Source organism: Peromyscus maniculatus, chromosome 8, assembly GCF_049852395.1.
Source record: "Peromyscus maniculatus bairdii isolate BWxNUB_F1_BW_parent chromosome 8, HU_Pman_BW_mat_3.1, whole genome shotgun sequence".
In the NCBI taxonomy this organism is placed as follows: Eukaryota; Metazoa; Chordata; class Mammalia; order Rodentia; family Cricetidae; genus Peromyscus; species Peromyscus maniculatus.
In genome coordinates, this window is record NC_134859.1 from 34,367,190 (window position 1) to 34,621,969 (window position 254,780).

The 254,780-nt window shown below is 46.9% G+C and overlaps 7 protein-coding genes, 1 long non-coding RNA gene and 2 pseudogenes across 34 annotated transcripts; 4 read left to right on the top strand and 6 right to left on the bottom strand.

The window, feature by feature from the left end:
* The first annotated feature begins 12,082 nt into the window (after positions 1-12,082).
* On the top strand, positions 12,083-21,691 carry Mgat4b (alpha-1,3-mannosyl-glycoprotein 4-beta-N-acetylglucosaminyltransferase B). Its single transcript, XM_006987091.3, has 15 exons — positions 12,083-12,329; positions 17,255-17,440; positions 17,544-17,684; positions 17,773-17,906; positions 18,345-18,391; positions 18,615-18,728; positions 18,930-19,005; positions 19,148-19,262; positions 19,544-19,674; positions 19,861-19,968; positions 20,048-20,241; positions 20,655-20,733; positions 20,813-20,900; positions 20,981-21,093; positions 21,183-21,691. Exons 1-15 carry the CDS (start codon positions 12,233-12,235, stop codon positions 21,204-21,206), a joined length of 1,647 nt encoding a protein of 548 aa, XP_006987153.1. The 5' UTR covers positions 12,083-12,232; the 3' UTR covers positions 21,207-21,691.
* Positions 21,692-22,954: 1,263 nt separating this feature from the next.
* On the bottom strand, positions 22,955-25,092 carry Ltc4s (leukotriene C4 synthase). Its single transcript, XM_006987090.4, has 5 exons — positions 24,935-25,092; positions 23,814-23,913; positions 23,665-23,735; positions 23,483-23,564; positions 22,955-23,198 (listed from the first exon to the last, which is right to left on the bottom strand). Exons 1-5 carry the CDS (start codon positions 25,020-25,022, stop codon positions 23,057-23,059), a joined length of 483 nt encoding a protein of 160 aa, XP_006987152.2. The 5' UTR covers positions 25,023-25,092; the 3' UTR covers positions 22,955-23,056.
* A 24,493-nt stretch (positions 25,093-49,585) lies between these two features.
* On the bottom strand, positions 49,586-88,344 carry Maml1 (mastermind like transcriptional coactivator 1). 3 transcript variants are annotated; one of them, XM_076578264.1, is made up of 7 exons: positions 87,717-88,344; positions 86,478-86,587; positions 73,571-73,580; positions 61,754-63,169; positions 59,883-60,110; positions 56,122-56,218; positions 49,586-52,696 (listed from the first exon to the last, which is right to left on the bottom strand). In XM_076578264.1, exons 1-7 carry the CDS (start codon positions 88,050-88,052, stop codon positions 51,714-51,716), a joined length of 3,180 nt encoding a protein of 1,059 aa, XP_076434379.1. In that variant the 5' UTR covers positions 88,053-88,344; the 3' UTR covers positions 49,586-51,713. The 3 variants fall into 3 exon arrangements, with proteins under 3 accessions (XP_076434379.1, XP_006987151.1, XP_076434378.1); XM_006987089.4 differs by lacking the exons at positions 73,571-73,580; positions 86,478-86,587 and having other exon boundaries at positions 87,717-88,343; XM_076578263.1 differs by lacking the exons at positions 73,571-73,580; positions 86,478-86,587; positions 87,717-88,344 and adding an exon at positions 71,536-72,219.
* A 2,232-nt stretch (positions 88,345-90,576) lies between these two features.
* Positions 90,577-120,379, bottom strand: Canx (calnexin). Of its 4 annotated transcripts, XM_076578266.1 has the most exons (16): positions 119,129-120,071; positions 117,350-117,436; positions 107,834-108,014; positions 106,882-106,955; positions 106,071-106,129; positions 104,135-104,276; positions 103,616-103,697; positions 102,408-102,600; positions 98,709-98,898; positions 97,474-97,587; positions 96,903-97,059; positions 95,542-95,757; positions 94,860-94,979; positions 93,569-93,692; positions 93,352-93,431; positions 90,577-92,417 (listed from the first exon to the last, which is right to left on the bottom strand). In XM_076578266.1, exons 3-16 carry the CDS (start codon positions 108,005-108,007, stop codon positions 92,364-92,366), a joined length of 1,779 nt encoding a protein of 592 aa, XP_076434381.1. In that variant the 5' UTR covers positions 108,008-108,014; positions 117,350-117,436; positions 119,129-120,071; the 3' UTR covers positions 90,577-92,363. The 4 variants fall into 4 exon arrangements, with proteins under 4 accessions (XP_076434381.1, XP_006987150.1, XP_076434380.1 ...); XM_006987088.4 differs by lacking the exons at positions 117,350-117,436; positions 119,129-120,071 and adding an exon at positions 120,187-120,379; XM_076578265.1 differs by lacking the exon at positions 117,350-117,436 and having other exon boundaries at positions 119,129-120,061.
* Positions 120,380-120,625: 246 nt separating this feature from the next.
* On the top strand, positions 120,626-141,941 carry LOC143267068 (cytochrome c oxidase subunit 7C, mitochondrial pseudogene; annotated as a pseudogene).
* Positions 141,942-148,249: 6,308 nt separating this feature from the next.
* Positions 148,250-161,548, bottom strand: LOC143274566 (uncharacterized). Its single transcript, XR_013053257.1, has 2 exons — positions 161,422-161,548; positions 148,250-156,300 (listed from the first exon to the last, which is right to left on the bottom strand). It is a non-coding gene; the product is annotated as an uncharacterized LOC143274566 (long non-coding RNA).
* A 106-nt stretch (positions 161,549-161,654) lies between these two features.
* Positions 161,655-162,106, top strand: Cby3 (chibby family member 3). Its single transcript, XM_042283926.2, has one exon. The coding sequence runs from the start codon at positions 161,655-161,657 to the stop codon at positions 162,078-162,080; it is 426 nt and encodes a 141-aa protein (XP_042139860.1). The 3' UTR covers positions 162,081-162,106.
* A 6,402-nt stretch (positions 162,107-168,508) lies between these two features.
* On the bottom strand, positions 168,509-169,408 carry LOC102906127 (peroxiredoxin-1 pseudogene; annotated as a pseudogene).
* A 12,850-nt stretch (positions 169,409-182,258) lies between these two features.
* Hnrnph1 (heterogeneous nuclear ribonucleoprotein H1) lies at positions 182,259-192,619 on the top strand. Of its 19 annotated transcripts, none has more exons than XM_076578274.1 (14): positions 182,259-182,662; positions 183,798-183,926; positions 185,386-185,541; positions 185,742-185,885; positions 187,369-187,507; positions 188,473-188,651; positions 188,751-188,822; positions 188,879-189,012; positions 189,126-189,261; positions 189,762-189,821; positions 189,913-190,002; positions 190,715-190,807; positions 191,231-191,280; positions 191,874-192,619. In XM_076578274.1, exons 2-13 carry the CDS (start codon positions 183,830-183,832, stop codon positions 191,278-191,280), a joined length of 1,350 nt encoding a protein of 449 aa, XP_076434389.1. In that variant the 5' UTR covers positions 182,259-182,662; positions 183,798-183,829; the 3' UTR covers positions 191,874-192,619. The 19 variants fall into 19 exon arrangements, with proteins under 19 accessions (XP_076434389.1, XP_076434392.1, XP_076434390.1 ...); XM_076578277.1 differs by having other exon boundaries at positions 189,913-189,972; XM_076578275.1 differs by having other exon boundaries at positions 188,900-189,012.
* Positions 192,620-195,597: 2,978 nt separating this feature from the next.
* Positions 195,598-250,426, bottom strand: Rufy1 (RUN and FYVE domain containing 1). 4 transcript variants are annotated; one of them, XM_076578269.1, is made up of 18 exons: positions 250,097-250,426; positions 235,566-235,739; positions 234,315-234,432; positions 233,444-233,545; positions 231,129-231,252; positions 223,982-224,043; positions 222,221-222,286; positions 220,190-220,259; positions 216,835-216,936; positions 215,410-215,526; positions 214,425-214,592; positions 209,832-209,929; positions 206,569-206,688; positions 205,837-205,966; positions 202,496-202,590; positions 198,763-198,811; positions 197,401-197,478; positions 195,598-196,245 (listed from the first exon to the last, which is right to left on the bottom strand). In XM_076578269.1, the coding sequence occupies exons 1-18, from the start codon at positions 250,407-250,409 to the stop codon at positions 196,102-196,104; spliced, it is 2,130 nt and encodes a 709-aa protein (XP_076434384.1). In that variant the 5' UTR covers positions 250,410-250,426; the 3' UTR covers positions 195,598-196,101. The 4 variants fall into 4 exon arrangements, with proteins under 4 accessions (XP_076434384.1, XP_042139865.1, XP_076434385.1 ...); XM_042283931.2 differs by having other exon boundaries at positions 249,994-250,124; XM_076578270.1 differs by having other exon boundaries at positions 249,987-250,121.
* Between the last annotated feature and the right edge of the window lie 4,354 nt (positions 250,427-254,780).

Genomic DNA, 254,780 nt, shown 5'->3' on the forward strand with positions numbered 1-254,780 from the left:
CTAGTGGCCTGAGAGCCGCCAAGCTTCAAGCGGGCCAAGCCTCCTGTGGGACACCTGAGCTAATGGAGAGGCACCAGGAACTCCTTTACTTTGTCACCCATGGGAGAAAGAACTGTCGGGAAATGGGGTCCTGGGGAAGTTAACCTAGAGATTCCTGCCCTTGGCTTCCAGGCCAGGCCAGCATGCCGTGCTGCCCAGAACAGCTCAGGCTCTCTCCCCAAGTTCCCAGGCCAGCCAGGGAGGTAAACAAGGCGGTGGCTGGGGAACCCCCTGGCAGGGCCCTCTCTGCTTGCTGTGGTCAGGTGGCCTGGGTGGCTGTGAGTCAGAGTCCCATGATCCTGGTCAGAACAGGGGGATCCCCCAGCTGCTGCCACCCATTCCTTGGCCAGCAGAAGGGCTGGAGAAGGGTCCTGGGGGTGGGGTGTCTCTGAAGACCCTACAGGCAAGTGAGCTCTCAGAGGACAACGTCTGGTGCCTTGGCCATGAGTCCATCTGCCCGTCCCTCACCCTCTGAAGGCCGGAGAGGGGAAAGAGAAAGGCTTGGCACCCGAACCAACCGAGAGACAGTTCTTTTGATCATCTTTGCAAAGGCAGGTGCTGGCCTCCTCTTGGAAATGGGTCAGGAGTGGGCGGACCTGAGCTGCCCTTCCCTAAGGGGGTTCCCCACAGGTGGGCCTTGGGGGGGTGTAAGCGACCAGTGAAGGCAGTGAGGAAGAGGCCTCAGCTGGGTCGAGGTGGGTGAGTGGGAGGACACAGAAAAAACCTCAGTCAAGAGGTCGATTCCGTGAGGAGAGCAGAGGTGAGCCAGGACCTCTGCTGCCCATTTAGCGCGTCAAAGCATCCCTCAGTCCCTACCGGTTACCCTGCCCCCAGGGGCTGGGCTGCCCTTCCTTCCCCCAGACTCTGCCCTTTCTAATCCAGACATTTTGGTTACCCACCGTTTTTGTACCTTTGGCCTCCTGGCTGCTGCTCCTGGCCCCTCTCTCCCCTCTCCCTTCCCCTCCCCCTCCCCCACATGGCCCAGCTCAGTCTGGTCATGTCCACTCTGGACTCTGGACTCTCCCGTAAGTCCCTGCCTCCTCCTATGCTTTCCCTTTTAGCAACCTAAGAGCAGCCATGTCCTTGTCCTTTCTCATGCACCGTCTCTTCTGTTGGTCCTGTGGGTTCCCCCAAGGCTTGGCATTGGTTTTCTCAAGTCTGATTTAGACTCTTGGGTCTCGGCTAGTCCATATATCTAGAAATAAGCTCAAGCTGGACTATGGGAGGATTTCTGGTGGTTAGATAAAGCCAGCATTCCAGGAACTTTGGAAATGGGTTTTCATTCCCTAAAAGGGATCATTTCCTTGTCTCTGGCCAAGGGGACTCGGTTTTCCGCTGACATAGACCTACATAGTTGCATATGGAGCCCATGCCTGTGCACCCAGGCTACCTCAGCCCCCACTGCTCCCAAGTACCTGTTACACATTTCAAAGCCCCCTCTCACCTCCCCAGGCCCCCTCCTCCCAAATACTTCTTTGGGTCTGTAGAACAGCAAGGTCCGTGTCCTTCCCCTCCCCCCCCCCACCTACCCCCACGTCTCTTGCTAGCTCTCACTGTCCCCCTACTCTCTCCTGTTTCCCCACCCCTGCCATGTCCAGTCTGCTCCTTCTCTCTGCCCTGGACTCTTCCAGAAGCCTCTGGATATTTCCTCTCTCAGTTACAATAAAAACCTTCCCCCTACCAATGGGGTGGTCATGTCGGCAGTTTCTTCTTCTTCTTTTTTTTTTTTTTTTTTTTTTTGTTTGTTTGTTTTTTGTTTTTCGAGACAGGGTTTCTCTGTGTAGCTTTGCGCCTTTTCCTGGAACTCACTTGGTAGCCCAGGTTGGCCTCGAACTCACAGAGATCCACCTGCCTCTGCCTCCCCAGTGCTGGGATTAAAGGCGTGCGCTGCTGCTGCTGCTGCTGCTGCTGCTGCCGCCGCCGCCGCCGCCGCCGCCGCCGCCGCCGCCGCCGCCGCCGCCGCCGCCGCCGCCGCCCGGCTTGTGGGCAGTTTCTTTACCACTCCCCCGTCCCCACCCCCCCGGCACACAGATATCCTTGGGGCTACGGAATGAGGAGTCCAGATGAGTGCTGGTCAGCTGGAGCCAAGGCCATGAGGATTCAGGCTGTGATGCTCAGTCCATCCTTCCAGAGACTAGGGGTCTGCCCCTCTGAATCCCCTCCCCACCTAGACCCAGTGAGATGCATTTCTCTGTGAGAATGCTGGTCTATGGCCAAGTGACTGTCTAAGGCAGCCACTCTCTTCCACTCGCCCACACTGGGGTGACGCACCCCAAGTCCTCAGATGCCCAGTCCATCCCACCTGATACTTTTCCCAAGGTGCTTCCCCCTGTCCAGAACCCTTTCCTCCCCTTCTCTGAATGGCAGTTTCCTATCCTAAACGTTATCATCTTCCCTGACCACCCCCTTGAAAACACATCAAGTGCTGGCCATCATGCTGTCTGGCATGTTGTCACGACCTCCTCAGACACCTCTCTGACTTCACAATGCTTCTCTCAAGTTTGGCTGACATCTTTTGGGGTGCGGAGTCAAGAGTCCAGATGGGTGCCATTCAGCTTTTCATCCCTGCATTTTTTTGGTAGTGTCGGAGATAAAACCAAGGCCTCCCTTCATGCAGATTAGGCAGGCACTCTGCATCCCCGGCCTCCCTTTTAGCTCCTTTTCACAGAAGCACAAACATGAGCTTTCTGGCTCTATAGCAAGAAGAGGGACACATCCCACAGGCTTTTAAGATTATTCTAAAAGAAAAAAACAATGACGAGGGTTATGTAATGCCAAGTTGTCAGGGCAATGGAAGCTGGGGACCCTCCAGTCCCTCTGGAGTTGGACCACCCACACGGGGTGAAAGAAGGCCACAGGGCTGGGGTTTGACACTAAAATTAATCCATACCCGGGGTGGGGGTGGGGATGGGGTGGGGATAGGACAGGGGGCTGGACCCCGAGGACTGTATACAGGAGTGGCAGAGAGGCTGTTAGCCATACCCAGAGGACAGAGGGGAGGCAGAACATGGCCCAAGGTAAATACACAGACGCAAAACTGGGCACCCTAGGTTGGCAGAAAACTCCCTGGGTCACAGAGGCTCAGGAGGACTTGCCAGTCTTGAAAGCCAACTCCAAAAGGACAGAGGAGGAGCCCCGGAAGGAGGGCTGCAGTCTACTAGGGGAGGCTGTACAAGCTGTCCCCAAGTTCGTGTGCTTGGGTCCACCCCCTCAAGAGGGCTCCTTCCTGACTGAGAATGCCAGCTGACCCTTCACTTGGCCAACTTGGTTCTAGTTTGCTTTTCCAAGCAAGGCCATTGTGGTGGTTCAGACAGGAGTGGCCCCCAGAGACTCATGTGTTTGAATGCTTGGCCCATAGGGAAGGCACTATTAGGAGGTGGGGCCTTGTTGGAGGAAGTGTGTCACCGAGGGGGCGGGCTTTAAGGTCTCATATATGCTCAAGCTCTGCCCAGTGTGGCACACAGTCCTCGATTGCCTATGGATCATGATGTTGAACTCCCAGATCCTTCTCCAGCACCATGTCTGCCTGCATGCTGCCACGCTTCTTGCCATGAAGATAATGGACTAAACCTCTGAAACTGTAAAGCAGTCCCAATGAAATGTTTTTCTTTATAAGAGTTGCTGTGGGGGTTGGAGAGATGGCTCAGCGGTTAAGAGCACTGGCTGTTCTTCCAGAGGTCCTGAGTTCAATTCCCAGCAACTACGTGGTGGCTCACAACCATCCATAATGAGATCTGGCGCCCTCTTCTGACTTGCAAGTGTATGTGTAGGCAGAACACTGTATACATAATAAAGAAATAAATCTTTTTTTTTTTTAAAAAAAGAGTTGCTGTGATCATGGTGTCTCTTCACAGCAAAGACACCCCAACTAAGACAGCCCCCATCTCTCTCTCTGATGTTACAATCGAACCTTTGCTTGGTCCTCTCCTGGGTGCTGCGCCCTTCGGTACAGGGTCCAAGGCTCAGAAAAGTGTAGGACCAAGAATCTGATGGCGTCATTCCCTTTCCAGGTCTTTTCCTTCCTCCATCACCCCTTAACCTGAGACTTACCCTGTGGGGTGATTGAGACTCCCAAAGCTGGGGGCTAGGCTACGTGTTGAGGAAGATTCTGGAAAGATAAAAGCTGAGTGGGGGTGGGGTGGGGGTGTGGAGGGACTATGAGGAGATCAGAAACCCAGTCTTAGGCAGTTCAAAGGGTCTGGGCCTGGAGGGGCCCCAGTGAAAAGCCATTCAAGGAGAGATAGGGGCTGGGCAGTGAAGGGATTGGGAGAGCAGTCAGTGTCTCCCTATATAGGGAGTGTCGGTGCCAGAGCAGTGACAGATGCCCAAAGCCTGGGTACCACTGTCCTCTAAGGACTTCCTCAGACCTGTGCTGCACCAGCATTTTGTGGACCCTCTGTGCCCCTGAGCTCTGGAACCCAGGTTGACCCTCACCTAACTCTTCGCAGGCCAGCTCCCTTCCTGTTCGGCCTCCAGGGATGCTTAACTCCTCCTCCATGCTCTTGTGCCAGTGTCTTTCTCTAGTTGTGAGACCCCTTTGCTTGGCTAATGTTCCCAAGCAGGCACCCAGGGGGACCTTGACCAGCATTTGTGAGATGCCTGAGTGCTCAGCAAATGGTAGTTCAACTAAATCAAAAGTACAGATGGCAGTTAGGCCTCCCTCATGATGTTAAAATCCCAACCACTCATGAGACTGAGGCAGGAGGATCACAATTTCAAGGCCTCAGTGAAATCCTTTCTCAAAATTAAAAAGTAAACAAACAAAAGTCTGGAGATATAACTCAATGGTAGAGCATTTGCCTAGCGTACAGGAAGCTCTGGATCCAGTCCCCAGTAACACACACACACACACACACACACACACACACACACACACACACAATTATAGAAGGTGCTGTGGTTACTGGTTTAGACTAGGCTCTTCTACCAGGCCTGATAGACAAGTAAAAACCAAAATGGAATCAGTACCTGGTAGAAGTCAGAAGACAACTTTTGGGAGTTAGTTCTCTTCTGCCATGTGGGTCTCTGGGGGTACAACTCAGGTCACCAGGCTTGGTGACAAATGTCTTTACACATGGAGTGATGGCTTAGCAGCTAAGAGCACTGACTGTTCTTTCAGAGGACCTGGGTTCAATTCCCAGCACCCACATGGCAGCTCACAACTGTCTGTAACTCCAACACCCTCACACAGACATATACGCAGGCAAAACACCAATGCACATAAAATAAACATTGAGAAAAATTAGAAAAATGAAACAAAAGCAAACCCAAGTAACAAAATAATTCTGTGCTCACTTAGGCAGCACATCTACTAAAATTGGAACAATACAGAGAGAAAAAAAAAGATGGGGTCTTGCTGTGCAGCCCTGACGAGTCTGCAGTCACTGTATAGACCAGGCTGGCCTCAAACTTTCAATAATCCTTCTGCTTCTGTTTCCTGAATGCTGGAGTTACAGGTGTGGGAAACCTTCACAGACTCGGTTTGGTTTGGAGCTGTTGTAGCCAAGAGTACTGACCTGACATCTCCCTAGACCCCAGGTCTACTCCAGAGTTCCAGAGGAGGCCACTGTGATAATGGCCAGAAGCCTGTGCCACGCCCTGTCCCTCAAACCACCAGCAATTTCTGTTGATTCTAATTCCTAATAGCAACGGTAATAACTTCATGTATCTTTTATGCCAGGAAATGTTCTGAGTTTTATATATCTATAAAATCAACCCGCTCTCTTAATGTGAGACCTTGTGATTAGTTCCCACCAAGGATCTGAGACAGTTAAAAGCCACAGACCCATGACAAGGCAAGTAAGTGTTTCTCCATTTGCTAATGCCAAAGCTTCTAGAGCTTTCTTTCGTCTGCCAGGGAAGCATTGTTCCAGCAGCTATCCCTGAAGCCTGGGCAAGAACTAACTGAGTAGGTCTGTCAGAGTCCTTGATGGACTGCAGCTCTGATGAGGATGTTTTCATTAAAACACCCCTACTCCTTGTGGTGGCGCACGCCTTTAATCCCAGCACTCCGGAGGCAGAGCCAGGTGGATCTCTGTGAGTTCGAGGCCAGCCTGGTCTACAGAGGGAGATCCAGGAAAGGCACCAAAACTACACAGAGAAACCCTGTCTCAGAAAACAAACAAAAAAAGAAGATATAATCTTGGAGCTCGTTTATATATAATATAAGCTGGCTTGGGACTCAGAGAGATCTGCCTGCCTTGAATGCTGGGAGTAAAGGCTGCCAGGCTCAGCCCAAATATCAACTTAGATTTTTTTTTTTAATTAGTGTGTGTGTGTGTGTGTGTGTGTGTGTGTGTGTGTGTGTGTGTGTATGCACATGTAGCAGTCAGAGGACAACTTGTGGGAATCCACTTTCTCCTTGCACCATTCAGGTCCTTGGGATGGAATGGCTTGGCAGGAAATGACTTCGCTCTCAGTGACATCTCACCATTGTGTATCAACTTAATGAGGAGGGATTACAGGCAAACAAATGATTTTTAGGGAAGATAACATGACTCATAAATTCTTCTGTAAGAACGCCCATTTGAGTGTGCCTGGTTATCTCTGGCGTTGAGACACTGAGATTGAATCATTTTCTGGTTAATTCCAGCCGCGAGCACTCTGGGAGGTTATGCTTTGAGGCACATGAAGGAGCTTAGGTGAAAGCCTCTTTTCAGCTGTACTTGGCTTTTAATTCCAGCACTTGGGGAGCCAGCTCTCTATCTGTACTGGTGGGGAAGGGGGCACTGTCCCCTTCAGATTCATTTGTATATGCTGAGGACAATTTCTCTGAGACCCTGCCTCCTCTCCCCAGGGTCTTCCATTAAACCCACTTTGCCTGGGATGCCCTCTGCCCTTCCAGGCATGACTACCTTCCCCCATCATAACTTTGCCAAGCTCGATGAACCTTGCCTCTCCAGCCCTGGGCAAGGTGGACAGGTTCTGGCAGGGCAGTGGCCAGATCAACATCAAAGCATTCATGTTTGTGTTTTTTTGTTTGGTTCATTTTTGTTTCTAGAGACAACCTTTACTCTGTAGGCCAGATGGCATGGTACTCACTATACAATCCAACTAGAAGTAATTCTGCCTCAGCCACCCAGGTGCTGGGATTATGGGCATATGCCACCATTTACAAAATGTTTCAATTACTCCTTTTTGTTTTTAAATGTATTGGAGTGTTTTGCTTGCACGAATGTATGTATGTATCCAATGTGAGTGCAGTGTTCTCAGAGGCCAGAAGAGAGAGACTAATTCCCTTGTAAACTGTTGTGGATGTTGGGAATCAAACCCTTTTCCTCTTAACAACTGAACTATTGGGGCTGGGGAGATGGTCCAGTGGTTAAGAGCTCTGACTGTTCTTCTAGAGGTCCTGGGTTCAAGTCTTAGCTCCCACATGGCATCTCACAACTGTCTATACTCCAAGATCTAATACCCTCACACAGATACACATGCAGACAAAATACCAATACCCATGCAAATAAAATAAATACATTTCTTAAAAAAAAATAATTGAACAATTAGCTGGACTCTTTTTTTTTCTTTTAATGCCGAATCCCATTTATTGAAGGAGGGAGAAGGTCTTAAATACAGGTTTACAGCACAATGGGAGAACCCCGGAGGGCAGAAGTTCACTACTGATATTTTAGAATCTTGCATCTAAGCTGTTAACCCCATTATGCAGGATACACAGACAAGGAACTTCCCTTAAGCATTCAGGAGGGAATTCAGGGAATTAGCATAGGGAGGATATCAAGGTCAAGTTCAGCAAGCAAGGCAACAGTTACCCAAAAGGGGGGCCAGGGCCTTACAGGTCCCCCTTTTACTAAAAAATGAGCTTCTGACTTGGGTTGTGTGGGACGTCAGCAGGTCACCTTACCCATCATGGAGACACCTGCCCAGGCCACACAGGCGCTTTGTCAAAGGTTGGTGAGTGCCCCTGAGGCATTACCTGTCTCTGAATACTCATTATCATACAGGCTCAATTGTGTATGAGCTGTAGAGTTAACTGCTGCCAAAGATCTCAAAGTGGCACTGGACTTGCAATCTGTGTGTTTGACACAGAAAAGACCCACAGAGGTCCTATCCCACCCATAGCCAGTAGGCTAAAGACAACTGAGCCATTCCCTTCCTTAACGAGCCTTACTGCAAATTTGAGTCCTTGTAAGATGGTATCCCAAAAGCAAGTGGAACTTGAGTTTATAAATTTATAACTTTCAAAGCCAATCAAAATGTATATAACTATTGAATTAAATTTATCATGCCCAATAATGAAAGATTAACTAACTGTGGTAGCTACTTTTGCTGCCAGGGTCTCCACTGTGCTAGCTGTAGTAAGCAATTATGAAATGGTAATCCCAGAAACAGTAGCAGCGGTGGTTGCCACTCTGCCTCTGCCTCTTGAGTGCTGGGATTAAAGGCATATACTACCACCGACCAGCCCCATGATTCTTAACTTGTAAGATCTAGAGGCAGGACTAATATCAGAAATATCAAGTTACTACCATGAATGTATTTGTTCTTTTGAAGTATCTGCCACACCTCTAGTTGAAATGGATGAAAATCCCTAGTGATTTCTGTTGTGACAGTCACATAGACTGGGAAATCTACAGGCTGCCTCATAGTTGAAGGACACATCAAGGCTATGTGAAAACATGATGGATTTCATACTCCTCTCCGCTCTATTCCTGTCCCCCTCCCCCAAGGCTGAGCTCCTAGATCACCTCCAAAGGCTGTCCCAGAACAATGCCTGAGAGCTGTGATCGGAACAGCTGAGTGTCATTCAGGCTTTTAATCCCAGCCCTGGTCTGAACAGTGAGTTCCAGGCCAGCCAGTGTTACCCCAAATCTGTGAGACCCCAAATCTGACAAAGGAAGAAAAGGGGATGGCTCTATCTTCACTGTGTGAAAAGTGAGGGCACAGGAAGAGACACCCACAGCTAGGGTTTGAAAAGGAAATCAGGCTCCATTTTCCTGAGTGAGTCCTTAGGACCTGGAGCTGAGCCTCAGGTGAAGGCGCGTCACCAGCTGCAAGACAACACCAAGAGCCAGGAAATGTCTGGAGGGACTTGGGGTGGCAAGCAGGCCCAGATTAATTAATTACTACAAAGGCACAAGACAGTGGAAAATAGGACACTTGCCTGGCAACCACAGCCCCATTTTAAAAGGAGAAGCCTGCAGGTAGACAGGCTGCTTGAGGTCCTAGCCCTGAGACATCGGCTCTCTGTGATACCATGGTCCTGCTCCCACATATCAGGAGCCTTCATGGGCTTCTCCTCATTCCTGCTCCCCTACTCCAAGGCAGTCATGGGATGGAGGAGGAGCCCAAAGGTGGTCACTGATGAAGGGCGACCCTACTTGGTTTTGACAATAGAAACCCGGAGTCAGACAGATGTCAAGGGTGAAAACTGAAACATCAGAGCAGCCAGTCACTAGAGAGTTCTTAACTCTGAAATCTCAGACCGAATGGGCCTTCTGTCTCTACAAATCCTCAGACTGGATGGGCGCCCGAGGTCCTGTCTCCACTCTGCCTCATACTCCTGTCTCCATCTCCCTAGTGCTGGGATTAAGGTGTGAACCACCACCACTGCCCGGCTCTGTTTCTCTTCTAGACTGATTCACTTTGGTGCTGCCCAGGGTGGCCTTGAACTCCTGATCTTCCTGTTTTCTCCTCCCAAGAGCTGGGATTAAAGGTGTGTGCCACCACGGCCTGGCCTCTATGGTTAACTAGTGGCTAGCTCTGCCCTCTGATCTCCAGGCAAGCTTTGTCAGAAAATATCATACAACACACTGACAGCCCATCTCCTTCACATCCACTGGTTTAATAATTGTAGCATTTTCCTCAAATCATCCCACTTTAAAACATAAATACACTTTTTTTGTTTAGTTGATATTGGCAGTGAATGCTAACCACTGAGCTACATCTCCAGCTCTGATATACTTTTGTTGCTTGATTTTTAGATTTGTATGCGTGTGCACGCACACACGCACGCATGCGCACGCACACGCTCATGTACATGCGCAAGCGACTGTGAGCGCTCTAGTGCTTGTGCACGTACTTATGGAGCTTGGGGGCTTCAAGGTGTCTGATCCCCATAGAGCTGGAGTTACAGGAAGTTGTGAGCCACCTGATACGGCTGCAGGGCACCTAACTCAGGTCCTCTGGAAGAGCAAGCAGTCAGGACTTTTAACTTTAACTGCTGATCCATCTCTCCAACCTTACTGTTTGTTTTGGAGATAGTTGCATTGTATAACGCTACTTAGAATTGTGAATTTTCTATGTATATCCAGCTGGTCTCAAGCCTTTGTTTTGTTTTGTTTTTTGTTGTTTTTTTGGCCTGGAACTCACAGAGCTCCACCTGCCTCCGATGCCCAAGTGCTGGGATTAGAGGCGTGTACCACGCTATACTGGCTGCACTATTTTTTGTTGTTTGTTCTTTTAAACAAAATTCAGACTTTATACGACTAAATGAGAACCTGCTATTCTTTGCAACACAGAGAAGACTCCTATGGAAATACAGACAAACCAGAATAGTTTCCTTCAGAAGACTCCAACAGGATCAGGTGTGGAAATAAGGCTGTAACCTGCTCTAAGTCCCGCCAAACTGTAAAACAGTGTCTTTCCAGCTGTGCCTTCTGACCCCCTGACCCCGGCACCACCCCCAAGGTTTCACTATGCAGTCCTGGCTGACCTCCTGGGTGTGGGACAGTGCACTGTGCATTTATATCATCATCGCCGTAGCTTCTACTTTCCTGAGACCACCCCCACCTCCTCCTGCTATCCGGGTGCTTGATCACGCCCAAGCGCCACCCTCCCGAGCAGGCCGCCCCCCCCCTCCCCGGGCATACACACACACATATATATATATGTGTGTGTGGGTGGGTGGGTGGCACTTGCTGCCACAGCTAGCATGCAGAGATCAGAGAACAAACTACAGGAATCATTTCACTCCTTCCACCCTGTGGATCCTGAGGAATGGAACCCGAGTGGTCAGACTTGGTAGCAATCATCACGCGGGTCCTGCGTAGCTCCATTTTACAAAGTAGCATTTGGTTCCATTTTGAATGCCGGTGAGGCCCAATCAGGGAAGCAGACACGGCGCTACCAAAATGCATGCCCAGAAGCTGCCCTGGCCCAGCCAGCCCTTTCATTGTGTGTCCAGTTCCTGGTTCAGCAGAGCCCTGGGGGGGAGTCTGTAATGAGTCCTTATATGAAAGTGCAAGATAAGACCAGCAATAAAGGCTGAGGCGGCTGCTGTAATAAAGGCTGAGCCAGAGCCCGTTGTCACCCTGCAGACCCGGTGCCCCTCTAAACTGCAGGTCGCCCACAGCACCCCTGGCACCTTCGGGAAGCTAGCCGGCTGGGCTCTGGAGGACTGTTACTCCTGAGAGCGGCCCATTGTCCTTGTTCCATGGAGTAGGAGCGCCTCCCCCGTCACAGCATACCATCCGAGGCGCAGCAGAGAATGTCCTAGGAAGGCAGAACTGGTGGGCGCAGGAGAGGGCAGGGGACACTCTTGGCCGCGCCTGTCAGCTAGAGATAACCTCAGCCCGGCCACTCGGGTCCCCTCCCAAGCCTAGACCCTCTCGGTCGGGAGGAGGGCTTGAGGTCTGGGCGTTGGGGAGTTGCCGATGGGATCTTCTTGAAAGCAGACTTGTGGGGCTTGGCACCTCCGCAGTCTGTCCCTGCTGCACAGTAGCTGACCTTCACTCATCACTACCGTAGCCTCCACTTTCCTGAGACTAGACCACCTCTCCCTCAGGGTGCGCTCTTCCATGCGAGCGCCGCCGTGCTTCCCGAGCTTGGCCCACCGGGATCCCGGGCGCTGGCCTCCCACCCCGCCCCCTCGCGGTGCTCCCAGCGGCAGCGGGTGATGCGGCCCCTTTAAATCCCGGCCGCCCCGCCCTTCGCCGTCGACTCGGCGGCGGTCCCGGATCCAGCCGGGCCGCGGCTCTTGCCGCCTTGCCCAACCCTGCCCGGCCCCGGCCCAGCCTCCGACCGAGGCCGCTAGCGCCGCGCGCCGCGGAGGAGCAGCCCGTCCGGCCCCTCCGCCCGTCCCTCTTCCCGCCCAGACCGCCGCCGCCTCTTCCGGGCCCGCAGCTCCCCCGCGCTCCGGGGCCGGGGCCCCCGCCGCCTCCCGGCCCCCGCGCCCCGGCCCCGGTCCCCCGGGCCATGCGGCCTCGGCCCCGCCGGCGCCCGCCGCGCATCGGGGGAGATGAGGCTCCGCAATGGCACCTTCCTGACGCTGCTGCTCTTCTGCCTGTGCGCCTTCCTGTCGCTCTCCTGGTACGCGGCGCTCAGCGGCCAGAAAGGTGAGCCCCCTCCCCGTCGCCGCCCGCGCAGGCCCGCACCCGGTGCACCTGAGCCCCTCCCATCCTCGCCCCCACTTGTTTGCGGCTGCCCGAACGAAATCCCCCGGTCCGGACGGGCCGAGGAGGGCGAGCGGGGACCAGTTCCCCCGTTCTCTCCGTGTGGCACTCAGGACTGGCCTCTCTGCCTGCGGCTAGCCCATGCCAGGGGCGGGCGCTCCCACTGGCAAGTTAAAGACAGACCTACGGAGTTACCACATAGAGGGGCAGAGACACAAGGTCACAGAGGTAGCTGTGATCAGGTGGGACCCAGAGAACCCACCGCAGGCTCTTGGACAAGAGCAGGCGCGCAGTGTGGTTGAGGCAGGTGAGGCGCTACAGCCAAGGCATCCATCCTCCTGCCTCATCCACTTCTGTGCCCTGCTGCAGCCTTGCCCCCGTGAGTGCTGCGCCCTGGAGGCCTACAGCCTTCTCCATGGCACCGGGCCCCAGGACTCCTCAGGAGGGCCTCCTGATCAGCTAGCCCAGGAGCCCTAGGATACGTGATCATCTTGTGGGGTTTCCTTGGCCCACCTCTGCTCCCTGGTGCACCTTTGAAGCTTGGGCAGGCTGGCCAGCCCTCTCGGGAGTAGAGGGGTACAGGCCCTGGCACTGTCAGGGAGTTCTGAGCTAGCTTGAGTGGTTTGAGCTGACCGACCGGGAACTGAGGATCGCAGAGGCCATGATCCACCCAGCCTGAACACAGGAGGCTCTTGGAAAAGCTGCTTCCTTCCTTCCTGCCTTCTGGTCTTCCTGTCATGTCAGGCTGAGGCAAGTTAGCCCTCTCCCTCCCTCAGACAGGCTTTCCGTTGTTGCCCAAGGTGATGCTAAATGAGTCTGGGGAAAGAGGCATGGGCAAAGTCCAACTCACGCCACCAGGCTCCTGCCAGCCCCGGCCAGCCCAGCCTTCTCTAAGACTTGTCCTGTGCTGGTAGAGGCCTGAACTGGCCTTGAGAGAATCACAAGCCAGGAACTCTGAGGAGAGATTCCCCAGAGCCTGACACAGAGAGTGTGGTCAGGGCAGAGGCTGTGGGATGGGACGAGCTATCAGGAAAGGGGATGGCCGAGGTGGAGTTCTCTGGAGGTAGGGTATGTCACTCAGGAGGATACATTTTGAGCCCTTGGCAGAGTGGCCATGAAAGGCCATGGAGACTGTAGTGGAGCCATGTCTGAAGAACTCGGACTGGGTTGTCCCATTGTGGGTAGGGCCTTTGTGTCTCATCCTCAGTTAGGCAATGTGTGCTTCCTACAACCGTCACATGTCCCCATCTGATGTCAAGACACCTCCTGAGGGAGTCACCACTCTGAGACTGGCACTCTGGGGACCTGGGGAGCAAGAGAGCCAGAGAAGGGTGGGGCTCAGGTGCAGAGTTCTTCTTCCTGAGGGACAGCAAGCCCAGGAGCCTGTGCCATGGAGAGGGCGGTGACTGGGCCAGCCCTGTCCAGGGGCTGTTCCTGTTTCCAAGGGTGTCCAGCCAGGCCAGGTGTCTGGAAGTCAGGAATCTGGGCCGTGAACCCTGTCTCCCTGCAGACGACTCTAGCAAGCTCACAGTGGAGCCATACTCAGCCAGTCAGCCACTAGATCGGAGCTGGCTTCCAGTTTGCAGAGGATACAGCGCTCAGGAGAGGGTCCAGTACTTCAGGGGAAGGCAGAAGAACCGGAAGGGAGGATGTAGGCAGAGAGCCAGAGAGGGAGGAAACGGCAGGAGCAGGGGTCACCCTAGAAGCCCGGGTTAAGAGTGGGAAGGACTCAAGACTTGGCCAGATGCACCCAGGGTTCAGGACCCAGGTTCAAATGCAGCCTAGGCTCTATCTGTTGAAGCAGCCAGACACGCAGGAATCAGACTGTAGCCTCAGCCCAGCGGCTGCTGAGCTTCCACCCGAGGAGAGGCAGAGCTGCAGAGCCCTCTCCTCAGTGCCCAGGCTCGCCCTCTCACTGGACCGGATAGCAACGATGGACCCTTCATCTCCTAGAGTCCTCGGAGGCTACCAAGCCTGGAGACAGTGGACACCTGCCACTCTCCACCTCTGCCCCTACCTTCTTGCAGGTTCATAGCAGACCTTTGGCTAGGCTTGGCATCCTCCTGTGGCCTATTTCCCCTTCTCTGCACAGTGTACAAAGTTTGTACCCCAGCCTGGCTCTGACATCTGTTTCCTCTGCCAAGATATTGTGGTTTGTGGGCCTCGGGACATATTTAATTACCCTGCTAGCAGAGCATTGCGGGTCCTACAGCCAGGATTGTCTATTATGGTATGACCACTGCTGCTGTCCACCCCCGGGCCAGCTCCATCCTGCTTCCCTGGGCTAGGAAAGCGTGGATGGGAGCCAGGGTCCTCTGCTTCCCAGGAAGCCCTGTCCTGACCTGCTCCACACACCCGGAGAGACCAAAGACTCCCCAGGCCCCCAGCACCAAGCTCCCTCACTACCCAGCCTACTAAAGGTGTGGGGTGCCAGGATGATCTAGTCAAGTCCCTCATTTTAAGAACAACCCATAGGGAGGCAATCACTCGGCTTCAGTTTCTGGATTTAAAGGGTACAAGGACAGAGGGGGACCCCCCCCCCCAGTCAGTAGACCTGGGAATAGATCACCAACCAGGCTGTTACAGGAAGCAACTCCAGGCAGAACAGGGCCAGAAAAGTGTGGAGGGCCACTAAAGGAAAGGTCCTGTGGAGTTCAGAGAAATGAGGCTGGTGTGTGGACAGCAGCCAGGCCCAGGAACCCAAGGGGCCCATTACTTGCTGGTAAACAGTTGAAGCACAGGCCTTAGGAAGGGAGGCCAGGATAGGGATCCAGCTGTGCCCGGGCCTCGCTGATCAAGGTGGTTCAGGGAAGGGCCACCCACCATGACCTACCTGAGGGAGTCATGTAGGAGAGCTTGGCTCACTTCCAGAGCAGAGTAGGTCTGGTGGAAGCGCACACAAGTGTCACAGATCGCTATTGCTTCCCCTGTCCCCTTCCATGGCCCCACCTCAGGGCTGCTTGGGACACAGCCAGTGAGTGGCACAGGCTGCCCCTGAGCTCCACTATGAGGGGAAGGCAGGGGCTTCCCTTCCAGGCTGAGGGAGGCACCTGTCTGTCTAGGCCACTGTGAACCACCACCCTGGCTGTCTCTGCCGGCCTGGGCACCTCTAACCCTCCACCCTGGCTGTTGTTGGTATGGCCCAGTGCTGGGAGGGTGAGATTGGGGGTGGGCTCCTCAGTGTTCAAGGGTCAGGTTTCCAGGGTAACCTGGCCCCTGAGCCCAGCTCGGAGTCTCACAGCTCCTGTAACTTGACTCCCTCTTCCTCCCCCTTGGGGGCTGTACCTAAGCCTGGGTGTGGCCTGGGACTTTAGCCCTGGGTAAGACAGGGCATAATACTGGGTGTTGGGGGGGGGGTCCTCGGGTAAGGGATGCCTCCACAGAATCCACTTGACTCTTGTGTCTCCGAGCCTCTCCCTTTTCCTCCACGCTCCTCCCGTCAGCTCAAGTAGCACATAGGTCTCTGCCCTGCTTGAGGAGGAAGCAGTGTGTCCTGAAATGGCTCCCTTGCCTGGAACCTCACCTTTGGTTTACAGGCTGGAGGGGTAACTCACTCCCCCCCCTTGTGGGGCTGTCTGCCCACCAAGAATTTGATGCCTGGGGATGGGGTGGGATTTGGAAAGGCTTCCTAGACTCAGAGAAGGCCTTGAAGGCTAGGCCAGATGCTGTGGGATTCGGACAGAAGAAATGGCCTGTGCAGAAGCTGACGGGTGTGTGTGTGTGTGTGTGTGATAACAAATAAAGAGGTCAAAAGGCAGCAAGACAAAGGCCTTGAGTGCCCAGGCTGGCAGGAGCTGCTGGCCCCTAGCCAGGGTGATGCTGCTGATCCCTCTCGCTGTTGATCCCCGCCAGACCTTTGGGGCCAGGTGTTTCTCACCCTGGGGACTCCCCTCCACCCTCAGGCAGCTCCCCTCAGAGTCCCAATCACCCCCGCACCCCTCCTATCGGGGTCCAGCGGCTGCCAGCTCTGGAGTAGAGCTGAGGGTCAGACCGTTCTCCTCGGGATGGCACGCAGACCCTTCTAGGTGGCCCAGGCCTAGCACACGGGTCGTCTGTGGTTGGGGCTCCTGCTGTGGACTGCTTGAGCAACCCCGGGCTAGTCAGCTTCATCTGTTGATCTGAACGTGGGGGTGGCCTGGGCTCTGGGTGGGTGTGAGGTGGAAAGAACCCAGAGAGTGAACAATTTAGGGACAACCATGCATGAAGAGCAGCCTGCCGCCACCACACACACACACCACACACACACCCTGCAGGAACACACAGCCACAGGGCCTGTGCCCAGCTAGGCTCAGACCTTAGGGCTAGAGTCTGGGGAGGCTGGCTGAATGGAGCCTTAAGGAAGGATGGGGTTGTCCCTCATCTCAGCCTTGAAGGGAAGGCAGGGGAGAGGCAGAAGGCTGGGCCTTAGGAGCTCCTCAGGAAGGGCTGTGTCCTTGTGCCCTGAATGGGACTCTGGGTATCTGACTCCCAGCAAGGGGCACAGTCTGCAAAAGCAAGAGGAGACTTTGGGAGCCCGTGGGTGGGGAGGGTTCAGTCTGAGGCTGTTCCAACCTGTGCTTAGGACTACCCTCTAGGACTGGGAGGTGGTCATACCATCATCTTCCTACCTTGGATACATTAAAGGATGAGATAACCGGGTGGGGAGAGTTCTGACCGCTAATCCTCCTGCTGGGGGCTTTTCAGCCCCAGGTGAGCATCTGTCACTTCACATCAGCTGGTATGTGCCCCATAGTTGTGGTGTGGCTGGCTCACCTTTACAGGTGTGCAGTTGCACAGATGTTCAGTGATGCCATGCTGTGGGACTGGGTCCGCAGGAAGCTTGTTCCCTGATGTCAGCCTGTGTGTGTCACCCCCCTGCTCCCCACCAGGTGACGTGGTGGACATTTACCAGCGCGAGTTTCTGGCACTGAGAGACCGTTTGCACGCGGCCGAGCAGGAGAGCCTGAAGCGCTCCAAGGAGCTGAACCTGGTGCTGGACGAGATCAAGAGGGCAGTGTCCGAGAGGCAGGCGCTGCGGGACGGAGAGGGCAATCGCACTTGGGGCCGCCTAACGGGTGAGCTCCTGCGGGATCGGGTGGATGGGGGGGGGGGTTCTGCAAGAGCCGGGCCGTTTTCAGGCCCAGCAAAATCTGACCCGCCCCTTTCCCACCCACCCAGAGGATCCGAGACTGAAGCCGTGGAACGTCTCGCACAGGCACGTGCTTCATCTGCCCACCGTCTTCCACCATCTGCCGCACCTGCTGGCCAAGGAGAGCAGTCTGCAGCCCGCAGTGCGGGTGGGCCAGGGTCGCACCGGAGGTATGGGCGTGGCCCGGGAGGGGCGAGAGGCGGGCAGAGAGGCTGTCCCCGGAGCCCTGTCCAGTGTCACCCCTCCGCGCCCCTGCAGTGTCCGTGGTGATGGGCATTCCAAGCGTGAGGCGCGAGGTGCACTCGTACCTGACGGACACGTTGCACTCGCTCATCTCGGAGCTGAGCCCGCAGGAGAAGGAAGACTCGGTCATCGTGGTGCTGATCGCCGAGGCGAGTGGCCCGGGGCCTGGGGATACAGGAACACGAAGGGGAAGACACACAGGAACACTCCACCAAAAAAAGAGAAATACAGACAGAACGGCGTGGGGGCGGGGCGGGAGGACGGGGACACCATCAGAATTGCAGTCGTTAGTTTCATTCACAAATGGATCAAGACAAAAAGTTAAAAAGAAAGATGAATCTTTGCGCCCCCTTGTGGAGACACTGGTTATCTGGTTCCCTTCGCCCCACACCTCTGGCCCGGGACTCAGTATCTCAAAAGGCTCTTTTCCGAGGTAACTGTGACCACAGCCAGGCTCAGCCCCCCATCTCTCAAGACAGGAAGTCACTCCTATATATGGGGACATCTGAAGCTCCCACTCCTGCTTCTCCCCCTTCCAGACCAGTTGGGGTGGTAGCTGAGCTAAGTGTACGTGGTCTTTTCCACAGACTGACCCACAGTACACCTCGGCGGTGACAGAGAACATCAAGGCCTTGTGAGTACCAGCAACCAGGAAAGGTTGCTGGAGGGAGGGCGGCCGGATGCCTGCCTCCCCTCAGGAGATCTGGCTTGTGTGGGGAGGGGCTTCCCTTCTCCGTTAAAAGGGAAAGTGTGTGAGGGCCCTCGCCTTTCTGGAGCCCCAGAGGGAGGGTCTGGAGAGCTTCCAGCCTTCTTAGGCCCCTGGAGACTGCACACCCACTGAACCTTCCCCCACCTAGGTTCCCCACAGAGATCCATTCTGGGCTCCTGGAAGTCATCTCCCCTTCCCCTCACTTCTACCCTGACTTCTCCCGCCTTCGAGAGTCCTTTGGGGACCCCAAGGAGAGAGTCAGGTACTTATGCTCGGGGCTCCCAGCAGTCTGTTGGTGCTAGGCCACTGTCAGTGTCTCTTTGGAGGACCCTGTCTGGTGGGTGGGGTGGGGAGTGGGCGGGGGGGGGGGGAGGGGGTCCTAGCTGCCTCAGGGGCTTCTCTGTGGTAGTCCACTGGAGGTGGAGTTGTCTCTGCTTCTGAAGCGCCTGCCCCTGGCCCGTAGGTGGAGGACCAAACAGAACCTCGATTACTGCTTCCTCATGATGTACGCGCAGTCCAAAGGCATCTACTACGTGCAGGTCGGCCAGAAGCTTTTCTCCTGCCCACCTGAACCCTGTTTGACCTTGCCTACTCTCCACATGGCCACACTTGGGGGAGGGACCCCACTTCTGCCCCGTGTCAATCCTGAGTCCCGGCCCCTTACTGTCCCCCCCTGTGCAGCTGGAGGATGACATCATAGCCAAGCCCAGCTACTTGAGCACTATGAAGAACTTTGCCCTCCAGCAGCCCTCCGAGGACTGGATGATCCTGGAGTTCTCCCAGCTGGGCTTCATTGGTAGGCCACCACCCCCATCCCCACCCCACCCCCGAGCTGGTCCCGCTAGCTGGATGACAGCCCTTCAGTCCGGCCTCTGCCCCTCCATCTACCATCTCTCAGCCCCAGTACCTTGCCAGTGAGCCTTTGTGGAAGTGCCCTTTGTATGAGGATGTCCCAGGGTCCCCAGCCCTGCCCGGAGTCTTCCCACAAGGTTGGCTGTGAGACGCTCCACATTGGCCCCCACCGCGATGAAGAAGTGCTTTCCACTCAGAGCCCCTTGTCCTGACTCCTACCCTCAGGGAAGATGTTCAAGTCACTGGATCTGAGCCTGATTGTAGAGTTCATCCTCATGTTCTACCGAGACAAGCCCATCGACTGGCTTCTGGACCACATCCTGTGGGTCAAAGTCTGCAACCCTGAGAAGGATGCGGTGAGCAGGGGGTACTTGGAACCAGTGCGGACGCTGCCAGCTCACGCTGCGTCCCTGGCTGTGCCTCGGTGGCAAGGAGAGGACAGACACTGCTGGCTGAGGAAATCCCCTGGTTATCCTGAGGAAAGGCCCCATCCGTGGGGTCTGGACTGAGCGGAACCCTAAGGTGTCACTCTCGGTTCACAGAAACATTGTGACCGGCAGAAAGCCAACCTTCGGATCCGCTTCAAGCCGTCCCTCTTCCAGCACGTGGGCACTCACTCCTCACTGGCGGGCAAGATCCAGAAACTGAAGGTGAGTGTGCCACAGAGTCGGGACAGAGCAGTGGAGACAGGACTGGAGGATGGTCCTGATGCCTGCTGTTCCTCTCCAGGATAAAGATTTTGGAAAGCACGCCCTACGGAAGGAGCATGTCAACCCCCCAGCGGAGGTGAGCACAAGCCTCAAGACGTACCAGCATTTCACCCTGGAGAAGGCCTACCTGCGAGAGGATTTCTTCTGGGCCTTCACACCTGCCGCAGGAGACTTCATCCGCTTCCGCTTCTTCCAGCCGCTGCGCCTTGAGCGGTCAGTGCTCCCTGGGAAAGGGGACAGGGTGAACACCAGCTAGAGGCCTCGGCGTGTGTCTCTGGGTCTTTAGGGACCCCTTCTACCATCCCTGAGGGCATTATCTGCCCCCATCACCAACTAGCCCCACCCTGGCTCAGTTTCCTTATTGAAAAGCACTACCCATAATAGTTCTAACGACCTTGTGAGGACCAAGGCAGGCAGATCTTTAGGGACTCAGTGATAGCCACCACCACAGCCTCAGGGTAAGGCCCTGGCTGCCTTGCAAGGCCCATGGGCTGTCCAAGATGGTGCCAAACCTCCCCCAGCACCTGGAGGCCCCTGATAGTTTCTGGCCCAGGCATGGCCTCTCTGCTGGGCCTGGGCAGTACCTCACCATTACCACGGCTCACCAGCCTGCTTGGCGCCTGTAGGTTCTTCTTCCGCAGCGGGAACATCGAGCACCCAGAAGATAAGCTGTTCAACACTTCTGTGGAGGTGTTGCCCTTCGACGTGAGTATGGCGGGGACGGGTGAGAGCCGAGGCTGCCCCCTTCTGGCCAGACGCTCCAACCCTGCCGCTTTGCCCCCAGAACCCCCAGTCAGAGAAGGAGGCCCTTCAGGAGGGCCGCTCAGCCACTCTCCGGTACCCTAGGAGCCCTGATGGTTACCTCCAAATCGGTGAGTGGGGCAGGGCCTGTGTGGGCGGGGCCTTTGGGTGTGGCTTTTGATTTTTACCTCTAGGTACTGCCCTCCCACAGGCTCCTTCTACAAGGGTGTAGCCGAAGGGGAAGTGGATCCTGCCTTTGGGCCCCTGGAAGCACTGCGCCTCTCCATCCAGACTGACTCCCCAGTGTGGGTCATCTTGAGTGAGGTGAGATCGGCTGGGCACAGGGATGGGACGAGCCTCTAGGCCATAAGAAGCCCCAAGGCACCTGCTCATCCTGAGCCTGACTCTTGCAGATCTTTCTGAAAAAGGCCGACTAAATGGAAGGCTTCCAAGGGTGCTCCGTGGCCGGCTCTGGAGCCCACGGTTCCAAGGGTGTTGCTGCTGCTGCTGCTGCCGCCGCCGCCACCCCAAAGGACCAGGCATATCCACCGCACCCGAAGGGTTCTGCCTGGAAGGCGGCTCGGGCTGGCCTGGGGTCCACCGCTGGCCCGGAGGCCCCAGAAGCTGGTGCTGCGCCGGGCCGCTGGAGGAGGCAAGCGGCCCCCACACTGTGCCTGAGGGCCGGCCTGCTGCCGCCCAAAAAGAACCGAACCGAACCGTTTGCCCCTGGCCAGTCGGCTTGAGCCAGGCCATTTTAGAAGAGCTTTTTCTTGGGTGCCCGCTGTGTGGGGCGCGAACACTGGAATGCATACACTACTTTATGTGCTGTGTTTTTTATTCTTGGATACATTTGATTTTTTCACGTAAGTTCGCATATACTTCTATAAGAGCGTGACTTGTAATAAAGGGTTAATGAAGTGTATGCCTCATAGGTGCATGTTCTGGCCAGGCACTTGCATGTCTGCCTGTCTATATCCCCGTGGGTTCCCAAAACTTGCTGATGGCGGGGGACTGGGAGAGCTCACCTATGCTGGGAGACTCTCATCCAGTGCTGGCTGGCTACTTGGTAAGGTGACTTTGACCTCTGTTGTGCCAGGGAGTCCCAAACCCCCTTTTTACCATGTGAAGTGTCCCAGTGCAGTGTTGGCATACCTCAACACGGCCTCATTCCCACTTAGCAGGAAGGTCTTGGCCACTCAGTCAGTAACTGGGGGTTTCATGCACCCAAAGTTGTGCCTACCTATTCTATAGGAATCCCCTTCCAAAGTGTTCTCATGTCATCCTGGGCTGGCATCACATTACCCACCCCAACTATTGTAAAGACCTGAATCCCTGAGTGCCTCAGTTGGGGGAGGTGTTGCCAACTTGTCTGTTGGTTCTCCCCCACACACACACATACACACATTTTCCTCAGTATCTTTCTCCCTGCCCCTCCTCTGGTCTCCAATAATAGGACTGTGGTGTGTGTGTGGCAGGGGCAGGAGTTGGGGGTAGTAGAGGGGTTGAGACATTGCCGCAGCTTCCCAAGTACTGGGATTCCAACCCTGAACCACCTGGCTCGTACTATGGCCTTCTCTAACATAAATGGGCCATCTCCACCCACCACAGGGCCTCTGCCCACACTGTTGGACCTGTTTGAGAAGCATTTTCGCTGGCCAGCTAGGATAGTCATTTAGAGAGGTTTGGTCAGTAGGCCTTCCCCAAGTCTGACCCTCAAGCACCCTGCGGTCTCCTTGAGGGAATGTCTCACTGACTGCATTCCTGGTGCTCACTGCTCTGTGGGCCTCTTCAGGGGTGTCCTGAACACCTACACCCAACTGGTGTTGGAGATAACAGGACCCAGTTCTCTTCTGGGGAAAAATCAACTGGTTCTAGTTGTGAAGTCGGGGTGTAGAGGACAAGAAGGCACACAGGATTCGGCAGCTGAGGCTCAGCCTGAGAGAGGGGAGAGCCCCGAGCACAGAAAGGAGGGTGAAGGGTGGCTATCTCTGGAAATAAACGTCACGGCAGAGGTAGCCGCGCAGGCAAGCCGCTGTCTAGAGGAGGGTATAGTGAGAGAAACTGGAATCCAAGCCGGCCCACGCCGCTTCCCAAAGCCTGGCTGCATCTGTCGGTGGCTGGGGCCCCCCAGGGCTTACAGCCCTTGGTAAGCAACCTTCTCTGACCCAGAGAATGTAGGCGGGGACCATCGTGGGAACTTTAATTAGAAACTGGGATTCGGAGGCCGGCACCCCTGCGTTTTGCTCTAAGCTCTTCTCCAGTTGCGCTGACTCGGAGGTACTTCGCCTCAGGCCATGTGCAGGAGCGCCTGGAGCCGTCTGGAGAGCGCTGCCCGCAGCGTGCCGGGGAGGAAATGGACCAGCAAACCCAGCGCCGCCATCGCCACTAACAGCCAGAGCGCGCGCGCGCTTGCGTACAGAGGAGGCAGCCTGCGGGCAGAGCTCAGCGGGAGTTGAGCCAAGGCCCCGCCCCGAGAGCTAGGCCCCGCCCCCCACAGACCCAGACCCCGCCCCACCGTGCTAGGCCCGCCCCGCAGGCCCCTCCTCCGCCGGACTAGCCCGGCTCCCTTGGATTAGGTCCGCCCACCTGCGGTCCCCAAAGGCCATCTCTTTCCACCGGTCCTCTGCGGCCGATCGCCGCCTCCCACCCATGGAGCCGCGTCCGGGAGTGACCCTCCCTGGCCGCGCTTCCCCGGAAGTCCGGCCCGAGTTACCTGAGCTGCGCCGAGCGCGCGTATCCCTGGAAGTAGCGGAGGCGCGCGAACAGGTAGAACAGTCCGCACAGGGCTGCGGCGCCTGCGCAAGGCGAAGCAGCGCGGTGAACACGCGCGCCCGCCCGCCACCCGGGGGCCACCTCCCCCCCCCCCCCCCAGCGCGTCCCCGCGCTGTCCCGCACCTTCATGGAAGAAGATGCCGGCGACCCAGAGCGTGGCGAGGAACAGCGGGAAGTACTCGCTGCAGTTCACCCTGCGTGGGACGGGCTGGGTGAGCGCGCGGTCGGGCTGGGCTGACACACCCGAACCCTCCGGGACCAGCCCCACTCACTGGGCTCGGAAGACGCGCTCGAACTCGGGAGGTCCAGAAGTGAGTGGCGGCGACACATGGAAAGCCCTGCGCGCAGAGATCACCTGTAGGGAGAAGTAGGCTACGGCCGTGGGGATGTGGCGGTTAGGTGTGGCGCCCCCATGCCAGGGGCAGGCCCGGTCCCCCAGTCTCCTTTTCCCTGCCTCTCTCTGAGCGACTCCCTTCTAACTCCCTCCTCCGACCTGGCCCATTAGCGATCTTCACAGGAGAGGCCCAGCCCGCCTGAGGGTTGACTGGATGATGCACGCTCCAGTAACACCTGTCGGTGGGAGGAGCCCCAGGAGACTTTCCTTCTGAACTATTTGACTTGCAAAGCACAGGCAAATGCTCACCTCCCGTTCTGCAGGTCTGGACCCCCCCCCCCATTAAAAAAAAATCCCTGAGTAGCCAGTGTCCTAGGACAAAATTGGCACAAGGAACAGGAAGCACACATCCTGTGGCTAAGGGACCCTGGTTTCTCTCCTACAGAGTCAGCCAGAAGGGACCCTGCCTCAGGCCAGAGTCACTCATGCCTGGGTCTCAGTGCCACCAAATAATGGCATAAACTCTTGTCTCAGTTTCTCTGTTTAGACATCATGGACCCAGCCCTAACTCTGGCAGATACCCTGCTCCAGATGGTTGTAATAAGGACTCTCCCAATCTAAATAGCTATCCTACTATTCATCATACTTCCAAGCAGACGCCAGCCCAGCCCCCACCACAAGGCAAGCTTTCCTCAGACCCCTCAGCAGTCTTTACCATCCTTCAGCTGGTCCCTTGATTGTGCACAATCCCCCTAGATTGGACACTCTAGACCTTGACCCATGCGCATTTTCCACTGCTCCCTGACAGACACTCCTTCGGGACTTCTTCCCCACAACAGGAGGTGTTGCCCCCTTAGCCGGGACTCAGGCCCCTTGACACCCAAGACTCCAGTAGCTCTTGGAGAGTTTGGACTTCGGCACACAGAAGTCTCTTGTCTTTCACCCAGGCCTGGGCTCAGGGCTGCCAGCACCCCTATTCCCTACCCCAAGTGCCTGGAGGACAGAAAGCAGGCCTATGGGTATAACATCCACCCACCTCCCAGACAGGAGCCAACCCACCTTGCAACAGAACTCCCAAGAGGGTAACGGTAGCCAGAAGAGCCACGTCTTCCTTCATGGTACCAGCCACGGGCAGAGTTAGCTGCATAGTTCTTATCAGCCAGTGTGCTACTCAGATGCTGGCCCAGGAGAGGAAGAGAGCGCCCTCTCCACCCCTTCTCAGTAGAGGCGGGGAAGGGTGGGGACATGACTGTATCCACAGAGGCAGGAAGCCTGGCCAGGCTGGGAAGGTAGAAACCAGGGCTGTGGACAGCTTGGCCACTTCCCTCCAATTGTTCTTTGTAATTGGACGTTTCCTGTCCACCCAGTCCCAAATAAACACACAAGAGGCTTATATGGATTATAAATGCTCAGCCAGCAGCTCAGGCTTATTACTAACTAGCTCTTACACTTTAAGTTACAATAAAGAAGATGAAAGACTGGATTCGTTCAAAGTTAAAGATGATCAGGTTTGCTGGGCAGTGGTGGCGCACGCCTTTAATCCCAGCACTTGGGAGGCAGAGCCAGGAGGATCTCTGTGATTTTGAGGCCAGCCTGGTCTACAGAGGGAGATCCAAAACTACACAGAGAAACCCTGTCTCAAAAAACTAAAAAAAAGGAAAAAAAATAATAATCAGGTTTGATTGAGGAAGACCCCCAGAAATCCTGGCTACAGACATAAAGAAATAGACCCAGAAGAACTACAAGACACATGGTATATATTTTACCTGCTCAAACATAAAACAAAAATCATCTTTGGCTAACTTGTGTACAATGCACAGTCTATACTTCTATTAATGCATATATATAAAGTTTATGTGCTTTCAGAACGAGGGGGACCAGACACCAATGAAAACAAATGGCCCAGGTGATCCAGCATCTCAAAATGCCTCTGTTGCAATTTCCTTGCAATTCTTCATCCAGAACAGCTTCAAGGCTACTGGCTGAGTGGGTCCAGCCTCACAAACTACTCCAGACAAGATTTCACCATAATCCTAAATTTTCTCAGAGTCCCTGAAAGATTACCAGTGCCCCCAGTCAACAGGAAGTAGTCTAGAGAACTATGCCCACATTCCCAAAAAATGGATTATGGATATTTACTATCATTTAAGGGGGGTTGTTTACAAATTGTTATTGGTAATGGTTAGGAAAAAAGCTGAACAAAGGAGATTAAATTCAGGGATCTTGTTCTAAAAAGAAAAAGGGGATATACAGAAATAAGATGAAAGCGTAGATTATTGAATTTACTTTTAAACCAAAAAAGCAACTACTAGTCTTAAATATTTTACATTGATATGAATTTTGTATATTGATACAAATTTTAGATTATTTTTGTTATACTGTATATATGTTTCTACTCTTGTTTAAAATATTTTTGTATATTAATACAAATTTAAGGTTATTTTTATTAGAATGTACTGTACATACATTTCTACTCTTATTCAAGGTATTGTACCTATACAGCTCATTTAACAATGTAATGTCAATTTCTAGTCCTTGAAAGTTATTATTACAAACTACTTAGGATAATAAAGAAATGCAGGTTAGTAGTTAGTCACCTATTACAATAAAGCTTGAATCATGTTAGGTATGTTTTCAAGGTCAAACAGATATATTTTAGATAGACAGGTAGTCTTCAGACACTTCAGAGATCTATGGAATATGGCATTTAAGATGTTTTAATACCAAAAAAAAAAAAAAAAAAAAAAAAAAAAAAAGCCAGGCGGTGGTAGTGCACGCCTTTAATCCCAGCACTCGGGAGGCAGAGCCAGGCAGATCTCTGTGAGTTCAAGGCCAGCCTGGGCTACCAAGTGAGCTCCAGGAAAGGCGCAAAGCTACACAGAGAAACCCTGTCTCGAAAAAACAAAAACAAAAACAACAACAACAAAAAAAAGATGTTTTAATAACATGGGTTTTTTGTTGTTGTTGTTGTTGTTTTTATGACAGTGAGACATATCTGCTGCTGGCAGCACCAATCTACATCAGAGAATATAATGGGCATCCAAGAAATGAGAAATGGAGTTTACTTTCTTTGTGGCAAAAATTAGCCACTGGGCAAGAAAGTGCCCTGCTGACAGTATGCTATTCAAATTGGATAAGCAGGACACAAAAGAAAGTGCCGAATTTTACCAAGACAAGATGAGACAGTCCTTCAAAAATCCTTCACAGATAAATCTGTCAGGTGTGCTAGGCCTGTAGGCCAAAGATGAATGCCCCAACATTGCATAGAAACCTTGGGTGACTGTCCACGCAGCCTGATGTCCCTGTCATTAGGTAACATTTCATCCTTCTGGAGTCTTTGATGGAGTTGAAGACTAGATAGTCATAATTTTTCTTAGTTATGATGAAAGAGTAAATTAGATATAAAACTTTGGACTCACCAAGATAGGATAGATAGTTAAATATTTTCTCTGATTTTGTCAAATATAAATAGACTGGATATTGTAACTGCAATTCTTACTTGATAACTGTCTTTGCTGTATATAATCTTACTATGTTAAAGTTTAAAACCTTCCTTTTTAATTAGACAAAAAGGGAGAAATGCTGTGGAATAATCCTCTTGTACGCTGTCAAGATTGGTCACTTGAATTGGTTTAATAAAAACGCTGATTGGCCAATATCCGGCAGGAAGTATAGGCAGGGCGACCAGACTAAGAATGATGGGAAGGAGAAGTCAGAAGGGGTCACCAGCCAGACACAGAGGGAGCAGGAGATGAACGTGCCATGCTAATAAATGTACTGCCATGTGGCAGAGTGTAAATAAGGAATATGGGTTAACTTAAAATGTAAGAGCTAGGCAGTAATAAGATTGAGCTATTGGCTGAGCACTTATAGTTCATATAAGCCTCTGTGTGTTTATTTGGGACTGGGCGATTGGGACAGGAAACATCTAATTACAGTTCTTGACCCTTCTGCATTTAGTCCAGTGATGGCATCGCCCAAGCTGCTCACCCAGGCCCACCCTAGCCTCGGGTGCTTCCAGCTATCACGTCACCCAGGCCCTGCACCCTCAGTAGTTTCCCATTGGCCTTTCAGACCTCCCCTTAATCCTGGGTTCAGTGTCAGGCTCCCGGCCCTTACCTCTCCCACCGCTACAATTATTTAACCTGTATAACCTGTATCTGCACCCCCATCTAAGGCTGTTCTGTAATGGATAGTGTTGACACACCCTTCCCAACTCCCTTGGGCTTCATAATGTTGTCCAGGGGTCCTCAGCCACAACAGACCTACCCAACCATGTTCTTGCTCCTTCTAGGCATCCTTTGGCTCACCACCCTCAGAACCTCACAGCTCAGGAACATCAGCTTCCATCCTTGCTTGGGCTGTGGGAGAACACTTGTCTCTAGGCCGGTGTATTTTTGCCAGTCTCTTTGCCCAGCATCCCACTTGACTCAAGGCACTGATCCTTCCCTTCCTTAGCCCAGCCCTTCCCACACCAGACAGAGCTGAAAATTCCCCCACTGCCAAGCTTGTGGGACGGACATGTGTGCCAAGGCTGATGGAAGAGAGACCCGGTTCTTGGCACTTCATCCGCAGTTTGGGAAGGGAAGCCGAGGGTATGGGAGCTGAGGGTTGACGCTGTGGAGCCCTTGGGGCCCTGGGACCACCTCCTCTGGTGTGTGCCCCTGCACTGTGTGGTCTTGTAAAGCAGTCGCTTCTCTTTTCTGATGAAGTTGGTCTGAGGTGAATCTGGTCAGCAGTGGCGGGTTCCAGATTGGTCTAGAAGAGCCACAGGTGGAGGGAACAAGCCAGCCCAGGGCAGGAGAGGGCTGGTGCTGAGGAACTAACTGCCTGGTTACCCAGGCTACACCTCCTGTACAAGCTCCTCCCCTCCTAAGGCCCCTGCAACCAGCCTGGTTACATCATGGGAGTCTTAAGACATCAGGGTGGTCCTTGGGAGCTGTACCGCTGCCACAGAGCCAGCCTCGTCCCTTGCTGCCCTCAAGGCCAAGGGCCAGCCTGAGGCCTTGGTCCCTGTGGGCTCCCCCAGAAGCCCTTCTGTCCACTCTGTTCATCATTGTGCCCAGGAAACCTGATGACTCCCAGCTGGGGCTCTGCAGGCTTCTCAAGGACAGAGTTGGGTCTCATGCTGGTCCCCGCTCTCCACCAAGGTATAATAGCAGTAGCTGGTGTTCAGTGACAGAGGAATGGGCGGGGACACAGGCATTCCATGCTCTGGCTTACCTTTTAACCCCCTCCCTCCCTCCCTGAAGCTACCCTGATTGCAGCCTCCTTATCCTTCTCCGCTCCAGTGCCAACTGGATATCCTGAAGCTGGGAGCCCAGGCATTGGCACGGCATTGGGAGGCTGTGCTCCCATATGCCCACGTGAATGCTGTGCCTGTCTGAAAGCCCATCAGCCAACGAACATATCTGTGTGTCTCCACCTGTGAGTTTGGGTGGTCATGGGTGCAGGCTGCAAGCAGGTCTGTGTTTTATGTCGCTTCAGGCTCTGCTCTGCCGAGCTGGCATTTCCGGCTCACACGTCCACCCATCCAAGTTCACTCTCTCTGGCCTGGCCACAGGAAATAGAGGCTTGACATCAGCAAGTCTGAGCAGATGCTCAAGGTAGAGACAAGGGTCTCAGTCTGACTCCCTCTCGGCCTCCTTTGATCCTTCTGTCTTGTCCTCTGAGTTTGCCCAGCTCCTGAGCGCTCCACTGGGCCTGCCCACCCTCTGAGCAGAGAGCCAGCCCTGCAGGCACCAACAGCATCCTCTTGAACCCCAGAAGATGTGCCCTTCCTGACTCAGCCCTTACAAGGCCCTGCGGAATCTTCTGGATGCTGCGTTCGTGAATGACCTCTGACAGGTGGGAAGGTCAGCGGACGGACCACGAGGATGGAAAGAAGTCACTGTTTCTGCACTGGACATCAGCAGTGGTGCACAGTCAGACCCTTGACTCTAAACTGTAAGTGAAAGTTGCATATAGGGTCCATGATACCTGCACTGGGGAGGCTGGGGCAAGAGGATGGAGAGTCTCGGGCAAGCCTGGGCTACATAAGAGACCTGCTTCTATTTTAGAGTTATATATATTAAAAAAATGCAGGTAGGAATTCCCACATACCATTCCCCAGCTTCCTCCAATATTAAAGTATTGTATTGTGCAACCAGACTACAAGCCTGCAGACCAACACAGCAGCATGGATAGAATGCCGCCAGGCCGTTTTACAGGTCTCATTCATGTTTCATCAGTTGTCCCACAAATAGTACCAAGGCCTCAAAAGATGCTAAGTTCTGTCAGACACACAAAGCCACATAGTGATTGGTTCTATAAACATGAAGTGGCCAGAAAAAGCAAATTATAGTATAGACGGTGAAGAAAACATTCTGGGATTGCCTGGGGCTGAGAGCATTGGGTGGCTATAGTTTGGTGTATGTGCGATACTGGAGGTTGAGTTTAGGGCTTTACACGTCCTTAGGTGTTTTACCATTCAGCTATGTCCCCAGGCCATTTTTACCGTACATTTTTGACAGGATCTCACTAAGTTACCCAGGTTGGCCTTAAGCTCACTGGCTCAGGCAGGACCTGGAACTGTGTGCTCTTCCCCTCCGCCTGCACCAAAAGGCCCATGACCATTTTAAAAGACCAAGGAAGGTGTGGCAGCACACTCCCTTAATCCAGCACTGGTGGGGGGGTGGATACAGAGGCAAGCAGGTCTCTGTGAGTTCCAGGCCAGCCTGATCTACATAGTGAATTCCAGGCCAGGTAAAAAGTCTCCATTACGTCCTAAAAAAACTTCAGAGTATTTACTTACTTATTTGTGTATGTGTGTAGACACGTATGTGTGGGCGTGCACATATTCAGGCTGCAAGAGGGTATCTGTGTTCTTGGTCACTCTGTGAGGCAGGGTCTCTTCCTGAACCCAGCCAGAGCTCACATTTTCTCAGGCTGAAAGTCAGCAAGCCCTGGCTTGGAACTGGGGTTACAAGCATGCCCTGAACTCCTAGCTTGTAACAAAAGTGCTGGCATCCAAACTCCAGCCCTCATGATTTCGCAATCACTTTTTTCCCCCTTTTTTTAATCATTAAGAAATTTTCTATTAATTTTACATACCAACCACAGATCCCCTCTCCTCCCTAACCCTTCCCCCATTCCCACCTCCTCCAAGGCAAGGCTTCCCATGGGGAGTCAGCAGAGCCTGGTACACTCAGTTGAGGCAGGTCCAAGCCCCTCCCCCTGCACCAAGGCTGTGCAAGGTGTCCCATCATAGGTAGTGGGCTCCAAAAAGCCAGCTCATGCACCAGGGACAGATCCTGATCCCACTGCCAGGGGGCCCCTTAAACTGATCAAGCTACACAACTGTCTTGCCTGTGCAGAGGGCCTAATCCAGTCCCATGCAGGCTCCACAGCTGTTGATCTAAATTTCATGAGTTCTCACTAGTTTGGTTTGGTTGTCTCTGTATGTTTCCCCATCATGATCTTGATGCCCCTTGCTCAAAGATTCCCTCTTCTCTCTCTTCGACTGGACTCCTGGAGCTCGGCCAGGTGCGTGGCTGTGGATCTCTGCATCTGCTTCCATCAGTTACTGGATGAGCTCTCTTGGTGCAGTCGGAGCTGGTGGAGTCTGTATCACACAATCACGCTTAACTCTGAGTCATTTCTCCAATTCCCAAAATGTTTCAAAAGTGTAAGTTTATGATCAGTTCCTGGCCTTTGGCTAAGGTCAAGTGTAAAAGTGACTTATGGTATTGTTTGCACATTTAGGTAAACATGCTAAAAATAATTTGTTGGTTTAAAGTTGTTTTTAAAAGCAGTACAAGCCAGTTAAGCTTTTAGGCTTTTGAGCAGCAGTTCAGCTGAGATCCATTCAGATGAGGACACAGAGGTTTCCAGTTTGAGGAAATAAGACCAGCTGAGGAATTGGCAAGGGACTGATCAACCTGCTCAGCTGAGATCCATTCGGGAGAGGTTTCAGAAGCCTACAGTCTGCAGTCTGAGGAAACAAGATCAGCTGAGGAGTTGACGAGCAAGCAAAACGCGACCTGAGAACGCAAGAGCAGAAGCTGCCCAGCCACTGAACCAGATCACCAGAATCATAAGCCCACCCTACGACTGGGAACAGGTAAGGCCCCATCTCTGGTGCGGCAAACCAAGTCTCTAGCCCCGAGGCCCTACCCATCGGAGTCCCAGGGACCAGATAGCTACCTTTCCCTGCCCCCTCACCAAAAAAAAAAAAAAACTAGCCCCTGAGAACCCAACAAGCACTGGAGCCATAAGCCCGTCCTGCATCCATCGGGAACAGCTGCCCCCTGAGACAGAACCCACTAACACTGATTGGACTAAGCTGCTCCCGGAGAAACAGAGCACAACAAAAGCAGTACAAGCCACTTCCGGTGGGTCAGGCCTCTAATCCAGGACTTGGGAGGCTGAGACAGGATTGCTGACAGTTTGAGAGCCCCGCGTGCGTGAGTCCCAGGACTGTAACCAGTTACAGGCTGAGAATCGTTCTCAAGAAATTAAACACACACATAAAAGCAAATAAATGAAAGTTCTCCAAAGAATCTATTCTTTTCACCCATGCCTTCTTCCCCAGATGGCAACTTTTTAAAAATTAACAATATAGTTATCAACTCCAGTAAATTAATACTGATGCGAGCCTATTCACTAATGGGTACATTGTTAGTTTTCATTACTAGAGGCAAGCTATTTTTTTTTATAGAGAGAGAAGGTTTTGTTAGGGACACGAAGTCCAAATGGCATGGTACAGGCTTCTGGGGGTTGGGGACTGCTGAGTGAGAGCTCTGTGTGTCTCACTATAGCATGAGTATGTCCGTATCTGCATGTTCAAAGTCCATGTGCATCTCTGTGTAGTCACACTAGCTTTCTTTACGAAGCTTCGAGGGTTCAATCCTAAGGGATCCACTCCCATGAACAGATCTAACCTGATCATGTCCTGAGGCCTCACCTCAGGGACGATAACTAGGTTAGTATCTTACCCTCTAACACCATGAACCCAGGACTCGGAGGGTCGGACTCCTGCGTGAATTTGGAGGGGACAAATGATTACAGCATAGACCATGTTCAAAGTTCCACAATTATCTCAGAGTGTCCTCTTTCCGGTCCACTGTATTTTGCTGAAATGTGTCCTTAGGTCCAAAGTGAGACACAAGTCCTCTGTCTGGTTTTTGTTTGTTTTTTGGAGGGGGGTGGGACAGAGTCTCTCTTTGTAGCCGGGCTGGCCTGGAACTCATAAAGGTCTGCCTGCCTCTCAAGTGCTGGGACTACAGCTGTGTGCTACAACACCTGGCCTTTGTTTTTCATGATCTTGACACTGTCTAGTGTCTTTGTAATCAATATTGTATATTGAGTGTGGCGTTCAGTAGTTTTGGGGTGGGGTGGTATGAAGCAAAGTTTCATGTGCCAATGGCGCCTAGGCTGGCCCCAAACTCATAGTATTACTTAAACTCCTGACCTTCCTGCTTCCCCCTCCCTATAGGCATTTTCTACCATGTCTGGCTGCATACATTGTTGTTGGTGTTTGGTTGTTTTTGTTTTTTTGAGACAGGGTTTCTTTGTGTAGTTTTGGTGCCTGTCCTGGATCTCTGTCTATAGACCAGGCTCGCTTCGAACTCGCAGAGATCCATACCTGCCTCTGCCTCCCAAGTGCTGGGATTAAAGGTGTGCACCACCACCACCACCACCACCACCACCACCACCACCACCACCACCACCACCACCACCACCACCACCACCACCACCCAGCTGTTTTTTTTTTTTTTTTTTTTTTGACATAGGGTTTCTCTGTGTAGCCCTGGCTGTCTTCCTGGAACTCTCTCTGTAGACCAGGCTGGCCTCGAACTCAGAGAGATCTGCCTGCCTCTGCTTCTCTGAGCTCTAGGATTAAAGGCGTGTGCGGCTGCCGCCACCACCTAGCTTCAGTTTTGTTTTGTTTTTATTTTTGTTTTTAATGTTAAACCAACATTCCTTTCTTGCTATAGTTTCTATTTGATCATATATAATTATTTTATATATTTCCAGACTCCAGTTATTAGTCTTTGTTGAGAATTATCAACATTTTAATTTAAATCTTTGAAATAAACTTTATGTCACCATCATTAAAATAAAGCCGTATTGAATTGGGCTTGGAGTGTACACCTGTTATCCTGACACTTGGTGGGCAGAGGCAGGAGGACCACAAGTTCAAAAATTCCAACTTATAGGGACTGGACAGATGGCTCAGTGGTTAAGAGCACTGACTGTCCTTCCAGAGGACCTGAGTTCAATTCCCAGAGCCTACATGGCAGCTCACAACTGTCTGTAACTCCAGTTCCAGGAGATTTGGCCTCCTCACACAGGCATACATGCAGGCAAAACACCAGTGCACATAAAATAAAAATAAATCAAGTAAACAAACAAAACCCAACAGACCCTGTTTCAGAAAAGTGAGAAGCCTGGGGGTGGGGCTCAGAGGTCAGAGGTCAGAGGTTGAATGCTTGCCTTGACGCACAGTGGGAGGAAGAGGAGGTCACACTTTCGTGAACCACCTTGGCCCGCCTCCCTCTGGAGGAACTCAGTCATGGCTGAATCCGTTCAAATCCCAACTGAGAACTGACATCTAGTGAAAGGTCATTTACCGGTGCCAAACAGAACCAAACCCAGAGTTTTGTAATCTGTGATGACATCACATGTCTAGACATGGTGTTCACAGTTGACAAGCTCTGAAGGAAGTCTCTCACCCTGGGATTCCTGTCCCTGTGATCCTGGATACAAACTTCCCTTTTCTGGCCCTCAGCTGCAAAATCTAATTTTTGGTAGTGTGTGCTGTTGTCATGGCAACACTTTGTCTTCATCGTCCTCTCTGGTCTCCTCTGTAGGGACCCAACCATGGGTTTACTTGTGCTTTTTTTGGGGAGGGGGGGAATGCGGTCTTACATAGTCCAGGTTGGAATTCGCTTCACAACCAGGGATGACTCTGCACTCCTGGTCTTTTCGCCTCTACCTCCTAAGTGTTGGAATTACCAGTGTTCCCATGATGCCTGGTTTCTATTTGATGCTGGGGATTGAACCCAGAGCTTCATGCAAACATGCTACCAACTGAGCTACATCTCCAGCCCACTCTCTGCCCACTCGCCATAATGAATCATAACTCGAGTTGACCATCCTCCCAACAAGTCACCCCACCAGTTAGTGGGCTTGGGATCCTCCCTGAAACAGGCAGAATCCCACTTTGGTTCCTTGACGTGCAGACTAAGAGGTACCAGAGTAAGAAGAATCTGAACTGCTACCCACTGTGGAAAGAATCGGATCATCCCTGAGTACCCACCAGGGACTGGTTCCAGGGCCCCCTCTTGGATGCCAAAATCTGCAAACATTTAAGTCTTGTGTAAAATGGGGTACTGTTTACATATAAGCTACACACAATGTCCTGTAGACTTTAAACCATGTCTAGATGGCTTATAGTCCTTTTTTCCCCTTTTGGTTTTTCAAGACAAGGTTTCTCTGTATAGCCTTGGCTGTCCAGGAGCTTGCTCTGTAGACCAGGCTGAGCTTGAACTCATGGAGATCCACCTGCCTCTGCCTCCTGAGTGCTGGATTAAAGGCATGTGCCACTACCTCCTGGCTGGTTTATTTTTATTTATTTATTTGTTTATTTTGATTTTTTTTCAGACAGGGTTTCTCTGTGTAGCTTTGCGCCTTTCCTGGAACTCACTTGGTAGCCCAGACTGGCCTCGAACTCACAGAGATCTGCCTGGCTCTGCCTCCAGAGTTCTGGGATTAAAGGCATGTGCCACCACCACCTAGCTTTCCTGGCTGGTTTATAATTCCTTTTTTAAAAATAATTTATTTAATTTTATTTTATGTGCATTGGTGTGAGGGTGTCAGATCTCCTGGAACTGGAGTTACAGACAATTGTGAGCTGCCATGTGGGCTCTGGGAATTGAACCTGGGTCCTCTGGAAGAGCAGCCAGTGCTCTTAATCACTAAGCCATCTCTCCAGCCCATATAATTCTTAATACATCAACATTATGCAAATACTTTTACTGTTTGGGGGAATAAGGACTAGGGAAAGGGCTATGCATATGTCCGGTACACATACAAGTTTTGTTTTCTGAATAGCTGTCATTCAAGGTTGGTTGGATCCTCACATCTGGAACCTGTGTATACAGAAAGTCTCTATTTAGTTTCAAAAATATATTATGAGTTGGGTGTGGATGAAGGCAAGAGGATTGTAGGTACAAGGCCTGGGCTGCATGGTGAGACTTTGTCAATGGCAGAGCTCTTGTTTAGCACCACCAGGTCCTGTTTTTGATCTTCAGCACCATAAAAAAATTCACAAAACAAAACCCCCGGCCGGGCGGTGGTGGCACATGCCTTTAATCCCAGCACTCGGGAGGCAGAGCCAGGTAGATCTCTGTAAGTTCAAGGCCAGCCTGGTCTACAGAGCGAGATCTAGGACAGGCACCAAAAATTACACAAAGAAACTCTGTCTCAAATAATAAATAAATAAATAACCCCAAAACATTATTGTATCCAGGAAGGAAGACTCAGCATCACCCTTGAAGGATGTAGAGGATGGGTGGTTCCCATTATGACCTCAGTTCCTTCGCCATCTGGCCCCTGTAAGAAGCAAGCAGGCCCTAACTAGCAGTGGGTTACTGCAGACTCAGCCAGGTAGGTGCTGGGTGCCAGCTGCAGGGCTGTGTGTGGGTCCAGAGTGTGATGTTCAGCTATTGGTAAGTTCCCATCCCTTCTCATGGGAAACCACCTCTCCTCAGACAGTGCACCTGCCTGTGGAATGAACAGCCTTCCATGTTTACAGTCTTGCCTGACAGCTGTTTGTTCGTGTTGATGTTGTTTGTTTGTTTGAGGACTGGGTTTATCCCATGCTCCCTTGAACTTTCTATGTAGCCGAGGATGCCCTTGAACTTCTGGTTCTTCTGTCCATTGGGTTTATGTGATGTAATGATCAAACCCATCGATTCATGCATGCTAGGCAAGCACACTACCAGCTAAGTCACACCCTATCCTGCAACCCCTCTTTAGTTTGTTTGGGTGTGGGGTTTGGTTTTGTTTTGTTAACAGAGTTTATCTGCATAGCCCTGACTGCCTTGGAGCTCAGTATAAGACCAAGCTGGTGTCCAGTTTATGGCAATCTTCCTGCCTCTGAGTGCTGGATTATAAGTGTGCGGCATTACACATGACTCCAAGATTATTTTAACTCATTCTGGTTCAGAGGAAATAGACTCTCTATAGCAACTGTTTGGGCCGTTGCATTGACGACATCATGTTAACTGACGTCATGGGCAAGGAGGGCGCTGGAGGCCTTGATAAGAACCAGGCACTGCAGAAGGTGAGAAACGCTGCACACACTCAGGGTCCCAGGCTTGCTCTCGCAGCGAGGCTCACCACCTGGCAGTGATCACCACCACCGTGCCAGATGCCTCCTTAAAGGAAGTGCAAGTGACTGGGCTTTCGACTTGCCTACCACTGAAAACGGAGCATAAGACGTGGCCTCTTTGGGTTCTGAAGGCAGCAGATTTCACATTTGGGAATCCTATAATGACCCAGTTAGACAGGAGGAAAGGCAGCCAGCTGTGCCTGGGGCTCAGAGGAAGAAGGGGCTTTGTGCTGGGTGTGATGGTGGACACTTTAATTCCGGCATTTGGGAGGCAGAGGCAGGTGGACTTTTTAAAAATTGTTTTTATGTACATGGATGTTTTGTCTGCGTGTGTTTCTATGCACCATGTGCACGCAGTGCCTATGGAGACCAGAAGAGGGCGCTGGATCCTCTGGGACTGGAGTTATTGAAAGTTGTGAGCTGCCGTGTGGGTGCTGGGAAGTGAGCCTGGTTCCTCTGGAAGAGCAGCTGGTGCCCTTAACCACCAGCCCCAAACCAACCCCCGCCCCCTTTTCACTGTGTAGCCCCAGCTATCCCGGAACTCTGAAGTTACCTCTGTCTCCTGAGTGCTGGGATTAAAGGGTGCACACAAACTCTTAATTTAATCTTAACAAGTTAATTTTTGTATCTGAGCTAAGTGATTTTTTTCTACCTCTCAGATCATCACGACAGTCTCCCACGTTATCTTGTAAAGCTCTGTAACTGGGTTAGCTTTCTGTCGCCCTGACAAACTGCTCGAGAAAGTCATCTTAGAAACCGGGGAATACAGCTTAGCTGTGAGTGCTTGCCTAGCATGTTTGAAGCCCTAGGTTTGACACCTAACACTTCACAGACCAATCCTGATGGCACATGCCTGTAATTCTAGTCTTCCGGAGGTGGAGACCGAAGGGTCAGAAGGTTAAGGGAATCCTCAGCACTAACATAGAGTCTGAGGCCAGCCTGGGCAACATGATGCTATCCTTAAATGTGGTTTTGTTTTTCAAGACAGGGTTTCTCTGTGTAGCCCTGGCTGTCCTGGAACTCGCTCTGTGGACCAGGCTGGCCTCGAACTCGCTCTGTAGACCACCACCTCCCAGCCCATATAGTTGTTTTTGTCTACAATGCATGTCCCTTCCCATAATGCATCTGATTTTAATTATATGCATGCCCACTCATGCATAGGCATAAGATGGTAAATAGGAACGTCTCCTTAAAAAGATCACTTAAGGATATAGTTTTGCCCTATGTGCACCCAAAACTAGTTCTGGCCAGATAGGCCTTTCTGCTCTTGTACCTAGACATAAAGAGAATAGGACAGAGCCAGGCAGTGGTGGGACACACCTTTAATCCCAGCACTCAGGAGGCAGAGGCCAGTGTGGTCTACAGAGCAAGTTTCAGGATAGCCAGGGTCACACAGAGAAATCCCATCTTGGGAGAAAAAACAAAAACAAAAACAAAAAAACAAGACCAGGTGTCACCGTGTAGTCCTGGCAAGCCTGGAACTCCCAATGTAGTGAGTTTGGCCCTGAACTCAGAGATCCACCTGCCTCTTCCTCCAGAGTGCTGGGATTAAAGGCTTGGACCACCATGCCCGGCTCTCTTTATTTTCTCTCTTTAGATTTATTTTGACTTGTGTGTGTGCATGTGGGTATGTGAACATGGGTGCACACGCCTGCAGAGGCCAGAGGTGTGAGGTCTCCCTGGGGCTGGCGTTAGAGCTGGTTGTGAGCCTTTCAGGATGGATGCTTGAAACCCAACTTGGGTCCTCTGCAAGAGTGGGAAGAACTCTTAAACACGGGGCCATCTCTCTATCCCCTTTCTTTGTGTTGTATGAGGACAGCGGGGTGTCCAGCCCAGGTCCCCACAAGTGTTCTACCACTGAGCTACACCCCAAGTTTCCTGGCATCTTTGTGTCCTGTAGTCTGGAGAAGTCTCTGGGTTCACGAGTCTTTCACGCTGGCTGCTGGGCAGTCTGCTGATTCAGAGTCTGAGGTTTCTGCAGGGCGGAAGCTGATTGATGCCCCCTCGACAAGAGTAGCGCTGTCGAGGGTTCTCGGTGTCTTATCACAGGAAGCACATGATGTCGGTCTGTCCTGCAGATGGTGGTACCAAGTGTGGCGCTGGCGTGGCGTCTGCCGCATGCCTGCTGTGAAGTGAGCCATGCAGGAACGGCAGAAAGGGAACTGCCCTAACTGCAGCACTGCTCCTAGCAGGTTCTGACCTCTGTTCCTGGGACGACCTACTCCACTAGAGCTGATGTCTGCATGCAGGTGGCGGTCAGGAGAGTCCCCACGGCATCTGAACACAGGGCCTCGTGACTGCTGCCCCTTCTTTCACCTTTTATTTGATTGTTTCCTGAGTCAGGGTCTCACATGGCCCCAGTCAGCCTCAGAGTTGCTGGAATCCTCCTGCCTCAGCCTCTCATGCTGCGTCCTGCAGAGGACAGAGGTGGAGTTGTGCCTGGTTCACATTTGGTGCTCTTTAGTCTGTCTGTCTACTTCCCCTCCCGAGGCTCAGGCTCAGCTTCTCCCACTGGGCTCTTTTCTTGGCATGAGAAACTCAAAGGACCAGGCGAAACTGGCACCTAAAGTTACTTTTACTTTTTACAACCCAGTGTCCTTTATTATTGTTTATGCCATCATGCCGTCAACCCGGCAAATGGAGCAGCGTGTGTGCTGCTCCAGATGGAACAGGCTGGCTGAAGCTGGACAGACATCCTTCTCTTTGGTTTCCTACTTTTCTGACCATTTCAGGAAGCTGTCTGGGCTCTAAGAATGTTGTTGTTATTGTGTGCATGCAGTTATAATGTGGGTGCTTGTGGAGCTCAGACCAGCTCTCTCCTACCTTTACATGGGTTCTGGGGATGGATTGTCAGGTTTGCTGGCAAGTGTCTTTACCGGATAGGCTGTCTCACTGGCCCCTACTTCTGTTTTTGAGACAGAATCTTGCTATGTAGCCTTGGCTGGCCTGGAACTTGACATGTAACTTGAAGTTACAGCCACACTCCTGCCCCTGCTTCCTGGATGTTGAGAGATCACAGCCTGTGTCATCCATCATGTTGCTCTCTTAGAATGTTTGACATATGCTTGGCACACATGTATTCTCTTGGTAAGAACTGACTCGATGCCGGGTGATCTAATGAAAATGTTGTGTAACTGACTGGACGATGGCTCCACAGCTCTATGAGTATACCAAAACACCCACTGAACTAGGCATCTAAAATGGGTGAATGAACCAGCTGGGCAGTGGTGGCTTATACTTCTAGTCCCAGCACTCAGGAGGCAGAGGCAGGCGGCTCTCTGAGTTTGAAGCCAGCTTGGTTTACAGAGTGAGTTCCAGGACAGCCAGGGATACACAGAGAAAACCTGTCTAGAAAACTAAAACAAGGGGCTGGAGAGATGACTCAGTCATTAAGAGCACTGGCTGCTCTTCCTGAGGATCCAAGTTCTAGTCCCAGCACCCACATGGCAGCTCACAATTGTCTGTAACTCCAGTTCCAGAGATCTCCTCACACAGACAAATATGCCAGTAAAACACCAACGCACATAAAAGAAAAATAAAGAAAAAACAAAACTGAACAGAATTGACTTGTCTGCACCAATGTCAAGAACACACTGGGTAACATCGTGGCTTTTTTGGTGGACATCTCTTTGAATGAGACCTCTGCCCCTAGTGTCCCCAGCACCCACCTTCCTGCAGCTTGGCACGTGTGTGACCGAAGGAGCAACCTCAGCCTTAGTTTTGGTTTTTTGTAAAATCATTTAAGACCTTTATTAAAAGTGATTTTTTAAAGAAAGTCAAGTTGTAAAGTTTTGCTAGAAATTAAAACTTGAGTTCTTTAAAAAAACAAAAAAATCATATCTTGACCAGATATGAACTGATTTTAAAAAACCTTTAAAAATGTTTTGAGAAAAGTTGTGTCTTAAAAAATATGTTTATTGGGCTGGAGAGATGGCTCAGAGGTTAAGAGCACTAACTGCTCTTCCAGAGCTCTTGAGTTCAATTCCCAGCAACCACATGGTGGCTCACAACCATCTGTAATGAGATCTGGTGCCCTCTTCTGGTGAGTAGGCATACATGTAGGCAGAACACTATATAAATAAATCTTAAAAAAAAAATGTTTATTGGCTGGGCATGGTGGCACCTGCTTTAAGGCCAGCACTCAGGAGGCAGAGAAAGGAGGATGTCTGTGAGTTCAAGGCCAGCCAGGGGTACACACCCTGTCTCAAAACAAAACAAAACGTTTATCATTTATGCTGGCTACGTTTTGCCAGTTTGACACCAACTAGAGTCACATGGGAAAAAGGAACCTCAGTTGAAAAGGTGATCTATAGGCAAGCCTGTGGGAGATTTTCGTGATTAATGACTGATGCGGGAGGGCCCAGCCCACTGTGGGCTGTGCCACCACTACACAGGTGGTCCTGGGTTGTATAAACAAGCAAACTGACCAAGCCAGTAAACAAGGTTCCTGCGTGGGTGTGCTTCAGTTCCTGTCTCTGGGTGCCTGCCCTGATGTCCTTGTGGTGGCCTTACGACCTGGGACTTGTACGTTGAGATTAACCCTTTCCTCTCTGTGTTGCGTTTGGTCACAGTGTTCATCACAGTAACAGGAACTTGGTCAAAGGATCATGGGATGATGCTGTGAGGGACCTGCCCTCTTAAACCTTGGACTGTTCATTGGGGGAAGGTGGAGGCTTCTGGAGCTTTGAACTGGAAAAGCCACTGAATGCTCAGAGCCAGAAGAGCTGTTGTGGGAACTTGGAAGGTAATGCTGAGAGCAGTGCTGTGGGGCCCGGTTTGTGAGGCTTTAGACCAGTGGTCCTCAACCCTCCTAATGATGCGACCCTTTAATACAGCTCCTTATGTTGAGGTGACCCCAACCATAAAATTATCTCATTGCTACTTCCTAACCGTCAGTTTGCTACTGTTATAAATTTAATGTAAATACCTTTTCTGGAGATAGAGGTTTATAAAGGGGTTGCGACCCACAGGTTGAGAACTTCTGTTTTGGAGCAAGCAGAGCTCTACAGGAACTGTTCCTATTCATGTGATATTGATAAGAGTCTGTGGAAATGAAACCTTTGCCTCACTGGGACAATGGATACTGCATTAATCAGCTGGAATTAAGAAAAGACCAGCATCATTGAGGCAAAATCATCTGGGGAGTATTTCCTGAGGGTCGGTTGTGGCCCAGTTGAGATAAGGGGAGGGCAAGGCTGCATCTCAAGCCGGAAGTAGAATTAGGAATGTGTAAGAGTCTCCCTCATGCTACTGGTTTTGAGGGCACAAAGGGGTTGTGAAATGAATGATAAATGGTGCTGGTTACTGGCAGAAAGGTCACAGTCACCACAGAACCCAGTTGCTTAGTAGCACAGAGCTTTATTAGGAGGAAGGGGAGGAGGGACAAAAGGACCAGGCCTGGGGAGGAAAGAGAGAGAAAGATGGTGGGGTGGGGTGGGGGGAGAGAACAGAGCAGAGAGAGAGGGCGGGGTCTGCAACCGGCTTTTAAGGGATCCCGGTATGGAGCTACACCACGCATGCGCTGATTGCGTGACCATGCTGCGTGCATGTAGTCGCCAGTACACACTGATGATGTAAGACACATGTAGCTGGAGTGAGGGCAGAATTCTAACATTCCAGACTCATTGCTTATTATAAAAAAGCAAGTGAACAGGAATAGGGGCGTCATTTCTCCCAGAAAAACTGCTTCCAGCTGACTTGGTGGGCGTCCTGGGACGGTGGGCTGTCCTGCTGCTTCGGAGCTGTCCATCCCTCTCGGCTTGGCACTCTGGCCACTTATGTGTCTGACAGGATGCTGTGAGACAGAGAAAGCTTGGGGAAAAGGAATCATTATTATTTTTATTTTCTTTGGAGTGTCCCCAGACCAGGGAGTTTGTGTTTGGCACTTATCTGAAGTAGATCTGACCTGTCCAGAGGGATTTAACCTGGTTTCTGGAGCTTTGGAAAAAATTTGAGCCGGTTGTGGTGGCGCGCACCGGTAGGATTTGCTGAAGGAGGCAGAGGCAGGAGGATCTTGAGTTCGAGGCCAGCCTGGACTACACATTTGCCGGGCGGTGGTGGCGCACGCCTTTAATCCCAGCACTTGGGAGGCAGAGCCAGGCGGATCTCTGTGAGTTCGAGGCCAGCCTGGTCTCCAAAGCGAGCTCCAGGAAAGGTGCAAAGCTACACAGAGAAACCCTGTCTCGAAAAAAAAAAAAAAAGAAAAAAAAAATTTTTGAACATGTTAAGAAGCAGCCATGAGAAGATTAGTGACCATTGTAGTGTTTAGTACTCGGCTTGTATTGGTTAGTGTTAATGGGAGAGACAGAGATTGGAACATGTTAAGCTTTATCAGAGACAGATTATTTTGAGGCACCTGTTTCCTTTACTAGTTTAGCATCCAGGAGACACAGGTGATCAATTGTTGAGAGCATTTAACAGTGATAGACTGTTACATTAGAGTCTGTTTTTGCAGAGCCCAGACACTTTTGGGTTTGAGGGTGTAAATACCTTTTAGCCGTTACAGTTTCTTACTTGATGATCCCTGGACTCCAGTTCTGTGGTGGTCCTTCACCATTAGCTGAGCAGTGAGTTAGGAGAGGAACTGGGAAGAGAAAAGTTTGCAGTACATGAGAACTTATTTCTTTGGAATTAGGGACAGGGCAGAGATCAGGGCCCTGTCTGTGTCACTGTGCATGGGAAGCCCTGCTGACTGGTCTGGAGTGAGGCACATGGAGGGAGCAATGAAATGAAAGCTCCTACCTTAGCTGGAAATCTTTTCCCATTAAGTAACCCTGAAAGTACAATTAAGTCTGGTGAGGTGGGTAGGGCTGTCCTCCCTACCCTGACAATAGGGAAATGAGGAGAGGTGAGACCCCAAAATTCTCAGGACTGGGTGAGTGGCTCTGGTGTCCAGAATGAAGGAAATGAATCACTTCCATGCTGCGTTCTGGATTCCCTGCAAGTGAGCCTGTGGCCAAGCCCAGGTCTGCTGGAGGTCTCAGCTTGATGCTCCCATGCCCCTTGGTGCCTGGGCGCAGTCAGCTGACTGGTTGTCTTTCCAGGTGGCACTTTGAACAAGGCTCAATTGATGGCCCGGCAGGGCACGCACTAGCTTGTGTGGCCTCCCCCGCCCCCACTTGAAACAGGGACCCAGCAGCTTTCGGGAGCCAGTCGGACAGTGTGCCAACACTTGGCGATTCTGTTCTCGGGCTTTTTCATCTCTCCTGGCGCACCTTAAATGCCACAGCTGAAACTTCTGCCTGTTGGGTCAGGAGCCTTGCTCTCCAGATGCTTAAGTTTTAGCCCTTATGTTGGGGAGGTCTGGGAGACAAGAGACAGATTTTATTGCGTGCCTTGAAAAAAAAAATTTTTTTTTTTGTCTGCTGGCTTGAGGACAGCTTTAGGAAGACCCACCAGGAGGCAGGCTGTAAACTGATCTCTGGCTAAAGAGCCATCCTGATTACTGTGATCCCCATGTGGGTCCTGATCGTAAACTTATTTGCATGCATCCTAGCCTGCTTTCAGACCGGTCTGTGCTCCTCAGGGCAGCTTGAGAACGAGTGGGAGGAGTTAAGGTTGAGTTAAGGTGAGAGCCAGGGTTGGCCAGAAGCGGCCTGCCCCGCATTGGAGAGTGGAGAGCAGAGCACAGAGCGGAGAACAGATAAGACAAGGTTCTGTGGAGTCAGAGATTCCTTAGGTATAGGAATGCACGTGGTCAGGAGAGTCAGAAAGGGAGAGGAGCTTGGGTAAAGGCATGGGGATAAGGTAACTCTTCATTTGCCCATTTGCTAGCAGAAGTTAGATAATTCCCGTGAAATATCAGAGTTCAAGCAGCCGTTATGTGGCCAGATTTACTGGTATCTAGGGATATTTAAGGCATTTATCAGAGGAGAAATGGAACCATGAGAAGGAAGCCCCTATGTCCCATGGTTTCAGCGCCAAGAGAGAAAAATAAAAAATTAAAATAAACAGGATCAGACTCAGTCCCAGGCGTCCCTGAGGTTGGAGAAGGATCTGTGAATCAGCACAGGTTACTCCCCGCCCCCCTTCATCAAGAGAGGAGTAAGGGCTGGGAGCGTACGCAGCACAAGGACTCCCCCCCCCCTCCCGCCCAGAGTCCGACAGCCTTGACCTCTTCATCAAGAAAGAGAATGAGTCGGTGTCTGTGCAGCCTGAGAACTACCCCCCCGGGGGGGTGGGTCTGGTGCAAGGAATATATCTCAGGCTACAGTCTCGGGAAATAGCAGGGGTTGGAAAGGGGAAAAACTCACCAATCTGGTTGGCAGGTGTAGTGCGCGGGTCTGGCGGCTAGGCAGATGAAAAAAGTGGAGTGGGCAGTCCCAAGTCCAGTGAACCTCAGCATAGGTTTCCGACACTCAGCTCCGGAGGCAGAGCGGGCAGAATGTCCTATCCGAGTCTCGGTGGCACCAATGAAATGAATGATGAGTGACACTGGTTACCGGCAGAAAGGTCATGGTCACGACAGAACCTGGTTGCTGAACCCGGTTGCTTAGTAGCACAGAGCTTTATTAAGAGGAAGGGGAGGAGGGACAAAAGGACCAGGCCTGGGGAGGAAAGAGAGAGAAAAGTGGTGGGGTGGGAGGAGAGAGAGCAGAGCACAGAGAGAGGGTGGGGTCTGCGTCCAGCTTTTAAGGGCTCCTGGTACAGACCTACACCACGCATGCGCTGATTGCGTGACCACGCCATGCGGGTAGTCGCCAGTGCACACCGATGATGTAAGGTGCATGTAGCTGGAGTGAGGGCAGAATTCTAACAGGTTGTCTTAGCTACTTTTCTATTTTTGTTTTAATTTTTTTGAGACAGTGTCTCTCTATATAGCCCTGGCTATCCCTCTGTAGACCAGGCTGGCCTCGAACCCACAGATTCTCCTGCCCCTGCCTCTTGAGTGTTTGGATTTTTTTAAAGTTGTACTATGTTTGTTGTTAACATTAACATGATCTTGGTACAAGCAAGAAAAGAAATGTATGGGCTAACAGTGATGCTTTGTACGTGATGTTGACAAGGGGTAAACTTGGTTAATTTTGTCAACTTAAAAACTAGAGTCACCTGGGAAGTAGTAGACTCCATCAGACTAACTAGTGGATGTGCGTGGTGGAGCATTTTCTTGTTAAAGATTGACACCAGAGGGCCCAGCCTACTGTGTAGCATGCCACCCCTGGGCAGGTGGTCCTGGGGTGAATAAGTAAAGAAGGTGGGTAAGCCACGGTGGAGGAAGCAGAGTTCCTCCATGACATCTGCCCCACTTCCTGCCTTGAGCTCCTTCCCTGATTTCTCTGGTAGAGTGGGACTTGAGAGTTGTACGGTGAAATAAACCCCTTCCTCTCCAAGGTGCCCTTGGCCATGGTGTTTATCACAGCCACAGGAAAGCAAACAACATCATTACCAGACAGACATGTCTGCGTAAAAATAATAAAAACCCCACGCTGTGTGACGGTGTGGATAGTTCTAGTGTACCTGGTCAATGGGCAAAAAGCAAGCATTTCCTACAGCTGTGATTGCACACGCATTTCTACACGGATGGCTAAACCAAATGATGGCTGAGGTGCTGAGCCAGCTTTTGCTCAGCCTTGCCCTGCTCAGCCTCAAGAGGGGTCAGATTCTCAGCTAGTTGTCTCTGCAATCTCTTGGTTTAGGGTGCCCTGGGCAGCTGAAGTTGTTAATACTGATGCTGAGGTGGCTGTTGACCTTGGGCTCTGACTTTCCTTGCCATCCTTTTTAGGCTCTTTGGCAAGGAAGGCTATGTGGAGTTGGTCTATCACCATCTACACATGGTCTCTCTCCCTGGCCTACCCTTCTGTCCTGCACTGTGGCTGTTTGCAGTCTCCATCACTCTTCCCAGCACAGAAAGCTGGAAACTGGTCTGCTCAGTCTTCTGTAGATTAAGGTGGGAACTTTCCCCTGCAGCATGGCCGGCCTTGTTGGGTCTGGCCTTCAGGAGTGCTCTGCCACCCCCACCCCTACACCATTGGGGTAATCCTGCTGGTTATTGCATGAAGAACCCCTAGGAAGCAGATAGTGTCAACAGTGGTTCCCTTTGCTGTGTATTTACTGTTGTGGACTGTCCCTTCTCCAGGCCTGGTAACGGTGGCTGCCTCTGAATCCATTTCTACCTCGGCATTGACCACCACAGTGACTCCAAACTTTGGAGTTCTTCCAGGGGCTGGCCTGAAACTTGCTGAGATCCACCTGCCCGTGCCTCTTGACTTCTAGGATTAAAGGGGAGTGCCTTCATGTGTGGCCTCCCTATCTACTGCTTACATCAAACCGTTCTACTGTTCACAAAACCTTGATTGAGATAACCTTTTTGTTCCTGTCAGTCTTCAGGCCGCCTGGGCCAGGGCTGCTTGCGGTACTAGGCTTCGGATTGGAGCTGGTGTTAGCTGGTGGCTACTGGGTGTCAGTTTTGCCACTCATGGAGGTGATGATAGTGCGGTGGTAGCTGCCGCTTTTCTAGGGTTGCCATGGTAACCGGGTCAGCAGCGCTCCAGCTGCTCCAGGCTCTGGGATTCTCTCCATTCCTGTTATTGATCCAATGCCATCTTTCTGTCTGCAGATTTGCTTAGCCTTCCACGTATGTTCAGCATGTGCATGCCAGATGCCCCCAGAATCAGGAGTGTTGGGCCCCTAGAGCTGGAGTCACAGGTGGCTGTGAGCTGCCATGTTGGTGCTGGGAACTGAAACCAGGTTCTCTGGAAGAGCAGCTGACCACCCACTTCCCATCTTTTCTTTGTAAACCCATCCCTTCCAACTCTTCCTTTTCTTCCCTCCCTCCCTCCCTCTCATTCCTTTGTGCTCTCTCAAACTGGCCTTGAAATACTGGGCTCACACGAGCCTTTCCCCCAGCCTTTTGAGTGCTAGAGTCTAGACATAGGACACACTGCTCATACTCCACGATTTTTTTAACTTTATGACATTTACTATCGTACACTTGGCCAGCTCAGCAACGGCAAACGCAGAGCCTCCATGCTTTCCTTCAGGCTGCGGTGACACCTAGGAGTTGCACTTGCGTCAGCACCAAGCCTCGTGAGAAGGCAGTGCTGGGTGTGGGTGGCCTGGGAGAACACCCAGACTCAGACTCTGAAGCAGTTTCTCCTGACCACACCTCCAGTTCCCACTGTGCAGAGGTGGAGCGATCACAAACTGAGCATCTTTGTCGGGGGCTGGCTGTAGGTAGCCTGGGCTGTGCTCCTATCCACTGACCTCTCCCCAGCCCTCCCGAGGTGAGGAACTGCTGGCTGCCCCTCCAGCCTGGACACTTAGGAGCACACCGATGTACTTGAGTTTGCTTCTTGTTCTACAGCCCGGCTGACCTGGAACTTGAGGTGATTCTTCTGTCTCCACCTCCCATGGGCTTATGATAACTGACCCGGTCTGGCTTCTGGGAGGTCCTGAGCTGCCTCCTGACCCTATTTCTTCAAGATCCTTAATCTTCATTGCTATCAGGGCACCTCTTCTACTGGCAGGCTGGCCCTAGGAGGAACACACAGCTTCACAGAGAGGCCTGGGCTGGCTTCCCACGCATGCTTTTTCTTTCTGGTAAATGGAATGTGCTCTGAGACCTACTAGATGTATCTGGCTGGTGAGCTGAGGCCCACCAATCACAGAGCACTCCATCCCAGAATAATTGTGCCTATAGATGTCTGCTTCCTCTCCCCAACCATCTGACAGTCACTTCTGCATTGTGACTTCCCTTAGTGAGGATGGTGGCCTCCTCAAAGCTTCCAAGAGCCAAGCCTGTTATACTGTTGCTGGAGTTCCGCCAAGGTGGCAGTGCTGTATCGCAGCAGAGGGCTGCCACTGAGCTCTCCCTGCCCCCAATCCAGCACTGACGGTCCTCTGGACTGGCTCCTACAGGCAGTGCCCCGCAGTGCCTTAGCATGCCGCCCCTTCCTGTTTAACATGCACTGGCATCCTTAGTTCATTTTCTGTTCCTTTAAAAAAAATACTAGTGGCTGAGTTTATTATCTGGGCACAGTGGTGTGTCTAATTTCAGCACCCAGGGGGCTGAAGTAGGAGGATCGTTCTTACGGGCTATCAGGAAGGCCTTTGGAGATTCATCTTTTCCAGTGTGCCATTGCTAGCCACCAGCCCCAGCTTTTCGTGCCCACTTCCGCTGACTACCAGGAATAAGTGTTCTTTTCCATGTCTTGGTCTGACCACAGTGAAAGGACCGTTCTTTTGCAGCGTGCCAGTGGCTCTACCTATCTTCACTGCCACCATCTAGGGAGCCTCCAACAGACAGAGGAAGAGAGCAAAGTTCAATCAGGGAGATTGGCACCTGTCAAATGTCCCTTGCTAGTCCACCCCACGGAAGTCCAACACACCGGTGGTTTCCATACTAGTAAAATATTTTTATTATTTTTATAACACAAGGAAAGTAAAGACTTCTTTTTGGTGTATACCAGAGCTAAGGGAAGCAGAATAAGGGGATTAATAGGACTTTTATGCACTTTTGATGACCAAAAAGTTAACAATACCAACTGCTTGCCATAAAACTTATCATAGCTCCAAACACATATAAAGGATCAGTTTTAAAATCTATAAAAGTAAAAAATATACAGTTGGACGCTCTAACACTTATCTCATCTTCAATATAAAATTGTAAACATTTATTTACACAAAGCACATGTGTAGAACAAAGTCCGAGCACCCTTTTCTGCCTGAGGCATGGCTTTGAGAAGATGGGATGTGCGAGGAAGTGGGGTCACCTCTTCCCAACTCCTCAAAGCCAGACTCATAAATAAAGCCGTGGGCAGCTCTGGGGGGACCCCAAGAATCACATTTTATTGCTTTGACACTGCAGCAAGTGAGCCGCCCACTGCCCGTGTGGCCAGCCTGGGCCTCAGGTAGAGTGGGGGCTGGCTGGCTGGCGTGCCCTGGGCGATGGGGGCAGGAGGGGGGCAGCTGTCGCGGGAGGCTGGAAGAGGAACCAGGACCCGGCGCCAGCCCTCGGCCACGTTTTTGGTAGAGAACCTGCTGAAGTCACCCTCTTCCCCCTACAACTGGGGGATGAGCAGAGGGTGGCATCTTCACTGGCTTTATGATTCACCTGCTTTAGAGCTGAACTGAGTTTCTGGGGAGGGCAGGCGGTAGGAGAAATGGCTATGAGACAAGGACTGAGAGCACTGGTGCCCTCAGTGGGAAAGGCACTGCCGGTGCAAACTAGTGAGCAGTGTGTACACCCCTGACCTCCAAGTGTGCTGGCTGCTCTCGTCATTCCCTTGGCTCAGTTTTTTACACTGGATCAAGAGTTCTGGGACCCAGGACAATGGGCAGAGCTGTGGTTCCTCTACAGACCACTCGGCACGCAAGTCACTCCAGCAAACACCTTTCCCTCCGCCATCCTGCTAAAGGTCTCGCCATCTTGCTTGTGGTAAGGACAAGCGCTGTCGGCAGCCCCCTCGCCACGCTCCAGTCTGTGGTCGTCAACAGACCTCAGAGAGAATGCACTCGCATCTTTAGCAAGGATGGGTTAGTGTTATAAAGCCACTTTCAAAGTGCAAATCGCCAGCCGCGGGAGAAGCGCAAGCATGGCGGGAAAGGGCAGAGTGACTCCTGGGCGGTGGGCTGCCTGCAGCCTCCAGGCTCCCTAAGGAGTTTGACTTTTCCTCCTCTAATGTAGTAAAGGGAATCACCATTTCCCAGTTTGGCTGGAAGAGGATGAGGAGGCAGGAAGAAGGGTCATGGGGTGATGTGGAGGAGGAAAGAGGTGTGCACATCTGAACGGCACTGCTGCCGTGGTAAATACGGGTTGTCAGAGATGCAGAGGCTGGACCCTCAAGGGGCCCAGTATCCCAGAGTGAGTGGCAGCTAGGAAGTAGGAGCTTAAGGAAGGACCCTATCTGGACCACTCGATCTACCATCTTGTGGCATCCTGATCATTTTGGCATCTGCAGCCACAGCCTAGACTTGTGGCAATGATTTCCAGTGACCATGCAAGCTGACAGAGCAGGAATAGAAAGCTCCGACTCAAAAGGAAACCCCAGGTCTCCAGTGCCGCTGACGAGTAAAACCACCACCTATCCTAACCTGCTTCAAATCTTCAATTAAACAAGTTACTGCTATGCTACAAAATGCAAGTTATTCTATTTAAAATTTCAACAGAAATTTGTTCCCAGCCTTGAGGCAAGTGGAGAAATCTGGGTAAAAACACAGCACATTGTTTTTGATAAGCCTGACATGGTGGGGCTTAATTGTTTCCACTGGCTTTTTGGTCATGTGGGTAGGAAGCCACCTTTCCAACCCCTCTCCTGCGATCCCACCCTCAGGTAGTGATGCCAATGGGCTGGGCCAGCCCAGTGGACCAGCAGACACTGACCAGAGCCGGCTTCAGCTGTGCCTTAAGTTCTACTGGCCTAGCTCTCTGGGCCCTGGGCTTTTGGTCCAAAGTAGTTGCTCTTTCTTGAGTCTGAGAACAAAAATATAAGATATCTAACACGGAGAACACACAACTTCCTGTTACTGTGACCCTAGAAGATCGTCCAGCTCATTGATCCACTCTTCAGAAGTCCTGTTCTTCAACAGTGAGTCGATCAGGTCAGTGTGTCCAGCCACACTGGACAGCCCACTGCTCCCTGGCTGCCCGCTGAAGGTGAAGGGCAGCTCCTGGCCCATGGTCCTCCCAGGGTAGGCCTGAGTGCAGTGCAGCCCCGCCCTGCTGTTCATCTGTGAAGTGGGGCTCTGGCTAAAGGCCCCCAGCTCAGGCCCTGCGGGGCTTAGGCCAGGCAAGCCCTGCTGAGGGGCTGCTTGGGGAGGGGTGGGCGCAGGGGCGCTGTTCCTCTGCTGGGTGCTCACGGGGGGCAGCAATGAGCCTGCTGCACCTGCTGAACTCATGGGGGCCATGGGCCTGCTGGGCATGGCTTGGGAGAACTGCTGGCCAGGGATTTTCAGGTGAGCCTGCTGCATGTGGAAACCGGAAGCTGCAGTGAAGGGGCTCACGCTGCTGTTCCCTGGCGTCTGGCTGCTCAGGTTTGGCATTCCCTGATGTTGCCATGAGGCATTCTGGCCTCCCATGGCTGCTGACACCCTTGGGACTTGTGGCTTTGTTAAACCAGGAGGCAGGGTTCCCTTACTGTGCTGCTGGGAGAGGCCAGCACTCCCCAGAGAGTTCTGTCCATAGGCAGCTGGAGTGGAGGCATTCTGGCCCACATTGGTCTGCCGGGGAATGTGGGCATGTGCACTGGTAGCCTGTGGTGGGGGCTGGGCAACTATCTGGGGTAGGCCAGAGGCCATGCCATAAAGGCTGCTCTGAGGCAAGCTCTGGGACCCAGTAAACTGGGCCACTCCTCGGTCCTGCTGGCCTGAGCTGGAGGGAAGAGAAGAAACAGGAGCATGTCCAGGACCCATTGACATCAGAGTCCCAGGCTGTGGCGGAAACACTCGAGGACAGCTGGAACTGGATGGACCCAAGTTGTTCATGCCAGGCACAGCAGCAGAAGGTCCTAGAAGACAGAACATTCTAGCAATCAAGTTGGCATTCATTTTTTCTTTACATTTGTGTGTATGTGTGCGTGTGTGTGAGTGTGTGTCTGTGTGTGTGTGGTGTGTGTCTGTGTGTGGTGTGTGTGTGTGTGTGTGTGTGTGTGTGTGTGTGGTGTGTGTGTGTGTGTGTCTGTGTGGTGTGTGTGTGAGTGTGTGTGTGTGTGTGTGTGAGTGTGTGTGTGTGAGTGTGTGTGTGGTGTATGTGTGTCTGTGTCTGTGTGTGGTGTGTGTGTGTGGTGTGTGTGTGAGTGTGTGTGTGTGTGTAGGTGCATATGTGCCAACAGTGTGTGGAAGTCAGAGGACAACAGGCAAGAGTTGGTTCCTGTCTTAGGGTTTCTTTTTTTTCAGAGCTGAGGACTGAACCCAGGGCCTAGCAAGCGCTCTACCACTGAGCTAAATCCCCAACCCCTTAGTTAGGGCTTCTATTGTTGTGATAAACACCCTGACCAAAAGCAACTTGGGGAGCAAAAGGTTTATTTCATCCTCCCCCCACCCCCTCCCTGAGACAGGGTTCCTCTGGGTAGCTCTGGCTGTTCTGGAACTCACTCTGTAGCCCAGGCTGGCCTCACACTCACAGAGATCCGCCTGCCTCTGCCTCTCAAGTGCCGGGATTAAAGGCGTGCGCCGCCACAGCTGGCAGTTTATTTCATAGTTTGTAGTCATCATCCGGGGAGGTCAGGGGCAGAAACTCGAGGCAGGCACTGAAGCCGAGACAATGGAGGAGTGCTGCCTGCTGGCTTGCTTCCTCCCTCTTTCCAATGCCTCTGGCTTGTGTCAAGATGACACAAAACTAGTCAGTACAGTTTCCTCCCCTCACCATGAAGGTCCTTAGGGATCAAATTCAGGTCATCCGACTTGGTGGCAAATGTCTGGTCTTGGTGAGCCACCTTGCCAGCCCCTGTTGGTGTTCCTGACTGTTGTGGTGGAGATATAGAGACCTAAGCTGCAGCTCTTCTTCCATGGGCGTGAAGTCAGAGCCCTTCCTCCTCACAGGCAGTGGGGCAATGACAGTACTCAGGGACAGAGGACAGAGCGAAGCTCCAAAGCGGCAAAGTCAGCTGTCTTGTCCATTTCCTTATTAAGCATCCAACAAAGTTTTCCTCAGCCGGGACCTAGTTAGACACTAGAGATTTCAAGACAGACACCCCAGGATGGTCTGTGGAAGGCAAGGTCACCACAATGTGTGACAGGGTCAAAGTCTGAGCAGCAGGCTGTAGAAAGCAGGGGTCTGAAGGCTTTGTGCTTAAGATGTGGGAAAGTCTTCAGAAAGAAGGGGGCTTAGAATTGAATTTAGGGCTGGGGGTGTAGCTCAGTAGGTAGAACACTTTAGTATGCACAAGAGCTTGAGTTCAATCACCAGCAGCAAAGCAGCATACACGTGCACAAAGCATGCATACCCACGTGTATGCGCCCATGCAAATGCACATGCACACATGTAAGCACAAACTCATGGATAAACAAATGCACACATACACAGATGTGCACCCACATGCAGGTTTGACGTGACAGTCTAGAGGAGAGGGGCATTCGAAACGGAGAAAAGGCTGTGAAGGGACAGAATTGTGACAAGCTCTGGAACACTAAGGAGCAGCCATGGCTGGGGTGTATCAAGAAAAGGATAGTAAAGCTGAGGCTGGAGTTTAGTTCTGCTGGGGTGTGGCTGTTGGTGGCTGTTGGCTTTGAATGGGGCAGTGGCAGTCTGGGAAGGGCTCTTCATAGCTGAAGACATGGCTGGAGACACTGTTACTTAGGACACAAGGTGACAAGGTGGTTGAGGCAGGCAGAAATCTAGCATGGAATGACCAGGTATTTACTGAGCACAAGCTTGTCCTCAGGAAACCTGCTGTCTGCTCTTCCTCTGCGCGCATGTGTAGGCTAAAGGTTGACCTGAAGCACAGTTCCTCAGAAACTGTCCACCTTGTTCTTTGGGACAGTGTCTCATTAGCTTGAAGATCACTAAGTAGGCTGGACTGCCTGCTAGAAAGCCCCAGGGAGCTGACTTTGTGTGGTACCTGAATGACACACAGATGCTACAGCACCTGGCTTTCACATGGGTGCTGAGGAGCAACTCAGATCATCATCCTTCCCAGCACTTTACCAACTAAGGCCTCTGCAGCCCTCTCCTTTCTTATAGAGACCTGTGTGCTGACCTGGAACTCCTGATCCCCCTGCCTCCACCTCCCAGGTGCTGGGATTATCACCATATCTGGCCTGAGCTTTGCAGAGGACCCAAGTTTAGTCTCCACCATCTGCCCATAATCCTAGCTCCACAGGGATCCAGCGCTCTGGCCTCCATGGAGATCTGCATCACATTCGCTAACACCGCCCCCACCCCCACCACCACAATGTAGACATAATGAAAATAACTTTTAAAAAATAGGTGTAAAGGGTGGGCAGTGTGGCACATGCCTTTAATCCCACCACTCAGGAGGCAGAGGCAGGAGGATCTCTGTGAGTTCGAGGCCAGCTTGGTCTACAGAGGAGTTCCAGAACAGCCAAGAGTATACAAAGAAACGCTGTCTCAGAAAAGCAAAAAAAAAAAAAAAAAAAAAAAAAGGTGTGAGGAACAGGGGAGAGCTGAAATGGACGACTTCCCTCCTATTAACAGCTCTTATCAATGTGGCATGGGATGGAGTTGGGCAGCCCAGGTCAGACACAGGCTCCCGTGGCACCTATACACTTGAACTCCGTATCCCAGCCAGCACACCGGGAAACCCCACCTAGACTCACTCTTACATGACTGAAGTCAGTTTCTCTGAGACATTTCACAATGAAGGTCATGAAAGAAAGCCAGAGCAGAGCACACCTGACTGACATGACACTTGCAATCTCTACCCAAACAAGTTGCTCAATCCATCGGAGGTGACGGCTGAGGCTCAGGTGTTTCTGCCTTCCCTATGACACCACAGTGAGGAGAAGCCAAGCAAAAGCCACACAAGTGCATTAGAAGGAACCTTCCTCTGGAAAATCAGACATTTTTGTAGGTTTTGTTTGAGGCAAGCGCCCTCAAATTAAGATGACCTTAAACTCCTGATCCTCCTCCTCCACCTTCCAAATACTGGGCTTACAGGCATGCACCACTACCCCAGCTTTGGGATTCTTCTGAAGATACAAAGAACTATCTTAATTAGGGCTTACACATAAGATGCCCTCTAACTAGTAATCATTTTCCTTTGAAAGCCTGTTTAACTGTGAGCATCCTCAGTCAACCTTGGAGACCCTCTTCTTGTCCCACAAAGGAACTGAAAACAGGCCTCCCTCTCTTCCAAACCACAGCCTCCATGAGCAAGTCAACTCGGGAACTCCTCAGCACCACACATTATGAGCTCCACCCACCTTCATGCCCAGAGCCGCCTTCCCCACACCCTCCTTCATCTCCCCTTACCTGGGAATTGTCCAACCGGTTGGGGAAAGGTGCTTTGCGTTGGGTCTTGGTACTGGGGGGGTGGGCGGGTCAGATGACGCTGAAACTGTTGCTTCTCCTAGAAAGTGCCAAGAACAGAAACAGTAAAACTTGAGAGAAAAACCAACGTGCAGGAAAGCAAGGTGCACAAGCAAGCAGAGGCTGAGGGGCAGGCTCCTGGGGTGCAGGGAAGGCCAGCGACTGCTCACGGTGCAGTGTCCGGGTGACAAACATGGGCTCTGGCCACGACCGAACAACTCTAACTACAAGGTAAACCACTCAAGCGTGTAGTTGAAACAAACCATGTGTGACACGAAGTACATCCGAATAAGCAAGTAGTTTAAAAAAGATGATGGCAGCCGGGCGGTGGTGGGCACACCTTTAATCCCAGCACTCGGGAGGCAGAGGCAGATGGATCTGGGCTACAGAGCAAGTTCCAGGACAGTCAGGGCTACACAGAGAAACCCTCTCTCAAAAAAACAGCGCAGGAGCGTGTGTGTGAGGGGGGGGGGAGGGAGGGAGGGAGGGAGGGAGGGAGGGAGGGAGATGGTGGAACTGTAGCAATGACCAACCTCAGCCAAGTGTGGTTTCTTTGTGTGTTCGTGTGTGGGCAAGCATGGGCCATGGTGTGTATCAGAGGACAGCTCTGGATGTGAGACCTGCCCTTTTCCTTGTGCTGTGACAGGGTTTCTTTCTGTTCTGTACTGAAGCCAGACCTGCTGGCCCACGTACATCAAGGGGATATGTCTCTGCTTCCCATCTCCATCACTGAGCCCTGGGGTGACAGACCTGTGCTCCTGCTTTACATGGGTCCCAGGGGTCTGAACTCGGGGCCTCAGGCTTGTGAGCCACTTCCTGGTCTCTTTTCTTCAAGGCTAGCCTTGAACTTACTATGTAGCTAAGCATGAGGACATTCTCCTGCAGCAGCTTCCTAAGAGCTATGCCCAGCTGGCTCCTGTCTTAGTTAGAAGACATGGCACTCTACCTCTGGTAACCCAGCGTGAGGGAACCATGCATGATCTTAGGACTTCAGGGCATCTTTCCTTCCTCCTTCGTGCTCTGGCTCCTCCCTTCTCACGCTCATAGCAAAGAGGCATCCACAGTGACTGATGGCCTGTGTGCCAGCACAGAAACACAGCAAAATGCCCCTCACAGATGGAGACGCTGCCTGTATTAGTGCCCACAGACACAAGCCTAAGAAATGCTAGCCTTGGGAAGGAAGGTTCTATTTACTTATTTTAAATATTAAAAACATTTCTTAGCACTCTTTTAAAAAAGGAAGAAAAGTTTGAAGCACATTTTTATTTATTTGTATGAATGTGTGCCATAGTGTGAAGATCAGAGAACCACCTGCTGGAGTTGGTCCTCTCCTGCCACCTTGTGGGACCCTGGATCAGACTTAGCTCGGCAGACCTGCATACAGGGACTTCTATCCACTGAGCTACCTCACTGGCCTTATTTAAAAAAAAAAAAAAAAAAAATTATTAAAGACTTTTATTGTTGTTTGACATAGTGTCTCACTATGTAGCTCTGGCTGTCCTGGAACTCACTCTGTAGACCAGGTTGGCCTTGAACTCAGAGATCCACCTGTCCCTGCCTCCCGAGTGCTGGGATTAAAGGAGTGCATCCACTATGCCCGGCACAGATTTTTAAAAGCCATCTAAACAGAGAATTCTCAACAGAAGAAAGAATCCCAAATGGCTGAAAGACATATAAGGAATTGCTCAACATCCTTTGTCATAAGGGAAATCTAAACATCTCTGAGATACCATCTTACACCTGTCAGAATGGCTAAGATCAAAAACCCTGATGACAGCTTATGCTGGAGAGGATGTGGAGGAAGCAGAACACTCCTCCACTGCTGGTGGGAGTGCAAACTTGTACAGCGACTTTGGAAATCAACATGGCAGTTTCTCAGAAATTTACCTCAAGACCTAGTGATACCACTCTTGGGCATATAGCCAAATGCTCAATCATACCACAAGGACATTTGCTCAAATATGTTCATTAGCAGCATTATTCGTAATAGCCAGAACCTGGAAACAACCTAGATGCCCCTCAACTGAGGAATGGATAAAGAAAATATGGAATATCTACACAATGGAGTATTACTCAGTGGTGAAAAAACAATGACATCTTGAAATTAGCAGGCAAATGGATGGAACTAGAAAATATCATCCTGAGTGAGGTAACCCAGACTCAGAAAGACAAACATGGTATGTACTCACTCATAAGTGGATACTAGATGTAAAGCAAAGGATAACTAGACTACAACCCACAACTCCAGAGAAGCTAGCTAACAAGGAGGACCCTAAGAGGGACACATGGATCACACTGGGAAGGGGAAACAGATGAGATCTCCTGGGTAAACTGGGGACAGCACGGGTGTTAGAGGGGATGGGAACATGAGGGATCGGAAAGGTAGAGTTAGGGGAGGGATGGAGACAGAGAGCAACGAAAGAGCTATCTTGATAAAGGGAGCCATCATGGGGGTAGGGAGAAACCTGGTGCCAGGGAAATTCCCAGGAATCCACAAGGACGACCCCAGCTAAGATTCCTAGCAATAGTGGAGGGGGTGTCTGAACTGGCCGTCTCCTGTAATCAGATTGGTGACTACCCTAATTGTCATCATAGAACCTTCATCCAGTAATTGACGGAAGCTGATGCAGAGACCCACAGCCAAGCACTGGGCCAAGCTCTGAGAGTCCAGTTGAAGAGAGGGAGGAAGGATTGTAGGAACCAGGGGGTGGGTCAAGATCATGGAGAAACCCACAGAGACAGCTGACCTGAGCTCATGGACTCTAGACTGACAGTTAGGGAGCCTGCATGGGACCGACCTAGGCCCTCTGCATGTGGGTGAGTTGAGTAGCTTGGTCTGTTTGTGGGGCCAGGATGTGTCCCTGGCGCACGAGCTGGCGTTTTGGAATCTGCTCCCTATGGTGGGATGCCTCACTCAGCCTTGATGCAGTGGGGAGGAGCTTGGTCCAAGCTTTGCTGACTCCCATGGGAGGCCTTACCCTTTCTGAAGAGTGGCTGGGGAGGGGTAGAGAGATGGAGGGAGGGAACAGGAGGAAAGGAAGGAGGGGAAAGTGGCTGGTATATAAAATAATACAACAACAAACATTTGTATGTGTGTTTGCTTGTGTGAGTTTATGTGTACCACATACATGCAGTGCCCACAGAGGTGAGAGAGGTAGTTGGATCCCTGGGAACTGGAGGTACAGGCAATTTTGAACCACATGATGTGGGTGCTGGGAACAGAACCCAGGTCCTCTGCAAGAGCAGTATGACCTCTAGCCCAGCTGGTCCTAATTTCTTTCTTGTTTTGTTTTTTGTTTTTTGAGACAAGGTTTCTCTATGTAACAGTCCTGGCTGCCCTGGAACTCACTCTGTAGACCAGACTAGCCTCAAATCCAGAGATCCGCCTGCCTCTGCCTCCTGAGTGCTGAGATCAAAGGTGTGCGCCACCTGGCTTGGTCCTAATTTCTAAAAAGAAAATCTATCTTAATTGTGTGTTGGTGGGGTGGGGGAAGGTATTCATCCATGGTGTGGGTAGGGAGGTCAGAGGGTCACTTGTGGAGTGATTCTCATCTTTCATGTGCATGTGGATTATAGGGATTGAACTCGGGTCATCAGGCTGACAAGCACTTAACCTACTTTGGATTCTTGCTGGGCTAAAAAGGGGATTTTAAAGGACACAGCATTGCGTTTGGCTGCAAGCAGACTCACGAAGTGCCTGTTACCTGCTCAGCCAGAAGGTGCTGCCTCTGCAGGAACTGCTGCTGCAGCTGCTGATGCTCCCTCTGCTTCTGCTGGTCCAGGAGCAGCTGGTGCTGCTTCATCACGGCTGCCTGCTGCTGGCTGCTGAGATACGGGGAGCTGCTGTGAGTGCTGGCCACAGAGGCACTAGGAGGCTGGGTCCCCACGCTGGCAGTCTGGGCTGGTACAGGGACACTGGAAGGGTTCTGCTCCTGTCAACAGAGATGAAGGGATCCAAGTCAGATGGGATGGATGATCTGTCCCAATCCTCATCAGGCCAGGTAAGCTGCATCCATGATAGTCATGTTCACTGTTCATCTTTCTTAACTCCAAGCCTCTGCTTCCCTGATGTACTTTGGACATGAAATGTCCCTTATGTGTGTGGTGGCAGCATCTTTGAGTTCTAGTGCTTGGGTGGCAGAGGCCAAGTGGAACTCGGTGAGTTCCAGATCAGTCAGGGATACATAGTGAGACCCTAACTCAATACAACAAAAAACACCCCCCACCCCTCTGCCCCAAACCCAAACCAACCAACCCCAAACAAAAATCCACATTAAAAAAAAAAAAAAAAAAAAAAAAAAAGTAATGCCTTACAAATATCCCACCTTTGGTTTATGGCTATCCCCAAACAGCATGAAATCATTTTTTTCCTTTTTTAAAAAAGATTTATTTATTTATTTAATTTATTATGTATACAGTATTCTGCTTGCACATATCCCTACAAGCCAGAAGAGGGCACCAGATCTCACTATAGGTGGTTGTGAGCCACCATGTGGTTGCTAGGAATTGAATTCAGGACCTGTGGAAGAGCAGCCAGTGCTCTTAACCTCTGAGCCATCTCTCCAGCCTCCATGAAATCATTTTTTAATGCCCACTTGTATACACATATTTTCCTGGCAAGGCACTGGATAGCTTTGTCAGATCCTTTATATCTTTAGATTTTAAAATTTGTCTAGTGTTTCTGTGTGCACCCGAGGTTAACATCAGTTGTTTCATTTTCTGAGACAGGGTCTCTCACTGACCTGAGAGCTTCCCAATGGGGCTAGGTTGGCAGGGTCCTGTCTCCAAAGCCCTTTCTGACTGCACCACCCACCAACTGTACACTGCCTTCAAGTTCATGCTTAAAGGCTATGTAAGTGTTATTCACTCCCCTCCCCCTCTTTTTTTCTACAAAACAAGCAAGGCCTCATACTGCAGCTCAGGCTGGTCTCAAAATTGTTGTTTTCTGACAGTCTCACTATGCAGACCAGGCTGGCCCTGAACTCAGAGAACCCTCTGCCTCTGTCTGTGGAGAGATTGAGGGATTTAAGGCATGTGCCACCACACCTGGCTTTATTTTCATTCTTTGACACAGGGCCTTATATAGTTGTTTGGCATGAGACAACTGAACTAAATTAGGTGATTTCTCAAGTGTCTGTGTAGTTCAAATCAAGTTATATTGAGGAATTTTTTTTTCTCGAGACAAGAGTTTCTCTGTGTAGCAGTCCTGGCTGTCCTCAAACTCAAGAGATCCACCTGTCTCTGCCTCCCTAGTGCTGGGATTAAAGACCTGTGCCACCACCGCCCGGCTATCCTAAGGATCAAGTCTTGTCACCTGTAATCTCCACACTTGGGAGGTAGAGGCAGGGGAATCTGTTGTTCAAGAGCAGCTTGGCTCCACAACCAGCCAGGGCTAAATGAACTGTCCCTCAAAAGCACAAGGATCAATCCTGCCTCAGCCTGTACATTTTCCACTTCAAAGGACGACAGCAGCAGCTGCTCCCACCACGGTCTCTCCAACACTGACTCTAGTTGCCTATGGGACTTCATTCACTAGTGCCCACAGCAGAGTGATGGAGAGAAGACTCCGACTCACCTGCCCAGGTGGAACCAGTGACCGGAAGGGCATGTTTCCTGGCTTTGGTTTCATCAGAAACAAGGAGCTCTGCTCATTACTCAGATGGGGCAGCTGCTGGGGAAGATACGCCATCAAAGCTGGTTTATTCTGGCCAGACCCAGGGCCACCTTGCCCACAGTCTGCTTTGTAGTGAGAAAGAGGTTTTGTATTGCCATAGTCTAGCACAGATCCTTGGTTATTCACGGAGCTCTGAGTCAAGTTACTTGGTGACTGGTGACTCAGCAGGTTCGAGTGGCTGGGCTGGAGGTAGGGACCTCCTGGCCGAGGAGAACTCTTGTTCACACTAGGCATCATGAGCAGTTTGGAGTTGGTAAAGTCTTGCTTATAGCCAGGAGGGCTGGCAGGCTTCTCCATGGGATAAGGGACATCTAAGGGACTGTGGGAGGGCCCTGCCTGCTGCCATGTGGACAGCTGGCCCGGGGCAGGTGCCGGAGCAGCTTGCTGTGGATTCTGCAGCATCTGCTCACGCTTCTGCTTGGCAGCTATCTGCTGGAGCTGGTGAGCAGAGGACAGCTCCGAGGCCCCTCCTGGGCCCTGGCCAGGCAATACCACACTTGTGAGGGCTCTCTGTGCATTCTGGGCCTGGGCTGATGCCGGCATCAGGTTTGGACTGGGATTGTCTGCCCCAGGTTGACCAGTGGTATGAAACAGAGTCTGAGAGCTCCCAAGGCTTGGAGAATCTGTGCCCACAGGGGCAGATGAAGGTCCCAGAAAGGTCTGTCCTGCAGACCCAGCCCTCACTTGTGGAGAACCTAACTGCTCTTGCTCAAAGGCTGCTGGAGAGAACTCAGTCTTAATATTAATGTCCTGGGCCAAGGGGGTTTGTGTGGCAGAACCAGAGGACTCTGGATCCTTCTTCTCCTCAAAATCTTCAGTAAACAGGTCCTTCATGTCTTCGTCAGGCACCGACCTGTTCAGCTCTTCAATGAGCTCCTTCCATTCCTGCTCATTAAGGTTGAGATCGGGCATGAGATTGCTCTGGGATACGGAGCCTCCAGCACCCGCTATCATGCATGGCAGGTCGTCTACTGGCTCTTGCTTGAGTTCCTTACTCAGGCTTAGAGGAAATGGCTCATTCGGGTTGCTGCTTCCATTCAGGTGGATGCTTGAGTCTGCCATACACTTCTTGTTGATGGGCTCTAGCCCCAGGGAGTGCTTCCCACCAGACTGCAGGGCATCTCCCCCAGGAGGCTTGTCAGGTTGACCAAGGGGTGAGGCAGGAGGAAGCCCATTGGCAGACACACTGATGCCCAGAGGGGCCTCTCGGCGGGTCTTCTTATGCCCAGGAAATAAGTCTCCATAGCCATTCTGCTGATCACCATTCTGAGGGGAGGCAGCGCTGTCAAGATTCCTCTTCACTGTATCATGAAGATGCTGGAAAACATCGAACAATAGACTTAGGAACACGGATACCTTGTCTTAGGTTCCCTTGCTTCCAACAGTGACTTCAATCAGAGACTGCCATGCTTGCAGCACTCTCCTGGGGGTTCACACCTCCCCGCACTTCGGCTTCCCCTCACAGTACTGCCTCTATCACCAGATCTGTGACTGGCCAATCTAGCTTGCTGTGGGAAAGCAAGCATCAGACCCTGGACTTTGATAGGGCACAGCTTGCCGATGGCCACTGCCATCTAGTTGGAGGGTCTGCAGAAGACCCTAACACTGGAATCCTGTGTACCATCACACCCAAGAGCAGCCAGTGCCAATCCCCACTCCCTACTCATCTGAACCAACACATTTCCCCCCTAGGGTCTAGACTGATGTAACATGGATTCTATTACTTCCAACCCAAGGAGCTGTGTGGTTTGAGTTAGAATGGCCCCCACAGACTTATATATTAGAAGGCTTGGTCCACAGTTAGTCCAACTATTGGGGAAGGAATAGGAGGTGTGGCCTTGCTGAAGGAGGTGAGTCACTGGAGATGGCCGCTGAGGTTTCAAAAGTCCATCCCCAGGCCCAGTCTTGCTCTTTCTCTACCTGCAACTTGTGGATCAGAGATGAGCTCCTGCCATGTGAGCCATGCCTGCCTATCTGCCACCATACTACTTGTCATGACGCTCACAGACTAACCCTCTGAGTCGGTAACCAAGCCCCCAGCTAACTACTTTCCTTTAAAAGTTGCCTTGTGCCAGGTGGTGATGGCGCACGCCTTTAATCCCAGCACTCGGGAGGCAGAGGCAGGTGGATCTCTGTGAGTTCGAGGCCAGCCTGGGCTACCAAGTGAGTTCCAGGAAAGGCGCAAAGCTACACAGAGAAACCGTCTTAAAAAACCAAAAAAAAAAAAAAAAAAAAAAAAAAGGTTGCCTTGCCCTGGTGTCTCCTCACAGCAGCGACAGAACAGCACCTAAGGCAGGAGCCCTGACTGGTGTGGTTTGTGTCTCAGGTAGTGGCAGTGTTACCACAATAATCCCACACCCACCCAACTGCCCATTCCTGTACCCTTCTCACAGCCACCTTTCCCTCCATGGTGCACACTTCCTCACACACATGGCTGTAGAATAAGTCAAAGGCCCTATGCACGCTGTAGAATCAGTGCCTTAGAGTTGAGGGTGGGAACTGCATTTGGAGAACTGACAGAGCATGGAGGAGGTCTGTGACTCACTCCTTCCTTCCCCAGCCTGGGCTCCAGCTCTCAGCCCTCCTTTCCTATACTTACTTTTATTAAGTTATATCTTGTCCTCTACCCCTCACCCCCAGTACCACGCCTGCCTCCCACTACTCCTGAGACCATGAAGTGTGCTACTAAAAAACGCTCCAGCCTGGCATTGTGTGTGGTGTTGTATACTAGTAATCCCAGTACTGAGGAGGCTGAGTGAAGTCTCAAAAGTTCAAAGCCAATCTGGGCCACAGTGAGACTCTCTTTAAAACACAAGTTCCTAACAGCTGCTAAGTTTCAGAGTCCACACTATCCCTCTGCTGCCGGAGGACCACTGCCCTGAAGTCAGAGTGCAGGCATGCTCTGACCTGAGTCTGCTCCCCGAGCCTACAACGTGGGCGGCAGCTCTCAGCAGCAGGCTGTGATCCGGTCACTGAGGACAGTTTCCTCCACCTCTCAGTCTACTGAGAGGTGCCATCCTTCTTTCCACCTTATCAACATTTTCTCTCTTCCATTTTATGGATGTTTTGCCCGTGTGTACACATATAAATTAAATCTTTTCTTTTTTAAGAACAAGCCCTTGGAACCAAAGGTGTTGCTTTGCTTCCATGGAGGTTATTTTGCTTCCTACTGCCACCTAGGGGTAGCTGGGGATAAGAGAGCTACCCTCCTAAAAAAAACCGCATTCTTCATAAAATTCAGTTTGAAGTTTTATTTGGAGAATGTGAATGTATCATCCATTCCCCCTTTATTGGTCAGAGGAAATATAGTTGACAGTATTTCTCCTCCTTTCTTTGTTTTTAGAGATAGGGTTTTGCTATTTAGCCCAGGCTGGCCTTGAACTCTCAATCCTACCTCGGCCTCTCAAGTGCTGGATTAAGGAAGGGCATAAGGAACCACACTGGGCTCTAACAATTCGTTTGTTTCCGTCTTTCCTACCTTTATCTTTTGCTCCACAGAGCCACGTCTGGGCTGGTCAGTTTCCCATCGTTCTAGGGAAGGTGGACGCCAAAGGGGTCAAGTCATCTGAGTGGGTCAGCTGCCTTGGATTAACACAGAATCCTCCCCTACTCTACCAAGTAGAAAGCCTGCCATGCTCTTTCAGCAGCCACAGGCAAACAGCTGCAGATGAGTTTGAAAAAACAGCTCACTTCTCTAACACCCACTGCTGTTAGCCAACGGAAGTGCTGAGCCACATCTTCAACTAGGCAAAAATGTAACTGGAGTGCTGTAGGCGGGGTGGGGGTATTGTGGTAGCCCTGGCAGATTCGTAAGCCTCAGGCACTTTGGGGAGTGCCCAACATGTGCAAAGTCTCTGTGGGGGAAGGAGAGGTGGGGAAGCCTTGGAGCCCATTCTCCAGACAATCCTATGGGAGTTAAGAAACAATCTGAACAGGTTAAAGGTCACAGACTAGGATGGAGATGGGACATAGCAACAAGGTGATATTCTATGTTCCATCCCCATCACTACTACAATAAAGTTATGTGATTGTTGTACAGTAACACAAGACCACCCTCCATCTTGGACATGAGCCTGTATAGGCTCAGCCTGGAGATGCAGAGTTAGGTGCAGAGTTCTGGAATGATCTCGTTCGATGGGATGGTGTAATTGGGTGGCTGTGATCTGCAGAATATCGAGTGCCTCTATCAAGACATACCCAGTCCTGACTCCCACCTTCCTGTGGGCCAGCACTCCCACTGAAAGGCCTCAGATTCCAGGCACTGCCCACCACTTTCCATTCTAGGCAGTCTCCAGAATATTAGTAGCTGGAGTCAGTCACACCTTGTGGACAGCTGGTGCACGCCTTTAATCCCAGCACTCAAGAGGCAGAGGCAGGTGGATCAATCGCTGTGAGTTCGAGGCCAGCCTGTGCGACAGAGTGAGTTCCAGGAAAGGCTCCAAAGCTACAGAGAAACCACCACTGACTGGCCTTTTTTGTTTGTTTGTTTGTTTGTTTGTTTTAGACAGGGTTTTTCTGTGTAGCCCTGGCTGTCCTGGAACTCAACTGAAGTTAAAGGTCTGTGCCACTACCACCCAACCTTCCCAGTTGCTTCTTCTTGGTTTCCTCTGAGCTATGTGATTCCTGTCCTTTGATGAGGCAGTATAGTGCTCTCCTCTGTTCCCACAACACTGTCATCCAACAGATCACAGCCACTCCCCTGACCTTACGCTCCAGGGCTGACCATCACACCTGGAACAAGTCCACTTGCCCAGGGGCTGGGATGCTGAGTTGGCAGCTGCCTCTCCATCCCCTTTCCTGCTCCCACAGTGCACCCCATCAGCCTTCCAAGTCCTTAAGTGTTCAGGCTCATTCCTGCCACAGGGCTCTGGCACACTTTCTTCTTTTTACCTAGAACAGCTCTTCCTCTGATCCTTTCAAAGTGACTCATCTGCACCTCCTCACAATCGGGCTCTCCTAGTTCCTTGTTGATGTTGCGTAGATCAGCACCAAGAGAATGATGAGCAAACACTTTCCCACACCTATCCCTGGGATGGTGAGGAGCACTTAGTAACCACAGGTGATAGAAAGTGCCGTCTCCAGCCCACCCACCTCTACAGACTCCTGTTTCCCCCTCTACACGCCTGCACGCCTGCCCCCCGGGCACACAGACACCTTCAGATGAAATCTAGTCCTACACTGTCCCCCTCCTCCTCGCTCTTATCTTAGAGGATGTCACAACTAGCCAGCCAGTTACACAAACAGAAGCCAGAGTCCCTTTACCCCTTACACCATAGCGGTCTCCTCCGTCTTCCTGTCATGTACCTCATTAACTTTCTCTTTTATCCATCCATCCATCCATCCATCCATCCATCCATCCATCCATCCATCCACCCACCCCAAGTTATACATGTAGATCAGGATGGCCTGGAATTCAAAGATCCTCCTGCCTCCGTCTCCCAAGTGCCAGAACTAGAGGCATGCGCCACTATGCCCAGCTTTTTTCTTAACGGTGGGGAGTCGACAGGACTACACACCAAGCACGCACTTTACCACTGAGGTACACCCCCATAGCCTTTCTACGTCTCATTCACTTGCTGCATCCACTAACACTAGCAGCTTCTCTTATTTGAACTATTTTAACCATTTCTAAAACCAGTCTTAATGCAACCTCACTCCCACCATTTTTGACTCCAGGGTCAGACGATGGCAGTGCCTAGCAAATGTGTGGTCACTTCTTTCTTTATGCTCTTCTGTGGCTCCTGGGTCTTCACAGCCTCAAGCTTTGGCTTTGCTATCCTTGAGCACCTTCTCTCAGGCCACACCAAGGCTGTGGCTCCCTGGGACTCCTCTAGAACACAGGTTAAAACCAAAAGAAAAACCTCATGTTTCTCCCCCCGCCCCACACTTCATCTTATATAGCCCAGGCTGGCCTGGACTCACAATCCTTTGTGTGTGTGTGGTTTTGGTTTCTATAAGCATGGTTTCTTTGTGTAGCTTGACTATCCTGGAACACACTCTGTAGACCAGGCTGGCCTTGAACTCAGAGATCTGCCTCCCTCTACCTCCCAAGTGCTGGGATTAAAGGCATGTAGGAACCACAGTTTTCAGTTTTAGTTTCTTAGTCTAGGATCCCACTCAATATTCAAACAATCCTAGAACACAAGGCCCACTGTTACTGTATATCCAATAAAACTCAGTAAATCCCATAGGTTTTCTAAGGTTTTCAGTGTTCAGCTATCTGGCTATCTTGGGAAGGATCCTGTTGGAGTCTTCTGCAGATCCCTCAATCCAATCTTGCAGATGAAATACCAGTGGGCAAATGGCATGCATCAGAGTTTCAGATCATACAAATGTTCCCCTCAGCAAAGAATGAAGAGCCCCATTCACATATCCCTAGAAAAAGAAGAGCACAGAGGCCCACAGCAATTCTTTTTAAGATACTTAAAGGAGCCGGGCGGTGGTGATGAACACCTTTAATCCCAGCACTCAGGAGGCAGAGGCAGGTGGGATCTCTGAGTTCAAGGCCCGTCTGATCTACAGAGCTAGTTCCAGGACAACCAGGGCTACACAGAGAAACCCTGTCTGGGAAAACCCAAAACCAAAAGAAACTTAAAGGAAAAGGAGAACAACAGAACTGCTTCTACAGACCCTGTTATTAAAAACGGCCACTTTTATACATTTGCCTCTAGTTTAGAATAGTCACCATTTAGAATGCAAACAACCCAGCATGGGGAAGACATAGGCCTCTGGAGGGTTGTTTTGGGATGGTCCTTCTGTAAGCTGTGAATATGTATTATTCTCATTGGTTAATAGTAAACCTGTTTGGCCTATAGCAAGGCAGGATAAAGTTAGGTGGGACAATCAAACTGAGGATGAAGGAAGGCGGAGTCAAGAGAGCCGTGAGCAAGCTGCCCAAGAAGCAAGATGCCAGAGGACAGGTAAAGCCATGGGCCACGTGACAATACATAAATAGAAATGGATTCATTTAAAAGTAAGAACTAGTTAATAAGCCCGAGCTATTGACCAAGCATTTTGTAATTAATATAAACTTTTGTGTGTTTATTTGGGATCAAGGCAGTGGGGACAGAAAAACTCTGCCTCCATTTACAGAGGTTCCTTTCACTTGCCAGGGACATCCTCAAGATGGCAAGTTCACTTCAGAAGACTTCACAGTTTGGTGTCTAAGTCCTTTCTGGAGGGTTATTATGAGTCAGGGTCTGCTGCCTGGCCTTCCCTAATGCTGGGACTACAGGCACGCTGCAGCATGCACACAGTACTGCTTCCTTCCAGGAAGAAAACAGGTTCACGGAGCACACTGGTAAAGGGCAGTGCCCTGGCAGCACCCAGAGAGCTGCTTGCCACCACCGTCCTTAAGTGTTTACTGTGAGACAATTAGATCAAGAGGAAACTACCGAGGTAGTCTGGAAAGGTCACTCTGTCCACCAGTCTCCCCGTTTCTCTCTGAAACTAGCTCACGTAGCCCAGGCTGGCCTTGAAGTTCTTTAGCTGGTGACTCCACCAGTTGAGCCCCTGAAGCAGTGTGAGTTGTCTCTGAAAGATGAGAGGGCCTCATGAGAGGAAAGGAAGTATGTCAGAGTCAGGCTGGAGACAATTCAGGAGGTTCTAGTTTACTTGCAGGGAGTTTGAGAAAGGCTTTCTAGCTACTTTGAATGCCTCTGTACCCTCCTGGTTGAAGAGGAACAAGGTGAACTTCATCTCAGTCATATCTAAGAGTAGTGAGTATCTATGCGCTCTGTGGAGAGAGCTCAGCCGGACACGTGGCTGGAGCATGAGCAGCAGACCGTATCGCTCAGGGAAGGGGAAGCAAACAGAGCATAAAGGAGATCGGCTGGCCAAACAGAACAGAAAGGTAACCATGTACACGTGCAGGGGACCCGCCATTAGAGCAGCGTCACTGATGAGATTCCTGAGCAGTTTCAGACCTTACAGAGTAGGAGGGCCTGGAGGGTGAGCATAGGGAGTTATTCTTTCTCAAACTCAGTTTGAAGAGTAGACACAGTAAGTGGTTGCCTGGGACTAAAGGGGAGGGGGAGGGGCCGAGGAGGAGGAGAGACTGAAAGAGGGAGGTGAAAGGGGAAGGAGGAGGGACTGAAAGGAGAGGAGGGAATGATGGGGGAGGAGGAGGGAGTGATGGGGGAGGAGGGGTTGGCTTTCCTACTATGGAGGATTTCTTACTATTCCAATGAAAACAATCTATAACTGACAGTACATTGGCTCTACAACCCCATGAACAGACTAAAATGCCTACTGGGTATCTGAAATGGGAGGCGGAGACGGCATGTGAATGTTATCTCAATAAAGCCCTTATTTAAAACTGAGGGAGGGCAAGCTGCATGATTCAGTGAGTAAAGATGCCTGCTGCCAAGACTAACACCCTGAGTTTGTTCCCCAGAACTCTGCAAGTTGTTCTCTGACCCACACAGTGTGTGTGCGCGTGCTTGTGTGCGTGTGTGTGTGTGTGTGTGCGTGCGTGCGTGCGTGCGTGCGTGCGTGCGTGCGTGCGTGTGTGTGTGTGTGTGTGTGTGTGTGCAGTCCCGAGCTGAAATCAGGTACTCTCCTCAATCACTGTCCACCTTACCCACTGACCCCAGAGTCCACCACTCGGACACGTCTAGCTAAGTCCACAGCACACCTGCCCATCCTCCCGAGGGCTGGGGTACACACGTCTAAGTCCACAGCACACCTGCCCATCCTCCCGAGGGCTGGGGTACAGGTGAGCAGCACAGCAACCCAGTAAGCTCGACCCCTCCCGCCTTCCTTCGCCATTTCCCCAGAGCCTCCCTGAGGACTTTGAAGGACTGTTCAGCTCCCTTCCTGCTTCCTACTGCTGCTGTGGGTCTGACCCTGTCACAGAGGACCGTCCTCCCTGAAGTGTGAGGTGCTATGACTGAAGGAGGTGTGGAACTAACCTAGTGCTGGGCACAAGCATACCCTTTAATGTGGCTGCTCACTCCCTCAGCTATCCAACTAAATTACGTACGTCATTTCCTGCTATTGTTCTTTTACTATCATTTCTATTATTCTGATATTTGGACTACTGAGCTGTCCTCTAAATTCTTCTTTTTTTGTTTTGTTTTTCAAGACAGGGTTTCTCTGTAGTTTTGGTTCCTGTCCTGGATCTTGCTCTGTAGACCAGGTTGGCCTCGAACTCACAGAGTTCCACCTGGCTCTGCCTCCCAAGTGCTGGAATTAAAGGTGTGCGCCACCACCGCCCAGCTCTTTCTCTGTTTTTGATGGAGGGTCTTGCTCTGTAGCCCAGGTTGGCCTCATTCCTGCCTTTGCCTCCTAAGTGCTAGGATGATGGATGTAAGCCACAACACCTGACTTTATCCCTTCTCTACCTGATATATAGTTCTTCTTCGTTTTATTTTTTCAATTAAAAAAAAAAAAAGCCAGGCAGTGGTGGCACATGTCTTCAGTCCCAGCATTTGGGAGGCAGAGGCAGGTGGGTCTCTGTGAGTTCTAGGCCAGCCTGGTCTACAGAGCAAGGTCCAGAACAGCCAGGGCTACACAGAGAAACCCTGTTCCAAAACAAAACAGAACAGAAAAACAAATTAGAGGTGACAGTCCACACTGTAATCCCGGAACTCAGATGGCCTGAGACTGGGTTACATGGGAAGAGCCTGTCTGAAAACCAAACCCAATCCCACACATACTCTGAAGTCCTAGTGTTAACTCACCCAGAAGTGACTTCCCACAGGTGTCAGTGTCAGCAGCAAAGCTCCAGGCTTCATTTTTTTTTTAATCTTATGAGTATGGATGTTTAGTCTGCATGTAAGTCTGTGCATCACGTGCACGCAGTGCCTGTAGAGGCCAGAAGAGAATGTCAGATCACCTGGACCTGGAGTACAGATTGCTGTGGGATGTCTTTCTGTACCTAGGAATATGTGCTGCTACCACTGGTTAATGAAGAAGCTGCTATGGCCTATGGCAAGGCAGAATAGAGCCAGGAGGGGAATCCAAGGGAGAGACAAAGAGAAGAAAGGGGGAGTGAAAGGAGATGCTGAGCACGGCTAGAAGAGCAAGATGTAACGGGACACAGGTACGCCACGAAGGCATGCGGCAAAATTTAAGATTAATAGAAATGGGTTGAAGTAGGTTGTAAAAGCTAGTTAATGATAAGCCTGAGCCATAGGCCAAACGGTTTGTAACTAATATTAAGCCTCTGTGTTTATTTGGGACCAAGCGGCTGCGGGACACAGGAAAACTTCCAGCTATAATAAACAGCTGTGAGGAGCCATGTAGGTGCTAGGAATCGAACCTGGATCCTATGGAAGAGCAGCCAACGCTCTTAACTGCTGAGCCATCTCTCCAGCCCCCAGGCCTCACCTCTGATATTGTTGGGAACCTGATTAAAAAATAGATTACAGGGCTGATAATTGATGATACAGCTGAGTGTGGAGTCCTTGCCTAGCAAAACAAGGCCCTGGGCAACACTATAAAAAAACAAACAAACAACTAGGCACCCCACAGTGCTGAGGTGCTTGAAAGGCTAAGGGGGGGTGACTGCTTGAGTCTGGGAGTTTAAGACCATACTAGGTGACAGTGAGACTTTCTTAAAAAAAAGAGAGAGAGAGAGAAAGCGAGAGAGGAAAGAAAGAAAGGAAGGAAGGAAGGAAGGAAGGAAGGAAGGAAGGAAGGAAGGAAGGAAGGAAGGAAAAGAAAGAAAGAAAGAAAGAAAGAAAGAAAGAAAGAAAGAAAGAAAGAAAGAAAGAAAGAAAGAAAGAAAGAAAGAAAGAAAGAAAGAAAGAAAAAGCCCCAGGCACGGTGGCACACACTGTCATCTTAGAATTCTTAGCATAAAGGCAGGAGTTTGAGGCTAACCTAGGCTACAAAGCTACCCCATCTCAAACAACAGAGGACTGAGCTGTTCATCACTCCTCAAGCACAGTGGGGTTAAGCAGTCTAAAAGTCCCTGTGAGTACAGGCTGCCTTGGGAACAGATCAGCTCATCTGTCTCCGGGATGAAGGCAGCCTGTTCTGCAGAGCCTTTGTACATCCTCCCCCACCCCCGTTACCCAGGATCTTCAGGTCCACTATGCTGAGCTGATCTACCCATCAGACTTTGGTGCACAGATCTAGCTGTCTTTCAGTCTCTCACAGACCCTCTCTACAAGGAGGTGGTGAGCCAGGGGCCTGGGTCCCTAAGGAGCTGGGTAGCTGTATCCCGACCCTGATGCAGCAGCACAACCAATTCTCTCTTCTGAAAATTCCCTTTCAACTGTGTCTGGTGAAATATTTGTCTCGTTCCTGTCTGAGATCCTGATAAATGTAAATTTCCATTTACCTGGTAAATCTATGCCTAGATAAAAATATAAGCTTCAGCAGCTAGAGGGGATGCTCACCCATACATCCCCAGATCTGTGAGGAAAGCAGGGGAATCACAAGTTGAGTCCAGCTGAGGGCACAGCTAGACCTTGTCTCCACAAACTAAAACAAGCTGAGGACACAGCACAGTAGTACAGTGCCTGCCTCCCAAGCACAGTGCCTGCAGTTCAATCCCCAATCGCCAAACCAAACAGAAGGACAAACAAGAAAGAGCGCACACCCTTCACAGTCCCTGGTCTCGGCACCGCTGACAGCAGCGACGAGGCCAGTGTCTCACAGCCCTGCATCGCCCACATCCTTTTCGCTGCCCCTGTTCTCCACTGTTTGGGAGAATTACATGTGTATGAATTCCACAGATACACTTAATATGGTAACATTTTCTAAGACTCTGCTCTTCCTGTCTGTGAATGCATAATATGTATTTTCCCAGCTTCCAAAACAAATCTTAGTGGCCAAAGAAAATCATATGGTTAAACTCAAACTAACATGATGAGAGAGTGTATCCTGCTCTGTGAGGCCATGCAAGGGTGCATGTGGATGCATGAATGACCTGACCTGGAACTAATCACTTACCTACTCCCACACCACCAAGGGCTAGGATATCCATCCACATCACTGAGGCTCATTACAACAGAAAGAGCCCCGGATCCATGGTGAACAGCTGTAATTTCAGCACAGGAAAGGTAAAGGCAAGAGGACAGGAGTTCAAGGCCAGCCTCAGCCACAGAGTTGAGGCCAGACTGGGCATACAACAATGAAAAGAAGGAAGGAAAGTGAGAAGTAGGGACAGTGCGGGTAAGCAAGGAGGTAAACAGTTAAATGTGCTGCTAGGAGGGACCTCATGGCTCTCTGCCACAAAGTCTTTGATAAAAACAACGGTTCTCTACTGAATAAAATACAAACCAGCAATTTATTTACTAAAACTGTAATTTTTTCATTTGTTTGTTTTTGTTTTTCGAGACAGGGTTTCTCTGTGTAGTTTTAGTGCCTGTCCTGGATCTCGCTCTGTAGACCAGGCTGGCCTCGAACCAGAGATCCACCTGTTCTGCCTCCCCAGTGCTGGGATTAAAGGTATGCCCCACCGCCGCCGCCTGGCTAAAACTATAATTCTTAGCATGCTTTCACATATATGATCCACCTGCAGAAACAGAGGAGCCCAGTGAGAGGATACAGAGCCCCGACCAGGCCTTTAGTTTGATTCTGGTTCTAACACTTAGCTGGCAAGTTTGTCAAATTAGCCTACAATGTCAGTCTCAGTTTAGTTACATGCAAATTGAACAAATAACGTCTACTATGTGAGGCTGGAATGAATATAAAATAAGAGATAAACAAAAATTTTCCTTGTTTCACATGAAGGAAGAAAATTATGGACATCTTTCTTTGAATTGCCTTTAAAATGACAACATCCTTGGCCAGGAGGTGGTGGTGCACACACCTTTAATCCCAGCATTGGGGAGGCAGAGGCAGGTGGATCTCTGTGAGTTCGAGGACAGCTTGATCTATAGAGTGAGTTCAGGACAGCCAAGGCTACACAGAGAAACCCTGTCTAGGGGAAAAACAAAACAAAACAAAAAAAACAATGTCCTACACTTTTATTAATCCCAAACAGGGAATGGGGTGATGATGGTTCAGTGGTTCATCTGAGGACTACAGTCTGGATCATTGGATCCCATATAAATGCCAGGTAGGCATGGGAGCCTGCCTCTAATTCCTGCTTCAGAAGGTATACAGGGGCTCCTCAGAGCAAGCTGGCTAGCAAAGCTAGCCATATCAGTGAGCTCAGGGTTTGATTGAGAAACCTTAAAGAATAAGGTGGAAGAGCTACTGAGGGACTTCCACTTACAACGCACACACACCCCTATATAAGAGTGCCTACAAACAAACATGCCTACACATATAGGCACACATACACATACACAACTGGAAAAAAAACAGAATTCCATACAAATTAGAAAAATTTTCAGGATATATGATTTGTAACATAACTTGTCGTCTGATCAAAAACACATCCAAGGCAAGAGGTGGTTCACTGGGTAAAAGTTAGCTGTGCAAGCCTGCCCATTTGAGTTCCATTCTCAAAACCCATGTAAGAAGCCCAGTAGGGGAGACTAACACACATACATGTATAGATACTGTTTTATAAAACATCACTAGAATGTCTGTCTTCCATGTAACTGAAACCTTAGAGGCTGAGGATGTTCAATGGTGGAGCATCTGCTTAGCGTGATGAGGCCTGGGCTCAACCTTCAACACTAGGAACAAAGCAACCACAAAGCCCTAACTCAACATCCATTGGACATTCTCTTCTGTACATTCCCTCAGACCCCAGGAGCCAACCTCCACTTGAATTCTTTTTAGTATCTCATACAAGTGGAATGGTGTAGTGTTTGTCTTTTTGTGACTGGTTTCATTTAGACTAGCCTCTGGGTTCATCGTGTTCAAAATGAAAAGACTGGGGCTAGGAGATGGCTCAGTCAAAGGCTAGCTTGAGAAGCTGAGTTTGGATTACCAGCAACTACACACACGCACACGCACCTGGGCGTGGGATTAAGAGTGAGGAATGGAAACAAAGATAGGTGGACCCCAAGAGCTTGCCAGACAGCCGGGCTAGCCAACTGGTGAGTGCGGGAATCACTCTGAGACTCTGTCAAAAAAATACAGTGGACCTGGGCAGTGGTGGCCCACGCCTTTAATCCCAGCACTCAGGAGGCAGAGGTGGGCAAATCTCTGTGAGTTTGAGGCCAGCCTGGGCTACAAAGTGAGATCCAGGACAGGCACCAAAGCTACACAGAGAAACCCTGTCTTGAAAAACAAAAAACAAAACAAACAAACAAACAAAACCAGTGAAAAGTGACCCAGAAAGGCATTTGGTGCCAGACCTCTGGTCTGCACATACACATACACTTAAAAAAAAAAGACAGGATTTCCTTCTTTTGAAAGTAATATTCCCCTGGGCACTCTGGGAGGCAGAGGCAGGTAGATCTCTGAGTTCCAGGCCAACTTGGTCTACAGAACTAGTTCTAGGACAGCCAAGGTTACACAAAGAAACCCTGTCACAAAACAAAACAAAAGTAATAGTCCAGGGGCTGGAAAGATGGCTCAATGGTTAAAAGCACAGGTTGTTCTTTCAGTGGACCCCAATTTTTTCCACAGCACCCACATGGTGGGTCACAACCATCTGTAACTCCAGTCCTGGGGTCTGACACCCTTTTCTGACATTTTTTGACACCAGCTACACACATGGTACACACACACACACAAAAAAAAAAATCTGAATTTTTATAAAAACAATATTCCAGGGTGGCAAGAAGACACGGTAGGTAAAGGTGCTGGCTATGCCAGCCTCATCACCAAGTGCGGTCTCCAGAACCTAGGTAAGACAAACGGACGTGGTGGCATGCATTGTAATCCCAGCACTTCTTTCATGACATGGGAGGCATGGACGGAATTGCACTGAGTATGCAGAACAGCAGAAACAGTGAGCTATTTTCTGATGCTATTACAGTATGTGTAACACAGTGAAACCCTGTCTTGGTTAAAAAAAAAAAAAAAAAACATCTTCTGTTTTAGCCAGGTGGTGGTGCACACCTTTGATCCCAACACTCGGGAGGCAGAAGCAGGTGCATCTCTCTGAATTTTGAACCAGGCTGGACTACATAGGGAGATCCAGGACAGCTAGGTCTACAAAGAGAAACCTGTCTAAAACAAATATATGATGCACTGGTTGTTCATTGCATACTAAATCATTATAATGCAACTCAAGAAACAGATGTGGTACACAGACACACATGTCCACACTTTTATTCCTCCATAATTAGTATTCATCATTTGTACAAAATAATCCATTATCGTGACAGTCATGTATGCCTACAATCTATTCTTACCATAGTCACTGCCCCCTTTACCTCTCGCTTCTCTCCCTCTCACTGTTCCTTCCAGAGGCCGTTTTATTTAAAATCAAATTCTGAGGCTGGAGACTAGGAGTGCTGGCTGCTCTTCCGAAGGACCTCGGTTCAGTTCCCAGCACCCACATGGCAGTTCACAGCTGTCTGTGGCTCCAGTTCCAGGGGATCCTTCATTCATACATACATACATACATACATACATACATACATACATACATACATACAGGCAAAACCCAATGTGCATGGAGTACAAGTGAATAAATCATAAAAACAAACAAACAAACCTATATTCTGCACATGTATTCTTTTCTAGGAACCAACTTCATTTTAATTTATTGTTAAAACCAACCAACCAAACAAACAAACAGGCTAGCCAGGTGGTGGCGGCGCTTTAATTTCAGCACTTGGGAGGCAGAGGCAGGAGGATCTCTATGATTTCAAGGCCAGCCTGGTCTACAAAGAGTTCCAGGACAGTCAGAGCTGTTATAGAGAGAAACCCTGTCTCAAAACAAAACAAAAAAGCACGGTGTAGGCCGGGCGGTGGTGGCGCACGTCTTTAATCCCAGCACTTGGGAGGCAGAGGCAGGCGGATCTCTGTGAGTTCGAGGCCAGCCTGGGCTACCAAGTGAGTTCCAGGAAGCTACATAGAGAAACCCTGTCTCAATAAACAAAACAAAACAAAACAAAAAAAGCACGGTGTGTAGGTTTAGAAGTAGAATCCACAAGAAGCTCTGGGCTCAATTCCCTGTACCATACACACGATGAAGGGAAACAATGAAAGTCTGAAGTTCAATTTATACATTTATTTTTGTCACAGAGAAATATGGAAGAGTGATCAATAAAAAGATTTTCATAGACATTATGTTAAAAATCAAAATACATATGTGGAGTCAGTGTAAAATGTAAAAGAATGTAAGTTCTAAGAGAAAAAGTAATGATTCAAAGTTTTTGTTGTTGTTGTTTTGTTTTTGTTTTTTTGAGACAGGGTTTCTCTGTGTAGCTCTGGCTGTCCTGGAACTCACTGTGTAGACCAGGCTGGCCTCCAACTCAGAGATCCACCTGCCTCTGCCTCCCAGGTGCTAGGACTAAAGGAGTGTGTCACCAGTGCCAGCTTCAGAATTTTGTTTAAAGAAAAGCATTCTCCAAATGGTTATTAAAAGATAGTATGCTGATGCTGCTAAGACATCTACTGGCTCCATTTAAAAAGTGATGTAACCATTTTATTTTTAAATGTTAATATTTATAATTCTTTGGAAGTTAAATTCCTTGTAACTATAAATAGCATTTTTAACCATTTCACTTTCTAAAACAGCTGATTTATATTAAGCATGTAGCATGTATAAGGCTGTTACATATAATTTTATTTCATTTTTCACTTAAAGGTGAATTATAGTAATTCAGTATACAACTGGCTTAAATAAATGCATTAATATTTAATTTTAAAAAAGTATGTGAGCTGGGTGGTGGTGGCGCATGCCTTTAATCCCAACACTTAGGAGGCAGAGGTAGGAGGATCTCTGTGAGTTCGAGGCCAGCCTGGCCTTCAGAGTGAGTTATAGAACAGCCAGGGCTGTTATAGAGAGAAACCCTGTCTGGAAAAAAACAAAAAACAAAACCCAAAAAGTATGTGAACGGGTGCTTTGCCTGCATGTCTATGTATACCATGTATGCCTGGTGCTGGAAGAGGCCAAGATAGGGCACTGGGTCCCCAGCACCTGGCAGTATAGACGGTCTGAAGTCACCACGTGGGCGCTGGGAACCAAACCTGGTCCTCAGGAAGAGTGGCCAGTGCTCTTAATACTAAACCATTGTTCTAACCTTGCACTTGGTTTTTAATACGTTTAAAAGCTTAAGATGAAAAGTTTTAGAGGTCTGGCCAAGCCTGGTGGCATGTCTTTAATCCCAGCACTTAGGAGGCAGAGGCAGATGGATCTCTAAGTTCCAGACCAGCCATGGCTACACAGTGAGACCCTAACTCAAAAAAGAAAAGAAGTCTGAGGGGTCAACTTAAAATTCTGTGAGAAGGCTAGGGATGTAGCTCAGTAGTAGAGCACTGGCCTAGTATGTCAGGGTTGGGGTTCAGAGTGCTCAAAACGACACAGTCCAGGGGCTAGCGCAATGGCTCAGTGGCTAAGAGCTTGCTGCTCCTCCACATGACCCAAATTTCCACATGTTAAATCCAGTTCCAGACTATCCAACACCTTTTTCTCACTCCACAGGCACCCCCACATGTGGCATATGCTCAGTCTTAAATACATATACACAAATAAAATGAAATAAATCTTAGTTTCCTAAAGGAATCAAAGTCCTTAGATGCCTTTTGGTAAGTGTGCAAGTCTTCATGGGTATCGCCTGTTACAGTTTGTAATGCCCTCAATTATGAAAGCTGATTACATTTGTTTAGCCCAGTGTCTTCCAAATATTTCCCTTCAGTTTCTGTATGTGTGTGTGGTGCTGAAGATCAAACCCAGAGCCTCTAGGCAAGTGTTCCATCACTGAGCCACCAAGACATCCCACCAGCTCCTAGAACTTGTGAAATAGCCAACAAAATTGGTGCTCCATTGAACCCTTGAAAAATCTCGGCTAAATCAAGACTCATCTGACAAGCCAGTTCTTTTCAAGTGTTCCAAACTGCACTCAAGAGGCATCCCTTCCCCCACTAGTCCCACAGGCTTTGGCGCCCTGCACACAGCTTTGTCAGCCCTTCCCACCAAGCTGCTAATACCGGTGTTGAACGAACAAGGACCTGAAAGCTGGAGGCACTGGAAAGCAATACAGGTAGCTTAAGTGGGCTAAAAGAAGACATGTGAGATGTGGTAGGAAAGAAGGCCATTTTAGATATGTTGGAAATAAATGTGGGAATGGCCAGTAGACTGGCAGAAAGATTGATCTTGCCTGGAAATTTGAAAATTATGATTACAGATAACATACAATGTCAGAAAAGAATCAGTGGCATTACTTAGGGGGAAAAATCGCCTATTTAAAAAAAAAAAAGGAGATAGTTGCCTAGGAACATTAATATTTTTCCAAATGTGTAAAAAAGAACCAGGTATAATACTGTATTCCTTTAATACCAGCACTTTACAGCCTAAGGCAGGAAGATCACAAGTTCAAGACCAGCCTGGGTAACACAGTGAGATCTTGTGTCGAGTTTGCTGAAGAGATGTTCAGTGATGAAGAGCAATTACTCCCTTGTGGAGGAGCAGAGTTCCACTCCTAATCCCATGTCAGGGGGTCTGACACTCTCTTCTGGTACCTGCATGCATGTGTGCATATGCACACCCATAAAAGAAAAGAAATCTGAGAGGAAGAAAGCCAGGAGTGGTGCCTGTAATACCAGAGACTGGGAGGTGAGGCCAAGGATATGGAATTTAGAGCCAAGGTTAGCTACATGGCCAGACTGGACTACATGAGTCTCTGTTCTCCCTAAAACAAACAAACAAACACAAAAAAGCAAAGGAAAACTGTTTTGCTTTTCTTTCATTTCTGTTTAAGAGCTGGAAACTGAACTCAGGGTCATGCTTGTGCTAATGTTCTACCATTGACTTATACTTTCAGTCCCAAGTTTTCTATTTTTATTTTATGTGTATGACTGTTTTGCTTTTATATGTGTGTGTGTGTGTGTGTGTGTGTGTGTGTGTGTGTGTGAGCGCGTGAGCTCGTGTGCGTGCATTCATGCACTGCCCACAGATGTCAGAAGAGGGCCTCAGAACCTCTGGAATTAGTTTCTTTATGATAATTGTGAGCTACTGTGAGCGCTGGGACTCAAACCTGGGTCCTCTGCAATAGCAGTAAGTGTTCTAAATCACTGGGCCATCTCCAGCCCACCCCCTACCCAACCGTTTTTCATAATTCCATTTCTCAGCATGGCCAAACTACCTAGTCTAGCAATCCAGACCTACGTCTTTACCTTCAGGAACTGTTCACCAACCACAAATATCTTCCACCTGGCACCAAAATTATCTTTAAAAAAAAAAAAAGCAGCAGCAGCTAAGCCAGAGGCCAGTAAGATGGCTCAGGAGGTAAAGACACTGTCACCAAGCCTGATGACCTGAGTCCCCCTGGGTCCAGCACGGTAGGAGGAGAGAATTAAATCTCCATTAACTCCATGTACCCTCCCCCATACAGTAAATAAATAAATGTAATAAAAATTGAAAATAAAAGCCTGAAGAAAAGCCAGATTGTATTTCTGTTTCAACCCCTCTGCTTACTGCTTTCCAATGAACCTGACTTCTATCCCTGCCTACCATAACCTGCCAGCCACCTACCTGCCTGACACTGACCTTTCGTCACACTCAGAAAATTTGTGCAGGTGGGACTATCTGGAATGTTCTTTCCTAAGACTTTCAGCCAGCCAATGGCCTCCTTTAAATCCAAATAAGAACAGAGTATCTTTGATAGTGTGGTGATGCACACTTGTAACCCCAGCACTCAGGAGGCAGGGGCAGGTGGATCCCTTGAGTTCCAGGCTAGCCAGGGCTACGCAGTGAGACCCTATCTTATAAATAAATACATTTATTTATTTTGAAATAGGATCTCACTAAGTTATCCAGGCTGGTCTCAAATTGGAGACCCTCCTTTCAACCTTCTGAGTAGCTGGGCTCATAAGTGCACATCAACACAGCTGAGTAGAACTAACTTTTAAAATTACTGGTCCTTTTTCTCCATGGCAGCCAAGTTTTAATTTGTCTTTTCACTGGTATACTTCCAGTACCTAGAGCACTCTAGCCCACACAGTAGGAGCTCAAGTATTTGTTACATGAACTAAAGAAAAATAGGAAGGAGACTGAGAAACACACACACACACACACACACACACACACACACACACACACACGGAGTGAAAGCTGTAAAGAAAATCAGAAAAGACAGAGCTAAGAGTCTTTCAGAGGAGGAAGTCAGCGCGATGACTAAGAAGCCACTGAATTTGGCAATACCATCTTTGGTGTCCTTTAAGGGGGCAATTTCAGAAAAGTAGGAGGGTAAACAACAGATAACAATGGGCGGTCAGGTGGAAAGGGCCGAGGGAAGGGAGAACACAGAAGGAGTTGGAGAGTGAGAAAGACAAGAGAAAAGACTGTTTGTAAACTAAGGGAAAGGCCCGGTGAGAAAGGAAATGATGAGTACCACGGGGGAGGGTGGGAGGCCTCAGGGGGAAAATGGGATCCTGAAGCCACATCAGTCATCTTGAAAAACAAAAGACTGTGCCCCACCCTACCCCCTCATGATCACTGTGCAGTAGTTTCTGTGTGCTTAGAAAGATTTTTGTTGTTGTTACTTTTACATTTTGGTTTTTTTCAAGACAGGGTTTCTCTCCATAACCCTGGCTGCCTCAAACGCAGAGATCCATCTGCCTCTGCTTCCCAAGTGCTGGGATTAAAGGCGTGAGTCACTACTGCCTGGCCGGAAGGATGATTCTTTGAATTTACTGGTGTAACTCTTCCATGAGTTTCCAGTCTTACTCTTAGGCTGGACACACTGGGTAACTGGGAGTAGGGAAGTGTGACTCTCCAGGCAGCTCACAGGACAAAGCGGAGTGGGGACAGGGAGGGAGGCAACGCACAAATGATAAGGCAACTGGAGCCCAAAGGTGACAGCAGGTCAATCAATCAAAGCAAGGCATTTTTTTTTTGGGGGGGGGGTCTGTTTTTCAAGACAGGGTTTCTCAAGTAGCCCAGGCTGGTCTTGAACTCAGAGATCCACCTGCCTCTGCCTCCGGAATGCTGGGATTAAAGGTGTGTGCTGTCACTCCCTGGCAACAAGGGATTCTTTGCACTACTGATGTAGTGCTTCCCCACAATGACAGGTTAAGCTGTGCATGGTGGTAAGCACCTGTAATCCCAGCACTCAGGTGGCAGAGGCAGATGGATCTCTGTGAGTTCCAGGCCAGTCTGGTCTGTAGTGAGACTGTCTCAAAACACCAAAGCAGACCAAACAAACAAAACAAATAATAAGTTAAATGAGAGGAGTTACTCATAATAAATGAGGTAAGGGCCGGGCGGTGGTGGAGCAAGCCTTTAATCCCAGCACTCGGGAGGCAGAGGCAGGTGGATCTCTGTGAGTTCGAGGCCAGCCTGGTCTACAGAGCGAGTTCCAGGAAAGGCGCAAGGCTACACAGAGAAACCCTGTCTCGAAAAACCAAAAAAAAAAAATAAATGAGGTAAGGAAAGCAGCTACAGGGATGAATTTTGTCAACTGTCACAACCACTTAGGGTTAAGTTCCTCTTGATACAACAGCAAAAGTCTAACAAAAGTTCGTAGAGAGGCTTGAAATAAACCTTTATAACACTTTATTATAGAAATAAACTATTCACGCTACTATGAAAGACTATTTTCACTCACAGAATGAAGGTCTTTATGAAATGGGTGGATAATTTTCTATAATCTAGCAAGCCTAATAAAAAGGCAATCCTGCCATTAGGATACTAGTATTTGGGGCCAGCAAGATGATACTTGAGTGAGTCAAGGGGCTTGTTGTGCACAGCCTGGCAACCTGAGTTTGTTCCTTGGAACCCACATGGCGGAGAACCAACTCCTGAAAGTTGTCCTCTGGTATCTACAACTCCAACTGTAGTATGCCAGCACCCATGCAGATACCCCACTTCCAACACATGCAAAGCAAACAAGCAATGGTAGAATACTAGTATTTTTCTTTTCAAGAACAGATTATAAAGAAAACCTAACAGGCTCATTCCTCAAAAGCCAGAATAGAAAAGAGCCTGAAGTATTGTTCCTGATTCATCTCTAACACAGCAGAACAGTTGGTCCTTGCTAGGGTGTGTGTGTGTGTTCCCCTCCTTGCTGGGTGGGTGTGTATGTTATCTTAAGAAGAAAACAACATGAAGTAAAGGGGAAGTCTTATTAGTAATATCTGATCTTGTCCCACACAAGGTGTGCCAGTTAGGGAACTCTGGCTGTGCTCTCCCTGCCTACCAGTTTGACACACTGGGGTGGGAGGGTGGTGGGGTATGTTAACAGTCCTTCTGGAAAGATGAATGAGATCAAATGAACACACAATTGTCAAACATCTCTCTGCAAAATCTGTGTTCCTGAGCTGTCAAGATGGCTCAGCTAGTACTGGTGGCTGCCACCAAACCCGATGCCCCGAGTTCAATCCCTGTAACCCACTTAGTGAGGGGAGAACTAACTTCAGCAAGTTATCTTCCAGTTCCCACAGGCATGTAGTGGCATGCACACCCACCCACATACACCCACATAAAATTTTTAAAAATGTAGTAAGAAAATTCAAAGCTGTGCTCTCTAAGTCAAAATCGTACAGAGTCAAGGCCTCTTTTCCCCTCTAAAGGAGCCACTAAAATAGAAACACCACTGTTTTCTTAGTGATCCTTACCTCCGGGCCCATCCCCAGGCTGAAGAGCTCAGCTAGAATCACGTAAACTTGCAGCCTAGAGAGGAACACTAACCCACTCTAAAGTTTAAGCTCACAAGGCACTCAGGTCAAGGTTTAACATGGTAACATCAACTTGACATGGCACATCTGGTCAGGGTCTCACACTCAAAGGACTTACTGATAAGTCAGTCTCAAGACGATTTTTAAAATGTTGTTTTCTAACTAGGCTTGGTGGTATATGTCTTTAACCCCAGAACTCGGGAGGCAGAAGAAGTAGGTGGATCTCTGAGTTCTAGGCCAGTCTGGTCTACAGGGTGAGTTCCAGGACAGCCAGGGCTACATAGATCAACTGTGTCTCAAAAAAGCCAAAAGTTTTTATTTTCAGTTTTTTAAGTGCTGTGCCTCAATGTCTGTATATCACATATGTGCCCAGTGTCCTTTGAGGCCAGAAGAGGGCACTGCATCTTCTGAAACTGGAGTTACAGATGGCTAGCTACCACATGGATGCTGTAAACCAAACCTGGTCCTCTACAAGAGCAGCAAGTGCTCTTAACTGCTGAGCCACCTCTCCAGCCGCCCTCTCCCCACTCTTCCTTTGAGACAAGCTCTCCCTACATAGCCCTAGCTGGCCTAGCTACATATACCAGGCTGGCCTTGAACTTGTCTTCCTGTCTCTGCTCCTGAGTCCTGGGAGCACAGGCATGTACCACCAAGACCTGTCAGATTCAAGTTCTAACATCTCTTTTTAAAACACTGAATGGGAACTCAAATGTTCTCCAGTGATTCAGAAATAAAAAACATAAAGTGATGTAAATTCTAAAATTTTACCATAGTTTTTGACAGAAACTCAAACACTATTAATGTTCTTTCTAGGAGGTGTTCAACTGTTTGTATGTGCAAGTACTTTTGGTGTCAGAAGCCCTGGAACTGGAGTTACAGACAGTTGTGAACTGACATGTGGGTGCTGGGATTAAACCCAGGTCCTCTGGAAGAGCAGTCGGTGCTTTTAACCGCTGAGCCATCTCTCCAGCCCCGAGGTATGTTTGTTTGTTTCTTTCTTTCTCTTAAATGAGCTTTCATAATCTACCTCGATTAGGACGACCACCCACCACTCTCAAAAGTCTTTCTGTAGAGTTAGCAGTGTAGTTCGGGGGTGAAGAACTTACCTAGTATGGTGGCTTGAGTGAAAATGGCCCCATAGCTTGGTTCATTTGGCACTATTAGGTTGGAGCAGGAGTGGCCTTGCTGGAGGAAGTGTGCCATTGGGTGTGGGCTCTGAGATTTCAGACACTCAAGCCAGGCCCAGTGTCACTCTCTTTCTGCTGCCTGCTGATCCAGATGTAGAGCTCTCAGCTCCCTCTCCAGCACTGTGCCTGCCTGTGGGCTGCCATGCTGCATGCTATGATGATGGACTAATAAACCTCTGCAACTGTAAGCCAGCCCTAATTAAATGTTTTCCTTTATCAGAGTTGTCACGGTCATGGTGTCTTTGCACAGCAATAGAAACCCTAACTAAGACACCTAGTAAGTACAAAGTCCTGGGCTCAATTCAAAGCAGGGACTAGGGGAGAGTTGGGGATCTTTCCTTCAAGAAAGATTTGTTAGTAAAGGCGACTCATTCAGTGAAATCATTTTGGTAAAGCACAACCGAATTCATTATCAATCACTCAACAAATATACGGACAGCCTAAAAAATGTATGGACTCCAAAAGCTTACAGTCTACCTTGCAAGGTAACTATGTGCTGAAAACAAACAGCATAGGTCTGTTTCATAACTGAGTTGACAGAGGAGGTTCTGCTGTGGGCTGGGTTTTCAGAAACTCACTGCAAAGGAAGGTGGGCTGTAGCTGCAGGATGACAGGGCTCAGAAGAGTGCTGAGGAAGATCCTGCAAGCAGCCTTTCAGCTTGTGAAATCCATTCACATCCACACTCATTCCTTTTCTGCCTGCCCCTGGGCATGAACCACCACACCTGACCTCATACTCATGTGATTCCTTCAAGCCACCTTGTAAGAAGCCCAACATACCCTTGGCTTACAGGTGAGAAAAGTAGGGACGGAAAGACGTGACCAGCTGGGTCAGAACCCAGGCATTCTGTCTTCTAGTCCGGCAGCAAAGATAATGTGAGAAAGAAGGAAAACAATAATTCTGTGGGGGACATGGAAAGATAGGTTAGGTCAGACTGGTCCCAAAAGCCAACCAAAGATTAAACTTCATCCCTTCAGCAACAGAAAGGCTTCTAACATTTCAAGAGGAAGGGTATTAAGTGACTGAAAGTTTAACCACTAGTTAGGGATGAGTTTTACAATCACCCAGGGAAGAGTATTATAACGGACCAAGTGAAAGGCAATAAAGACATGAATTAGAATTAGTGAATAATTTAAATATTGTAAATTTTTACTTTTAAATTACCAAGAATTTAGTAATCCCCCCTACACACACACACACACACACACACACACACACACACACACACACGTTTCCCTTTTATAAATTAGTTTCAGGGAGGCAACACTTCTAACCAATAAATCTCAGGATTAGTTACTAAAAAAACCAAAGGCCACAGCTGACCAACAACTAACGTCATTTCCCCCGTTCAACAACTATTAATATTATCAGAGGTTTTAAACGGGCTTAGCAGGTTAAAATTGGAACTGTCAATGGTATAGCACCTCGTATCGTATCTCGTGTTCACAAAATTCCAGGGTTCCCTAAAAAAGAAATACTTTTTATGCAATTCAATGAGCAGACCATACAGTTTACTGAAGCTTCCAAAGGCTTTTCAATTTTCCATTCGAAAGCCGTAGGATATTGTCAACTGAAGGGCGACTTATTTCCATATTAAAGCCCTAACCCTGCCTACAGCTCCGGACCTTCCACGGAGCAAGGATCCAATCAACATTTGAAGACTAAACGAGGCCAGGCCTACTGTGCAAGAACGCCCTAAGTCGTAGGCAACTCCAACGCGGGGCTATTACAAGATGAAGTTCTCAACAGTTGGCAATCAAGTTTGGGAGGAAAGCCTATCAGCAGCTAAATTTCTCCTGCTTTTCCAGCACCGACTTTACTCAAAGTCCTCACGGTAACTTTTCCCCAAAGTACAAGGCAGTGCCACTTCCCGAAGGTGACAAGCGCCCAGCTCCCTGCCATGTTAGCCTCCTCGCAGGACCCAGACCCAGAAGTGGGGACGCCCGGGGAAGTTTCTCCGAGGCCCGATCGGCGTCGGGGAGGCGTTATCGGGAGAAAGGGCTGCTGCGGCAGGAGCTGCCTTACTCACCGCGACCGGGCGCCCGTGCTCCGGGCCGTCGGCGGCGTCCAGGCGCGCGGCCGATGGGGCCGGGGCGGGGGCCGGAGCGGATGCCGGGGCCGGGACGGCGGCGGGCGGCTGCCGGTGTTTGCCGGCGCGCTTGGCCTTGGCCTGGATACAACGCTGGTGCAGGGCGAAGGTGTGCTGGCGTTCGAGCTCCAGGCGCTCGGGAGACACGGCCTCGTAGCGGGCCTCACAGGTGCTGTGGTGGCGCCGGCACAGCTCGATGCGCCGGCGGAGGCGCTCCATGACCGCGCTGTGCCGCGGCAGCGCGAACTCCGCCATGGGGCAGGTGGGCAGCACCATGGGCCGCGGGCGGCGCGGGCCGGGACCGGGCCTCTCGGCGCCGGCTGGCACTTAGGGCTCCTCCGCTTCTGGCGGCCCCGGTCCGCCTCACGGCCGCGCCATGTCCCGGCGGGCGGTGGAGCGGGTTCGGGCGCGGCGGCGGGTCTTCCTCCGGCCCCGCTCGGCCCGACTCCAGGCCAGCGCACGCCGCCCGCCTCAGGCCTCGGCCTGTCCCCTGCACCCCTGCCCCATTGTTTTCCGCGCCGCTGCCGCCGCCATCTTAAAATTGTTTTCGGGGCTTTCGGAAGAGGGCGGGGCCTGGGCCGGCGAACCCTGCGTCACTGCTGATGGGCAGGAGCTCTGGCCAACCAGACGAAACCCGCTGCCCGAGGGCGTGGGGACGAGCACGTTAGGACTGCTCGGGTATTTAAACTGAACACTCGGGCAAGAAGGGAAGGGAAGCCCCGAGGCGGGCTCAGTGCTGGAGAGCGGACTTGTGACTGACAGGAGCCTATCCAAGAGGAGCCACGTTTTCTCAACACCGCCCCTTGAAGGCAGTCCCTTCCGGGTTCGCGAGGAACGCGGGGTAAATCGGAATGTGGTGGAACCGCCAAACCAGGACACCCGATGCGGTCTACCTTTTCTGTCTGCCCACACTAATTTGAGGTCATCCATTTCTGACCTAATTCCTTACATGTAGCTTCATAATTGAGCTAATAGAGGTTTTCTCATTATGGTTGACGGATCTATTAGGAATCACTGTTACTGTCAGTTTTTGGAGGAGGGAAAAGCAGTCTTCAGCCTCACTAGTGGAAACTGGAGTTACTTTGATCTCCAGGGATTTGCACTTAAAACCGATTGGTATATAAAACTGAGTCACTCAAAATCCAACCCGAAGACGCTGGGCTCCACTGATACAACTGGCAAGCAAATGGGCGAAGGAAAAAAAGCCGAAAAAGGACCAAAAAAAGAAATTCTAAATGGATATTGACAACCCAGCTGACAGCTGGAGATGATGCGAGGCTGCACACTAGAAGACACCACCAGCCACTCAAACATGTTACTCTTAACCCCATACTAGGGTTCATGAAAGTTTTATTTTAAAAATCACAAGGAAAAAAAGCTAACAGCCAAATGTTTTTATACAAATGCAGTAGAAAAAAGGAACTCAGGTTTTTTTTGGTAGAGGAAGTGGGCTGCAAAGGTAAATGTTCCAGTAACATTCAGGTTAAACAAGCAACTTTTTAAATTTTTGGGCACAGTGCTGAGGGGGTTAAATCCAGGGCCTCATGCATACAGTGCCATTACCACTTACTACACACCCAGCCATGAAACTTTGTTTTTAAGACGTGTCAGGTACCCGATTGGCATCAAAAGCATTGTCTGGCTGAGGCTGCTGGCCATACTCTGCTTCTGCATCCTGAGTGCTGGGGTTACAGGGTACACCATTATGAAAGTGCACATTCTTCAGAACTAGCACTACTTACACTGTAGTGTTTCAATTCAGGAAACAATCTAAAATTGCAATAATCACAAAATATCTTGGGCACGACTTTCAATAATCTCATATATGCCTGAGCAAAGATTATCCCCTGGCCCCAAGACAGGTTCTCGCTGTCCTGAAACTCATTTTGCAGACCAGGCTGGTCTTGAACTCAGAGACCTTCCTGCCTCTGCCTCCCAAGAGCTGGGATTAAAGGCATGTGCTACCACACCCCAAAGATTACTTTCTAATAAAAAAACATTAAAAGTTTCCACACATCTTAAAAAGTATTATATAGGAGAGGGTGTAGCTCAGTGGTAACGCGCTGGTTCAAATCCCAGCACTGAAAAACAAAAAACATGCAAAAAAACTTGTTTCTGAGCTGCTGTCCATTTTACACAACAGAAATGACTAACCCACTACTGGACAGAGGAAGTTAAATACACGACTGAATCAAACTCTTCTATAGTAGCCAACGAAAAGATCAAACCATTATTCAAACAGTAAAATGCATCCTAGGTTATCATGAAGTCCAGTCAAAAGCAGACACTTAACACAGGGCTTTAATATAACACCGTTTAGTAACATGACAATCTGAAGTGAAGAGTACTTTATGGACAAGAAAATGGAAGACCACAAGCTGAAAGAGTGGGTATTTTACAACAATTCGACAAGGAATCCAGCACATAATATCAGAATTTAAGAATCTTTATTTTTTCATTCAGTGCCAGGGAGTCAAACCTATGGCGCTTTGCGCATGCTTGACAGTTCTACCTACTGAGCTATATAACACCAGCCCGGTAAGCTTTTTATAAGATGACTGCTGGTCATTAATGTGTCAGACATTTAAGGAGGCTGTAGCTTCAACACCTTGAGGGAGAAAGAAGGACCCAGAAAGACAATGACCACCACCAATCATATAAATAAATCTGTCATTTTACAGCCTGGGTGAAATAAAGTAGGCATGAAATATGTCAATGTGGAATGATTAAACAGATAAACAGATTTCTAAAACAGCAATCATCCCCATGTTTGCTTCAAGGAGAAACCTGCAGACATGTATTCGTTTCTTGCTATTAACTCTTTATTTCACTCTATACAATTTGGGAACATCCGCTACATAGCTATGGTCACTGTGACCACAAACAACAGATGGGGATAAAGCACTGAACAGCAAGAAAAATGCATTCCACCCTCAAGAGAAATGAAATGAACCAGTGTTTAAAAAGACAACAAATAACACAGCCTTCACCCTTTACAAATATATTTCTTTCCCAGTATCTCCCCAATATAAACACTGTGGAGTGTTTATATATATTCAGTGCAAGGAACAGTATCATCGGTACAATTGTAACGCCTCTAGAGAAAGAATGAAGTTGAAACATCTGTTTCTGAATACATTTCAATGTGGTGTGATGATATTACACTATAGTGATGTGGGAGAGGCTCTTCTAGCACCCATCTGCATTCCACATGAAAAACAAAACAAAAAAAACTATAAATTCACTTTAAAAAATTTTTCAAGCCACAATAAAAAAAAATTTTGAACAGGACTGCTTTATTGTGTGAATTTTAAGACACAACTTTTACATGAACTGCAAATGAAGATTTTAAATATCCTACAAAAGTCAAATAACTCATGCTATGTGTCAATCCTCCCATAAACACTTTTAGCCTATGTTCAATTACAGTCAATTCTGAATTGGCCCACCTCTGAATTAGACTTTCTCAAGTCTACACAGAGTTAAAGAAATAGACACTAACGAAGTCTGTAATCTATCCTGTAGTTGGACCCTGGAAAGGTGTGGGCCTGCTTAAAATAAGAAACAGATGTAATCACAGTAAAGCCAACACTATGCAGAGCTTATAATTTCAGCACGGACGGCAAGCTGCGCTGTGAAGAAATGCATAGCAGAGAGCGCTGGGGACTGAGGAGACGTGAGGGAAGCAGAGTCAACACAGAGGAACAAGTGATGAGACTGTCTACTTAGGCACCACCACACTCCTTCAAAAGCCTGTGCTCCAGAGGACTCGAGCTATCCACCTCCTTATGGAGAGTACAGTGTCAACTGCCGCAGTAAGCCAGCTCTTGTCCTCTGCAAAGCTGTCTGTGAATGGAGCAGTCCCAAGGACAACACAACACTGCACGTTATGAGCTGACCAACACCAAGTCAAAGTCTCCTTCTAGTTCTTTTTGGGTCTATTCAATATAACTCAGAGAACTTTGATATGAATTCGGGCTCCCGACCAATTCCTCTTATATCTTTAGGAGGAACTAAGTAATGGAAGCACACAAAACAAGATTATAACCACAAATGACTGTACTCGAACGTGATTACAATTTTAGGGACAGAGACACATGAATGTTTTAATACCAAACTTAAAAAAAATGTTATAAAAACTGCAATTCATTCCCCCTAGCATTCCTAATGTTGGTGTTATTTCTGCACAAACAGATTAATATATTAAATTAAGCCAAGATTTTAAACTGGCAAAAATTCTATCTAAAAAAGGAAAAGAAAAAAAAAAAGAAAGAAAGAAAGAAAAGGGGGAACCCAAAGATTTTAAAAACATCAAAATAAAAACACAAGTTAGTTGCTTCATGTTACATTTCACAACCATTATGTTAAATGTTCTTTTCTACAGAAACAGGGTCCTTTACATTACAATTGCAATTATTTACTGCTAGATGTTTAAAATTACAGACTAGTATTCACTGGAACCTGTAGATGGTGACGTCTTGAGGTTTTCTGAGTTCCCACCTAAGGTATACCAGGCCCTCTCCTAGGACCACACTTGCAGGGGAAGGGGAGGGATAGGAAATCACAGATCAAGTTCTTAAGATTGTTTCACTCTCTTCGTGGCTTTCTGTTTCTTGGTGATCTGTTCAAAATTTCATCCTCCTATTAGATGAAAAGGAGAGAAGATCACCATATAATTAGCATATTTAAAAACCAAATTTTGCTGAATTTCCATAACCATTTAAACTAAGTAACTCAACTGGGGAAAAACAGGAGAAAAAGTATACTGTTATATGTAGTGGGATTATAATAGGTATCTAATTTCAATCTTTTCCAAAAGCATGCACTTTCCTCAAACCTACCAATATTTTAATTTGGGAGGGGGATTTCATTTATTTTTATGAGTGTTTGCCTGGATGTGTATCTGTGCACTCTGTGCATGCCTGGTACCCTTGGAGCCAGAAGAGGGCATCAGATTCCCCTGGGACTAGAGTTACAGACAGTTGTGAGCCACCATACGGGTGCCCTTAAGAGCATATAGAGTAGAGTAGGGTGGAGCATGGAACTGTAATACCAGGCAGAAGACGAGCAGTTAAATATTATTACTGACACAGAGTTCAATGTCAATGTGGGTTAGATGAAACCCTATCTAAAAAGTTTAAAATACAGTGGTATGCATGAAATACCTTTGAGGGCACAGACCTAAATAAATGTCACAGGACTGTTAAGAAACTCGACACTCCCCATCTCAGAAACCATATTTTTCTTTTCCAACTTCTACTTAATACAAAAATGTAAATAAACAAAATAAAAAATTTGTGCACAGAAAAACTTGAGATTCAAATAAAATGCTGATCATTAATTAACCTGTGACAACATTCCCTTTGTGCTAGAGAGAGGGCTCAGTGGATAAGAGCACATACTGCTCTTTTAGATGACCCACACCACCTGTAACTCTAGTGCCTTGGGGATATCTTCAAGCATCTGCACTCACATATCCACCCCGCCTCGCCCCACATACACTAATTTAACAACCCATTCAATACACATCCACTGAGCTGAGATGACTGAGGGACTGATGAGCGAGCCTCCTCACCTCTGCTGTGGGTTTTCTCTCTTCCTCATCCTGACTGCCAGTGCCACCGTCTTCTTCAGCATCACTCTTCTGTTTCTCTTCTAAGACAGAAAATAAAACAATTGAACAAAACTTCACATCTGGCTTGACAATAATTAGAGAATCATTTAAAAACAATCTTTTCCTGTGACTTGTTTTGTTAATCAGGATTTAGGACAGATTTCTAGGTACCACTCACCAAGCTTCTCTTCCCCTTCATCGTCTTCATCTCCCTTGCTCTTCTCGTCTTCCTTCCCTTCTTCCTCCTTCACATCTGGCTGGGGAGCATCCGTCTTCTTGTACTCCATAGCATTGGACTGTTTCTGGAATATTAACAAGTGCGAGAACCATGTTTATGTTGTCACAAATATACTACTCCTCAACTCCTGAATGTCTGTGGGCAAAGTGTGTCCAAGGTTGTGTACAGGGCAGAAATGCAGACATGTGAAAAAGATATTCTTACTCATTTTTCCCCCTGGGAGGGAAAGTGAGAGGGGAGCATAGGGAGAGAGGTGCCAAAATAGAATACACAGTAAGAACAAAGGCTCAGGCAGGAAGTACAGGCCTAGTTGTCAAGCTGACTGAGACAGATACTTCAAACAGTGGTGAGGGTAAGGCTGCAAAGAGACCTTTGAATCTGACAAAGTGTCATCCACAGAAGTCAAATCCTAAGTTATGAGACAGCATGCAACAAGGGCCCAATAAGAAAAACGTTGAGGCTGTAAAACCGGCATACATAGTTTTGAGAAGTATTGTTTGGACAGAGTGAAGGCAAGGAGGGAGAAATGGATAAAAAATTAAAGACCAAATAACAAAATATAAGAATAAAAATAACATCAGGAGAGAAAATGATTTGTTCCTAAATGGCTGATCTTGTATCTAAGTTGTTCTTTTTTCTTTAAAAGCTGCCACCAAATATTACGACTAGTAATAGAGTGGAATGACAAACAAAGGACTCTAAATCCTGTCATCTGGGCACAACGGCCCACTGAGAAATGGTGACTAATGTTTTACAAGTCAATGCAATCATGGTCTACACACTAGAGAAGGGACCCAGGCAAAGAGGACTAGTTGCCAGTCCTGCGGTATCCCTGCACCCTCTCCCAGGTTTGACCACGGCCTGATTATGCAGAATAAAACACTTGCTCCATTAGTGAGGCGCTACTTTGAGCTGAAAGGTATGTTTGTCACACTCAAGTGTTGGCTTTAATTCTAAATAAAGGTTTCTATTTTACTTTTTTATTGCTGTTTAAGGCGGTCAGGTAACCTGTGCTAGAGCAGCCTCCTTTTAAAGTCTGGCAGAGATAGAAACATCATCTCCCCTGGCTCAAACCCAGGGAATCTTGTTTAAAAAAAGGAAAAGAAAAGAAAAAAAAGCCAATGCAAAATATGACAAAGTATTTATCAACACTACTACTAGAGAAAATCGCAGTCAATACAGTGTAAATTGGTTATTTTTCCGTGACATCAGGAGAGCTCTTTACTCCTACCTTTCCAGAACAGCAGAAGAGGATCACAAGGAACACTGGCAAGGCTACAGTCAGAATGTAGACCACCCAGAGCCATGGACGCTCTTCAGCTGCCTCCAGCATCTGCCCCACGACACCTGGCTGAAAAACCAAACAATAATTCAGAGAACTGGCTTCTAATTGTCCCATGTTACTCAAGAAATGGGCACAACTAGGTGCCTTCTTTTTCAAAGGAGTCAAACTAAGATGTGCATAAGAAAAACAGGAAAAAGTCCTCCCTTTTCTGCTCTCACCACCGTGAGGTTTCACCTACACAGGTACAGGAGAAGGTGGCTTGTAACAACTGCAAAAGGTCCCTTACTCAACAAACAGATGAAGAATGTAATGTCTTCATCCCAGCAAGACTCTGACCCTTCAAATCCCAGCTCAGCCACATCATTAGTTATTTGAAAATTCCACACAAGGAGTAAACTAAGATTCAGCATTTTGAGTGCATTAAATATACTTAAATTGTAAATACCTGCACACGCACGCACGCACGCACATGCACATACACATACACACAACAGTACATACATACAGGCTCTAAAGCCAGAATACGAGACTAATAGAATCAGGTCTCAACACTAAAAAACCTGCTTTTCACAAAGCAATCAGTTTCCCCAGAGCAGATATAAATGCAGAGTACTGAACAATCACTAACCTCGGCAGCCCCATCAGCAGCTTTCTTCAGGCCCCACCCATCATTGGCCCAATCGTCAACTACTCTAGGGTCACTACCAATGATAAAGTTGTCAAAAAAAATGTCGGAAGTCATGGACCAGAGCTCCAAACCAATAGCACTGAAAGGAGTCATCTTAAAAGGTTCCAGGTCTTCAAAGAAATCTGGATTTGGTATTTTCCTTGGTTTCCAGACTCCCTAGGTTTTTTGGGGGGTGGGCGGGGTAGAGGTAGGAAAGAAGTTTCAAAACATCATTTCAGATAATAAAAGAAAACCTATAAGACTCATTTTGCATGATCAACAGAGATAAGTATTAACTTTGTCAAATTTAAACAAACAGCAGAACAATAAACGCTAATGATGTTTTTATACTCTGATTTCTGGATTCCACCTAATTCAATTTCCAATCTCCAGGATCTTGTTCGGAACCAACCCCTGGCTCTGAGCAGTCCACTCCACCCTTATTAAGTGTTGGTGGAATGTAGTCAGTAAAGCCATTTCCCAGTGGTGATTTTAGTTTTATTTTGTTAATCAAGGTTTCATATAGCCCAGGATAGCCTTAAATTACTCCTGATTCTCCTAATTATAGCTAAAGTCGACCTTCCTGGTCCTCATGCTGATAACTAAGTGTTAGAATTATAGGCATGTATCATCATATCCAGATAGTTCAACGGCAAACCAAAGTATAATTTTTATTTCATTTTACTTATCTAAATGTACAACTAAAAAATTTTACAACAGAGAAGCATACACAGTATATGCATACAGATGTACCTATACTTTACATCTTAAAGTCTAAATGGAAATGACCGTAATTTTCTTGGCTTGGAAACTGAAAGGTAAAAATCTGAATAGATACATTCCCAGGATACAACTGGGGCTTTACAACTTCATTATACATATTCCTACCACTTCATGTGCACCCGGTCTTTTGGCAGTTGAAGAAAACCAATGAGACCAAGCAATAAGCTGACTTGACATGGCAAGATCCAACTATCATCACAGTTCCCTTATGGCCAATGTAACTCTGGAATCCTGCGGCTGAAGCAACCCTGACACTTGACGACAAGAGGGTATATAGGTTCTCTGGCTCTACTTTTAGTTTCAAACAAAGGTCACATAGCAATTGTGAACACTTTTCTCCCGTTTTTTTAGGCTTTATGTTTAGCTTATTATAAAACTATCTCTTAAGTTTACTTTCTCTTCTTGATCGAACAGCTTCAATACAGTCATCAAACCTACTACCACATTATTTATCAAACTTCTACCCAGATAATGAAGATAGTAAACCATTAACAGTAAACAGATTAATGAAAACAAGTAAACCATCAGGAGGCACAAACCTGGTAGTTAGGATTGTCAATCATGGGAGGCTTCCATTTGCCCTTATACTTGGGGTTGTCAATCATAGGTCGCTGCCAGACTCCACACCCAGGGGCTGACTCACATTTAGGGTTGGCAATCTGAGGAGCCTCCCATTCTCCATCCATATCCTCATCCCTGTGGAGGTACAGCCAAATTACAATTGAACAGCCAGCCCTGTGCTCAAGATGCTGCTGAAGCTGTATCAGCAGCAAACTACAGAACAGTATCTCATTTCTCATCCCTGTCAGCAATGATCTTTCATAAAAGATCAATTTTGTTTTTACACAATGAAATTTATAGAGCTCTCCACTTAAACTTGGGCATTTTTTTTTTATTTTTGATAGGATTTTTCTGTGTCCAGGAATTCTTTGTAGACCAGGCTGGCCTTGAACTTAGAATCTACTTGGCTCTGAGTGGTGAGATTAAAGGTGTGCAGCAACACGCCTGACTTCTTTGTGATCAAAGGTTTGCACCACCATGCCCAGATCTATTGCTTTTAATTTAAAAACAAAACAATGGGTAATTCTAAAAGCAAACTCAAATTCTCACCAATCCTCAGGCTTGTCCGCATCAGGGTCTGGGATATACTCAGGCTCATCATCTAACCAGCCTTCAGGCTTTGTGGCCTCTTCATTTGGAATCTTAGCAGGGGCATCTTCATCCCTTAAACAGAAAACACCAGCTATAACAATAGTGGCCAGAGAATCAATCAATGTAGCCTCTTAGAAAACTCAATTAATTCATCCTAGAAATCATTTGTAAATCATTTATCTAGGCCTGCTCAACTGAAAACAGCAGCCAAAGATCAAGTAGACATTTCTCTAATGGAACTACAGGAATAATCAAGAAGCAGAGGGAAAGATGCTCAACATACAAACACAAATTTAAAGTTAGCTGGGTGTGGTTGTTGCACACCTATAATCCTAGTACTTGGGAGGCAGATAGATCTCTGCTAGTTTGAGGCCATCCTGGTCTATACAGTAGGTTCCAGGTCAGCTAGGGCTATATAGTGAGATTGTCTCAAAAATAAACTTCAAGAAATATTTTCTAATTAAAAAAACAACAACAAAAACATAAGGGCTGGAGAGATGGCTCAGCAGTTAAAAGCATTGGTTTTTCTTCCAAAGGACCCAGGTTCAATTCTCAGTACCCACATGGCAGCTCACAACTGTCTACAGCTCCAGTTCTAAGGGACAAGGCACCCTCACAGACATGCATACAAGCAAAACATCAATGTACATAAAAATAAGTTAAAAAAATATCAATTAAGAATTTCAGAATGCTAGCTTTAAATGTGGATGGTAGTAGATCACTCCTTAGTAACACAACACATGTTTAGTGTGCTGGAGGCCCTGGGGTTCAATACCTAGCACTGTAACTCAGTAAAAACCAGTAGTAAAGGAGCCCTAGAATGACTGGACCAAGAGATTACCACAAGCCAACTCTGTCAGTACAAATAAACCACAACAGTTTTAGCATCCTGTAGTTTATAAAATGGGGAGGGATAATTTATAATATCACTACTGGGTTCTTTCCAGCCACAGTAATTGGTACTTTTCTTCTGTAAAATAGATTACATAAGTCTCCCCTTCTTTTCTTGCAAGGTCTTACTATGTAGCCCAAACTGGTTCCACACTCACAATCTTTCTGCCTTAGCCTCCTGAATGTTCGGATTACACATTATTTAAATAATCAGATCTCATTCAGTCACCATTTAGGTGTTCAAGCTGTGTGGAATACACAAAATATTTGCTAATACTCAATGGTGGAGCTCCAAGATTTACCAGTCATCTGGTTTGACAGCATCTGGATCTGGTATTTTGGGTCTTTCATCCCAATCCTCAGGCTTCCGGTCTTCTGGGTCCTCAATTTCACGTGAAGGGTTTACAGCAGGAGTCATGTCATTGAGCAGATTTCCACTGTTCACAACAGACTGGTCAACTAATATTTCAAAACTATTGTCTGGGTTCAAGACTGAAAAGAAGTTAAAAGCAATTAAAAATACTGACTTAACCATTCATCCCAACATTCCCATCAATCCAACACAACAGATCATGTGTTCTAGAGAAAGAACCAGTGAGTAGTCATGGAACAAAGAGCTCAGGGCAATGGGGTGAGAATGCCAGTCAACAAAGCCTAGTTCTGAAGAGCTTGAGGACCCCAGTGCCATTTCCTTAGGTTCCTAGAAATTACAAATGATAAATTTTAGTAAGTTTTTTTCCCCCTCCAATCTGGAGATTAACCCTAGGGTCTTGTGCACACTAAACACCACTCTTACCCTGGAGCTATTAAATAGCTATTATTTGCCTATTAAAATAGTTAAAGGAGCTGGATTAATAGCTCAGTGGTTAAGAAAGCTCTCACTGCTTTTCCATCGGATTAGGGTTCAATTCCCAACATCTACATGGCTGCTTACACCTTCTGTAACTTCAGCAGCAAAGGATATGACAACCTTTTCTGGCTGCTATCGGCACCAAGCACACATATGGTGTATAGACATGCATGGAGAAAAAACACCCATCACATAAATAACAATTAAAACTTGCTGGGCATGGTAGCACACTCCTGTGATCTTAGCATCTGGGTGATAGAGGCAGGGCCATCAAAATAATTCTCAGCTACACATAGAATCTGAGCCAGCCTAAGCAACAAACACCCAGGTATAATGGCACATGCCTTCAATCTCAGATCTTGGGAGGCAGAGACAGTTGGATCTCTGTGAGTTTGAGGCCAGCCTGGCTACATAATGAGTTCCCAGACAGCCAGAGCTACACAGTTAAGACCTGTCTCAAAACAACCACAAAAATGAATGAATGAATGAATGAATGAATGAATGGGATGGTGAAATGCACAGCAGCATATAAAGGCACTTGCCACACAATCCCAATGTTCTGAGTTAGATCCAATAACCCACAATCGGGTAGGAAAGGAAACATCTTCACAAAGTTGTCCTCTGATCTCCACACAACAATCATCTACAAACCACAAAGGTCTTCACTGATAGGGGCTGGAGAAATGACTCAGTGGTTAAATAAGCGCAGTAGCTGCTCTTCCAGAGGAGCCAGTTCAATTCTCAGCACCTACATGGTGGCTTACAACTGTCTTTAACTCCAGCTTCAGGGGACCAAGACACTCTTCTGTAATGTCAGCACCAGACATGCAAGTGGTGAACAGATACATATGCAGGCACAACACCCCCCACGCAGAAATAATAATAAAAAAAAAACTTCACTTATAAACCCAGGGAAACACTAAAAACCTATATAAACTAATATAATGAACTGACACAGATAGTTGTGACACGGTCCAGCAGCCAGGGAAGGACTAAAGTTTTATTTGAGAGTTTTGGAGCCTTAAACACATTAGATAAACATCCAACAACTGCACCACGTGCCCTGCTCCACAGATGTACTTTTAAAAATTTCTCAGATTGCTAGGTGTGGTGGTACAAGCCTTTAATCCCAGTACTCAGCAGGCAGAGGTAGGAGGATCTCTGAATTTCTGGACAGCCAGGGCTATACAGGGAAACCCTATCTTGAAAAACAAAAACAATTTTTTTCTCAGATTGTGAAAATGGCATTAAAACAAACTTCAACTCCTATTACTATATAAAGGAACAGAAGACAATCTGCTCTACAACTTTGTAATTCAAATGATAAATGCAACACACCACATATGAAAAAGGAACTAGCTAACCAACAGCTATTCAATAATGAAAAAATAATATTTCATTACAATTTTTTATTTAACAAGGAGGAAACATCATGCAAGGCGTTATGGAAATACTGCCTTTTGAATGAATTGGCAGTTTCCTATTGCAAACTTCTTGTGCAATAACAGCTATGATTCTCCCCATTTACTGTGCATTTCCATGTTAGCTGTACATGTAATCTCATGATTGCATCTCAGTTTTATGGGCATACACAATTGTGGATAGTCTAGAAGATGATTTCTTATTTAACTGTACAATTTGTATGATTAGAAACATACTAAAAATGCACTTCATTCTAGGCTATTGTTCCATGTGGACTGGACACTCATCACTGACAAGGCAGGGTTGGCCGGACTAAGTGTCCTCGAACTTTCATAGAGCAGAGGTGCAGGTGCCTGGCCTTGTGGATCAAAACCTCAGAAGAATTATAGTGAACCAGAAGTGATAGCGCAGGTGTCTGTCCTTGGTGTATCTCAGTTCTTCAAGAGATCAGTAGCACCTATGTCGCCCTAAGCTTCCTCCACTGACACCTCCTCCCACTGATTCAGAAAACAATGAACACTTTGTATTTATTTTTACACCAGGCCTTTTTGTTTTGTTTTGTTTTGTTTTTCGAGACAGGGTTTCTCTGTGTAGTTTTTGGTGCCTGTCCTCGATCTTGCTCTGTAGACCAGGCTGGCCTTGAACTCAGAGATCCACCTGGCTCTGCCTCCTGAGTGCTGGGGTTAAAGGCGTGCGCCGCTGCCACCACCTCCCGGCTTTTTTACACCAGTTTTTAATGCAAGATTTTAGGCTCAGCAGACTAATTATGTATAGGTCCTGAGATTCAGGTGATTAACAGAAAAAGGCTGTTAACTGATTAACCATGTTTGAATATTATTAGTCACATAAAACAGTACACATATTCTTTGCCTTTTCCTTAAATCTCTCATTGATTTCATTTCTTTCCTTGTAACCCTTGTAGCTATCCTTTTAAGAGATAGCCAGAACTTTTTTACAACCTATAGCTGTTGTCAGTCACCAATTAAGCTGACCAAGTCTTTGCCAAGTGTGACTCTTATCAGAATACTTGTCCCTGAGAGTTTACTTTGCAGTTTTTACTAACACGTTGTTAATGAATGGAAATGTGTGTGTGTGTGTGTGTGCGCGCGCGCACACATGTGTACTTAGGGGAAAAAAGATGAGAAGGAAGACGGAAAGAACTAGACAGATATGAGAGAACAGCAGAAGGAACTGAGAGGAGCTAAGTATGAGAACAGAAAAGAAACTGTGCAGATAAAATGACTGAGAAGAATAAAGTGAATGGACTAAAGAACTCTTTGTGCTTAGATTCATATCCTAGCCGCTTGTAGCTTCTGTTCTGGACCCTGGTAGAAATGTCTTCAGGGCAGGGGCACCTGTGGAGAATTCGGTAAGAATAGTCTTTCACGTTCCTGTTATTAGCACATGTTTTCTTTCTGCAGTAAACCTGTGACCATGGAAGCTGTTAGTTTACACACATGGCATTGAGACCTTCTCAGTCACCATACAGTTTCTCCTCTCCATCAAATTCCACTTTGAGCCCATAAGCATTTTAGTTGTTAGTTTCCTGGTGAGGTTGGAGCATAGTCTGTTATCCATTTTCATTGCACGATAGTACATAGGGTCTTTCCAAAGATTATAAAGAAAAGGCATTTACTGGTAAGCATAAGTATTCAAGTCTGCAAACTTAACATTAACCAGATGATAAGTATGCAATGTCTTACACCCCCAAGCAGCTGGGTTTTCTTACTTAATGTGTAAAGATGCGTTTTCTTGTCAGTGAAATAGGTCTTCAGATCTGCATCTGGCCTCTTAGCGTGTTTTTCTTCATATACACCTGTCTTGGGGTTTTTGTGGCGAAAGATGAAGTGCAGTTTGTAGTCCTCTCCACATTTATCTGGACCAAACATAATAGTATATGGGGTCTTGTCGTGGAACTGATCCTTAAGAGACAAAGGTGAAGTGCTTTAATTAACTCTAGTCAAAGAATTCAAAAAGCAAACTTGGAAAAGTATATAATACTTCCTCAAAAAACTCCATACAAGGGGTTGGAAAGAAGGCTCAGCAGTTAAGAGCACTTGCTGCTCTTCCAGAGGACCTAGGTTCAATTCCCAGCACCTACATAGCAGCTCACAACTGTCTGTAATCCAGCTCAAAGTGATTTGACACCTTCAAACAGACATATATGCAAGCAAACACCAATGCAAATAAAATAAAATAATCATTTAAAAAACTCAATACAAATTAGCCTATTTCTTTTAAAGAAAATCTCATGTCTTTATAGTGCTTGTTCAGACACCAATGAAACATAACTAGCACTCACCAGAAATATTAAAATGCTTAAGAAAACAATGTTTTATGCATATAAGCTTCTTTCAAAAACAAGAAATAAACTTGAGAAAACAGAAAATTGGCAGTACACACCTTTAATCCCTGCCCTTGTGAGGAAGAGGCAGGTGGATCTCTTGGAGTTCAAGGCCTGCCTTGTCTACACAGCAAGTTCCAGGCCTGACACAGATTCTGTGTCAAAAAATAAATAAAACCACAAAACAAAAACCCCTAAAATTCCAGTTAAGAAACCAGAGATAAAATACAGCTAAAGTGGGGCAGGAGAGGTGGCTCAGAGGTTAAGAGCACCGACTGCTCTTCCAGAGGACCTGAGTTCAATTCCCAGCCCCCACATGGTGGCTCACAGTCATCTGTAATGAGACCTGGTGCCCTCATACAGCTAAAGCTTCAACAGTCACCTTATCAAGTCACAAGCACATCAGTGTCAAGCCTCCGTTGTTTGACAGCAGAACAGCCTTTATTTTCATAAGTCTTGAAAACTTTTCTCTTTTTAAAGGATGGGGATTGAACCCAGGGCCCTGTGAATTGGTAGGCATGTACTCTACCACTGAGCTACACTCCATACTCTTAAGATCTTTAAAACAAATTGTACATAAACAGACTACCTACCAAGTTGAGTTCTGAGGTCTTGGAAAGCAGCTTCACATAGGCTCCACCACACTCTATTCCGTTCTGAAAATTAACCTCATACCTAGGTTCAGAGAGAAAAAGCAAAAAATAAAATAAAATAAAAATAAAAAATTCCTATGGCACTTTGAAAGATCACACTTCCCAGTTCATTTCTCCCCAGTTTGGTCACATTTCATCACAGGTCCTATGATTAGTTCCACACAAAGGGTTACATCCTCTACTGCTTCCATGGGGCCACTCAACCGCAAAAATCAACAAAAAAACAAAACCAAAATCAATCCTTAATGCAAAATTCAGACATTTGTTTGCTATCAAGAGGGTAAACAACCAGAATGTTTTGAAGCAATTTGCTAAGAAGTTAAAAAAAAAAAAAAAAAAAACCACTCAACGTGTTCAAATTCACACAATTCCCACTGTCAACATCTCATGGGTTTTTTGTTGCATGTTAAGTATCGAGATTACCTTTTCTACAAACTATCAAGAAGGCACTGAACTTACTGAACAATGAGAGGCTTGGTGTCAAATGTGAAAGGCTTGTTCAGTTTAGCAGCGATGGCATGATGCTTGGCCCGAGACATCAGTATAAGTCCTTTATCACCTGGAAGCTTCGTGTCCTTCATCTCATCCACCTCCCACTTTCCTACAAGACAATACAAAAAAGCTCTCCACTGTTAGCCGTACCAATGAAGGTCTTTTGAATGGTAATAAACTAAATTCCAGGATGTATAAGTATCACAATGATCAATGTTTATTTACCATTACATTTACCTGTAAGATGAGGTACTGTAGAGTACGTGTCTATCTGTTAAAGGGTAGAACATGGTTTGGAAATATCTGTAGGTATATAACTTTATATTCATTACACCTAAAGAGGAACTTCCTTTTTTTCCCGACACAGGTTTCTCTGTATAGCCTTGGCTATCCTAGAACTCACTCTGTAGACCAGTCTGGCCTTGAACTCACAGAAATCCGCCTGCCTCGGCCTCCCCAGTGCTAGATTTAAAGGCGTGTGCCACCACCAACCAGCTTGGAACTTCCATTTCTAACATGGTTATTAAATAGGTCTATTTCTATTACATCTAAAGCCATATACAAATATGGTATAATTCCTAAGGGGGGAAAATCTGAAAATATCTTTTTACACTATTTATTTTTCAGCCAAGCAAGGTGGCAAAAGCCTTTAATCCTAGCACTTTGGAGGCAGAGGCAGGAAGATCCCTGAGTTTTAGGACAGCCTGATTTACAGAGGAAGTTCCAGGACAGGAGTGGGAGAAGAATTAGTCTTCCCTTGGAAGAGCCCCAAATTGGTTACCAACAACTTTCTATACAAAGTGAGCAAGTTGTATTCGTATACTTAGGGGAAAAGGTATATAATAAAAAAATAGAGGCCATGAAGTAGAAAGAGAGCATGGGGTGCATGGGAAGGACTGGAGGGAGGAAAGGAAAGAGGGAAAACAATGTAATTGTATTTTAATTTCAAAGATAAAAAATTTTAAAAGGAAAACAAAATAGTTTTTATTTCTGTTTGTGATTGTGTTTGTGTATGTGAATACCCATGGATGCTGTGGGATGGTCTGTATGTCAAATTGCTCTGATTGGTGAATAAATAAAACACTGATTGGCCAGTGGCCAGGCAGAAAGTAGGTGGAACAAGGAGAGAGGAGAATTCTGGGAAGCAGAAGGGTGAGGTGGAGAGACACTGCCAGCCGCCGCCATGACAAGCCGCATGTGAAGACACGGGTAAGCCACAAGGCACAAGCCACGTGGCAAGGTAGAGATTTATGGAAATGGATTAAGATATAAGAACAGTTAGCAAGAAGCCTGCCACGGCCATACAGTTTGTAAGCAATATAAGTCTCTGTGTTTACTTGGTTGGGTCTGAGCGGCTGTGGAACTGGCAGGTGACAAAGATTTGTCCTGACTGTGGGCAAGGCAGGAAAACTCTAGCTACACATGGAGGCCAGAAGAAGGTTTCTAATCCCTAGAGCCTGAGTTACAGGTGGTTGTAAGCCACTGACATGGGTGTTGAGAACCAAACTTGGCTTGGGAAAAGCAACACATGCTCCTGATTGAATCATCACTTTAGCATCAAACATCTTTTGACTTAGTCTTAAGGCCATGGACCTAGAGGTTAACCCCAGTGTGAGCAACTGGAATCAGTGGGCTTTAAACTGGGAGAAACGAAGAGAAATAGACTAGGGAGGCGTCAGGGGAGGGGTGTGTGTGTGTGTGTGTGTGTGTGTGTGTGTGTGTGTGTGTGTGTGTGTGTGTGTGACAGAGACAGAGAGAGAGAGAGAGAGAGAGAGAGAGAGATCAATACATTATATACACATATGAAATTCTAAAAATTAAAAAGCATGTTATGTTTTAAAAGAGACGCCATGGAAACAAGATGCCTCTTTGATATCATACTATATCTAGAGCATATTCTCACCATCATATTTGGCAATTTCATCATCAGTGTCATCTTTTTTGGCTTTAGATAAAATCCACCTGTAATTAAGACAAACCCGAGTTAAAATTCATGTGACAGGAAATGCTGCCTCGAGTAGCATCTTTTCCCTAGTCCATCTAGCCTACTTAATAAGCTCAAGAGAAAACAAAAAATTCCCAAATAAAGAAATATAGGGTAGAGGAGAACAAGAATGAAAGCAACAAGAGGCAAAGTTCCAAGACAATGTTCATGTGCAACACTGGAGCTGTACCACTGCACATGCCTGTTAAAACAAAATCCCAGGGGCCTCCTTCCTTCCTTTCTTCCTTCCTTCCTTCCTTCCTTCCTTCCATTTCATTCTTTCATTCAAAAGTTTATACCCCAGCTGTGTGGTGTTAGCACACAACTTTAATCCCAGCACTTGGAAGACAGAGGGAGGAAGATCTCCGTGAGTTCAAGGCCAGTCTGGTTCACGCTCTCTCTATATATATATAGATAGATAGATAGATAGATAGATAGATAGATATCTCGCGACCAGTTTCCCTCCTATGAACCCAGGTTACTTGATTCTGTGGGTTTTCTTGTGATGTCCCTGATCCCTCTGGCTCCTACAATCCTTCCTCCCTCTATTCAGCAGGATTCCCAGGGGCCCACTTTCTAAAGCTGTAGCTCTCAGCAGAGTACTTACCTCCCACATGTGACACTAGGTTCAACCCCAATACTGCTTCAAAAAGGAGCAGGAACTTTCCCAGTATTTTCTTATTTACAAGACATTCACCTTTCAAACTTTTACCCCCATGAAAACACTTACCCTGACAGAGATCCTCTGTCAAAGGAGTCAGCAAAATAAACTTCCCCTGTTGGAACTGGAGCTTTGTAGGTGACCTGTGTTAAACATGAAAATGTAATTAAGAAGTAAAATTTTAAGCCGGGCAGCAATGGCCCAGCCCCAGTCCTTCAGGAAGATCACAAATCCCAGGCCATCCAGAGCTATAAGAAGACTGGGTGGTGTTGGGAGGGGAAGGGCACTTTGTAACATTCCTTAGAATTTACTCTCTTGGTGTAATTTCAATTGTCACAGCTGAATTCAATCCATATAAAACCAAAAGCTGTCCTGGGCTCGTTGCATGAGTTGGCTGTTTGAATCCTGGGACCTATGCAGGGACGCTTGGCTCGGTCTGGGAGGGGGGGACTGGACCTGGCTGGACTGAGTCTACCAGGTCGATCCCGGTCCTCGGGGGAGACCTTGATCTGGAGGAGGTGGGAATGGGGGGTGGGGTGGGGGAGGGGGAGGGGGGGCGAGAGTGGGAGAACAGGGGAATCTGTGGCTATTATGTTGAACTGAATGATGTTGTAAAATAAATTTACTAAAAAAAAAAAAAAAAAAAAAAAAAGCTGCTAGAAGGCTTAGCAAATATCTTTTTAAAAAGTTTGCTTTGCCTTTGAAAACAATCTTTTTTGGGAGGGGGTTTGCTGGGGGTTATATACAGAGCCTTACATATACTAGGCAAGCACTCTACCAGTGAACTATATATTCCTAGACTCTGGCTCCATACTTTTTGATTTTTAAACCAAGAGCTAAAAGTATCTACATCAAGTGGGGCATGGTGGCCCAGCCCTTTAATCCCACCACTCATGAGGCAGAACAGGTGGATCTCTTGAGTTCCTTTGCCAGGCTGGACTACCAGGACAGCCAGGGCTACAGAGAAACACTGTCTCACTACTCAAAAAAACAACAACAACAACAAAGATCTACTTCAAACCTTTGGAGATGAAGGAGTGCTGGTATCTGATTTCGATTTTGAATCTTCTACCTCTTCAATAACATCATCAAGATCATCTTCAATATCAATCATGTCATCATCGTGTCCTTCATGAGCCTGAACAGCTACAGTGCCAAGGACCAGTAGCCAACACAGTAACCACTTTCCTTCCATGATCTACCTGCAAAAAGAATAGAATGCAAGATGTGTTGTCTTCCATTTTAAATCCCATAAAACCTTCACCTGCTCCTTGCTTAAAATCAAAGAACTAGAGCTGGGGAGATGGCTCAGAGGTTAGGAGCACAGGTTGTTCTTCCAGAGGTTCTGAGTTCAATTCCCAGCAACCACATGGTGGCTCACAACCATCTGTAATGAGATCTGGTGCCCTCTTCTGGCCTGTAGGTATACATACAGGCAGAAAATACACGATACATAATAAATCTTGAAAAAGAAAAAATTAAGGAACTGAAAGAAATACTGTATTTCAACCTATAAAAAAGGAAAAATGAGCTGGGTGTGGTGGTGCACACCTTTAATTCCAGTGCTTGGGAGGCAGAGGCAAGCAGATCTCTCTGAGTTTGAGGACATCGCGGTCTACAAAGTAAGTTCCAGGACAGCCAGAGCAGTTACACAGAGATCCTGTCTCGAAAAACCAAGAAAAAAAGTGGGGGCTAAGGAGCGGGGTGGGGAGGTGGGGGTGGTGAACCCTGGGAGAAAGGGCTTTTCTAAAATCAGTTAGTTAAAAGCAACACTCAAGCAGATCTAACTATACCAATATAAACTGGGTGTTCTGGTACATACCTGTACCAACATTCAGTTGGCTCAGGCAGGAAAACCCTAACTTCAAGGCCACCTTAAACCTCGTGAAACCCTGTCTCTTTCTCTCACACACACGATGTCAAACAATACCAAGGGTATTCAACTAACCAGTTTATTACATTTATTTACAATGTGCCCTATTTCAGGAGTGTTTCTTTCTACCATTGGAGTCTAAGGATCTGACTTAGGTCACCAGGCTTGGTGGCAAGCACCTTTACCCACAAGCCATCTCCTTAACTCCTAATCCATTTCATAACATTCAAAATATCTTTCACATCTAATTTACAGTTACTGATTAAAACATTAAAACGAGCCTAGTGGTGATGGTGCACGCCTGTAATCCCAGCACTCAGGAGACAGAGGCAGGTGGATCTCTGTGAGTTCGAGGCCAGCCTGGTCTACAGAGCTAGTCCAGGACAGGCTCCAAAGCTACAGAGAAACCCTGTCTCGAACCCCCCCCTGCCAAAAAAATAAAAATAAATAAATAAAATAAAATGAAACGACAGAGGCAATAAATAATTCAGTTCACACTCAAAGACTTACTGTAAACATTGCTCTTGCTGCTGTTCAGTTCTCGAGTGCAGACACATTTTAAAATTAGTGTTCTAAGATTCCACAACAAAACACTAAGCGACTTCGATCTCTCATCTCCTAAGCACTTAGGTCTCTGGTTTAAACTAGACCATCATGGGTGGTAGGTAGGCCTTTTTTTTTAAGGATCACAGTTCTACTGGAATAAAAGCTGAGCGAGCTATTAAGAGCACACAAAGTGAGCTGGGAGTAGATGGGGCCTGAGAAAGCAGAGCCAAGAGACTGGAGGAACTAGTGAATGATGTACAAGCATAAACATGCCTTTGACAGGGTACAATTTTCTCTTTCCCACATGGTCACCAAGTCAACCCTGATCTTTCAGACTCCATTACCAACAGAATACTTACTGACATCCTGCCTCATCATGGCTTCAATTATTCCTCTCTGAGGCCACCCTACACCCAGGTAAGATTCCTTACCCCAAAACCCTGTCATGGAAGTCTACATCTGCAAACACCTGCACAATCTCTGGCTAGCAATCAGCTCTTTCTCTCAGGCTGCTCTGCATAGTATTTTCCCAAACCCCCTCACTCACATGGTGAAACTAAAAAACTGATTCCCTAAAGTTGTCCCCTAACCTCTACAGATATGCTGTGACACTCACAAGCATACAAGAACAAAATAAATAAATTTTTAGATTTATCTGTATGAATGTTTTGCCTGCAAAGGTCAGATTCTGTGGAATTGGAGTTATGGATGATTGTGAACCACCATGTGAGTGTTGAGAAATAAACCCAGGTCCTCTATAAGAGCAACAAATGCTCTTAACCAGTGAGCCATCTTGCTAGCCCCACAAACTTTTTCCCCCCCTGGAGCTGAAGACCGAACCCAGGGCCTTGCGCTTGCCAACTGAGCTAAATCCCCAGCCCCCACAAACTTTTTTCTTTTTGGTTTTTCGAGACAGGGTTTCTCTGTGTAGATTTGCGCCTTTCCTGGAACTCACTTGGTAGCCCAGGCTGGCCTCGAACTCACAGAGATCCGCCTGCCTCTGCCTCCCGAGTGCTTTTTTAAACTATATTTGGGTTGGAGATTTAGCTCAGTGGTAGAGCGCTTGCCTAGCAAGCACAAGGCCCTGGGTTCAGTCCTCAGCTCCAGAAAAGGGAAAAACAAAACAAAACAAAAAACCAAACTCTTTTAAACAAGAAAAAGGAACGAGAGGGGAGGGAGGAAAGAACAGAGAAAGGCTGAACTTATTTTTTCTCTTCTTTACAATGAAGATCTTTAATTTGCAGGCAAGTATAAAACAAAAAAGAAAAAGGAAATGGGCCCAATCTACTCTATTGAGCAATTAAGTTTCTAAAATAAATGTAAACCACTTTGTTCTAATGCTGAACTACAAATTCCTTATAAACTATAATACACATCTGTGTAGATTTAGGACTTTAAGAGAGGGAGCGATGGCTCAGCACTTTCAAGTGCTTCCTGCTCTTCCAGAGGACCCAAGTTCAGTTCCCAGCATGTCAAGAGGATTACACCTATCTATAACTCCAAGTTCCATGGAATCCAACAATTCTAGCCTTTACAGACATCTGCACTCATGTGCACATAACCTCCTACAGACACATACACATAATAAAAAGTAGAAATAAATCTTTAAAGAATACTTTGGTGTATGTTATGGGTTTAAAAAAAAAAACCACTTCTGCTCTTTTAAAAACGTAAGATAGTAAAGGACAATTACAACCTGGGAGAAAATATTTACAAAACACACATCTGATGGACTTGATTTAAACATACAAAGAAAGAAACCTCAGCATAAAAGAGAACCCATTTAGAATCTAAGCAAAAGCAGGGGTACAGTATATACAGTTCAGCGGTAAAGACCATGCATGCTCAGCAGTTTAGAGGCCTGGAATGAGTCAATGACCTGTACCCAAAATTCTAAAGGCAATCAAAATATACTTCCAACAGGTGAATGGAAAATAAACTAGTTCATCCACACTAGGCAATCTTGTTTAATCACTGAGAGAAGTGCTCAAATAAGATGATGACAGGTGAATCTACAGTGTGTTGCTAACTAAGCAAAAGAGGCCAAACTGCTGCAGAATCCCAATTACTAACATTCTGAAAGGGGCAGAACAAGAGGCTGGACCATAAAAATCAACTCTGTGTGAGCTGGGTGTGGTGACACACACCTTTAATCCAATCACTTGGAAGGCAAAGGCAGGCAGATCTGTGTGAGTTTGAGGCCAGCCTGGTCTACAGAGTGAGTTCTAGAACATCCAGGACTGCACATCTCACCGGGCGGTGGTGGTGCACGCCTGTAATCCCAGCACTCGGGAGGCAGAGGCAGGTGGATCTCTGAGTTCGAGGCCAGCCTGGGCTACCAAGTGAGTTCCAGGAAAGGCGCAAAGCTACACAGAGAAACCCTGTCTCGAAAAACCTAAATAAATAAATAAATACCCTGTCTCAAAAAACAACAAAAATAAAAACCAAACCAAAACAAAGTACCACACTAGCTTTGAGAGCTGTTTCCCATGGCAGATGGGTCAATGATTCTGATATGGCAAGGTATGTCAATAGTAACTGAACAATTAAGTAGATGGTAGATGGGAGCCAGTTTTTCTGTTGGAATAAAAATTTACAGATAAGCAAATAGAGGCTGGAAGAATTTATATGGCAATGCAAACAGAATTAGAGACATCTGTATGAATGTTTAGCTTAATACAGTTACATAAAAATGTTTGCATGTATTTGCATATATACACCAGTTGGAATGCATACATACTGCCTTGCTGTCAACCAGAAGGCCCAAAGAAATGAAAGACACTACATTACTCTAACCATCAATGGACCAAATATAAGTTCTTAGTTTCTCATAAAAGGAAAGAACACTCTTTGAAACAGCTAATTCTTTTTTTTTGTTTGTTTTTTTGTTTTTTTCAGACAGGGTTTCTCTGTGTAGCTTTGCGCCTTTCCTGGAACTCGCTTTGTAGACCAGGCTGGCCTCGAACTCACAGAGACCCACCTGGCTCTGCCTCCCAAGTGCTGGGATTAAAGGCGTGCGCCACCACCGCCCGGCTGAAACAGTTAATTCTAAGAGAACTGGATAACCTGCAAGACAAGCGTGGAAGCTAGATGTGGTGGCACATGCCTAGAATCCTGGCACTCAGGAAACTTTGAAGTGACGCAGAGCAGTTCCCGAGTGGGGAGGGTGGGGAAGAAATCTAAATATCTAGTGCCAGAGAGTAAGTGATCAATGAAACAATCACAAAAGGACATCAGAGGAATAGTTTACTAAACAAGCTGAAGGGTCAAAGATGAATAGTTTGAGCAACAAAATTAGAATACTAAATTATACACTCGTACAAAGTCCCTGCATGGAATCTAGAATTCACTGACACTGCCCCTTCATGCATTGTGAGCAATCCTTACCTTCAGGCACAGGAACAGAAAGGAGAAGAGGGAGTTTAGTGTAGAAAGCTGGCAGACTACCTCAGCCAATTTAGATCAGTGATGGGCCATTTGACAACATACAACCTTGATACCATGTGACAAAGGGGGTAGCAGAACCCTTGATCTTCCCCTAAAACCCATGTCTGCAGTCAGATAAGGAAGGGACAGGCAAATCCCAAGCAGCATAGTCCACAAAATACCTCCTCGGTCGCCCCCCCCCCGCCCCGCCCCCAAAAAGTAAAGCTACCAATAAACAAATGTTTGAAAAACTGAAATCTAAGAAACCGTGACAGCTATGAGATGCCTAAAGAACTTGAGCAACACCTGTGTCTTCTTTGTGCTTGAGCAGTCTTTTAATGACTACACAAGACTAACAAGCTACCATTCCTGGCTATCATTCATATATCTTTTTTTTTTCCTTCAAGAAGGTTTTCTCTGTGTAGTTCCTGTCCTGGATCTCTATAGACCAGGCTGGCCTCAAACTCATAGAAATCAGCCTGGCTCTGCCCTCCCACCCCCCACCCCAGTCACAGCGTTGCGACTAAAGGCGTGTGCCGCCACCACCTTATTCATATATCTTAATGTCTACAATGATTCTTTTTTTTTTTTTTTTTTGGTTCACTCCAAATTTTTTCTATTTACATCTACAGTCTCCTAAGGCAGAAGCAGGCTGTGAGTTCAAAGCCAGCTCGGTCTACACAGTGAGTTCCAATACAGTCAGAGTTATTTAGAGACCCTGTCTCAAAAGAAAAAAAGCAAGAAATAAGGCTTTGTTTTTAATCTATTTATTGTGGGTGGAGTTCAGAATTACTTTCAACTTCCTAGGGTCTGTTCTCTTTCCCACTTTCCACCATGTGAGACTTGGGAATTGGACTCAGGATATCAGACTCAGCATTAAGCCTCTTTACCCACCAAACCATCCAGGCAATGAAGTTTTTTTCATTAAGGAAAAAAAAAAAAAATCAAGCAGCAGGGGACAGATTAGAGCTCGATGGTAGAGTACTTGCCTGGCATGCTACAAATCTAGGTTTTGCAACCAACGTGGAAAACAGTCAGCAGAGAGCTCCCTGGAAGGGCAAGGTTCAGGGAAGTCAATGCAGAGATTATATAACTCCTATACAGAAACACATTTCCTACAATTCTTTTCTATTTCTAAGGTAAAGCTTCTGACATTCCTATATATTCCTATATATTCCATTTTTTCCAGCTTCCAACATAATTTTATTTTCTGCTTACAAGATACATCACTTTCTGGTTTTCTTGAAGTTCTTCATTTACTGTTTCTTCCTATATTAGTGCTTGAACCCGGTGGCTTGCAGACACTAGCCACATGCTCTATCAATGAGCTACTACTACCTCAGCCCTGTCTTCTAATCTTCTTTAGGCTTCCCCTAACAATCTTACGCAAGCACACAGGATTTTGTCATTAAGTTTGTTGCCACGGAGCCCCTTTGAGCTAGATTGAAAATGCAAGGCTGCATGGCTACCAGTTACAAATACAAACACAACTGTCTCAGTATATGTCCTTATAAAATCTATTTCCCACTTTTCCTTTCCCCTTTGGTAGTGTTGAGTAGCAAATCCAGACCTGGGCCTGTTATGCAGCCCAAATCTTTGTCTTGTGAAATTACAAATCACTAGTGAGTGCCATAGACCTTCAGAAGAGACAAATGATTAGAAATCAAAGCTACAGACATGAAAAATCTTAACATCTGAGCTTACTGCAAGGAAAGCTTCTCTCAAAAATGGCTTAGCCTTTAAGGCAAATAATAAAACCAATGGTGGAAAGAGAACGACTAACGTATACACATGACACGATTTATGATCCAGAACTTTAAAAGAGCTGGTCAAGTCCAAGACTATTTCCCAGTAGTCACTTAACTGGACACCAGACAAATTCTGTGGGGACCAAGAAGAAGCATCTGGTGCCTAGCAGAGCACTTGACACACTTAAACGGGTTGCTGGAGGAGCATACCTGTAGTAGCACTTAGGTGACTAAGCAAGAAGGATGAGCAGTTACAGAATGAAAAGGCCAACCAGGGACATGCAGGCTCTCTCTCAAAAAAAATAAAACAAAGCCTGGCAAAATATAGCTCAGTGGGTGAAGATCCCAAGAATCTACATGACTTTGAGAACTGGCTCCTGCAAGTCGCCCTCATACTTCCACACATTCCCCCATGCTCCCTCCCCCAATTTTTTTTTTTTTTTTTTTTGGTTTTTCGAGACAGGGTTTCTCTGTGTAGCTTTGTGCCTTTCCTGGAACTCACTTTGTAGACCAGGCTGGCCTCAAACTCACAGAGATCCGCCTGCCTCTGCCTCCTAAGTGCTGGGATTAAAGGCGTGCTCCACCACTGCCCGGCCCCTCCCCTAATGTTTAAAAAAAAAAGCCACGGCCAAAGGAAAAAAAATTCCAAAAATAAATTCTTCTTAGAACTAGGAACTACACATGTAGTCTGAATATACTCTAAGCACGCCCATGTAAAAGGCCTGGTCTGGGTCTTACACTTAGTTACCTGTCTGTAAAAGGATGCTCAGCGGCTGCTGGGTATAAGAGATTGCTCTGTATATTTTTGCCACTTTTGAAGTGCTAGGGCTTCTGCATGTTAGCCTGGCATTCAGCATTCTACTGCTGAGCTTCATGACTAGTCCTTGGTTTTTCTGAGATAGAATCTTCACTATGTAATCTAAGCCAGCCTCAAACTTAATGATCTCCCTGCCTCCACCTCCAGAGGCTAGGATTAAATGTATGCACCATCATATCTGGTTTATTTCTGCCAGTTCTTTTAAGTCTAAAATTACCTCAAGACTTTAGATTCTTTTTTAATATATTACAAAATCATTGAAGATGGCTTTGTACTTGAGAGGCAGTGGCTTTAAGACCATCACAAGCTCAAAGCCAGCAAGTTCCAGGCTATCCAGGGATTCACAGCAAGACTGGCTAAAAGAAAAAGATAAGCTGGCAAGATAACTCAGTGGATAAAGGCACTCACTGCCAAGACTGACAATCTAAGTTCATTCCCTGGAACCCACACAATGGACAGAATTAAACTCCTGCAAACTATATTCTTTTTTTCCCCCGAAGCAGAGTAACAGTCCTGGCTGTCCTGGATCTCACCTTGTAGAGGCTGGCCTTGAACTCACTGAGATCCACTTGCCTCTGCCTCCCCAGTTCTGGGATTAAAGGTGTGTACCACCACCGCACAGCTCCAAACTATGTTCTTGACCTAAACACATGCATATGTGGCGTGTGCACCCACACCAAGCACACCATGCATACCTACGCACAACAGTAAAACATATTTTATTTTTTATGTGTATCTGCATGCATGTATGTGCACAATGTGCATGCTCAGAGCCCGTGCAAGTCAGAAAGTGATGTCTGAGTCCCTGAAAATGATGGCTATAAGCTACTGTATGGGTGCTGGGTACAGAACCCAGGTTCTCTACAAGAGTACTGAATCATCTCTCCAGCCCCAATATATTAAACTTAAAAAGAAGAAATGTGAGCTTAACGAAGTTTAGTCTTGCTGAATTTAGAAGGTTTTGAAGGGCTGGGAAAGAGACAGGTTCCTAGGAATCAATAACCACTTGGCCTTAGTTTAACAGCAAACCTTAGGCCAATGACAGACCCTATCTTAAAAAACAAGGTGGAGGCCGGGTCGGTGGTGGCGCACACCTTTAATCCCAGCACTGGGAGGCAGAGGCAGGCAGATCTTTGTGAGTTCAAGGCCAGCCTGGCCTACAGTGTGAGATCCAGGAAAGGCGCAAAGCTACACAGAGAAACCCTGTCTCAGAAAACCAAAAAAAAAAAGCAAGGTGGCCTTCTGGCCTCAGTGAACATACATGCATGGCCACCTGTATGAATGTGTATACATCCTTGCAAAGACCCACAAAAAGTTTAGAGTATGTTTGTTATCAATGGTGGAGCCTTTGTCTAGCATGTGAAAGCCCTAGATTTCCTCCCCAGTAATCCAATGACCTGCAATAAAACAAAAAGCATGGACATATAAACACAAGGCCAAGAAAATCCATTATTTACAACACTAAGACTCTGGCATGCTTCCCCACTTAGCAAAGACAAAGAAACAGGGCCTAGTTTCAGGGCCAAAGGGATCTTCAAGACCACCTACCTAATGCACTCACATTTCACCGTAACCCACTTAACTTTTAGAATGGCGAACTATCTTAAATCCTAGAGGAGGAAACTTCCGATTTTGTTTGCAGTGCTGAGGCTCTGCATTCCCTGCCCTCACCTTCAGACTCCCAATTCTGAAACTTCAATTCCTTATTGAAGACAGTTCAGTGCTGGGAAGGGTAATTTGTCCTGTCAGGGAAAACTGTTTCTCAAGCTTCTGTGCGGTCTTGGTCAGCTCATCTACATCCAGTCCTCCTCCCTCTATTCTATAACCTTTAAACTACAACTACTGACCAATGCCCGTACTTTTAAAAAACTATTTTTTATTTCCTATGTTTGAATGTTTGCCTGTATGTACATCTATATATCATGTATGTGCCTGGTGCCAAAAAGGCTAGAAGGAACTGGAATTACACATGGTTGTTAGCCATCAAGGAGGTGTTAGGAACTTAAGTCAGGTCCTCTGTAAGGGCAGTCAGTGCTGCTAACCACTGTGCCATCATCTCTCCAGCCCCCAAAGACTTTACTTATCAGAATTTAAAAACAAATTCAAGCAGGGAATGGTGTTACAGACCTGTAACTCCAGGGCTCAGAGGCAGAAGCAGAATGATCTCGAGTTCAAGGCCACTTTGGTCTATATTCCAGGCCAGTCAGTATGACACTGTTTCAAAAAAATCAAAAGAAAGTTCAAATCTAATTTCTTTCATTTATGAAAATTACAGGAATAGTAAAATGATCTAATGTTCTTATTCTAAAATAAATATTAATTTTTGAAATGGCACACAAAATTTTTAAATGGGATTTCCATGTAAGCTATGCACTCATTCTGGCATACTACTGATGTGAATGTATGTGCAGGCTATGTGTGCAAAGGACATACAAGTGATTGTTTAGTAACTTATCCCCCTATTAATTCACTTTAAGATGTGAATACCCAGGATGGAGAGATGGCTCAGTGGTTTGAGTTCAGTTTCCTGTTGAGCAGCTCATAACTGTCTATAATTCCAGCTCCAGAGAATATGATGTCCCCTTCTGGCCTCATGGACACCTATGATAGGCTCATACTGACATAAACATAAGATATTTGTTCAACAGTAACTCTTTTTGTTTGTTTTTTTGTTTTGTTTTTTTTGAGACAGGGTTTCTCTGTGCAGCTTTGTGCCTTTCCTGGAACTCGCTTTGTAACCAGGCTGGCCTCAAACTCAGAGATTCGCCTGCCTCTGCCTCCCGAGTGCTGGGATTAAAGGTGTGTGCCACCACGCCTGGCCAACAATAACTCTGAAAGAGACTTTTTTTTTTTTTTGAAGACTTGAATACCCCAATATAAAAATTCTCTAGAGTCCCTTAAAAAAAAAAAAAAAAAAAAAAGAAGCTGCCTCTGGGCTGGAGACATGGCTCAGTGGTTAAGAGCACTGGTTGCTTTTCCAGAGGACCAGGTTTGATCCCCAGAACCAACAAGACAACTCAAAACCATCTGTAACTCCAGTTCCAAGGGATCCAGTGCCCTCTTCTGTCCTCAGGTACCAGGCACATACATGATACACAGACATACATGCAGGCAAAACACATACATATAAAATAAAAATAAATAAACCTAAAAAGGTTTCTCACTTAGCACTTGTAGCCACAACAAAGCATTTAACAAGCAAGCACTTTCCTAATGAGTTTTTCAGTAAGCTATACAGACTACAATGATCTTTGGCACTTCACTTCTTAGGACTGTCTATGAGCTGCCAATTCTATCTGCCCAGTTCCTTACACTCTCCAAAGCAGTTTGATATTGTCTGCCCCCTCAAAAGTGAGGCAAGGAGGAGACTCATTCCCATTTTAAAGATGCAGGAACCAAAGTTACCATGCTGGACACAGAATTCTACAGCTGCGCTTACCAACTGCTTCTCTACTCCCTTAAAGCTCTTTTGCAGGGCAAGAGACCTCTGCAGGACAAGGATGCAACAGTGTGACTGTCTGTCAATATGCACGTGCCTTGTGTCCCTTCAAAGATAAGGAGCTAATTGCACTGTTGAGTTAAGATAACAAGGTGGAGAAAGGATGCTGACACCCATTTTCAGGCAGATCAGTAAACTTCTATTGTGGACGGTTCACGACAATACACAGTTCCTTGGGGCCTGGCTCACCTGTACACTCTGCCTGGTCCATAAGTTTAATTAAAGCACAAATACAACACGGGAATTGATTCTGTTTATGCCCTTCCAAACATTACAGGAAAATATAAAGATTTTTAAGATCACCCAATTGCCCCCATTTAAAAAAAGTAAACAAAAAAGGGCAAATTATGTTTTTTTAAAAAAAAGCATTATCTTCCTTTCCTCAGGGTAAAGAAACTGGAGCTCACCTTTGTCCTCAAGCTTTTAATATTCAGCTCAGTTTAACTTCACAATCAATCTCTGGTGCCAGGAGCAGCGGTTAATACATAAGGTGCCATGAATGTGTCTTAACTCAAAAATTAGTGTCAGTGTAATGGACCAAGGCATTCAGACTACAAAAGAAGCCACTGCAATTTCCACACCTTCCCATTTCCACACCTCTTAATTTAATACAAGGCCATGAGGCATTCTATCTACTGCTGGGGAATGAGCACTCATGTAGAAAATTTCCCCAATTCCCATCCCCCCAAAAAAGTGCTTGGATCGGGTCTTTTACCTTAACTAAGAATCCAAAACTGTCTAGTCCTCAAGTTACAATCCCAACGTGACCATTAAAACTCCCCGCATGACCTTGGGCCAGTTATTTCAAACTTCCAGGCCTCAGTTTCTTCCGCTGGCTAGCTGAACTTTCGATTGGTCTTCCTGCTTTTATGGTCCAGTGAATACCCACACTGGATTACTATGCCCCACCGAATAAGCAGGGGCTGTAATAGTTAAGCCTCAAGTTTCTCAAGCGCTACACGTTCTAGTACATTCTTCTCCCTCGTCGGAGTGCTACGGTCCAGTCTTCGCTTTGGGCATCTTATTTTCTAATCCTGGAACTGTAACGCTCCTCTCTCTCCGTCTACTTCACCTTTCCCTACTACTCGGGACCGACTAGGCCCGATTCTAGTTCCACACCTGGACCGGATTACTCAGTCCACCTCCAGGTGGGCCAGGACCGGGCCTAAGAAAACTCTAGAAGCGAAGCCATAGAAAGTTGTTAGCTTTCTCGGAGGTCAAGGGAAGCCCCGGGTCACCTGCCACGCCTCCCGACCTAGGCGCGCTTCTCAGGCCTGCCTCCCACCCTGGGCCGCTCCCCTCGCTGCCCTGGGCGTCCGCCAAGGCCTGCGCCGGTCGAACGCCCGCCCGACCCCTCGGCCGTCGAGACTTCGGCCACGCCCGACCCCTCCGCCGCGGCGCCGCTCTCCCAGGCCCCCAAGGCTCGTCGCAGGCTTGAGGCTCCCGCACACGCTCCCCGTCTCACCTCGAGCCTCCCGGGGACCACTGGCGGCTCCCGCACCTTCTCCCACCCGCACACCCGGCCCCGCGCTGCAGTGGAGACAGCGGCGGAGGCGGCCCGACCGTCACGTGCCGCAGAACTAAGAGGCCTCCGCTGCCGCTGCCGCGCGAGCGAGCCCCACCGCACGAAGACCAACCCCGCGTCCGCCCCTCGGTCCTGAGTGGCTACGACGAACGCCAAGTCCCGCCCCCTGGCGCAGCATCTGCGAGTTCATTGGTCAAAATAGCCATCGTTCAAACCGCCTTCCCATACGCCCCCTAGGGCTATTCTTCGTGGAGCGTGATGATTGGTCAAGAGCGAGGCAGGAAGTGGTTATTGATTGGGCAGGAAGAAAGGAGGCGGGCCGTGACGGACGGGCGGGTGCGCTCGCCCAGAGCCAGTAGATTTTGGCATGCTTTTTCGAATGGGGTCGCCCTGGTTCTTCAGTGGGCGGCGTGTTAGCGGCCATTGCGAGAAGGCGCCTTTCCCACCCGTTGAGCTAGGAACCCTGTTCCAGCCCTGGCTGCCCTTCGTTGCAGGGACACGTGGCCTCCATGAGAAATGGAGGTCGGTCGGGCCGGTATGCCTGTGCAGAGTGCGCGATCCCGCTGGGCCACAGGCGCCACCATTCCTGCGGAGTCATTGCCCTGAGCCCGGGAGTCTGAGACCTCTCTACCTAACAAAACACGGTCTAGATTCACAGTCATGCAACATGAAGTCACCTTACCGTGTTCCCATGTTGTTTCCCGATTTGGGTCATTAAAATCATACATACCCTAGCGACAGGATTGAGGGGGGGAAAGGGTGATGCCATGTGCAGATTTAAAATACCCATTTCTGTAACCTGCTCGTTTTTCATTTTCAATATGCTGAAAACCGTGTAAGACTGAGTGGCTTTGAACATCCTGATCGCCTCTGGTTGTGTTTCGTGACCCAGTGCTTTGAAGACTGGTGAAAGAATCAGCATATTTTATCATCTATGTAACTAACATAAAAACAGCTTTATTCCTGTCATCCCAAGGGAAAGGCAGTCAGGGTTTAATGTTGGAGTCAATTTAGTAACCGCCAATTCTCATTCCCTAATTTTATAACACAGAATTCACTTTCCTTATTTGCCTCGGAAAGATGTTCAAAACAAAAATTTGAAGCCAGGTATGGTAGCACATGTTTTAGTCCCAGTTCTCCTGTACTCAGGAGGCTGAGGCAGGAGGATCCCCTTAAGCGTATGGAGAGATAGCTCAGCGATTAAAAGCACTTGCTTGCTCTTGCATAGGACTCAAGTTCAGTTCCCAACATCTACAACAGGTGCTCACACCTGTCTATAACTCCAGCTCCAGGGAATTTCATGACTCTTCTGGACTCCAAGGACACCTGCACTCTGAGGTACACATAGATACATACATACATACATATACTACATAAGTACACATAATTTAAAAAAATATAGAGATACTACATAAGTGCACATAAATTTAAAAAATACAGATATTATATAAGTACACATAATTTTAAAAATATTTTTAAAAATTAATTTTAAATAAGCTTCTGGCTTATGTTACCCAAGATGGCCTTGAACTTAAAAGAGCAAAAAAAAAAATAAAAAAATAAAAAAAAAATAAAAAACCAACAACAACTACTGCAGAAAGGTGTTATGTCAATATTGAAGGGGTAGAGGAGATGGAACTTTCTGTATGAAACTGACAAAGAGGTGAGCCTTGAACTGGACCCCATAGATACACACAATTTCTGAAGGTAGAGTTAGCAAGAGGATTCTTGAGATGCGTAAAGGGTGTATGGGAAAGCAGGAAACAAATCTCATGTATTTGAAGGATCCATTTATAAAAATGTCTTGGGGGCCATCAGAAAGACTCTGCAGGTCACCAAGTCTGATGACCTGAATTTGATAACCAGGACTCACATTGTGGAAGAAGAGAAATGAATTGTACTCTGATCTCCACACACATTCACATACACACAATTGTAATTGTGAAAAATTAAATGAAAATAAAGACACGACTGCTCCAAAGTATACAGTCCAGAGAAACTGGGAACCTCATTTTTCTGATCCTTTCATAGTGCACCATTATAGAATATCACAGGTTTTTTTTTTTTGTCATTCCCCCCCCATACCCCCCCACCATTCCCCACCCAGAGACTCTGTGAAACAGTCCTGGCTGTCCTGGAACTCACTTCATAGACCAGGCTGGCATCAAACTCACAGAGATCCACCTGCCTCTGCCTCAGAGTGCAGAGATTAAAGGCGTGCGCCACCACTGCTGTTAAGGTACTGTGCGTGGGGGACCCCCAGCTGGCCAGAGCAGGGAGTCCCACAAGTGAGGGAAACCTGCTGGGCAGATGTAGTGGAGGGCAGCCTCATGTCATTCAGGTGCTGCATCCTTGCGGAAATGAGTTTATTATAGTAGAGAGGTGAAGAGAAAGATAGGGAAAAAGGGAAAGACAGAAAGAAGAGAGGGAGAGGGGGTCGAGCATGCATACCTCGTGGGAATGAAGAGGAAGAGAGAGAAGAAGGGAGGGGTTTTTCCTTAAATCAGGCTTTTACATTAGGATGCAGGGCAGCCCCAAGGGGTAGGTCAGAATATTAATAACTTCCCGGCTGTATTTCAACTTTTTAAACAAGAGTTAAATCCAAGTTACATATGTAGTGTGGTAGTTTGAATGTAATGGGCCCCCATAAGCTCATAGGGAGTGGAACTATTCGTAGGTGTGGCTTTGTTGGAGTGGGTATAGTTGGAGGATATGTTTCACTGTGGGCGTGGGCTTTCAGGTCTCATATATGCTCAAGCCATGCCCAGTGTCTCAGTCTACTTCCTGTTGCCAGTGAGTCAAAATATAAGAACTCTCAGCTCCTTCTCCAGCACCACGTCTGCCTTCATGCTGCCTTGTTGCCCACCATGACAATAATGGACTGAACTTATAAACTGTAAGTGAGCCACCCCAATTAAATGTTTTTCCTCATAAAAATTGCTATGGTCTTGGTGTCTCTTTACAGCAATAGAAACCCTAAGACAGAAGTTGGTACCAGGGACTGAAGTATTGCTGTAATGAGCCAGATCATGTTTTCCTTTTCTTTGAGACTATTGAATAGAAAAGCAGTTGAATATTTTAAGTGCTGCTTAATGGGCCATCCTAGTAGGAACATGGAAGACAGCAGTACTGAGCGTGATTTGAACTGTGGGGAATGGCTCAAGGTTTCAGAGGAGAAGAATATTAATATGTGGCCTAGAGATCATTCTTGTGATATTTTGGTGAAGAATGTGGCTGCTTTTTACCCTTGTCCGAAGAGTCTGCCTGAGGCTATAGTGAAGAGTTTTGAATTAATTCTGTTGGCAGAGGAAATCTCTAAATAGCCTGGTATATAGACTGTCCTGTGTTTTTTGGTGGTAACTCTAGTGAAGGTTTATAATGAAAGGAGCAAGCTGAACAATAAAAAAAATATGAGATATAGAACAATTTGAGGAGAAGAAGAGCACCAGGACATGGAATGAAGTTAAATTCGGTGTTCAAGGAGATAAACAGATTAAGAAATGGAATAAAGGGAATGGTGACCTCAGGGCAAGATCCCACTCAGCTAAATTTCCAACTTGTGAAAAGGAATTTAAAAAAAGCTTAGAGCCAGGTGTGGTGGTGCATGCCTTTAATCCCAGCCCCAGAAAGGTAGAGGATGGCAGATCTCTGAGGCCAGCCTGGTCTACAGAGCAAATTCCAAAGCAGCTAAGCTCAGGCAATGAAGGAAATCCTGGAAAATAGAAAGCTGGTGAAGATATCATTGAACAGGGGGCATGTTCCAGCCCCAGCAAGCAGCAGAACTTGGCAGCTTCACCCACGTGGTTCTAGCTCTAGAATCAAGGATAGAAAAAATACATTATGGAATCTCTCTCCCTCTGCACCTAAGGAAAGCCACCAAGGCCAAGCATGTGGCAGGGTTGTCCCTGAATGGAGGCCTAGAGAAACCATTGTGTGAAGCTGTGAAGTTGAAGCCTGGATTGCCTTAGAGACCCTAAGATGTTGGCAATGCCAGAGCTGTGGGATACCTGCCTAGGAGAGCTGCTAACAGGGAGGAGAACCAGCCCAAGAGAAAAAAGTGTGTTGCAGTCAACAAAGCTGAACAGAGTTGGAGATCTGAAGAGCATTTTGACATCAGGCACGGAGATGCAGAGTTAGGACTTGCCCAGCTGGTTTTCAGTCTTGCTTTGGTCCAGTATTGCCTCACTATACTCCCTTTCTTACATTTTGGAATGGTAACATATATCCTGTGCCATTGTATGTTGGGAGTATGTGATCTGGTTTTTTTATGTTGATTTTAGGAAATTACCGTTAAGAGATTGCATGAATCTCAGAAGAGACTTTGAACTTTGGACTTTTAAACATTATTGAGACTGTGATAGACTATGGGGACTTTTAAAATGGAAATAAATGCATTTTGCATTAAGGCATTGTTACAAGCTTTTGGGGGTCAGGGAGTGGAATGTGGTAGTTTGAATGTAATGGGCCCCCATAAGCTCATAAAGAGTGGCACGATTCAGAGGTGTGGCTTTGTTGGAGTGGGTATGATTTGTTGGAGGAAGTGTTTTACTGTGGGGGTGGGCTTTGAGGTCTCATATATGCTCAAGCCATGCCCAGTGTCTCAGTCTACTTCCTGTTGCCTGTGAGGCAAAATGTAAGAACTCTTAGCTCCTTTTCCAGCACCATGTCTGCCTTCATGCTGCCTTGCTGCCCACCATGATGGTAATGAACTAAACCTCTGAACCACAATTAAATGCTTTCTCTTACAAAAATTGCTGTGGCTGCTGGTCTGTGGTGGCACACACCTTTAATCTCAGTACTCAGGAGGCAGAAGCAGGCAAATCTCTGTGAACTCGAGGCCATCGTGGTCTATGGAATAAATTCCAGGACAGCCAAGGCTAATACAGAGAAACCCTGTCTCAAAAAAAAAAAAAAAAAAGTTGTCATGGTCATGATGTCTCTTCACAGAAATAGAAACCCTAAGATAAACAGTATATTATAAACAAGAGTTGAATCACATATATGATTTGTTGTAGCAATATAAGAGTACCTATGTATAGTTTTTTTTTAACTGTATGCCTTTTGTTACAAGTTTTAAGTTAAATTTTTGTTAACAAATTTTACAGATATTTTAACCATACCAAATAAACTTACAAATCCTGAGAAAAGGAGTTTAATCAATAGTTCTAAGAGATTTTTTTTTTGAGAGCAGTGAGCCAAGAATTGTATCGATAAAAGATTTTTAAGAGCCGGGCAGTGCTGGCACACATCTTTAATCCCAGCACTCAGGAGGCAGAGGCAGGCGGATCTCTGTGAGTTCAAGGCCAGCCTGGTCTACAGAACAAGATCCAGGAAAGGCGCAAAGTTACACAGAGAACCCCTGTCTCTGAAAAAAAAAAAAAAAAAGATTTTTAAGAGTGGAAAGTAGAAAAACCTTAGAAATAGATTTGGAAGTGTAGAGCAGAGAGAATTTAGATACAGGAGATTGGGGGATCATTTGTTTATGGAGTGGCAGAAATTGTTACCTAGGAGAAAATTTGAAAATCTAGTGCACCGTCTTTGGCCATTGAGCTGTAATGAAGCCAAGCTGTTTGCAGTAAGACAGCGAAGCTTTAATGGAATCTCTGAGTCCTAGGAGGAAGACAGAAAGGGTCCTATAAGACCCAGGAGGGTGCAAGGAAGCTAGAGGCTCAGGAGGACGTAAAGGAGCCATGGAACTTCCAGGAGGAGCTGACAGACAGAAGGGGCAGGGTCGCAGACCACCCAAGGGAGGGTTCCAAGATTATGAGGCTCAGGAGGGCACAAGGAAGCTACAGGGCTTAGCAGGCAGCTCCTAGGGGGAGTTGAGGAGGCTCCAGGAGGGAGCTATGAACAGGCAAATAGGGGGAGAGGGAGAAAGGGTGGGAGAGGGGGGGTAAGTGTCCTGGTGATAAGAATTTCAATCCAGGGCGTTCCCAAGCATACTGAAAGACTTGTTAGAGACAAATGTCCCAAACCACAGAACGGAGATGTCCCTTCCCATGAGACAGAGGCCCAGTAACAGCAGGCAAAGCAGGCAGCTCTGCGGTGACACCCAGTAGAGGAGGAGAGATGAGTGGTTAGAGCAGGTAGATGAGAAAACAGTTGAAGAGGTGGACTGGAGAGGCTTTTGGGGAAAGGGAGGGTTTCAATAGAGGAAGAGGGGTAAGTGTCTAAGCAGAGAGATGCCCATGAGGGAGGGCATAGCAGGCCAGAAAGATGGAGAGATGCCCAGGTGACAGGCACCCCAGGAGGGCATGGCAGACTTCAGGAGCCCGAGAGGACACTCATGGAGTAGGCCAGGAGGATACTAGAGCAGGTGGAGGGAAGAAGGCTGAGGATGCAGACTCTAGAATTTGGAGTGAAATTTGGTGGATGGCAGAAGCCAGCAGAAACAAATGACCCACTGCTGTGGAATAATCCTTTTGTACACTGTGAATATGTATTACTCTCATTGGTTTCATAAAGAGCCAAATGGCCAATAGCTAGGCAGATAGAGTTTAAGCAGGACTTGTGGACAAAAGGAGAGCCCAGGGATGAAAAAAGTCAGAGTCGCTAGATAGATGCAGAGGAAGCAGGAGTTGAACATGCCATGCTGAAAAAAAGGTGCCGCCGTGTGGTAGAGTGTGGATATAAAATATAGGTTAATTTAAGATGTAAGAGCTAGTTTGTAACAAGCCTAAACGATTGACCAAGCATTTATAATTAATAATAAGCCTCTGTGTGGTTATTTGGGAGCTGACTGGCTTGACAGAAAACCCCATCTACAACCCTATCTACTTGGGAGAGCAAAATCAGCAGCCTGGGTTGTAGCAGCTGAATCCCTTGGAAGGGAGCACATATATGCCCCTCCCAGGTTTCAGACACCAGATAAATGCAAATAAAGAAATGTAGCTAAATATGCCACAGAGACATTGCATCTGGCTTGAATTCTGGAGTCTCAGCACCGAGGATTTGAACTGCCTTTTGTGATTGCTACCTTTTGTGATTGTTACCTTTTGTTTGAAATGTTTGATTCTTATCTGAGTTCTTCCTGAAGGACTCCAGAACCTTTGCAAAACTTAGTAATGAGAGGACCTGACACACCAGGAGGTCTTATGGCTGAGGATTGCTTAGGTAGATGGTTCCTTCAAACAACACCAGATAAGAACTTTTGATATTCAAAAGTTACTTGATAAAGGTATAAATCCTGTAACAATAAAAAAGCTTTTTTGCGAAGCAACTGGCAGTCAGTTCACCAGATGCTGATTCACCTTAGCATTTGCTAAGCCTAAATTCATCTTGAAGTGACCTTTTCTTCCACAGACCCATGCAAAATAGAACACCAACAAGGACATGACTGCTCCAGGGTATGGTTGAGAAGGATTTTATTGTAGATATGAGAGTTCAGCCAGAGGCATCTGGAATAGTCCAGAACAGGACAAGAAAGAAGTAGACTAAACCAGGCCATGGGGGGTGAGGGGGTGGTGAGAGAGGAAGAGAAGAGGGGGAAACAGAGAGGGGACAAGAGAGAGCTGAGCACCGAACAGGAACGTCATCAACATGGCAGGTTTATATAGGCAAGAGAAGCTGGGGAAGGAAAGGGAAGCCCCCCCCCAACACCAGCTGGAGAGGTTTGGGGTAGGGGGTGGGGGTGAGAAGAGCAGAGGGAGCCAGGGGTACCAAGGGAACCTAGAGGACAGCAACTGCTTTGGTATGCTAATAGGCACCTCAGCCATTTGTTCCAGGTTTCTTTGGGACCTGACAAAAACAAAATATTTTGCAGGCCAGTGGTGGCACATGCCTTTAATCCCAGGGAGGCTGAGGCAAGTGGATCTCTGAGTTCAAGGCCAGCCTGGCCTATAGAGTGAGTTCCAGAACAGCTAAGGCTACACAGAGAAACCCTGTCATGGGATGTGGGGGGAACAAAAATAAATAAATGAAATATTTTGATTAGAGTAGGGTATTAGGGAATGAACAGAAGTCAGCTCCAGAGCTGGCGTGGGACCAGGCTCTGAAAGCCTACCGTAGCCAGGGAGTCTGTAGAAAAATAACAGATTGTGGTCGCGATTGAGATATTCAGGGAGTAATTATTTTAATGCTTTTGCAGACAAGTCTGGCAGCGGTGAGAAGGCCTTCTCTTATATTGAATACAAGAGTGGGATTAGCAGGGATATAGAAACAAAGCCAGTGGATGTTGTTGCTGGAGAATGACCACCAGAGCAAACACTGGTGGTTCAGCCTGGATGGCTGGCAGAGCACTGTAGAATGCAGAGCAGAACGTAAGTCAAGAGAGGCTAGTCCTGTCTCTGGGCCCAAGGCATAGCTATGGATCGGGATTCTTCAGCCAAAGACTGTTCTTCAAAGAGGGAGCCCAAGGAATGAGTGTTAGGAATCTGAACAGCTGGGGGATCCCCAGCTGGCTGGGCCAGGGTATCCCACATATGCAGGCAACCGTGCTGACATGATGGGCAGATGCAGCGGTGGGTGGGCTGACAGACGACCCATGCCATGAGGGCATGGGGGGGTGGCCGGTGGCCAGTCATTCACAACCCAGGCGCTGCATCTGTGTGGAAATGGTTTATTATAATAGAGACAAAGAGAAAGATAGGAGAGAGAGGGAGAGGGAGAGGAAGGGGGAGGGGGAGGGGGAGAGGGAGAGAGAAAGGTCAAGGGTGCACACCTCGTGGGAGGAAAAGCAGAAGAGAGAGAGGAAGGTGAGGGTTTTTTCCTTAAAATGAGGCTTTTACATCAGGATGCAGGGCAATACCAAGGGGCAGGTCAGAATATTAATAATGAGATTCTTTTCTTGATAATCCAAAAAGAACTTTGAGAGACTAGTAAAATAAATAAGCAGAGCCAGGTGCAATGGAATGAGCCTGGAGCGCCAGCCGCTCTGAAAACTGAGGGGGGGATTACTTGGTCAGCACATTGAGATCCAGTCTTTTAGGAGGAAGAGAGGGAGGGAGAGAAGGAGGAAGGAAGAAGGGAGGGAGGGACTGGGGAATTTTTGGTTGGTTGTTTCGTCTTAGTTCTTAGATGCAGAATCAAATAGGACTTCATGGTATATAAGATGGCTAGGATATGGGTTTCAAAACAAATCCTGTCCATTTTAAAGCATACACGTCATCTGCCGTACAAATCCTACTTCAGCAGAGTGCTTGCCTCACAGATGTGAGGCCCTCGGTTTTATTCCTAGGACCACAAAAAACCCAAAACAACAAAGGAATGAGGGGAGGGGTGCAGTTCAGTTGGGAGAGCGGCGGCTTGATACACACAACACTGTGGGTTGGATCCCACCACAAACAACCCAGGCATGCTGACACACACCTGCAGTCCTACCACTGGGAAGTAGAGGCAAGTTCAGAAATACAAGGTTATCCTCAGCTACAAAGTGAGTTCAAGACCATCCTGGGCTACATGAGATCCTATCTCAAAGGAAAAGCAAAACAAAATGTCATTTTTCTGTACGCATACTAATCTGACACTGTCCAATTAATTGGTGGGGAAAAAACATTTCATTACAAAGGCGTTAAATGCTTTGCATTAATCATGTACATTTCTATTGTTCTAGTGCACACCTGTGCAGGCACTGTACATCCTGCTATAGTCTCAGTGAGTTTGAAGAGGCCTAACTTAATATTAGTGCAGCCATAACAGGCTGCAAACTAACAATACTAGAAGTAGGCCTCACCGTTACAATAACCAGGAAAAGCCACAAACTGTATGTAAGACGAATTGCTAAACAATCTTATTAATAAAAAAAACTCGGGGGGCTGGAGAGATGGCTCAGAGGTTAAGAGCAGTGACTTCTCTTCCAGAGGTCCTGAGTTCAATTCCCAGCAACCACATGGTGGCTCACAGCCATCTGTAATGAGATCTGGTGCCCTCTTCTGGCCTGCAGTCATACATGCTGTATACATAATAAATAAATAAATCTTCAAAAAAAAAAAAAATAAAATAAAAAAATAAAAACAAAAACTCAGAGCCAGATATTGGAGTTTAAAACTGAGAGACCAGAAAAACAGGACAAGCCACAGACAACCTCACCTCACTGACACCTCAGTCTCCAAAGAGACCTACTTCCTGTATACCCATGCCTATATGCCTTTCTGTTCTTCTATCTCATTTCCTCTCTCTCCCAGCTACATCACTTCCTGTCTATCTGTACAGACCTCCAGACCTTTATGGTTAACTAGTGTTGGCATTTAAGGCATGTGCCACCACACCTGGCTTTGTTCTCAGTGTGGCTTTGAACTCACAGAGATCCAGATGGATCCCTGCCTCCTGGGTGATAGGAGTAAAGGCATGTGCTACCATTGTCTGACCTCTATGTTTACTATAGTGGCTGGCATTTTCATCTGATCCTCAGATAAATTTTATTGGGGTGCACAAAGAAAATATCAGCACAACTTTACCCTGCAGGAGACCAATCAGAATTGAGACAAACAAATACTAGATGCTCCATTCTTTACTCCTTAAAAACCTTGCCATAACTGAGCTCAGAGCTCTCCCTGGCCCAATGTCTGTGTCGGAATGGACAGAGAGCCCAAGCTTGAGCTTGCAATAAAGGCTCTTTGCTTTTGCATATGAACTCGGACTCCTTGTGGTCTCTGGGGGCGGGCGGGCTTATGACACAGGCATAACAAGTTCCTATGTAAGTTGTGTCTAATGTTTTTAGAAGGCCTTATTTCCTTGGTATCTTCTGTCACCTCTGGCTCTTACAGTCTTTCTGCCTCCTCTTCCACAAGGTTCCCCAAGCCCTAAGGGGAAGGATTTGTTGAAGTCATCCCATTTGTCTCATTTAGAATGGAAAGTTCTGATGCCTCTCACTTTCTGAAACATTGTATTTTCTTTTTTTAATTATTATTTAATTTTATTTTATTTTTATCATCAGCTTGATACAGTACAAATTCTTATCCTAATAGTGAAATGTTTCACTGAGACTTGCCCAGTAATTTAGTAAAACCAAAACTTATTATAAGCCACAGTCATCCTAGGGTTCCCCCTGCTGTGTAGTCTCCCTGGTTCTGTGGTTGCAGTCTGATTGTCCTTACTTTATATCTAGAATCCACTTATGAGTGAGTACATATCATATTTGTCCTTCTGAGTCTGGGTTACCTCACTCAGGATGATATTTTCTAGTTCCATCCATTTGCCTGCAAATTTCATGCTGTCATTGTTTTTCTCTGCTGAGTAGTACTCCATTGTGTATATGTACCACATTTTTTTAATCCATTCTTCAGTTGACGGGCATCTAGGTTGTTTCCAGGTTCAGGCTATTATGAATAATGCTGCTATGAACATTGTATTTTCAGTTCCTGTAATGTGTTGTTCTCTGCCCTACCAGCTGTTCTGGATGTCCTCTCACTCTGTAGACTAGGCTGACCTGGAACTCAGAGATCAGTTCTCCTCTTTTACAGGATCAAACTTAGGTCCCCAGGCTTGACATGAGACACCTTTACTCACGGAATCACTTTTCTAGCCCTTATTTATTTACTTATTTATCTATTTCCTTATTTAGAGACAGGTTGGCCTTGGAACCAATCTATACTTGATGATGACCTTAAACTTCTGGTCTTCCTACCTTCACCTCCTAAGTGCTGGCATGAGATGCTATATGGTTTACGCAGTACTGGGGATGAGACCCTAGGCCTTCTGCATGTTAAGTAAGCCTAGTATCAACTGAGTAAATCACCAACTTCTTGATCTGTAGTTTTGTGAATTATTTTGTATGCATGGGTTGGGGGGTGCACATGGAGTTGTGTGGAGGTCAGAAGACAACTTTGTGAAGTCTGTCCTCTCTTTCAGCCATTTCCGTGGGTCCCAGGGGTTTGAACTAGTTTGCCAGGTTTGTGCAAACACCTTTTACCCATGGACCTTTCTGCCAACTCCTTGATCTGTGTTTTCAAAACATCACCTTTATTGTACATTTCCATGATTTTGAAAAATGAACAACATGTACCATGTGACCACTACCATTGTCAAGACAGAGACCATTTCACTACCCAATGCTGTTTCCACTTCTCCTGATGCCAGACTTCTGTGCACTGTCTCCTGACGACCAGTGTGACACCTTTTTTATGCACAGCACTTCTGTCGGTTCAATTCTGTCCTGACACTACCCCGTTACAACCCCGACTCCATATGCTTAGTCTCAAAGACCACACTCACTTCAGATGCCAGCTGCAAACAGGATGCCCAGATTGCCCAGCCGCAGTTCTAGACTGACGTCAAATTTGGAGATTCTGACACACTCCCCTCAGGCTCCGTAACTGGCTAAATAGACTAACTCCAGACCTCAGAGAAGTGCTTTACTTATATTTCCCGGTTTATTCTAAAGCATAGAATGAAGAAACGCACAGAGCAGGAGGTGGGTGATAGGGCATGAGCTTGAAGCTTCCATTCTCTCTGTGTGTGCCACTCTCCTGGTACCTCAGTTGTTGATGGAGTGGGAAATTCTCCTAATTCTATCTGCTAGGTTTTTCTACTTATTTTTTTTGTTGTTGTTGTTTTGGGGTGTTTTTTTTTTTTTGAGAGGTGTAGGGAGGTTTCATTATATAGGAATCATAGATTAAATGACTAGCCATAGGAATTCAGTCTCCAAGACCTTTCTTCTCTGCTAAAGAGTGGAAACGTCCAAGGCAGTGCTTCCATGGCGGTTCATTTGGCCACCATGTTGAAGCCCGCATGTCGAAGCTGTCTACAGTCCACCAGGACTCATCTCACACACGCAAATGCTAGAATGGCTGAAAGGGGCTCTGTGAAGTACAAAAGATGGCTCAAAACTCAACAACTCATCTCTTACCTTAAAGGAAATAAGGTGATCCTGGGAACAAATATGAGTGACTGTGGCCCATGGACACAGATTTAGGTTACCCCAATCTAACTCTTTACTGCAGGTTTTATAGTAATAGAACAAAAACAACAACAAAAACCCATTAATCAAATAAAATATAGGTGGGTAGAAACATCAGGTAGGAAGATTACAGCAGCTTGAGGAAGCCTCTGCTCTAGGCCTCAGATGTTATCTGATGACGTTGTTAGGAAAGATAGGGGTCTTGCTGGTACATTCTACAAGGATTTGCTCAATAGTTATAAGGACTTTAGGTTACACAGAGAGGCAGGCAATACATGGCTTTATATAAAGAGCTGAAGCTATCCCAGGAGAACTTGGCTTCCCACCTGGAAACACTGGCTCTGCATAATCACAGAAGTTTCAATCAATCATCTGCCCTGTAGAAAGTTTCATGTAAGTGTGGCTTTGGGTGGGTGGCAGTGGGTAGTCCCAGCCCCAGGAAGTCAAAGGCTTTGGGTGGGTGGCAGTGGGTAGTCCCAGCCCCGGGAAGTCAAAGGCTTTGGGTGGGTGGCAGTGGGTAGTCCCAGCCCCGGGAAGTCAAAGGCTTTGGGTGGGTGGCGGTGGGTAGTCCCAGCCCCAGGAAGTCAAAGGCTTTGGGTGGGTGGCGGTGGGTAGTCCCAGCCCCAGGAAGTCAAAGGCTTTGGGTGGGTGGCAGTGGGTAGTCCCAGCCCCAGGAAGTCAAAGGCTTTGGGACTCTGAGGAAGGAACCAAACAGTTTTTTCTATACTTCACCCATTCCAAGGCTCTCCCTCCCACCAGGATCAGGAAAGCTGGCCTGCTCCTATAGGTAAGGTCTGTCTTATGTAGAGCTTCATAAACATGGAATCCTCAGTAGCCTTCCCTTACCCAAAGTTCTGCTACAATTTCAGCTACCTCACTTAACCTCACTCCAAAATTAGTAAATGGAAAATTCCAGAAATAAAAATAACCAAGTTTTAAATAACTTTTATTATAATATAGTTACAATTATCCTATTATTAGCTATTGCTGTTAAGCTTTTATTATGTCCATGAAATTGACTTACCATGAGTATGGGTGTATGAGTTTAGCAAAAATGAATATAAAAGTTCAGCAGTATCTTAGGTTCCAGGCATCTGAGGAATACCTTAGAACATACTCCAGAGAGATGGCAGACAACTTTATAGTATTTGGGGTCTGGCTCTTAGAGTTGTTTTTTTTTTTTAAAACACATTGTGTCTGTGTATGTGTGTGCATACATTAGTGTGCCATAAAACATGTATGAAAATGAGAGGACACTTGTGTGGGAGTCAGTTCTCTCCTTGTACCATGTGGTTTCCGGAGCTTGAACTTAGATCATCGGCCTTGGCAGCAAGCTTCCTTACTTGGTGAGCCAGCTTGCCAGCCCTTCTTTTATTTTATTTTGTGGTGCTGGGCAGGCTTTCAATCAAAATATTGTTCCAGATTCTTGGTTCACACTGTAATCCTTGTCAGTAGGGTTTTCTCTTCTCTTCTCTTCTCTTCTCTTCTCTTCTCTTCTCTTCTCTTCTCTTCTCTTCTCTTCTCTTCTCTTCTCTTCTCTTCTCTTCTCCCCTCCCCTCCCCTCCCCTCCCCTCCCTTCCCCTCCCCTCCCCTCCCCTCCCTTCCCCCCTCTGTCTGTCTCTCTCTCTTTCTTTCTTTCTAAGAAAAAGAAACACTACCCAGGTGATGGTAGTGCGCACCTTTAATCCCAGCACTCTGGAGGCAGAGGCAGGCGGATCTCTGTGAGATTGAGACCAGCCTGCTCTACAGAGGGAGTTCCAGGTCAGGCTCCAAAGCTACACAGAGAAACCCTGCCTTGGGGAAAAAAAAAAAAAACAGCAACAACCAAAAAACAAAAAGAAAGAAAGACATTGTGTTTAACGGTACAGCTCAGCATACTCCAGCACCAGGACTGGAATGGAGTTAATGCATCAGGGACCATCAGGAGACCCCATGGAGCCTCACATGGCAAACAGAATGAGGAAAACTACCATCAAACAGAAGAACCCCATGGCCTCAGAGAGGCAGAGCCCAGAATGGCACAGGAAATGAGCTGCTGCTTGAGACACAGTTCCTCAAATAGCCAACCAATAGCCAAGCTGCCACACACTGTTTCAATGCCAGCCCCTGATCCAGAGGCACCAACTCTGTTAATGTCCCAGGGGACAACCCTGGTCAGGAACTGGCCACTTGCCTTCTCAGGAGGGATGCAGACCCAGGCCTGATTAGACATGCTGTAAAAGTGGGTGAGGACTGGAGAAAGGGGAAGTACCTGGTGCTCTCCATTTTCTTTCTTTTCTTTTCTTTTCTTTTCTTTTTTTTTTTTTTTTTAAGATAGGGCCTCAAGCCAGGCATACTGGTGAACTCCTTTAATTCCGGCGCTTGGGAGGCAGTGGCAGGCAGATCAATGAGTTTGAGAATGCCTGGTCTACAGAGTGAGTTCCAGAACAGCCAGGGCTACAAAGAAACTCTATCTTGAAAAACAAAGAAATATGTAGCTCTAGCCAGCCTGGAGCTTGCTCTGTAGCCCAGGCTGGCCTCAAACTCAAAGAGATCCACCTGGCTCTGCCTCCTAAGTGCTGAGATTAAAGATGTGTGCCACCACCAAAATATACATTCTTTAAAAAATGCTTTTCACATTTTGTGTGTGGAAGATTATACACTTGCCATGGAGGCATGCGGGGACCAGAGGACAATTTGCAGGAGTCAGTTCTCTTCTCCCACCATGTGGGTTCCAGGGACTGAACTCACATTGTCAGGTCGGGAGTCACTTTACCCACCAAGTCAACCTGCTGACCAATAATAATAATAATAATAATAATAATAATAATAATAATAAATGTGTGTTCTATTTATTTATTTACTAGTTTGTTCACTTATTATCTGCATGTATGTATGGGTACCACATGAGTGCCTAAGGCCCATGGAGGTCAAAAGAGGGTGTCTGATACCCTAGGACTGGGGTTGAATGGTTGTAAGTCACCATGTGAGTGTTGGGAACTGAATCCATGACCTCTGTAAGAGCAGCAAGTGCTCTTTGTCTTGTTTTGTTTTTTCAAGACAGGGTTTCTCTGTGTAGACCCGGCTGCCCTGGAACTCACTCTGTAGACCAGGCTGGCCTTGAACTCATAGAGATCTGCCTGCCTCCGTGCACCACCATGGCCCGGCAAGCAGTGCTCTTAACTGCTGAACTATCTCCAGCATTAAAAATGTGTGTTCTCTGGGTTGGGGATTTAGCTCAGTGGTAGAGCACTTGCCTGTCAAGCACAAGGCCCTGGGTTCAATCCTCAGCTAAAAAAAAAAAAAAAAAAAAAAGGGTGTTCTTGCAGGGTAAGCTGGTACATGCTTATAATCCCAGCGGTTGGAAGACTCAAGGGTCACTTCAGTTCAAGAGTTTTTTTTTTTTTTTTTTTTTTTGGTTTTTCAAGGCAGGGTTTCTCTGCGTAGTTTTGCGCCTTTCCTGGAGCTCACTTGGTAGCCCAGGCTGGCCTCGAACTCACAGCGATCCGCCTGGCTCTGCCTCCCGAGTGCTGGGATTAAAGGCGTGCGCCACCACCGCCCAGCTCAGTTCAAGAGTTTGAAGCCAGCCTGCACAGTATAGGAAAACCCTGTCTCAATATTAAAATAAATGAGAAAATGTAAGCCAGCTATTGTGACACAGGCTTGGAATCCCAGGATTTGGGAGACAGAGTCAGACTACCACAGAAAGAGACCAACCAGGGCTACATAGTAAGATCTTGTCTCAAAAATACCAAACAATACCGGGCAGTGGCACATGCCTTTAATCCCGGCACTTGGGAGGCAGAGGCAGGAGGAGCTCTGTGAGTTCGAGGCCACCCTGGTCTACAGAGCAAGATCCAGGACAGCCAGGACTATATAGAGAAACCCTGTCTGGAAAAACCAAAAAACCAAAACAAAACAAAACATACCAAACAACAGCAACAAAAAGGGGGGGGGGGGTGACGGAATGTCTCAGCAGGGAAGGGCTCCTGTAGCCAGCCCTGACGACTTGAGTTTAATGTCTGGGATCCCACATTCTGGGGTCTCACCACATTGACCTCTGACCTTGACACGTGGGAAGTGGTATACACACACACACACACACACACACACACACACACACTGAATAAATAACGAATAATCGGGAGAGGACACCAAAAAATAATCAAAATGTATGTTCTCAGCCAGTTATGACTAACATGAACCTGCACCCTCAGTTTCTCAGCAGGCTGAGGCAAACTGCCTGGGCCTAGGAGTTTAGGACTGCCCTGAGTAATCTGACAAGACTTTGTCACAAAAATAAACACTTTTAAAAAAATATAAATTTATAACCAGAATACTGGACATCATGCTTCCTGTTATTATTAATACCAAGAAGACCAACGGGCAGAACTAGGAACTGATGTATGTATGTATGTATGTATGTATGTATGTATGTATGTATGTATTTGAGACAGGGTTAGTTTACATGTAACCCCAGGCTGGTCTTGAATCCACTATGTAGCCAAGAATGATCTTAAACTTCTGACTTCCTGCCTTCAAATCTGAGTGCTGGGATTGCAGGTGTGTGCCCCTTTCCCAGTTTTAACCAGTGCTGGGGATTGAACCCAGCGCTTCATGCATGCTGGGCAAGCACCCCACCAACGGAGCTACCTCTCTAACCCAGAGACTGAATTAAGTTGTGTTTTATTCAGCGTGTCATGATCTGAGGAGGTTACCAGTTTAGCACCCTGGATAGACCATGTCAACACTACACTAGCCGGCCAGTTTTATAGTGGGGTGGAAGGAGGAGGGTCGAAGTTAGTCAGTCATTCAGGAGCTAGGTGTTACCTTGATCGGGTGGTCGGCTGCCCTCCTGAGATTCCCCTGTACCTCTCATCACTCCGTGTACTTCTCAGTACTGTGTCTCTGGACTGACGGACAGCTCCAATGATCTGCCAATATCAACACTCTGCTTCTCTAGCTATCATCTGGGCTAACAGAATCAACTGGAACAAAGAGGCCATTAGCCACCTTGTGTTGCGATATTAACACACTTGTAGAATCCTTTTCCCAGTGTAGAATCCAGACATGCCCATGTGGAATGGAATGCCCCTATCTCATCATTCCATGGTTTGATGATGTTTTATTTTAGGCTTGGTGTCTTACTATGTTGCCCAGGCTGCCTCTGAACTCCTGATGTCAAGTGATCTTTAACTCAGCCTCCATCAGCTCTAGCTAGGACTACAATACACGCTATAAAGGTTACCCATTTTAACAGTGATTACTTTCACTAAATTTATATAATACATGCATCACCAACAAACTCCTTAGTGCTCACTGACAGTCAACATCCAGACAGCTGAAATGTGTCTCTCTCTTTACATCATATTTTGTAATAGGCCATGGATTTAGAGTGGGCATCTGCTTGGGGCCCAGCAGACCAAATGGACAACGTTATCACAGTAAATGAGTTCAAACTGGTTGCAAAGGGCCCTGTGGCCAGTGAACTGAGCTATATATTAGCTAGTCAAAACTGTAAGTAGGGGTTGAAGAGACAGCTCAGTAGTTAAGAACACTCAGTGGCTTCTCTTGCAGAGAACCTGGGTTCCATTCCCAGCACCCACATGGCAGCTCACACCTGTTCCTAAGTCTTCTAAGGGTCATAACCTAGTCTGGCCTCTTTGAGTGCCAGACACACAAATGATGTACATAAATATAACACAGATAAACACTCACTACAAATTAAAAACAAAAACAAAAAAACCAACTGACATGCAGTGGCGGCACAGGCCTTTAATTTCAGCATTCAGTAGGCAGAAGCAGGCAGCTCTCTGAGTTCAAGGCCAGTCTGGTCTATAGAGTGAGTTCTAGGACAGCCAGGGCTACACAGAGAAACCCTGTCTAGAAAAAAACCATATCCAAATAAACAAACAACAAAAACCTGTAACCAGTTGACTGGTTGATTGAACTCTAGCCAATGTAGTTACTTTTGTTTTATCTCACTTGGTGTTCTGTGATGTCTGATCAAGTATTGGCTGCTTTTGTTCCGGAAGCTGATTGACTTTCAAATCACGTTTTGTTTGGCGTTGGCTCTACTAATTTAACTATGGAATTTCCCTTTTAGCAGTGGAAGGATACACTATGTGGTGACCTGCAGTATCTGATTTCTTCTGCTTTGGATTTTTTTTTTAGCTTGTTCCTGATGAAACATATATGAGTACTTTATCCCTTTTTATGGCTTAATAATGTTCCAGTATATGGATATACCACATCTTATCCACTGATCATTTGAAGGACATCTGGATAGCTCCCAATTACCAGCTATAATGAGTAATGCTGCTATTAATATTTGTACACAAGTATTTGTATGGGCATGTTTCCAATTCTCTTGGGCAGCACATAGTAGAATTGCTGACTTGTGGGTTTATGTTTAACTTTGTAAAGAAACTACCAGACTGTAGTTTGTGCCATTTCATATTCCCCTGTGGAAGGTGCCAGTCTTTCTCTGTCATTGCAGATATACCATCGTCTGTCCTTGTGAAAGCCATCTAGTGGGTGAGAGGCTGTCTCACTGAGGGTCCTTCTAGGTCAGGGGAGTCCCCTCTGGCAATAGAACTTTTATTCTGTACACTTTGCCTACTCTTTCTTGGTACACTAACCCTGTTGACCAGGGTGGGGCAAAGTTAACAGCCCCAGGCAAGAATGTTACAGTTCTTACCTGCGGGTCCAAGGCTTCTCCTGGATAAACACTTCCGCAATTGTTCCAGAGCTGTTGTTCAGCTTCCAGAGCCCTAACTGGGTCCGTCATTTTTTTTCTCTCTCTGTGTGTGTGTGTGTGTGTGTGTGTGTGTGTACATAAGTGTACATAAGTACACAGCTCACGTGTGGAGTTCAGATAACAACCTAGGCTGTAGGATCTCATCTTCCACTTTGAGATTGTCTCTTTGTAGCTCCTGGGGACTCTCTGCCTCCCACTTCCCTGTAGGAGTTTTGGGGTCACAGACATTTGTGCTTTACATTCAGTCCCCCCCCCCCCAGACAGGGTTTCTCTGTGTGGCTTTGCACCTTTCCTAGAACTCACTCTGTAGCCCAGGTTGGCCTTGAACTCAGAGATCCACCTGGCTCTGCCTCCTGAGTGCTGGGATTAAAGGTGTGTGCCACCCCTGCCCGGGTTACATCCAGTTTTTTGTGAGTTCTGAGAATTCTCACACTTTTATGTGGGTTCTGAGGTCCCACACACTCGGGTGGCAGGTGCTTTTACCCAGTGAGCCATTTCCATGTCCTTGTTTTGTTTTTTGAGACAGGGTCTCATCACACAGTCAAAGCTGTCTAGGACTTACTATGTAGCCGAAATGGGCCTTCAACATGCTATGCCCAGATCGCGGATACCCCCAAAAGACCACCACGGAAACCGAATCCTGTATGTAAAAGCAAAGAGCCTTTATTCAAGCTCCAGGGCTCGGTCCCTCTGTCTGTCTGTCTGACGCAATGGTGAGAGCAGAGAGCCCAGAGCCCAGGCAGGCTGGGATTTTTATCATAGCAGAAGTTGGGGTGAGGGGATTTCCAGGGTCCAGGACCCTGATTGTCTAAGAATTATCTAGGGATACCTGTAAAACAAAAAATAGGTATGTACTAGACTGAAGGACATCTGACCACCTTTTCTAATGGTTGGAATGTTTGGGATGTCAGGTACTTCCCCATCCCTGGGTAGATCCCTGGGTGGTATCAGCTTAAGGCTAGATCTGAGTGTGGCCGGCTAGTAAGCCTGTCACAGAAGCTGTGCCTAGGCCCCTAAGCCTGTCATGGATGCTGTGTGGTCAAGCTATTTTGGGGCCCCTTAACAAACACATAGTCTTCCTGAAACCTGAGTGGTTTTACATTTTCTCTAGTTTTGTAGTTTTCTGAGATAGGATTTGTTTTGTTTGTTTGTTTTTTTGTCCCCCCCCCCCCCCCCGCCACCTTTTACGTGCATTGGTGTTTTGCATGCATGTATGTCTGGGTGAGGGTGCTGGATTCCCTAGAACTGGAGTTTCAGAAGATTGTAAGCTGTCATGTAGGTGCTGGGAATCGAACCCGGGTCCTCTGGAAGAGCAGCTAGTGCTCTTGATTGCTGGCCATCTCTCCAACCAGAGATAGGATGTGTTAACCTCACTCTACCAAACCACTGCCCTCTCTCACCCTTCGCTGAACAGTTTCCCTCTCTAGCCACATTCTCTGTTTGTTCTACACTGCTTCTCTGCTTGCTTATCTTGGTCTCTGTTCTACATCATTTTCCCTGCCTAAATGTCAGCATCATCTGAACAGCTTCTCAAATCCCACTGCAAATCAACAGTAATCCCAGCATGCAGGAGGACGAAGTAGGAAAATGAAAAGTTTGAAGCCATGGACTAGGAATGCAGCTGAGTTCGTACAGTGATAGGCACAGTGCTTGCCTGGCATGCAAGAGGCCCTGGGTTCTATTCCCAGAGCTGCATAGAACAGGCGTGGTGGTACATATCTGTAATGCCAGCACTGGGAAGGTAGAGGCCAGACGATCAGCAGCTCAGACATTCCTGGCTATATAACAAGTTTGAAGCCAACCCGAGCTAAGGAGTCCCTGTCCTATAAAACAAACGTTTGGCTAGCAAGCCTGTGAGGAAAGGAGACTTGAGTGGTGTGGCCATTTCTTCTGCTTTCTGTCTCTGTGCCCCCTGCAGAGCTTCTAGCAGCATCATATTGGGCCAGCGCATCCAAGGGTTCACCTCCATGGTCCATCACAGCCATTAGGAGGAGGACCCAGGAAGAATTTGCCATTTTCAGTGGAAAATATGAGGTGGTTACTGACTATGAAGACTGTGCACTTTGGATCTTGGTTTGTTGCACCCTCTTTATAGTAAGGCACCAGCTACTTAAGAAATAAAGATGTTTGGGCTGGAGCGATGGCTCAGAGGTTAAGAGCACTGACTGCTTTCCCAAAGGTCCTGAGTTCAATTCCCAGCAACCACATGGTGGCTCACAACCATCTGTAATGAGATCTGGTGCCTTCTTCTGGCCTGCAGTCATACATGCTGTATACATAATAAATAAATAAAACTTTTAAAAAAAAGAAAAGAAAAAAAAAAGAAATAAAGATGTTTAATTCATCCGTTTAACAGACATGAAGAATGGTCAAGAGGTGGTGTCTTACTGTTCTATTGCTGTGAAGAGACATCATGAACAAGAAAACTTATTTAAAAAACAAAACAAAACATTTAATTGGGCACTTGCTTACAGTTTTAGAGGGTTAGTCCATGATCACCATGGCAGCAGGCAGGCAGGCAGGCATGGCACTGAAGCAGTAGCCCAGAACTTTACATCCTGATCCACAGGCAGTGGGCAGAGTGAGAGAGACAGGGCCTGGCTTTGAAACCTCAAAGCCCATCCCTAGTGGCACACTCCCTCCATCAAGGCCACACCTACTCAAACAAGGTCACACCTCCTAATCCTTCCCAAACAGTTCTACTACTGGGGACCAAGTATTCAAACATATGAGCCTATGGAGACTTCTCATTCAAGCCACCTCAGGTGTGATCTCTGAAAACTGAAAACTGGACTGAACACTTGAATTCTTTTCTTTCTTTCTCTCTTTCTTTCTTTCTTTCTTTCTTTCTTTCTTTTTTTTTTTTTTTTTTTTTTTGTTTTTTTGTTTTTTTGTTTTTCAAGACAGGATTTCTCTGTGTAGTTTTGGTGCCTGTCCTGGACCTCGCTCTGTAGACCAGACTGGCCTCGAACTCACAGAGATCCTACTGGCTTTAACTCCCAAGTGCTGGGATTAAAGGCATGCACCACCACCGCCCGGCAACACTTGAATTCTTATCCTAGATAAGATTATAAATAAACTAAAGACATGAAAAAAATATGATGTCATCTGGGCTTTGTGGTGAGATCTTGACAAAAAACAAGACCAATACCCAAGCTGTGTTGCAGAATACTGCATCAGATTTTCAGGGTAAGGGCTTATCCATCTGAGGATTGAAGTAATTGAAGGATTTATAAACCACTGATTAATATAAATTAATCCAGGGATGGTAGCACATACCTGTAATCCCACTCTTGTGACACTTGGAAGATAATGGAGGATCCAGTGTTCAAGACCTATGTTATATGGGACTCTATTTCAAAAAACAAAACAAGGAGGATGGGGTAAAGAGATGGCTCAGTGATTAATACCATTTGCTGCTCTTGCAGAGGGAGTGAGTATGTTTCCTAGCACCACCATGGGGGTGTTATCATCTACCTGTAACTCCAGCTACAGGGAATCTGATGTCGCCTTCTCTTCTTTTCTTTTCTTCTTCTTCTTCTTCTTCTTCTTCTTCTTCTTCTTCTTCTTCTTCTTCTTCTTCTTCTTCTTCCTCCTCCTCCTCCTCCTCCTCCTCCTCCTCCTCCTCCTCTCCCTCCTCCTCCTCCTCCTCCTCCTCCTCTTCCTCCTCCTCCTCCTCCTTCTTCTTCCTCTTCCTCCTCCTCCTCCTTTTCTCCTTCTCCTTCTTCTTTGGTTTTTCGAGACAGGGTTTCTCTGTGTAGCTTTGCACCTTTCCTGGAACTCACTCTATAGCCCAGGTTGGCCTCGAACTCACAGAGATCTGCCTGCCTCTGCCTCCCGAGTGCTGGGATTAAAGGCATGTGCCACCACCGCCTGGCCAAAAGTCATTTTTAAATAAATTTGGATCAAAGGTTAGAGGGATGGCTATTCTCCCAAAAGATCTGGGTTCGATTCTTAGGATCCACATGGTAGCTCACAACTGTAACTCCAGTCTCAGGGGATCTACTCAACTTTTCTGGCCCCAGAGGGGACCAGGCACTCAAGAGGTGCATAGACATATATGCAGGCAAAACACCCATACACATAAAGTAAAATTATTTTAAAAATTCAGGTCAAGCAAAATTATCAATGGTTGCTAAATTTTGGGGAAGCTTGATAAGGAATGGGATATTTATTTATTTGTTTGTTTTTATTTATTTATCTCAAGACAGAATTTCTCTGTGTAGCCCTGGCTGTCCTGGAACTCACTCCATGTAGAACAGGCTGGCCTTGAACTCTGAGATTCACCTGCTTATGTGTCCGGAGTAGTCTGACTGGAGGCATGTGCTACCACTGCTAGGCATGAACAGGATATTTTAACATCAACAATCTTGAGTGGACACCACTCATAAACCTGCAGAATCGAAGCATAGATAGTATCAATCACCATATAAAGTTGGTAGCTATACTGGGATCATTTACGAGAATACAGGCTGAGCGGTGGGGATGAAGTTCAGTTGATAAAGTAGTCTGCTGGCATGTGAGGTCCTGGGCCCAGCATTTCATACACTGGGCACATGCTCAGCATCTCTGCACTCAGGGAGTAAATATAGGAGAATCAGAAGTCCAAGGTCGTCCTCAGCTACGTACTGATTTCCAAGCCAGCCTTGGCTGTTTGAGATCCTTTCTCAAGTGATAGAATATAGCCTGGCATGGAGGTATATGCCTTTTGTCCCAGAACTTGAGAGGAGAGAGGCAGGTGGATCTCTGAGTTCAAGGTCAGCCTGGTCTACACAGTGAGTTCCAGGACAGCAAGGGCTACACAGAGAAACCCTGTCTTCAAAAACAAAAACAAAAACAAACAAACAAAATGTATATTATGTATATAAATGTTTAGAAACAAGGCAAATAGGCTGAAATAGTGATCAAATTTGGGTAATAGGTACACAGGTATTTTTCATATAACTTATAAGCTGGCAAGATTGTGCAAGACTATGTAACACCAGCATTGGGTGAGGTAAGAGGTACTGCTGAAGTAAGAGAACAGGACTTCAAAAACCAGTTCTCAAAAAAAAGCGGGGGCAGGGGGAGAGCAAGATTTATCTTGCAGGACAACTGCCCTCAGTCTATTTTGGAAACTCAAAGCTCAGAACAGAAGTCTGTTTTGTGCAGAATACCTCAGGTGTTCACTGAAGTGATAACAAGAAGCCAGGCAAAAAGGACAATCAGTTCAGAAAAGCCAAGCACACATGGGCTAAAGATTAACCCCGCACAGTCTTATTTGAGTGCATACAAGCAGAAACCCACTCTGAACCATTCATCTGGGTTGACAGTGTAGCTCAGCTCAACACTGCAAAAATAAATCAGCAAACAAACAAATAAGTAAATAAATAAATGCTATTTATTTATAACTGCCCTATAAATATAAACCATAAACCATTTCTGCAGTGCTGAACTCGGGGCCTCTTGCATCACAAGGCAACACTCTAACATTGTATAAATCCTCAGCTCTCATCAAAGATTTTTCTTCTTTACATTTAATTGAGATAGGGCCTCACTATATAATTAAGCTGGCCTGGAACTAAGAGATCTGTCTGCCTCTTCTTCCCAAGTGCTGGGATTAAAGGCTTGTGCCACCATGCCCAGCACAAAAGATTCTTAAACTTAGATATGAAACAAACATAAAAATCAAATTAACATTTTTTCCTAATTAACACTTAAGGAAGACAATAGCAAGAAGAAACACTGTTCAGGGCTGGGGAGATGGCTCAGTAGCTAAGAGAACTGGCTGCTTTTCCAGAGGACATAGGTTTGATTCCTAGTACCAATATGGTGGCTGACAACCAACCATCTGCAACTAGAATTCCAAGGGGTCCAATGCCCTCTTCTGACCTCTATAGGCAGCAGACATACATGTATGTGATGTGCAAAGACATACATGCAGGTAAAAATGCATACACACACACACAAAATAAAAATTTAAAATTATGCTGGATGGTGGTGGCACATGACTTTAATCCCAGCACTTGGGAGGCAGAGGCAGGCGGATCTCTGTGAGTTTGAGTCCAGCATGAGCTACAGAGTGAGTTCCAAGAAAGGTGCCAAAGCTACACAGAGAAACCCTGTGTCAAAAAAATATTTTTTTTTTGGTTGTTGTTTTGGATTGGATTTTTTTTATAGTGTGTGGCCCCGGCTAGCCTGGAACTCATTCTGTAGACTAGGATAGCCTTAAACTCACAGATATTCTCCTTGCCTGCTTCTGCCTCCTAAGTGCTGGGACTAAAGGGTCCAACCCAATTTTTAAAAATGAAAAAAGGGCTGTGGTTTATGACCTGGTGTCTGAGGCAGATGTTAGGGAGTCTGCTGGCATGTGTGCTGGCTTATTTTCAGTTCACATCTTTACTTGTATGACTGAAATCTTCCCTGAAAGATCTCAGGGCTGTTTCTGCCCACCATCCTGCTGCTGGGATTACTGGCATGTAAATAGTCTCACTTTTAGTTATGGCTGGCCTAGAACTCACTAGGCAGACCCAGACCAGGCTGGTCTCAAACTCGCAGAGATCCAACTGTTTCTGCCTCCCTGAGTGCTGGGATTAAAGGCATGCACAACCATACTTGGAAATTTGTGTGTATGTGTCTGTGTGTGTACAACACAAGTATGTAGTTGCCTGTAGAGGCCAGAAGAGGGCATATGATTCCCCCAAACTGGAGTTATGGGTGGGTATGAGCCATCTGACATGGGTGCTGGGAATCCAACTCAAGAGGAACATCAATAGCTATAACCACAGCAGTCACTTCAATGCCTACTTAAGACAAAACAAAACCCTTGATTTCTGTGTGCATGTGGTTTCAAGCACGCCAAGGCACACAGGTGGTCGTCAGAGGATAACTTTCAGGAGTCAGTCTCCCTTATATCTTGTTGAGACAGGGTCCCTTGTCTCTGTTGCTATACAATAGTACTTTGGCTACCTGGCCCGATAGCTTCCTGGTGATTCAGTCCTGTCTCCCATCTCACTGGAGGAGGGCAGGGATTACAGATGTGCACCGCCACAGCTAGGCCTCCCATCTCTCTGAAGGAGGGCTGGGATTACAGATGTGTACCGCCACAGCTAGGCCTCCCATCTCTCTGAAGGAGGGCTGGGATTACAGATGTGTACCGCCACAGCTAGGCCCCCATCTCACTGGAGGAGGGCTGGGATTACAGATGTGCACCGCCACAGCTAGGCCCCCATCTCAATGGAGGAGGGCTGGGATTACAGATGTGTACCGCCACAGCTAGGCCTCCCATCTCTCTGAAGGAGGGCTGAGATTACAGATGTGCACCGCCACAGCTAGGCCTCCCATCTCACTGGAGGAGGGCTGGGATTACAGATGTGCACCGCCACAGCTCAATTTTGATTTGGCTTCTGGGGATTGAACTCAGGCCATCAGACTTTCATAGCAAGTACTTTAAACCTGGAATCATCTTCCAGCCGTTTTACTCTTTGTAAAGGATCTGCTCATCTTCTCAGAGAAGGTCAGATGTCACTAGCAGAACACCTCAGAAGCCCGGGTGAACGGTGTAGCTCAGTGGTAGAGCAGTTGCCCAGCACACTCAAGGCTGTGGGTTTGATCCCCAGAACTACAATGAAGCAAACAATCTCAGAAGCCGGAATGAAGCTGTCGTGGGTAAAACAGGAATTCACTTTTCCACTTGTAGGAGTGTTATCTTCAGCTGCCAGAAGGAGCCCACTGACCAAGATGCCTGTAATACAGGGAAATCTGAAAATTTATTTTTGCTTTTTTTTTTTCTTCTTCCAGAAGCAGATAGACAAGGTCTGGCCTCAAACTCAAACACACTATTCATCCTAGGCTGGCCTGGAACTTTCTCCAATCCTCCTGCCTCAGCCTTCAGAGTGCTAACAGGTGTTTGACACCACATCAAGCTTTAAATTCAGCACGAGCGCCAGGTGTGGTGGTGCACACACCTTTGATGCCAACACTGGGGAGGCAGAGGCAGGCAGATCTGAGTTTTAGGCCAGTACAATCTACATGTCAAGCTCCAGGCCAGGCAAGGCCACGTAGCGAGATTGTCTCAAAACGACAAAATGTATTGTGTGTACATTGTATGTGGATGCTGTCCAGGTCAGAGGACAACTTTATGGGGTTGGTTCTTCCCTTCCACCTTTGTGTGGATTCCAGACATCAGACTCAGGTTGTCAGGCCTGCAGAGCAAACGTCTGTACACACTCAGCCATCTTACAGGCCCACACCGGGCTTTCTTGTTCTCCTCTTTCATCATGCCATGACAATGACCTTTATGTCCTGATGTTCAGATCTGCTGGGACTTGGTACTCTCTCCTCACAGAGACCAGATTTAGATGGTGTTGAGGGGAAAGCTGTTAAAATAGTCAAAACCTACTGTGGACTGGGTTTTTTTTTGTGGTTGTTTTTTATTATTATTATTATTATTATGAATACAAATCCTTTAGTTAACATTACATTTCTGCAAGGGGCTGAGGAGACGGCTCAGCATGTTGCCCAAGCATGAAGACCAGATTTCAGATCATAGCATTATGTAACAAGCTGGGCATCTGGCACACACTTGTAACCCTAGCTCTGAGAGGAGCAGAGACATGAGGATTTCTGTGGCTTGCAGGTTTCCAGACTAGCAAAGAAACACAAGCCCCAAGTTCAGGGAGAGAGTCTGACTTAGGAAGAGGTGAAGATGAGAGGCACCTAAGATGTTCTTCTGTCCTCCACACAGCACACACACACAGGTATAATCACATGCAAGTCTCCTGGGGCTGGAGAGATGGGTCAGGGATTAAGAGCTATTACTTCTCTTCCAAAAGATCTGGGTTTGTTTCCTAACACTCACATGGACAGCTCACAACCACCTTAATTCCAGCTCCAAGGGATCTTCCTCCCTCTTCTGGCTTCCATTGACACACCACAAACACACACACACACACACACACACACACACACACACACACACACACACATGTAAATTTACACTGGCACAAATAGGTACACATAAATTTTGTTTTGTTTTTCAAGATAATTTCTCTGGGTAGCCCTGGCTGTCCTTCCTGGAACTCACTCTGTAGACCAGGCTGGCCTCAAACTCACAGATATCTGCCTGTCTCTGCCTCCCAAGTTCTGGGATTAAAGGTGTACATAACCACTGTCCAGCTTAACTTTTTTTTTAAAGATTTATTTATTTATTATGTATACAGTGTTCTGTCTGCGTGCCAGATCTCATAACAGATGGTTGTGAGCCACCATGTGGTTGCTGGGAATTGAACTCAGGACCTCTGGAAGAGCAGCCAGTGCTCTTAACCTCTGAGCCATCTCTCCAGCCCCCCAGCTTAACTTTTTAAAACATTTTTTAAACTTTGTGTATGAGTGTTTCACCTGCATATATGTTTGTGCACTACATGTGTGCCTGGTGCCAGGGGAGGCTGGAAGGCATGGGAGTCCCCTGGAACTAAAGTTACAAGCATTTGTGAGCCATCATGTGGGTGCTGGGAATTGAACCCAGTCCTCTGCAAGAGCAACAATTACCTTTAGCTGCTGAGCCATCTCTCTAGCCCCCATACATATAAATTAAAAAAAAAATCTTAAAGAGAAATTTCCTCAAAACCAAAGTGTATTCATGAAAGGAATTAGCTGGCAAACTGGGAGTTAACTACATCCCTCTTTACCTCCTGCTTCCGTCACCAAGTACAATGTCCTTGTGTTTGGCAGCTTTTCCTTTATGGGAGTAGATGGAATAATGGGAATTAAAACCATATATCTTCTGGTGGTCATCCACGACATACCCAAAATATCATGTTTAGTTTTATTTTTTGGCTCTCGCCCTGCAGCCCTGCATGGCTGGGTTGCTATGTAGACCAGGCTAGCCTCCAACTCAGAGACCAGTCTACCCATGGCTTCCAAGTATTGGGATTAAAGCATGTGCACCATGCCCTGTTCCACTGTTGTTGTTGTTGTTGTTGTTTTTTGTTTGTTTGTTTGTTTGGTTGGTTGGTTGGGTTTTTTTGGAGCTGAGGATTGAACCCAGGGCCTTGTGCTTGCTAGGCAAGCGCTCTACCCCTGAGCTAAATCCCCAACCCCTCTTCCACTGTTTTTCATTTTGTGCAGCTTCTTCAGTGCTGAGGATGGAACCCAGGTTCCTGTGTATGCTAGGCAATACTCATCACCGAGTTACACTTCAGTCCTTCATAGTGGAAATTAACTTTCATGAGACAATGTGCATGGTGAAACCAGTGGGGTTCCTGAGCTCTGATTCATGCCCACCAGACACCCTTTGAGTGCCCCTAAGCATCCAGGTGAGGAAAGATCGCTGGGCATCCAGCATGAGGGTCTGTTTGGTGAAAATGAAATTGCTCCTAAATTCATATGGAAATTGGAAGGACATGGGAGATGTCAAAGCATTCCTTTTATTTATTAAAGTGACTGTGGTGTATACCTGTTTGTGTGTAGGTATAGGTGTGTGTGTGTGTGTGTGTGTGTGTGTATGCATGGAGGTCAGAGGTTGACTTCTGGTGTCTTCCTCAACCACTCTCCACCTTTTTGAGACAGAGCCTCTCAATGGGACCTGGAGCAAACTGGCTCAGCCGAATGACTGACAGCCAGCAAGGCCCCAGCATCCTCCTGTCTTGGCCTCCCCAGTGCTGGGACCACAGGCAGGGGCACAAAGCCCAGCTTTGTACACGGGTGTTAGGGATCAAACTCCAGTCTTCATGTCTGCATGGCTGGAGCTTCACCAGTGAAATCATCTCTCTGGTGCTCAGCCAGCTTTCTTATTCTGTCTAGGACCTTAACCCTGGGTCAACGTGGGTCTTCCCTCCAAATTAAAACTTTCTGAAAACACCTTCACAGACACACCTAGGAGCTGTTTCCATGGTGATTTTAAACCAGTCAATTTGACAATGAAGATAAATACAGCTCTAGTCTGGAAGGAAGGAAGGCATGAGAGAGGGAGGGAGATCAAACCCAGAACCCTCAGGATGACCAGTAAAGACACTACCACAGTTAGTGGAGGAAACACTGCTTTTTTGTTTGGTTGTTTGGTGTTTGTTTTTTGCAGACAATTTCTCTATGTATTTCTGGTTGTCCTGGAACTTTCTCTGTAGACCAGGCTGGCCTCAAACTCAGAGATCCAGCCTTCCAAGTGTTGGGACCAAGGGCATGTAACACGACTCCTGGATCAACTCCCCCCCCCTCCTCTCCACCCCCCAGACAGGGTTTCTCTGTGTAGCTTTGGAGCCTGTCCTGGATCTTGCTCTGTAGACCAGGCTGGCCTTGAACTCACAGAGATCCAGCTGCCTCGCAAGTGCTGGGATTAAAGGCGTGCGCCACGACCGCCCCGCCAAAATTAAAACTTTTATACTAACAAGAAATCACAGACTACATGGAAATATTTGCAAAATTTGCTTGACAAAAAATTTTTGTTTTGAATTAAAAAACAAAAGAAATTCAAGCCGGGCATTGGTTGCTAGCGCCTTTAATCCCAGCACTGGGGAGGCAGAGGCAGGCAGAGTTCAGGGCCAGCCTGGTCTATAGAGTGAGTTCCAGGCCAGGACTACACAGAGAAACACTGACTTGAAAAAACAAAAACAAACAAACAAAACCTACAATTCAGTAAGACATCCTTGGCTACACAGTGAATTTGAGGACAGCCTGGTATGTATGAGACCCTGTTTAAAAGAAAGACAACAAATCCAAATTCAAAAGTGAGCAAGAGCTGGATGGAAATTGCACATTCCACGCCAGCAGGGGCTGTCTCGTGAGGTCCTGTCTCAAAAAAACAAAACAAAATAGAAAGATACAAAATGAAGAAGACTTGAACCATCACTTTGTCAAAATGGCTAAGAAACACGTGTAACTAGACATTAGGAAAATGCAAATTAAAACCACAGGTTAGACAGTAAGAGACATGGGAAGACAATGGCTAAAATTAAGTCTTATCTTACCAAGCTTTGGTCAGGCCTAGAGGAGCTGAAACTTGGGATCACTGGTGTTAAGGATGTGCTACAAGCAAGTTGGGAAAAGACTAACATATTTGCCATGGGATCCTACCATTCATAACGCTTGTATTAATTCGAGAGAAATGGGGTAAGGTGGGGGTCTATACAATACATAGACATATTAGACATGTTCACTAAAAACTTATGTGTACTTGTTTCCAAACTAGAAATAACCCAGATTTTTACCAACAGAAAAAACAAATTGTGTAGTATATTCATATAGTGGAATACTATTCACCTATAAAATGAAATTGTCAATACAACATAGATACCTTAAAATAAATATGCTACAAGAAGCCAGCTTTTACCTCCCCTGCATCGGGGTACATACTAATTTTAGTATATAAAATTCAACAGGCTGTTAACCACAGCAATGACAACAGGTAACTTCTGCAGGCAATGTAAACCTTTACCATGTTGCTTTTTGGAGATGAGGTCAAATTAATTATCAAACATATCAAACTGTCCATGATGAATGCAGTTTATTGTGTCAATTACACGTCAATAAAACTGTGAGAGAGTGGATGTGCTGTGCTTCTGCAGTCCCCGAGGGCTGCTGAGTCCGGGAGTTCAAGGCCAGCCAATAGAGACACCCAGTCCTGAAAGAGTTAAACTCCCAGAAGGCAGCGCGCCGGCCACCTGCTATGCTGGCCCTTGGGCACCCCCTTGGGGTTGGGTCCAACCCCTCCTAGGGCCATGCCCAGGGTGAATGAACCAGGACGCCCTAGAAGAGGCCACTGAGGTTAGAGACCAAGCAGAGACAGTCATTTGAGGCCTTCTCATCTCCTTCCTTGTCGCACACATGGCTTTCAAGGATGGCAAGTTCCTTCCCAGCTCTAGACCACAGATATCCAATTTTGTCTCACCGTCATCGTTCAGATTTAAGCGTAATGAATGCCATGTCTAAATTAGTTCTCACCTCTCAGTCTTAAAGCCACTTTCTGGATTGGTTTTATTTTCTTCACTGCATGTATCATAATCAGAAATTCTTCTCCATATAATGATTTCCCCAGCATTTTCCATTTATTTATTTACTTCGGGTTTCTGAGACAGCATCTAGGTAACCCTGGTTGGCTTGGAATTTGCTTTGTAGACTAGCCTGGCCTTAAACTCACAATCCACCTAAAGGTGTGTATCATTGTACATGGTTCCATGCATTTATTTATTTGTTGAGACAGGTTTTTCTGTATAGCTCTGACTCTGACTGTCCTCAACTTGAGCTGTAGACCAGGTTGGTTTTGAACTCAAGAGACTGGCCTGCCTCTGCCTCCTGAGTCCTAGGATTAAAGACGATTGCTACCACCACTCAGCTCCCCAGCATTCATTCATTCATTATGTATTTTATTTATTTGGTTTTTCGAGACAGGGTTTCTCTGTGTAACTGTCTGTATCCTGACTATCTGGGAACTCACTCTGTAGACCAGACTGGCCTCAAACTCAGAGATCTGCTTCCCAAGTTGCTAGGCCTGTGCCACAACCACCTGGTTCCCTTGCATTTTTTAAGGACTTACTTCTATTTTTAATTATAAAATTAAAAATGCAGTGGCCAGAAGGGATTGGATTTCCTGGGGCTGGAACTATCCCAATCAATGTGGATGCTTGGAAACAAACGGGTTCTTTGTAATAGTAATACATGGTCTGTGCCACTGAGCCAACTCTCCAGCCCATTTTAGTTTAGAAAATTATTTATTATAGTGTGTGTGTGTGTGTGTGTGTGTGTGTGTGTGTGTGTGTGTGTGTGTGTTAGGGTTACTACTGGTGTAATAAAACATCATGACCCAAAGCAGCTTGAGGAGGCCAGATGGTGGTGGCGCATGCCTTTAATCCCAGCACTCAGGAGGCAAAGCGAGGTGGATGTCCGTGAGTTCAAGGCCAGCCTGGTCTACAAAGCAAGATCCAGGACAGGCACCAAAACACCATAGAGAAACCCTATCTTGAAAAAAATAAAAATAAATAAAAAATAAAAGGAAAGGGCTTTGTAGCTGGAGAGTTTTCTCTTTGGGTCCCACCAAGCCCCGGCAGTCCGACAGCCCACTTATAAAATAAACACACAGACGCTTATATTATTTAAACTGTTTGGCCTAATGGTTAAGGCTTCTAGCTATCTAGTTCTTACATCTTAAATTAATCCATTTCTATAAATCTATACCTTGCCATGTGGCTCGTGGCTTACCGGCATCTTCACATGCTGCTTGTCATGGCAGCAGCGGGCAGTGTTTCCCTCTACCTTCCTGTTCTCTCAATTCTCCTCTCTGTTAGTCCCACCCATACTTCCTGCCTGGCTACTGGCCAATCAGTGTTTTATTTATTGACCAATCAGAGCAACACATTTGACATACAGATCATCCCACAGCAGGGTTTATTTTACAACTTATGGTTCACTATTCAGGGAAGTCGGTAGGAACCTGGAGGCAGAAGCCAGAGTAGAGGGCATGGAGGAGTGCTACTTACAGGCTTGCTCCTTCCTGGCTTGCTCAGCCTGCTTTCTTATAGGAGCATCCTGGGCAGACTACCTGTCCAGGGATTACACCACCCACAAGGGGCTGGGCCCTCCCATGTGAATCAGTAATTAAGAAAATGGATTACAGACTTGCATACAGACCAATCTTATGGGGGCATTTTCTCAACTGAGAGTCCTTCTTCCCAAACGACTCTAGCTTATACCAAGTTGAGGTAAAACTATCCAGGACTGTGTGTGTGTATGTGCGTGTGTATACATAAGTGCATGTACACACATTACGTGTATATGTAAACATACACACATGCCACAGTTCATGTGTGTGTGTGTGTGTGTGTGTGTGTGTGTGTGTGTGTGTGTGTGTGAAAGAGAGAGAGAGAGAGAAAGAGAGAGAGAGAGATCAATTCCCTGAAGCAGGAATTAGAGGCAGCTGTAAGCCTTGACGTGGGTGCTGGGCACCCACCCTGAGTGCTCTGGAAGAGCAGCGAGCATCTCAGCTGTTCAGCCGTCTCCCCAGACCCCCACCCAGGCCTTTATTCTGGGGATGTACCAGCCATTGCTGCTTTGGTTGTCAGGTGGTGACTCAGTTTCCCCTGCCAGCAACTGACAGAAATGAGGGGCCCGAAGGGGCAGCACAAAGACTGGCCTCTTCCTCACTGTGGCACAACCTGTGCTGAGTTCCGCAGGGGAAAGGACAATCTCCACTCACACCAGTCTTCCTTCAGTGTTGAACCTGCCCTACTTCCATCTCTTCTCCTGAGAGCACGCCCTCATGAATCACCTCAGCAAGAATCTTCATCTCACACTGCACTTCTTGAAAACTCACTGCATGACACCATGTAATGAGGGAGAGTCTCGTAACTCCCTGTACCACTCTGCTTTCTGTTATGATGCTTGAGATGGTGCTTTGTAAAGAAAAGAGGATTTGGGACTGGAGAATTGGCTCATAGGTTAAGAGCGCCTGCTATTCTTGTGCAGAACCCATGTTCAATTTCCAGCACAATGGGCAGCTCACAACTACCTGTAACTAAGGGCAGAGATCTGATGCCCTCTTCTGGCCTCCTTGGGCAGTGCACTCATGTGCACAGACTGCCCCCCCCCACGTTGCATGTTGTGGGGTATTTGTACACTGTGTGAAGGTATACTGCTGTGATTGATGTAATAAAGAGCTGGACAACCAACCAATAGCTAGGCAGGAGGTATAAGCAGGACTTCTGGGCAGAGAGAGGAGGTGCAGAGTAGACACCAACAAGACATGGAGGGAGTTAGGCATACAAAATGGAAGAAAGATTAAAAAGTCACATGGTAAAATGTAGATGAGTAAAAACAGGTTAAGTTATAAGAGCTAGTGGGACAAGCCTAAGCTAAGGCCAAACTTTTACAACAAATAATAAGTCTCTGTGTCTTTGTCAGCTGGCAGACCAAAGAAAAATCCGACTACATGTGGTACCCAATGTGGGGCTCAAATATCCACATAGAGCCTGAAGAGTGGTGTCTTGGGTAGGCTTGGCATGCAGAGGTGTGACTCTTTTAAGAAGCTCTGCTGTTGCCGGGCGGTGGTGGCGCACGCCTGTAATCCCAGCACTTGGGAGGCAGAGGCAGGCGGATCTCTGTGAGTTCGAGGCCAGCCTGGGCTACAGAGTGAGTTCCAGGAAAGGCACAAAGCTACACAGAGAAACCCTGTCTCGAAAAACCAAAAAAAAAAAAAAAAAAAAAAGAAGCTCTGCTGTGCATGAGGTTAGGCTCTCAGGGAACCAAGGGGAGCACCACCACCCCCAGCTCATTGATATTAATTTAAGGTTATTTTTGTTATAATGTATATATGTTTCTATTCTTGTTTAAGGTATTGTACCTATACAGCTCATTTAAAAATATAAAGTTTTAGTCACTGAAAGCTATTTAGGATAATAAAAAAAAATGTTAGTAGTTAGTCATCTATAACAATCAAACTTATAGTCATAATAGGTAGTTTTTCAAGGTCAAATAGATATATTTTAAATAGATGGTCTTCAAACACTTCAAAGACCTACAGAATATGGCATTTAAGATGTTTAATAACCTAAGGTTTTTCATGACAGTGAGACACATCTGCTCCTGGCAGCACCAATTTACTTCAAAAAGGATGATGGGCATCAAAGAACCTCCATATGGAGTTTGCTTTCAACGTGGCACAGCTAGTCACTTGGCCAAGAAACTGCCCTTGCCATGACTGCTGACAGTATGTTGTCTAAACTGGGCAAGCAGGACACGAAGACAACTGCCAACTTTGCCAAGACAAGTGGGACAGTCCTTCAAAAGTCCTGCTTCCCAGAAAAGCCTGTCAGACACTCCAGGCCTGTAGGTGAAGATGGATGCCCCAATGGTGCAGAGGAACCTTGACTGACTGTCCAGGCAGCTGTTTCTGTCATTTCTATAGTTTTGGAAGTTGCTTGCTCTGCACTTCCTGTTTACTCAGGTATTATTATATCCTTCCCAGGTCGCTGATGGAGTTGAAGAAGAGATAGTTATAGTTACAGTTTTCCTTGTTACCAAATTCCGAAAAGAAACTCACAAACGAGATAAAAGGTACATAAGATTGAGAGACATAAAAGCTTAAGTTGTTTATCTAAGAAAATGTTTTGAGGTCTAAAAAGATAGTTTTGGATTGGTAATACAAGTTAAGATAGAAAGTAAATTAGGAAGCCAGGTGTTGGTGGCGCATGCCTTTAATCCCAGCACTTGGGAGGCAGAGGCAGGAGGATCTCTATGAGTTCCAGAACAGCCAGGACCATTACACAGAAAAACCCTGTCAAAAAAAAAAAAAAAAAAGAAAAGAAAGAAAAAAGAAAAAAAAAAGAAGAAAGTAAATTAGGTACAAAACCCATCAAATAGGATCGATAATGGGGGTATTTTCTCTGAATTTGCCAAATGCAAATGGACTGGTATAGCCGGAAGTTTCTCGGTCTTGCCCAGCCCTGTGGTCCCGCAGCTGCTTATAAAATAATCACTCTCTGGGTGGTGGTGGCGCACACCTTTAATCCCAGCACTCGGGAGGCAGAGCCAGGCGGATCTCTGTGAGTTTGAGGCCAGCCTGGGCTACAGAGCGAGGAGATCCAGGACAGGTACCAAAACTGCACAGAGAAACCCTGTCTCAAAAATACAAACAAACAAACAACAACAAAAAACAAAATGAAAGAAAGGTAAAAAGCCACATGGTAAAACATAGATTAATAAGAATATGGTTTAACTCAAGTTATAAGAGCTAGTTAAATACAAGCCTAAGCTAAAGGCCAATATTTCATAATTAATAAGAAGTCTCTGTGTCATTATTTGGGAGCTGGTAGGACAGAGAAAGACTCATTACAAACACATATACATGCACATAAATAAAAATAAGCAAAAAAAAAAAGTGGTATATTTGAAAAAGGGAGACAATGATTTGCTCCCAGTTTGGGAGGTCCAAGAGCATGGTGCTGACATATTCCAGCCTAGACGAGGCTGCAAACACAACATGGCAGGCCGGTGGGGTTCACGAGGAGAGACCACGTGGAAAAGCAGATTTCAAGTTTACTCTCTCTTTTTGTTGTTGTTGCACTTTTTTAAAGACAGTCTCACTCTATTCCAGGCTGACCTGGAACTCGCTCTGTAGCCTAGGCTGGCCTTGACCTCAGAGTACTCCTCTGACCTCTGCCTCCTAAGTGCTGGGATTCAGGCAGGAGCCACTGTGCCTGGCATTCCTGCTCTTTAAAAACGCTTTTCAGTAGTATACATTAATGACACATATAGCAGGTTTCATTATAACTTGTTCATAGATGTACACAATGTATTTCGATCGTATTTATCCCGTTACCCTCTCTTCTCCCATCACTATTGCAATCATTTTCCTCTTTCCCTCTTCTACTTTCTTTTTTTTCTTTTTTTGGTTTTTCGAGACAGGGTTTTTCTCTGTGTAGCTTTGCGCCTTTCCTGAATCTCTCTCTGTAGATCAGCCTGGCCTCGAACTCACAAAGATCCGCCTGGCTCTGCCTCCCGAGTGCTGGGATTAAAGGCATACGCCACCACCACCCGGCCTCTCTTCTACTTTCATGGTGTGTGTGTGTGTGTGTGTGTGTGTGTGTGTGTCTGGCAGAGAGCCTATGTAAGCTCAATAAACTAATGAATTTCATTAGGGTCGCTAACAGGAGCATGAGGGCCTTAACCAGTGGCCACACCATCAACCATTAACTGCATAACCCCCCCAGAGAGGGGTGGGGTCCAGCTCTCTCTGCAAAGCAGTCTGTCAGGAACTAACCCTCTCTGTGGGTATCCCCAGTGACTTCATTGCTCTAGGCCTCTCCTCTTAAAGGTTCCAGTGGGGACTGGAGGTGTAGCTCAGTGGAAAAGTAACACACATATCATGCAGGAGGCCCTGGACTCTATCTCCTGGCCCCAAAACATTCCACTGCCATACTCAGGACTAAGCTTGCAACACACCAATTCCTGGAGGACAATCCACATCTACACCACAGCAATCCCCAGAACAATTTCAGACTCCTTATGGTCACCTTCCACTACACACCATTGCTAAGAATGGTGGGTTAAGACAACTGTGTGTGCCATGAGCCTACAGGCCAGAGCTGCTCAGGAGACTAAGACAGGATTTAGAACTAGGAGACTGAGCCAACCTAGGCTAACAAAGTGAGACCAGGTCTCAAAAAACCCAAGTAAACGCCGGGCGATGCTGGCACACGCCTTTAATTCCAGCACTCGGGAGGCAGAGGCAGGTGGATCTCTGTGAATTTGAGGCTAGCCTGGGCTTCAGAGTGAGTTCCAGGAAAGGCTCCAAAGCTGCACAGAGAAGAGAAAACAAAACAAAACAAAAACCCAAGTAAGGGGCTGGCGCCAAGGCTCAGTGAGTCAAGTGCCGGCCGCACAAGCATGGGAACCTGAGTCCAGAACACCAGTACTCAGGTAATAAAGTGGGTGTGGCAGCCCGCTTCTATAACCCCTGTGCTGGGTGGAATTGGGGTACAGAGACAAGAGGACATTGGACATTGACACCCATGCACCCCTACTTGCAATCTGCAGGGCACAGCAGCATCCATCTGGAACCTGGGGGAGGGAGTGAAGAAGAGGCAGGATCCCTCTGCCATACCCTCCCTAACTCAACACACAAGTCCCACAGTGGGGCAGAGGCGGGTGGTACCCTACTCCCACGTGGTTCACAGACATCATCTCTGGGAGCCCTCCACATACTTACCCTCCGTGTTATTACAACTCCCAGAAGACACTTCTCTGGCAGAAGTGGAGATAGAGATGGGAACAATGCCAGAGCTTATGGGCCAGCTAGCCTGGCTGGTTCTGCAAGCTCCAAGTTCAGTGAGATGCTCTGCCTCAAAAAATAAGGTGGAAGACTAGGCAAAGGCATGTTGCTGCCTTTTGATCTCAGCACTCTGAGGCAGAAGCAAGTGGATCTCTGTGAGTCTGAGATTTTTTTTTTTAAAGATTTATTTATTTATTATGTATACAGAGGAGGGTGCCAATCTTATTACAGATGGTTGTGAGCCACCATGTGGTTGCTGGGAATTGAACTCAGGACCTCTGGAAGAGCAGTCAGTGCTCTTAACCTCTGAGCTATCTCTCCAGCCCGAGTCTGAGATTTTTGTTGTGGTTTTTCAAGACAGGGTTTCTCTGTGTAGCCCTGGCTGTCCTTGAACTCATTCTGTAGACCAGGCTGGCCCAGAACTCAGAGATCCTCCTGCTTCTGCCTCCAGAGTGCTGGGATTAAAGGCGTGTGCCACCACCATCCCTCAGAGGGTTCCTACTAGCCTGGGCTACATAGGAAGACCATGTAGCTTGAGCTACAGAGTGAGATTGTGTCTCAAAAGGTCCCAAATCAAAACAACAAAAGCCTGAACAAAACAAGGAGTGCTATTTAACTTCCCCAGAACAGCCTGGAGCACAGTGAATGCTCAATGATTTCACTTAACTGAACACACTGTCTCCCAGCTCTACTGTCAGAACCCCTTCTTCCCTGGGAGGCCTGGCCAGGAGGCATTGTGAGTCATAGCCGGCAGACAAGTGGGGTGAAGTGATCCAGAAATGGGGCCAGGCCTGGGACAGCAGCTTGGGCACCTCCACCACATCTTCCAGGTGAGGAACAACTCGCAAGGAATGTCAGGGAACAGTCTTCCGGGGAGTTGTGACCTCAAGGATAGATGTGTAGGGAGACCAGAGGCGGTCTCCATGAACTAGATAAGGGTGGGGATCAATCAGCCTGCCCCTGCCCAAATGTGTGTTGATTTAATGAAGGTGTGGCAGAGGGAACCCTGCCTGTATTTCTCTTTACTCCTACCACCGGCAGGAAAGGTCTTTAAAACAACACACTGTACAATCAGTACTTTGTGGGTGTTGGGAAAAGAGACAAGAAGCAGGTAGAATGGAACTCTGGGCTGTAGAATCCTTGAGGTAGAAACAAAACTCAGCTCTGCTGTTCAGAATCCCAGTCTCCTTAAAGCTAGGCATATGTCTAGGCGAAGACGTGTGTCCCAGGATATCATTGGCCACACATGTCTTTCCAGTTGGACCAGGAGCATCTTGAGGGTAGACAATGGCTGTGCTGATGGTACCCTCTGTGCAGACCAGGCCTGGCAAGGAGCAGGTGCCAGTGTAAGAATATCACATAACCCGAAGATGGGCCTATGCCAGGCACTCTGTGGAATCCATACTAAATCTGGCTCTGCAGCCTTCAGCAGCCTCCCTTAAGGAGTGATGCCTCACCTGTCCACCTTGCCTGTACTGCACGTTAGGATGCCCTGGCTCACCTTTCTAACCTACTTTCCTGCTTGCTATTCTCAGAACCAACCTTATGCCCAGGCTCTTCTGCACATCTGGAACATGACAGCCTAGCCTCACTGTCACCCTGCCTCACAGCTCTCCATTACATTCCCATTCCACTTAGCAAAGGCTGTCCTACTGATCCCCACCTGTGGTCCCTTACAGCTGCATCTCAGAGAACGGGTTCCCAGGCCTTTCCCTACATTATCTCCTGCACACCCACAAATGAAGGGTCCTGGGGGAGTTGTTTTGGTGAACGCCGATATGAATATGCAGGAATGGGCTCCCCCAGTGGCCTGGAACTGCAGAGCCCTGGGTGGTGGGGACAGCCTGTCCTGAGCGGGCCGCTCACCGGCCATTTGCTTCTCAGCAGTGCCACTGGCTCGCCTCCATCAATTCCAGGACAGCAGGGCTCCGGACACCCACGCGCTCCGCGTGGCCCACCCACACTTCGCCCTGGAGGCCTTCGAGTCCCTGGTCGCGGGCCACGCGAGCCACCTGTGGGAGGAGCTGCGGCAGTTCTGGGCCGACCACTTCTCGCGCCGCTTCTCGCCGCGGAGGCCGCCGCTGCGCCACTTCTCATCCATGTCCACCTTCTACCTGCTGGACCACCGCACGCGCCAGGCCGAGCTGGGGTTGAACTACGGCGCGCCGCGCACCCGACTCAGCAACGAGGAATTCGTGTTCCGCGGCGGCCGCTGGACCGCGGAGGAGGAGTGTCACGCCCGCCCGCGGTCGCCGCCGCCCTCGCCCACCGGCTCGGCCTGGGAGCCGCAGGTGCAGCCGATCAAGAGCCAGGTGCTGCTGGAGGAGAACAACTACCTGAAGCTGCAGCAAGAACTGCTCATGGACATGCTGACCGAGACCACCGCGCGCCTGCACCTGCTGGAGAAGAAGGTGGACGCGGACGTAGTTCCCGAGGCCGCGGCGCGCGCCTGGCAGAGGAAGATGCGCAAGCACGGGGGCGCGGGCGTGCTTATGATCCCGGCGCGCGCTCTGGAGTCGCGGTGACGCAATAAAGCCATGCAGAAAGCCGAGCTGCGCGTGCGCGTCTCGCCTCGTCCCGCCCGTGGCTAGGGTGGCCGGATGCCCGCGTGCAGGCCCGGTGCTCCATGGTAGCACTGTGTGCGGTCCAGATATCCGGGTGCAGGAGGCAGCGAGCGTGTGGCGCCCGGGCTGGGGAGAGGTGGGCAGACTGGGGCGTTCGTTGCGCTTCACTTTTTCTTGATCCAGGGCCTTAAAGGAGTTTCTTGAAACCTTGGGTCCTGCTTTCCCTCACTTGCCAGAGAGGTTCACTTTGCTGTTTTCCATTCATGTCTCCGATAGGGTCTGATTTTTCTCCTTCGTGGAATAAAGGTATCTATTTGACTCAGCATTTTAAAAAATCCATTGGGAGCGGGGCAGTGGTGGCATGCCCCTGTAATCCCAGCACTCAGGAGGCAGAGGCAGGTTGATCTGAGTTCCAGGTGAGTCTGGTCTACAGAGCTAGTTCTAGGACAGCTAGGGATACAAAGAGAAACCCTCTCAAGAAAAACAAAAACGAACCAAACAACAAAATGCACTGGGGCCCCACAACCTCACACATAAATAAGGTGTGTGGCATATATACGTGTAGAGCACATATATGGCATATGTGTGTATGGCGCATAGATACATGGCAGGAAAGGGCTTGACACACAGCTCAGTGTTAGAACACTTGTCTAATATGCAAGGCCGTGTGTTCAAACTCCATTACTTCAATAATTCGTTTTTGAGTTAAGGGTCTCACTATGCATGCTGGGGTTAAAGAGGTGTGCCACCACACCCAGCAGGAAACAACTACTTAAACACGTTTCTAATACACGGGAGTTTGTGGGAAAGCTGATAAGACATATGAGAGGCTGAGTCACAGCAAGGGGGAAATGGATTTGACTCTTTGGGGCGGGGGGGGGGGGGGTGCGGGGGGGGGGGGGATGACGACGACGACGACGACTCTTCTCTAGAGACCAAATGCACATCCCTTGTAGAAAATCCCATAATGGGCAGTGAGCTCAGAAAGCAGAGGTCATAAGACCAGAGCTTCTACCTACAGACAAGCACTCTGAAATTCAATCTACCTGAAGGAGACCCCTACGCACCCTGCACAGCGGGGCTTCCTCTGAAACCCCAGATTAGACACAAACCACACCCAAACACCTGTTTTCACAGAGAGATTCTTTATTAAACGGGGAAGAAAAAAGTGGCTGTTTTCTGACTCAAGCAGAAAAAGAGCAGCAAATGACCTTGCAGGTGTCATTTTTTTTAAAGATTTATTTATTTATTATGTGTACAGAAGAGGGCACCGGATCTCATTACAGATGGTAGTGAGCCACCATGTGGTTGCTGGGAATTGAACTCAGGACCTCTAGAAGAGCAGCCAGTGCTCTTAACCACTGAGCCATCACTCCAGCCCTGCAGGTGTCATTTTTAAGAGGAGAAGAAGGGGATGTCTGTGATAGAATGGGCTGGGATGTGGGGTAAAGGAGACAGAGGATGAGGGAGAAGGGGAAGGGAAAGGGGGCAGGGGTAATTGTCCCGGAGGACAAAGGACTGCTTCTGGATAGAGGAGACAGAAGTTGCACATAGGGAATGAGGTTTAAAAAGGTAAAAGGGGAGCCGGGTAGTGGTGGCGCACACCTTTAATCCCAGCACTCGGGAGGCAGAGGCAGGCGGCTCTCTGTGAGTTTGAGGCCAGCCTGAGCTACAGAGTGAGTTCCAGGACAGCCAGGGCTACACAGAGAAACCTTGTCTCAAAAAGCAGAAACAAAACAAAAGGGAAAAGGGAAAACCCCATGTTAGGATGAAGTATTTAATTTTGATTGGGCATGTTAATAGGGTGGCCACAGGGGGCTTTTGATGGCTGGACTTCAATACTTTCATAGCTGGACCTTGGTAGTCAGCCTCAGGAGGAGGAAGTGGCCAAATAAGAGAATACACCTTGGGGGCTAACTTCAGAAATGCAATCTAAAGGTTTTTAGCAAGGCAGAGGGAACTGGGGAGAAGAGCAAGGCCTGCCAGAGCCACATGAGTAGGCTCGAGTCCCTTCACTACCTACCAGCTCAGGTAGCAGATGGCAGCTGAAATCTGATCAAGGGCCAGGAGAAATGGTCAGTGGTTAAGAGTGTTAATACAGAATGGAGTACAGCAGAAAACCAACCTTGGGTTCCGGGTTTGCACCTGTGGTCCCAGCCAGCACTTGGGATCTGAGGCAGGAGGACTGTTTCAAGTTCAAGACCAGACAGGGCTACATGGTTGCAGGCCAGCCTGGGCTACAGAATACGTCCTTGCCTCAAATACACATACATACATAGGAACCCCAAACCAACCAACCAAAAAGGAAACAGAATGGACAGAGGACCCCTTATCTAAAAATACCTGGGACCAGAATTATATCCGATTTTATTATTTTGTATTTTATGAAGTTTTTGTTTTGTGTTTTGCCCACATATATGTATGTGCACTATATAATTGTCTTATGTTTTCTGAGGCCAGAAGAGGGCATCAGACCCCCTGGAACTAGAGTTAGGTGCTATGGGCCGCAGGACTATTATAAGAACTCAGCTGGTTATGGCAAAGCCACTACCTGAAGAGATCAAGAAATTCCTTCAGAGGAAGCCAAAGTCCAAGGAGCATTTGGTGTTATTTGTCTTGTTATACATCATATCAGCTGTCTTGTTATGAAAATCATGTGTGCCTTCATAGTTTTCCCAGTTGATTTTTCCCTAAGAATTGCTAACAGTGTGGACTGATCACTCTCTGGACATATACATTCAAGGTATTTGGAGAACAGCTTCAGGAAAGGCTTCCTTCCCCCCAGCCCATCCGTTTCTCCCCTTTTAGCACTGGACACAGATATCTCCCTTAGCCACTTTCAAGGACTATCAGAAATAACAGTCCAGATGACCACATCCTAGTCTCCTGATTCAAGGTAAATTCCACAAGGAGACACCACCTAGGTCAGGTGGACGTTAAGTAATAGCTTTACTTCTTACCTAACCACTTTTCGGAATATAGACTGAACACATAGATACCCCCCCCCCCCCGTTTTAAAGATTTATTTATTTAGAACAGTGTTCTATCTGCATGTATGCCTACATGCCAGATGAGGGCACCAGACCTCATTACAGATGGTTGTGAGCCACCATGTGGTTGCTGGGAATTGAACTCAGGACCTCAGGAAGAGCAGCCAGTGCTCTTAACCTCTGAGCTATCTCTCCAGCCCTAGATCCCCTTTTTGATATACTAACCGGTCATTAGCACTCAGTTGACCTCTTTTACCACTTCCATTTGGGGTTATAAAAGAAGGCCTGACAGTCGCTGCCTAGGAAAATTCTTTTTTAAAAAATATTTTTATTTTATAATTAATTTACATATCAGCCATGGATTCCCCTGTCTTACCTCCTCCCACCCCCTACCTTTATGACCCCATAGAATTCAAGCCTGGTAACGTTGCTCAACCAGAGGATTTGCTATTGCTTGGGTTTATAAGTGGATTCCTGGGAGACTTAAGAGAGACGTGGAGGACAGAGATTGGGGAGAACGTAGAGGGATAAGGAGGATTTTGAACAGCGAGAACATGTGGACGAGATGGAAGATGAAGAGTCAGATGGGGAAGTACTAGCTGGGTAAGAGTGAGATGAAAAGGACCTAGATGAGGCAGAATTAAGATGAAAGAATTAAGATAGAACTTAGAAGGGGCAGTAGATATAGAGAGAAATCAGGCAAGAAAGGAGCTAGGCACCAGGACAGAACTGAAGCTGTGTACACAGCAAGTTATCCCAGAGGAATTAAAGCAAGTGGACTAAAGAGCTCGGTGTGGATCCCCTGGGACTAAAGTCACATGGGCTGTGAGCCTCCTTGTGGATTCTGAGCCATTAAGTCATTGCTTCAGCTCCTAAAACAGGGTCTCACCCAGCAGTCCAGTCATTCTTTGTCAGAATCAGCGCAATCTCCTGCCTCAGTCTCCCAAGTGCTGAGGTTACAGGTGTGCACCACCACAACCCGACTCACGATCAGATCGGGGCTTCATGCAGGCCGGTTAGCAGTCACCAACGGAGCCCCTTCTCCAGCCCCAAGGTGGTCCGCAGGGGAAAGGTTTGTCCATTCGGGGCTTCAGAGGTTTCAGCCGCAGTCTCTGGGCTCTTGGGCTGCACAGTGAAGCACGTGAGAGCCCACGGAGGAGCAGCTCTGTTCAGAGGCGGGAGAGCAGAGAGGATGGGTCCCACATCCCTTCGAGGACCAGTGACCAGCTTCCTTCTCCTAGGCCCCACTTCCTAAAAGCTCTACCATCCCCGACAGTGCTGCAGGCGTACAGTCTTTGGAGACTGTGTTTAACAGTGTCCTCTGAGATCGAAACGCTCCGTCTTGCAAGGAAGCTCCTTAAATGGAAGGTAGACGACTCAAAATAGCCTCCGTTGGTACCTGAAACCGGCCAGATTCACTAGCCCCTCCTCGCCATGAACAGTAAAAGTTGAGAGCCCCTCTGGGATGAACAAAAGCTGAGTTAGACCCGAGACTCTCAGAGAGCTAAAGCTGAGAAGACTCTGAAACCAGACCAAGCTGCCTGGAAGAAGCAGAACCCAGCTGAGCTGCCTGATAGAGGTTTAGACCATCTGAGGGACCTGCAAAGGCCACTCTGCAACCTGTTGAGATCATGTTGTCACTCAAAACATGTCAGATTTTGGAGTGTTTTGGATTTCAGATTTTTTTCAGATTAGACTGTGTTAGCAAAACACAAGAAACAGGAGCAAAATTGATTTTAAAAATTTGTTAGCTTGGAAGTGGTGGGCCATGCCCTTAATCCTAACACTTGGGAGGCAGATGTAGGCAGCTCTGAGTTTGAGGCCAGCCTGCCCTACAGAGTGAGTTCCAGGACAGCCAGAGCTACAAAGAGAAACCCTGTCTCAAAAAAAAAAAAATCAATAAACAAATATAATAAAAATAAAATTAGTTAAGGGGCTGGAGAGATGGCTCAGCAGTTAAGAGCACTTGCTGCTCTTGCAGAGGCCTGGGTTCAAGTCTCAGCATCCACATGATGGCGGGCAACAGTAACTCCGGTTCCAGAGGATCTGGTGCCCTCTTCTGGCCCACACCGGCACTGCATGCATGTGACAGACTAACACACAAAAAACACCCATCACAAAATAAAGGCAGGTTTTTTCCTTGGTTGACTAGCCAAAGGGATTTGCCTGTTTCTGCCTCACCAGGGCCTGGATGTAAGCACATGCCACCATACCTAGCCTTTTTTTCCCCAGTTTTTTTTATATAATTTATTTAAATTTATTTTATATGCATTGGTATTTTGCCTGTATGTGTATCTGTGTGAAGGTGTCATATCCACTGGAAATGGAGTTACAGACATTTGTGAGCTGCCATGTGGGTGCTGGGAATTGAACCCGGGTCCTCTAGAAGAACAGCTAGTGTTCTTAACCACTGAGCTATCTCTCCAGCCCCATTTTTTTTTTTTTTTTTTTTCCTGAGACAAGGTTTCTCTGTGTAGCTTTGCGCCTTTCCTGGAACTCGCTCTGTAGCCCAGGCTGGCCTGGAACTCACAGAGATCCACCTGGCCCTGCCTCCCGAGTGCTAGGATTAAAGGCGTGCGCCACCACCACCCGGCTCCAGTTTTTTAAAAAGCAACTTTATTGAAGAATAATTTACATGCCAAATTATACAACCACAATTGTATGTTACCTTGCCAGCCCCCACTCATAATTTTCTTATTTATACCTTTGAATTTTTTGGCCATTTCTTTTTTTTTCAAGTTTTTCTTTTATTTTTTTTCATATTTATTTATTTATTTTTCTATTATCAGCTTGATACAGTACAAATTCTTATCCTAATAGTGAAATGTTTCACTGAGGCTTGCCCAGTGATTGAGTAAAACCAAAACTTATTATAAGCCACAGTCATTCTAGGGTCCCCCCTGCCATATAGTCTTCCTGGTTCTGTGGGTTGCAGTCTGATTGTTCTTTGCTTTATATCTAGAATCCACTTATGAGTGAGTACATATCATGTTTGTCCTTCTGAGTCTGGGTTACCTCACTCAGGATGATATTTTCTAGTTCCATCCATTTGCCTGCAAATTTCATGCTGTCATTGTTTTTCTCTGCTGAGTAGTACTCCATTGTGTATATGGTACCACATTTTCTTAATCCATTCTTCAGTTGACGGGCATCTAGGTTGTTTCCAGGTTCTGGCTATTACAAATAGTGCTGCTATGAACCATAGTTGAGCATGTTTCTTTGTGGTATGATTGAGTATATGCCCAAGAGTGGTATGGCTGGGTCTTGAGGTAGATCGATTCCCAATTTTCTGAGAAACCGCCATACTGATTTCCACAGTGGTTGTACAAGTTTGCATTCCCACCAACAGTGGAGGAGTGTTTCCTTTACTCTGCATCCTTTCCAACATAGACTGTCGTGTTTTGTTTTTTTTTTTTCAGAGATCAAGTTTAATAGATACTAAAAAAAAGAACAACAGGTTGATTTCTGCAACTCACAACAAACCTCAGGTTATTCCCAATAGTGGAAGAAAGGCTAACCGCCCCCAGTACTGTAGGAAAGGGATGTCTTGAATCACATCACATTTTGTTTAAGCACGAATAGAGTACAAGAAATTTTCTTCTGGCTGACCAATGCAGCCTGGCAGAAAAATGGCCCAGTGCTCACTTCTGCTTAGAGAAATATTCTTTGCTCTTTTGGATGGTATCACTGCCCGGTTTCCAGCCAGCAGGGCACACTTCACCATGCTTGTCAATGTACTGGAAGGCCTGCACTAGTCTCAGAATCTCCTCCACAGAGCGGCCAACAGGAAGATCATTTATAGTGATCTGTCGAAGGATACCTTTATCATCAATAATAAAGAGGCCCCTGAAAGAGATACCTTCATCAGCCTTTAAGACTCCATAATCCTGAGCAATGGTATGCTTGGGATCTGATACCAAAGGAATGTTCATGGGTCCCAATCCTCCTTGTTTCTTGGGTGTATTAATCCATGCCAGATGACAGAAGTGAGAATCCACAGATGCTCCAATCACTTGGCAGTTGAGTTTCTTAAATTCTTCTGCCCTATCACTGAAAGCAATGATCTCAGTGGAGCACACAAAAGTAAAATCAAGAGGATAAAAGAAGAATACGACATATTTTCCTTTGTATTCACTTAGGCTGATATCTTTGAATTGTCCATCTGGCATAACAGCTGTGGCTTTGAAGTTGGGGGCAGGATACCCAATTTTTGCATTTCCTGAAGACATCTTGCTATCAGCAGGGCCGAGTCACAGGTGTCCAAGAAACACTCACGGCAAGGAAGGAAGACAATCGACTGTCGTGTTTTTGATCATAGCCATTCTGACAGGTGTAAGGTGGTATCTCAGAGTCATTTTGATTTGCATTTCTCTGATGACTAAGAATGTTGAGCATTTCTTTAAATGTCTTTCAGCCATTTGAGATTCTTCTTTTGAGAATTATCTGTTTAGATCTGTAGCCCATTTTTTAATTGGATTGTTTGGTATTTTGATGTCTAGTTTCTTGAATTTTTATATATTTAGGAGATCAGTCCTCTGTCAGATGTGGGGTTAGTGAAGATCTTTTCCTATTCTGTAGGCTGTCTTTTTGTCTTATTGACCGTGTCTTTTGCTCTACAAAAGCTTCTCAGTTTCAAGAGGTCCCATTTATTAATTGTTGCTCTCAGTGTCTGTGCTGCTGGTGTTATATTTAGGAAGTGGTCTCCTGTGCCAATGCATTCAAGACTACTTCTTACTTTCTCTTCTATCAGGTTCAGTGTAACTGGATTTATGTTGTGATCTTTGATCCATTTGGACATGAGTTTGTGCATGGTGACAGATATGGGCCTATTTGTAATCTTTTACATATTGACATCCAGTTGTGCCAGCACCATTTGTTGAAGAAGCCAAGATAGTTTTAGCTTCTTTGTCAAAAATCAGGTGTTCATATGTGCGTGGATTAATGTCAGGGTTGTCAATTTGATTCCATTCATACCTATTTTTTTCATGGAGTTCTGCAGATTGAACTTTGATCGTGGTGCTAGTGTTTTATCAGCTGAGCCATCTCTGCAGCCGGAGAAGCACAACTCATAAGGGGGGAAAACAGGAGAGTCCTACTAGAAAACAGGAAGTACTTGTAAGAACTGTGCAGCATATGGGGGAGGAACAGATGTGACCACTGCAGGGCGGATACACAATGGCCATGTGAAGGTACTCCTGGCTCTGGCAGGTTTTGCCCTCTCTTCTCCCCCATTCCCTCTGCCTTGCTAACCTTTAGATGACATTCCTGAAGCTAGCCCCCAAGGTCTATGCCCTTATTTGGCTACTTCCTCCTCCTGAGCCTGACTACCAAGGTCCAGCTATCAAAGTTTTGAAGTCCAACAATCACAAGACCCCTTTGGCTCACCTAATTAACACGCCCAATCAAAATTAAACATCTCACCCTAACACAGGGTTTCCCCTTTTACCTTTATAAACCGCCCTTTGCCTATGTGTGACTTCAGTCTCTCTATCCAGAGGCAGTTCTTCGTCCCTCAGGGACAAATACCTCTGCCCTACTCCCTTGTTCCCTTCCCCTTCTCCCTCATCCTCTGTCTCCTCTGTTTATCTTTTATTTCCTGCTCTCTGTCCCTCCTGGGAAAAGAAATCTCCTTTGTGCTGAGTTTCCTTTCTCATGCTCTGTAAGAGACCACCAAAACATGTAAGGCAACTGGGGGAAAATTGTATGTGTGGGTGCATGTTATGTGTTGATGCTGACCATGTGATATTTTTTTAAAAGTTTTTTTTTTGTGTGTGTATGTGCACAAGTGTGCCTGAGTTTATGTGTATGCACTACATAAGTGTAGTGTCTGTGGATGTCAGAAGAAGGCATTGGAGCTTCTGGAACTGAACTTACATATGATTGTGAACTATTGTAGGTGCTGGGAACTGAACTTGGATCCTCTGCAAAAAACAGCAAGTGCTCTTATCCCTGAGCCACGTCTCCAGGGCATGACTGATTGATTGATTGATTGATTGATCGATTGATTTTTGAGACAGGGTCTCACTATTTAGCTCTGGCTGGCCTGAAACTCGCTATGTAGAAAAGGCTGCCTTCCTGAGTACTGAGATTCAAGGTGTTTGACACTACACCTGGCTTAGTCCATCTTTCTTAACACTCTTATAAACGTGGTACTATTGGCTCAGTGGACTGTGCATCAAACATTGTCTCTCTCATGCCCAGTTTCTTCGGTCATTCCTGTCCTTCATCTACTGTCCCATGTTCATGGAGACATCAGCTAGCAAAAAACGAAATGAGCAGCCACTTCAAGGTCCTGCTTTCTTCCCAGCCACCATGAATTGAATGTAGCCTTGTACTACGGCCCAGAATAAATGAATAAATATATAAATAACTGAGCACAAAGTTTCAGTCAGAAAAAAACGAACAGCTTTGGAGACAGCGTGTGGCGATAGTTGTACACCATTGTGAATAGACTTAACACTCCAATTTATACAGTCCCAGTGCTTCCCTCTCTAGGACTGCACAATGAAAAGGACATCGTGTGCACACCTGTAATCCCAGTGCTCAGAGGTGCAAACAGGATGACCAGAAGTTCAAAGTCATTCTTGACTTGAGACTTTGCATAAAAACAAAACAAATGCAAACAACCAAATAAGTAAATAAAGTAAAATCAGGAGGCGGGGGGAAGAGGCTAGCTCAATTGGTAGGATGCTTGTCTAGAATGCACAAAGTCCTGGGTTTGAGACCCAGCACTGTTACACTTCCGTCATCCCAGCACTAGAGAGGTAGAAGAGGAAGGAACTAAATAAAGTTCAAGGTTATCCTCAGCTAAATATCAAGTTCCAGGCTAGTTCGAGATGCTGAGGATCCTGTATCAGAAGGGGTGGGGAGCATCTAGAGACATTGCTCTAAGTAAGAAATTTGAGAAAATCTAGGCAGGATACGCAGAACCACAGTGTCTATATTACTGCATTAGCTGTATTAATTACTAAGACTGTATATGTTACTGTATTAGCTGTATTAATTACTATGTTGCTATGACCAAACTACCTAATAAAGAATAAAGGATCGTGTTTGGCTTTCAGTTTCAGAGGGTTAATCTGTAATTTCTTTGACTCATGGCTTTGGTAGAACATCATGGTAAAAGGGGTGTGTGATCCAGATTTTTTTTTTTTAAATCTAGTGGCAGAGAGGAAGTAAAGTTATTAGTCACTTTTCTGTTGCTGTGATAAAATATCATGGCCAAAGACAACTTAAGAAGAGAATTTTGGGCTGAAGAGATGGATCAGCACTTAAGAGCACTTGCTGCTCTTACATAGGATCTAGTTTCAGTTCCCAGCACCCACATGGTAGCTCACAACCATCTGTGGCTCAAGGTCCGGGGAACCTGACACCTCTTTGGACCTCTACAGACTCCTGCATGCACTCAGGCACGTACCCAAGTAAATGTTTTAAAACGAGGAGAGTTTCTTTTGTCTGGTGGTTGCAGTCCACCAGGGTGGGGAGGTGTGGCAGCACTAGGCAGTCCTGGTGGCAAGAAAGAAGCTGAAGTAAACTGGAAGTGATTTGTTTGTGTCGAAGGCTGCCCCAAGCGACACACCTGGCAAACGCTTCCTTTTCTAAGTTGCCTTGCTCATGGTGTTTCATCACAGCGATAGAACAGTGACTAAGACACCATCATATTAAGAATCCATCGAGAAGCTGGGTGGTGGTGGTGCATACTTTTTTTTTTTTTTTTGGGAGGGGGGGGGGTCTCAAGACAGGGTTTCTCTGCGTAGCTTTGCGCCTTTCCTGGAGCTCACTTGGTAGCCCAGGCTGGCCTCGAACTCACAGAGATCCGCCTGCCTCTGCCTCCCGAGTGCTGGGATTAAAGGCGTGCGCCACCACCGCCCGGTGGTGCACACTTTTAATCCCAGCACTAGGGAGACAGTCTCAGGTTCAAGACCAGCCTGATCTACAGAGTGAGTTCCAGGACAGCCAGGGCTACACAGAGAAACCCTATCTTGAAAAACAACAACAACAAAATCCATCAAGAGATTAATCCATCATCCAGTCAGGGCCCTCATGACCCAATGCGTTTCTGGAAATAACCTCACAGACACACCCAGAGTCATGTGTTACCATTCTCATGGGACCGGAAAGGTTAACAGTTACAATTAACCACCAGCATGGCGTCCTTGGTTTGGGATTCAGAACCCATTTTGGTGACTTATGATTTCTTGGACTACATAAAGGAAAATGATCCTAAACAGAGACTTGCAGGGCACAGGCCATATAAGAAAAGGAGCCCTTAGGAAAACAGCAAAAGGAATGTCAGAACAGAAAGAAAAAGTGTCAAGAGTGCCGCAGCTTGCAGTGTGGGGGCTGGGAGAGGCAGGGGTAAGGACGACGCTGCTGGAGGATTTGTCAAGAGGATTAGTGAACCTGAAAGGCTTCCGGGATGGTTGGGTGGGCTAGTGAGATGGCTCAGCAGGTGAGATGCACTTGTGCAAGCCTGCTGATGTGGGTCTGACCCCCGTGTGTGGAGGGGGAGCACTGACTCCCAAAAGGTGCCCACCAGCCTCTGCATGTGCACACACATACATCATACATGCATACACATGATACATGCACAACAATAATCATTTTTGTAAATAGGTTTCTGGGTATGGTGGCTCATTCCTTTAACTTGAGCACTCAGGAGGCAGAGGATCTCTGTAATTCCTGGACCGGCCAGAAGAGAAACACACTGAGACCTTGCCACAAACAAACAAACAAAACCAAGGGGGCACGAGATATGGCTCCACCATTAAGAGCACTGACTGCTCTTCCAGAGACCCACGATCCATTCCCAGCATCCATACGGCTGCTTGTAACTGTCTATAGCTCCAGTCCTGGGAATCCAATGCCTTCTTCTGGCTTCCGTGGGTACTGGCATGCAATGGTGAACATATGTATGCAGGCAAAACACTCATACACATAAACTAAAATAGTTTTTTTTTTTTTTTTTGAGACAGGGTTTCTCTGTGTAGCTTTGCACCTTTCCTGGATCTTGCTCTGTAGCCCAGGCTGGACTCGAACTCACAGAGATCCACCTGGCTCTGCCTCCAGAGTGCTGGGATTAAAGGTGTGTGCCACCACTGCCCAGCTTGTTTTGGTTTTTGAGACAAGGTTTCTCCCTATAGCCCTAGCTATCCTGGAACTTGCTCTGTAGACCAGACTGGGCTTGGATTCACAGAGATCAGCATGCCAATGCCTCTGAGTCCTGGGATTAAAGGCATGCATGGCTTAATTTTTTTTAAAACACACACACAAAAAAAAAAAAAAAAAAAAAAAAAAAAAAAAAAAGGAAAAAGAAAAAGAAAAAGAAAAAGGCTAAAACAGGCCTGGGGACGTAGCTAGGTGGGTAGAGGCGTTAGTTGCCTGGCACGCAGCCCAGACTGCATAAAATTGGCTTGGGTAGGATGATGTATGCATACACAATCCTGAACTTGGGAAGTAGAGGCAGGGTAGAATGTGAAGCCCAAGGTCATCTCCTCAGCTACCCGGAGAGTCATTACAAGCGTGTCCGCTACAAGACATGGTCTCATGAAAACAATATTTTAAAAAATGGCTTTAGACAGGTGGTGGTGGTGGTGGTGGTGGTGGTGCATGCCTTTAATCCTAGCACTCAGATCTCTGAGTTCAAGGCCAGCCTGGTTCTACAACACGAGTTAAAGGATAGCCGGGGCTACACAGAGAAACTGTCTCAGAAAAATAAAAGATTTTATATATATAAATCTCTCTTTTTATAATCTAAGGAATATTAGCTCTCAGTACATTTTGATCACAGCTTGAGATCTAACTACAGTGATTGACCTTGGCTGAGGAGTTAGGGAGCCAGGACCAGTCTTCACACGATTCAAAATCTGTGAAGTGGGCTGGGGGTGCAGCTCAGAGCAGTTGCGGAAGCTGGCAAGGCTCCAGGTACCATCCCAAATACCACAAAAACGAAAAATTTCTACCACAAAAGCAAGCAATTGAAGACAAAGATGGTTTTTCTAAAGAATGCACCGAGCGAACTGAAGAGGGCGCAGAACTGCAGACCTTGACGATCACGGCGGGGCTGTGAGATGCCTTCCTCCCCACCTCGATTCTCACTGACTAGTTTAAAATGGTTGCCAAGCCGTCGCCTGGCAGTGGGAGAGCTATCCTATTTACGGCTAGGAGGCGGCCGGGCGAGCCCCATAGGGACCCACCTGGCTCTCTCTCCCACTGCTTTTCCCAGGTCACTGCAGCTTTGGGGGGGGAGCTGTCATCCGGGCAGGCCAGCTGCGGGGGAGGGGGAGGGTCACGTCCCGGCGGTCTGCTACGTTTTTAATATTTCAGCCTTGCTGGGCATGGAATCCATGACAAGTGTGCTCGGTAAGCGCTCTTCCGCTGAGCTGAACTCCCAGTCCGTCTCAACTCATCCAGCTTTCTGATAATCCTTAAAACTAAAAATTTTAGTCCATCCCTCCATACATCCATCCAATCTGTTTTTTGAGACTGGGTCTCCCTGAAACTATGAATGGTCTAGAACTCTTTCTTTACACCAGGCTGGCCTCAAACTTGTGATCCTCCTGCCTCTACTTCCGGAGTGGTAGGATTATTGACTAAAAATTAGATCCATAAGTTATTGAGTATTCAGCATTATGGCAGTTATAAATACTGAGAAGAAAAAAAATCCATTCATGTTTCCATTATCAAAAGATAGTGTATGAGAACATTTTAAAATACCTGCTCAGATATATTTTTCTGTGTATGTGTGTGATTATACATATTTCACAAATCTGAGTATTATGCCTCACTTGGCTTTGAGGCATTAAAGCTCATGCTGCCAGGATGTGATGGCATACACCTTTAATCCCAGCACTCAGTCTCAAACAAACAGAATTGAAAATATATTTTCGATTGGCAGTGGTAGTACACGCCTTTAATCTCAGCATTTAGGAGCAGAGGCAGGTGGATCTCTGTGAGTTCAAGGCCAGCCTGATCTACAGAGCAAGTTCCAGGACAGCCAAAGCCACACAGAGTAACCGTGTCTCAAAAAGCAAAATCAATACTTATTGAATAAATACTATGAATGTAATCAATGAATACCACAAATGTAGTTAATATCATGAGTATAATTAAAAAATAAAAAAAAAAAAACAGCCGGGCGGTGGTGGCTCACGCCTTTAATCCCAGCACTCGGGAGGCAGAGGCAGTCGGATCTCTGTGAGTTCAAGGCCAGCCTGGGCTACCAAGTGAGCTCCAGGAAAGGCGCCAGGAAAGTCCCAGGAAAGTCCCAGCTTTGCGCCTTTCCTGGAGCTCACTTGGTAGCCCAGGCTGGCCTTGAACTCACAGAGATCCGCCTGGCTCTGCCTCCCGAGTGCTGGGATTAAAGGCGTGTGCCACCACCGCCCGGCCTAACCTAACCCTGTCTTTTCAAACTTTTTTTTTCTGTTTTTTTTTTTTTTTCCGAGACAGGGTTTCTCTGTGTAGCTTTGTGCCTTTCCTGGAACTCACTCTGTAGACCAGGCTGGCCTTGAACTCACAGAGATCCACCTGGCTCTGCTTCCCAAGTTCTGGGATTAAAGGCGTGCGCCACCACAGCCCAGCTCTTTTCACACCTTTAAACCTGAATCTTTCAACTAGGCATGGTAACACCTGCCTATAATCCCAGCACCAGAGGCTGAATGAGATGGGAGGATTCTACTAGTTCAAAGCCAGTCTGGGCTACATAATAAGCTCTAGGCTAGCTTGGGCTACAAGTTGAGTTCCAAGCTAACCTAGGCTATGATGTAGAAACTTTTCTCAAAACAAAACAAAAACCCAAATCTCCCAATATATATTTAATTATTCTAAGAGCTGCTTGAAGTTCATTTTGGTCTATACTTCGAGGTAGAGCATCAATGTTCTTCTGTTCCAAATTGCCAGACATTAATTTAACATTTATTGAAGGTATTTTCTATGCTATCATTCCTAAGGAAATGGTACCTTAGTGGATAGTGAATTCTAAACTGCACTTTGGGCCTGTCCTAGACTGTCCCATTGGATAGTCAATGCACCAGTACCATACTTTTTAGAGGTTTACTAGAACATCTATTTAGTTTTACATGGTTAATGTATCCCTGGCTGGTCAGGAACTCACTATGTAGACAGGGCTGGCCTTAAACTCACAGAGCATGCCACAACTTTCTGAGTGCTGGGATTAAAGGTGTGGACCACCATGCAAAGCCTCCACTTTGTAGCTGAGGATGATTTTTGAACTCCTGATCCTCCTTTCACATCTTGAGTTCAGGGATTACAAGTGTGCTGACCCCCTTCTCCCCCCACCCAAATGTATGCATGGTGGCACACACCTTTAATCCTAGTACTAGGGAGGCAGAGGCAGGCAGATCTCTGTGAGTTTGAGGCCAGCCTGGTTGTTATACAGAGAAACCCTGTCTGGGGGGGGGGGGGAGAGAAGAAAAAGAAAAAAACAAAAAAAAAGAAAAAACCAAAAAACAATACTAAACCAGTTTTATTTATTTATTTATATTTATTTATTATTTTGTTTTTCAAGACAGGGTTTCTCTGTGTAACTTTGGTGCCTGTCCTGGATCTCGCTCTGTAGACCAGGCTGGCCTCGAACTCACAGAGATCCGCCTGGCTCTGCCTCCCGAGTGCTGGTATTAAAGGTGTGTGCCACCACCGCCAGGCAAGAAGTTTTATCAAATCTAAAATGTCATCAGCTTTAGGACTCACTATTTATATTTCACTAAGAAAAAAATTCTGCCAACCAAACTCTGATATGCCACTTATCTTAAGCTATGTTCATATTTTGGATAAGTTAAACTATAAAAATGTGTTTTCCAATTGCTGAAAAAAGATGGTGAATGTTTTATGTCTAGATGGGAATGGGTGTTTTCAAGGTTTGTCTTTGTTTTCCCACATAATCCCTTTTTAAAATGTATGTGTATGAGGCCAGGCATGGTGGCACACATCTTCAGTCCTAGGACCTGGAGAGACAGCAGCAGTCAAAGACCAGCAGAGGCCAGCCTGGTCTACCGAGTGAGTTCCAGGTCAGTCAGAGCTACAGTGAGACTGTCTCACACACACAAAAACAGTGTATGTATGTGCTGCTGTGTGAATGTATGTCCCATGTGTGGGTGCCCACAGAGGCCAAAAGAGGGAATCCCCTGGAGTTGTCCAGTGTGGGTATTGGGAACTGACCTCAGGTCCTCTGGAAGAGCAGCAAGTGCTCTTAACCACTGAGCCATCCCTCCAGCTCCTCATATAAACCTTTTAATAAGTAGACTCTTCATGGATTAGAATTACCTCATATTTGCAGATAAGAAATCCATTTAGGCTCAAATAAAAACAACAAAGCTATGGCTGCTTCAAGAAATGCAAGCCCCACATGCATTTTACACCCCGAAACAAAGGCCAGGATGTACATCAAGCCCTTCAACATCTGGAGTAGGGAAAGAGCAGCTGATATCAAGTATGTGCAGCAGCTCCATCTGACCCTCATCTTTCTGCTGCAGAACTCATGCATGACCCTCTCCCTCTGTTAGGACAAACGCATTAGTTATGCAGGACAACCATCAACAAGTACAGAACAGTATCAGGACAGGAAGAGGAAGCTACCTGGATAATCTCGTTTCTTCCAGAATACAGCAACAGGGACTGGGGAGATGGCTCGGCCAGTAAAGGCACTTGCTTTCCAACACTGGGGTTTAATCCTCCACTCGGAAGACTTTGAGCCTTGCTCATTACATTTAATACCTGAAGTATCTTCTGCTGCTTAATCTGCTTAGCTGCTAAAGAGCTTTATATAGTATTGTGTAAGAGGCATCCAAGAGCCAGCTGTGGTGGCTCAATCCTGTAATTCCAGCAATCTGGAGGCTGAAGGAGGAGGATGTCTATGGACACTAGGCTAGCCTGGGCTGTATCAAGTTCAAGGGTAACCTGGGATACAGACATTCTCGATCAAACAAAGAAGAAAGCAACACTAAGACCAAAGATGCAGAGACAAGCAGATCTTTCTATGTTCAAAGCCATCCTGGTCTACATAGCAGGTCCTAGGCCAGGCAGGAATATATAGTAAGACCTTATCTAAAAACAATAAAAACAACAAAAAAAATATGAACTAAGTAGACCAGACTGGCCTCACTGAGATCTGACTACCCTGCTGGGATTAAAGATGTGTGCAATTGTGCCTGGCCCCAGAAGCTGAAGTTTTTGTGTGACAAATCTTTGTGTTGGACAATTTACATAAAGGAGAATGGCTATATCATAAAATCTACTCCCCCTCATTAGTGATCTGATGCAGAGAATTACCATTTTCCCAGTATTAAATTGGTAAAGATTAGAGGAAAAGACACAGTGTTAGTGAAATTGGATTTAGGCATATGCAACCATCAAATACAAGAGGAGCTTCAAACTCTACCTTTCATTATTAGAAGTTAAAAAAAATACTCAGCCTTCTGTTGAATAATTGTCCACCTGTAAATCCTAAATTAGGTGTGGTGGCACACACCTTAAGCCCATCACTCCAGAGGTGGATGATCAGACATTCAAGGCCATGCTTGTCAACAAGGGGAGTTGGGGCCAGCCTGGGATATATGCAATGATGCCTCTACAACAAAATCTATCCTAAGGAAAGGATTTTCTTCTATGATTATACGTTGTATTTACTCTTATTATGGAAGAAACCCCCGCACATACAACTAGAAAAGAATCAAAAAAACATTTTAGGAATGTGGCTATGTTGTTAAAAGAGAAACTGTTTTTTTTTTTTTGTTTTTTTTGTTTTTTTTTGTTTCTTTTTGAGACAGGGTTTCTCTGTTTAGTTCTGCTGTCCTGGAATTCACTCTGTAGACCAGGCTAGCCTCAGAGATCCACCTGCTTCTACCTCCTGAGTGTTGAGATTAAAGGCGTGCGCCACCACTGCCCAGCTCATTTTCTACCTTCCTCAGGTCAATGTCTGGAAGTCCTAAATTGAAGGAATTCTCCCATCTCAGCATTTTGGGTACCTGGAAATACAGGCACACCATGGTGCAAAGTGAAAAAGATGATTAAAACATAAAATGATATGCATGTCTCAAGATGTAGTTCAGGGCCAGTGGTGATGGCACACTCCTTTAATCCCAGCACTTGGGAGGCAGAGCCAGGTGGCATCTGTGAGTTCGAGGCCAGCCTGGTCTACAGAGCGAGATCCAGGACAGGCACCAAAGCTACACAGAGAAACCCTGTCTCAAAAAACAAAACAAAACAACAAAAAACAAAACAAAACAAAACAAAAACTCCAAAAATATGTAGTTCAGAAGTAGAGCATGCATCTCTCCCTCCCATTGAATCATCTAATCATAAACCAATAATAAAACTAGAGCTCTCAAATGTTTCGAGTTAACTAAAGAGTCCTTTTTTGAATGCTGCTTCTAACCTTCCCCAGGACAGTCCTGAACATACTGTTCCCTGCCCCCACTTTCAGGGAGATATCCTTATCTACTTGAAAGTCTTCCTTGGAGGTTGTGACACATAGAGAAGCCAGAGGTCTCTTCGTGAGGCTATGTGACATTCTTGAAACATCTGTCCCTGTACTTACACTGGAATAAGATATTCAAAAGGAAATAAATTCAAAAAGTCAACAAGATCCGGTAGGCTAGAGGAGTTGGCCACAGTTCAGATTACAAGGCTCTTCCCACTGTGCACTCAGACAATTATGTGGCATACAACTCTGCCCTACACAGAGACACTGATGAGCAAAGTATGGAGTGGAAAGATGATAAAAGTATGAGGTGTTAGGGCCTCCCTCTCTTAGAAATTAGCTCATGTAGAGCCACTATAATCTCATATGACCAAGGAACAACAGAATGCCAGGATTAGACATATAGACAAATTCTATCAAGATATAAATGTGAACACTGATTGTATTATGCCAGAATTTGTATAATAACTGCAGCAGCTTTAGCCTGAGGATTTTTTCCTGGGCTCTCTGACCACTAAGAGTTAATAACACATTGCTTGAGACATGGCAAAATGCCCAGGGTAGTTGAAGATTTTGTTTTGGTCTAGTGTCCTTGAAGCAACGAAAGGAACCAGCCTGAGCACAGGCTGTCATATGCCTCTAGATTCTCAAAAATTGGGTTATGGGTTTAATGAGTAAGAATGATAACTCTGTTTATTAATGATGTCAAAACTTGAGGGAAATAATTGGAAATAATAACTCTGTTCTGCCATAGTTTATTAATGATGACTAAAAGACGAGCAAAAGGAAGCGAAACACATGTCCAAAACCAAAAATGATATGATCTATGGTTTGGAACATCATGAATGTATCCCTGTTAATTAAATTCTGTATAAATAAACACTCTGGGGGCTGGAGAGATGGCTCAGGGGAAAAAAAAGAGTCCTTTTTTTGGGCAATCTATTTCATGTCTCAAGAAGTTTCATGATGTGGGAGAGATGTGCTAGGCAAGCACTCGACCACTAAGATTTCTCCAGCCTTCTTTTTGAGACAGGTTCTCACTAAATTTCCCAGGCTGCCTTGAACTCACTCTTGCCCAGGCAGATCTTGAAGTCGCAATTCTCTTGGGCTTGAGTTCTTGCTTTTAACCAACCTTCTGGCTGTAAGACTTGGGGAGTCTCACCTTTCAATGATCTCAGCTAGAGTTTTCCGTCTTCTCTAGATCCTCTGCAGATGAGGTCATGCACCGTTATTCTCTCTGTTTCGTCTGAGTTTCCCTTACACCTCAAGTTTCACATTACACAGCTTCTGTTGCTCTCTCGCTGAAGGCTTATGATGCCCTCCCTCCTGTATACTTAACCCCCTTGCGCAGGCTTAAAGGGTCCGAGTTACGCCCCCATTTCTGCGCACTTTTCCTTTGATTTCTCCATTTTTGTTTTTTTCGAGACAGGGTTTTTCTTTGTAACCCTGGCTGTCCTGGAACTCGCACTATAGACCAGGTTGGCCTCGAACTCAGAGATTCGCCTGTTTCTGCCTTCCTAGTAATGGGATTAAAGCCACCACTGCAGGGCTCTCCATTTTTACCAAACTGTCCAAACCAGATTTGGTCTCCTCGATATTGCACTTGGGAGGAAAACGTATTTCGCCTGCAACCTCTTGTGATGGCACTCACAGGTTTACCAATTGTGATACCCACTGTGGCACCGTCCCTACACTGTCTCATTATTAATTTCTACTAGGGCTGGCTGGGGTGCGTCAGATAGTCAAATTCAGAGAGTCAAATCTGGAGACTCGGGGCATCATCCGCTTTCTGCAGTGTTGCCTGAATTCAGTAACGTTACCCACTATTGTGCACTCGGGGTGACCCGGGGGCATTCTCGACCTCGGTGTCTTCCCCTGGGAAAGAGGCTCAGTGGTCTGGCGCAGCGCTCCGGGGCTGAGTCCTGCGCTCCCCTGGCCGACTCAGCCTGCACTCGCGAGGCGCAGCCCACAGGGCACTTCTCGTGCGAGGGCCCGCGGCCCTGGGAAGGGCGAGGGGTTCGCAGAGTGCGAGTTCGTTGGGCTAAGTGGGGTGCAAGACTCTGGCTCGGGCACTTGCAGCCCGTGCGGGACGGGGGCTGAGTCCCCCACAGCGGCAGGTAAGGGGACCCGCCCCAGGCCCCCCGCGGTGACCGCAGCTTTGGGCGCAGGGGCGGGGCGGCATCGAGAGGATGCTTGGCACCACCCGGCTCTTTATCTGCCACCGGTTTAGGCGAGAAAGGGTGGGGCTCCCTCCCCCCCCCCCCCCGGCTGTCTTTCAAAACCCACAGGAGCCGGTGAAAAGCTGCGGACTAAGGGTAGAACAACCACCTCTGCAAACCAGAACTCTGGGTTCCTAGCCAGGCCTTACAGGGGGGGGTGATCGCCGCCATTCCCCTCCCCCACGCTGGCGGGTTTGTCTAGAGAACGGTTTGCAGGAAGACGCATGCGCACGAGGCAAACCGATAAACCGCTCAGACGCCAAGCGCAAGAGTTGCAAAAGGGCGCAGGCGCAGAGAAAACCCCGGCCCGTTTATGAAGAGGGCTGGGCCTAAACGCAAGCGTGCAATAATCGGACGGCGGGAGAGGGCCCGGGGTCTGGTATTACGCATGCGTCTAATCTTTGGGTGACGCCAGTGGGCGGGGCAGGCCACGGGGTGCGCGTGCGCAGAGCTTGTTCGGAGGGCTTTATTTAGGCTGCGCAGGCGCCCGCTAATCATTTCTCCTCAGCCACGCCGAGGCTTTGTGTGGAGGTGAGTGGTGGTCCGTCTCCGTGTGCTGCCAGAGCCCCGCTCCGACGCCTGTTTTCGCGACGATTGCGTGTCCCTGAGCCTAGGTTATAACCTGGGGGGGGGCCGGGGCCAGCGCAGGCTGCCCCCGGGAGCCGCGAGGGTCCCGCCGGCGTGGCAGCGCCGCCTAGGCCTGCAGGCCGCGCCGCTTCTATTGTGTGAGGTGTCGGAGGAGGCGGAGCGGAAGCGGCGGCCGCCATTTCCTTGCCTCCACCGTGGCTCTAGGCCGGGGTCTCCTTCGCTTGGGGCCCTCCACGCCGGGCACGCGGGGTGGCTTCGGGCATCGGGTCGCTAGCGGAGGCCGGGTGGCATGCGCTGAGTCTCCGGGGCCCGGGGCTCTGCACGGGCGGGGCTCCCCGCAGCGCGGCGCCCCGGCCCCGCAGGGCGCCCGGAAGGGGGAGGGCCGTGTAAGGGACTCGTTCGCGGAGGGGTCCCTAACACGCCCCCCGCCCCCGCCGCCCTGCAGTCTGTTTCGACGCCAGGACCCCCGGAGAGACGATGATGCTGGGCGCGGAAGGTGGAGAGGGCTTCGTGGTGAAGGTCCGGGGCTTGCCCTGGTCCTGCTCCGCGGACGAGGTGCAGCGCTTTTTTTCCGGTGAGTTCGAGGCGGGAGTTGTCAGCGGGGCCCGCGGCTGGGCTGGGCTGGGCTGGGGCGGGGCGGGCGGCCCCTCGGGCTCCCCCTAGCGGGTCGCGGGCACCAGCCGTTCCCCCGGCTGCTCGCGCCCCTGCTGCCCGCTGTTACGCAATGGTAATTGCGAAATCCGACCCCCCCCCCTTCTCCCCTTGGGGATGCTGGCGCCCCGATGGAAATTTTCTTCTTCGTCCTTTCGGCCTCTCTAAGCACCAGTCCATGCATTCTGAAGTTGTCTTTTCCACAAATGTAAACAGGGGAAAGATGTTATTTCTCCTCCCTCAAACAGAACAGTTGGACAAGTGATAGTATTCTGTCTAGAAGCCCTACTGCATTTCGTATATATTCATTTGAAAAGGGGCGTTCTGAATCCGAAAGTTAATTTTTCCTAATTGAAGATTTGGTAATCAAATCGTGTTCTAGATCTAGTTACTTCATAATCTTGCTCCCTTCACAATTGAGGACGTCGAACCCAAAGAAGTTTTAGCACTGTAGAGAGTTTTTTTTTTTTTTTTTTAAACACATATAGGCTTCCTGAATAATTTCTCCCAGAATCATGTTCCCACTGTTAGAAGACTAGTTGAAAGTTTTATGTGGAAAAGTTGAAAAGTTTTGTGGCAAGGTACTTACAGTGTTGACCTCACTATCTGAATTTAGCTGTGGTAACAGAAAACTGCCTGTAAAACATGTGTATTGGAAGCAATTGCAGGGGGCAGTTGCCGACGGGGTTTGACTTGAGCTGTATAACTTGGAGCCATTAGTAGTTAACAATGATCCCCTTTCAGGTGAGTATTGGGCTGGCCCAAGCCAGAAAACACTGAAGTCGCCAGATCCAATGGAATTATTCTTTTTTTGGTTTTTCCAGACAGGGTTTCTCTGTGTAGCTTTGTGCCTTTCCTGGAACTCACTTGGTAGCCCAGGCTGGCCTCAAGCTCAGAGATCCACCTGCCTCTGCCTCAGTGCTGGGATTAAAGGCGTGTGCCACCACCGCCCGGCCCAATGAGATTATTCTAAAAGATTGCAAAAAAGATGTTTAGTGGGCTGGGCGGTGGTGGCACACACCTTTAATCCCAGCACTTGGGAGGCAGAGGCAGGCACATCTGAGTTCAAGGCCAGCCTGGTCTACAAAGCAGGTTCTAGGAAAGGTGTAAAGCTATGCAGAGAAACCCTGTCTCGAAAAACAATAAAATGTTGAGTGGAAACTTGAAGACAAGGCTATAACTTCCTTAGAACTTGCTTTTGAGTATTGAGTTATCTTGATGAATTAGGAATGTATCTGCAGTAATTTGATAGTGCCAATGCTTGGTCAATTTAGTCTTAACACATGGTGGGTTTTGTAGTGACATGAATATGCATTTCATCTGTATAATTCCTACGTGCTTTTAGGTTTTAAATTCTGTATTAACGGTTGTTTTCTTTTCAGACTGCAAAATTCAAAATGGGGCCCAAGGTATTCGTTTCATCTACACCAGAGAAGGCAGACCGAGTGGAGAGGCTTTTGTTGAACTTGAATCAGAAGATGAAGTCAAATTGGCCTTGAAAAAAGACAGAGAAACTATGGGACACAGATATGTTGAAGGTTTGATTTACATTGCCCTAGTAACAGTAAATGTTTAAACACATAAGAGGTCTTACCCCTTCTGAATTTTAGGTATTTGACCGCATGGAAAAATGGTCATCTAAGGGAGTTTATGGCAGCTCTTCCTAGTTATCTAAAAGCCCAGGAAATCTGAACTTTGATCTCTAGCTTAATTGACTAATTCTAAGCACCTTTTTCAGTATTCAAGTCAAACAACGTTGAAATGGATTGGGTGTTGAAGCATACTGGTCCAAATAGTCCTGACACGGCCAATGATGGCTTTGTACGGCTTAGAGGACTCCCTTTTGGATGTAGCAAGGAAGAAATTGTTCAGTTTTTCTCAGGTATGTAGTCCTGTTTGTTGCTGAGCAGTGAGGTATGGCAGCTTCTGGCGACATGATTTAGTATTAGACTTAAAAGTTGAGTAGTTCTAGGTACTTAAGTAGGCTGTTAAATATATGTTGTTGTTGTTGTTGTTGAATTCACATTTTTTTCCTGGAGACCTTCAAGTAACTTGAGCCCATCTTAAAGGTGGAAATTAGAAGTACTTCCAAAGTGTTAACTTTGCCTATATTTAGTATTGTAGTTCAGAGTAGACCTTTGAGGATTCTACTCAACCATCTTAACTACTTCCTCATATTGCTGTTTAGCAAAGTACTTCAAGTTAAAGGTAAGCTCTTTTAACATCAGATTAGTGTGAGTTTAAATTATACTTTATTGTATTTGTTGTAAGATAACTTTTGAGTCAAGGGACCAGAAATACATCAATTAGTCTAATTTTCTGTATGTAAATTTTTATGAAACCAATTTGACTTAGCTAGCCTGTTAGAAGTCAAATGTAGCAAGTGTAGGTTGAATGCTTATAATCTCAGTAAGAAACAGTATAGATAGTATTCTAAAGTTCTGGGCCTAAAGTATTTGAATGTTTTTATGTTGACAAGCTGATAGGATTGCATGTTTAGGAGAATGTTTAATCTTTATTAATCTTTATTAATACTCTTGATGTCATAAATGGAATTAAATCCTTTCATGGTTTTTATTTAGCATATGTATTAGAACTTTGACTTAGATATGTATCAATTCGTAATATTTTATTAGTTTGAAATCAAGTCTGTTTTGTTTTTTATCTAAATTGGTGAGAATTGAATGCTATCTGTCAACGTTAAATATGAACATAATTTCATATCTTCTAGGAAAGTGCTTTAAGGCCTTTTTGTAAGCTTGGGAATGTATCCACGGGAAGGATTTTTCATAGACGGAATTTCCAGAAGTGAATCATACTACTATTAGAGCATATAAGAGTGCATGATTGCTGTGTAGATAGTTATTGTTGAAAGTTTAGTTTGTATGTTTGTCAATTATGATTCTTAAGTAATGTTTTCAATTTTTTTACATTAATGTTTAAATGTGTAATTTTAAGCTTGAAGTTCCAATAACTTAAAGAATTGAAGTATATAATGAGGTTAAAAGGTGTCTTGTTTTACTTAAACTGTTATTTTAATGCTTAAAATTTTTTAATTTTGTATAATTTTATTAAGTTGCATAGATTAAAATGTTTTTAATTGTTTAATTCTTAATTCACCCTCTGGAGTATCAAGTTTTTTTTTTTAATGTATATATTGTGCCTTGGGTGTGTTAAGAATTGAGTTATTTGTTAATAGTGGAACTTCTTATTATTGCAATGCATATTTTAAGAGTACTTGTTGAAAGCATACCATTCACCTAAAGTTAAAATTCTGGTTTATTTAAAGCTATAAGAAGAATCATTTCTGGGCTTGTGATGTTAATATTGCCCCCCTACTGGGGTTATTTGTCCTTGGGTTGAAGGGTTGGAAATCGTGCCAAATGGGATAACATTGCCGGTGGACTTCCAGGGGAGGAGTACGGGGGAGGCCTTCGTGCAGTTTGCTTCACAGGAAATAGCTGAAAAGGCTCTAAAGAAACACAAGGAAAGAATAGGGCACAGGTGGGGATGGATGGTTGGTTGGATATGTCACTTTTCTTATGGTAAACAATTAAATCCATATTCTCTCTGCTTAGGAGGAGGAAATAACCCATTTCCTATTCCCAGTCAATCGATTACCTGCTATAAATTATAAATTCTTTATAGTTCATGTATTTCATTCAAACTAAATTTTAGGATTTAAAATTATCCCTAGTTTATTTGGGCCATCTTTACAATTTTGTAGGACTCTTTTAGATTATTAACCCCAATCAATAGAGTCGAGAGACTATGGCTTTAAAAAAAAAATTAATGCAAACCTGTCTTTAGCTGTAATAACACCCACATAGGAAATTAATATTACCATAAGAAAATGTGATACTTTCTGATCTTGTTTTTAAAGTTGAAATGCAACAAACTTTCTTGCTGTATAAATATTCTGCATATGTATTAATAAGCATAGCTTTCAAGAAATTGTCACAAAAGGTTTTATTCTCTTTGCTTGTGACTATTTTTCATTGAAGCATGCGCTTTTTACCTATGCTGATTCCTACTAAAAGCATAGGCTGGGTATTGGCGAAAAGAAGTGTGTAGTGTGGGCTAGACTGTTGGTGGAGGCTGGCTTTTTAGCCCACTTGCTATACATGCTGCCAAAGGATTTAAGAGTTGAAATATTGAAAGTTGAGTGGAATTCTTCCCTCCTAAACCATTGATTTGTAATACTCCTCTGCCTCTAAGGTTGGGCTCTGCCTCAGAGGAGTTCGTTGTTTTTTTGTTTTTCTTTTTTTTTTTCTATAAAGTATAAATAGTCTTTTGAGTGAATTTCTGGTCATTGCCTATGCAAATGTAAGAAATCTGGCTTTAAATATTAGTCAGTTTCATGGCTATGACTAAATTGTTTTTCTTGTATAACTACTAAGTAACTGTATGACATGAACTAATGTTTTCTCTCCCCTCCCCATCCCCCTTCCTTTTGGACAATGCTTTAGGTATATTGAAATATTTAAGAGCAGTCGAGCTGAAGTTAGAACTCATTATGATCCACCACGAAAACTTATGGCCATGCAGCGACCAGGTCCCTATGACAGACCTGGGGCTGGCAGAGGGTATAACAGCATTGGCAGAGGAGCTGGTTTTGAGAGGATGAGGCGTGGTGCTTATGGTGGAGGTGTGTATGTGCCATTATATGCAAGGTTGAACCAGTTTCTTTTGTCTAGGTGGGCTTTTTTTTTTTTTTTGGTAACTAATTGTACTTCTTATCTTTCAGGCTATGGAGGCTATGATGATTATAATGGCTATAATGATGGCTATGGATTTGGTTCGGATAGATTTGGAAGAGGTAAGGTAAGAATTGAATTTCTCAGTTCAAGGGTACTTACACACTTGTCCATCTAGACCTCAATTATTGTTTTTCAGGAATGTCTGACCACAGATACGGGGATGGTGGCTCTACTTTCCAGAGTACAACGGGACACTGTGTACACATGCGGGGATTACCATACAGAGCTACTGAGAATGACATTTATAATGTAAGTGTTCAGATAAATTCACCTCAGGTAATAGTACAGCAGTACAAATGTGGGGTGATCATAATAAAATTTAGATTTAAAAATTAATTTTTTTGAAATCACTTGTATTTTAGTTTTTTTCACCACTCAATCCTGTGAGAGTACATATTGAGATTGGACCTGATGGCAGAGTAACTGGTGAAGCAGATGTCGAGTTTGCGACCCATGAAGATGCTGTTGCAGCTATGTCAAAAGATAAAGCAAATATGCGTAAGTGTAATTAAAGCACTTGTAACCTGAGGCAGTTAAGTGACTAGCATTTAGAGTAGAAGGTATAATTAATAGTAAGAATTTATAGGAGAGATTTGATTGGGGGGTAGCTTAGATGTTTTGAAAAAAGCTTAGGTTTTTAAAACTATTTGGGGATTTATGATTGGACATAATCTTTAGTTGGGATGAGTGTTTTGAAAGCTAGAGTTCTTGGGCTGGAGAGATGGCTCAGTGATTTAAGAGCACTGGCTGCTCTTCCAGAGGTCCTGAGTTCAATTCCCAGCAACCACATAGTGGCTCACAACCATCTGTAATGAGATCTGGCACACAGGCAGAACACTGGATACATAATAAATAAATCTTTAACAAGAAAGAAAGAAAGCTAGAGAGTTCTTAACTAACATGGGAATTTTTCTTTTTTGTGATTCACAAATTACTTTTAAATTGCTTGTTTTCTTTTACCAACAAACATTTTCAAACTTTTTTTTTTCTCATTTCAGAACACAGATATGTAGAACTCTTCTTGAATTCTACAGCAGGAGCAAGCGGTGGTGCTTACGGTAGCCAAATGCTAGGAGGCATGGGTTTGTGTAAATATCACTTTAGTGTCTTTTTTTAAGCTAACCTTGTATGCCTTTTCTCTCATTTCAGAACACAGATATGTAGAACTCTTCTTGAATTCTACAGCAGGAGCAAGCGGTGGTGCTTATGGTAGCCAAATGATGGGAGGCATGGGCTTGTGTAAATATCGTTAGTTTTTTTAAAAACCAAAACATTTATATCTGTATAAGTAGATAATAAGCTAAGTTAGTATATAATTAATTAGCATAAGAGTTTGTTAGCATAATAATTTTAAGTTATAATAATCTTAAGTTAGTAAACAGATTTAGGCAAAGAAATTGAGCAAATTTTGTAATTACTGTTAATTACTAAAATCTTGTAAATAACAAAGCTGCTTAGGGTAGATTACTTAAATATAAGTACTTTTGTTTGGGGGAGGGGACTATTGAATTGAATGTGTTACAGTGTCTAAATTGTAAGTCTAAAATACTTAGCAAAAATACAGGAATAAAAATTTTATTTTGGGAACATAATTAGTTGGGCATGATTAACTAGGTGTTAACTGATACCTGTATAGTGACATATCTAAATATATATCAAGCTAAGGGGGGAAACCCCCTAAAGTTTCATAAGATCATCAAAAAATGCTTCTATTTAGTGAATCATGTGTATTTAGTCCTCAACGCTTTAATTTATAAACAATTGACTAGCTCAGATGATGAATATAAAGGTTAATCTGGTCATAGACAATCAGTCTTGTCATAGATAGTAGGCAGGAGACAGTAATGTAAGATCAAGACTGGAAAATTGTAGACATAGAATTACAAGCCCGGTACCACCAGGTACCACATTGGATAAAGAGCAAAGCTCTAATGTTCTCTTAACTTAACAGCAAACCAGTCCAGTTACGGTGGCCCAGCCAGCCAGCAGCTGAGTGGTGGTTATGGAGGTGGCTACGGCGGCCAGAGCAGCATGAGTGGATATGGTAAGTTTGGTTTCTTTATATACCTAGAGTAAGTTTTAGGTTGGTTTTAGTTGGGGATATTACAGGCTCCTTTTTTAAAGAGAGTGGGTTATTAAATGGATATTTTTTATTATAATTCTTAATAGCGTAATTTGTAGAAACAGTTATTGGGAGGAGGGGAATGTTATGAGTTCTAGTCACTGCAATTTTGGAACACTGTCAAGCCAGAAATCAACTATGTTCATTTATTAAAACATTAGTTTGCTTTTCTGCTGTAGCATTAAATTTTTGATGGAGGGTAATATTTTTAAATATTAGTGGTGGTTGGGTTCAGGACAGTATTTTATTAGTCAGTTAACCTAGGGATGGTTTTATTTTTTTTCAATTGGTCTAAAGAATGGTGATTTTGGTATTATAGTCTTACCCTACAAAATCCTTTTGCAGACCAAGTTTTACAGGAAAACTCCAGTGATTTTCAATCAAACATTGCATAGGTAAATATTTTCTCAAAAAATATAATATAAATTCCCAATAGCAAATACTGATAATATTGTGATAACACTTTACATAGTAGTCAGTGACTCTGACTTGATTCCATGGAGGCTGCCATTTTGGGCACAGTGAGTTGCCTTTAGTCCAACTTTTGTCTTCTCACTTCTTGCCCACCATGAATAGGCAAAGCAAAAGACTTCCCCTGTGCTCCCTATTCATGCACACCATTCGATGGACACATAGTACATGTTTATGGTAAATTTTTTTTAGTGCTTTTTGTTTAGCTTTAAAAACTGGAAGTAATTTTGCAATTTTTGAAAAACACTAGTTTTCCTTTAAACTTAAAATTTCCACGTTGATCCTGAAGAATCCACTTAAAATGGTAGCACAAGAGTCTGGCAAGTTGGTACTGCAGAGAAAAGGGTTTAACTGAGATTTATTTGGAGTCGGGATTCCCTTTTCCTAAACATGCTCCTCGCCAATTGGACAGCAGCCATTTGCACTCGTATACCTTTTAAACTTTTTCTTGGAATGTTATTTTATTTAATTGATTATTTGACACCATTCCTAACTTGTCAAATGGATCTCTTTGCAGGTAGCCAAGGAGCAGTGAACAGCAGCTACTACAGTAGCGGAAGCCGTGCATCTATGGGCGTGAATGGAATGGGAGGGATGTCTAGCATGTCCAGTATGAGTGGTGGATGGGGAATGTAATTGATTTTGATCACTGACTCTTGGTCATTTTTTTTTTTTAAACTTCAGTTTAACAGTTTTGCAATCTAGCCTTGTGATTGATGCCTCCTCTTAAGTGAACATTGGCATCACTCAAAGGACTACAGTTCAATGTTGAACATAGTCACCTAGGATGATACAGTGAAGTTGAGTGAACTGTAACTGTTAAACAATTCCCAGCTTTTCTCTAGTTACTGTAGGATGTACGTAAGCAGTAAGCGTATTTAGGTTAAAGCAGTTGAATTATGTTAAATGTTGCTCTTATACATACATTACATTGAACACTGTTGGTGCATGTTGAAAAGACATGCTTTTTTGTAAAACTCAATATAGGAGCTGCGTCTACAATTAAAGTGAAACATTTGGCATGTTTGTTCTAATTTCATTTGATAAACCTGTAAGGCACGTGAGTTTAAAGCTTTCCCCCCTTTTTTTTTTAAGTTAATGGAGTAATTTTGAGACGCAATATCATTTACTTTAGGATTTTTGGTCTTGGTGTTTGTATGAAATTCTGAGGCCTTGATTTAAGTCTTTCATTGTATTGTGATTTCCTTTTAGGTGTATTGCGCTAAGTGAACCTTGTCAAATAAATCTTCCTTTTGAAAGCTACACATTTTCTTGTCTGTGCTTCGGTGTCATGTAGACTTTGTTGGTGTTTTGTTTTATTCCTGCCTGGGGTATAGGTCCATGTCTCTTATGACAAAAAGGCTGGGTGGCTGAGGCTGCTGTTTAGATGTCTTCAGACTTCCTTCCAGGGCCAAGTAAACTGAAAGTAAACCTGGCTGTTTGGTCTTAGTTTGATTGAGCCTGGCTGCACTGGATCTTGTCTGAACAGCCTATAACTTATTCCACTGAGTACAAGGCGCACAAGGACCAGTGCTCACTGTATGTCTTAATAGGCTTTCAGCCAGGTGGTGGCAGTGGTGGCACACGCCTTTAATCCCAGCATTTGGGAGGCTGAGCCAGGCAGATATCTGAGTTCAAGGCCAGTCTGGTCTGCAGAGTGAGATCCAGGACAGGCACCAAAGCTACACAGAAACCCTGTCTTGAAAAACCAAAACAAAGGGGAGGGGGCTTTCAGGCATGGCTGGAACAAGTGCCAGAGCAAGGGCACCGTGTCGTCCTCTAGGATATCCATAAATGTTTTCTTACTGGTTGGAGTTTTTCTTGAGATGGTCTCCAATCCTCAGGCTGGTCTCCAGCCTCCTGAATGCTGGTTATGTGTGTGCTGCATCCCTCCCCACTCAGGACCTTACACCTGGCTGAAGTGAAGGTCTACCACAGAGCTAGATAGATCCTTAGCCCTCAGATGCTTTTGGAATATACAAGGTGTGTCCAGCCACATCCACTTGGAAATAAGGTGCCATTAATAACATTGGCAGTTGTGGCTCATTCCTTTAACAGTGCTTGGGAGGTGGAGGCAGGTGGATCGTGTGTTTGGAGACCAGCCTGGTCTACAGAGCAAGTTCCAGGACAATTGGGGCTGATAAAGGGACAAGAGACAAAGCACTGAAAAAAAAAAGTTTCTCACTATCCCTGGCTATCATGGAACTAGCTTTTTAGACTATGCTGGCTTCAAACTCAAATCCTGCTCTGCCTCCCAAGTGCTGGGATTAAAAACTCGGTGGTGTCTTTAATCCCAGCACTCGGGAGGCAGAGGCAGGCAGATCTCTGAGTTTGAGGACAGCCTGGTGTACAGAGTGAGTTCCAGGAAAGGTGCAAAGCTACACAGAACAAAAAAAAAAAAAAAAAAAAAAAAAGCGCCACCACCACTCTGGGAGAAATCCTACCTTGGGAAAAAATAAAAAACCCCAACAACTTGGAGACAGGATCTTACTGTGTAGCTACGACTGGGAGAAGCAGAACCAATTCCTTTAAGTGTCCTCTGACCTCCCTCCATTTGCAAGATGGTATACTCATAGACAAGAAAAATGAACTTCAGTGATCCGGCATCGTAGCACATGCCCTCTAGTCCAAGCACTAGGAAAGCAGAGCAGAGGTAGGCAGATAGATACCTGTGGCCTTTGCACACAAATGTTACAAAATCTGTCTAGTCTGCCACGATCTGTCTCTACATTTATGCTCGAACAGCACTACTGTAGAGCACATGTTCCTCTGTTCAGGCTGGAAGGTTACGTATCAAACCAGTAACTGAAGCATTACCTAAACTTGGCAGCTAAATACTGGTGACTTGGGACCTGGAACCATTATGAATAATTTACTGAATATTGTGTTACTTGGTGGGTAGAGTTGAAGTTGGGAGGACAAGGGATGATGGAGGAAAAAAAAACCAAAACCCTGAACATGTGTGTGCCAGATGGTGGGACTTTTACTGAGCAGCAGCATGAAAATAGGTGTTACCTTGCTTCCTCTTTTGTGTGCAGATGAAAGATGTGACACTCAGAAGTGAAGTGCCTTGACTAATGTCCCCAGAAAGCTGGAGCCTAACTGGGTATACCAAAAAGGTACAGACTTCACTAGAACTGTTTGGGGGCAGTACAGTGGGATATGAACTTAGTGGGAAGTTGGTCCTGTTTGAGGTTAGGAAAGGGGCTCAGGCAGGGAAGGAGTAGACTCCGCTGGCCCTTTGCACTGCCTGCAGTTTAGAACAGGGTTGGAGCTGCTCAGGCCTGGTTTTAAATCCTGGCTGCACAGTCCTTGCTGTTGGACTTCAGGTAAATGGACGTTACAACACTTATTTCAGCCTTCAGAGTCTCAGGCCAGCAAGATGACTCATTAAGAAAAGGTGTTTGCTGCCAAGGCTAGTCACCCGAGTTTGATCCCTGGAAGTCACATGGCGGAGAGAACTCATTCTAGGAAGCTGCCATCTAACCTTGCACTCTGGTACTTGTCTGCCTCCGTCCCATGCTTGCCCAACCAAGTCTGAGGCCATTGGCCTGAGTGGGATGGGTATGTGAACTTGCACTTGGGTGGGACCCTGAGAAGATGGCACAGTCTGCATGGCCACAGACATCTGTGCTAGCACAAGTCCCATGTAGCTAGATGGTTCTGATGTGTGGCTCAGCTCTGCCATGGTGTAGAAGTACTTGCATACCCAGTTTTCAGGAAATTAGTGAGATAATCCAACACCTATAAAACAGGCTTTGTATGTTTTGCTGGATATGGTGGCACATGCTTATAATTCCAGTACTTGGGAGGTAGAGGCAAAGGGATCAGTTCAAGGCCAGCCTTGGCTGCATTTGAATTTGAGACCAGGCCAGGCTATTTGAGACTTGTCTCAAAACAAAAAGGAGCTGTGTTGGCTGAGTCTGCCTATTTGCAAGCTCAATGTCCTAAGCACTTTCAAGGCTTGCTAAGTGAGGTGTACAGTGGCCATTCTTGGCTCATTCCTACATGATCGCAATGAGGATGTAACCCCACTGCAAGTCAGGCATCTGGGAAAATAGGCATTTGGACTTTGGTGACAGGCTTGAGGGAGGTCCTTTACCCTGGCCTTGGTCCACCTGGGTGGAGCAGCCTGAATCCAGCAACACAACAGCCGAAGAGCTCAAACCCGGCAGGCCCTTCTCCCCAGGCCTCGCAGCGCCCTCCACAGGCAAGCTGGAGGCCAGCACTTTGTACAAGAGTGAAAAATAAAGGATTTTATTGCAGGGCCAATGATAGGTGTTGACAGGGGCATGATGGCAAATGGTGGGTGTGGAAGCAGACAAGGCACACTGACAGACCCATGAGTCCAAAGCACTGCAGAAATGGAGGTTTCTATGGGATGTGGGTAGGAGAGATGATGCTGTACCAGTGCGACTGCTGCAGGACAGGTTAGTCCTTTGAAAAGTGGAAGTGACAGTAGCAAAGTCATGAGGTTCCACCTGTCCCAGAGCCAGGACATAACCGAGGACACAGACGTGTCGGACCGGAGGAGCTGGCTCCACACGAACCGTGGACAAATGCTCAGCTGCCGCCGGCGCTGTCGTCAGAGGCTGACAGCCTGGTGAGGGCTTCATTCTCTCCTGTGATTCTCTTGGGCCCTGGCAGGTCTCTGGAGACGCAGAGTTTGGCACTGTACCTGAGGCTTTCCTCCACTCGGAGGGTGGAGGTCAGCAGGTTAAGGTCCCTGCTGGTGGCTGCCGGCCTCAGGAGGCCGTGGAGGAGCAGCGCTGCAGGAGCAGGGTGTGGCAGCTGTCACACACACGCACCGGCTTCGGGTAGGAGGGCAGGGCCAGCTCGTTGCTGGAGCACGTGTTGCAGAAAATGTGGCCACAGTTTCGGCAGTGGTGCTGGAAGACAGGAAAAAGGCCGTCAAGACAACGGGGGAGACGCAACCCCACACCTACTGTGCTTTGTAAAGCCTGGCTTCTCTAACGGCCATGTCTTAGACTCAACATGCTCTCAGCCAGCCTCTCCTGACTGGGGCAGACAGCGGTGGTTTATAAACGGGCCAAGAATCTGGTACTTACTGGAGTTAGGTTTTTTGTTTTTGTTTTCCAGAGCTGAGGACCGAACCCAGGGCCTTGTGCTTGCTAGGCAAGTGCTCTACCACTGAGCTAAATCCCCAACTCGCCCCCCCCCCCCCCCCCGCCCTTTTTTTTTGGTGGGGAGATAAGGTCTCACTATGTGTCCCCTGGCTGGCATGAAACTTGCTTCTGTCCCTGTTTCCTGACAGTGGGGATTAAAGACATCATCACCACACCTGGCAGTGTTGGGTTCTTTGGGCATGTGATGGACGCCAAGCTCAGCCTGGATAGCCTCTGCTCCTGGCTCTATAGACAATTAGGCTGGACTGCACAAGACTGTTCATGGCGGGATGGCCAGACTGCTGCCTCAGCCTTCAGCAAGTCTTGACAAATGGGAGGTCATTTCCTATTCTGAACTGAACTTAGTTTGGCACTTTGGCTTCTCTTTCCCACAGATGAAAGCTATGGACGGGAGTGGAGAGGTGGTGAGCCCACAGCCGTGGATAGGCTGGGAGGGTAAACCTCCCTGTGTAGTGATGATCCCTAAGTGCCCAGGATTATGCACTTTTCCAAGTCCATTCTCTGTCCAGTTGGTCTTTGATGAGACACTTCAAGTTCCCACTACCATGGACCAAAAAGGCACCCAGGACTTTCTGTTACTAGAGCCTTGCAGCAGGCTACATGGGTAGACACAGGCCCAGTTCACCCAGTGAGGTTCTTTTGACCCGACACCTTTCAGCTTCCTATGGTGGTTTGCCTGAGTCAGTCAGGTAACTAACCGGTCCTGCTGCACACAGAGGGCTGCCAGGGTACACCTGCCTCGGCAGCGCCACCGAGAAGCCACTCTGCTCCAAGCAAGTCGGTCATTAGAGGACGTGGGGCCAGGGCCTCCAGCCGACGAACAGGCATAGCTGCAGTGCAGAGACAGGCTTTTCGGAAGCGGGAGGAGAATCTGGGGCGGAAGTGGCCGCTACATACCTTTCTCCGGGAAATGGAGAACTCCTTCTCACACTGCTTACAGTGGGTTGCTTCATCATCTTTCAACCATGTGTGGCCCTGAGGAAGAAAACAGACCTGAGAACTTCACCTCCGATCAGCCCCTGGTGGCTGCATCTACTGTCTTGTGACTTTCCCTATTTTTCTTGGGAGGCCTTGCTGTTTCACCAGATGTAGCCGCAGAGGAATGATGGAGTCTTTCCGTCACACTGGCGGCAGGTGGCATTCACAAATCCTAACGAAGCGCCTGCTCTCAGCATCCTGGCCGAGATCACGGCTGATCCACTCCCCTGCCCCTTTAAGAAGTCCTCTCTACCTGAGGTCACTTCAGTCACAGTGGTGCCTGCAACCCCAGGCCCAGCCTGAGACATGATCCCATGACTAGCTAAACTGGCAGGAGGGAAGGCTAGCCAGATCCAAGCTAGGCTCAAACAGGTGATGTGGACCTCTACAGAGAGACAACGTGTAGGGGAGGAACGCCTTCGGGCTCAGTGAATGAAGCTCTTCTGCCCAGCCAGCCCTGCATCCTCAGTGCCTCTGGGAAATAGCTTGCTGCCTTACCTAAGAGAAAGGGAGGCTCTGGAAAAGGGTGTTTTGCAAGTTTTTACCAGGGAAAAACTGATCTGGGAAGTATCATTCCTTAGGAATTCTGTATGTGATCAAAGGGGTCAAGGGCCCCTTGCCACATGCCTCACTGTGCCAGAGAAGCAGGCCGCTGGGGCCCTCTGGAGCTGTCCGCTGCCACCGTCATACGAATACTGCATGGCAAGACACAGGCCCGCAGCTCATAACAGTTATAATCAAGGGCCTTCATTTAAAGAGCAGGAGCAGCTGGGGATCCATACACCTGCTGGGCTGGCGGGGGCTGCACAGCCTGGCCTCCCGCTGTGAAGGGGCCTCCTTCTGCCTTGCAGCTTCTTTCTGCTCTGCTGTGGCAACCGGGCGGCGAGGCAGGCCTCTCTTCCCGGCCCCCTGTGTGTGTGCAGGACAGAGCTCCACCGTCTGCTACCTTCTCGAGCACACAGCAGGTCAGAGACAGCCACTGGGCACAGTGCCTACCAAGAGCTGGGGCTTAGAGAAACCTCCAGCTCATGCCTGTCCACCTGCGGCCATCTCAGACAGGCCTGTGGTACTGTGTTGTCACCACTGTGGGGGAGACAGTAAGCAGTCTTTATTTTATTTTTCGACAGTGTAACCCTGGCTGGCCTGGAGCTCGCTATGTAGACTAGGCAGGCTGGCCCTGAATCCAGAGATGGAGGGCTTTTGCCTCTGGAGTACCAGAATAGAGGTGTGCTCCACCGCGATCAGTGTAAGTGACTTTGCTCATATAAGTAACTTGGATACCTTCAGTGCCTTGTTTACTTCCTTTATGTCTTCCATCTTTAGTTTGGACCTGTAAAGAAAAAAGACAACTGTTTTAGCAGGACAGATTGCGGCACAGCTAAAGTAGTGACTACGGCTGTGTGTGGAACACTGGAGTAGGAAGAGGGCAAAACAGGGTTTCTCGGTGTAACAGTCCTGGCTGTCCGGAACTGGCTCTGTAGATCAGGCTAGCCTGGAATCACAGAGATCCACCTGCCTCCCAAGTGCTAGGGTTACAGGTGTGTACCACCACTGCTGGGTAAAACATGGGTTCTTTTCAAGTGCTTCCCATTTTTGTGTGACCTGAGGTTGTCTATTCACGTCCCAGCTCATGTGTCTGGTAACCTGGGACCATGTGGCTTAAGAGCAGACTTGCAAGCCCACGAGGGTCAAAAAGGACGGAAGTGGCTGCCCTTATGAGTGTGGAATGAGACGGGCGTGATGGCGCACACCTTTAATCCTAGCACTCAGGAGGCAGAGGCAGGCTGATCTCTGTGATTCCAGGCCAGCCTGGTCTACAAAGTGAGTTCCAGGCCAGCCAGGGCTACAAAGAGGAACCCTGTATCAATAAACAAACAAACAAGAAGGCTGGCGAATGAGCTCTGGATGTCTAGCTCTGGCTTCTCTGGGTAGCTGTCCCTGCATTTAATGTACTTGTGTAAGGCCAGGGAGTCCTGGCCTAGCTGCCACTCTCGGTAGAGACCTCAATCTCCCAGGCTTCTTGGAGGTTGTTCAGCCCACTGCACGTCCAGAAGGGGCAGGCTGGGAGGTTCCACTAACTCTCCATCCTTTAATGGATGAACAATTCCTTCACATAAAGATAGATTTGAACAAGGTTTAGGTTGGTAGAACTGCATCTGCAAAAATGATAGAAACACTACGCCTTTAATCTCAGCACTCGGGGAGGGAGAGGCAGGTGGATCTCTGTGAGTTCAGGGCCAGCCTGGTTTACAGAGCAAGTTCCAGGACAGCCAGGGCAATACAGAGAAGCCCTGTCTCCAAAAAACAAAAACAAAACAAAATGAAACTCTACATGCTGGTGATCTAGGGAAACCTTTTGGACTTTTTTGTGTGTGTATGTGTGGTGTGTATGTATGTGCACATGCTTGTTCACATATGTCATATGGGTACAAATGCATGTGTAGAGGCCAGAGGAAGATGTTGGTATCTTCCTTGATCACTCTTCTACTTTCCTTAGCCGGAGCTCCCAGACTTGGCTAGTAGAGCCAGCCACCTCACCCGGGGGATCTTTGTCTACTGAGTGTTGGGATTACAGGTGGATCACCACACTGGATGGCTTTTTTATGTAGCTGCCGGGGATCCAAGCTCCAGTACCCATGCTTGTATGGCAAGTATGCTTCATCCAATGAGGCACCTTCCCAGTCCCAGGAGTAGTTCAAGCTGGCCTCAGCTTGGTGATCCTCCTGCCTCCACCTCTTTAGTATTTCCTATTGGTATGTGCTACCACGACTGGCAAAGGCCTTTTAGGTCCGCCCCACCCCAGGCTCAGAGGTGCCCTGCAGGCTGATGCAGGGACACGTGACAGCAGCCCTGGGGCCAGAGCCCTTTCTTATTTCTATCTTTTACTTACGCTTTTGAGACAGGGTCTCAGGTTCCAGGCTGGCCTGGAGCTTGATATGAACATTAGGCTAGCCTCAAACTCAGAGAGACCTATCAGCTTCTACCTCCCAAAATGCTGGGAATAACAGTGTCTACCACCATGCCTGGCAACAGCTCTTGCCCCCTTTTTGGGACAGGGTCTGACTATGGTCCTGTATTAGAACTCATTATGTAGAGCAGGTTGGCTTTGAACTCACAGAGATCTGCCTGCCTCTGCCTCCTGAGTGCTGGGATTAAAGGTGTGTACTATCACACCTGGGGCCTTAAAAGCTGGTTAGTCTAAATGTCTTAGATTTCTAGGTGTCAAGTGGTTTCTGAGAGACAGGTGAATTAAGCCAGAGCTTACAAAACAGCATCAGAACACTCAAAACCACCATGGCCTTCATTAGTGACTAGCAGGTAGCCCCTCTCTAGTCCAGCTGTAGAAAAAGGCCAGCAGACGGGCTGGACCAGAGGCTGTCCCATGGACAGACCTTGGGAGACCAGGTCAAGATGGTAGCCTGTCCACACAGACCTCTAGGAAACAACTTGGGGAGTGTCTACAAGTCCCCAAGATACAGAAACTGCAAATGTTCCTATAGCTGAGAATAAAGCATTTGCTCCTTAGAAAACAGCACCAGAACATTCAGAAGACCACGGTGGCCTTCATTAGTGACCAGCAGACAGCCCCTTCCCTGTCCAGCTGCAGAAAAAGTTTAGCCGACTTACTGGACCAGAGGCTGTGCCAGCATGGGCTTGCAGGGAGGGAAGACGGGGGAATGTGGCTACTTGGGCCATCCTGTCTGGGTTGTATGTACACCTAACTCTGCTACAGCCACACGGCTTGGCTCTGAGAGACACGGTGACTGAGTATCTCCAGATAGGATTCCAAAGCTAGATCAGGTGGTAGCACTGAGACATGCCCAAAGTCAGAAAATCACTGACATCTTTGAGGACCATTGGGTCTGACTCTGCTTTGTGTCCATCTAGTGTGGGGACAGGAAGAAGAGAGTCCCAGGTATAAACCCAAGTAGTCCCCTCCAGCCAGCTCCACATCTGCTTCTGGAGAGTGCTCCTGGGCTGCCCAAGGAGTTGACCCGTGCTTGGCATGGGGACAGACACTTGGCCTTGTGTTTGCTCAGGGAGAGTAGGCTGGGGTGGGGAAAAGGGCAGAACACACCAAGTACCGGGTCAGGAGAAAGCAGTGTGGGGCATGCGAGAGGGTTAGGGGTCAGAGCGGTATATTGCCCAACAGTAGCCCTGTGTATCTCCAGAAAGATGCTGGGAGAGAACAGAGAATGAGCAGCCTTTGTTTGCACTTGAAAGAGGCCAAAGCCAGAACATTCATTCTCCTTTCTTAGTAACAGGAGACCTTCTATCAGCCATGGTGGTGCATGCTCTAATCCTGGTATGGAGGCTGCAGAAGGCCAAGTTCAAGGCTAGCCTGAGATACATCGTAAGATTGTCTTAAAACAATCTTTGGTATTACACTCGTACAGCAAAGTAGGAGACCTTGGGGCTGGAGATACTCAGTAGTTAAGAGCACTCACTGCTGCTCTAGGGGACTTGAGTTCAGCTGCCAGCATCCACGTCAGGTGGCTCATAACTGCCTGTAACTCCAGCTCCAGGAAACCCAATGCCTTTGGCCTCTGAGGGCATCAGCACTTATGTGAATATACCACCTCACCACTCAAAAATAATAAAAATAAACTATTTAAAAAACAAAATAGGAGACCTTCCAACTTTCCAGACAAAACAAAAGGTTATGTACATTCTCATACTTCTTGAATTTTTCTAGCTTTCTCTCGTTTGGTTCCCATCTCTAAACCTCTTCTGGCTACATGCATCCTTGCAGTTAAAGGTCACAACTCTCCAGTGCTCTGGTCATGGGTGGAGCAAGAGGAACTTTTCTCTGCTAGCCCTGCCAGGTGCCAGATGCACTAGTGTCTGGTCACAGGAGAAAATAATCCTCAAGGGACCAGGGGTCACACAGCTGCCTCCTACGGCCTGGCTTCCTGAGGTCACCGAGGAACAGCTGCGAGGCTTCCTGGCTCGCTCTTCCAGCACCAGGCCTGGAAGGTGCACAGATCTAGCCTTGCATGGGGGGGGCTCTTACTGGCTGAGATGCAGTCCCATCTCCTGGAGGGCTTGCTCCTGCTCCTCACAGACCTTCCGTAACTCCGCCTTCTCATCTTGGAGCTCCCGTAGCTCCTGAAATAGACAAGCCACATGTCACACACAACTACATTTTCCTTTTTTAAATGTTTAGTAACCAGTGTGGTCAGGAGATCAGAATGTCTTGCAGAAGCAAAGAATAGTTTTGTTGTGTGAATATCAGCCAAGAGAGGGTTCTCTTGTGGATAACTTCATACCCGCTATGGGCAGATGATACAGTGGGACCCTCTCAAACAACAACTACAAGTGGTTCTAAGATGGATCCAAGGATACAGGACAGGGAGAGATACATTCAGGTCAGTTAAGAAGAGTTACCTGGGTTGGGCATGTTGGCCAACACTTTTAATCCCAGCACTCAGGAGGCAGAGGCAGGTGGATCTCTGAGTTCGAGGCCAGTCTAGTCTACAGAGTGAGTTCCAAGACAGCCAGGGTCACACAGAGAAACCTTGTCTCTAAAACCCAAAACCCAAACAGGGGGGCAGTTGCGCTGCACTTGCTGTTCCTGGTGGCATATACTTCACGCCTTAAACCCCAGTATTCGGGACACAGAAGCAGGTGGATCTCTGTGAGATCCAGGCCAGTCTGGTCTACATGGTGAGACCCTGTCCATATAGTCCCTGTCTTAAAAACACAAAAACAGTTACTCCAACGGACAAGTAAAGCTTTGCTTGTCCACTAAAGGCTGGGTCTTAAACGCACAGTTATCTGGGCTGGATATAGTAAGGCGTTGTGTGATCTTAGTTCCTGGAGGTGAAGACAGCAGTAGGAGCTCAATGTGCTCCTCGACTACATACTGAGTTCAAGATCAGCCTGGGCTACAAGAGACCCTATCACAAAACAAAACACAAGTTACTCCCCTTCCATAACATCCTTCAAAAGTGGCTTTAAATTTTTTTTTTACACTTACTTCTTTGTGTGTCTGCATGTGCGTGCATGGGTAAGGGCACACATACGGGGAGGTCAGAGGGTCGCCTTCAGGAGTCTGTTCTCCCCTTTTACCCTGAGCACTGCAGGGATCGAACCTAGGTGGGCAGGCTTAGAGGCAAGCTCCTTTGTCTGCTTAGCCATCCCATGGGCTCTAAAGTCTATTTCAGTCTATTGAATTAATTAATTAATTTAGGTTTTTCAGTGTAGTCCTGGCTGTTCTGGTTCCTTGAACTCTGCTTCCCAAGTGCTGGGATTAAAGGTGTGTGCCACCACCGCCCTGCTCTAAAGTCTATTTTAAAATACCTTGGGAGAAAAAGAAAAAAAAAGTCTCTGGGTATGGGAGATGGCTCAGTGGGTTAAGATACTTTCCACCAAGTCTGACAACTTGATTTGACTTCTAAATCCACAGAGTGGAAGGAGAAAACTGATACCTGTAAGCTGTCCTCTAACTTCCACACGTGCACACTCATGTACACACACACACACACACACACACACACACACACACACACACACACACACACACACAAAATAAATACATTTAATAAAATACTTCTAAACTTCAACTGCTAATCCCAGCACTAGGGAGGCAGAGCCAGGCGAATCTCTGTGAGTTCGAGGCCAGCCTGGGCTACAGAGTGAGTTCTAGGAAAGGCTCCAAAGTGACACAGAGAAACCCTGTCTTGAAAAACCAAAAAAAACCAAACCAAACCAAACCAAAACAAAAAAACAAAAACCAAACCAACAACAACAACAAAAAAAAAAAACCCTCCAACTACTTTGTACTGGTTGGTCCTGGAATTCTTTTCTTCACCAAACCCTGGATTTGTCAAGGTCAAGGTCTCTAAAAGATGAAAGGGCTGGGCATGGTGACATACCCCTTTAATCCCAGCATCTGGGAGGCAGAGGCAGGCGGATCTCTGTGAGTTCAAGGTTGGTCTGCTCTCTCTATATATAAAGTTTCTGGCCAGCCAGAGCAACACAGAAAGACCCTGTCTCAAAACCCCCAGGCTGCTGTGAGTGACAGTGAGGAACTGTGTCTCTGCCCCCTTCCCTGATGGCGTCACTGAAGATATGTCTTTGCCAAGGCATCTTCTGATTGGTTTAATAAAGAGCTGAATGGCCAATAGCTAGGCAGGACTTCCGGGGACAGAGAGAACTCTGGGAAGAAGACAGGCTGAGTCGCCAGCCAGACACAGGGAGGAAACAGGAGGTGTGGGATGGAAGAGGGGCAATGAAATTGGCAGAGTGTAGATGAATAGAAATGGGTTAATTTAAGTTATAAGAGCTAGTTGGGACAAGCCTAAGCTAAAGGCCAAGCTTTCATAATTAATAATAAGTTTCTGTGTCATTATTTGTGAGCTGGCAGCCAACGAAAAAGCTTGCTATGGTGTGTAGAATTCAAATGCAGGCTGAAGTATCTTGAGGGGGGTATGTTCCGTGACAGAGGCACTTCCTGGGTCCTTTCAGGTCCAGTGTCCTCCCCTCCCCTCTGAGCCTGGCCTGGCTCCTGCGCCCCGTCCTTCCCTTGAAGCTCTTCCCAACAGCAGGGCAGGGCCTCTGGGCCCACGCTGCACGGCGGCACCCACTTCTACTCTACAGCTGCCTGGTCCACCAGGCTGTGCGGAGGGGAGCGCACATTTGGCTTTGCTGCCCTGGGGTCAGCAGGTCTGGGAGCCTGATGTTAGGGTGCATGGGGGTATCCAGGAAATCAGTCCAGCATACTGCTGTCACTGAGAGAGCATACTGCTTCCCTGAGAGAGCTGCTTCTACAAGAACGTCACCAGGGCAACACCCACTTGCTCACAGGATCCAGGCCATTCTGAAAGTGACACTGGGGACCCCAGAGAACTGAAGTGATGTCAGAAGGAAATGGAGCATGGGATGATTATAGGGTCTGGATCTGCCTGTCTCCTGGGATGACTTGAGCTTTGGGAAGAATGGCCAGCCAACCTCTGGGGAGAAGTCACGTACATGGGCTTTTGCTGAAAATGTTGACTGGTTCCTCACAGTTTCCCAGACAGGAGGCCAGCACCAGCTCGCCACAGTAGCTGGTTTTAAGACCACCTGTAGGGGGCACCCCCTACCCCCACTCCCACCCCGGTACACGGATGGCTGGCCGGCTCTCTCCTAGGCCTCTGCTTCTCTATCTGCTCTTTCCAGCTCCTCTCTGGCCCATGTGGCTGACTCCATGGCTTACCCTCGCCTCTGCCATCTCCTCTTAGGATGGATGCCCTGTGCACAGGGCGGGAACAGTGCTCCAGACCCGGCTCCCACACAGAGGCACTGGAGAGCCTGGCCTTGGCAGCGGGTTCTGGAGAAGACGCAGAGCTTTCCCACCGGCGGCCATCTTACCTTCTTCAGTCCTTCCACTTGCTGTAGCTCTGTCTGGAGCAGACAGGAGGTGTCTTTCTCACGCTGTAACTCTCTCTGGAGAGCTTGCCTCTGTTCTTTTTCTGATTTCAGTTCTTTCTCTAGACCTGAGCTGTTGTTTGTCCAAGAGTGAACTAGAGTTAGTTGCAGTGGGAGATTTCCATGGAAGACCCACCATCTACCACACAAGATAGGGGGAACCATCTGAATGGCCGCATGGACATCAAAACCCTGACATGGAGTGAAACCAGGCCTCCTCCTGTAGGGTCGCCCATACCCCCAAAAGATTAGGGGCTGCCAGGTACACACTTGGCTGTTTATACCAATGAGTGGAAAACACTGAGGACTACAAGGACCATAGCGCGGCAACAAAGTTCAGTATCCGCCTGGCTTCTTACAGCCCACATTCAGTAGACAGGAGGCTCCCAAGGAGGGGGGGGATAGAGTGACCAGGGTCAGGGGTGAGCTTGGCTGGATCTGACTCATCTTTCACCAGCTGAGGAGGCTGGGGACACAGCTGGCCCCGGGAGGCTGCCTGCTCAGTTCTCGTCTGTGAAGCAGCGTACACACTCTCATGCGGACCGGCCTTGCAGGGGTGAACTCAGGTGGGAGACTGCCTATCTCCTCCTCTTTCTTCTTGGAGACAAGAAGAAAGGCAGGAAGCCACTCCCTAGTCCTCTCAGCTGACCTCTCACAGGCGCCCCGGCTCCTTACCATTGGTCGCGCAGCTGGGCCAGCTGGAGCTGCAGGGCGCTGACCCTTCCGCTGAGCTCCTGCTGGACTTTGTGGCTCCGCTCCTCCGCCCCCTGTCTGGCCCTTTCCGCCTGCTGTAACCTGGAGGCAACGCCAAGCAGACACATTCGGTCTTTGTAAGGAACGGCTCACACCTCTCAGACTGAAAAACTTTTGGCTTGAGCTGCTTGTCTCCTCCCTCCCTCCCTCCCTCCCTCCCTCCCTCCTTTTTTTTGTTTTTTGTTTTTTTTTTTTGAGAAAGGGTCTTGCTCTGTAGCTTAGGCTGCAGAACTTGCTACCTAGTTCAGACTGGTTTCAAAATCATGATCTTCCTACCACAGCTACAGTGTGTACCACACACAGGTGTACACCTCCACAAATATGTACCACACACAGGTGTACACCTCCACAAATATGTACCACACACAGGTGTACACCTCCATGAATAGCCTGTCACCTGAACGGGAATTTACACGGTGGATGCTGCTCCATCTTTTCTTTCCTTCCTTCCTTCCTTCCTTCCTTCCTTCCTTCCTTCCTTCCTTCCTTCCTTCCTTCCTTCCTTCCTTCCTCCCTCCCTCCCTCCCTCCCTCCCTCCCTCCCTCCCTCCCTCTCTTTATATTTTTTGAGACAGGGTTTCTTTGTGTATCTCTGGCTATTCTGAAACTCTGGCCAGGCTGGCCTTGAACTCAGAGATCAGGCTACCTCTGCCTCCCAAGTGCTGGGATTAAAGGTGTGTGCCATCACAGCTCAGCTAATTGCTCCATCTTTTCATGTGCTTATCTGCCATCCACATAGCCTGCTTGCTAAAGCGCATGCTCAAGTCTTGGCCCACCTTTTCTTTTTCTTTTTGAGACTGGGTCTTGCTAGCTTGAAACTAGCTATAGCCCAGGTTGGCCTTCAGTCTGTGATCCTCCTGCCTCAGTCTTTTCAGGGCTGGGATTACAGGTGTGCACACCACACTTAGGTTTTGGGGTTTTTTTGTTTTGTTTTTTGTCTTTTTTCTTCCCCTTGGGTGTGTGTGTGTGGCGCATGTGCCACCGTGTGCATGCGAAGGTTAGGGGACAACCTGGGGTGCCCGTCCAACACTCCCCACCTTGCCTGAGACAGGCTCTTATTTGCCACCACTGTGTACACAGGGTATGCTGGTCCACGAGCTTCCATGGACTTCGCTGTCTTTATCTTTCATCCTGCCATAGGCACGTCATTTTTACAGGTCCGTGCTACTGCACATTGCTATGCAGGTTCTGGGGATTTGAATTCAGGTCCTCAAGCTCTCCCAGGGCAAGCACTGTTAACCGCAGAGCCATCCCCCACAGGTTCGTCTGTTTTTAGCTGAACTATTTGGCTTGTTTTTTGAGAGTTCTTTATATAGTCTAATATAAGTTTGTTGTCAGACTTCTGCAAATTTTCTCTAAATTAATAAATACTCTTTTAATTCTTTTAACTATGTTTCATAGGATGAAAGTTTAAAGTATTATTATATTGCTATTATTATTTTTTTCTTTTGGCTTTTTGAGACAGGGTTTCTCTGTGCAGTCCTGGCTGTCCTGGAACTCTCTCTGTAGACCAGGCTTAGCCTTGAATTTACAGATCCTCCTGCCTCTGCCTCCCAAGTACTGGGATTAAAGGCCAGTGACACCTTGCCCAGTAAGTTGAGAATTTTGATACAGTCTAATTCACCAAGTTTTTCTCTTACAGGTCATGGTGGTTTGAATAGAAATAGTCCCCAGAGGCGCATATATTTGAATGCTTGGTCATTAGGGAATGGCACTACTTGACAGGGATTAGGAGGAGTGGCCTTGTTGGAGGAAGTTTGTCATTGGGGGTGGGCTTTGGGGTTTCAAATGCTCAATCCAGGCCCAGTGTCTATCTCGCTCTCCCCGCAGCCCACTGATCCAGATGTAGAGTGCTCGGCTCCTTCTCCAGCACCATGTCTGCCTGTGTGCCACCATGCTTCCTGCCATGATGATAAGGGACTGAACTTCTGAACCTGTAAGCCAGCTCCAGTGAAATGTTTTGCTTTTGTTTTTTTAAATAAGATTGCTGTGGTCATGGTGTCTCTTCACAGTACATGAAACATCAGCTAAGATATAGTCATGCTTTTACGCTACCTCAAAAAGAAATCTTGGGGCTGGAGAGATGGCTCAGTGGTTAAGAGCATAGGTTGCTCTTCCAGAGGTCCTGAGTTCAATTCCCAGCAACCACATGGTGGCTCACAACCATCTCTAGTGGGATCTGATGCCCTCTTCTGGCATAAAGTTGCATATGCAGATAGAGCACTCATATACATTAAAAAAAAAAAAATCTCTTTGCCTACTCCAAAGTTCTAGTTTTCTGTTTCCTTCCAAATGGTTTTTAAGATTTTTTCATTGAAATTTATGATGCCTTTTGAGCCAGCTGTTCTGTCATATTGGAGATGTGGGCTGAGAGTCACTGGTTTGCAGACAGAGCACCAATTGCTCCAACACTATTTACTGAAAAGACCATCTTTTCTGTGCAGAGGTGGCGCACACCTTTAATCCCAGCACTTCAGAGGCAGAGGCAGGTAAATCTCTGAGTTCCAGGCCAGGTAGGTCTACAGGACTGCCAGAGTTACATAGAGAAATCCTGTCTTAGACACCCCTCTAAAAAAAAGACTGCCTTTGCTCTATGGAGTAGCATCCCATTTCCCAAAAAGCAGCCACATTTGTGTATATCTATTTTGGGATGCTATCATTTTTTAAATTTTATGTGTGTGTGTGTGTGTGTGTGTGTGTGTGTGTGTGTGTGTGTGTGTGTGTATGCGTGCACAAGTGTGTATGCTGGAGCCTGCAGAGACCAGATCTTGTGGAGCTGGAGTGAGAGGTCACTGTGAACCACCCAACATGGGTGCCGGGAACCGAACTCGAGTCCTCTCTAACAACAGTCAGTGCTCGTAAGTGCTGAGCCATCTCTCTGGCCCCTGAAATTCTATTCTGATCCACTGCTGAGCTGATATTTGAATGTGACAGTGACAATCCACTCTTTGTCTAGTTCCAAAGCCTGAGAGGACATTCTGATGCAGTGGCCAACAGCCTGACTAACTGACCAGAGCTTAGGTTAGACTGGTTGGTGCACCCAGCCTTTTTCTTAGACATAGGGTGGGCCAAGGAAGGACAGTCAACCCAATTTGTCTGTACTTCTCAGTGAGACTCTGTGGTTGTTTCTGTCCAAGCATGCCCTGAACCTTCTATAGATGTCCTGTCTACCAGGGAAGTGGTTACCTTTCTTCCATTTGTTTCATGCTGGACATCACTTGATTGGTTTTTCCTTCAAAGGAGGCAATGGCTTCATTCTTCTGCTGTAAAGTGTTCTCTGCATTCTAGGAAAGCAAGGAGAGGGGTCCATAAGCTGCCCAGGCCTCCTCCACATCTCTGCATTACAAACCAGCCTCACTGTTCATACGGACTTGACAACACTCTCAAGAGTATGCCATAATTGCTGTTCTTCCCTAGAGTCCTGGAAGACAAACCAGGTCAAGGCTCCAGCTCTGGCAGAAGAGCAAAGTGGCAGGTACTGGGGTCTGCTTGCTGCAGTCAGTGTGGACTCTGCTCCCGAGGATCCTCTTGGCCTGGGCACACGGGCCAGTTCATGTGCCCCTTCAAGGGCTCTCAAGGGAGGCATTGTCAGCTTCGATTTCCTATTGAGAGGGAGGCTCAGAGAGAAGAGCCAGAGGCAGGGCTGTTCCCATAGCCCTGTCTGTGAGACTCACTCTGTCCCAATTTTAAATCAGAACAGGTATCCAGGCCCAGCAAGCAGGAGGGAGCACTCTGTAGTCACAAGAGACACACTGTAAGATAAAGGCTACAGAGATACACCGTATGATAAAAGGCTACAGAGAGGCTGCTGCAGAAGGAAGCCGGGATGAGTTCCTAAGGAACACAGACTGCACTCTCTGACTGAAGCTTACACTCAGGACAAACTGATGAAACAGAACAGCATGCTAAGTGCTGTTCAACTTAAAGAAAAAGTAACGGAAACCATGCAATGCTCAGACCTGGAAGACCACAGCACCATGATACTCACTGCAGTGAAATGAAACTGTATCACAACTTACACATAAAGAAAAGAAGCTGAAACATGACATACCCTAGTTCTAAGAGGCATCTGATTCTGAGACACTGCAATGGGGAGATATGCTTCTCTGGTGATAAAATACTTTTGCCAAGACTTGAGGGACACAAAACAGTTTGTTTTCTTTTTGGCTGGTGCTGAAGATTAGACAAGCATTTTGTCCCTGAGCTGTGTATACCCTCAGGTTCCGTGTGTGTGTGTGTGTGTGTGTGTGTGTGTGTGTGTGTCTGTGTGTGTGTCTGTGTGTGTGTCTGTGTCTGTGCATGTGCATGTATGTTAGACAAGTATTCTGTCCCTGAGCTGTCTGTACCCCTCTGGTACCCTTTCTCTTCTTTTCTTTTCTCTCTTTCTCTCTCTCTCTCTCTCTCTCTCTCTCTCTCTCTCTCTCTCTCTCTCTCAAGTTTTATTTATTTATCATGAATACGGTATTCTGTCTACATATATGCCTGCAGGCCAGAAGAGGCACCAGATCTCATTACAGATGGTTGTGAGCCACCATGTGGTTGCTGGGAATTGAACTCGGGACCTCTGGAAGAGCAGCTAGTGCTCCTAACCTCTGAGCCATCTCTCCAGCCCCTCTTTCTCTCTCTCTCACTCTTTCTCTCCATCTCTCTCACTCTGTTTGAGACAGTCTTACGATGTGGCCTAAGCTGGCCTTACCAGTCTGTGATCCCCTTGTCCCATTCTCAGGAATGCTGGGATTAAGTGATGGATCACAGGTACGCACCCGCTTTCTTGTGCTTTTTTTTTTATTTTTGGCAATGGTGGGGATGAAACCCAGGGCCTCCTGCATACCAGGCAAGTGCTCTATTCCTCAGCTCTCTTGTGCCAATTTCCTCTGCATGGTGAGACTCTTGTGTAGCTTGATCTGCTTGGGGGGCCCCCTGGCGGTAGGATCAGAATTCATCCCTGGTGCATGAATGGGACACCTCGTGCAGCCTTGAGGCACGGGGAAGGGCTTGGACTTGCCTCTGATGTGCCTCCCCATGGGAAGCCTTGCCTTCTTGTGGGGGGAAGTGGGTTGGGAGGGGGAGGTTGGGAGGGGTGGGAGGAGGGAAGAGGGAGATCTTTGATTAGTGTGTAAAATGAATGAAAAATTTTCTTAATAAAATAAATTAAAATTCTATGAAAGCAGGTGTGGTGGTACATGCCTTTAACCCTAAGACTTGGGAGGCAGAAAAGCAGCCAGCCTGGCCAAGTTCCAGGGCAATTAGGGCTACAAAGAGAGACCCTGTCTCAAAAACAAACAAATCCCAACAAAAACGACAACAATGAAACTCCTAAATTAAAAAAAAAAAAAAATTCTATGAACTAAGAGAAAGTGAATGAGCTACAGAGGAAATGCAGAGAAGGTGGAGCATAATCAAGGCGAGGGTGACTGCTTTATTACTAACACTTCTGACACCAGTGTGTGGGTGGCCCCCATGTCTGAACCTTGATGCCCCCTGGGTATTCTGCAGTTCAATTTAAGTCTTGCTAGCACCCTGCCGAGCCAGTGCAGATGCCACAGGTGAAGTGCACGCCACCAGACTGCCCACTCTCCTCACCCCAGCGGAAGTCCTGGGTTACCTCCAGCCGGTTTCTCTGTCGGCACTGTTTAGTCAGTGGAGAGGTGGAAATGTGGACAGACAAGATGGTCGACAGGAGTGCTGCTCTCCAAGCAGAGGCTGCACAGAAGGATTTGTCTGACCCTGTCAGAGCTGATGTGACAAGATGGGAGGCTGGTGGTCCTCGTCAGCTGTGCAAAGCAGTCAGTAAAGTAACTCAGTCACCCAAACTAGGGAGACAGATAGTGCCAACACTGCCACCTCCCCAGGAGAGGTAGCTGGGGAGAATCGGAATGCCAGTGGTCCTTACTGCTTGAGCAAGGTTCTGGAAGAGGAGAGTCTGGGCCAAAGCCTGCTAGTTTGCAGAGATGCACAGCAAGAGTCCAGAGGAAGGGCCTGGAGGAGCCAACTGCTCTGGACCGTTTAGCATGTAAGACTAAACACTAGGCTGGGCATGGTGGCACATACCTGTAATCCCAGCACTTGGAAGGCAGAGGCAAGCCTGGTCTACATAGTGAGTTCCAGGACAGCCACGTATACATAGTGAGACCCTGTCTCAAAAAACAACAGAATAAAACAAAAGACTAAACACTGGGCCATAAAGGCCCTGTCAATCAGCTCATGCAGGCTGGAGCTATGGATCAGAGGTAGAGAGCACTTGCCTAGCATGCAGGTAGCCCCATTTAGTGAAAATCAGACCCAAGTCTCTTCATGTAAGTCTAGGATTTTGGATGATCTATCATTAATAAAACAGAGAGACAGGACACACACTCAGACTCAGACCCTGACACAGCCATGCAAAGCGGTGAGCAAGAGGCAGAAGTGAATTCACTGAACCTGGGTCCCTGAAAAACACATGGGAGAGAAATAAAGAGACCAGAGGTGTGACAGAGGTGACAGACTGCCAACAGCCAAGAATCTGCTATGAAAAAGACTTATGACTCTGTTTCCTACTGCAGATGCCAGGCTGCAAGCTGACACCAGCAAGAGGCTGGCCACCAAAGCTGTTCATCTTCTAGAACGACTCCCTCAGAATGTGGCCAAGGATGGTGGTGGCCCTTGGGTGACATAAAAGTCCTTGTAGAAGGCAGAAACAAAGCCCACTGTTGGGGGCTGTGGTCTTTGCAGTTCCTACTCAGACAGTGTGTATTTCTTTTCCAAGTGGTACTCTTCATTTTTCTACCCCAGCATCACAGGCTGTGATGGGCCACTGTGAGACGGACAGTTGGCTTCTAGCTCATAGGTCACATGGACTGCTGGAGAATTACTGCTCATCAGCCAGGGGCTGTGGCCTTTGAGGAGGATGCAAGGTCTGGATGCAACTTCCCAGCAGAAATCTTGAAGCTAACTATAGACAGACAATTATGTGCCCACCAACAAATATTCTCTTTTATATGGCTGCAGCCCAGAAAAGATGGAGTTCCCAGGGCCCTGCAGCTACGATGATCAGCCCTTCCCCATGGAGCTGACTGGAGGCAATGTGTACAACCTCCTTCTCACTTTGAGACAAGAAGTGTTTGGCTGGCTCTAGATGGTTCCTTTTCCTCTTCCTGCTCAGAGGCAGGACTAGTGCCCTGCAAAGCTGCGGCCCCTCTGCCTGGGTCTCCGAGTGACCACCAAGAGCAAGCCTGCTGCAAGGCTTATGGTGTTACAGATACACTTCCATGCTTCAAAGGCCTTCTAGTAGATTATTAGAGAAGTTTCCCTAACACACACTATTATATCTCTATATGGGCCAAAACCTGAAAAAAAAAATGTAAAAACTTAAAACAGATGGTTTGACAAGAAGTCCTGGCACCCACACTGGGAAGCTCACATGTGCCGTAGGAATCTGACGTGTCTGGCCTCCTCAGGTACTTGCACACACGTGTGTATACATTCACAAAGCCATAAGTGTACACACATAAATAAAACTAAACATTAAAAATAAATCTATGCAGCAGGTATGGCAGTGCACACCTCCAATCCCAGCATTCAGAAGGCGCAGACAGGCGGAGCTCTGAGTTTGAGGTTAGCCTGGTCTATGTAGTGAGTTCCAGGCCAACCAGAGCTGAGAACTCCGTCTCAAGCAAAAAACGCAAACGCTGCAATAACCCGGGGCTGAGGGTCGGGCTTGCCGCATCCTCCGCAGGAGGGGGTACAGCACCGGAAGGCAGCACCGGAGGGCGGTGGGGCAGACATGAGGGCAGCCCTCACCTGGACTTTGTGAAACATCTGTAAGTTGATTGCTTTGACTTCCTCCAGCTGCTGGCGGAGGGCGACGAGCGTGTCCTGCTTCTCATGGGTGTCCTTCTCCAGTAGCTTCATGGCGATCTCCATCTCCGTCTTCATTCCGATCTGTAACTCCAGCTCCTTTTCTAGTTCCTTCAAAGACACGGACGAGGAGAGCACTGAGGCAGCATCCTATTGAACTGACACAGGAGTCACTGCACAGGGCAGGCTTGCAGGATGGAGAAAGGTCTGGTGGGATTCCTTACAGCATCCTCTCCTCCCCACTTCCGCTTCCTTCCTGACTTCTTCCCTCTGACCCTCCCACCTTCCCTCTTCCTTCTCCCCTCTCTTCTTCCCTCCTCTTAGTAACCTAGGCTGGCCTTTAACTTACAATCCTCCTGCCTCAGCTCCCGAGTTACTGGGAGTACAGTACCACCACACTGGCTCTGTATCAAGTTAACAGAACACTGACTTGGCAACATGAGCCCAGGTTCTGAAGCCAGGTCGCCCCCAAACGGAAAACAGAACCTCGAGTCTGCAGGAACGCCAGGCTTGTCTCCGAGGAGACCTGACAGAGTAAGACTACAGGTTCTGAGTCCTTCGGACTTTACCACGGCACAGGGGCCACCATTCTGAGATGGGTACCTCAGGGCACAGTGCCCCACATTCATTCCAGGAAGCCAGGATGAGAAAGCACAGGAGAACTAGGTTTGGAGAGGAACCATGGCTACCAGTGCATAGACTGAAGTGAATCACAGAGCCAGTGACGGAGGGGACAGACTGGGCTCATAACCACCTAGAAAAGACTCACACCACGACAACAAACACAGATGACGATGATAGAGAACTGCAGTGTAAACATGAGCTAAGGAGGACAATTCCTGGCTTTCCGTGCGTCCAGCAGGTGTAAGCACGTGTAGAGTGGAGCGCAGCCTGCAGACTCTTCCTAAGGGCGCCGGGTCCCACTCACCAGGCGGACTTTCTTCTCCTCCTTCAGCTGCTTCCACACATCACTGTACATTTCGTCCAGGCCCTGCCGGGTCTGCTTGTAAGTCTCCAGCTCAACTTTGGTGTCCTGTTTTGTTATCTGATCACACAAGAAACCCAAGAATGACTCACTCTTGGAAAGTGAACTAGCCACAATACATTTCAAAATGTCACAACCCAAACAACAACAACAACAGGATAATTTCCTATTTTTCCCCCCAGACAGGGTTTTCTTGTGTATGTTTGGCTGTCCTGGAACTCACTCTGTAACCAGGATGGCCTTGAACTCACAAGATCCTCCTGCCTCTGTCTCCTGGGTGGGCACCATCATCACCTGGCTTAATTTTCTACCTTTTAAACATGATGAATCTTGAGCCAGGTGTGTATACACATGTATACATACAATATATGTGAATATGAATGATGAGTCTTAAAGATAAAACAACCTGAAGATGAAGGATGACAGCAGGTCAATAGATCTGTGTATGGCTGTGTAACAGGATCTCACTATGTACCTCGGACAGGACTTGAACTTGTGATCCTCCTGCTTCTGCCTCCTGAGTGCTGGGATCACAGGTGTGTGGATAACCCACTAGATTTCTATAACAAGGTAGACTGTGTAATGTTTTAGTTAATTTTCTTTCCTGGTGGGAAAGACTCTTATTTGATCCACCACACAGTATTTGTTTGCCATCTTTACCTAGCGCCGGGGCCTGTGGTGACTCAGCCCTGATCTCTACCCCTGGGCCACCAGGTGAGGCAGAGCATCTGCCAGGAGCATCTGCTGTGAAGGAAGAACAAGCGCTAAGGGAGTTTGGGAGGAGGAGGAGGGCGTGTCCAGCCATGGAAGCAGGGACCCATGACAGCCCACTCCACACTGAGCCCAAGTTAAACCAACACCTGGAACCCGGAGTGCAAAGGCTGGGAGTTTCGGGAGTCTTAGTGATGCAGATGGCCTGTGAGTGACGCGGGTGGGGACAGCAGCAAGAGGTACTGATGTCAAACAAGACACCTTTGTACATTCTGGGACTGGGACAGAGTGAGCGCACAGCTGGCCTTGCTATCTGCAGGCTCAGCACCAGTGGCCTCGCCGAGCGTGGAGTGGGAATAGTGAAGGAAACCCTCTGCACAGAGCAGACTCAGACTTTCTTCCCTCGACAAGCCAGGGCGGCCACTGTTTCCACAGGTCACTTGAAAGCATCCTGAAGAACCTGTGTGGGCTATCTGTGACTGTGATGCCATTTTATACAAGAGACTCAGTACTCAGGGGGATTCTGAAGCTTTTCCTCCATGATGCAGTTTGCGACTAACAATGGATGTGTGTGTGTGTGTGTGTGTGTGTGTGTGTGTGTGTGTGTGTGTGTGTATGTGTGTGTGAACACTTCCCAGCCATCAGGTCACCCCTCACCTCCACACTCTTTTCGCTTCTTTCCCGAATTAATTCATTCTGTTCTCTCAGCTGCTGCTGCTCCTCTTGCAGGGAACAAATTCGGTCTGTTGCAGCTGAAAGCTGATTAAGAAAGATTTCTTACATGTTTTAACACCAAAATTAATTTTGCTGTCCAAATTAAGAGCTGACATTTACTTAGATCAGGCAATGCATCTTATTGTTTGATATTTTACTTCCTTGCTTTGCATAGGAAATGCATGGTTCGAACTTACAAAGACACCTATGAAGTAAACCCTCTCTCGCATACTCCCAGCTTTCTGTACCATCTCCAATTTCTTCCCTCACATTGCAAAATCAGTTATTTGATGCTTCATGCGAGTGATAATTTATGTATACACACACACACACACACACACACACACACACACACACACACACACTCACAAACACATGTGAGCATGCATGGAAAAAAAATTAGAGTTCAGATATACACTATTACAGGAGCACCAAACAGAAATCTGTTATTCAAACATTTAGTTTGTTATTCAAACAAAGTGTTTTTTTTCCTTCCCAAGACAAGATTTCTCTGTGTAGCTCTGGCTGTCCTGGAACTGGCTCTGTAGACCAGGCTGTCCTTAAACTTACAGAGATCTACCTGACTCTGCCTCCTGATTAAAGGCATGTGCCACCACTGCCCAGCCGTTAGGATAGCTTTTAATAACTTGAGAACATACTTATACCAATAGAGGGAAAGTTTATATGGTATGCTCTCAGCTGTAATTAAAAAAAGAAATCAGTAGGCCAAAAATTTGTAAAATAAAGGCTATTTATGCTAATGGCAGGCAAAGGGATGATGGACTGGTTTGTTTTGATTCATCTTTTTTTCAGGGGTGTTTTTGTTTTTTGAGACAGGGTCTCACTGTGTGCTATTGGCTGTCCTCGAACTCACAGAGACCTGCCTGCCTCTGCCTCCGAGTGCTGGGATTGATACTGTATGTTGCCACACCCAGCCCATTTGCTGCTGTGTGTGTGTGTTTGTGCATGTACGCTTGCCTGTGCATGCACATGTGAATACCACAAGTTGACAGTGGGGTCCTCTCCACTGCTCCACCTTTTTTTTCTTCTTCTTTTTTTTTTTGAGGCAGGGTCTGTCAATGAACCTCGAGTGCACTGTTTTGGCTAGGCTTGCTGGCTCAGCAAGCCCCTGGATCTCTGCTTCCCAGCATGGTGGTTACAGACGCATGCTGTCCTGCCTGGCTTTGATTCAGTGCTGGAGATACCGACTCAGGTCCTCATGCTTGCGGAGCAAGTATTTTACTACTGAGCCATCTCCCTGATTCCCATTTTTAGTTTCTTGATAAACAGAAATATGTTTTATTGTCAAGGGAAATTAAAGATTTTGGAGGAAAGACTCGAACTTCAATCATCAGAAACAGGCCCCAGAGGAATCCTCCTCCTGAAATGTGTCATCTTGGCTTCAGGGAAGGAAAGTTGGATTTGTTCAGGAATGTGTCTAGCAAGCGGCTATCACAGGAGGTGAAGGGGGTGGGACAAGGCAGAAGCCAGACCCCTCCTTATTCCAGCTCCAGGCTCCAGCTTGCAGAAGAGGAGGGAGACCGGAAGAGCAAGAAGGGAGTCATGTGTCCACTTTTCCTCAGTGGAGGGATCTTGAGGCACTGAACTGTCCTCTAAAATCCTTCAGAGTCCTCCACAGATCCCGGGCTGACCTTTCTAAATAACAGCAGTGCCTAAGGAAGACCTCCAAGGCTCTGAAGGAGTTAGTTGTCAAAAGGGAGAAGCAGGCCACGGCCATCAGCTCCTTCCCATCCCCTGATCCTCCTGAGGGATTCTCTATAGGACATCTTGTTTGTTTGTTTTTTGAGACAGAGTTTCTCTGTGTAACCTTGGCTGTCCTGGAACTTGCCCTGTAGACCAGGCTGGCCTCGGACTTAGAGATTCGCCTGCTTCTGCTTCCCAAATGCTGGGGTTAAAGGTGCGCGCCACCACTGCCCAGCTCTAAAGGACATTTTCCCTCCTGTTACATGCTGAAGAAAACACCCAGCCACTGAGTTTCAGGACTACACTCAGCCCTCTGGTTGAAGCATGCCACCTGGCTGGACAGCAGCGCTTTCTTCTAAAGTTAACCAAGTCCCCAGCCCCTCCCCCAGTGCTGCCTCATGGGTATTTATACCACAGCAAACTGACTTAACCTCTACAACAAAATTATAAAATCGATCTATCATCCTACCTGGAGGCATTAAGACAAGGCTTAAAGACCCGCCGGCTGCCTCCACAGAAGCTCCAAGGCCTGCCTCCCAAGCAAGGTATGTGTGAGTGCCCAGGGCTAACTGCAGTGGCTTCTCCCATGACATCCCCTGGGAATACTATCTCTGTATCTCCTTCAACTCACGCAATCCGGAGCCCCTCCCCTGGGAGCCCCTGAGGAGAGCAGTCAGCCGGACAGTGAGCCTCAGCAGGTCCTTCACTTACAGACCCTCCTGGCCCCTGCACCCTGCCTCTGTGCTGTGGGGTGTCCCTTTCTAAGCCCCTTCTCAAAGCTCTCCTCCTTCCTACTACCTGTGGACAGCCTCAAGGCTGAGCAACCCCCTCCTGCTAACAGGAGACAAGATGTGTCCACCAGGGAGACAGCCGGGCAGCGGGCAGCAAGCCTTCTTCCTCGGCCTCAGCCCTCCTTCTTCCTGTCCTCTCATTCTCTCTCTTCCTAGTGAGAAAGCAGAGAAAGACCATGCTGTGGGGAGACTGGATCTGTGCTCGCTACAGGCCACAACCGAAGGGTGGGCTGGGGTGCCTCTCGGGCAGTCCATGCTCTCGGGGGCAGCAGGGAAGCATGTGACCCTACAGCAAAGGTGGGTAGAAAAGAAAACTACCCTCTCGTGTCCACCCGATGGTGCTTTAACCAGAGGTGAAAAAACAGGCTGCTGGGAACTGCCTCAGGACCAGCTTCCGTGTCTCCCGGGAACCCTTCACCGTGGAATGTAAACGCTCTGTCTCCTGTGCAGCCAGCCTACTCCACCTGAGGCTGGCCCCTCTTCCTGGGTCGTAGCACGACGCTCTGGTCGGATGTACCAACCATGCCATCTCTTTCTCGCTGTGCTTTTCCTTATACTACGTACTGAACCTAGGGCCTTGTCTATACTAGACAACATTCCACCACGGAGTCCTCTTTACTTTCTGAGACAGGGTCTCCTTAAGTTGTTCAGGCTGGTTCTGAACTCACTCTCTAGCCCAGGCAGGCTTTGAACTTGCAATCCTCCTGATTAGCTGGGATGACAGGCCTCCTGCCACCAGGCTGACATGTACCACTTCTCTTAACCTTGGGTCATGCTGTTTTGTTTAAGCAAAAGTTACAAACCTCTTCTTGAAGCTTTGAGTTCGTCTTTTCCAAGCCATCTATCTTGGTTTGAAGATCCCCAACTGTGCAGCTGTAGAGAATAAACACACTGGGTCAGCCTAAACTTCAGGCCGTGGGCTGTTTTCCTAAGTGGTGAAGGAGAAGGCAGAGTCCTGACTTTCTGCATGAAAGGGAAGGCGCAGGGCTGCTCACAGCTCTGAAGTAGGAACCCAGTGTGTGTGGATACTGAAATAACAACGACCAAAACTACTGTCACCCGGGCAGTGGTGGCACACACCTTTAATCCCAGCACTCGGGAGGCAGAGGCAGATGGATCTCTGTGAGTTCAAGGCCAGCCTGGTCTACAGAGTGAGTTCCAGGATAGCCAGGACTATACAGAGAAACCCTGTTTGTTTGTTTGTTTGTTTGTTTAAGATTTATTTACTTTATGTATTTCTACGGGCCGCAGGAATATGAAATAGAGATTCAGCTGTATATGATAAAGCTATACCTAGAAGGATCAAGGAATCCTTCTGGAGAAGCCAAAAATCAAGGGATATTTGGTGATAGCTGGACCACCCCCCCCCCATAGACCCTGTCAATGTATGAATGCTCTATCTGCATGTATGCCTTTATGCCAGAAGAAGGCATCAGATCCCACTAGAGATGGTTGTGAGCACCACGTGGTTGCTGGGAATTGAACCCAGGTCCTCTGGAAGAACAGCCAGTGCTCTTAACCTCTGAGCCGTCTCTCCAGCCCCTTGGTTGTTTGGTTTTTTAAATATTTCTTTTATGTAAATGTGCTTTGCCTGAATGTGTGCCTGTTAGCTAAGGAGGCCAGTAGAGGGTATCAGAGCTCCTGGTACTGGAGTTACAGATGGTTGTGATCCACCAGCGGGTGCTGAGGATGGAACCCAGGGCCTTGGCAAGAGCACCAAGTGCTCTTAACCACTGGGCCGCTGCTTCAGCCACTTCTACAACATTTTAAGTTACTCTTATACTGTGAAAAATGTAAAGAACCCGCCAACAGGACAACAGCAGGTTTGATGAGAGCAACAAGCCTTTTGACTGAGAGCAGGAACGTAGCTTCTGCTCTGCATGCCATGCCGTCTTCGCTGTGAGCATTTGAAATGCATCAACTCACTTAATTCTCCCCGTAATTGGAAGCAGTCGGTCATTCTGTTAATCTACTTTGCAGATCATCAAACATAAGCATTTATGTTAAAGAACTTAAATACATATATGAATGGCTCCTTCTCTCACCCGACTTGTGTGTGTGCGTGTGTGTGTGTGTGTGTGTGTGTGTGTGTGCGTGCATGCGTGCGTACGTGTGTGTGTGTGTGTGTGTGTGTGTGTGTGTGTGTGTGTGTGTGTATGTGTGTGTGAGATGGGGATGGAACCTCGTTTTGTTTTTTCTTTTGGGCATCTCTATTTTAAACTGGGCATAGTGACTCACACCTTTAATCTCAGCACTGGAGAGGCAGAGGCTGGTGGATCTTTGTGTGTTCTAGGCTCCAGGCCAACCAGGACTACATATTCAGACCCTACACACACACACACACACACACACACACACACACACACACACACTCTGTGCACATGTGTGCAGGTACCAATGGAGGTCAGAGCTGCCAGCTCCCTCTGGAATTGGAGTTGTAGGCAGTGGAGAGCTGCCTGAGGAGGGTACTGGAACAGAACTCTGAGAGCAATATGACTTCCTAACTGCTGAGCTCTCTCTCTAGCCCTTCCTTCCATTTTCATAGTATTTGTTTCTTTCCCCAAGGCTGTGGGGTAGGGGCAGAGGCTGCATGCTCTGCGTATTTACCTCTCGATGCTGTATAACAGCACAAACAAAGCCAAAGAGCCCCCCAAAGCTGTTCATCAGGAAGGCGTCCTCTTCCAGGCTGGACACATGACTGTGGCTTGAGTGATTACAACTGGTCTCTGGGTTTGGACAAAATGTAGCTATGACAGTTAAAACGGTGGGTCCCCTGCAAAGCTCTCCGGTATGGAAACAGAGTAAAGCTGGCACTGAGGAGGAGCGAGCCTTACCTTAAGTGCCGATTAAGTTCTTCCACGTAGTTTTTCTGATCGAGGACATCGGTAATTCTCTCATGCCTTGTGAAAAGAGTCCACAAAGATAACAACTTCTTAAGTTCATGTCAGACCACTTCTAACAGTCCCCCACCCTTCTGAAGACTTTGCAGAAACCAAAAGCAGTCAGAGCTACCTATGAGCAAACAGAGCAGGGCCGGCCTGACCCAGCAGCAAGGCCTGAGGACAGGCCACCCTGACAGCAGGTCTGCAGATAGACTGCCTGGGCTTCTGCAGGGCACAGATAGCCAGGGGTGTTTGTGCATGGTGAACACGCCTGCCTGCCACACGCAATGCCTCCAGAAGTGGCAGAGGACTCAGTCTCACTTTCCTGAAAGAAGCGGATATACTCTGAAGGAAACAGACTTTGCAGAGCACGGGAGAGCAACCTACAGGCCAGGGAAGTTCGAGTCAAAAAGAAGTCCTCACCATTTGGCAGTCAAGCTTTCCCTCTGACTGACTGATTCCTTTTTTAAAAAATTCCAGTCATTTAAAAACGTATGTGTTTTCCTGTTTGTCAGTATATGCAGCATATGCAAGTACCCACGGGAGCTAGAAGAGAGTGTCAGATCTCCCGCGGCTGGAGTTACAAGCAGTTGTGAGCCACCTGATGTGGGTTGTGTAGAAGAACAGCAAGCGTTCTTAACCATGGAGCCATCTCTCCAGCCCCTTCTTTCTTTAAATCACATCTGTGTGTTTGTGTGTTTGTGTGTGTGCACATGTGCACGTGTAGGTCGGAGGACAACTTGTCAGTTCACTCAGCCTCTGGGTCCCAGGGATTGAACCCCGGTTGTCAGGGTTGGCAGCAGGCACCTTTACCCACTGAACCACCTCACTGCTTCCTGTGACCTCTTTAAACATACGTTACAAACGTAGTTCACACACACTGACATATGTAGTCACATACATTTACACATGTAGTCCACATAAAGTTACATGTGTAGTTCACCGTTTCATGCCACAGGTGCTGGTTTGTTTTTCAGCTGCTATTTTTTCCCTTCTTTTACATGTTCTTCCCTTTACACAGCTCTCCCAGGGAACCCACAGTAATGGCTTGAGTGTCCTTCTCTGGGCATATAACCATCACTCTAGCTAACATAAATGCAGTATACACAGCATGCATATACACTGAACTTCTTGGCTTATAGAAAAGGAATACATATATTCCTTGGCATCCTACTTTTCCCACCCGTCATCTTTTGGGAAAAATCTCAAAGTCCACTCTGCAAGCAGCTCTGATTCTCTCTTCACATCTGCATAACACATAATGGTGTGTCCACTACAGATGGCCCATGATTCTTTTAACTCCTTCAATAAAATAAAACTGAAGGACTAATGAAATGGTCCAGCGGGTAAAGCACTTGCTGTGTAAGCCTGATGACCTAAGGGCAGACAGAGAGAACCAACTCTGTTGTCCTCTGACCTACACCTGTGCTGTGGCATATGCACACACGCACACACGCATGCGTTTGGAAGGAAGTGACCACAGCAGCTTCCTATGGGGAGAGGAGTGAGACTAGGCTGGAATGGGCAGAGGAGGTGGTATGAAAAGGAACTTTCACATGCATGCTCTATTCCGAGCTCAGCTCCTGAAACAGTGAGGATGCCATGAGATTCACCTCTTGTAACTAAACTAACTCAACAAAGCTAAAATTGCAGAGCCAGACCAAGCCACCGGCCGGCTGGCTGGTGAGGAGCTACAAGCAACACAGTACTCACTCTCTGCCGCTGTCGAGATCCTGCACATCCTTCAGATAGAGGGAAAAGTCAATCACTCCAACCTGAGAGAATAAAGGCCACAGGCTTAGGTAAGACATGGCAGCCCTCATTCCCACAGACCTTGTAAGCCCTGAAATTCAGCACGGTCATTCTTCTACTGTACATGCATCCAAAGGAGGATTTTTTTTTTCTAGTTTTAATGCCCACTGCAACCAAATACAGCTTTTTATTTAAAAAGAAAGACATACAGTCCAATCTTGCAAGTGCCAAATAAAATTACAACATCATTTTTTTTTTTTGTGATATATATTTTTTATTTTACAATACCATTCAGTTCTATATATCAGCCATGGGTTCCCCTATTCTCCCCCCTCCCACGCCCTCCCCTTACCCCCAGCCCACCCTCCATTCCCACCTCCTCCAGGACAAGTCCTCCCCCGAGGACTGTGATCAACTTGGTAGACTCAGTCCAGGGAGGTCCAGTCCCTTCCTCCCAGACTAAGCCAAGTGTCCCTGCATAAGTTCCTGGTTTCAAACAGCCAACTCATGGAATGAGCACAGGACTTGGTCCCACTGCCTAGATGCCTCCCAAACTGATCAAGCCAATCAACTTTCAGAGGGCCTGATCCAGCTGGGAGCCCCTCAGCCTTTGGTTCATAGTTCATGTGTTTCCATTCATTTGGCTATTTTTTTTTCAATAATTGAGTAAAACTGAAATTGATTATATGCCACAATCATCCTAGGGACCTCCATGCTATATATATAGCCTCTATGGTTCTATGGGTTGTGGTCTGATTGTTCATTTTATATCTAGAATCCACCAATGAGTGAGTACATACCATAACTGTCTTTCTGGGTTTGGGTTACCTCACTCAGGATGATTTTTTCTAGTTCCATCCATTTGCCTGCAAATTTCATGCTTTCATTGTTTTTCTCTGCTGAGTAGTACTCCATTGTGTATATGTACCACATTTTTTTCATCCATTCTTCCGTTGATGGGCATCTAGGTTGTTTCCAGGTTCTGGCTATTACAAATAGTGCTGCTATGAACATAGCTGAGCATGTATCTTTATGGTATGTATCAGCATTCTTTGGGTATATGCCCAAGAGTGGGATGGCTGGGTCTTGAGGTAGTTCGATTCCTAATTTTCTGAGAAACCGCCATACTGATTTCCACAGTGGTTGTACAAGTTTACATTCCCACCAACAGTGGAGGAGTGTTCCCTTTGCTCCACATCCTCTCCAACATTGGTTGTCATTGGTGTTTTTGATCTTAGCCATTCTAACAGGTGTAAGGTGGTATCTCAGAGTCGTTTTGATTTGCATTTCTCTGATGATTAAGGATGTTGAGCATTTCTTTAAATGTCTTTCAGCCATTTGTAGTTCTTGTTTTGTGAATTCTCTGTTTAGCTCTTTAGCCCATTTTTTAATTGGACTGTTCAGTGCTTTGATGTCTAGTTTCTTGAGTTCTTTATATATTGTGGAGATCAATCCTCTGTCAGATGTGGGGTTGGTGAAGATCTTTTCCCAATCTGTTGGGTGTCTTTTTGTCTTATTGACTGTGTCTTTTGCCCTGCAAAAGCTTCTCAGTTTTGAGAGGTCCCATTTATTAATGGTTGTGCTCAGGGTTTGTGCTGTCGGTGTTTTATTTAGGAAATGGTCTCCAGTGCCAATGCGTTCAAGAGTGCTTCCTATCTTCTTTTCTATTAAGTTTAGTGTAACTGGATTTATGTTTAGGTCTTTGATCCACTTGGACTTGAGTTTTGTACATGGTGACAGATATGGATCTATTTGTAATCTTTTACATATTGACATCCAGTTATGCCAGCACCATTTGTTGAAGATACTTTCTTTGTTCCATTGTATAGTTTTGGCTCCTTTGTCAAAAACCAGGTGTTCATATGTGCATGGATTAATGTCAGGGTCTTCAATTCGATTCCATTGGTCCGTATGTCGGTTTTTATACCAGTACCAAGCTGTTTTTATTACTATAGCTCTATAGTAGAGTTTGAGGTCCGGGATGGTGATGCCTCCAAGGGTTGCTTTATCGTATAGGATTCTTTTAGCTATCCTGGGTCTTTTGTTTTTCCATATAAAGTTGAGTATTTTTCTTTCCAAGTCTGTGAAGAATTGTGTTGGGATTTTGATGGGGATTGCATTGAATCTGTAGATTGCTTTTGGTAAGATTGCCATTTTTACTATGTTAATCCTGCCTATCCATGAGCATGGGAGATCCTTCCATTTTCTGATATCTTCTTCAATTTCTTTCTTTAGAGATTTAAAGTTCTTATCAAAAAGGTCTTTCACTTGTTTAGTTAGTGTTATCCCAAGGTATTTTATATTATTTGTGGCTATTGTAAAGGGTGATGTTTCTCTGACTTCTTTCTCAGCCCTTTTATCATTTGTGTATAGGAGGGCTACTGATTTTTTTGAGTTGATCTTGTATCCTGCCACTTTACTGAAGGAGTTTATCAGCTGTAGAAGTTCCCTGGTAGAGTTTTTGGGGTCACTTATGTATACTATCATATCATCTGCAAATAGTGAAAGTTTGACTTCTTCCTTGCCAATTTGTATCCCTTTGATCTCCTTTTGTTGTCTTATTGCTCTAGCTAGAACTTCTAGTACTATATTGAATAAATATGGGGAGAGTGGACAGCCTTGTCTTGTTCCTGAATTTAGTGGTATCGCTTTGAGTTTCTCTCCATTTAATTTGATGTTTGCTGTTGGCTTGCTATAAATTGCTTTTATTATGTTTAGAAATGTTCCTTGTATTCCTATTCTTTCTAAGACCTTTATCATGAAGGGGTGTTGGATTTTGTCAAAGGCTTTTTCAGCATCTAGGGAGATGATCATGTGGTTTTTTTCTTTCAGTTTGTTTATATGGTGTATTACATTGACTGATTTCCGTATGTTGAACCATCCTTGCATCCCTGGGATGAATCCTACTTGGTCGTGATGGATGATTGTTTTGATGTATTCTTGGATTCGGTTTGCCAGTATTTTGTTGAGTATTTTTGCATCAATGTTCATGAGGGAGATTGGTCTGTAGTTCTCTTTCTTTGTTGCATCTTTGTGTGGTTTGGGTATCAGGGTAATTGTAGCCTCATAAAAAGAGTTTGGTAGGGTTCCTTCTGTTTCTATTGTGTGGAACACTTTGAAGAGGATTGGTATTAGTTCTTCTTTGAAAGTCTGGTAGAATTCTGCACTGAAACCATCTGGTCCTGGGCTTTTTTTAGTTGGGAGACTTTTGATGACTGTTTCTATTTCTTTAGGGGTTATTGGTCTATTTAAATGGTTTATCTGGTCTTGATTTAATTTTGGTATTTGGTATTTATCCAGAAAATTGTCCATTTCTTCCTGGTTTTCCATTTTTGTGGAGTACAGGTTTTTGAAGTATGATCTGATGATTCTCTGGATTTCCTCATTGTCTGTTGTTATGTCTCCCTTTTCATTTCTGATTTTGTGAATTTGGGTGTTCTCTCTTTGCCTTTTGGTTAATTTGGCTAGTGGTTTGTCTATCTTGTTGATTTTTTCAAAGAACCAACTCTTTGTTTCATTGATTTTTTGTATTGTTCTCTTGTTTTCTATTTCGTTGATTTCAGCCCTCAATTTGATTATTTCCTGGCGTCTATTTCTCCTGGGTGAGTTTGTTTCTTTTTGTTCTAGAGCTTTCAGTTGTGCTGTTAATTCATTGGTATGGGATTGCTCCATCTTCTTTATGTGTGCATTTAGAGCTATGAATTTTCCTCTTAGCACTGCTTTCATAGTGTCCCATAAGTTTGGGTATGTTGTACTTTCATTTTCATTGAATTCTAGGAACTCTTTAATTTCTGTCTTTATTTCTTCCTTGACCCATTGATGTTTCAGGTGGGTATTATTCAGTTTCCATGAGTTTGTGGGTTTTCTATAATTTTTGTTGTTATTGAGTTCTAACTTTAAGGCATGGTGGTCTGATAAGATACAGGAGGTTATTCCAATTTTTTTGTATCTGTTGAGATTTGTTTTGTGTCCAAGCATGTGGTCAATTTTTGAGAAGGTTCCATGGGGTGCTGAGAAGAAGGTATATTCTTTTGTGTTAGGATGGAATATTCTGTAGATATCTGTTAGGTCCATTTGAGTCATAACATCTGTTAGGTCCTTTATTTCTTTGTTAAGTTTCAGTCTGGTAGATCTATCAAAGGAGGATTTTTTATTTTCATATTTTATTTATTTATATTTTATTATTTATAAAGCAACGAAGGACAAAGGTTTTGGGGTACAAAAATACTTTTATACTTTTATTTTAATTTTTTCTTTCTTTCTTTCTTTCTTTCTTTCTTTCTTTCTTTCTTTCTTTCTTTTTTTTTTTCTTTTTTTTTTTTTTGGTTTTGAGGCAGGAGGGTTTCTCTGTGCAGCTTTGGAGCCTGTCCTGGAACTCAGTCTGTACACTAGGCTGTCCTCGAACTCACAGAGATCCGCCTGCCTCGGCCAGAGCTAGGGAAGTCGTGGATTTTTGAGAGGAACCTACAACCACCACTTTACTAAACCAGCATTAACACTGAACTACATTCTAACTATTTATCCTTATACCCACAGATGAGTGTAGTCCTTACCCTCATTAAAGAACACTTCTCTTTGCAACAACTGGAGACCATTACAGAAAACAACAAACAATCAAAATGTAGAGCTGTGGAGCCCAGGCCCAACGGACACATCTGTAATACAACTCCTACCCTAAGGCTCAGGGATCATTGCCAAAGAGGGGACAGAAGGATTTTAAGAGTCAGAGAGGGCAGGAGAGATGGCTCAGAGGTTAAGAGCACCAGTTGCTTATCCAGAGGCCATGAGTTCAATTCCCAGCAACCACATGGTGGCTCACAACCATCTATAATGAGATCTGGTGCTCTCTTCTGACCTGCAGGCAGAACACTATATATATAAAACAAATAAATCTTTAAAAAAAAAAAAAGAGTCAGAGAAAGCCAGGCGGTGGTGGCTCACACCTTTAATCCCAGCACTCGAGAGGCAGAGCCAGGCGGATCTTTGTGAGTTCGAGGCCAGCCTGGTCTACAGAGTGAGTTCCAGGAAAGGTGCAAAGCTACACAGAGAAACCCTGTCTCGAAAAACAAAACAAAACAAAACAAAAAAAGAGTCAGAGAAGTGGGGAGTTTGCTGTGAGGTTGTGTCTCCTCAGAATGTCTGGAGCTCTACTTAAGAAGTCTCATCAACGTGACAGCCTCAACATGAGCTGAACAAGGACAACAATAACAGACATGCTAATGAGCATGGGGGTTATGAAGAGGGGGAAGCCCATGAGGCTTCAGCCTACACAAAGAACTGCAGGCAACTAAGGAACACTGAGATCTGGAGAAAGTCTTCCTCAGGGAAGAGCATACCAGTTGGTTATCTAACACTAAATGATCAGCCCTCAAAACACACATACAAGTAACTTTATACAGACTGAGCAGGTTGTACTTATGTATTTAGGAATACACACACACACACACACACACACACACACACACACACACACGATTTTTTTTTTTAAGGGAATACAAACTTTCAACAAGTAAAGAGCCAACTTTGTGTTCTGCTGAAGTGTACTAGAGAACAGGAGGGTGACCCTATGAGGGAGTATAATCCCGGGAGGAGGCAAAGGCCCACGGGAAACTCAGAACAGTTTCACATGTTAAGCAGAAACACATGATTTGGGGGTACAGGAAATGACACAAGGACCAAGTAGGCCTTATTTTAGGAACACAGCAGAAGTACTGTTATGGGAAAGTCATACATTAACTGTTCTGTTTAAGTCAGGTGCCAACCAAACAAGACATCTGATGGCGTTCAAAGTCCACTTCTAATAAAAACACAAAGTAAATTAGAAAGCGAAAATAAAACAGTATATACATTTACCTTTCCTAGAGATATCCATCTGTCTGTCTATCTCTTTATCTACCGATCTACCTCTACATTTTTGGAGACCAAAGTCTCACTAAATGGTCCAGCCTGTCCTCAATCTTGCAACTCTCCTGCCTTGATCCCCCAAGTACCTTGCTTCTAAGTATGTGCTACTCTGCCCAGCTTAGAACAGGACTTTTATTTTTATTCATTTTGTGTGTGTGTGTGTGTGTGTGTGTGTGTGTGTGTGTGTGTATGTGTGTAAGCTGTTGTCTGTGGTGTGTGCACGTTAGTGTGTATGGATTCAGGGCCCCAGGTTGACGCTGGGTGTCTTCTGTTTGATTCTTTGGGCAGAGCCAACTATTTTATTAAAGGTATGTTATACAGGCTTCAGTCTAAGGATTAGAAAGAGGTGCTCAGAAGCCAGTGAGGCTCTTGAGAGCAGGCGGCGGGCTCACCTTTTTTTGAGGAGGGTCTCACTACCTTGCTGGCCCCAAACTCACTAGATCAGGCTTGCCTGGCACTTACAGAGATCCACCTTCCCTCTGCGTCCCCAGTGCTGGTATTAAAGGCCTACACCACTACTCCCAGCCTCTCTTTATTTAAAAAAAAATGATACAATGTAAAGTTTAGTTTATTCTCTCTCTCTCTTTGAAAAAAATCTATCGGTGGGGGGGGGCGATATTTATATTTATTTGATGTGAATGGTTGTTGTGCCTGCTTGTATATCTTGTATATCACATGCAGTGCCTGTGGAAGCCAGAAGAGGGCGTTGGCTCCCCTGGAACTGGAGTTAGTTGTTAGTGGCTATGTGGGTGCTGGGAACTAAACCTGGTTCTCTGGAAGAGCAACCAGTGCTTTTAGCCAGTGAGCCATCTCTCCAGTCCCATCTCTTACTTTTTTTGAGACATGGTTTCATGTATCACACACTGGCCTTGAACTTGGCTATGTACTGAGGATGACCTCCTGTGCCGGGATTACAGGCAGGCACCACCATGCCTGGTTTACGTGGAGTTAGGAACCAAACCTAAGGCCTGGTGTATGCTCCGCAAGCACTCTGCCAACTGAGCCACGTCCCCACCTCTGCCCACGTTACCTCTTCACTCTTCCGAGACAACCCCTCCCCATCTCCCCAGCACCGCAGTCTGCCCAACCTCTACCAAGGCCTCCTGCCTTCTGCCCCTTTCTTAGGTTCAGTGCATGTCTGCAGATTTCATGCAAAAAAATCCCTGGCCTGATTCATTCCACCAAAGCCCAAACCCCATATTACCTGAGAGTCCAAGTCTTCTCCCTTTAAGCAGAGATTGGCATCCAGAACATTGAGTCCCACCAGCAGACCGACAATCACCATGCCCTCTTCCTCCATCATTAGTGCCTCGGGCTCATAGAACTCACTGCGAGAGACTGACATGTCAGGGAGCTGCTGAGAGACACGTCACTCCTCACCCACCCGTCCTGCCCTGGCCTGCCTGGCTGCCACCTGGCTTCCAGCCCCACCCTGGAGCAAAGGCCCTCAGGGAGTTTCCTTCTTCCCACCACCTCGAGCGCTTCCTCTTCTGCTGTGGTTGGATCCTAAGCGTCTCCAAAGGCCCATGTGGCACAGCTGCTCCCCAGTTTGATGCTGCTAAAACCATAAGTGGGGCCAACTGAGAGGTCGTTAGGTCTAGAGGTGTGCTCTGAAGGAGGGTGCGACCTTTTCCTTTTCCTCTCCCTCTCTGTGACCAGGAAGCCAGCGGTTTTTAGTCTCCCTACCAAATGCCTCCCTCACAATCTGCTGCCTTGCCACAGGCACAAAGCAAGAGGACCAGCTATGGACTAAACTGTGAGCCAAACAAACCGTTTCTTCTTCTTTCATAGATGTACATGTGTTTTCGAGGAACCATGTATGTGGTAGCTGTGCATGCATATGTGTGTGCATGTCAGAGGTCAACCTCCGGTGCCTCAGATGCTGTTCCTCAGATGTCTAACTTTAATATCATTTTTTTCTATGTGTCTGTATGATATTTTCTCTGCATGAACTACAGTTTCCAAATCCAGTTTTGTAGTGGAGGTGCTGGGGATTGAACCTCACGCCTGCACAGCAAGCCGTTTAGATACTGAGACACCGCTCTGGCTGATTCAAATCCGATTCTCTCAGGTTTTATGACAGCAACAGAAAGCTGCCAAGCTGCCTCCCAGGCTCCTCTGCTTCGCTCTGGATCTCAGTCCTTCTCATCCACTCTTGGCCACGGTCTTCCTGTCTTTCTGCTTCGTGTTCCTGTGTCTTCACTGGCTCCTCTCTGTACATGGAACTTCTATCTCAAACATGAGGTCACCAGGGCTGGCCTGGGAGGTGGCAGTTCACAAAGGCACCTGCCAACAGCCTGACAACCTGTGTTGATCTCTGGAACCAACTGGAGTGTGTGTGTGTGTGTGTGTGTGTGTGTGTGTGTGTGTGTTGCACACCTTTAATCCCTGAACTCCTGAGGCTGATTTAAATTCTGAAATATCTGGGTCTAGGCCAAGATATAAAGGATATTTTTATCTGAACTGGATAAGAGAATTAACTCTAGAGATTTCTGCCATATCAATTTTCAGTCTAGAGAAAATCCCGTTTATAATGGCTACTTGTTTATACAGCCATAAATATAAGGAATGAGTCAGTCGGGCGGGAGGGGGGAGAACAGGGGAATCCGTGGCTGATATGTAAAATTAAATTAAATTATAAAATAAAAAAATTAAATTAAAAAAATGAGTCAGTCAAAAATTTCAGTAATAGCCACTATTTAAGATTTTTTAAAATAATTTTTTTTTTTTTTTTCTAGACAGGGTTTCTCTGTGTAGCTTTGGAGCCTATCCTGGAACTCACTCTGTAGAGCAACTGGCCTCAAACTCATAGAGATTTGCCTAGCTCTGCCTCCCAGGTGCTGGGATTAAAGGTGTACGCCACCACGCCCGGCAACAAAAAAATAATTTTTAAAGTTTTATTTATTTTATATATATGGTGCTCTATCTGCATGTATGCTTGCATGCCAGAAGAGGGCATCAGATCCCATTACAGATGGTTGTAAGCCACCATGTGGTTGCTAGGAATTGAACTCAGGACCTTTAGAAGAACAGCCAATGCTCTTAACTGCTGAGCCAACTCTCCAGCCCTTAAGTTTTTACTAATGCTAAGAAACATACATTTTACAAACTGGATATGAAATCTTCAGCTAGATTATGTACCTATGTTCTCTTACAAAAAAAAAAAAAATCACCCACAGTCCCCAGTTCAAAAGTTATTTTATTCCTGTTATCATCAAGTCTAATAAGTACCATTTTATTGAAACTTAATTGAATGGGCTGCCAGTCAGTAAATTATAAGTATTGATATTTTGGGAGATTATCTTCAGAATTTCAAAATGAAGTCTCATTTACAATGAGAGTCTCGTTTACAATGCTTCTGAGATGTCAGGGCTCAACAAAGAAACACTTCAAGCCTCAGAGCATTGAGATTAGTAGTGATTTCGATCTTAGCTATGAATATCCGAGTTCCTCTATTTCACAAGGATCTACAGACGGTTCGGCAACTACAGAGTACAAGACAAACACAATGATGGGTACCTTAAGAGATGCTTATTGTCGATGAGGACTTTCAGATAATCTGCCAGTTTCTTCTGCATGAGAGCAAGATAAAGCCAAGCTCTGCCTCTTCCCACGGCTGTCCTAGAATTCAGAGAATCAGACCACTAAGGCATAATAACAGCAACAAATACAGAAGAAACTAAAATGAGCTGGGGGAGGGGTGTACACACACACACACACACACACACACACACACACACACACAGACAGGTGGGGGGGTCACATGGTAGTTTAGGGGTTAGAGAGGTAGGTACTGTGTGAGCAGAGAGAATGCTCACTGTACAAGTTAGGTACTTTTTGAATTTTGCACCACAAGCACTTCAAGTGTTCAAGTCTCACAAGATTCTGAGGCACAGGCTCATATATGCAATTGATATTTGTGCTAAAATACGTCGTAAGATGTACCACACTGGGCTGGAGACACAACTGCAAGTTCCCTGATTCCCATGCTCCACCTGATGTGGGTGCTGGAAACAAAACTCCAGTCCTCTGCAAGAGCAACAAGCACTCTTAACCGCTGAGTCACACCCGCAGCCCCAACAACAGATTTAAACCATGTGAACCATGAGGCAACCGCTGCCTTCACACTCAAGAGCAGGAGTCTGAGGCCCAGGAAGGTTCACATCTTACTTAAGGTCATGTGAACCATGAGCAGCAGAGGCAGGATTAGAATCCAAGCCGAGCGTGCACATCTTACTTAAGGTCATGTGAACCATGAGCAGCAGAGGCAGGATTAGAATCCAAGCCGAGCGTGGATCCTGTTACAGTGTTCCAAATCAGAAAAGAACCGAGGGGAGGCAAACGGCATTGAGTAAAAAGCAAACATTCAGGCAGCATTAGCACTTCTTACTTTAATTCCGGAAGATTCCTGACACTGGTGGCTATATCTGATGCTTCAGGACAAAGTTTTTCCACCAGCTCCAACGGACCAAAGAAAGATTTGTTTTGGCCAATGAAACTCTTCTTAACTAAAAGAGAAAACAACAGTGTTAGTCATGAGAACAGGGTGCAGTTTCTTCTGGGGCCCACAGGCTTCCTTCCAAAGGTCAAGCGCAGCTCCACAGCTCCACGCTCAAGTCTGTGACCCAGCCTTTCGGACTAGGAGAGGCCACGGGACAAATCAGCTCTGCTTCCCTTTGACAGCGTGGTTTCTCTGTTATCATGATCTGTTCTTCAGGAACTTGCTGCTTATGAACTGAAATCTGCCACATCTTGCCACCGCTGTCCTGGTGGCAGCATCAGTGATCAAATCCTAACGGTCACAGCCACTTCCCTACTGAACTGCCACAGTGACCGAACTGCTTATCCTAATATCTTCATTCCTTACCCTTATAACTTGTTCTCGATTTGGGAAGTTTTTTTCTTTTCTTTTTTTAAAGATGCAAACCAAATCACATTTCTCCCTCAAACCCACTGAGAAGAAAATACCGTTCCCTGTCATGACCTCTTAAGGCCTGCATGATCCAGCCCCTCCCCACTTCCTGGGTCTCACCTCCCATTCTTTCACTCCACACTCCCTGGTTACCAGGCGTCTGCCTCCAGCCAAGGTTGATCCGCTCAGGGCATCTGCACCTTTGCCTCTGTTTGGTTTTGTCTCTTGTGCTGGGGAAGTTGTGGGCCCAGATCTCCGCAGCGTTCTCTCTGCCTTAGGTCTCAGCTCACGTGTCACCCCTTCAGAAAGAACTTTTCTTCTTGCACCTGTACGTTCCCTGTCTTCACCTCTACCACCTCACTTGTTTTGCTCCCCCGAATCGGTAGCGGTTTGTAATTCTGCTTCTGTGTTCCCCGAGGCCACTGACAGCCACACGTGTTACTAGTGGTGCCCCTGCAGCGTGGCTAGTGCAGCCGCGGAACCGGACATGTGCTGGCGATGTGAAACATGGCAGATTTTAAACCTCACTATTAGAAAGTGCCTACCAGAGGACTAAGAATGGCCTCTGCGGCTTGCAGTGCCGTTTGTACGGGACAGCACTGCTCTCGATCACAGGGAATTTGTCTGTTCTGTGTGCTGCTCTCCTCTCTACACCCACCACAATGCTTGGCACTAGCCAGGGCAAAGACTTAGCTCACATTTCTATGTTCCTAAACGCCCCCGGCTCACCTTTCAGCCCATGTTTGAGGCAATGCTCCATCACTACAAAGAACTGCTGCAAGGGGGCGTGGTCTGCATCCAGACTGCGTCCCAGGCTAAGGGCAGACTGGAGTAAGACCTTAATGCTGAGTTTCATCATGTGCATCAGGTTGGCACGCTCCTCCATCATCTGGCCCTTGGAAGCTGTGGGCACAAGCAAGGACAGCTTCGTTAGTGGGCTGAGTGGGGTTTGGAGGTGGGAGGGGTTAGACTGGCGTGGCAGCGGGCCAGGGGCTTGCTCAGGGTGAGGACGCACTGGCGGGAGGATATCCAGGGCTCGTAGTTAAGTCGCAGTCCATCTCTGCACGCCACAGCTCCTGGGCAGCCTCCTGCACCTTGTGTGGAAGCAGAGACGAGAACCTCAGGCGGGATCTTTCCCAAGCGGCTCCTTGCGTTGCTAGGGCGATGACTCTAACAAGACTCGCCGCGATTGGTTTCTTCCCTGACCAATGAGAGGACGCAAAGTCTGGGCTGCTTTTCTCCTAAGCTAGAAGATGTACAGAGGAAGCGCCCCGCCCCTGACCACTCCTATTAGACAAAGCCGGCTCAGGCCACGCCCACGGAGGAGGACGGACATTATGCACCTTAGTCTTGGTCCAAAGGAAGGAACCCTGGTTTACAGGGTTTGAGGATGTCCTTATATCCTGCCTTCTATGTGTGCCTGTAGGAAAGCGTCCTCCCTTTTTTCCGGATCCCGATCCTTCATCCACGACATGTGGCTTTTCTATGTCATTCTATGTTTTCACACACTTTAAAAAGTTTGATAGAAATAACTACATTTCTATTTCTACTATATTCGTCTTGTCACTTAGTTTGGTGAGGAAGAGTCTGTCTAGAATTAGTACAAGTGCTTACAGGATGTTCGCTTAAGCCCTGGAAAATGACATCCTAGAGTTAAAAAGACTGTGGTCTGGAGAGATGGCTGTACTGCTCTTTCAGAGGACCCAGGCCTACCATTCAGGCTCCCAATCAACTGTAGGTCCAGCTCCAGGGCATCCTGCACCGTTTTCTGGACTCTGCAGGCACAGGCACATACCCACCTTCCCCCCATACACACATAATTAAAAATAAAAACAAAGCTTAAAAAAGTTAGACTCCAAACTAAAAGCCCCGCAGGTGTACTAGCTGCAGGGTGAAGGGGTCTGCCCGTGGTATGCTTCTGGCTCTGGGCCTGGGCTACCCTTCAATCTTGTCCTTTGGGGCAGCAGATCCTAGCCTGTTTGCAGCTGTCTGCTTGCTTACTATCAGGTCAAGCAACTTTTCAGTCTGTTGCCTCCTGGTGTTTTTTTTTTCTTTTTCTTCCCTGCAAACTACTTGCTCAATCTTTAAATTTTTGTGTGGGAGGTTTTGCCCTTATTGTTGATATGTAAATTCTGGATGGGAGCACTGATGAGGGTACAGAATTAAAAGAGAATATGCAGGTGCCATTTCAATGAAGATGAGGACATGACCACTCCTAGGTATAGTTGAGAAGGCTTTTGTGTGGATATGAGGGAGATGAGGGAGAGTACAGCCAGAGGCATCTGAAAGAGTCCAGACTGAACATGGCCAGTAGAATAAAGGGCCATGAGAGGAGAGGGAGGGGACACAGAGTTGAAGAGAGGAGCTGAGGACCCAGAGGAGAGCCAAGGGGAAAGCCAAGATGGAAAGTAGCCAAATGATTGAGCTGAATAGGAAAGGGCAAAAAAAAAAAAAAAGTAGGTTCATTAATCTACCCCTTCATCCTATCATATAAAAACCAATAAATAAATAAAATAAATAAATAAATAAATAAATAAGTAAATAAATAAATAAATAGGAAAAGGAAGCTGGGAGAGGGAGAGGTTTAGGGTAGGGGTGGGGCATGCCAGCCAGGACGACTCTGTAAGAGACACTTGACAGTAGGGAATGAGGGAGTCCAGGGGCTAGCACAGACCCTGATACGGTGATAGGCACCACAGGCATGGGTAAATGGAAGAGCTGATGTCACTTTTGCCAGGCTGAGGAGATGACTCCTTTTAGCAAGCAGGAACTATCTTCTTAAGTGCCTGAGGGAATGCTGCCTTTTGTCTAAATGCCAGGCTTTGGGGAAAGGGATTTCTTTGGACTTAATACATATATAGAAACTAAACAATAGTTAAATCTAAAAGACAGGTTTATAACTTCAAATTTATAATAAAGATTAAGACTGCAATGGGGATAAAATTTCTAAATTCTTTTGACAAAACACAAGAAGTCTAGAGAGGGTTGCTGGGTCTCACAGTCTCAACATTTCATCTTGGCTTTGGGAAGGAAGAAGTGGGTTAAGTAAAGCATTTGGATAGGAGTGGTAAAGTTATTTATTTATTTATTTTTTTCGAGACAGGGTTTCTCTGTGTAGCTTTGTGCCTTTCCTGAAACTCACTTGGTAGCCCAGGCTGGCCTCAAACTCACAGAGATCCGCCTGCCTCTGCCTCCCGAGTGCTGGGATTAAAGGCGTGCGCCACCACCGCCCGGCAAGTTATTTTTAAATACTTTAAAAAGGACTTGAGAAAATCCTATTAATTAAATGTTTACATTATAAAGAGATTAGAAGAAAATTATAAAATGAGAAAAAACAAGAAAAAGGGAGGGATTTATTCAAGAAAAAACATGAATATATCATAATCATAGAAAGTCTATAAAATTTATTTACTTATTTGGTTTTTTGAGACAGTTTCTCTGTATAGCCCAGGCTGTCCTGGATCTTGCTCTGTAGACCAGGATGGACTTAACTAAGAAGAGATCTGCCTGCCTCTGCCTCCTGAGTGCTGGGATTAAAGTTGTGTACCACCACACCAGGGCCCTGAGGTCTTTCAGTGAGGGTATTTTGAGACCTCAGGTTTCACGTACATTCTTCCCTTCCTTTATAAAGGCAAGTGATCCCTGAGTCCAGTAGATTGTTTCAATGCAGTGACATCAGGGGCAAAAGACTCTTGATTAAAAAAAAAAAACTGCATTGACAAAAGGATAACGAAATAAGCAACATTTAGATCATTTTGGGTTTTCTGGGTTAAACAAGGTGTGTAAATGGAAGACTAACAAGTATAATTACCAGTTGGTAAGTCTTGGTGGAACTTTATTTATTTATTTATTTATTTATTTATTTATTTATTTATTTATTTATTTATTTATTTTGGTATTTCTCAGAAGTTTGTGGAGACCCACAGAGGTTTCCTAATGAGATCTGAGCTTGCTTTACCCAGCAGGGCTGTATAAGGGGATGATTTGACCACAGGCGTGGTTACCAGGTGTTTGGAAGGGTCTGCACTTGGCTGTACAGTGTGCTTTGATCATGCAAGGAGAGGTCTTTTGCCCCACACCTTGGCATTGTTATAAAAAGTCCTTTTGAAGAGCCAGACAGGGTCGGTGGATTTTGATCCAGGTCCTCCCGAAGCTATCCTTGTTTCTGTCTGTCTCTTCTTTACTATCTTTCTATTTGAAAAGTTTCTTATTCCTCTCTCCTCCTCATAGGAACTTTAAAAGGTGGGAGCTGGCCTCCCACAGAAGTTGAGACATTCTTTGTTTTTTAAAGCATTTTTAAAGGTTTATTTTTATGCCATGTATGGGTATTTTGTCTGCATGTATGTATGTGTCCCACATGTGCCTGGTGCCCATGGAGGTCAGAAGAGGGTATCTCATACATAGCCTTGGACTGGAGTTACAGACAGTTGTAAGCCTTCGTGTGGGTGCCAGGAACCAGAGTCCTCTGGAAGAGCAGCCAGGATTCTTAACTACCAAGCCATTGCTCCAGCCCACGGTTTTGTTTAAGGTCAGTATCCGGCCCACATGGTAAGATGGCTCAGTATGCTAAAGTATACTTTAGACTCTGGTCTATTCCCAGGACACACAGGGTGGAAGGAGAGAACCAACTCCTTCAAGCTGGCCTCTGACCTCCAGCCCATGGCCTCCACACCGCATGTACGAGAATGCACACAAAATAGGAAACAGGTAAAGTCAATATGACCTTGAACTTCTGATCCTTTCTGCCTTTACCTTGTAAAGGCTGAGATTACTGGCATGTGCTACCATCCCCATTTACCTACCTTGTGTTGGGTATTGAATCCAAGGTCTGGTGCACACCAGGCAAGTACTCTGCCACTGAGCTACACCCCCAGTGGCATGGTCTGCTAATGTGGGGCAGTGTTATCCTGAACTGAACCAAAAGCAGGCACAATCCTGGGCTTTCTGGATTTTTGGAAATGTTCTCTTCTTGTTTTTACAGCTGACTTAATCACTAAAGTGAAGGGGGAAAGCTAGCCTGTGGGAAGTGGGAGGTTAGAGCCCAAAACCAGTCTTGTCTACATAGCAAGTTTGAGGCCAGATTGGATTACAGGAGACTGTCTAAAAAAGCAAAGAAAATCAAACAAAAACCATGGACAAGAACAGGCTGACAAGCTGGGTGGTGGTGGCCTACGCCTTTAATCCTAGCACTCGGGAGGCAGAGCCAGGCGGATCTCTGAGTTCTAGGCCAGCCTGGGCTACAGAATGAGTTCCAGGAAAGGCGCAAAGCTACACAGAGAAACCCTGTCTTGGGGGCGGGGGGAAGGGGGGGAGAGAGAACAGGCTGACAAAGTTAACACCGTGACCTGATGAGACAGACACAGTGAGATAACTTTTTCCAGACTGTCTGCCACTATTCTGCCTAGTATATATAGCTTTCAACTCCTGGCTCCGCTAGCCTCTTGCCCCAGCCTGTGAATAGCTAAGACTCCCTCCAGCCCTATCTAAATAATTATGAATTAAAGACTGCCTGAATGGGCATTGTTACTCATCCTTTAGACAGTTTCACTCTAAAAAGCAAGATGTGCCTTTTGGTATATCCAGTGTATATGAAAGCACCGAGTTGAGAGAGGAAAGCTGGAGAGTCATGTGCAAAGACACTTGGAAAGATTCAATAGTCCATATGAGTACTCATGCACACAAGCATGTGTAAGAAAAATCCCAACTTAAACAAGACAACTATGCATCCGAGCCCATGTGGGAGATTTTAAAACAAAGCATCCACAACATGCCACAGCAATTTCTTTTTCCTTCTCTCTCCTCTGTCTCTGTCCATCTCTGTCTCCCTGTCTCTCTCTGTCTCCATCTCTGTCTGTCTCTCCCCCTCCCTCCCTCCCCTCCCCTCCCCATCTGGGATGGATGGCTCAGAGGTTAAGAGCACTGACTGCTCTTCCAGAGGTCGTGAGTTCAATTCCCAGCATCATGACCATCAATAATGAGATCTGATACTCTCTTCTGGCCTGCAAGGAAACATGCAGACAGAACACTGTATACATAATAAAAAAAATAAAACGAGTTCTGCTACCATTCAACTTCTGCTCCTAAACTTGCCATTCTCACCATCTAGTGCATGGCCATGGCAACAGTGACAGAGCAGGTCATCGGGGGCCTGGCCTGTGGTGCTGGCCACTGTCTTGCCTTGTCCCTGTTTCTCCGAGGCCTTAGTAGAGTGTGTGGCTTATGAGCTGATGGCTTCAAACATGGCTGACCTGTGTCACACACCCCAACCCAGCAGCTCCTCCAACTGTGACCCGTAAGAAGCCATGCGCATATTTTGCCACATTCTGCGGCTGTTATTACTTAATACTTTTATTGAATTGGTTAATTTCAAAACCCCACATTGTTACACTTCACATGAGAAGTTACCTAAGGAGAGAGATAGTTCTGTGTTGGGACTAGCAGCATAACATGGGCTTGAGAGATACACTGTTTTGGTTCAAGTTTCCCTCTTTAAATGATGGGATAACAGGACTGGCAAGATGGCTCAGTGGGTAAAGGTGTGAGCTGCCAGGCCTTAGCACCTGAGCTCAAGACCCAACCCGAAAGACGGAAGGAGAAAACTCCTGGAAGCTGTCCTCTGACGTCCACATGCAGATCTCTCTCTCTCTCTCTCTCTATCTCTCTCTCTCTCTCACTCACTCACACACACACACACACACACACACACACACTCACTCTCTCTCTCTCTCTCTCTCTCTCTCTCTCACTAAATAAATAAAATGTAATAAAACTGGATGAGGATAATAGTAACTATCACCTGGGTCCACTACACAGTTCATAAAGCCCATGTAAAATCTGGGCCTGGACCAAAGCACCAATGTCCATCTTCCCTTCCCATAGATGGGCTTCCCTATAGGGACGGTGGGTGAGTCTCCTCCTCAGTGGCTTGGCTAGTGTGCTGTGGTTCCACCCTGCCCTGAAATCCAGAGGGCTCAGAGGGCTCTGTCCCTACCCTTGCTGGCCACTCATGGCTACAGTGGAGTTGAGGAGTGTGAGGGAGAAGTCTGGAAGTTTTTGAGAAGGCAGACGGGGATCTGGCATGAGCATGGCTCCAAGTGCCCCTGTGGTAGTTCCTGCCAGGTAGTTCTCAGTGGTAGTTCCCGCCAGGCACAGGAGTCACCAGGTGCCTTTCATGTCAGCTATGCAACATGTGTGCCCCTTAAAAGTGTCCGCCAGGCACAGCTCTCTCCTTTATCTCTCTTATCCCTCTTCCTATTCTTTCCTCTCTTGACTTCTTGTCTCCCACTCTCCTCTTCCCTGTTCTGTCTGTCTGTCTGCCTCTCTCACCCCCCTAGCCGGCCTTTCGCTCCTCACCACACCCCTCACCCCCATAAACCTCTCTCTTGCACTCACCCTGTCGCACCTGGAGGTCTTGCTTAGTGGCGTACCTCAGCCCTTTCTTTCTTTCTTTCTTTCTTTCTTTCTTTCTTTCTTTCTTTCTTTCTTTCTTTCTTTCTTTCCTTTTTTTTTTAATCCTTTCACTCAGGACACTTCATTATAAAACACACTTCATTCAGAGCTGGAGAGCTGGTTCATCAATTAAGAGAGTGTGCTGGTCTTTCAGAGGATCTGAGTTTGGTTCTCAGCACCCACATAAGGCACCTCACTCCAGCTCCAGGGGATCCGATGCCCTCTTCTGGCCTCTGCAAGCACCTACACTTACGGTATGAACATACATATATGTATAAAAAATTAATTACCCCCCCCCACAAATTCAAGGAAAAGTATTATTGTAAAATTCTTTTTTTGGAGGGGGAAACAACAGGAGTCTCACTACATAGGCCAAGCTAGCCTCAAACTTACGGTAATTCTCCTGCCTCAATCTCTCTAGTGCTAGTATTACAGGAGTGAGACATGACACCTTGCTGAAAAAAATTACCATCAACTCCAAGCACGGGGCTTCTTTAAGCCTTGCCCTTGGGCCGCAGTAGCTGCGTTGAATACACATGCATGAAGCCAGCCCTACTACCACACAGGCTCTTGTGGTACCGGAGTCAAAAGGATGGGGACGGCATGAATATGCTCTGACACTATTGTGGCATTCAGTAAGTGCACTGTTAAGTGTTGTCTACTCTTTAAATCATTGTCCTAAAAGGAAAACAGGACCTTTCCAGATACACACTTGTTCATCAGATATTGATTATCTGAGTGTGGAGAGGCACAGACACATTTTATCTATCAATGAACAGTATGAGCTATATATAGAACAACGCTCAATCAACGACTGACCAAGTACAAGACTACAAGGGAACAGAAGAATTCCCATGGCCTGTGACCTCATTCCAGTTGTGTTGTGGGATATTTGATCACAATGTGAACCCCAAGATTGCATTAAATAAAATCAGCCATAGGTTGAGAGGCAGAGCAAGCAACCAGTTGATTGGAAGTAACCATAGAGTGTGAGCGGAAGTCAGAGGTTGGAGAAAGAGAGGCACAAGAAGTAGAAGGGAGGAGCATCTGGTTGGGGGAGTTTTGTTTTCAGACAGAGTAGGAGAGGGTCTCCTTCGACTGCAGATGAGGAAGGTCACCCAGGTGCTCTCTCTGCCTCTCTGAGCTAGCAGGTTTTTACTCCAGCACCTGGCACCCAAGTCTTCATTGGTAAAATATAAGGATAGAGACTTAGTCAAAACAACATTTGTCTCCCTGTGGGGAGGCAGCTGAAGCAGGGGTGGGATGCCAAGGCTCCCCTGGCCTGCGGCCTCAGCAGGGAGGCTGTGGAGACAGCAGCTGAGGCAGCAGTAGATCAGGTGCAGCCATCGTCCAGCAGATATAAAAACAACACTGTTGCAAAACTGCATTCCTCATGCACCGTGGGACCGGCCTGTAAACAAACCTGCTGGACCGCTGGAGGTGCAGAGTACAACCCACAGTCAAGGATAGTGACAGAAATCTGGTAGGGGTAAGTCACAGTTACTGGCTCATGCGCTCACTATAGTACACTTTTTATCATTATTGTAGTACGTACTCCTTCTACACTTAAAAAGTAAACTGTGAAATGCGATGGGCCAGTCTGTCTCCACTTTAAGATTGAAAACCATCTTCTTTCAAGATCAAATAAGTTCATTCTTATTTTCTGTAAAACTTGGGTTTGACCATGTCTGGACCCATTTTTTGGAAATTTGACATGTTCCACACCCTATACCCTGACCTTCATCCTGAAAAGATGTTCTGCCAAATAATCTTGAGCTGTTCTGTCAAGTTCCTACGTAACCAAAAACCCTTGGGAACCCCTTAGCCTTGCAGTTTGGGAGCTAATATAAAACCCACCTTTTCCTATGTTTGATGCTCAAACCCCACTTTAGGGAGATAGCCCTGTCTGACAGAAAATAGAGCTTGTATAATTTGAACAAAGAATTCAGGTAATGATCTTTACTCTTGTTTGGTGGGATTAACAAATGTTACACACAGGGTACTGTTGAATATTCCTTTACACTGTGTGATTATATGTTGCCGTGATTGGTTTAATAAAGAAGCTGACTGGCCAATAGCTCGACAGGATAAGGGTAGGGGGAGAGCCAAACAGAGAATTCTGGGAAGAAGGGCAGAGTCAGAGGAGTCACCAACAGCTGCAGAGAGAAGCAAGATGGGCATGTTGAACTGAGAAAAGGTACCAAGCCATGTGGCAAAGCACAGATAAGAAATATGAGTTAATTTAAATATGAGTCAGCTAGTAACAAGCCTGAGCTATCGACTGAGCATTTACAATTAATAATTCTTCTCCTTGTCGGTTATTTGGAAACTGGTGGGAGGGAAAGAAAAGTCTGCTGGAATTTCTGCATGGAATCTGACAAGGCTTGAAGGAAGGTTCTAAAAACGTGCAGTGATGGAGCCAAATGCAGCTTCCTAGTCTTGTGTCTCTGATGTGAGCCACAGTACAGAGATGTTAGCAGCTGCCTGAAGGCTTGAGCCGCCAGCATGAGCTGAACCAACGCACTGGGTGGTGGGTTTGGGGATATGATCACACAGACAGAAAAGGTTACAGATATGCAGTAAAGACAGATCAGACAGAAAAAAAAAATCTAAATGGGTCACAGTATGTTTAAAAATATACATAGGCTTGGGAGAGAAAAGAGAAAGGACATATAAAAAATAGTTTAAAGTAATAAAGTCCTTATAAAGGGAGTAAAGTAATAAAAACCAAAAAAGCCATGTAAAGATGTGAAATACACAGAGAGTCTGTATGTTATTGTGTTTTCTTTAAATTTTTTGGCTGCTAAGAGACACTGGATTATAAAAACTGCTAGATTAAACCAACCTATACATTTTAAAAATTTCTTGACTTCAAAATTTAAGACAAAAGGTGTGTTGCTTTAGGGGAGAGGTAATGCTTTTATCTCCACAGGAAATGAGAAGCTATGGATTCATTCTGGGTTAAAGAAAATCAGGCTTGATTGGGGAAGACCCCTTGAAATCCTGGCTACAGACATTAAAAAAAATAAACTTAAAAGAACCACAAGACACATAATGTATATTTTACCTGCTCAAACATAAAAAAAAACTTTAACTGACTTGTAAACACCACATATTTTATAGCTGTAATATATGTTACCTTTAAACATTTATTCATTTCAGAACAAGAGGACCAAACACCAATAAAAATGGATGGCCCAGGTGATCCAGCATTTCAAAAGGCCTCTGTTAAAGTCTCCTCAAAATCTGCATCCAAATCAGCTTCAAGGCTGCTGGCTGAGATGGTTCAACCTCACAGACTACTCCAGCCAGGACTTCATTATTATTCCAACTTTCTCAAGGTTCCCCCAAAGATACCAGTGCCCCCACACAATAGGAAATAGTCTATAGAACAATGCTCACATTCCCAAAAATATTGGTTATGGATGTTTGTTATTATTTAAGGGGGGTTGGTTACAAGTTGTTATGGATAATGGTCAGAAAAAAAGCTGAACAAAGGAGATTAGATTCAGGGATCTTGTTCTGAAAAGAAAAAGAAGGGATATAGAAATGGTAGGGTAAAAGCGTGGATTATTGAGTCTACTTTTAAACTGAAAAAACAACTATTAATATCAAAGTATTTTATATTGGTATGGATTTTGGTTTATTCACATAAAATTAAAGTTATTTTTGCTATACTGTATGTATGTTACAACTATTTTAGCATATTGTGTTTATGCAGCTTATTTAAAAATGAAATGTATAATTAAGAAATACAGATTAATAGTCATTTATAATAGTCAAACTTATAGTCACATTAGGTATGTTTTCAAGGTCATAAACAGATATATTTAGATAGATGGTCTTCAAACACTTCAAAGACCTACAGAATATGACATTTAATATGTTCAATAACCTAAGGCTTTTCATGATAGTGAGACACGTCTGCTTCTGGCAGCACCAATTTACTTAAAAGAAGATGATGGGCATCAAAGAAACTCCGTATGGAATTTATTTCTTTATGGCAAAAGTTAGCCACTGGGCAAGAAACTGCCCGACTGCTGACAGTATGCTGTCCAAACTGGACCAGCTGGATGCAAAAAAGGCAACTGCCAAACTCTGCCAAGACAAGGCAGGCAGGACAGTCCTTCAAAACTCCCTGCTTCTCAGAACGTCTGTCAGATATACTAGGCCTGCAGGCCAGAGCTGGATGCCCCAATGTTACAGAAGATACTAGGGTGACTAACCAGGCAGCCAGATGTCCCCGTGTTTAGGTAACATTTCATACTTCTGGGGTCTTTGATGGAGTTGAAGACTAGATAGTCAGTTAAACTTTTCCTTAGTTATGACAGAAGGTAAATTAGGTACAGAGCTTTGGACTCATCAAGATAGAATAAATAATAGAGTATTTTCTCTAAATTTGCTAAATACCAATGGACTGGATGTTGTAACTGTAATTCTTACTTGATGACATTTTGTTGTATATAATTTTACTATGCTAAAGTTGAAACCTTCAATTTTAGTTAGACAAAAAGGAAATGGGACATTTCTTTACACTGTGTGAATATATGTTGCTGTGATTGGTTTAATAAAGAAGCTGACTGGCAAATAGCTCAACAGGATAAGGGTAGGGGGGAGAGCCAAACAGAGAATTCTGGGAAGAAGAAGGATGGGTCAGAGGAGTCACCAAAAGATACAGAGAGAAGCAAGATGGACACGTAGTACTGAGAAAAGGTACCAAGCCATGTGGCAAAGCATAGATAAAAAATATGGGCTGGGTGGTGGTGGCGGTAGTGCATGCCTTTAATCCCAGCACTCAAGAGGCAGAGTCAGGCAGATCTCTGTGAGTTCGAGGCCAGCCTGGTCTACAGAGTGAGATCCAGGACAGGCACCAAAACTACACAGAGAAACCCTGTCTCGAAAAACCGGAAAAAAAAAAAAGAAAGAAAGAAATATGGGTTAATTTAAGTGTAAGAGTTAGCTAGTAACAAACCTGAGCTATGGCCGAGCACTTATAATTAATATTAAGCCTCTGTGTCATTTTTTGGGAGCAGCTTGTGGGACAGAAACTTCTGTCAACAGGATGGGGGAGCACATTCTAGAAGAAGGCGTTGTTAACACAAGTGTCAGTTCTATGTGTGTTGTTTCCTGAAGATTTTCCAGTGGGACAAGATGTGGAGACAGAAGTGTGATAGTCATGATCCTGACCTTCGAGGCCTGAGCTAATGTATCTCATTTAAAATATATATAATACAATACATATATACATACACACACCCCCAAAATATGTGTGTTTATTTACTTAGTGTGTTGGGTGTGTGTGTGTGTATGCCATGGTACACATATAGTGAGCAGAGATTAACTTGTAAGCATCCATTCTCTCCTACCATGTGGGTCCTGGGGATTAAACTCAGACTTGGAGGTAAGCACCTTTACCCACTGAGCCATCTTGCCAACATATATTGATATTTTAAATTGCAACATATTTAAGGGGTACACTGATAGTTTATGTATACATGTAGTGATCATCAAGGAGACTGGCATATTCACCACCTCAGTTTCCCTTTCTCTGTATTGGGAACATTTAAAATCTTTCCACCAGCTGTTAGAAAATATTTAATAGTTGTTGCAGATCTCAGCTATTCTAACTATGCTGCAGAACCCCAGAAACCACTCCTCCTATCCAGTTCTACCCTGAATTCATTAATCAGCCCCTTTCTATCTTCACCCCCAAGCTTCCTGAGGCTTGGGGACTATTGTCTGTTCTCCATGTATCTTTGCTCTTAGCCAAAAGGCTTAAGTAAAAACTAAAACCAAAACAACTTTAAATAGAAAAATGATAAGCTATGGATATGAAGAGAGAAAATATTTTTGTATATATTTTGGGTATATAATGTGTGTGTGTTTTAAGCTGATGTTAAAAGAGCCAAAAAGTACAAAAACCAGGGCTGGTGAGATGGCTCAGAGGGTAAAGGCAGTTGTTGACAAGGCTGGTGACCCGAGTTCCAGCCCTGGAAGGGAGGAGAGAACTGACTCCCGCAAGGCAGCCTCTGACCTCCACAGGTGCACCATGGCATGCACGGTAATAAAAAAGTCAAAAACAGCAGGGCTGGAGAGATGAAAAAGTGATTGCCTGTTGGAGCCCATTTGGGTTCCTAGTGCCTTTACCCAGCAGGTCTGCATAAAGAGGATGATTGGACCATGGGCCTGAGTACCAGGTGTTTGGAAGGGTCTACACTTGGCTGTATAGAGCAAGGGGGAGGTCCTTTGCTCCTCCCATTGGCATTGTGATACAAAGCCCTTTGGAATGAAGTTCTGGGCTGGTGGATAAGGATCCAGGCCCTACCGAGGCTATCCCGTGTTTCTGTCTTTTCTCTCGTTGTCTAGGTATCTCTTTCTAGATAATATTTCTCACTTCTTCCCACCCAAGAGTACCCTGGTTGTAAAAGTGGCCGCTGGTCCGCCAAAATTGCCTGGCAAATATGAAGACTTTAGTTCAGAGCCCAAGCGTTAAAAACTGGGCATGGCGGTATCCACTAGTATTCCCAGTGCCAGGAGAGCAGAGACGGGAGGACACCTGGGTCTTGTTGGACAGTGTGGGCAATTGGTGAGCTCCAGGGTTAGTGAGAGACCTTGTCTCAAAACTAAGGTGGACTAAACAGTTGAGGAAGATAACCAACATCTACCTCTGGTCTTCAAGTGCACATGTTCAAACATGTATGAATCCATATACACACACAAAAGTAAAAGTTATAAAGCAGAAAAGTTACAGTAATTTATTACCAAGGAAAGAAGTGGGCTTTTGTTGTTTTGTTTTGTTTAAATAAACTCCGGGTAACAAAGTTTACTGTATGCACGAAGTCTCCTGCATTTACAGTCAACACTCACACTACCACAGCAACTTGAAATCTGCATGGTCCATTCACAGTAAGTGCCCTAGCCAATGAAACATCCTTATTTATTATTTATTTTGAGACAGAGGCTCACTATGTAGACAGGCGGGTCTCGAACTAACAGATCCACCTGCCTTTATCTCCCGCGTGCTGTGATTAAAGGAGAGCTACACAACACCCGAAACCTGGCTGTCTTTTATACTGCATTTTTAGTTAGGTTTAGAAACACAAACACCACTGCATTAAAATTAGCACGGTACTGAGTACATTAACATGCTGTTCCGGCAGTATGTACCTGCATCACCATTCCATGTCATAACCATTTGTTTTTGTTCTTTCTTACTGGTATGCTGAAATTCTATTCTAGATCATAAGGGCTGAACTGGGCTTTAGAAGGTTGCTGATTAAAAAAAAAAAAAAACCATTTTATAGGTTGGGAAATGTGAGTAGGAGGGGTGATATGGCTTGTTCACGTCCTACGGGGCTTTTGGTGGCGGGGTACAAAGGGAACCAAAACCTCCTGACTCTGACTCGCCGCTCTCACCAACTTTGGAAGACGCTGTCAACCTCAGTCGCAGGTGACAAGCGGCTCGCGGCCGAGCGGGTTAACAGGGGGCCAGCACCAGACTCCGTGTCTCAACTATGCAAAAACAGAAACACAGACGACTTTCCGTCTGCGCCTCTTATTCAATCCTCTTATTTAAAGTCAATCCGTGATCACGACGCCGCTGTTCTGGGGTTCACAAAGACAAACACAAGGTGGGAGGGCAGTCCCCGGCCGCCACCCCCCACCCCTCCCCTGTCTCGCGCTTTCCCTGCCGGGTCCTACCACGTACAGAAGAAGCCTGCGCCGCGCGGCACAGGTCGGCGGAGCAGCTCGCCCAACTCTCGGGCTCCCCCAGTCCTGTCGCAGCCCTAGCCCGCGGGACCCGGGCCTACCTGCGCGCTCCCCGCCGCCGCCGCCGCCGCCGCCGTCTCCGAGCCCCGCGGCCGCGCGCAGCGCGCTCCCGCAGCTCGCCGACAGGTTCCCGGTGGCTCTGCGCGCCAGCGTCAGGATGGGCGCCGACCAGCCGTCAGCCGCCCGAGGCCGCGCCGCGCCCCGCAGCTCGCCGTGGCTCGGCAGCTGGCTCCTGTCCACGATCTCGAACTCTTCCCCCGACTCGAGGCCTGCCTCGGGCCCGGGCTCCGGCCCCGGCCCCTGCTCGGGCTCCGGCTCCTGCCCCGCCCGGCGGCGCTCTCCGCGGGCGGCCATGTTGGCCGGTCACGTGACCCGCCCCTGGCCTGGGCTGAGCCTCCTGGTGCTGCTCCCTGCCGCCGCTTCCCTCTGCTCCTTCTCTGCTGGTGCTCGCCTGGTCTTGCTTTCCTTGGATAAGGCTCGCTCTCCCGGAAAGTAGGACTCCTCAGAAACGCCGCCGCCGGAGAGCTCCAGCCGGGGGTCCTTGGAGGTTACATCTGAACTTTCTTCTTCCCAGGACTTGGAATGCACCTTAGTTGAGCGTTCCGGCAACCCCGTGTGGTCTTTGTGCCACAGCTTCCTCTTTTGAACTTTCATTTCACGACTATTTTTTTTTTTTCCTTTGAGACAAAATCTCACTGTTGGATTTTTATTTGTTGTTGTTGTTTCCCGGACTAAGGCCTCTTGTTGCCCAGGCTGGCCTCAAAATACGCCACGTAGCTAGGCGGTGGTGGTTGGCGGTGGTGGCGCCCGCCTTTAATCCCAGCACTTGGGAAGCAGAGGCAGGCGGATCTCTGAGTTCAAGGCTGGCCTGGTCTATTGCGCGAGTTCCGGGATAGCCAGGGCTACACAGAGAAACCCTATCTCCATTCCCCCCCCCCCAAAAAAAAAAGCCACGTAGCAAGGATGTTCTTGACTACATTTTTTTTCCTGGGGGCGGGGGTCGCAGTTCTGGTAATTGAACCTTAGACTCACACATGCTAATCAAGACCTCTTCCACTGAGCTGCATTTCATCCTCAGCACAAACACAACCAACAGGGACGTTGATTTTGTGATTTTCCTGCCTCCATCTCCCAAGTGCATCTGACACCACATCACACACATCTTGCTAGGCATGAACTCTACCAACTGAGCTACATTGCTAGTCAGACTCTCAATCCTGTAGCACGGGGCCTAGAACTCAGTAACGTAGCACTAGCTGGCCTTGAACTCATGGTGATCCTCCTGCCTCTGCCTCCTGAGTCCTAAGAATGCACGTGTGCCTCACTATGCCACCTCTTGTCTAATATTTTCAGCTTTATCATTTTTCTGCAGCATTCTTCAGAATAGGCTGGAAAAGGGCTGTTGGAGAAACTAGGACAGATGAGTCAGGTGTGTGTGGAGGGGGAGGGGGGACGACTTTGTTTTTAAATCAAATGAATATGAACGACACCTTGGCAGGCTAGATCCACAGTGGTAGACTGGAAATGGGATCCGGATTCTGCTATTAATTGTTATAGGATTGAACCAACTTCATTACTAAATAAGATTTCATAATAAGAAAACACAGCACACAGTCTCCCTTGTGATCATTGTCTCTGCTTTCCGACTCTGGCCTGGATAAGTTGCCACACATATATGTGGTTATTCAGCCTATTTTCTTAACAGGAAAAGGAGGGAATTTGGCCAGATTTCCACAAAAATGTCATTAGAATTTAACAATTTGCAAAAACAGGGGACAAGGACCATATCAAACTCCAGATCTGTCAGATTTTAAAATTGTTAAAAAGTTGCAGGCCAGGTGTTAATTAAAAGATTAAATACACTTTTAATCTTAATATTCTGGAAGCGGAAGCAGATGAATCTTTGTGAGTCCAAGGTCAGCCTAGTTTATATAACCAGTTCTAGTCCAGTCAGGGCTATACAGTAAGATCCTGTCTCAAAAAGTAAAATAAAAACGAAAAGTAGTGGCAGAGAGAGATCAAATAATTTCGCCTAAATATCTGGATTTTAGCCTTTTCTTGAATCCTTGAAGGACTGGACAACTTAGAATATGTGTCCTGATGGTAACACATTAGTGGTAGCTAGACAGCTGTGGTGAGAAATTATCTATTGTGCTCCCTGTGGCAGCACAGATACTAAACTTGGAACAATACAGAGACGCTTAGCCTAGTGTCTGTGTGTTCCAAGGCACAGAGGCAAAGGCTCACACTGTCTAGATCATGTTCATTTTACCAGGCTGAAGAAGTGTGGGATTGAGGCCTCCACAGGGCCAGGCTCAAGTTCACTGACCACCAGAAGATCCACTCACATCTTACAGAGTGGAGCCTTCACCAAATGTAATGCAGATGAATTGGAAGACCTGAGAAATGACTCATTCTCTGCACCTTCAGAGGCTCTGTGGTTTCTGTGGCGGAAGTTTCCCAGACCGTCCTGCCTATTTTGGAAATCTGGCTGAGGCTAGCACAGATTCTTTGATTCCAGTCTTTTTTTTTTTTTTTTTTTAAATAGTTATCTTTTTTTTTTTTTTTTTTTTTAAGATTTATTTTATTTATTATGTAAACAGGTTTCTTTCTGCAAGTTTGCCTGTACACCAGAAGAGAGCACGAGATCTCACTATAGATGATTGTGAGCCACCATGTGGTTGCTGGGAATTGAACTCAGGACCTCTGGAAGAACATTCAGTGCTCTTAACCTTTGAGCCATCCCTCCAGCCCTGATTCCAGTCTTAATTCTGCTATCACACTGCACACAGTAAACTTAGCTTTCTGTGGGTGCCTATTATGTGTTTTACAGGGTGAATGGAAGTGAAAGCAGCTACAGCAGAGAATGGGATGTTAGAAATGTCGGTAGAATCTGTATAGATAAGAAACCCGAGTCCACTTCTGGGAGGAAGTTGCTGCTGTGGCCCAAGGAAGGTCCTGGCTGAAAGACAGGCTTCAGGGTGGAGTCTAGGTGAGAGTGGAAACAGGTTGGAGCAGGAAATTGTGTGTGTGTGTGTGTGTGTGTGTGTGTGTGTGTGTGTGTGTGTGTGTGTGTTCAGGTCCAGCAGGCAGTCCAGTGGGCAGCAGGGGACCAAGCTGGCATGAAGCCCAGGTTGGTGGGCCATGCCATGCCATCTTAGTGTAAGGTGTCTGTCAATTTATGGGGTCCAAGGAGTTACACCCTTTCCTTGGTCTGGTATGGCCAATAAGTTCTTGGGCCAGGTTTCCCAGATATGATTTTAAAATATCCATGTTCCCCCATCATCCCAATCCCCCCTGACAAACTTAGAGTTTGGTTCTATTCCCAGGAATAAGCCATTTAATAAGTCTGTGTTGTGTGGTTGATGCCTGACAGATGGTGAGGTTTATGGATTCATCCTTGGCTATGCTCATCCTTGAGAGGGCACAACTAAGAGGCAACTCCATTCCAGCCTGAGCAGTGCTCCCCTTTCTGTGACTACTGTCCAGCCTGAACAGTGCTCCCCTTCCTGTGACCACTGTCCAGCCTGAGCGGTGCTCCCCTTCCTGTGACTACTGTCCAGCCTGAGCAGTGACCCCTTCCTGTGACCACTCTCCAGCCTGAACAGTGCTCCCCTTCCTGTGACTACTGTCCAGCCTGAGCAGTGCTCCCCTTCCTGTGACCACTGTCCAGCCTGAACAGTGCTCCCCTTCCTGTGACTACTGTCCAGCCTGAGCAGTGCTCCCCTTCCTGTGACCACCGTCCAGCCTGAGCAGTGCTCCCCTTCCTGTGACCACCGTCCAGCCTGAGCAGTGCTCCCCTTCCTGTGACTACCGTCCAGCCTGAGCAGTGCTCCTCTTCCTGTGACTACTGTCCAGCCTGAATAGCGTCCCCCTCCTGTAACAAGTTTCAATTACCCAAAATCAACATTATTAACACCAATCCTGCACATTCTAGTTTAACCATTAACCCTGCCTGACTAAACCAGATCTTGATCCCTCTGCCAGCCCTGATCCCCCAGCGCTGATAAACCCCTCACCTGTAAGAGAAGTTCTCTCTCTCTTACCTTCTCTGATAAGAGGCCTTGTCAGGTTTATTTCAAAACAAATCTGGTCCCTCATCATTGAGCCTCCTCAGTTTTCTTTTCTCCTTACACCTTTCCTCCCTAAATAGAGCCCAAAGCTGTCTGTAAAACAGTGTCTTCCAGGGCACAGACTGAAAAACCACTGTGTTACACACTATGGAGTAAGTTAGAGCCGGGGCTAGCCTGGCCTCAGGGTCCTTTGTAAGACAAGCGAGTCTCACCTCAAAGCTAGACAAACTGCTTTTCTCCCACCGTGACCCACTGAGGGTGTGGCCACTTTGGTTGTATATTGAGCACCGTGAATGGGAGGAAGCTGCTTGCTCCAGGGGTAGCAGCTGGGGGATTTGGCTTCTCTAGACCTGCCGTGGTCATGGCTGGACCAAAGGCATTAACAGCTTTGCACAGCTGTAGCCAACCTAGCCTGGAAGGGCTGTGCTGCTCTGTGACATCAGAAACCCGGCTATTTCTCAGTGAAGAATATGAATGTTTTTTTAAATTTATACCACTAGAAAGAGGCATCTGGGAACTGAAGAGATGGCTCTGTGGTTAACAGAGCTTTCTGCTCTTCTGGAGGACCGGAGTTTGGTTCTCCATGTCTGGCTGCTCACCACTGTCTGTGACTCCAGCTCCAGGGGAACCGATCCTCTCTTCTGGCTCCTGA

Coding starts and splice junctions, on each gene's coding strand:
- Maml1 (XM_076578264.1), bottom strand. CDS start 88,052: ATGGTGCTGCCCACCTGCCCCATGGCGGAGTTCGCGCTGCCGCGGCAC. Junction 56,219..59,882: donor AGCACCTTCTGGCTGAGCAG/GTAACAGGCACT, acceptor GGCACTTTCTAG/GAGAAGCAACAGTTTCAGCG. Junction 52,697..56,121: donor ACCGGTTGGACAATTCCCAG/GTAAGGGGAGAT, acceptor TCTGTCTTCTAG/GACCTTCTGCTGCTGTGCCT.
- Cby3 (XM_042283926.2), top strand. CDS start 161,655: ATGTCCACCTTCTACCTGCTGGACCACCGCACGCGCCAGGCCGAGCTG.
- Mgat4b (XM_006987091.3), top strand. CDS start 12,233: ATGAGGCTCCGCAATGGCACCTTCCTGACGCTGCTGCTCTTCTGCCTG. Junction 17,907..18,344: donor TCGTGGTGCTGATCGCCGAG/GCGAGTGGCCCG, acceptor TCTTTTCCACAG/ACTGACCCACAGTACACCTC. Junction 19,675..19,860: donor GCAACCCTGAGAAGGATGCG/GTGAGCAGGGGG, acceptor CTCGGTTCACAG/AAACATTGTGACCGGCAGAA.
- Canx (XM_006987088.4), bottom strand. CDS start 108,007: ATGGAAGGAAAGTGGTTACTGTGTTGGCTACTGGTCCTTGGCACTGTA. Junction 106,130..106,881: donor GACAGAGGATCTCTGTCAGG/GTAAGTGTTTTC, acceptor TCTTAATTACAG/GTGGATTTTATCTAAAGCCA. Junction 92,418..93,351: donor AGAGAAAACCCACAGCAGAG/GTGAGGAGGCTC, acceptor TTCATCTAATAG/GAGGATGAAATTTTGAACAG.
- Rufy1 (XM_076578269.1), bottom strand. CDS start 250,409: ATGGCCGCCCGCGGAGAGCGCCGCCGGGCGGGGCAGGAGCCGGAGCCC. Junction 220,260..222,220: donor GAACTTAATCGGCACTTAAG/GTAAGGCTCGCT, acceptor TATTCTCTACAG/CTGCACAGTTGGGGATCTTC. Junction 196,246..197,400: donor TCTCCATTTCCCGGAGAAAG/GTATGTAGCGGC, acceptor CCTGTCTTCCAG/CACCACTGCCGAAACTGTGG.
- Hnrnph1 (XM_016005611.3), top strand. CDS start 183,830: ATGATGCTGGGCGCGGAAGGTGGAGAGGGCTTCGTGGTGAAGGTCCGG. Junction 183,927..185,385: donor GGTGCAGCGCTTTTTTTCCG/GTGAGTTCGAGG, acceptor TTTTCTTTTCAG/ACTGCAAAATTCAAAATGGG. Junction 190,003..190,714: donor GATGGGAGGCATGGGCTTGT/GTAAATATCGTT, acceptor TTAACTTAACAG/CAAACCAGTCCAGTTACGGT.
- Ltc4s (XM_006987090.4), bottom strand. CDS start 25,022: ATGCAGCTAACTCTGCCCGTGGCTGGTACCATGAAGGAAGACGTGGCT. Junction 23,914..24,934: donor CTTGGGAGTTCTGTTGCAAG/GTGGGTTGGCTC, acceptor CCACGGCCGTAG/CCTACTTCTCCCTACAGGTG. Junction 23,199..23,482: donor GCGCGCTCGGCGCAGCTCAG/GTAACTCGGGCC, acceptor CTCTGCCCGCAG/GCTGCCTCCTCTGTACGCAA.